Source organism: Ceratotherium simum, chromosome 12, assembly GCF_057802395.1.
Source record: "Ceratotherium simum simum isolate JZ-2026a chromosome 12, ASM5780239v1, whole genome shotgun sequence".
NCBI lineage: Eukaryota > Metazoa > Chordata > Mammalia > Perissodactyla > Rhinocerotidae > Ceratotherium > Ceratotherium simum.
The window spans coordinates 52,956,552-53,196,567 of NC_141911.1; the positions used below are offsets into that span (position 1 = coordinate 52,956,552).

At 35.4% G+C, this 240,016-nt stretch overlaps 2 protein-coding genes across 4 annotated transcripts; one reads left to right on the top strand and one right to left on the bottom strand.

Annotated features, from left to right (window-relative positions):
* Positions 1–31,567: 31,567 nt before the first annotated feature.
* On the bottom strand, positions 31,568–63,276 carry C12H4orf33 (chromosome 12 C4orf33 homolog). 2 transcript variants are annotated; one of them, XM_087437621.1, is made up of 9 exons: positions 62,989–63,276; positions 62,206–62,277; positions 59,306–59,514; positions 53,644–53,833; positions 49,705–49,765; positions 47,038–47,089; positions 46,718–46,917; positions 44,153–44,307; positions 31,568–31,833 (listed from the first exon to the last, which is right to left on the bottom strand). In XM_087437621.1, exons 4-8 carry the CDS (start codon positions 53,822–53,824, stop codon positions 44,202–44,204), a joined length of 600 nt encoding a protein of 199 aa, XP_087293747.1. In that variant the 5' UTR covers positions 53,825–53,833; positions 59,306–59,514; positions 62,206–62,277; positions 62,989–63,276; the 3' UTR covers positions 31,568–31,833; positions 44,153–44,201. The 2 variants fall into 2 exon arrangements, with proteins under 2 accessions (XP_087293747.1, XP_004426557.1); XM_004426500.3 differs by lacking the exon at positions 31,568–31,833 and having other exon boundaries at positions 41,025–44,307; positions 62,989–63,275.
* A 174-nt stretch (positions 63,277–63,450) lies between these two features.
* On the top strand, positions 63,451–235,006 carry SCLT1 (sodium channel and clathrin linker 1). 2 transcript variants are annotated; one of them, XR_015553827.1, is made up of 21 exons: positions 63,451–63,949; positions 73,449–73,516; positions 90,636–90,694; positions 91,239–91,311; positions 94,802–94,857; positions 105,990–106,125; positions 110,705–110,827; positions 111,867–111,932; positions 116,304–116,374; positions 137,070–137,160; positions 140,307–140,398; positions 144,765–144,942; positions 147,574–147,672; positions 153,556–153,627; positions 167,052–167,126; positions 169,169–169,314; positions 175,418–175,610; positions 182,036–182,232; positions 211,942–212,017; positions 227,911–227,989; positions 230,769–230,787. XR_015553827.1 is itself a non-coding variant. In XM_004426501.3 (21 exons), the coding sequence occupies exons 1-21, from the start codon at positions 63,916–63,918 to the stop codon at positions 234,542–234,544; spliced, it is 2,067 nt and encodes a 688-aa protein (XP_004426558.1). In that variant the 5' UTR covers positions 63,451–63,915; the 3' UTR covers positions 234,545–235,006. The 2 variants fall into 2 exon arrangements, 1 of the variants encoding a protein (XP_004426558.1); XM_004426501.3 differs by lacking the exon at positions 211,942–212,017 and adding an exon at positions 234,482–235,006 and having other exon boundaries at positions 230,769–230,864.
* Positions 235,007–240,016: the final 5,010 nt, after the last annotated feature.

The window sequence follows — 240,016 nt, forward strand, 5'->3', positions numbered from 1 at the left end:
CAGTTGCTCTGAAATATTTCACTTTTTTAAAAAATTTCTGCTTCTTCATTGTTGAAAGTGTCGTCAGTTTATATAAGATTTTCCTACTGAGTACACACTATTCTCTGGTGCTCCTATTAGAGAGCTGAGTAGAAACTCTATTCCCAGAAGTGAAGTCATCGTTATTAAATCCAATGTGCAGGAGCACATGTAAAACAACAGGCCTTAGTAATGACCCACCCATGAACCATCTAAAAAAAAAAATGTGATCCATCAAAAAAAAAAAAAAATAGCCTCATGCACATCAGCCCTACTCAAGTTCTTGAACTCTCTTATTTTCCTTCCTTTTCCCATAACTTTGGAGAAAAAAATGAAGGTTAAACATCAAGTATATAAATATTCAAATTTCTAAAAACATTTAAACCTGCATTTAAAAATACAGTCATTATAAAACAAAGGTCGATTTGATTGAGTAAAGATCTGTAGTACTCACTGCAAATGCATCACTGCTGGAGAGCAGTGGGACTAGGTGCCGTCCATGCCTAAGCTAACAAAAAGAATCATGATGATAGAGTTGAAATTAAGCCGATAGTTCAGGCATTTTCAATTAAAATGTCATCCAATGTTTAATTTTTATCTAATCTTATTCATGGTTTTCCAGTAGCTCATTCTCAGAAAACTGCAGGCTCCTTAACTGACGGAAGCTAAGAAAGAGTGATGGTGGGACACAGGATCCTTGCATTTACATAGTTAAAAGGAAGAGGATTGTCTTTTTCCATTTGTGTAGATTATATAAATTTCTTCAACTTTTAAAAAACCTACCATTAAAATATCTTTAATATTTACTGCCTTTCACACAAGAGATGTGTCCATTTTAACCAAAGTCTGCATTAAGTACATACTTGCCCAATGTCATATTTATAAGGTCAGAAACTAAACTGCCTCATCAAAAATCTTAAGGAATGAACATCTTAGATGTATCTCTTAAGAATTCGGATTCCTGATAATGATGTTACTAAAATTAAATTAGTGCTTTTCAAAGTTGGTAACATAAGCAAATTAAATTACAGAATTTTAATATTTTATTTCTTTAAATTTTATTACTTATCATGCTTAGCTCATTTGTAATAATGGACAAAAAATAAGGATGCTCAATTTAGCACTCTCTGATGTAAAATTTTAAATTTCTTACAGTGATGTCTATTATTTATGAAACCGGCAAACAGTTAGCCGTTGATGATTAAGCAGCTAGTAACTATGGGGGAATGGAATTGGCCACCTCAAAACATGTCTCTGCCTGAAAGACACTTTGGCCCCCACCCCCACTAACTAACCAAAGGAGTTTGGGATGGGAGGCCTGCCCTCAGAACAGGCTACCACCATAGACACCTCCAGGTATCTGGAGGGTCCTTGCTAAGCCCATTCTTAGTTCTGGTTATCCTTTATAAGAGACATTTACATTTGTAAAAGAAATCTCCATTTGTAAGGGTGTCTTCTTCCTTGTGCCATGAGGAAGGGGGGGGATGGCCTTACCTGGAAACTTATCAGAATGGAAGGCAAAAATCTGCACAATAAACTTGCCCATTGTTAACTGTGCTGTTTAGGCAATATGCTATCTGACTCCTTCTAGATTCCTATAGATGACATCTCCCTGGAGTCTGGGTCACCATGGTAATGGGTGTTTGAACTATTTTCTTCAGGAATTGAACCCCTTATCTACTTCAGGCCGGATGGAGACCACCAACCCATCAACTGGGCCCACACAGACATGTGTCCGATAAGCGACATTTTGACATCAAGAGGTTGGAACTCCACCCTCAGGACATGCTAATGCCGCTATTCTGTGAACATGCGTCCTACAAAGAGGCATGAAGCCTGACTACGCTTGCACAGATCATCATTCACCTCATCTCTCCTCACCTCCAATCATTTCAGACCACCTTGCCCCCTTCCTCACAAATATCCCTGAGTCCTGATTTTCAGGGAAGTGGATTTGAGATTCAACCTCCCGTTTCCACACTTGGCTGCCTTGTGATTAGTAAACCCTCTCTCTCTGCAATCTCATTGTCTCAGTAACTGGCTTTCCGGGCAGCAGGCAAAAACGGACCTGGTGTGGTAACATTTATACTTTTTATTTTCTGTATAGTACTATGCTTTGACGTCTTAAAAAACCTTTCTGGCTGGGGAGAGACTGCCCTCCCCTTGGGCTAGCCAATTCTTAGAGATAGCAAAGGACCCAGCTGGGAGCACACCCTTGATATGTAAACTAACCAATTCAGAGCCATTCCTCCTCTATCTGGCCATACACCCACACCAGGAGGCAATATTCTCTGCCTTAATCATCCCAGGGCCAGGAACCAGGCAACTAGGGACCACCCTTAGAGCTTAGAGCCTGCCAAAATTATTCAAACTAGCCAATCCTATACTGTTTACCCTTCCCTGACTTGCCTTTCTCTCAGAAACTCCAGTAAAGGTGGTGGCCTAGGCATTCCCCTCCTCCTGCTCCTTCAGCCTTCCTGACCCATGCTAGTGCTTTCCCATGTGGCTCTTCATGGCCTAGCATGCCTTCTGTTTCTAGAACCTACAAGTACAACAAGCTTTGTTTTCCTGAGCCTCTCCTGTGTCTCCTCTGTGGCTGCCGCTGACTGACCACCACATAAAAAAACACAAAAATGATGCTTATGTTCACTTGTTTTCCTGTTTTCTACGTGCAACGTTACTGCTGATTGTTCATTGGTATCTATTCTTCCCTACTACCTTTTAATAATAGATACCATTGGGCTTAGCTGGCCTGTGACTGCCTGGCTAGAGGTGACACTTCCCAGCCTCCCTTGCAGCTAGATGTGGCCCTGTGATTAGGTTTTGGCCAAACTTATCACATAGATGAGAAGTAAAACTTGTTTTTGTTAATTTAAAAGGCAAAACTAAAAACAACATCTAGCAAGTATATAGAAGTGAGTTTCAATTCAATAGAAGAAATTACTTTCTAACAATGGCATTCTTTAGAAGCTATTGCATTTCTAACACTAGATCTTCTTTTCAAACAATGGCTAGATAATGTGCTCCACCAACAAGATGGAAGGAGAAATATCTGAACTGAATAAAAGCCTGGGATAGATGGCCCTTAAAGTTTCTTCCAGCCCTAATATCTACAATTCTATGCCAGACAGGAAAAAGAAAGTGGGGAGGAGGGAGAAAGAGTGGGAGGTAGGACAAAAGGTCTGGAGACAATAAGGCAAAGAAGAGGAAAGAGTAAAGAAAAAGCAACATTTAGAACTAAGTAATTTATAACCAAGGAATAGATTACTGGGAAATACATCTAAGTAACTAGAAAAAATTTGCTTTAATTATCATCTTATACAGCACCAAGTTTCACATGTGCCTACCCTTTCTAAAAAATAAAAAATAACCAGAACATCTTTCAAACAAATATGTTTGAAAATCTAGAGGGCAAGGTCTAGATTCAGAGTATAAAAATAAAATTATGTCTCATGGTTTTGAGATTAATTTGATTGGAATTGAAAATTCCTTTCCATTCATCATTTATAGTAGCAGTTTTAGACTGCTTGATTGATTCATGCTACTATCATGGAGTAATTTACTATCCTAATTTATAACATGATGTCTGTTGACTTTTGCCATACTTATATTTATATCCTCCCTAGATTCTGTCACTTTACAAATATCTTAGTTAATGGCTCCCTCCAATTTATTAATAAGTTTAATTAAAGTAAATAAAGTAAAGGACTATGTCATACTCATCCTTGTACTATCTCTAGCGCCTAACACAAAGTCATTGTTATAAGTGGAGCTCAGAGATACATTTGTTCAATGATGATTTCTTGAGGCCTACTCTGTACCTGCCAATGCTCTGGGCACTGGAAGCAACACAGTGCTATTTAAGAGTATGGGTTCCAGGTCAGATGAATCTGTGTTTGAATCCCTGCTCTGCCAGGGATTAGTATACCTCGGTTTCTTATACCCCAGTTTTCTCACCTGTAAAATGGGCAAATAATAATACTTCCTTCCCAGGTAAAGACTGAAGAAGATAATATGTGCAATGTGCTTAGCATAGCCCGGAACATAGTATGTCCTCAATAAATTTTATTTATAAGTCAATCACATTTTTCCATCAGGAAAGAACTTTTTGCCTAATTTTTTTTCGTTACTGTATCTCCAGCCCCTAAAATAGTGCCTGGAGCCTAACAGGCACTCAAAAAAAAAAAAGCTGTTTTTAATAAATGAATCAACAATCAAGACATATTTTTACATAAAAATGATTTCATTTTCTTTAGTACAGACATTTATTTCAAGAATTAGAAACTACATGGAAGAATGCTCTATTAAGATTAAATGAAGCAGAACTTCTTCTAACATATCAAGATAATCTAGCTGCTTCCAGGATCCTGCCTTAGAAAGACAAACTAAGTTGTGTTATGTAGGCAATAACTACTTATAGTAAAATGCCTACCTTTATATATAATCTAAATAGTAAAATCTTCAAATTGGCAATAAATGTGAGAGTTAATTAAGCATACCTATTAGATACTCAGAGAAGTCTTAGCACATAAGTACTTGAAAAATTCAAAACAATAAACTCTTGATTTTCTTATTTATCTTGGGACTACACAAGACAAATGCTTCTAACAGAAGAAATTAAAATGCTAATAATTTCAATTTTATCTCCCAACAACATATTTTAGCAGTTCCTGGTATATGGCAAAATAGCTGATGCACATTTGTTTTCCATTCACTACTTCCAAAAGTTTGCCAAAAGGCAGGATTCCAGATGGAAAATGTTGAAAGAAAGAAAGAAAACATGAAGAACTTGAATAACCCACAAGGATTTATATTGAAGAATTATATAATGACTGTACCAGAGACGAGGAGGTATAATGGACACCAGTCACTTCTCTCTGCCAGATTTTCCCTCTCCCTTTTTCTTAGAACCCTCGCTCCCTTTGGAGAACTGCTCCTCACCCTTCCAACCATGTAATTCTGGCAAGGCTGCAAATTACAGTATCACAGCCTCCTTATATACTGTAGTAGGAAGAGGAAATCTGTTTCCTCTGAGGTGGCTAAGCTAGGATGGGTGTAAATTTTCAACTGCCTGAGTCATCTCTCACCACCAACACATAAAGAAAACCTCTCTCTGCGGGAGGAAAGAATAAATTAAGACAGACACACGGAGATGTGGAAGAGGTGTAGAGATGAATGGGCGGTAAGTCATGGGGGTGTGAGAAGATAAAAGAGCAAGAGAGAAATACCCACTGACATCATTCTAAATCTTTGATTGAAGCAAGCTCAAGGCAGGCCAGCCAGTCCACTTCTGATCTTCTTAAGGACCTGAGCCAACAATTCTGTTTTTGCTCAAATTTCCTTGAATTGTACTTCTTTCATTTATAATTTTAAAAATTCTGACAAATACAGGAGACGCTGGATTTTTCTTCATTGCAAAATATCTAGCGGTACAGTACAAGTTTATAAATCAAAATATTTCAAGTCTTATGAATATTCAAGATTTTCAACTCTGAGCACTATTTTTTGTTTTCTGTTTTTAATGTTTTATGCATTTATATGGTTAAAACTACAAAACATTTGGGTTTTACTCATTGAAACTATTCTCCTCTTTGAGATGTGAATTTCCACAATTAAAATAAGCGTGAAGAAAATAACTGATTCATTTTGAAGAAACTATCTTAGCAACTCAAGTTGATATAATGATTATTAAGTCATCAACAGAGGCAATATAGCATGGGGATTATAGAGCATAGACGCTGAGGCCAGACTGCCTAGAGTCCAGTTTAGCTCTGCCGCTTACTAGCTGTGAGATCTTGGTCAAGTTATTCAACAGAGATATGTTTCCTCACCTGTAAAATAGATTATGGTATGGCTAAAGGATTTGAAATGTGAAAAGTGTTTAGAATAGTATTTAATGCAATGTAAGCATTACATTAGTGTTAGTCTTTATTGTTACTATTGTTATTATCTAAAACAACTGATGTTCAATAAGCAGATCCCAAATTTCACCAGCATGACTTGGCAACAACAATGCAGTGCTTTGAAACGCCTCATTGGTTGGCTCATTTTATCATCTCACACTTTGCTTCAATGAAAGAAATGAGAATCAGAATGGCCTGATAGATGCACAAATGTTCAGGTGTACACATGCAAACTGATGAAGCATTTTAGCAACGTTAGTAGCGCCACAGCCAAGAATAGCATGGTGGTTCCCTCCGCCACTTACCCTTTTTCCTCTAAGGGAGAGGAATGCAATGGAAAGCAAATTATCTGACTGGGAACTTGAGACTTGAGACGGAAATAATCTAATGCTGATTGCTTCTACTTATTTTCTACAGCAATGTGATGACATACTCAATTGTATTTAACTATCCAAAATAACTATCTAAAAAATTCTTTCTGTCTTTAAAGCTATAGCCATGCAATGCATCTCAAAATGATAATCCTTGACTGAGCATCTCTACAGATACCAATATTGTTTGTCCAGTACAGTGAGGGTCAGAAGAGACTACACCCTTGTGCGGACTTTGTGTAGCAAGAGGGGATGCTCAGGACAGAGCTGAATAGATCGCTTTAAATTTTAAAGTTTAGAACGAAGGCTTTGGAACTCAGAACCCAGCTCACTAGGAAATTATCTTCTAAATTTTGCTTGTTAACTCAAAGACAAAGTCTAGACAGTATAACAAATGCATGTGTGTGCGTGTGTGTGTGAATGCCTGTATAGAACTTATTTAGTGGAGTTGAATTAGGGTCTTAAATATCCTAAAAATCATTGGGTATCATACCTACACTAGAAGTTCTCTATGATTTTGAGATTTATGAGACTAGTTTCATGAAAAGGTACCAGCCATGATGAATTTAAATAAGGAGTGGGTCAGCCTTCTAACTTTGTATGATGTCTACAATAATAAACATGGGTGGGACTCATGCATATTTTGCAAACCAAATAGAATGTTTGAGAGCTTAATGATTTTTAAAAACTATCTGGAAAGCTAGCCTAAAGCAGTGAGCAGCTTTACTATGCATTGAAAGATAACATAGGGGCAGAGTTCCACCTCGAAGTACTGTTTAGTCTTGCTGTTCAAAAAAAATAATTCAACAACTGCAAAGAAAAAACAATCATCATATTGAGAAATTTAATCCAGAAAGAGTCAAGAAAGTGAACATTTGTAAAGAGTCACATTCTAAAGAAGGGAAATATAGTACCTTATTTTTAAAATGAAAGTTTTATATTCAATATTACTGCAAATTACTTTAGAAAATTCAAAGTAACATTTTTGGGACCTTGTGAATATTAAAAGTTAAGGCAATTTATTTGTTGTCCATACAAAAATATTCCATTTCAGTTGTTTCCCAAAGTGATTTCCTTGAAACATTTATCCCACAGAATTTCTACAGATGGTAGGTATTCAATGTGGGAGGCAGTTTAGAATACAAATTGAGTTCTAATTGTGCTTACCCCACTTATGAGACCTTGGGCAAATTTCTTAACTGCGATATATCTCAGTTTCCTTATCTATGAAATAGAGATAAAAATGGTATCTACATCATAGGACTAATGTATGAAGTTTTTATAGTAGCGTCTGGCACATAATAAGAACTCAATAAATGGCCGTTGCCATTGTTGTTATTAGTATTACTATTACGTAAAAAAAGTACAGTGGACAAATATGTTTGTGATTTGTTGGGTTAATTATACGAAACAGATTTCTCTTTTGAAAGATTTGGGAGTTACTAATATGTTAATGTTTACAGTGACTCTGCAAGAACAAATAGAGTTTGCAGTTTTTACCAAATTTTTTCATTGGAAACTCTTTTTCCCCTTTACATATTTTTCAAAACTAATGTCAATGAACAGACTTGAGGGGTGTAAATAAATAAAAAGAATTTCAAAAGAATTTTTTTAAAAAGATGATACAAACTAATCTGTCTACTGTAATCACTCTAGCAAGGAATTTTTAAAATTCTAGTTCTAAAATCAGACCACCTGGCTTTGAGTTCCAGCTCTATTGCTTACACACTGTGTGATCTTAGGCAAGATAAGGAACTTCTCTGAGCCTTTGTTTTCTCATTTGTAAAATGGTAATAGTAACCACACCAATCTCACAGGATTGCTGTGACAATTAAATGGAACAATACTTGTAAAGCATTTGCCAGAATGCAGTCAAGCTGGGCACAGAGATTCTGCTTGGGGCATCCTGTGCACTGAGGTGTCTCCATTCCCTCACCCCCACCCCGATGAGGCTATGACCTTCTGATGCTGAGTATGACTTGAGAACGAGGAGAATTCAGATATCTCCAAATATTTCTGGTGAAGGCCACATTATTGCTAGTATAAGATTTTCTTGAATAACAACATAAATCCCAACCATAAAAGAGCTGTGGCATAACAAATCATTCAGCTTCTCAGAGCCTTTACGACTGAGCCCTGCTGAGACTGGGTCACTGCCAGGACTTTGGGGGCCAAAGGAGGCTGCTCAGAGGGACCCTGTATTTTCTCCTGCTTTGTGTGCACTTGCCTCTGCTAGATTTCTACATTCTTTCCTATTATAAATAAAGAAGTTAATATAATTAATTATATTGGGGCTTGGGTGGGACAGAGGAGGGGCGTTCTTTCTATCTGTAGCTAAACAGAAATACTATAGCAAAGCAATGCCTCAACATAAGCACACAATGAATGTTCACTGTTAGCTATCATTCCCATTCAGGGTTGGATCTGGGGTTTGTGGGCCCAGAAGCTTAGACAATTTGGGAGGACCCTGTCTGAAAAAAAAGAAATACAAAATTATGAAACCAAAATTAGACATAGGACCTTAGAGGGGACCCACTCAAGTAGGGGGCCCTGAAACATAAGCTTCACTAGCTTTACAGTAAATCCTCTCAGAGGACAGAAAATACTTGGTCCTGCCTTCAAGGAGTTTTAAATGTAATAAGGGAAACAAGACAGTACCTACAAGTTCAAACAGCAGTCTAAAATGTGAGAGAAAATTCAACATGGTGACACATAAATGTCATAAAGCAGTATATAACAAATTTCTAAGTAAATGACACAGCTAATATATATTACAGAAGTTCAAAAGATAGAGTAATCACTATGAACTGGATTATCTTAGAAGGCTTCACAGAGGAGGTGACATTTTAATCAGGTCAAAAAGGGAGGATTTGGGTAGGAAGAAAGAAAAGGAAATTCTATGTGTTCAAAGGTTCAAATCATTTAAGTTAAAATGAGCAGACCTGCTTGGTTGAGGTAGAAGTTTCCAGAAGGATAGTAATTGAACATGGTTTGGGGAGCAGCCAATCAAAGGCCTTGAATAGCAGTCTAATAATTTTGGGCTTAACCTTGCAAGCAAAATGGAGCTACCAATCTTCTTGGAAAGAACGGAGTGACATAATCGAAGTGGTGTTTTAGGACCACCAGCCAGGTCATTGTGCGTGAAATAAGCAGGATCAGGGAGACACTGGCAGCATGAACATGATCTGGAATCTTTTAATAGTGTAGACAGTCCTCAAGAAGTAGTCCTCAGAAGCTGAGGACAGAAATGAAGGGACATATTCAAGGGACATCCCCAAAGAAGAATCAACAGGATTTGAAAATGTTTGTAGGGGAAAAAAATGAAGAGATCAATGATGACACCAGGATTTCAAGACTGGTAACTTGAAGAATAACTTAGCAGAAACTGGAAAGTCAGAAATAAAAGTGATTTTGTAGAAGGACAAGTTCAGATTTAGGTGTGAAAAGTTTTGGATAAAGAAAGAATACATTTAGGTTTTCATGTCCACACAACAAAGTTGTAAATACGGTTTCAAGAGAGATTCTGGATAAAAAATTCTGCTCATTAAATTCTAGTAGCTTAAGAAATGAATTTTTTAAACAGGATAACAGCATACATTGGAAGTTTCTGGATTTGGAACCAAGAGGCCTCAGATGCAGACACAGGTACGTTTAAGGTAGCTAGACTACTGGATGCCTCACAGGCAGAGTTCCAAAATACAGTGATTCCATTAAGAGGTCACCTTATTTTCCCTAAATTATTCAATGAAATCTATAAATTACGAAAACATAAAATATCTAGATGAAAACTCGTTCTCAAAATATACAGCTAAGTTTTTTAGAAATAAGTATCACAGTACTACTGTAAAATAAAAAACTTTTAATTTGTAGTTCCTAGAACTTAGAGAACACTGTCAATGTAAATTCAATGATGCATGCTTTGCAAATACCGCTCAACACCTGAAATAAAACAACTATCTATATTTATTACTTGGACTAACATTTTCACATGAATTGCTAATTAATACTCAAGCGCCTAAACCTTAATCCCAGGTCACACAGCTTTTGACCCCAGATTTCTATGTCATTGAATTTTCAGATACTCAGGATGAGTAGCATGAGGTATTTGGAAACTCGGAGAAGATTCAAAGATATTGTAAGAAAGCATTGTCATGTATCGTAACACAGGCTCTTTATTTTTCTCAGCTTTGGCACTCAAAATAGAAAGTTTCTCACCTTCCTGCTCCGAGAGTCCAAAAGGCTATCCTCCTTCCCCTGGTGGTGCTGGGGGACCATCAGAGAAAGGAGCACCCACTTTCACCAGTAAGCCTTGAACCCCAGGTTTAAACTTGAGAGCCCCAGGCCTGTGCAGCATCGGAAAACTGTCCCATGTTGTGATAATTCTATATCCCAACTATCAAAATGAGACAGAAGAGCAAATACCATGATATAAGTAAAGCAACGTGTTTCATGCTCCCCTGGTCTTGATCAAATTAAACTGAAATAACATTTTTTACTAATATTCAAAAGGCAATCAACACCCCATTACATTTTAAGGAATTCTATTAATTACAGTAAATATTTTTGTGTGGTATTCAGCCACAGCAAAATACATAGAAAAAACATTTTAAGGAATTGCTTTTAGTGACTTAACACACAGGTATATTTATTTATGTAGCATTTACAATGTTTAATGATGTGAAATTTGCTTTTATTCATTCCGCAAATAATTTTTAAGGACATACTATGTGTGCAGCCTCTCACTAGGCCATGCAGAGAAAATTCAAAGAAGTAGAAGATGTAATCCCTGCCCTAAAAGGATATATAATATTTATAATGAGAAAGATAAAATGCACATCTACAAACCAACGCACAGTTCAGTGAAGCATAGACTTAGAACTTGATTGGATAACACAGAAAAGTAATAGAAACATGGAGATAATATAGGTTGTAGTAGTCAGAAAATACATCCTGGGATTTGATATGCACAAGAAAGGAAAATATGTATATTGAATGTAACTATCTTGGATAGTTTATTCTGGATGTTTGTCTACTTTAATTTCAAGCTTTTCGAGAACAGAACATAATGACTCAATTAGTCAGCATTTATTGTTCGAATTCCACGCTAGCTGCTGACTTCTAAGTATTTCCCCCAAGTGAATAGAATGCTGTTCTTACCTAGGTATATATTCAATGTTTATGTGTTAATTAATAAAACAAACATTTCTTGTGTAACCACCATCTGCCTTTTCTGTGCTAGATGTCACAACTACAAAAACAAGACATTTCCCTTCCCTCAGGTGACTCACAGTCTAGTGGAAAAGAGAACTGTGAACAACACGTGGGAAAACTCGAAAGAGCTCTAGTAGAAGTACGGGGGCACGGAGCAGACAGCCTCTAGTTCTGATGGTGGGAATCGGAAGAGTGGAGAGCGTCGGCAAAGACTTCACAGAAGCTACGATTGAAAGATGTGTAGGAACAGAACAGGAAAGGAAACAAGCATATTGTAAATAGAGGAAAGAGCACGTACAAAAAAGTACAGAACCATGTGAAAGCTGAAAGGAGGTGAAAGTCAGACATAATCGGAGCACAGGGTACACATTGGAAGGCGAGGGGGTACAGTGAGAGAAGTGATGCTGGAGGAAGAGGGTGCAGATCCTGGGGCCAACATTAGAGTTTACCCTGAAGCCATGTGGAACTACTGCAGGGTTGTAAGCAGAGAATTTACTGACAAGGTTCATGTTTCAGAAGAATCATTCTGGAAGGATGTACAGAAGAAGAAAAATACTCTAAGAAATTTGAAGTCTTATTCAAAATTTATTTTTCTATCCCAATTTCCCCTAAATACACTGGTAAACTTTTATTTTCAAAGTTATATTCTTTATTTCAAATGATTCTTGTGAAATGTCTGTAAGAGAAAAGGATCTTAAAGAATAGAATTGAACTCAATTCAGTAACAATAGAACTGTTGACTCCCTCTCTACAACATAATATTTCTTGAATCTCCCAGTGCTAGATACATTCATGCCTTCTCAATTATCCATTTCTCATTATGTAAAGAAAATTAACCAAAGTGATTCTGACTAAAGGAAAGAAAGCAAAATTTAGAGCCAAGAATAAATTACTGTAAGCATTGAATGCTATAGTTTTAAACAGCCATTTAGAAAATTATCCCATCATGAAAGAAAAAAAAATTTATCTGCACAAAAGTTTAAAACTTCATATATTCAGTGGTATGATTGTTCTTTTGCTTCTAAATATTCTCAAATTATGTCTAGCTCTTTTGCTTAGAAAAGAGCTACTTAGAGCTACTTTTGCTTAGAAAAAGAGTTGGAATCATTTTTTAAATGTATTATGTTGAGAGGTTTTTTTTCCTTTCTTTATAAATAAATTATGTTCTTTCTAATATCCCACAATGGTCAAAGGCATTCTTCTGGCAACTTGCAAATTCCAATAAAAATATCCCCACCTTTAGTAAAAATTCAAAATGTCAAAATAATCCTAATTTTGTAGGAAATTTTAGTTTTGTTATACAGTTTAGAAATATCAATACCAACAAGAAAATTTATGGAACAAAAAATTAATTCGTGTAAATAAGAAGCACGTAATTTTTATTCTAGTATTCAAACATTCTCTGGTATAAACTTCTTAAGTCAGATATCTATTTCATCAAACCCACTCTGTATATACAGAAAAGCTTAGGGGGCGGCCTGGTGGCTCAGCAGTTAAGCAGGCGCGAGCTGCTCTGGCAGCCCGGGTTCGCAGGTTCAGATCCCCGGCGCGCACCCACGCACCACTTGTCGAGCCATGCTGTGGCCGTGTCCCATATAAAGTAGAGGAAGATGGGCATAGATGTTAGCCCATGGCCAATCTTCCTAGGCAAAAAGAGGAGGATTGGCATCGGGTGTTAGCTCAGGGCTGATCTTCCTCACAGAAAAAAAGGAAAAGCTTAAATACAAAAACCTCACAACACCATACATAGTTTCAGGTTTCTTTATACTCAGCTGCAACGTAATTATGACGTCGAGCCCTCTCTAAAGCAGCCTGCTATTTACCGAACTCTCAACTGCTTGAAGACTGCTTTCTCTTAAATTTGTGAAATTCCCATTTGATGCCAGTACTACATAGAACAAAATTTGGCCTGATGAGTTTGCTTTGTTTTTTTCAATCAGGTTCCCACAAAAGAATATTATATCACTTACAGTAACAGAGAGATGTTATTTGACCAAAAATGCTATGACTCCTGAAAAGCAAAACTGAATTTTTCTAAACTGGAAGAAATAAACTTCTAAAAGTCAATAAAAGAGCAGATAACAATCTTGGACATGTTTTGTTTAACACCATAGACTTTTCTTGATAGATTTCTTTTTAAAAAGTCTCTACAGGAAACCCACCAATGATTTTCAAGTGATAATGATAGGAAACCAAGCTTCATTAAAGTTAGGACTAGGTCATATCAAATCATAGAATTTTATTTCTAGATTGCATCTATAAGGGCAAAGAGGTACAGAGAGTTATGTAATTATGTCAAGTCAATAGAATCAATGTGAATATACAGTCTGGGTAAAAACTCCTTGCTATATCATTTCTCCAATTACTGGGCTTAAAATTTTTGCCCAGCTTTTTTCAAATAAGTACCTCTATTCTCTACCTTGCCTATGTAGACACCACCCTAAAAGAAAGCCAATCATTTATGTAGGCTGCGATAGCCATTTTTTATCCTTCTGATAAATACCTTTAAAGTTACGTTTTTTCATATCTAATACTACTACTGAGTTACGATATTTTTTAAAGATTTTATTGTAGATGAGCAGAAAAGTTCTAAAATCAAATTGATGCCATTCTCCTTGTAGGGGGATCAGCTTAAGTTTTATGAAGTATATGAAAGGTCAGCAAAATAAATTAGCTTTACCTAATGAGATCTAAACATGGCTAATATTTTACATGTGTATTAAAATCACTGGGATTACTATTTTGAATTCAGGAAAATAGGCACATATGTAGCTATTGATACAAAGTTGTTTTGTAGAATAAAATGATGAGGCTGTTTATAACCTGAATTTATTCATTTGAAATTATAAATATATAAAGACTATATATAAACACATACTTATATTCTAGTAATCCAGTAATCCTATGTACTATCACACATATACCAAATTTAAATAGGATTTAATGCATAGCATTTTTACCCCCATTAAGACATAAAACAACATTTAATTTTAAGTTTTAATTACACCTTACTTATAAGCAAGGCATAAAAAAAATAGAAAATAAGGCTTAAAATTATATAAGGTCTCCTACATACATTTCTAGCAATTTAAATAGTGATGAACTAGGCACAAACAATATTATAGGAATAATATAGAATCTGAATTTGGAAAAGAAAAAGCTACAAGGTCCTCATTGAGCTATACAAAATTATAACACTATAAAGCTTGTCCTACAGTAGAACACAGTGATCTCTGAAATTACAAGGCAGTGAATTCAGAACCATAAAAAGGAAACATTACTTCACAACCTTTAGTTAACCTGTAGCTACAGTTCCATAGGAGGTCATAAAATCAAATTCTGTGGTTGGATTTAAAAGCTGGGTAATTTTATAGCCACTCATAATATCAGGGTTCAAGCTCATTGCCTTCAGCAGCTGGAATAGAATTCTTTGATCGTTCACATCAGAGACAACTAGGTATGAAGGGGGGTGGTACTATGTGTGGTCTTAAAGGTTAAATATTGGTTCTTTGGAGTCAAATGACACTGTTTACCAAGTGGGTCTCCTTTCTAACAGTGTAAGAGTGGTGAAGGGGAATAGAAGCTGCAGGAAGCTGCTTTCATAAGTCAGAATTTATCCTTCTCTGATGGAGCCTCCTCATCAATTTACAGACCCACATGCACAGTAAGCCTACATTGGATAAAACACTGGCATCAGATGGATGCTGGAATTCCCATTCCCAGGTTATTTCACTGGAGTGATCGTTCCAAGCTGACACTTCACTTTTCCAGAATGCCCACTCTTCTCTACATGGTGCTTTAGTTAGCTAGGATACTTCCTGTATCTATCAATTGCTTAAAAAATACAAATTACAACGTCCTCTCTATGCAAACTTTCAAATCATTTTTTAAAATACACTGTCCTTCCGTCTTTAAATATTTCTTTAAATTGCTATTTCCTGCCTCTGTGCCCTTACTCATTCTGCCTCTATCACTGGAATGTCAGTCTCTGCCCCTCCCACTTCAAAGCTCCATTTTAATTCCAGTTTCTTCTTGAAGTGAGCCCTGATCTCCTCAGACGAAAGTGATACTCCAAACGCCCCCTCCCCACCCACCCTGTATGTCCAAAATATTACATTTGTATTTCTGATCTTGATCCACTGCTACCTTATTCTAAATGTATGTATAAATGAATATGACTTACCTCTTGCTTAGCTCTCTTGTAGAATGCAAAAATCTTATAAACAATTGCTGTATCGAAGTTATCCCTTGTGTGTTTCTCAGCATCTAGTCTAGTGTCTTCAATGTGCCAGTAGCTCAGTAAGCATTTGTGGCACTAACGAATAACTGAATGAATGAAGTTTGATGCTTACATGGCTGTGTGCTTCCTTGGAAATAATGTATATGAAGAATTACTTTGTGCCATACCTGTTACCAATATTTTTATATAATTCTGAACTCTCCTATTCTGGCTGGCAATCGCTTTCTTTCTTGGTTACTTTTGAAAATTCCAGTACTTTAAAATAGTTTTTAAAAAATTAATCTCTACAAAAAATACCCAAAAAAATACAGTTCTCATATCCAGTATTCATATGAAAAGGAACACTGCAGTAAAAATACATAAGTAAAAGAATGCCGAGACTGTCATTATTTTAAACACAGTCTTATAGTTGTTTCTGGGTAGAGTTGAATGAAGCCCAAAAATATCATTTTGTTAACCTGCTTCTTCCATCTAGTGGCAAAAAGCAGTAAGAAACAACGTCCTAGAAAAACATCATGATCAAATGGTTCTAAACACCATTTCAGGAATTACTGATGGTGAGAATCCAACATCCAAGGTTTAAATTATAAGTATATAGCAATTATAAAAACAATAATTCTAGCAAATTGGTAATGTTCAGCTGAGGTAACTGTCAGAGCTACTTTAATTCATATGCATATTCGCACATTTTAACAAAGACTTCTGCTACATATGTAAAAGCATATATCACCCTGCATTAAATTGGGATGGATTTGTTTTGGTATACGTAATTATGTTTCTGGACCAAACTGTTGGATAACTATTTAGAATTCCATTATTTCCTCAGCTATAGGCACAGGGCTACTATGCTGTTATAAGTTTCAAGAAGTATAACTGAGAGTCACTAAAATTGACCTACCCCATTGGAATTACTAGTTAAAAACTTTTGCAATAATAGACAAATACTTTATGACCTGAGACAGGGGGTCAATTGGAGGGGGGAAAGAGGCAAAGTTTAAAAGAAGTACAAACAGCTGTTCTGCATTGTTAGAGCTGCTTCAAAGGCATTAATGAAAAATAACATGCAATGTACAGCATAATTGTGCGTTCTCTACACTCTCAAAGGCCATCAGCTTATCCCTAATACATGAGGCTTGACTGCCCTTCTAACACTTTCTGTTTGCCTCACTGCAAATGTAATTAATGTTTTAAAAGTTAAATGTGGGTTACGCAAAAATGAAAAACACATTCTCCAAGACAGCAAACTTTTCCCTTTCCCCTATTCAAGTGAGCCAGTTAACAATGTGTAATAGTAATATAAATCAGGAGTTGTTAAAGTTTGAAAATATATTAAGACTACCTAAGAGAAAATGTGAGCATTAGTGAATATCATAATTATTTCAAATTCAATATTCTTTATTAAAAGAAGACTAACTTTTTGTTTGTTTCCTAATTTTCAAGAACAGAAAAACCCTGACTTAATACCCTCAATCCCCAAAGTAAATTTGAGTACCGTAGGATTGGCTGTTCGTTTTTCTCCTCTCCATAGCCACCCTCCCGGTCAATGGAAGCAGGCTCAAGTTTTATGTTCTGCTACATATGAGAGAGAAGGAGGGGAAATGGGGCAATGACATAGAGGAGAGGGTGAAACAAAGAAGATGGGATCTTCCGGCAACTCCATCTGGGAAATCAGTGAGGCAGAAGGTGGTTCCCATTTCCCCAGTATTCTTGGCCAGTGTCTCTAGATCGGGCCAAGGAAAGGATGCCAATTAACTGGGAGATTGTTGGAGCCACTGTCACTGTTTAGATGTCCCAACAGCCACAAGACTCGAAGATTCAACCCCAATAATTAAATTGACCCAAACAATTGTTACCATAAGATGCTTGCAAGAGCCAGGATGGGGATGGAATCTGGTGGCCTGGCAGGACTGCTAGCACCTGTGGTGGAACCTAGCCGGGTACAGGTCATTTCATTTAGTTCACAGTCACGTGTCTCCACATTATACGCAACTGAAATGTGTGGGTCTCTCTTACAGTGTTATAATATGGTTTTACTAAAACTAGAAATGGGTATTTAAATTTTTCCTTCACAATGAACAAGTTCAGTTCCTCAGAAGCGAATTTTAGGCAAACTATATACATAGTCACTGGCCTTAATATTTTATTCATTATGTTTACCAGTTCTTTGACCTTGGGCAAATTATGTAACTTCTTTGTGCATCAGTTTCCTCATCCATAAAATAGGGATAATGATAATACCTATCTGATAAGGTTTTTATGAGGAACTAAATGAGAAAATGCACATAAGGTGCTTGGCAAATAGTAGGTGTTCAATAGACATGAATATTATTATTGACAGGGTACTGAATATATACCAAAAATGTTATAGTACCTTATCTTGCTTATAGTATAGTATCTAACACTTATTTATTTATGCTTGTAAAATAAATTTAAGAGTGCTCCCTTTGGTGCAAATATTTCCTTATCATAGCTTACTTTTGTAAATAGGCATGGTGATTTTTGTAAATAATTTTCAAGGCTGCCTCCAAGTCTTTGGTTAACCAATAAACAATTGCAATTAAAATTATGTCAATATTTGTGTCTTGCTTTTTGGAGTTTCTTAGAAAATCTTAGCTGAAAAGCTCAAGAGTAATGCAAGGGAACTTAAAAATATGTAATTTAAAACAAAAGAGGCAGATGAATGATAAAAAGAAAACATCTGCTAAAGAACGAAAAGTAGGAAGATAAATGACTTTAAACTTAACCTCTGAAGAACAGAAGCTATTGTGAATTTCTAGAAGTCTTTCAGCCTGTGTTTTTTATGCAGAGAATGAAAAAATGTCATTCTAAAGCACCCAAACAATTTTTCTATCCCATGTGACTCTGAGTTGGAGTGAGGCTATAATATGGTAAAAATTTTTTGTAAAAACGTATTTAGAGAACAAAGATATATTTTCACATTTGGATAGAATACGTTCAATACTAAAAGCCTATTCCAGATTTGAAACCTTATTCTTTGTAATTAAGGAAAAGGAAAGAAAGAAGGAACTGTTATAATTTGCACACAAATGCACCTGAGTTATGATGCCCACTCATCCTTGTTTACTCTTCTGAAGCCAATTTGTAATTATTAGTTGATCACCTATAACACGCAAAATACTTCTGAAGGATTCCCAAGATCACAAAAAATACAAGATAACTTTAAAATATTCTAGGCTCCTAGGTTCTTTGCATGTCACATACTTGCTTTTTCTTTCTGAGTCTATACGTGGTTTTAAATGAAATCAGGAGTAATAAATGTGCTCCAGTTTTGACTCAAACTACTGGACTTTAATGTAGAAATTTTTTACAAAACATCAAACCTCTCTGATCTACCCACACCACTCTAGATGTCCCATGAAACACAAGGTTTGATGCTGAACGTTCTTCAACAGTTCTAAATTGTTCTGCTAAGTATTCACTAGCAAAAGGGCTTCTGGGACCCAGCTTTCTTTCTCATCTTTTGAAATGAAATTCTTTTAGAAGTCTCTACAGGTGATTCTGAAAAAGTTTACCCCAACTCAACAACCATTGAAATGTAATCCTTTCACGATAAAACTTCATTTATCTGAAACTCTAATAATCAGAAATATTTACCAGTATAACTAATATATTCCATTCCTCTATACTATCTAATAGAAATTTTACTGTACCAATTTTATTACGAACATTTAGTGAAAAAGAAAAAAAAATACTCAAGCAAAATTTTCATAAGACAAGAAGAATTATGACCCTTCCTAACAAACAGTCGCTTCTCTGCAGGATTAAAAAATGATAAAAATGAGTCAAATATTTGTTGTAAAGAGCGGCACACAGGGCCTCCACAGCATGCCACAAGAAGACTTAGGATCAGGATCACCTTCATTTCTAAAAACTTAAAACAAAAATACATTTTGTACATTATTTATACCTTCACATATCTCATCAAGGCTAAAGCATTAAGTTTCATTATTTACTAGAAAGTTTATGACTAATAATATTTACTGTCCTTGGTTGCAAACGTTTATCGATAATGGTGACAGATCAGTGTGGTAATACATGGCCCGAACAAGGTGGCAAGACTGATATCACACAGCCTACCTCTGAGAAGGCCACTTATAGTCAATACAAGCAATGCTTACTTCTTTTAAGGTTGTTCTTAAAATATCATGAGAATGTTATTAATGGAGGGAAACTCTCTGTTTATCTTCTCATTATTTGCATAAGTCTAGAGAAGCATTTCAGCAACTCTTCACTTGCAATCAGCTGTTAGTTTTTAATATGACATTTGTTATATCCTGCACTAAAATTGGGAATAGATCTTCATTAGTTATTTTCATTTATTCAATATCATTTCTAGGGCTTACTAGATACAAAACATTCAGCTTATACAGTCGAGGGGAAAAGGCAAATTAGGAACAAATCACGTCCCCAAGAAGCTCACAATTTAGTTAGAGAGATAACTGAATAGATAAGACAAAATGCAGAAATGATAAAGTGCAATGAGAAAGACGTGCAGAGGGGAAGTTTTATGGAATTTTTGGAAAGAGATTTTACTGGCCACAGAACACTGAAGGTTGGATAGGATGTAGGCATGTTCTAAGGAAAAGGCTGTCATTCATTCATTCACTCATGTTTGGGCCAATTACTATAGTGGGACATTAATTTAAATTTGTTCACTCTGAGAGGAAACTGAAAAAAAAGGTATGGTAATGTCCTTCCCCACTAGCCAGAATTTGGCAGGTTATATGGTATCGGTCTGAACTTCCTCACTCCTGCATTGTAGGACCTAAAGCTGAAGTTCCCAGGAACCTAAAACTCAACCAACACCTCCAATGGTATTTGTGCATGTGTGTATGTGCGTGCCTGTGTATGGAAAGGAGATAAGACTAGGCTCAGAAGCATTTAAGTGGCCAACTTGTGGGAAGAGGGAGGGTTGGGAGAGTTTCTGAATGAAAACTACAGACAGAGATTTAGGGAAGTAGAGGATTATGTATGGAAGTGGAAACCCATGCTGCACTCCTATGCAGAGCCCTATGACAGAGCCTTTGAGTGGGTGAGATAGAAATTCGAGGAGGCTGACCACAAAGACAATAAAAGACTTTTGTGTCCAAGCTTAGATAGGAAGCAGTGGAGTCATGAGTTCAAGGGAACATCTTGGTTTGTACTATCAAAATATTATTGGTAATCCATGTTGCTGGAAGAATAGAGGACCCTTCCATAAATATTCTGCACTAAGCCAGACTCCTAGAACTCTTAAAACATCCTAGGAAGGGTGAAAAGACCCTTGAAACATGATTGATAGTGAGTTTCCTGCCAGGAATAGATTATCTGTTTTAATCTGTTTTAGATAATATTATATTATCTGTTTTAGATATTATCTGTTTTAGATAATAAAGAAATGTAATATTTTTTACCCAAGTTATAAAAGCAAAATTTATATCTGCTACATATTCAATTATTCAACAAATATGTGTCGGTTCCTACTGAGTGTCAGGCATGGTTCTGGGGAATATCTCACTTGGAGCTTATTTTATAACGAGGGAAATACATATAAAATAAACAAACAAATATTTAATATGTGAGGTGGTGATAAGTCCTATTAATAAAAATAAATCAGAGTAAGTAAAATAAAGAATGAACAAGAAAGAACTTGCTATTTTATACGACATAATCAGAGAAAGCCTATGTGATAAGCAACATTTAAGCAGAAATTTAAATTCAAATGAGGAAATTAGCCCCACAGATATCTGTGGAATGCGTGTTCTAGACAGAGTTAACAGCAAGCGCAAAGACCTTGCAGCAGGACTGTGCTAGGTATATTTAGGGAACAGCAGAGTTGATGAAGTTGGAACAGAAAATATGAGAGGAAGACTAGTTACATATGAAGTCTGAGAGATAAATGATTGTGGCCAATGGTTGAGATGGCAAGCCATTGGTATTGCCCAGCAGAGGTGTGGCATGATCTAACATTATAAAACATAGTCTCTGAACTTCTGCTTCTACCTAAGAAGGGGTAATTGCTATGGGACTTGCTATGGAACATGCCATAAATAACTAGAAAAATTGGATAAAATATGTGAAAGTCACTATTGTCAGATATTAAACAAGCAGTACAAGAAAATGGAAACAGAGTGAGCCCATAACTACCCTGGCTTTTGGTCTGGAAGCAATTTCTAGAACTCAGCACAGGGAGAGCTTTAAAAAGCCTCAAAGGGGGCCGGCCCCGTGGCTTAGTGGTTAAGTGCGTGTGCTCCGCTGCTGGCAGCCCAGGTTTGGATCCCAGGCGCGCACCGACGCACTGCTTCTCCGGCCATGCTGAGGCCGCATCCCACATACAGCAACTAGAAGGATGTGCAGCTATGACATACAACCATCTACTGGGGCTTTGGGGGAAAAAATAAATAAATAAAAATTATAAAAAAAAAATACAAAAAAAAAAAAAGCCTCAAAGGGATCAATCTGCAAGAGTAACAGGATGTCACTTCTGATGGTGGGTTATAAAAAGACTGCAGCTTCTGTCTTGGGTATGCACACTTCCTCTCTTACTCTCTTAGATTGCTTGCTCTGGGGGAAGCCAGTAGCCATGTCATGAGGCAGCCCTGTGGAGAGGCCCATGTGGTGTGGAACTGAGTGTCAACAGCCAGTTGAGTGAGCTTGGAAACAGATCCTCCTCCAGTCAAGCCTTCTGATGAGACTGCAGCCCCAGTCAACAGCTGGACTACAATCTCATGAGAGAACTTGAATGAGAACCACACAGTTAAGCCATTCCCAAATTCCTAACCCACAGGAATTGTGAGATAATAAATGTTTTAAGATGCTAATTTTGGGAGTAATTTTATGTGCCTCAATAGGTAACCATTACAATATCTAGGATAAAAATTTAACCTGAGGGGATTGACAGCAGATCAAACACTGCAAAGGAAAAGTTCAGTGAATGTGAAGACATAGCAACAGTAACTCTCCAAAACAAAGCACAGAGAGAAAAAGACTGAAAAAAAATAACAGAATCTCAATGACCCATGTGACTAAATCAAACAGTCTTGATTGAAGAGAGGAGGACATAGAAAAAGTATTTTAAAAATTAATGGCAAAAAGCTTTCCAAATGTTATTAAAACTATAAACTCAGAGATCCAAGCAGCTCAAAAAACACCAATTAAGATAAATACCAAGAAATCCATACCATGGCACATCATAAACATATTGCCAAAACCCAGTGATAAAAAAGAAAATCATGAAAGTGAGTGACCAAATAAAATAAGACACAGTACAAAGGAAAAATGATAAGAATATAGTGTATTTCATCAGAAACCATGCAAACAAAAAGGCAACAGAGTTACATCTTTATCATACTGAAAGAAAAAGTCAACCTAGAATCCCATGCCTAGTGAAATTTTCAAAAATTAATATAAAATAAAAACTTATGAGACAAAAAAATTCTGAGAGAAATTCTCCCAGAAGACCTATACTCTAGTAAATATTAATGGAAGTTCTTAAGGCAGAAGAAAATGATGCCAGATGAAAAAGAAATCTGAATTTCAAAGGAATGAAGAATGCTAAAAATGGTAAACATCTGTATGCTTTTCTCATTTTTAAATTTTTATAAAATATAATTGAATGATTCAAGCAAAAATAAAGATAATGTATTCTGGGTAGAAGAATAAAAGAATGTATTCTAGTTGTGGATTATATTGTGAATTCAAAGAGTAGAAGTTACAAAACATCTACTCTTTGAAAGACACATTTCAGAAAATGAAAAGGCAAGCCAAGCCACAGGCTGGGAAAAAATATTGGCAATACATATATTTGTTAAGAACTTGTATCCAGAATATACTTAACAAACAGCTCAATTATAAAAAGAAAAGCAAAAATGGAAAAATATTTGAACAGACACTTTACAAAAGAAAATGTATGAATGGCCAATAAGCACATAAAAAGATACTCAAAATCATTGGTCAGCCAAGAAATACAAATTAAAACCACACTGAGAAACCAGCACACCCATACTTGAAGGTCTAAAATTTAAAAGACTGACAATATCAACGTTGGTGAAAGTGTGGAACTAGAACTCTCACATTTTGTTGGTACTGTAAAATGGTGAAACCACTTTGCAAATAATTTATCATTTTCTTAGAAGCTAAACATACAGTTACCATATGATCCAATAATTTTGCTCTTAGATATTTACCAAAGAGAAATAAAAACTAATGTTTGCAAAAATACTTGTATACAAATATTCTTAGCAGCTTTATGCAAAATAGCCAGAAGTTGGATAACCCAAATGTCTATCAACAGAGGAATCAATAAATAAATTGTAGTAAATCCATATAATGGAATTCTACTGAGCAATAAAAAGGAATAAACTACTGATAGATGCAACAACATGGAAAAATTTCAAAAACATCATGCCAGTGACAGATTCCAGACACAAAAGACTGGAATCACAGGACATGATTATAATTATATAAAATTTCTAGAAAAGGCAAAACTATAGGGACAGAAAACAGATTCGTTATTGCTTGTTTTTAAGGGTGGAAGCAGAGATTGACTATGGACAGACACAGGAGACATTTTAGAGCCATCAAGTTGTACATTTAAAAGGAATACATTTTATTTTATGTAAATTTTACCTCAATAACGTTGCTTTTAAAAAGTAGATTCTGGCTTCTGTGTAGACAATGGACTGGGGGCCGGGGGGCAGGGCAAGAGGAGAAGCATGGAGACCAGTTCAAAGACTACTGCAATAATCCAGGGAAGATAATAGTGGTTTGGGGTAGAGTGGTAGCAATGAAGGTGTTATTCTGGATATATTTCAAGGGTGGAAATGATGGGATTTACCAATGGATTGGATTTGGGTCAAATGAGAAAGAAATTTTTGTCCTGAACTACAGGAAGACTTGCCATTTAAGACTTGGAGAATACCGGGCGTGGTGGCTGAAAGGAGTTCAGTTTTGGACAGGTAAATATGAGATGCTCATTAGACAACTTAGTAGCAGATATTAAGAGGTATATATGTTCAGGCACACATTAGGAGGATGAAGCTATACATTTGGGAATCATTTGCACATATATTGTATTTTAAATCACAATATTGACTGAGGTGACCAAAGGAGTGAATATATAGAAAGAAGTCTAAAGATTGAGCCTTGGCAAATCCCATTTTTAAAGCTTGAAAAGCGAAGGAACTAGCTAAGAAGAATCAGAAGGAGAACTGAGAAAGTGATATCCCTGAGACAAGTGAAGGATATCTAAGAGGAAATGACCAACATTGTCAAATTCTGATATATGAACAAGATGATGTCTAACAAGCTTATAATAAGGTAAAGGCAAATTATCTGAGATACCATTTCTCACCTATCACAATAGCAAAATCTTGAAAGTGTGATAACATATTCTGTTGGAGAAACTGTGGGATAACAGGAACTATCATACTTTGATGGTGGAAACGCAAATTTCCCTCTGGAGGGTAATTTTTTACTTTCTAGCAAAACTGTATATGCATTTGCTCTTTGACTCAGAAAACACCATTCCTAGGAATATATTCCAAAGATATATTGGCAAAAATACAAAAGTATTTGTGAAGTAAATAGTTAAACAGCAGAACAGCAATCTATCTTCTTTTTTTATATGGGGACATCCTGGGTAAAAAGAAAGTGACCCAGTCAAATCTCTTTGTAAACCCAATCATGACAAATTTGGCAAACTAATGATATTTCCTAGCAGGAGATTCCTTACCTATGGAATGCATTTAGCAGGATATATTTGGTTGGTTTAAGATTGCTTATGATAAAAACAAATAAACAAAACCTAGATTTGGATTTATGGGGTATGGGTCCTTAGAAAATGTCACTTAAGCAATGTAATAACCTGAATATGAAATGAAGATGTTTATTGACTAAAATATAGCCCCACTTTGGTGTTAAGTCCTGTAGTTGAAAACATGAGGCATATTGCCTTTGCTCTTTTTACAGGGGATATTTTCTAAGTCCACCCTTCACTCCATTTTAATTGGCTATGCTAAAATGAGAACCTTCAGAATTGCCTGAATCTTTCTCAATAGTAAACTTTAATCAATACAGAATTCCAGGAGGGTAACAATAGATCACTGTCCTAATTAAGAAAATGGTTGAGGTAGGAGTTTTGATTCCCACTAACTCCCTTTTTAACAGTCCTAGCTACTACATAAGGCAGAACATTCCTGAAGGTAAACAATAGACTGTCAAAGATCAAATGAGGTGGTTCCTCCGATTGCTTCAGCTACACCTAATACGGTGAAGACTATATAGGAAGTGCAACATGCCAAGGGAGCCTGGTATGCCATTATGCATCTAACTAATAATTCCTTCGTTTCAATCCCAAATTCAGAATCTCACCAGACACAGTTTGCATTTTCATGGAATGGAAATCAGAATAAATTTACTGTATTGCCACGGCAATAAATTTTCTTGCATATCACCATAATGGACTTGAACTTAATAACTATCAAGAGCAAGTCAGTGCGTTACATAGATGCTATCACGCTAATTGACTCAGAGGAAGATGGTCAAGAGGAGTTAAGGATCATAGTCGCCTTTATGACAAATAGAGGATGGCTGATAAATCCAGCTAAAATCCAAGTCCAGCCCAATCTGAGAAATTCCTGGAGCAACCAGAGACATTCTTCAAACTGTGACAAATAACATATTCTTTCTAACAGACCCTTGCAAAAAGCAAGAAACTCACAGCTAAGAGGGCTATTTGAGTTTTGGCAAAATCACATTGCTCCTATAAGAATATTGTTAGCCCATATCACAAAGTCATCAAAAATAAACCTTATTTTAAGGGGGGTCCTGAGGAGAAATAAGCATTAAAAGATTTACAGAGGATGGTGGCACAGGGAGCCCCAATAAAACCTCATGATCAGACTGCTCAGATTATGTAAGAATATTTGCCTCCTAGAAAATATACAGATATGAAGCCTTTGGGAGAAATCAAATAGGGCTACTCAGCAAAGACCTCTTGGATTTGGACTTGAAAACTAACTGAGGCAGCTGTTCATTAAAGCCTATTTGAAAGACAGTTGCTACCTTGTTACTGGGTATTGGTCAAAACTGCCCCCACGACAGAAGGGCATCAAATAATTGAGGCTAGATATGAATCATGCCTTGGATGACACTGGAGAGACACTGAATAGGGAAGGGGCAGCACAGCAAGGCTCACAGCAAAGCTGACCAAAAGGACAAGCTATACGGAAGAGTGCACTAAGATGGGAAGTTCAGGGGGAGTACACGAGCAGGTTGCTCACAGAGCCAATGAGAGAGCCCTCCAAGGATCTCCCTTCCCCACATTGCTCTGTGGTTCAAACCCTGTGATTCTTTTCCACCCAAGACAAAGCAGCTGCCTGGTTTACTGATGGGAGTTCCTGACTTGAGGGCCTTGTTACTGTTTGGAAATTGGCAGCTATGTGCCTTACTAATAGAAAAAACAATGAGAGGAGAAAGAACAGGCAAGTCTACAAATCTGGCAGAGTAGAGAGCTGCTAGTTTAGCAGTGGGAGAAGAATCAAGCTCTTGATCTCAGAGGAGTATTTGGATATTTATAGACTTTGGGCTATAGTCAATGGCAAATGGGTCCTAGATCACCAGACGATTGAGAATACCCTTATGTGACACCAATTAAGGAAATCTCTGTGGGAATTAAGAAGAATTAAAGAGGGTCATGTGGACGTTCACAAAAAAAAATCTAGTTCCAACTCAGAAAGGAGACTGGAATGCTAAGGCAGATGATTAACCAGATTCCTGAGCGAGCTGCCTGGCTTCTTGAAACCAGCACATATACAGGTTCAGATACAGCAGCAACCTGTGTCTTCCCTAGCAGGGGTAAATGTTACATAATGACACGTAAAAATGTGTGCTATAATATCTGGAACAAACCAAATGGGATCCAAAATTTATTGAACAATGGACTCTAGTCACCACTCCTATGATGAGGAATGTGATATATGAGAAGAAGTCATTTCTGTTGGGAAGGAATACAATGATCCTGAAATACTAACTGATATATAGGGTGTCAAACACTATTTTAATCTCTCTGCTACAGCTATATGGTATAACGAAGAATTTGTAAGTTTATTTATACAATCAAATAAAAAAGCAAGTTCTATGTAAACAATGATTCCCCAGGATGAGAAAATATTTTGGGAAGCTGAATTAAATCTCCCAATAGATGTAATACTTATGGAAGCTGACTGGCCAGAGAAGACAATAAATTTGGCCTTAGAAAAATTATATATTCAAGTAAAATGCTTTCATCAACACATTATAGAAAGGTTCAAAAAATGTGGGTAAAGGAGGAAAAAGAGTAAGTGAATTGATGGAAATTTAAAAGACCTGTGAAGTTTTGTTAAGCTATTGGTCACTGTTAAGCTATTTTGTAGAGGCAATTCTTACCTCTTACTAATTGCTGGCCTGTGATCTGTTTCTCTCAAATTACCAAGGGAACATTCTCTGGGAAAGAAAAAAAGACAGATGTCCCAGTCTAATCTTCGTGTAAACATGCTGATAAATGACTTCTTTAGGCTAAAGATTTTTGTTAGCAGGAGTGTCCCTATCTGTGGAATTCTCTTAGCAAGATTGTCCCTACAATCTATGGATTTATAAGGCATGGCTCCCGGGAAAATGTCACATAAGCCTTTCACCAGTCAAATATAAAATGGAGATGTTTTGTAACTTAAACAATCCCCCTTTGCTATGTGAGGTCACAACAAACCTCATTTAAAGACCTCATATATTACTGGCCAGAGAAGGTGTTCAAAGCAGAAAGGAAGGACCAAGGTAGCCGCTTAGAATGGACTAGATTTCTCTCTGATTCACCTGAGTATTCTGATTGTTTATATCCTTTAAATTATTAGTAAATCTGGGTAAGACCCCTTATTCATGTCTAATATGACAGTGCAATTCTTTCTGTTAGCTCCAGTATGCTAACATTTATATCTAAGAAGGAAGAAGAGGATATGACTATTTATATTTATTTGCTTATACTAAAAAATAGAAGCATGAATTAGAAGTTTTGTTAATGGTTATCTATAGGGGGAGGGATGTAATGGGTTAGAAGGAATTAGAATAGAGGCCAGACTTCTCTGAGTATGTCTTGATTTGTAGATTTCAATTTGGAACCTCATAAATATTTAAAATTTTTTTAAAAATTCCCAAAAAGTGAAAATGAAATGAAACCAATAAATCCGTGTATTGAGTTTGCTGGCATAATACATAGACAGAAACTACTTTCAAGTGACTTTAAATGCAAGAATTTGGCTGTATATCCTTGGTGGGATATATTCTAAAGTACAAAGAATAGCAAACACAAAAATTTTATACCCTTTAAATGCTTTTCAGTAATCTCATTGTTGTTGATAGAACTATTTTATTCATAGTCTGTTGTGTGTATTGTGGGAAAAAATGAAAAATTATGCTGAAATCATTGAAAACCAATTTGGGTCATGTTAGAAGGGAAACAGATGTAAGATGTATAACATTAACTAGGAAGTATCAATATGAAATCATGAAGTATTTTCTCTTTAAAAGGACTAGAAAAAAATGCCCAACGCATTAGAATGGGCTTTCCTAATGTCCAAACAGTGGTCTCTAAATTAATCATTTCCACCAAGAGAAACCAAGACTTACTAGAGAAATGGCAGCTCTTTGCCTATACCAGGCAAAGTCCAAGATGAGCCTGAAACATCTTATATCAGAGAGTAAATAAGTTATTAAAGACAACTAAGGTCATGTCAAAAGACTTAGAAACCAACATAAAGAGATTCCCACTGGCCAAAATGGAACACATAATCATCAATGAGAAAACTGCAATGGATTGATACACATAAAGTATTTTTAAATCCTTGAGTTCAAAACAATACTTTTAAAAATCTCATTGGTCATCTTTGGAGATTGCTAGAGAACCAATTTTTCAGAAAACTGCTAAATAAAAAAAAAGAACCAAGTATTTATCCTGCAAAAAAAGTGCTTCTTGGTATCCAAATAGTTGAATTGGGATAATATTTTTTATAGAAGTATTCCAGCCAAGAACTATGGAAGTAATGACAAAATTGGGTTATTGACATTTTACAAGCCCTAATGAATCCATGGATTTAGGCAATGCTCACCAATGGCTTCTAACATCACAAAATGGAGACAATCAGACATTATGATCTCCTGATAGAAGAATACAACACCATCTATGAAATATTCTTGCCAAAAATTCAACCTGAATGTTATCAAGCTTCTAGATGTAATTCACAGAAAATACAGGAGACAGATGAAAGAATGGGAATACAATTATCAAAATCCAGACTGCAGAAAACTCTGTAATTTTCTAAAATATGAGGAGATACCTAGAATAGTGTCATAAATCATTGAGCATTTTCTCTTGTGCCAGACTGTGTGGTTTGTCACTGTAAGACCCGTAGTGCCCACAGTCATTTTGTATACAGAAACAAAAGCTGTCTTTGGATGAAGACGACCTACAAGATGGCAGAGCAAGGAAACCACATATAAATGGAGTTGGAAAACGGATGCCACAGTGAGATTGTCAACCTCAACATCAAACTTCAAGAAGTCTGCCATACTTCCTTCTATTGTTTAAGCTGGTTTGAGTTGAGCTTACTATTACTTGTAACCCAAAGCATCCAAATACAGATTAGAAAAGGAGCTACATACTGTGAAAAGGGACCACTTTCAATGAATGTATTTAAAATTTGAGGCTATATCTATATATGCAAGTCCTATCTATCTATGTAACTCTCTAGCTAGCTATCATCTGGTGTGTTTTTTTCAATTTATAACAATTTGATTCAAAATCAAATTGAAGAGTAAATTAGATGGCTGGCTGTATTTCCTTCCTCAGTTTTTAAGCTGTGTAAGAGACATGTTTGAGTTGAGGTTCCCCTCAAAATCTCCTCCAGTCACTAATCATTGAGAATATTTGGATATTAGCTAGTTACCCAAAAGATATATTGTGAACAACTGAAGTGTTTAAAGTTTGTGTTCTGTAAACACTCTAAATTGATGGATTTTGAACTTTTGTGACTAGATCCAAAATAAGAACAAACTCTTGAAACAATAGACACATTTAATAAATGTGATGCACTCTGATGTTCTCAATTCTACTTAATTATTTGTGGGTTACAGCCCACTATTAGATTCAAGAAGATGGTCCTCTCAGAAAGGAAAAAAGATGCATTATCACTGTTGCAAACAGTAAAATATTAAGGACGGGAAAGCAGACATTCACAACCTTTAGCTTTTCTTCATGAGCAGACCATACGGTCACTGAGAATAAATTACTGCTAAATTACTTCAGTTTCTGATATTTGGAGATAAAAGGTTATTATAGTTATACATAACTATAACTATAATTGCAAGTTACTCGAGGGTATGAAGTTTGGTTGCCAAAGTTTTCATATCCTCTGAAGCTTGCCTTTTGATCTTTGACAAAAACCAAGTTAGTAAAAGCATTTATTACAGATGCAGCCTGGTGTTTCTTCCTCTCTGATATTCTACTACACTATGATTCATTCCCTAATCATGATAAATCCTAAGAGACTTGCATTAAGATTAGCCACCACTAAAGTACACCCGCTGCAATGACAATTTTCAGGTGTGACAGTGCTGCAATAAATGATACCCTAGAGGTGCCTGGAAAAAAAATGTGTTTCTCTCAGCAAGTGGCTTACTAATAAGAAGTGGCTTGAACACTCATCTTCTCTGTGAGTGTACCACATAAAAATGAAGGGCTTATGAATCTTTTTTTTTTCTTCCATGTTATTTTTATTTATAGAATCAATGAGGAAAAGATCTTGGTTCAATAGCTTTATTTTACAGATGAGTAATCTGTAAGAGAGGCAGACTCAGAGAGACAGGAGCATAGTTGACAAGTGTCCAGTCTCCAGAATCAAACTCCTTAGGTTCACACCCACTGCTCTTTAGCTGTATGGTCTTCGGCAAGACATTTAATCTCTGGAGGTCTCAGTTTCTTTTTTAAAAATAAGCATTCCAAGAATATATGACTCTCTTTGATGTTACTGTCAAAATTAAATGTTAAGTTCCTGAATGGTTCCTAAAAAATAATAAGTATTCAATAAGTATTAGATATTTTAATACTTTTATTAGTATTAGATATTTTTATTAGTATTAGATATTAGAATAAGTATTATATATTTTAATACTTTTACTGGTCAGGCAATTAGAAGAAAAGCCAGGATTATTGTAGGAATACAGGACACATGGTGTTTCTACAGTATATACCAAAGCTTACCACTTGTGGTATTAATTATGTTTTTTCTTCAGGATATTTTTTCAAAACTCATTCAAAAACATATCTTTGTATTTAGCACAATTGTTACTTCCTGGAATGCTTCCATTTATAGTTTGGTTTTCTACTTCAGCAAAGCTATCTCTTCAAAAGATGTACTCCAGGTACTGCAGTGCCTTAGGGCATTATTAGAAACACGGCTTTCAGTGTACTATTGAGTCAGAAATACCGCTTAACAGATATTTCAGGTGATAGGCTGCCATCAGAAAATTAGTTTTTACTAAACTCTACATTCTCTGTGAATTTTTTGAGTATAAAGTAAAAAATTAACATAAAAATACCACAGCTTTCTCAATAGCCAATAGTGTAATTATATATTATTATAATTCATACAAATAGTAAAGTGAAACATCATTTGACAATATTTTCTACTATTTCCTCTTTAAATTACACATTAGATTTATAAATATCAGCATAAAATTTACCCATGGATCCCATTATATGGAAAATAATATTTTAATTACTACCTATTTATCATGAAATCATAAGGTGAAATTTGTACAGACACCTCCCACTTTTCATAGATTAATAACTTCTGGTTTCTTATATTCCTAATACACGCGTCATCACCACTCTAGTGATGACTCTTTTTACTATTCCTTACATGAAAAATGATAGCTGGTGATAATAAATGGTCATAATCAATTGTATAAGTTCTGCTTTCATAGAACAAAATTAGGACAAGATATGATCAAAAAATGGATAGTGCCCAGGAACGATAATTTAACAAAAATATGCTCCCCATACATATATCTTCAATTAGAATATTTCTTATGTAGATGTACTCATTTAAAAATGCAAATGCTACCTCTTGGACTTGAAAAACCTTCAAAAATCCCTAGTGTAAATTACACTAATGAGGTAAATGAGTCAATACCTAGTAAAATCAGCACTCATGAAGTAAAATTTTTGACTGTGATGAGGACTAAAGGAAGAATTGGGGGTGGGTAGAGAGAACTGGAAAGAATGGAAACTTGGGACAGAAGGAAGTGGGAAGACACTCATGTTTAGGAGCCAGAAGCAGTAGCAGAAGTGGCCAGAGGAACTCTGAAAGAAATTCTATTTAAAAATCAATGCTTATTGACTGTGTACTATGTAAATAATATTTTGGTATAGGCACTGCTGGAACTAGAATAAATTAATAAGACATGGTTCCTTTCCCTTTCTGTCTACTATCTGTTTCATCTAGGACACTGAAAGTGGCTTGTGTGACAGGAAAAAAGTCTTTGTTGCAGGTTGCTGAAGTCTGAGTTATGATTTTGGGAAAAATGAGAACTCTTTAATTTCTTAAATATAGGCCCATTTTCCCAGTCAAAACTAAACAGTCTTGTCTCTCTATTCTATTTTCCAATAAGAATAAGAAGGTAAAAGACAAAGATGAAGAGATAGGAGGAGAGAAAGGTGATGTATAAATGTGTTTCCACCTCCTTACTTCCCCTAATTAAAACCAATATCATAAAGAAAAATATTTTAGGATTTTCCCTGCACACGAAATTTTTAAATATATTCTCTAAGGTTATTAAATCCAATAAACAATTAACACTGAATGCCTACTAGGTACTGAGCTCTGTGCTATTTTGCGTAGACATAGGCCCTTTAGAATTAACAAAGAGTCGTATAGATAAATAATTACAATATAATGTACTTTAGCTTGGGTTCCCCCAAAAAGCAGAGCCTGAGAAAAGGGCTGTGTGCCAGTCATTAATTTTGGAATGTGATCCTACAGAATGAGAATGGGGATCTTGGGAAAATTACATAGGATAAACAAATATAAGGTTGTGTTTTGAGCTGATCACTGCTGTAGGCAACCGAAGCTTAGTCCATTGGGGACCCTTGAGGAACTATATGGAATGCACCTCAGAATTGTCTGCCCAAAGGATAGAAGATAGAAGTATTTATCCACCAAATCCCGTCCCCATTTGGCCAAGGATGTTAATTTCCTCAAACTTGCAAGTTTGCACATATGTCAGAACAGCTGAGCAGATTTCCACAGGTGTTCCATGTAGCTGAGGTATCAGAAAAGTACCAAGGCAGAAAGCAAGAGATATGTGGTACAACTGAGGTTAGGTGCTATCAAAGAGTGAAATAGTTGGACTTAAAAGGTGGTCTGAGAAGACATGAGGTAGGACACAAGAGCTATCCAAAACAGTCTATTTCTTGTAGCATTCAGAGCCACACATATTCTATATCGAGTCCAATCTATCACATAGTCTTCAATGTAGTGGCTAGCCACCACATAAAGACTTAATGCAAATATTTAGTGGAACAAGCTACAGTCTCCACTGCTGCAAAATTTCATGTCTATAACCGACATTTATCTTCTCCCTCCTCCACCACAAATTCTTACTTCCTTCACATTTGGCCAAGCTATTCAGTGGGTCTGGGTTGTTTGAGAGATGAGGCAATCCAGACCTTCATCCTCAAAGGGTCAGTGTCCTTAGTTGCTTTTCTTTGTCAGGCTGTCATTACTACAGTTGCCATTTAAGGTTATCACTTGACATGGAAACACCAAGAGACATCCCAATGGATCCCCTAAGAAGGACATACTCTATCCTGCCTCCATTAAAGCTGTAACTCTAGCTCTTCATGGTAGCCAGGGTCAATAGCCCCTCCAATGTCATGATTTATTTGCCTGATGAATTGCTAGCACAAAGAGCCATTCTGACTAGTAGGTTTTCATAGCTTCAGGTTCAGTAGAACACTAACTGGGTCCCACTGTGGAAGGCTTCCAACTTTACCTCCAATCCAGAAGAGCCCATAGTCACATCCTTGTGAGTGATATAGAGGGTTGTCAATTTCTACCTTCAGGTTATTGGATCATAGGTTCAGTGCAAGTACTACATGCTGAAGAACAGCAGCCCAACCTTACAGGGAGCTGTCTCTGAACTTGTATTTAGTTAAGCCTTTATTAGGCCATTTCATCATTCTATTTGGCTGGCTGCTTCCATGTGATGCAGTATATGGTAGGATGATGCAGCAGATGTTAAGATTAGTTGATTCCATGGGAATGCACCTATTTTCATATCTCCTCTACCATAAAATGGGTCACTTGGTCTGAGGTGAGACTATATAGGATCCCATGTCAGGAAATCAGGCATCCTATCAGCTTTTTAGATGATGGTGCTGGCAGAGGCACAATAGGCGTGGAAAGCAAATCCAAGTCTGGAGTATATGCTGATCACAGCACAGATGAATTGTTGTCTTTCTCAAATAGGAGTCTGATATAATCAACTTGCAATCAAGTGACTGGCAAGTATCCTCAAGAAACGGTACCATAACAAGGTCTTGGCATTAGTCTAAGCTGCTGAGATTTTGAGCATTCAAGAGTAACAGTCACTAGTTGAAGCGCGGTGAGAAGGAATACATGCAATTGGGCCCGTGCATAGCCCCTATCCCAGTCAACATAGTTGATCTGTTCATGGATCCATTGTGCAAGCTCTAGAGTGGCTGAGGACAGACACTGGCTGACATTCACTGGGTAAGTCACTGTGTTCACCTGGTTGTTCAGGGTCTCCTCTACAGTGGATCTGCTCTGGCGGGAATTACTGTGAAATATAAAGATCCTCATGCCTTGTGCCCATTCCCTTAAGTCTACCCACATGCCTCTTTCCCAAACTTCTTTACCTCCAAACTTCAAATCTTGCCTCAACCAACTAGCCAAACCATTTGCCAGGGGTCTTTAAATATTTGTACCTAAGGATATTTCTCCACAACACAGTGAATGACAAAGTAGATTGTTCACATATCTGCCCACTGGAAGGCTTTCCCTTCACTACTGTTATTCAGGGCCTTTCCTGAGTGGGTCTGTAGTGTGGCAAGAGTTCACTTTCATCCAGTACCAACACATTAAGGTAACCCTTCAGGCTTGGCTCTTTTCCTCCTTTGTCATTTGGCTGTAGAGATCCTCCCCTGAAGCCATGGGTGTAAGTTGAGGGAAAGGCCTCAATGCCACAGAGGTAAGTGACGTGGGATTCTGGGACACCTATTCATACAACTTATTTGTGCCCTCTGGATCTGCTCAGACCTGATCCTGAAAGTAGTATTTCCATCATACGATGGATTGTTGCTATGTTCTCTTGATCGTATGACTTGGTAGATCTGATAATACCTATCTCATGATAGGTAGCTCTTGTCACACAGTCACTTGTATGCCCCATGGTCAGGTGCTCAGGCTTTACTAGAATGCAAGAGTATAGTAGGAACTTCTTTTCAAATAGTCTTAGCTACAGAAGGCATGCCCTTGTTCCAGAAACCTAAAGAGTCTGCACTATATCTCTCCTATTGGGGCTTTCCAGAGACTCTACCCCATATCCTTATTCACCACAGACACCTTTAGCATTATCAGATCTACTGGGTGACAGGGCCAATTTTACCATAGCCAAAACCACTGCAACAATCTCTCTTGCTCCTGGCAACGACCTTGGGGGGTAGGAGGATGGACCTACTGGACCTAATAGGAGATGTTCTTGGCCAGGACTCCTTTGATCACCTGGCTTCCATATGCCCCATTCTAACAGAAGGCCATAATGGCAATTCAGGTCCCTTACTATCAGTGTCAGCTCAATCACTGAATTCACTGAATTCAACAGTCCCCAAATGTCTTAGTAGTCACATTTCTTCAGACTAAAGTTATTCTGATTAAATGGCCACAGATCTGTCTAGGGAAGAATTAGGAGAATATTTATTGTATATTCTTGGGGTGACATTGCTGGTTATTTTATCAAGGGGATCCAGCTTCTCTTTCAATCAATTGGCTCTGGGTCTGAAAACTGGATTAGATCTACAAAAAGTGTGACAAATCAAAATGATCTATTCTAAGAGCTGAAAACAGCCTTCTGTTCACCAGCTCTCAATTTTTTTTCTGGTATACAAGTCAAGTTGGCTGGCTACCCATATCACCCTTAGTACACCTTGGACTATTAGCCATAGTCATGGATATTTGATGTTAATACACTCTGATTGCCACTCCAGCCTTGTTGTTCATTACAGTAATTACATTCACATGGCTTCTGTTAATTAGTGTCTCCATAGGAATCTGATATTCTGGAAACTTATCATATTCATCAACACTAGACATCCCAGTTCTATGGCAACATTGTCTACTCAGTCCCGGGCCACAGAGGCTATCTATAGTTACCTAGGTCATCACTGAGTTCCTCAAGAATAATGGTGCTCCCCTCTAAGTCTCTTCTCTTCTATTCCCCTCCTAGTGAACACAGTCAGATGCTGGGTTCTCTGGTCTCATATTACATTCTACATTTATATTCTAACATTATCATATCTCCAAGCTATTGACCTTTCCTCAATGCTCCACCAAGGCAATTTTAGTATTTCTGCCTCACATACTATAAGCCGCCATTATATCTAACTTCAAGAAGTCACCTCAGCAGCATATTAAGATAACTTTCAGGTGTCCTTGTCAAGATGTTGGGCCCCAAGTTTAATATCCCATGTCAATCAAATTTTTCCCTTTCCAGCCATATATACTGCCTTCTCTAGTAAAATAACTAGATCCACTCCAACATGTGCTCCCCTGGTTCCAGGTCCTGTACCCTTTCAGTGTGCACGATACTTCTTCCCACAGCATGTAGTTACTACTTCCACTGTCTCCTGAGCTGTGCTGCAATCCGACCCTCATTTTCAGTCTGATGAGATGGCATATTTTGAGAACAAGTATTATTTACAATGCACCTGTCTCAGGTGAAGTTTTTTTGGGGAGAGTGTCTAGGCAAGTTGAGGATGATTGCTTCTAACAAGGGTGAGGGATCTGCTTCTACCAGCCCAGAGGGTGAAGGGAAATCTGGGGTTGAAGATATGCCAGAACAGGCTCATCCACATAAATGTCCCCATCCTAGGTCTCAGGGGCCCACCTTTCCTTATGAGGCCCCTCATTTCAACATAGGAGACCTATCAAATCTGGGCATTCAGTCTCCTTTGTAGTGTAGCTACCCTTACCATTAGCTTCATTTTCCACACTGTCTGCCCTTCAGCTGCTGGAAATAGGGCTTATTCATATTGTTGCCGTGCATCTTTCTGATGCTCACATTGTGCCTTGAGTTTGTAGTTGGCAATTTTCCTTTTTCAAGGCTTCTAAAGCCTTTCTCAAAAAGCAGTCAACTCCACCTTCAAAAAACTCCAGTGTTCCACAATAGTTATATCAGACAGTCCAGTGCAATTGTTGTCTAGGTGGGGAGACAGAGTCCTGGTGCTTCCTACTCCACCATATTCCTAGAATCCTCTCCAAATTGTCATTTTTTATTAATGGAGAAATATCAAATCAAATTACTGCAATGTCAGAATTGTTAAAAAAAAAGCAGTCAACTCCACAGTCCTTATTATTACCAATGCCTCTATGTGAAGTGCTGTCACTTACACTGATGTTTGACCCTGACCAGCTCCTCAAGCCAGTCTACCACCAGCGAAAGTCTTAGTAACTGTGATGTTACAGCAGGGTCATCACCACCACCAGTGGGGTCCATATCACTGAATGCCCCATGAGTGATACAGTTCCTGATTCCCATCCTGATGGGCTACTTTCTAGGGCCACTTCAGATAACAATTGACTTAGCCTGGGTTCCCCATAAAGCAGACCTGGGACAAGGGCTTACATGTAGGTTGATTTTGGTAAAGTAATTCCAAACAGGAGTAAGGAACTAGGAAGAGCAAATCAGGAAATGAGGGAAAGGCAATATAAGGCGTGTTATTAGTTGGCCACTGCTGCGGGCAACTGGAGTTTGACCCCTGTAGGGACCCTCTGAGGAGCTGTGTGGAAGGGACCTCAGAACTGTAACCTGAAGGATGAAAGAGAGGAGTATTTACCCACTGACTCTCATCCTCCTTAGTCAAGAGCTGCCCCCTGGGGCGTTAGTTCCCTCACATATCCAGGGTAGTTTAAGTATGATGTTGACATAAATAATTCCTAATCAATCTATAAAGCAAAAGTGGGATGAGTTTATTATATGAGCTAGTTTTGAGGATGATAGCCCAGGAGAAAATGACCTTCACCAAGGAAGGAAGCACTCCGAAGAAGCGAGCTGTACAGAGTGCTTGTATAGCATCTTGGAACAAAGAACATACATCACATATGACAGGAATATCTCCTTCACTACTGTCATGAGATGCTTTGCTAGCACAGCAGGCCAGTGGTCACAAGATGAGCACAACACTCAGTAATTAATCTTTAGTTTCTGGGAAGAAATATTAACTAAAATGGAATGCTGATATGGGGGAGGCATACATCCCTATCTTTAAGAGCATCACTCTCAGCTTTGGGACATTGCAAATGTTTAAAGCAGATGTACAATGCATGCTCGACAGGCCACATCAGGCTTTTCTGGAAAAACAAGGTCAGGCCGAATTAGTTTTAAACCAAATGGCTTTCTCATATACCACAATATATATTAACTTTTCTTATTGCTTTTCATTTATTCATCAATGAGAATGGCTAAGTGGGTTCCTGCACATGTTCCACACAGCTAAGGCAGAAGCAAAGCCCTGGGGCAGGAAGCAACAGATAGCAGTGCAGCTGAGGCAAGGTGCTGTCAGCTTGCTAAGTGCAACCGGTTGCTGGAGTAAAATGTTAGGCTGAAAGGACGGGAGGTGGATCAGAAGAGCTTTCTAATATACAGTGGGATAAGTGCTCTGATAAAGGAATGTTAAAATACTATGGAAACAAATGGGAAAGAGGAGATGATCTTTGGACTTTGAGACATGAAGTGTTGAGGACTTATTGTAATTGCTTCACCACTTGTACCTTTTCTTTGTCTTTTTAAATATCAGATTAATTATATTCATTATCTTCTGCCCCAAAAGCCTAACATTTTAAAAAGGAGGAAAAAAACTTAAGTAATTTTTCTCTGGCAAAATTTTTTTTAACGTCAAAAAAAATATTTGGGGGCTAAAAATAAAACGTGTATTTCCCCCTGGACTGTGACTTATACTTTACTGGAGCTGGGAGAAAGCACCTGAATAAATATACAGACTGTGCAATCTATTCAGGTGGTGAGAAGAGAGAATCTGCATGACACTGTAGTGAACAATTCAAAACACAGCAAGGAAATGCATTCATGCATACATTAAACAAAGGAATGATTATTCTTTCATGGTCCTGAAGTTGAAAAACAAATTTGAAACAGCTATTACAAACACCCACTCTCAAATACTAAGTTTCTATAGGGTGCATCGTTTGTATCTTACTAATGGACAAATTTTCCAAAATTCTGTGGTTGAACTGCATGCTCCTTTCAAAAGAAAATGTTTATATAATGTGTTTTTGCTTGCTTGTTATTGGAAGAAGGAAAACATTTCTTATCTAGATAAAAGAAAGTTAAGAGATGTTTTAAAAACATCTAAATAGATAAAAAGAAGATACATATTAGGTTTTAGAAAGTTCACAAACCACAACATTCAAATTCAATATTTTATATGGTTGTGAACGTATCTAGAATATTTGTGCTTTACTCTTTCCTCATAAACAGCTATGATTTATATCTGAACCTATGATTCAGAATGATTGATTCACTTCTCAAATCAGGACACTCTAAATATATCTTTTTTTTTGGATAGTTTTATATACATTTATAAAATTATTTTAGGTAATTTATAAATAAATCATCCAAGATTATTTTAAATATGTCTTTCCTAACCAAAACTGGCATATCATTACCATAGCAAATTAGTTAGTTGCTATTGTCAATTTTTAAAATATTTTCTGAATTTATCTAAGATGCCTAACACTGCCACCATGATATGCAGTTAGAAAGATACTTATAGTGCCTTTTGTAAAAGCCAGCATTTATCTTACACTAGCTCTCTTTTCAGACAGAGAACACATTTAATAAATGAAAAGAGTTAGTTGATAAGCCGTATTTAACTGGCATTAGTGATAGTTCGAGGGAAAAATATAAACTTGAAGTTAACTCCATTTTATTTACAGCTTATTTTATAACAGTATTTTATTAAGGTATAATTTACACGTAGCAAAATCACAAATCTTAAATACACAGCTTGGGGAATGTTGACAAATGTATGCAGTTACATAGCCATCAGCCAGATCAAGACACAGAACACTTCAACCATCCCAGAAAATTCCCTCATGGCCTGTTTCCAGGCAATTTAAATCCCCTGCCCTCACCCAGAGAAATCATTGTTCTGATATTTACCACTATAGCCTAGTTTTGCCTATAATTGGCCTTCATATAAAAATAATTATACAGGATGTTGTATCTGGTTTATTTTGCTCAATACAATGCTTCTGAGATTCATCTGGGTTGCTGCATGTATCAGTAGTCCATTCTTTTTTATGAGTAGTATTCTATTGTCTGACTATATCTACAGTTTCTCTATCCAGTCCCCTGTGGATGGAAATTTGATTGTTTACAGTTCTTTGTTATGAATAAAGCTGCTATGAATATTCATTTCTCTTGAGTATATACCTAAGAAGGAAACTGCAGAATCATAGGGTAGGTGTGTATTTAACTTGATTAGAAATTTCCAAGCAGTTTTCCAAAGTGATGGTACCATTCTACATTCCTACTTATAGCGTATGAAAGTTCCAGCAACTCCACATTCTCATTAATGCTTGGTATTGCCGGTCTTTTTCAATTTTAGCCATTTAGCCATTATGTATATTTTTTAATTTTGGTCATTTAGTGGTATCTTGCTGTGGTTTTAATTTGCACTTTCTTGATGGTAAGTGAGGTTGGGAGCCTTTCTATATACTTATTGGCCTTTCATATATTTTCCTCCGTGAAGCATCTGTTCAAGTCTTTTGCTGCTTATTTGGCTTGTCCTTTTATTACTGATTTGTAGGAGTTCTTTATATATTCTGAGTAAGAGTCTTTTGTCAGATACATGTATTTTAAATGTTTTATTCCTATCTGTGGCTTGCCTCTTCACTTTTTTTTTTTTGTGAGGGAGATCAGCCCTGAGCTAACATCCGTGCTAATCCTCCTCTTTTTGCTGAGGAAGACCAGCTCTGAGCTAACATCTATTGCCAGTCCTCCCCCTTTGTTTTCTTCCCCAAAGCCCCAGTAGATAGTTGTATGTCATACTTGCACATCCTTCTAGTTGCTGTATGTGGGACGCGGCCTCAGCATGGCCGGAGAAGCGGTGCGTTGGTGCCCGCCCGGGATCCAAACCCGGGCCGCCAGTAGCAGAGCGTGCGCACTTAACCGCTAAGCCACTGGGCCGGCCCGCCTCTTCACTTTCTTAATGGAAACTTTTGATCAACAGAAATTTTCATTTTTGATGAAGTCCAATTTCTCATTTTTTTTCTTTTTAGTTAGTGCTTTTTATGTCCTATTTGAAAAAAATCTTTGTCTACCCCAGATTGTGAAGATTTTCTCCTAGAACTTTTTTCATTTCACCAGTCACACTTAGGTTAATTTTTCTGTAAGTTGTTAGGTAGAGGTCAATGTTCTGTTTTTTTCATGTTTTTTCAGTTATTCCAACACCATTTGTTGAAAAGACTATCCTTTCCCTTTTTAAATACATTGGCACCTTTGTCAAAAGTCAGTTGACTGTATACTGTCTTCTTTCTGGTTTCTCTATTCTGTTTTATTAATATATTTGTCTAAATCTATGCCAAGGTCACATTGTCTTCATTACTGAAGCTTAATATTAAGTCTTGAAGGGAGGTAGTGTAAGTCTTCCAATTTTGTTCTTTTTCAAAATTGTTTTGGCTATTCGAGATCCTTACATTTCCATATAAAATTTGAATTAATTTGTCAATTTCTTGTCAATTTCTACCCTAAAAAAGCCATCTGGGACTTTTAATTGGGATTGCATTGAATCTATAGATCAATTTGGGGAAGTAAATTGGCAGTTTATTTTCTCCTGTCTAAAGAAGTCTCTAGGCAGGCAGTCCAGACATGACATACTATTACTCTATTGCACTGTTTGGAACCCAGGGTCCTTTGTCTTGCTACTCAGCTATCCCTGGGTTGTCTCTTCATTGACACAAGGTAACTAGTGTTACCTCAGATATCAATTCTGCAACTCAGGAAAAAGGAAGATGGGAGGGCAAAGGAGCAAAGGTAAGGGAAAGATGAGTCTTTCATCTTTAAAGCCTCTTTTCTGGAAGCCCCACCTAACACTGTATACTTATATCTCATTGACTTAAACTGTTTTATAGTGTCATTTCTATCTGCAAAGGAATCTGGGAAAATGTAGTTTTTGAGCAGAGCCCCTAAAAACTCAAGTTCTGTTCATAAAGGAGAGGAGAAAGTATATTGTTGGGTAGACAACTAGGTATCTGTACAAGTAACAAAGGTTCTTCTGCAAGACTGCTAATCTCTGAGTTAAGAATGCTGGTGGAAGGATCAGGTTTGGTGGAGGAGTTCATAGATGATCTATCTACTAGATAACTTCAAGCTCTGAACTATATTATCACACAGAATTTGAAAATTCTAGATCAGGAGTATTTGATGTTTACAAAATAAAATGAAGACATTTTGATATCTTGTTTAACAGCATTAAGAAAATGTCATTTATTTGTAAATAAAAGCAGAATCTGTTGCTCGAATTCAAGACTATTTCATTCCATTTCCTTCTACAGAGTAAAAATAATCATAAGACTGAAAAAACTGTTGGTTAAATAACACATGTATCTTAATAATGCCTTAACAGATGTAGATGTCCTGTTCAACTGAAATAGGTCATTGTTTTCTACTCATTTCAAGAATGAACAGAAGATTCCAAGTAAGGAATTATTGTCTATTACACGGAGCTCAAAAATGTGCAAATAAGATGTTCCAGTCTCAGGCTGGCTGAGGTTTAGGGACGTGGGAAGAGAAATAATGATTTTGGTTGACAGAGTCAGGGATATTTGGGGTGACGGTGATGCAAGGCATACAGTAGAACTCATTGACATGATGGCTCCTAGATTAAGTGACTGAGAAAACAGTTTAACTTTGTAGATAAAATCATCTACAAACTTTATATTTTCTTGTTCATACACAATTTGCCACAGAGATACTATATTTTCACTGAGCTCTATGAAAATATTTGTTGTTGAAATGTGTTCATGGTATCTTGAAAGAGATTATACTTATTATTAGTTTACCTTAAAAGGTATAGAGAAGAAATGATTGATATGGTCATCTACTACACTCCTATATATCAGGTTTCTCTATCAGCCACAGGTCTGATTCTGGTTGTTTCCATTCTTCTCCAAGCAGTGAGTTAAAATCGAAAGGCTTGAAGTATTCCAGGCGATGGCTACACATAAAGAAAAAGAAGGTGGGAATTGAAATGAATTATGCATTTGTGAAATAGTTGTCCTGAAGGGCTATTTATTTTGGCACATCTGTGATATGACAACATTCTATTTTAAGAATACCTAAGGTAAGATGTAGTCTATGTGTAGAATTTTCTCACTCTAGCTATCAAACATTCAGCTCTGAAAACTTTCACTCACAACTCAAAGCACTCTCCTTTCAATTCTACAAATAGCTCCTTCACAGCTAGGGGGAGAAATAAAAATCAACCCTCAAAACCGGACTCATTCCTTCTAGCCTTAAACAAATCATATTACACTCTTATAGATGTTAAAGATCTTATAGATGTTTTTATATTCGAACTTTGATGCAATTTGTCAGTCATATAAAAATTGTTTTAAAAAGTTTCAGCTCCGTAAATTATAGACTCCTTCACCAAAGCAAGAGAGGTTAATGTAAGAGTGTTAATCCTAGTTCTTTTCTTTTTTTTTTAAGATTTCATTTAAATTTATTTCTGTTAACATGTTGTAAACAAAGGAAATCAAATACAGAAGTGACCCATAATAATATTAGTACTTATTTTGAATAAAATACATTTAAGCTTTCAAACATAAGTACATAGATTGCATTTCTTTCTTTTTTTTTTAAATTGAGGTAACATTGGTTTATAATATTATATAAATTTTAGGTGGACATCATTATATTTCGACTTCTGTATACACTACATCTTGTTCACCACTAACAGTCTAATTTCCATTTGTCACCATACAAATGGCCCACTTTACCCCTTTTGCCCTCCCCCCACTCCCTTCCCTTCTGGTAACCATTTATATGGAAGATAAAAAAGAAAAAAAAACAGAAACCTCACATAGGTACCTAGTTCGTTTCTTTCCAGGGAAACCATTTAACTATTATGAAGCTTTCTATTGTGGCTTAATAAGAAGAGAAAGGCTTAGCTAACATGCTGCAGTGGAACTCAGCTCTAGGAAATCTCTCTGCCCTGGATCCACCCTGGCCAATGGTATAATCATACGTTTACCTGGGGTAAGCCTCCAAGAATGTATGTATCCTCATTGAATACAGGAAAACATTAGCTGGTGAAGAGCCAGAGAAACAAGCCATCTTCAAATGAAAGCCCTGAGTGAGTTGCATCTAGATTCCTGTCCCACTCTGCCCACCTGGCCAAGCTGAACCAGTTTTAGAGTCACAACCATCAATCCCAGATGAAGAGGTTAAGGAAACAACAGTGAAGGAAAAGAGAAAGGAAGGCAGAAAGAGGCTATCAGAAAGGATCAGGACTGGGGAGAAAAGCACAGGGAAAAGTGTGTCAGGCAGAATAAAGGAACAGGCTACAAGAGAGGAAGGCAAAGCAGAATGAAGTAAGAGCATGACAGGAAGGGGAGGCTAGCAGGGAGAGAAAGGACAGTGTAGCACCGTCCAAGGCTAAAAAGGCAGGAAGTCAGTCTACCACTGTGCAAAGCCCACTAGGACATCTCTGTCGGCTCTTCTAATCATGCAGACTCACCAGACTGTCTTGGCAGCACCGAATACACTCGGAGAGATACAGAGCAGGAATGTCAGCTTGCCCCAGGACAGCACCTGGCTTTCCTCCCTAAAGGAGGAGCGTTTGCAGCAGTCCATGAAGTAGTCACAAGGCTGGGCAGGAGCTATATACTCCTTAAGTGGCAGCTTCAGGTGCAAAGAGATGAGACTCAAAATGGGAAATTGTGGGAGACCCCTTGGCTTAGATACCTGCTGCCCCACAGGAGCCAACATCTCCTGTAATAACTCCATAGGTATAGCTTCCAGGGTCCCCACAGGGAACATGACTGTCAAAGGGAAATCCCAAGGCTGTGCTGGCCCCACCAGGTATTTATAGTTTATTCATAATTCCTCTCAGTCCAGATGCAATTTACCAATTAGGGGTCATTTTTAGCATAAGCAATATTGCCTAGAAATATAGTTGACATTTTTATGTTCACGAAGTTACCAGTAGAAGAGAATTAGAGAGGTAACTGAAGGTCAGATTCTCAAGCAGCAGGAGGAAGGATTTATTAACCCTTCGCTCACACCAGGAAACATGGATGCCTCTGGCCATCTAGCTCGCAGAGGGCTCATAAAGAATTTGCAACCATACTTCTACACCAGCTGTCGCAATACTCACTAAGCAAGTCTTTTCTCATACTGCTATGGAAATAGAAGTGCTCTATTGGCAGCAGTGAGAGAGACCATGTCTGTCCAAAGTCAGTCTGTCAAGTATTTACAGAGGACCATCAGGGAACATAGGACTCTGCTAGGTGCTTGTACACATATGTCTTCTTTGACCAAAAAATGTTACTACTGCTCTATCAAGAATTAATTTCCAAAAAACTCTTACAGTTGGAACATATCTTCATTTATTCTCTACTTACAAATCAGGCTTTTGTCCTTGTTGCACTTCTTGCTGAGGTACAGGGTAAAGAGCTTCATAGCTTCTTTTATCTTTTGATCCATGAATTGCAAATGAATTGAATTTTGTCACATTTGGTGGAAAATAACTCCAAGGAAGGCAAGCTTTGCCTTCCCATTTGGTCTCTCCTCTGGACACTTTGAATGACAGAGCAAGTTCCTGCTACAGAAACAACACGTGAAACACAAGAGGTATATTCAGGTTTACACTTTTAACATTGTACACATATATATACATATCTTGTACACTTAAAGATTTTGTCTCATCTTTCCATTTACTTACTTTCCACACATTTCTTCTTCCAGAGAGTAAAAGCACCAAATGCTGTCCATGGCTGTCAAAATTAAAATTCCTCATGAGTGTTTGAAAGAAACAAACGTTATTTTCTTCACTATCTTTCATATCTGCAATGTGTGTGCTTGTAATTAAATTGCCAAATAATTAAAATATGTGATATTACTATTGGATAATTATAAGGAGAGCCAGTGTGTTCAGTTACTTAGAAAGGACGTCTTTGAGTTTACCATTTTCCAGACAACCGCAATCAAATGCATAAAGCTACACATGGTCAGATTGCTTTTTTTTTTTCTTTTTTTAGTGAAGAAGATTGGCCCTGAGCTAACATCCATTGCCAATCTTCCTCTTTTTGCTTGAGGAAGATTGTCCCTGAGCTAACATCTGAGCCAATCTTCCTCTATTTTGTATGTGGGTCGCTACCACAGAATGGCTTGATGAGCAGTGTGTAGGTCCTCACCCAGGATCTGAACCTGTGAACCCTGGGCTGCAGAAGCAGAGCATGTGAACTTAACCACTATGCCACTGGGCCAGCCCCTCAGATTGGTTTTTATATTCTTTAAATAAGAAATTATATAAAATACTTCAGTTGGTTAGATGACACAACGCATGAAAAAGGGGCAGGGGAGTATCATGGTATGTGCAGTTCATAATAAAACCAGTTTCAAAAACTAACGTACCCTAAGGGAAGCAGGCACCAATTACCGAGGCTGAATCCAACAACTTTTCTAAAGGTTATTTCTGTAAGAAGCTGTCTTGAAGCTCATCAGGAAGATGGAAAATAAAAATATAGATTGTCTAAAACTAGTCAACAGGCTGAAGACTGTCCTTGACTTGTCTGTCTCTTGTGTTTTCCTGCTTTCTACCATCAGCTCAGACACTAATGTCACATTTCCAAAGAGAAACACAATATATTCTCAAAAGGAAACTCTGATAAGAGAGTATAATTGGGATTTTCCAGGTCAGTAAGAATCAAAGGATTTCAAGCTGTTATATGAAGCAAATTTGTTGTCTCTGGAAAAGACTATATATAAACATTTCTACACAGATGATCTGTTGTGAGCTTTTCAGGGAGGATTTCCTTCAGTAACTATTCTAACAGAAGACAAGTATTCTTTTCCAGTTAAAAGTTCTCTGCTTATTTTTATTGTATGCAACTTTAAGAATATCCTAGGAGGAATAAAAGTTCTTGCAAATTAAAACAACAATATTCTTCATCTTGCTTTCCTAGAGGTTAATTAACTATTACAAGAGTTGACTGCCTGAAGCAAAACCATAATTCTTGATTATTAACTGTCCTTATATATATGAAACCAAACTACTCTGAGGATTTTTTTAACTTTTAGAATTTGTTAATTTTATACATATGGTAATTATATAATTTCTTAACAAAAGAGAATCTGATTATCCTATTCATCTAGTGCTAAGTCATCACTTTATGAAAATAAACTATCATCTAATAAAATTAAAACTAAGTATGAAACTTTAGAATTCTAGCAAATACAAGTTCTTCACTGTCTTCTAGACAAGTTATAAACCTATTTGCCTTAGCTTTCTCACCTGTGTGGTGAAAGTAATCACATAATAGTTGAACTTTTCTTACCTCACATGACAGTTTAAGAGAATTAATCATAGTTTTCAATAAAGTATTTTGGCATGTTAGTTGAAAGGTGACACACAAAGATATATGATTATTCTGAAAGACATAATTGCAAACAGCTACATTTTCCACTCCAGGGTTAGCAAGAAATCAAAATAAGGGGAAAGAAAATGATATGTAAAATCTCATTTAAATTTGTTGTTTGCGACTCTCTGCCCAGCCTACGAAAGGACAAAGGCTACAGGATATTAGATACTGAGAGGTATTTAAATGTCATTTAAAATGAATAATGGCATTATAAAGAAATATTTCATTATTAAATATTTTACTAATTTAGAATTTGTTATAATTTAAATTACAGGTGGGCATAAATTTACTTTTCCACATCTACAGGAACAAGTTGCCAACTAGGTAAAGAGGGTTCCCAAGGGACTGGTTAAATTTGAACAAAGAGAGTCCAAGGTTAATATTTTTAATGAGTCTAGGAAAAGCCACATGTGATTTAGTTTTTATCCCTGGCACTGAACACAAAGTGACACAGTATACACTCAATAAATGCATGACGAATAAAGGAAGGAACACATGAACACACAATTATGTAATACATAAAATTAAAGTTTAATCTAGTCATTAAAAAAATTCCCTAAAAAAAACATTTTCATAAACTAGTTCAATTCATTATATCTATATGTCTCCCTTTATTTCTGAATAGCTAATATATAATAATGCAAATTTATAGAGTAAATAATGAGAGTTTATATTTTATAATTATTTTTAATTTTGCAAAAAAAATTATCTTTAGACTTATTAGAAAACTGCTTACATTAGTGAATTGAAAATAATAACATAATATTTTCAAACATTTATAATATATTCTAAAAATTATACATTTACTTGAAAATAAGGAATTATATATAATTCAGATTAATTCAGATTAGCATTCCCCCTAGTTGGTTGGAATTAGTGAGCTTTTACTATGGTCATATGATTTCTAACTAGAAAATTATGTGTTCAAATTATGTAGTAACGAATTAGAAAAAATACTTTACACTTACGGACAAAGTTCAACTTCTAAATACTGTTCGGTTAGGTCATTCAAGAAAAATGCTTCCACAACTTTTGAAAACAGAGATATGACATATTAAGAAATTTAATTTTGCTTCAAACATAAATAATTTATTACTTTAGAATATAAAATGAATTAACTCATTATTTTTAATTATAACTCTATCACCAATATAAAAAGGGAAAAAGAAAATAAACATACATTGCCTGGAAGAAGAGAGACATAGGAAATATATCATCAACTTTTTCCCATATCAGATTGCCGTAAATTAAAAATATTAATAAAGTCTAGTGCTGGTGTGGTTGTAAAGAAATGAACATTATCACACAGACTTTGAGCCAGTCATCTTCTTCTAAGAATTTATCCTAAGGAAATAATCAAACTTGGAAAAGAAGTTAGTATAACGCTATTGATCAAAGTATTGCTCAAAAATTGGAAATAATCTAAATGGTTATCTCTAGGGCCGGCCCAGTGGCACAAGCAGTTAAGTGCCCGCACTCCGCTGCGGTGGCCCGGGGTTCACCGGTTCGGATCCCGAGCGAGCACCGACACAATGCTTGGCAAGCCATGCTGTGGTGGCGTCCCATACAAAGTGGAGGAAGATGGGCATGGATGTTAGCCCAGTGCCAGTCTTCCTCAGCAAAAAAGAGGAAGATTGGCAGATGTTAGCACAGGGCTGATCTCCACACACACACACACACACACACACACACACACACACACAATAAATAAATAAATAAATGGTTATCTCCTATTATATAAATAAACCTTCTATTATATAGGAGAGCTATTAAATAAATTATGGAATTGTGTATTCCATGCAACAGAATACAACACAATCATTAAAATCAAATATATAATTAAATATTTTTTGATATGGGAAGATATCCATGATATTTGATGAGTAGGCTACAGAGCAATAACCAAATACACAGGAAATAAAAATGCACATGTGTGCCTGTGCCTAGATGTCTGCAAGATGTGCACAAAAATGTTATGACTGGTTATCTCTGATAGATGGAACACAGGTGGATGATTTTTCTTCTCTTCATAATTTCCTGGAATTTTATGAGCATGTGTTATTTAAGAAAATGTTTAATTATGAAAGTAATACATGCTTCTTATAAATGATTAAAACAATACTAACACACATGAAGTAAAAAGTCAAAGTCCTTTTCTTCCCACTTTGCTCTAAAACCTGTTCTTTGCTCTACAACCTGTCCTTTTTATGTCCTTCTAAAATGTATTTTAACTGCATAGATTTTTAAAAAATAAATATGGATTCATACTTGCCTACAACTTGCTTTTTTCACAAAAAAAGTTTCCAGCACATAGATACCAAATTCTTTTTAATTACTGCATAGTATTCTTCTATAGAATATCATAATTTATTCATATAATCCTTTATTGATGGACATTTACGTTGTTTCCAGTTTTCCATGTGTGATTTTTATAATAATAAAATATCTAAGATATATACATAGCTCCATCAACAATTCAGAGAGTCTTATTGTCACTAAGTTTCTTACCTAAACAAATTAGAATGCCTTCTGCAATGGTCAATTTTGTGTGTCAGCTTGGCCATGGTACCCAGATATTTGGTCAAACATTATTCTAGATGTTTCTGTGAAGTTATTTTTAGATGAGATTAACATTTAAATCAGTAGACTTTTAGTAAAGCAGATTACCCTCCATAACGTGGTTTGGTCTTATCCAATCGGTTGAAGACCTTACGAGAAAAAAGACTGACCTCCACTGAGCATGAAGGAATTCTGCCAGCAGACCACCTTTCGACTCAAACTGTAGTATCAACTCTCCCCTAGGTCTCTAGCCTGCTGGTCTACCCTGCAGATTTTGGACTTGCCAGCCTCCACAATTGCATGAGCCAATTCCTTAAAATAAACCTCTCTCTCTTTCTCTACACACACACACACACACACACACACACACATTCTATTGGTCCTGTGTCTCTGGAGAACCCTAATACATCTTCTGATTACAATTTTCCATCATCACCTTACAATCATTTTTTCACCTTCTCTGTATTAAACACTGTATCATATTCTGGAAGTAACTTGATGAGCTCACAATCTAATCAGACACTAAAGTGGATAACTTTAATAAGAATATCCAAATGGAGAGATGTATGAGTTGCTACCATAGAAAAAAAGAAAACAGATGCTTAGCTCAAAAAAATAGTTTAGGGAAGGATTCCTGGAGAGGGTACTATCTAAGCTCCATCTTGAAAGACGAGTTGGAATTGGGTAAAGAAGAATGATGGAAAGGGTATTCTAGGGCAAGAGAGTAGTGTAACCAAAGACACATGATTAGGAAATATCGTGCTTTATTTAAACAAGCAGTTCAGTGTTACTAAGTAAAACTTTAACGCAGGAAGAAGTGATGCTGCAAAGAGAATAAGGGGCCAGGTCATGAAAAATCTTATATAGAGATCATATTAAGAAGGGTAAAACTTATCCTGAGAGGACAGGGAGTCTGAGAAGATTTTTCAGTAGCTGAATGATGAGTTTAAATTTTCATTTTAGATAGAGCACTCTGGCTTCCAAGCAAAGAACAGACTTAAGGGCAAAAAGACTATTTAGGAGGCTCTGACCTAGCCCAGGTAAAAGATGATGAAGGCCTAATCTATGCCAGGGATGGGGGATGAAGAGGAGGTATTGAATTAGAGAAACATTTAGGAGGTGAAGCTCGTAGGACTTAGTAAATAAATCCAGATATGAAGAGTGAGAAAGAAGGATACCTTGGAAAGATCTCACATTTCTATATTTGGTGATTGGATGTATTATAGGGCCATTGATTGAGATAGGGCAATTAGGAAAAGAAGCAGGCTTGTGAGAGTAGTGGATGAGTTGAGTTTAGGACTTGTTGAGTTTGGTGTCTGTAGTAACCCCGGTAGATAAGTCACGTTGGTGTGTACACCAGTAGAAAGCTGGTATACACAAATTCTGTATCAATAAAAGACAACATATGTTTAACATATGATAAATTAACACTGACAAAATGCACGCTATACAGATGGATTAGAGAAAGTAGATGTTAGTATGGACTAGAAGAGTCATCAAAGGTTTCTTTGAAGAAACGAAACCTGAATTATATCTTAACTATGTGCATTAGAGGCAAGAGGAATAGAATGAGAGCAAGTACATGGGTGAGAATATGCATGGACAGTAAGACCATTTGCCTTTCAAGAAGTCAAGTCAAGAGCTTTGGGCTGAAGAAAGAAAGAGTGCTCTATCTAAAATGAAAATGGGCTGAATATGATAGCCCAATTCATGAGCACCCTCAAAACTTATAGAAAGGGTTTGAACTTTATTTTAGGGATAATAATGGTTTGTGATCTGGGGAATGGCATCATAAGGAGTATTTCAGAAAGATACATTTGGTAGCTTAATTAGGATACAGTAGAAGGAGATCATATAGCAAACCTGAAACAGTGTAATTTCATGGCATGTCTTTCAGCCTTCCTTTGATATGTGAGATTACTTCCCAGTATAAAATAAAAACTACATTTCATGTTGAAGTTGATGGTGTTTCTATAATAAGTAAAATACCCCAAAACTTCCATAAAGTAGGTTTATAAGGTTAAAGTGGCAATTTTAAGATACTTAAAGACAAAGCAGGAATGCTGAACTCTTCTTAAAATAGGTAACAGAAGTAAAGGAAGGAAATATGGCAGTAATTTAGAAGTCTGGAATTGTAATTGCCATTTTTCACTGTTCTAGTTATATAGTTGAAGACACGTAGGTAATGGTGAAAAAGTCAGAATGAGAGATTCGTAGGAAATATCAGAAACTGCACATGTCAGTTGCTCAGAAGCACTCACTTCCTAAAGCAAGATAAAATAATAGTTCTATGAGAGGTTATTATAAAAAGATTTATGTTTGCAATAAAATACAGTCCTTCCACTTACCTTCATAATCCCACAGTTCATTGAAAGGCTTTCCTGGTTCTCCAAGTGGAGCTGGAGGGTCATTGAAAAATGGAGCACTAACTTCCATCATCACTCCTCTGTCACCTGGGTTCAGCCTGACAAACACTGGCTCATGCTTCACTGGAAAACCATCCCAAGTATGTTCAATTTTAAAATCCATCTGAAGACTCTAAAGGAAAAAGACATATTAAAACAAACTCTTTTAACAATACACAACTGTTTCCTGTAGTTAGAAATAAAATGAAAATTTCAATGCCACATAGGTAGGAAGGCAGCAGAGTGACAAGAACATGATCTGAGAGTCAAAAGGACATTTGCATTATGGCAAATCACAGACACTGAGTTCTATTGTAAAACAGGTAGTTGGATCCTAAAAGCTTTAAGACTTTAGGTCTAGATCCAGCTTGAGTTATCTTGTAAAGAGTGTATCAAAATCATTTTTAAAAACTGTAATTAAGTCCACTGCTGAAATTATCATGTCCTTAACAACTACGAGCACTATGAGTCTATATATGTCATCCTTTGTCTTTTATTGTAAAATGTGCTGGTGTCTGAATTACTGGATCCCCAGTGAATCAAGATCTTTATAATAAAATTCAATTTGATTTAAAAAAAAACCTCTATAAATCAGCAGAAGCATTGCTGTTAACACCTGTTCTTTTGGATAAAACTCTTTTCTCTTGGGGATGGGAGTAGGGGGGCCTCTAACCATTGAAGGTTAGTAGAGTTTAATAGTGTCTTCCTTGGTCTCAGAGCATAGATTTTCTTAGCCTTTTCAATTTTTGATATTTCAAGTGTTAAATGACCACTTGCTTGGTTAATCCCTTCTCTCCAGTTGAAAAATGGAAACAATCTGCTATCACTTAAACTTTAAGATAGACTATCTTTTTTTTTGTGAGGGAGATCAGCCCTGAGCTAACATCCGTGCTAATCCTCCTCTTTTTGCTGAGGAAGACCGGCTCTGAGCTAACATCTATTGCCAATCCTCCTCCTTTTTTTCTCCCCCAAAGCCCCAGTAGATAGTTGTATGTCATACTTGCACATCCTTCTAGTTGCTGTATGTGGGAGGCGGCCTCAGCACGGCTGGAGAAGCGGTGCGTCGGTGCGCGCCCAGGACCCGAACCCGGGCCGCCAGTAGCGGAGCGCACGCACTTAACAGCTAAGCCACCGGGCCGGCCCCAAAGATAGACTATCTTTGACATAAGCATTATTTGCATTTTAAATTGTATCCCTAAGGATTAAATGGAAGGACATAGTATTATATTAATAAAATTATATTTTGTTGAACACTATGGATCAGGCATTTTATAAACATTATTTCATTTAATTTCACAACAAACTTGCAGAGGAACTATTACTACTATCCTCATTACAAATGAAGAAACAGACTTGTCCAAGGTCACATGGCTGGCAAATCAAGAAATTGAACCAATGGCAGCCATGTTTTTCCAGATGAAGATATTTCAGGAAGCTGCAAGAAAATGAAAACTTTATTTTAGAAGCGGTGGAGTCCCCAAATTATATTAGATCCTTATGTCTTATCCAAAAGATAATTTTGATTAGTAAATGTTGATATTTCCAGACTGTAATTTCCCTTATCTGAAGTCTTTGAATGCATTTCCTTGCTTTGTATGTGATTTTTAACCGCAAGTAATAAAGTTATTAAATTTTGAATAAATCTACTTCAGTGAATATGTACTGAGTACCTACTATATGCCAAGCATTAGGAGATCCAAATATATGAGCTCTGTGTCACATAGGAATCCTAGATCTCTGAAAACCTTTTTCTAAAGTATGTAGTTTTTTCCTGATTTTCACTACATACTAACAAATTTTAATAGATAACCTCCAAAATTAAAAAAATAGTTCTGATATTGCAACCTATGTGCAAGTGATAGCATTTTAGAAGAGGATATGTTCAGCAATTTATATTCTTCATTATTGAAATAAGCTCAGTGAGTGATAACACTATATAAATTGATTCTGATTTATGTGAAATTTAGTCCTGATTTGCATGCAATAAAATACCTCAATAATAATTTTTTTTTTAGCTAAAATATCAAGACAGATTCTTCAAAAATAAATGTATAACCCTCTACCCCCAATTTTGGTACTAGTAAGTACCCTCTTGCAGCATATAGGAAGAAATAAGAATAAATCAAGATGTTAGAAATGCTGATTAAATCTGATTCTGACACCAATATGCTGAGAGAATATGCTATTCTCCTAACACGGAGCTTCAGAATTCTTGTTAATTCTGGCAAAATATAGCTCAGCAACTAGGAAGTTTTGGCAGATTCACTCATTCTCCACACAACCATCATATCTGCAAAAATGCTGCACACATTAAACGGGTCCCTATCCTAATCAATGGGTTTCCACTAGGGAATTTTCAACTTTCAGCTCTTTCAGGCAGTCATCTCTATGTCTAAATGGAATTAAACCATATCTAGTGATATGCTCCTAAAAGTGGCTTCTCACTTCCATGCACACATGGTGGGTCTCATAGTCAGAGTGATGTATACTTTTTGGTTTCAAATTACTTCAAAATGTAATCTTTTCTGGAAGATAAGAAGAAATAAAAGATAAAAGCAGAGCAACTCTTGTTGAGAGTATAAGGTAGCAGTACCCCAAGTGTTTCTACTGGTTCCTTCTGCCTTTTCCCCTGAGATTTCTTTGAGCATTGTTTGAAAATTACTTCAAGAAATATTGACCAGACTTCCACCAGCAGGGAGGACTGCCATGGCTGACATGTCCAAGGGCAGAATATAATTTTGGCTTTAATTGCATAAAATGACCTTAGCTTCTTATCAGAACGACAAATTTATCAATTTCCTTAAAGAACACTCATGTCAATCTAAGTGTGCATAATGTTTATAACAAAATTAACCTAAGAAGTATAGTCCTGCCCACTAGTTTACAATCTAATCTAAAGATAACATGGACCTAGACAGAGACAACAGATTCTCCTTTCAACTCCCTAGGGATACTTATCACTCTCTCCCGGGGCTTAACCCCCACTACCTTTCAATTTCTTTGTTTGGACATGTGCTCATATGAAGTAGAGACAATTCAATTGTCAATGTCCTTCACGACCTGGGCAGTGTGCATCCCTGAAGCTCTCCACTCCCTGTCATTCTCTATTGCAGGTACACTGCTCCATTTTGATTCACAGCACTTACACCGAGTGACATATTTGTTTATTGTCTCCCTGTCCCCAAGTAGAATGCCTGTAAGTGATAGGAACTCATTATTTATTTGTTGAGTGAATAATTGTTCTAGTCTCTGGATCTAAAATTTCATGATTCTAAGGTTTTGTGCAGGAGAAATCAACCGTGTTAATGGTATCATCATCTCTTTCAATACTACACACCAAAACAATGGCAAATAACAAAGATGACATATCCTAGCTAGAAATTTCCTTTCAATTTAGTTTATCAAAGGTTTATTAGCCACTCACTTTGTTTCACGCACCATAACATGCTCTGGGGAAATAAAATATAAGAAGTCTATGGGGAGTTGGGGATGATTCTCATGTAGCTCATCAGCCAGGGCTCATGTAGCTAACTAACCAGGTCCATTATCAACTGGTTCATTTTGATGTACAATATTAAAGTTGGATTCCTACACCAAACTAAGTTTTAAATGAATAGAAGATTTAAACATATAGGGGGCAGCCCAGTGGCGTAGTGGTTAAGTTCACGTACCCTGCTTTGAAGACCTAGGGTTTGCAGGTTCGGATCCCCGCACACCGCTTGTCAAGCCACGCTGTGGTGGCATCCCACATATAAAATAGAGGAAGATTGGTGCAGATGTTAGCTCAGGGCCAATCTTCCTCACCAAAAACAAACAAACAAATAAAAAGATTTAAACACATAAATCAAGAAAGAAAAAAAAAGGATTTTTAAAGATGATCTTATAGCAGAGTAGCCTTTTAAAATATAACCCCAAACCCAGAAGACATAAAAGATCGATACACTTGTCTACATAAAAATAACAAAATTAAAAGCAGAAGTCTGCCTACCCCCACCAAAAAAAGGCCACCACTACAAAATCAAACGATAGTGTGGGAAAAAATATCTGAAACTCATATTTAGACAAATAATTAATTCTTTAATGTTTAAAAGTCTCCTAGAAATCAATAAGGAAAAGACCAACATCCCAACAGAAGAATGGACAAAGATATGAACAGCCAGCTCACAGAAAGAAAATGCAAAATCTACAACCTCACTTATAATGATAGAAATGCAAACTAAAACAACAATAAACTACTATTTTTCACTTAGATTGTCAAGGATCAGAAAGTTTGATAACATGCTATGATAACGAGGACACTGAAAAACAATCACATTTTGCTGTTGGAGCATAACTGGCACAGCCTCTGTCAAGAGCAAACTCTCAATATTTATCAAAATAAAAAATGCAAATATCCTTTGACTCAACAATTCTAGTTCTAGGAGTTATTATACCTGCAAATGTTCAAAATGACATAAGCATAAAGATTTCACTGCAACATTGTTTAGAATAACAAAATATTGTAAGTAACTTACTCATCAGTAGAAGACTGGTAGAGAAATTATGCTATACTATACAATGAAATACTACATAGCTGTTAAAGAGTGAGGCAGCTCTATACATACTTCTAAAGTATATGAAGTGAAAAAAAGCAAGGTGGAAAACGTATGCATTTATTCAATAAAAAGGAAGACTATTTGCATATATGCTTGTGAATGCATACAGTATTTCAGGAAGCATATACAAGAAACCAGTGGTTGCCTCTCCAGAGGGAATTATCTGCCTGAAACAGGGTAAGAAGGGAGACTTACTTTTAACTGTATCTTTTTTTTTTTTTTTTTTTACCTATTTGAATTTTATGCTATGATAGACATGCACTACTATTCAAAAATAAATGAATAATTTAAAAATAGTTTTTAAAGTCCAATTTAAGGCTAGGTCTCAAAGAGTATGATGTCCACCTCTTCTCTCCTTTATATTATATATGGTGTGCTTCTAAAAAGTCAGAATGCATATCAGGAATATTGTTGAAGGAATATATTCATTCAAGGTGATCACTATTCCATCATCGAATTTTAATGTTGCCTCTTTATACTTTCTTAAAAAAATGTTTATTGTTCACCTGTATTTTTTCACATTTTAACCTCTATTCTTCAAATTACTCTTTCATCAAAAAAAGTCAAAAAATAATTTTTTTTTTACCTGCACAATGGAAAGACCTTTAAAAGGAAATGAAGGAAGAAAAAGGAGACAGAACCCGGGAGCATTAAGAGCCTCCCAAAGGAAAAAAATTGCACAAAGGTTAAAAGAAGTAAGTTACGGAAGAGGTGTTTTTTCAACAGAATGTTTTGCAATGAAAGCGTCCAAATTCCTGTATTCATGAAATTTTCTTTAGTTTCTCTACAAGACTTATTTCTTTTCAGTTTGCATCCTTTCCCCACCCCCACTTCCACCCATTTATAAGAGAAACGGAGAAATGAGGAACTCAGCCCGAAAGTGAGAATAGCCGTGCAGCAGCAGGAGGCAGCTGAAAAGTAAGTTACCAGAGAAAAACCGAACGACAAGCCTGGCCGAAGGTACAAGGAATGACAGAGCGGAGAAAGCGTAACAAGAAGAGAACACAGACCGGCAAGGTCTTCTCAGTACAGCAGTTGCTGGCTCCTTTCTGCCGAGGTCACTGCAGCGGGCTCAGCCTTAGGCTCCGCCCAGCTGCCCACAGGCTCTGGCGGAGGGATTTAGACTGCTGCAGAGACACCTGACTTTTCCTGGAAAGAAAAATGTTGAAGGACCACCGATGAACATCTGAAGACTTTTAATCACTCCACTGAAGTTTTTCTAGGAGGAGAATGAAGGGTAACTCAGCAATATAAATACTGTGCAACAATTTGAAAATTAACTGTAGATCCTTAAGACTACAATAGAACACGTACAGCAATAATTCACTTAATGCAACCAAAGGCTAACTGGCTATATAAGCAAAAAGTGTAAATTATACTATACTAGCTGTAAATTATATTACCCTAGCTGTAAATTATATTACACTACTGGGAGGCGGTTAACGACTGTGATGCTGGGACCAGAGTGCCTGGATTCAAATCCCAATTCAGGCACTTTCCAACTGTGATCATCAGCCAGTTACTGTAAAAAGGATTTTAAAATATCACCTACCTTAAAAGGTTTTCGTGAGGGTTAAATGAATATACATATATATATAGCATTTAGAACAGTGCCTGGCACATAGTAAGTACTCAAAAAAGATTAGCTCATTATTAAAGTATATAGGTTTGCCTAAAAAAAAAATTCTATTTAAATTGTTATAATTACATGTTTCCAAAGTGGTTTTCTTATACAAAACTGGACTATGAGACAGGATAGTCTAACTGACCCCTTGAGATCACAAAGTTTGGTTAAGTGTTCTCGAGATATACAACATGGTTCTGGTTGGTTCGGTCTTAACTAGCCTGGCAGTTCCAGCATTTATCAACCTATTTTCCTTCATTTAGTATCTCTTTCACCCAACAGTGTGGACTAATCATTTCTACATAAGATTAGATATAAATTCATAACATAATCATGTGTAAAGTTTTGAACTTCTCAAGAAAAGGTAATAATTTACAGAACTACAATATTTCCAAATAATAGAATCACCCTGTATTTTGGTTGCTGGGAGTTACCAAAACTTCTATAGGATCTGTGCATTTAATTCAGCAAGGAGTCATTGCACCTGAATTTCATAGCTACTTTGAGAATAGTGTGCACATTGTACATCTTTAAGTTACCATCATTTTCTTCCAATATGCAAGAGCAGATATTACATTGGTGTGTTGCCATTATTCAAATATTTTCAGGTAAAGTATTAAGCGAAACCACATTAAGTTGCAGAAAATTGGCAATTTCACATGGTTCAGCCTAAATATATTCTGCTTACAACTTACTTTTAGAAACTTCCTTGGGGGAAAAACAGCTTTTGTGTTTGTTTTACCAAAATGATTATTTTTGGTTTATAAAAATCACTTTTGGTGAGAGATGGAAATGGGGAGTTGTTGTTCAATAGGTATAGTTTCAGTCATGCAAGATGAAAGAGTTCTAGAGACCTGCTGTACACCAATGTGCATACAATTAACAATACTGTCTTGTACGCTTAAAAATTTAAGACAGTAGATTACATATGTGTTTTTTTGACTATAAAAATTATAACAGGGGGCCGGCCCCGTGTCGTAGCGGTTAAGAGCGCGTGAGCTCCGCTGCTGGCGGAGGGGGTTCGCATTCCGGGGACGCACCTACGCACTGCTTGTCAGGCCATGCCCTGGTGGCGTCCCACATAAAGTGGAGGAAGATGGGCACGGATGTTAGCTCACGGCCAGTCTTCCTCGGCAAAAAGAGAAGGATTGGCATGGATGTTATCGCAGGGCTGATCTTCCTCACACACAAAAAAACTATAATAATAATAAAAGACAAGCTTAAAAATAGAGCTCCAGTTTCTAGGCCATGCTTCTCTTGACTGGTAAAATAAACATAATTATTAAGAGTTTTTAAAAATCACTTTTTTATGGCATTTAATTATATCAGAAAATGTTAAGTACAGTTTTGACCCTAGCTTAAATTTCCAACTTTGTATTCTTCATGATCCTTTCCACATAGTACTGGGGGCTCAAGGTCAATTTATTGAAGAAATTCATTTTAGTGAAATCGATCAATTTTCAAGGGTTATCTTTACTGTAGAAATATATCTAATATAAAAATATGAAATAGTGGCTAGAAAACGGTTAAACACAGACTAAGACTTTTTTCTCTCACTTCTCATTCCTTATACTCAATTACACTAATAGATACCTTCCATGCACATTCACTGAATTCTTTAAATTCATTTAACTTAAATTAATTAAATTAATTTCTTCATCAGATATTTATTGAGTCCTTATTGGGTTTCAGGTACTACGATGGAGCCTGGAGACAAACTACAAAAACCACATGATAGAGACTGCAGGAAGAGGCATGAAGTTCTAAGGAAGTACCTACCTTGGGGGACTGGGTAGAGAATACAAGGGAAGCTTTAAAATCAAGAAACACTAGAGGGGATACTTTAAGTGGAATCATAAAAATTTTGTTTCTTAAAGATGAAAATTATTTTGAAAATACTCCATTGAAATTCAAAAATTCAACGAGTAAAATCTTGTAACCAAAAAAAAAAAAAAAACCCAATCCCCAAAACTATAGTTTATATTGAACTTGACCATATAAGCCAAATAATTCAAGTACAGAGATAAAAATTCCAATTTCAGATATTTAATTTGTACAATGCAAAGACCACTCATCATTTATACCCAGAAGGTAATTTTTGCTTTTGCCAACACCAATATATCTTATCAACTTTTAGTGTAAATGTAGAGTTACGTTTATAACTACTTGTTTGATGCCAAGTTAAATCACAATATGACAATATACAAGGTTCAAACATAGAAGAAGGTACCAGCAAGTCCCTGGGGAGTCAGTGAGAAGTTCTTGAAGAAAAAGTCATACACTGACCTTGTAAAAATAGTTGGAGCTTGCACATTCAATTTTTCCTTCCAACAAGTTTTTGTGTTAACTTTATGGTCACTAAAAACAAGATCAAGTTCAATCATCACTGACTCAAAGCTAAATTAAATTTTTTTATGGTTATTAGATATACCTCCATATTTAACAGCCAGTCTTTGGAGGAAGAGACCATCTCATTCTTAATAGTGAGTATGGAGAAAGCCCGTAACAGAACTTTAAATACCTAACTGGACAGAGTTGGACCCATTGCTAAAATTTCTTAATACATTCTGCTAACATTACTTCATTTATATAACATTATGAGTACAGGACAACAAAACTTAAACATAAAGAGAAAGCCAAATCAAGCTATATCTGTGACATGTCTGTTTAGTGAAACTACTTCAATCCATAAAAACATATAATCTATTTAAAAACACTAAAACTAGTGGCTAGCTTCAAGTTAACATTTTTATTGCTAGCACTGAAATTTCCTCCAATGTTAACTGTTTTTAAAAAAAGATAAGGTTTAAATCCAGACAAAATCAATTTTTTAAAATGGGAATTGTTATCCATCCATAAATGTAAAGTTTTGCCTAATTTTTTCTTGCAAAAAATATAGCTTTTGTTTTTCCTTCTTTTTGAGGAAGCAAAGTTATCTCTAAAGAAATATTTGCTGAATTTGCAGGATCTTTGGAGTGCTTCTACTCACATGACTTATTGCCACACAGTCAAATATTTAAACAACAACTGTCTCCCTTCCCGAAAGACCCATGAGGGGCAGGACCGTACTTAGCTTCTGGAGATTACCAAGTCCACACCCAGAAATCCTCCAGGACAGCCTTGGTGGTGGATTCTGAAGACGCCAGTCTGGGTTCTGCCCCTAGCCACACAAACCTTACATCCTTTTCACCTACCCTCTTTGGCCAGGGGCGGGTCTCTCAGTCCAGGAGTGCTAGGTATCAAAGATACTGGGGGCATTTAAAATATGTATTTAATCCCTACCTACGTTTAGATTTTTCGGGTTTGCTTTAAAAAAAAAAGGCGCAAGGCCGCCACCCTGCCCGCCGCCACTCTGGCGGCTCAGCCCGCTGTCATCCAGGCTCGCACAGCTCCGCCCATCGCTTGACAGATAGCCAATGGTGTGCGAGGACTCTAGGAAGCGCGATGACGTAAGCGCAGACGCCAGCGTGATGACGCAGGCGGCGTCATCGTCTCCAAGGAGCGGTCCAGGGCACCGGTTTCAAAGTCGCAGGGCGGGCCGAGTGGACTTCCGCTCTTGGCCCCGGGCTTCCCGGCTGTCGTGGAGTCGCCCCCAGCTCCGCGAAGGACGCCGCCACCAGGCTGCCTGCCGGCTTCCTCTGCGCTCTCCTAAGTGGCCCGACACGACCCCGAGTGACCCGCGGGACGCCTGTATCCACTCGCGTCCCCGTCCCACCCGACTGGGATTTGGGTGATCGTGGATCAGAATTCACTTGGCAGGTCCCCAGCAAAACTGAAATCTGAAGTCTCTTGCCTGAGCGAGGGACTCGGCTGGGACTCGGGAGAAGGAGGCGCGGCGGAGCTGTTGACGCGGCGTGAGTGGGATGCCGATTACACCGTTCGAGTGCTTGACAACCTCCGGAGCGTTGCCTTAGTTTTGTTTTCCCGCACAGCAAGCTCTGTGTCTTTTTGAAGAAAGTAAAGGTGGTGAAAGCTCCAAACTAAAATTGTATCGAAATGGCCACAGAAATCGACTTTCTGAGAGATCAAAGTAAGCTCCTTATTTCTTTATTGAGAATTTTTATATGTGATGTTTACTGTCGTCATCGTTGATCAACAAATATTTTTTGAATGCCTGTTGGTTGCATGGAAATTTGTAAAAACTTAAAGAAGTTAGCTGCAGAAAAAGCTTGGTGGCATATATGAGGATGTGTATATACTTTAACCAGAGCCGTTTGTAAATACTTGTAGGTTCCTTAAGCGTGTTACATGGGACTCTGCTAGACACTAAATATGTTTGTTATGCTCCTCGCGTGCTCTGGATAAATTAGAGGACTAATGGCAAGGAAGAGTTTCCAAGCCTGCAGTTAGAACACAGCTCTGGCCATTTGTTCAAAAGATGTTTATTGAGCGCCTCCTGTTTCTGTTATGTGCCAGGGGCTAAACAAACATAGCTGCTACAAGATGAAGAGGATGGTTCTACTCTCCAAGAATTTAATTTGAGGAGGGAAACATAAATTCCATAAATCACTGAAGTGGCAGCAACTGCTGACTCTTTTGCCTGGGTTTCCTCATAGGGTTGTCGGAATGATTAAATGAGTATTAAAATATGTAAAGGATTTAGAATAGTTTTGACGTATAGTGCTAAACAAGTATTACCTGTTACAAGATTATTATTAACTATGGTCAAGGAAGGTGCTGTTTGGGCTGAAACTTGAAGTACTAATATAAATTTACTAGATAAAGAACTGTGTAGGCATCCCAAATAGAATAGTATTTGTAGCACTGAGAGGATTAGGAATATGCTTTGTTCAAGACTTGCAGGAAGGTTGGCTTGAGTGGAATATGGTTTATTTGTATAGGCAAATGGCAGGTGTAGCTGAAAGGGAAGAACAGGACTAGATGATGAGGGGCCTTGTCTGCTATGTGGTTAAGGAGTTTGGACCATTGCACAGATTATAGGAACCACTGGAAGGAATTCAGTTGAGTGACATGATCAAATTGTGATTTGGAAAGTCCGGTATGGCTGTTAGGAGGAACGTGCATTATAGCAGAGTGCAGTTAGATGACTACTGTTATCATCCTGGTAAAAAGTGAACTAAGGTAGGTATAATGAGATTGGAGATTAGGGGATCTGAATGAAAGGTAGAGGGCAACTTCAGTTTTTGGCTTGAGCAACAGGAAAGTTAGGAAAAAAGTGGTAAGTTCCATTTTGGAAACATTATAGATCAGTGGTTAAGAAGTCAACCTCTGGATTCAGTCTGTCTGGGCTCATATCCTAGCCCTATCTCTTTCCCAGTGTTTGACCTTGGGCAAGTTACTTAGCTTCTCTGTGCCTCAGTTTTCTCCTTTGTAAAATGGGTAGAATAACACAATAACCCTCTTAGAGTTGTTGTGAGGATTAAATGAGATGATGCAAATAAAGCATTTAGCATGGTGTCTAGACCATATGAAGTGCACACTATATGTTATCCAAAATCGTTAATGATAGCATTAACGTTAGCATTATTTCTCAGGTTTGAAGTGGGAATATCCCCCACCCCATAAGGAGGATTAGCTGACCGCAGTCTGAGTGGTGTGGCTCAAGAGTTGGGTGATGAGGGGTATGGTTGGGGTGGGGAGAGTACCTGAGGCAGTCAGAAATGATGAGTTTTAGAGAGAAATAAGCCAGCCGGAATTCTTAGATAAAATTGAAGTCCAAATCAGAGTGTTGGAACAATAGAAACATAGTAAATTATTTCTTGAAAAATGAGTGGTAGTTAATCGGAAGACAAGTGGAGAGAGAGAAGGGAATCTCAGACAGAGGGAGCAGAAGAAGCGAAGGCTCAGAGGCTTGAAATAACAGTGCTTATTCAGGATATTGGAGCATGGAATGTAGGGTTTGCATGAAGAGATGAGAATGAGTGTTGGATGTCTGTGACCCTCCCCTTTTTTCCTTTAACTGGACCTAGCATGCCGGTAACAGCTGGTCGATTACCTCATTAGGTGAACCACCTAAACACCAGCTCAGGTAAATATAGATGGCTTGCCCTTCTCTCACCTACCTCTGACCTTCTCTACTTTGACTTCCGTTGATCTTGATTGCCTCTTTTCATTTGTTCCATTTGGATTTGGTAGCCTAGCTCCAGACAATTTGATTTGGTGCTTCTCAACTGGCAACCCCTCTGATAAAACATCAGCTTTACGCATCATAACCACAGGCAATTCCACACCCAACCAGACTTCTAGTAAACTTCTAGCATTTTTGCAGTACGCCATTCTTCCACCTCCATCTGAGAAGGGAAATCTGATAGTCCTTAGGGACCTGTTCAAAGAGGGACTCCTATAATTAAGCTAAGGAATGAAGAATTAATTCTTGTAGGGAGGGTAATGGGTGGTGCGGATAGACTCATTTTTTCTTTTCATTTTCTTGACAGTGTCTGTCACTGAGCAGGAGTTTTTAAATTTGATGAAGTTCAATTTATCAGTTTGTTCTTTTATGGATGTGTCATATCTAAGAAATCTTTGTCTAACCCAAGGCTGCAAAGATTTTATTCCAGAAGTTTTGTAGTTTTAGGTTTTACATTTAGATCTATGATCCATTTTGAGTTAAATTTTGTATAATGTGCAAGATAAGGGGCAAGGTTCGCTTTTTTGCATATGGATGCCCAATTAAAAAGACTGTCCTTTCTCCATTGAATTACCTATGCACCTTTATTAAAAATCAGTTGTCAGATTTGAATAGGTCCATTTCTGGACTCTATTCTGTTCCATTTATCTGTTTGTCTATCTGAACACCAATGTCCCAATGTCTTGATTATTGCAGCTTTATAATAAGTCTTAAAATCAGATAGTGTTAGCCCTTCAAATTTGTTCTTTTTCACAGTTGTTTTGGCTATCCTAGATCCTTTGCACTTCCATATGAATTTTTGAGTCAGCTTGTCAATTTCATCAAAAAAAGATGCTGAGATTTTGATTGGCATTGCATTGAATCTATTGATCAATTTGTGTAGAATTCATATCTTAATGATATTGAGTCCTCTGACCAATGAAATGGTATCTCTCTCAATTGATATATATCTTCTTTAATTTCTCTCAGCAATATTTTGTAGTTTTTAGTATATAGGTTTTACACTTCTTTTGTCAGATTTGTCCCTATGTATTGCAGTTTATAGTAAATGGTATTTTTCTTTTACTCTCAATTTCTGATTTATCATTGCTGGTATGTAGAAATACAATTTTTTTTTTTTTGCATATTGTACCCTGCAATCTTTCTAAACTCATTCTAGCAGGTTTTTTTGTGGAGTCCATTAGATTTTCTACATAGATGATTTTTTTCATCTGTAAATAAAGGCAGTTTTACTTCTTCCTTTCCAATTTGGATGCCTTTTATTTCATTTTCTTGCCTTGTTGCACTGGCTAGAACTTACAGTATAGAACTTCTTGAACAAAAGTGGTTAGAGTGGACGTCCTTGTCTTGTTCCTGATTTTAGGGAGAAAACATCTGTCTTTCAGAATTAAGTATGCTACTAGCTGTAGGTTTTTCATAGATGTTCTTAATAGGTTGAGAATGTTCCTTTCTATTCCTAGTTTCCTGCGTGTTTTTATTGCAATGGATATTGGATTTTTTTTTTCAAATGCTTTTTCTGAATTTATTGAAATGATCAGTTTTTTTTTTATTTTTAGTTTGTTAATAGGGTGATTTACCTTGATTAATTTTCAGATGTTAAACCTGCCTTACCTTTTTGGGATAAACTCCTCTTGGTCATGTATTATCCTTTTTATGTATTGTTAGATTTGATTTTCTAAATATTTGCTTAAAATTTTAACCTTGTATGTTCATAAAGCCTTTTTTTCCCCTTCTAGTGTCTTTGTCTGATTTTGGTATTAGGTGGTGCTGGCCTCATAGACCTACTTGGAAAATAATTTCTTCTCTTCAATTTTCTGAAAGAATTTGTGTAGAGTTGGTATTATTTCTTCCTTAAATGTTTGGTAGAATTTACCAGTAAAGCCAGTTAGACCTAGTGTTTTTTTTTTTTTTTTGTGGAAATATTTTAAACTACAAAATCAGTTTCTTTAATAGATAAAGAGCTATTCAGTACTCTGTTGTGTACTCATGAGAGACCCTCCACAGATCTCATATATCCAGAGTTCTCTCTCTGTGCAGTTTTCTCTCCCATACTTTGTCGTGCCAATTCTAGTTCGCTTGGTCTCCACTGACTCTCAGCTCCACCTCCTTAACTCAGAGAGTCTGCTAATCTCTACCTGCATTTTCCCTCCTTGTACCATGGCCTGGAAAGTCTCTCACGTCATTTAGCTGGGGCAATCATAGGGCTCACCTCATTTGTTTTGTCTCTCTCATCATCCTTGTCTGATGTCTGGTGTCTTGCAAATTATTATTTCATTTATTTATTTGTTTTTTGGTAGTGCCTGGCGGGAAGGTGGTCCTTGTTACTTCATCTTGGATGTAAGCAGAAGTCCTTTTCAAGTTGCCCTACTTTTGGAATCTTAAACACAAGTATCTTACTCCCACTATAACTCTTCTTTGACTTCATCAGGACCTCTATTCTTTGAACTCATTTTCTTCCATTTTGTAACTCCTTCCCAGCTTGTTTTTACTACTTACACAGGCTATACCCATTGCGCGTTAGTTCGAATGCCCACTTGTCAGTAATCTTAATATGATTATGCCCCTGCTTTTCTGTAGCACATGCCCAGTAATACCTCATCCCTAGATCAGTTGTTTAGTTTGCCTTTATAGTTCTCCTTCCCAACTGTTCAATAACCGTAGATAAAATCTCAACTCTCTGGATAAATGCCACCACAAATTCAAGGTTAACTCATAATAAGTGACTGAGCTGAGATTTGAACCCAGGCAGTCTAGTTTCAATGTCTGTATTCCTACCCAACAAAGACACTTGCAAGAAAAAAAAATTATAAGCCTGTTTCACTTATGCACATAGCAACTAAAATCCTAAGTAAAATATTAGTAAATCAAATCCAGCAATGAGTGTGTTTGTGTGGTGTGTAGATATATACATATACAGACAACCGTTTTCGTTTTGGGTTCATCCTGGCAATGGAAAGACAGTTAGCATTAGAAAATTTTTGAGTTTGTAAAAGAAGGCCTAGATTACTGCGGAATGTATCAAATTTATGGGCTAGAACACTCAATATAGTAAATATGTCAATTCTCCCACAAATTAATGGGTAGATTCAATGCAATCCAAACTTAGTTTTGACAACATGGTTCTAAGATCTATGTGGAAGAGCTAAGAAGAGCAAAGAGAGTTTTAAAGAACATCAAGGTGAGAAGTTGCATTTTAACGGCTTTTAAGTCTTATTATAAATATCCAATTATTAAGTCATTATTATATTGATTGATAAATACATAGATCAGTGGGATAAATGAGAAGAAAAAAGATACATATATACACAATCACTTGTTATCTGAAAGAACAGACAAATCAGTGGGAAAAGGATAGACTATCCGGCAAATGGTGCTGGGATAATTGGATATCAAAATAGGAAAGAAAAAATAATAAAGGTACCTTTTCCACACCACATAGAAAAATCATTTCCAGGTTGATTGAAGGAATAAATTCTCTTTAGACTTTCAGAAAAAAATTTAAGAAGGTGTCTTTATGATCTTAGGATAGGGGAAGGTTTCTTCAACAGACACAAACATTTTTGACTGGAAGAAAAGATATGTGAATAGACTACATTAGAAATAAAAACTTGGGTATCATGAAAGTCATCATCAATAAATGACTAGCCCCACTACAGAAGGGGAGTATATATAACCAAGAAATATAACCAAGAGTTTATTAGCATCCAGAATTTAGAAAGATCTTTTAAAAACAAAAATACATTCACACTAATAGAAAAATAGTTAAAGAATATGACCACGCCATTTACAAAAAATAAAACCTGAAGAACTACTAAAAATATGAAAAGATATCAATCTCATCAGTAATCCAGAAAATGCAAATTAAACAACAGTGAGATAAGTACTTGTTGAATGTATAAAGGAAATAGTAGATTTAAGTTATATTAAAATTTTCTCCAGGGGCTAGCCCCCTGGCTTAATGTTTAAGTTCAGCATGCTCCACGTCGGCAGCCTGAGTTCACGGGTTCAGATCCTGGACGCTGACCTACACCACTTGTCAGCCATGCTGTGATGGCAACCCACATATAAAATAGAGGAAGATTGGCACACATGTTAGTTCAGGACTAATCTTCCTCTAGCGAAAAAGGAGGAAGATTGGCGACAGATGTTAGCTCAGGGCGAATATTCCTCAGCAATTAAAAAAAAAATTATTTTTCTCCAGATTAAAGTCAATCTTGTGAAGAGTGAATGTGTTTCCCTCATTATTAATCCACAGTTGACTTCTAATCTATTTTAATCACTGAGAACTCAGATTTAGTGTTTTTTCTTATTTGAAAACCCTATCATGATAGTAGAAAAAAGCAGTAGTTTATATTGGAATTATTATACCCATGGCCATAACTCCAGCCTCCTTTTGAGACTGATAGGGAAGAAGTGTAATAGGCAGAAACCAGATCCCATAGTGGTGGTAAAATTTTGGTACTATGTGTCAAATAAGTGTCTTAAAATTTCTGAGGGTAACAATAAAAAATTGTGGATAATTCCTTTTAAACTCAACAAAGAGTTAAAAACCATTTACGTTATTACTATTCCATAATTTCTTGTTTCTTTATCAGAATCACATATGTCTGCCATATTTCTCCACTAAATTATGTGTACTTTCAAGGAAGAAACTATTATCTGAAGTTCCCAACATAGAATGTATACACTATATGTATGTACATTATATAGACTTTTAAAATTTATATGTATATGTAGTTAATATGTATTGCATATATATGTATATTTGCTTATGTATAATTCCTAGGAATTATGTGTATGTTTAATTTTAAAATTGCACTACTTTGCACTCCCACCAGCAGTGTATGGGAGTTTTCTTTATTCCACATTGTCACCATTTGTTTTTTAATTTTAGCTCGTTATTTTATTGTAATTTTAATTTGTATTTTCCTGATGCCTAATGAGGTGGAGCAGCTTTTCTATGTTTATTGGCCACCTGGGTAACCTTTTTGTGAAGTGCCCATTCAAGTTTTCATACCCCTTTGCTATAGGATTGTCACAATGCCTTTAATTCATATAAGTTTTTTGTATATTCTAGATACAAGCTGTTTGGCGGTTATATGTGTTAGAAATATCTTCTCCATGTTGTCGCTTGCATTTTTACTCTCTTAACATTTTTTTTTCTATGAACAGAAGTTCTTAATTTTAATGTGGTCAAGTTTATCCGTTTTTTTCTTTTATGGTTAGTGCTTTTTGTATTCTGATTAAAAAATCTTTCCCTACCCTAAGTTTGTAGAGATATTCTCTTTGTTCTTGTCTAGAATTTATTATTTTGGCATTCACAATTATATCTTCATTTCACATCAAATTAATTTTTATGGATGATGTTTTATTTGTTTCCATGAGGATATCCAGTTGACCCAGAACCACTTACAAAAAGATTATCCTTTCCCTCTCACTGCTCTGCCATGCCCCTTTGATCTTAATTCAAGTCCCCATGTACACATGAGTATATTCTCTTCTGTTGGTCAATTTTGTTTATTCTTATATGACTATCACACTCTCTAAATGACTGTAACTTTCTAATAAATCTTGATATTTGATAGAGCAAGTCCTTCCTTCTTTTCTTCTTTTGCAAAGATATCATAGCTATTCTTGTTGCATTTCCACCTATCTTTTAGAATCAACTTTTAAATTTCTGCAATATCTATCCTCTTTTGGAGTATTAATTGGGATTGCATTGAATCTATAGCTCAATTTGGGGAGAACTGATGTCTTCACAATACTGACTCCTGTAAACCATCAGTATCTCTCTCCACTTACTTAGGTCTTTAATTTCTCTCCTGACTGTTTCATAGTTTTCTGTGCAGTAATCTTATACATCTTTTGTTAGATTTATTCCTAGACATTGATATTTTTGATGGTATTGTAAATGACATCTTTTATTATTTTCTAACTTTGTGTTGCCTGTATATAGAAATATAATTAATTTTTGTATATTGACCTTATATCCAACAACCTTGCTAAAATTAATGATTGATTCTAAGAATTTATCTGTGTGTTCTTTTGGATTTCCCACATACTCATAACTACGGATAATGACAGTTTTTCTTCCTATTCAGTCTTTATACCTTTTATTTCTTTTACTTGCCTTATTGTGTTAACTTAGATCTCCAGTAGGGTCTGAATAAATGTCAAGACAATTTATCATTGTGTCATTCCCAATTTCCAAGGGAAAGTTTTCAACATTTTCCCCCTTAAGTGCATTTATGTAGGAATTTATTATCATATTAAGGAAATTCCTTTCTATTCCTGTATTCCTAAGGCTTTATCATGACTATATCGTGAATTGCATCAGATACTTTTTCTATAATTTTTGAGATAATTGTATTTGTTGATCCTCTTTTTCGTGTGTTTATTTTCTATTTCTTTGGGGGGATAAATTATCTTTATTATTTCCTTCACTTGACTCTCTTTGGGTTTAATTTGCTGTTCTTTTTCTGACTTTTTGGAATCGACTTGTTCCTTGACTCCGGCCTTTCTTTCTAGTGTATGCCATTAAAGCTGTACATTTCGCTTTAAGCAAGTTTCCAGGTATTACATTTTCACTATCATTCAGTTCAAAATACTTTCAAATTTGTTTTGTAATTCCTCCAGAGACTCATGGGTTATTGAAAAGTAATTTCTTAACTTCAAAATTTATGGAGATTTTCTCTTTACTTTTTGATTCTAGCTTAATTTAACTGTTGTCAGATAACATACTCTCTTTGGCTTCAGTAGTTTGAAACTTGTTGAAACTTGCTGTATTGCCAGCAAATTATCAGTTTTAAATATTCCATGTGATCTTGAAAGAATGAGTTTTGTACATTTGTTGAGTTCTGTGTTCTGTTGTATGTTTCTATTCTTGATGTGAATAAAAATATCACCTTGTACTTGCTGAGAGCTCTTGGCTTTATTCTGGACCTTTTTTCCATTGTCTCATGCCCACACCTGTTTAATTTGGATTCTTTGTCCTACAGCTTCTCCTCAATGTGGAGGTTTGTCCTGGAAGAGAACTGCAGAAGATTTTAACAATTCTAAGGAGTTTAGCTACAGCCTATCTTTCCAACTCTTTTCATGTCTAGTAGCAGGAACAAAAAAAAGAATGTGGAGAATATTTTTTGACTTTTGCTAACCTGCAGAGCAAGCCAGGAGAGACTGAGAATTAAAATTTATAAAATCAGAAAAATTAGTTCTTTGCAGCATTCTTTTTCCCATTGGCAATAGTTAGTTGGCTTACGTGTATGGAAGGGCCTGATCTTAAATTCCAAAATGGTGTATTGAAATTGATGATTCATTTTATTTTGAGAAGCAGTGGAGACTAGCAGTTTTGCATTGGATATATCAAATAACTACTTTATTTCTAGTTTTTAAATATTGAACATTACCCAATGAATGACAAATTGGTTTTTCTCTGTTTCAGATCAAAGACTAAATGAAGTTCTTAGGCGGTATCAAGTGGAAAATTTTTCCAAATATTCATCGATCCAGGTACATAAATTAATTAAAGTCTAACAAAGTAGGTTCAAATTTGGTTGTAAACATATCTACATAAATGTGAATGCAAAATAAATTCTATTTAGGATTATTCTCATGTGAAGTTGCCTATAGTGCTTTGAAATTTTGCTTACAGCTTTGATTCTTGTAAAGAGAAAAGCTTGTTTTTGCTTAACGAATGTAAATTCTTTGACCATAGAAATTGCCCTTTTTTTTCAGAGTTGGAGCTTACATATTATGTATAGTGTTAAAATGTCTGAGTTCTAAAAGGGTATTCACTGAAGTTTTGAAACATCCTAAAATTGTTTCTCAAGCTAGATTCAGCAGTAAGCGTAAACTCTGAATTCTCATGAATTATGACAGAGCATAAACTAACTCAAAACAGTAAATAATATATGGCATTATTTTTAATATTTCTTTCCTTGGGTGCATGTTTTTACTTAAATACTGTGTTTAAAAAAAATTTTGACCAGTAAGGTATACTTATTGATACACTCTGAGTTACAGAATATTAAAAGAAAAGTAGTAGCTCCTAGGTTAGTGATCAATAAGGAAGTGTTTTGCTTTTCACATAAATGAATCTTGTAATTAAAACTGAAATTGTTTTTAAGATATTAAAAAGGAGATTGTTTTTAAAGTACTAAAAAAGGAATAGTTTATTTGATTGACTTGAGCGTACTTATCTTTATAGATATTTCCCTTATGCTAATGTATACTCAACATTTAGCCTACTAGTCTGTGTTTTTATTTCCAAAGACCAGACTCAGAATCCAAAGGGTCTTGAAACTATCCATTCAGTATTCACTATATTAGTCGTGATGTTATTTTTCTTGTGTTACTTTGTTATTCATACTTAACTAAGAACTGTTATCATTTAGGTGATAGAGAATTTTTCATAATCCAGCAGCCTCTAAACTTTGCTCATACTCTTAGGTTCTTTTGCTTCTGCTCAATGTCTTATAGAATATGCTTGAAAAGAGGATTCAAAGAAAAGATTGATTTTAATGCCTGGGAAGACCTCTGGGTATGATATTGTATCATATCTAATGACACTATGGCTGACTTGATTATGAAAGATGGTTTTACCAAATCAGACAATGACTCTCGACAGCCCTTTAGATGCACCTGCCTTGTGCATTGTGATTATAATTAATTAAAGCCTGACGGTAACATACCAAGTAGGGACAAGTCTTCCCTTACTTAATAGTGTACTCTGGTCAAATTATAGCTCCTTTAATTCTCTGAAGGTTCATGATCTTCTCTTACATGTACTATTCTTGTAGTCATGCAATCAAATCTTGATTCTTATCTCTTATTTTTAGTGGTAGTGTATTCTTACTGCCTAAGATTCCTCTGCAGTCCACCGTCTCTCCAGAACATGTTGCTGTCTCTCAAGACTCCAATCCCCATGGGTCTTGCCTTTCATTGCATGGTTTGCAGTAGTGAGAGGGGAGGTGATATGGGAGCATGAGAAGGAGATCAATCTGCTTTCTAGCAATAAGGTCCATGTCCTTGGCTATATGTAGTACATCTTTTGTGGGTTCTACATTCCAGAAACATTATTCTGGTTTCTGAAAAAATGTTCAGGAGGATTTTTTTTTTCTGTTTGTTTGTGTTGTAGCAAAGGAAGACATAGAAGTAAAAGGAAACCATTATCAAAGGGTATGTGGGACCCAGGAGCACTGGCTCAGATCTCTTGTTACTGTAACTTTAGTCATTGCTGCTTAACAGTAGAAATTCTTTGTAAATTTGTTTGCCTTTTTTGTTCAGCTGTGTTTTCCAGATGCCTAGAACAATTCTTGTTAGTAGGTGCTCAATAAATATTTGTTGAATGAATAAAACAACTATATCCTTCCTCTCCTTCCCTCCTACCTACTTATCGTCCAATATCGTTGAGCTCTTTCTACCAAATACAGTGAAAGTGGAGATGTAAAAAGTCATGATAAGGGGCCGGCCTGGTGGTGTACTGGTTCAGTTCGTGCGTTCCATTTCGGCGGCCCAGGGTTCACAGGTTTGGATCCTGGGCGCAGACCTACTCACCACTCATCAAGCCGTGCTGAGGCAGTATCCCACATAGAAGAACTAGAAGGACCTACAACTAGGATATACAACTATGTACTGGGGCTTTGGGGAGAAAAAAGAAAAAGGGGCAGATTGGCGATAGATGTTAGCTCAGGGCCAATTTTTCTCAAAAAAAAAAGTTATGATAAGCTTGGGAAATACAGATAGTTCAAGCTTTTCAGTTCTGTTTTTCAAGATAAAATCCCAATGAAATGCCCTCCTCTTTCCTCACACTAGGTACCATAGAATCGCCAGGACTTGTGTTAAATGGACCTACTTTATGAAACGTTTTTCTAGTATTAGAAAAACAAAGCTGCAGGAGTTTGATATTTATTTCTTGTATTTTAAGTTGGAACTTCAAACATTATTTTCTATAGACACTGTGTTATAAGTGATAGTTAAAATTGTTTAGTGCTGTTACTACATAATGGTCATTTAGGTTTCTTTTGGAACAAAGTAAGTTTTGTGAATTGCCTTAAGATTTTTTGTGTAGTACTGTTTCTTAGGGAAATACACGATACCTGTACAATAACTAATGATACATAAATTCTGTGAATTTAAACTGAAAATTGGAGTCTTCCAATATGTTGAATAGCTTGTATATTTAATATATTTGGTTCATTATACTTTCATAATGCATTCATGTTTTAAAAAATATTTTCCCTTTATGATTGTATGTAACCTTCTAAAGATATTTTAAATAACAGCTAGTTTCTCGAATGATCCCTTCAGGGTTGTTGTGAACTTTAGTTGTCTTTCTTTGATTATTTTGTGTTTTCTTTCTTTCTTTTTTTTTTTCTGTGAGGAGATCAGCCCTGTGCTAACATCTGCCAATCCTCCTCTTTTTTTGCTGAGGAAGACTGGCCCTGGGCTAACATCCGTGGCCATCTTCCTCCACTTTATATGGGACGCCGCCACAGCATGGCTTGCCAAGCAGTGCCTCGGTGCATGCCCAGGATCCGAACCGGTGAACCCCGGGCGGCCGCAGCGGAGTGCACGCACTTAACCGCTTGGGCCACCAGGCTGGCCCATTTTGTGTTTTCTGTATAAATAAAAAGTATGTCAAGTGGCATTGCTCTCTGAGAGTATAGTAGTGGGCACTGGATGACAAATACTAAAAGATTTTATTCGAGAAGGTAAGTGGAAAATTTCCCTCTTTTCCCAATTCTTTCCTTCTACTTTTTTTTCCCCCAAATACCTGTCTTTTTTCACATGCAAACTAATTAAATCCTCTTTGTAATCTCTGCCACACTAGTACATGTGTGCCCTGAGCAGTGGAATTAGTGTTTTGATTCTCTTCGTGCTTGCTGGAGGGACAGGGTTAATATTAAAAATAAGTTTATTTTCCCTGAAAACTCTCCTAAAAATATCTTCTTCTAGCTTAGGACTTCTCTTTCTATTCATTACCTCTTGAACCCAAAATTAAAGTTAAAAAAAAATTGAGAGAGAGTCTGCTGAGAAAGAAAGGAAACACATAAACTGGAAAGAAAAAGGAAGGAATAACGTAAAAGCATAGTCCGAGGACGTCTGAGGTGGTTCTGGAGGGGAAAGACAGTCTTGCTGCAAATATATTCATTGATTCAACAAACATTAATTTATTAATTCAACAGATCTTTAGTGCGTGCCTGTGCTAAGTAAGCTCTGGTGACACAGACATGAACAAGATAGACAAAGGATCCTCCTTCAGTGGAACATATATGGATGAATTATGTAATTAAAATTGTGATATTCTATGAAAAAAATAGGGTGTTGAGATAGAGATTAATGTGTATATAGTGTGGTGGTGGTGAAGGGGTGGCTGAGACCTATTTTGGGTAGAAAGGTCAGAGAAGGCCTCTCTAAGCCAGTAACATTTAAACTGGCACTGAAAGTGAAGAATAAGCCAAAGAATGGACCAAAAAGAAGCCCTGAGGCAGGAAAGAATTTGGCATGTCTTGTACAATATATAGGAGCTGGTCCCAACTGTAATCAAACAATAGTTATTTGAAAATTACATTGAAAGGAAGAGTAGGGCTACTCTTGTTGCTCATGAGTTAAAAAATATAAGACTCAATAGATAAAATATAACAAACTACCTCTACTGTTCCAATTGAATCAAATTACTAACTTTCTAGACCAGCACTGTCCAGTACAACTTCCTATGATGATGGAAATGTTGTATAATTCTGTACTGTCCAATATGGTAGCCACTAGTAACATGGGACTTTTGAGCACTTGGAATTAGACTAGTAAAACTGACAGATCTTTTATTTAATTTCACTTTAAATAAATGAAATTTAAGTTTAAATAGACACATGTGGCTTATGGCTATTGCATTGGACAGTGCAGTTCTAGGCTCTCCATCTGATGAATTACTCCAGTGAAACCTTAGAGTTGATTTTGCATCATCCCATGATTATGTTAGAAAATCAATGATTCAGCACTTTAGAAAGAGTCTGACTCTAAGAGTTTAGCAATTTCTTATGCTATACATCAACCTTTATTGATAAATGATGAAAATCAATCTCCTCATGATATGAATGCAAATCTTAAGGGATTTGCTGCAACCCTCTAAAATATGTAAGAACACCTTTACAAAATGCTGGTCAGCGTATAGTTTATTTTCTTCCAAAGGATGGAGAAAGGATGCCGTTTACATATTTGATAGCCAGTGATACTGATTAAAGTCAGGGGCAAAAAATTAAACATTCAGGATTATGATTAGGATACTTAGAGAGTACGTAGTTTTGTTAGAGACAGAAAAGTGTCCAGAAAATTTGTTTACCCAACTACAGTCCAATGTTATTGACATTCTTTCTGTGATATACCATCACCATTATCTCAGGTGGGGTCAAAATAATTAGAAACTAATTGTATAGTATAAAATAAATAGAAACTAATTGTACAGTATCCATTATTCAAGATTCTGTAAATGTTTCTTTTGTTTAGTGTAGTTTGTTTAAATTTTGTTTTAGAGAATATAAAAAGGATATATATAAATGCTTTTGTAGTGAATTTCAATCTTATTCTCCCAACCTAATTTTTTCACCTAGGTCTTGAATTAAATAATGCAGTCTCTTATTCTAAAAGTTTTGCTAGCAAGCAGGAAGGGATTGCTGAATCTATATTTTTATTCTTTCAAATATTTTTCTTATATTTTGATTTATTATGTTTATTTTCAGAATCTTATAACTTTTATAAGTATTTTAGATTATTGGGTCATTTATTCTTACATTTGTATTTCCTTAGCAACTATCATTCGAAAATAGTTTCGGAATAGAGTCTTTACGGAACTCAGTTTAACCAATGTATATTGAGCACCACCTTTATGTAAGTCACTATGCCAGGGGCTTTAGTGATATGAAGATGTATAAAATAAAATTGACATTTCATAGGACCCTAAAGACTGCTAAAAATATGGGATGAGACAAATATTAAATAACCAGGGAAAAGACATATTATTTGTATCCTAAGAACCTTAAAACCAAATATGAGTATTAAGGGAAAAAGGAGCTCACATATAGTTGGAGAGATCAGGAAAGTTTCCTGAAAGATGTAGCATATCTGATGGGCATTGAAGAGTAGACACGATTTCAAAAGAACTTCAATGGGGGCTAAAAGAGGAGGTGGTGGAGAGCATTGCTGGTGGACCTTTTGGCATGATAAGAAGCCAAAGGAGATGTGAAAGTGAGAGTTGCATTTAGGGAATAAAACATGCTTCGGTTTTTATAACGTTTTTGGCATATATGAGAGAAGTAATGGAAATAACATTAGGAAGGGTAGGTTATATCCACATTAAAGAGGGCCTTGAATAGTTAAGTTGAGGAGTTTGGATTTAATTTAATAACCACTAGAAGATTACTAAATATTTTTTAGAAGAATGATTTTCTGAATAATCTAGAAGAAATCCATTTATTCATTCATTTATTTATCATTATTGTGCATCTACTGTAAGTAAGGCTTTGTGTTAGACTCTAGGAATATAATAGTACAGGCATGGTGCTATCTACACGGTAGGTTACAGTGGAGAGAAATAAGTGATAAGAGTGACAATTAGGAAACTTATAATTGATAGGTGGGAGGGAGGTTAATGAGGGCTTGAATTACTATTTTGCAAAATGTCATCCATCTCCAACTATCTGTCATAACATTGATAGTCGATTTTGATTGTATAAAACTTCCTAAGAAATTTGAGAAATAATGTTTTTAAAGTTTGAACTACTTAGTTATCCCAAGATATTTAACCAACTTTTGAACAATTCAAAGTTAAAATATCACTTGTCTCTTAATTAATTCTCAATTAATAAGTTCTTAATTACATAGACTGCTGGATGCATTTATTCTTTAACTCATCCGGGTTCTCTCTGTAAGGTTACCTTTTCAGTTTGTCTGATTCATCTTGCAGTTTTTCTGGATCCATGTGAACATGTCCATTGAGGTTTTGCATTTTGAGAGCTAATCCTTCCCTTGTTGGTTGAATGCTTATAATATACCTTGGTTAGCTAACAGATTTTCCTCCCGTATTCAGAAAAAAAGAAATTTAAAAAATAAAGAGCAGAGATTTATTAAGAGCTTTCTGTGTGTCAGGAATTATGCCAAATACTTTACATATATTATTATTCCTTATTTTTAAAAATTTATAGGGGGCCACCAGGTGGTGCAGCAGTTAAGAGCGCGTGCTCGGCGTCGGGGGCCCAGGGTTTGCAGGTTTGGATCCCTGGCGGGCACCGAGGCACTGCTTGTCAAGCCATGCCGTGGCGGCGTCCCATATAAAGTAGAGGAAGATGGGCATGGATGTTAGCCCAGGGCCAATCTTCCTCAGCAAAAAGAGGAGGATTGGTATCGGATGTTCACTCAGGGCTGATCTTCCTCACAAAAAAAAAAAAATTTATATATTTCAAACATACAGCAAAGTATAGAAGATAATAAAAACTAATATCTGTATAGCTATCACCCAGTTGTGTCCATTCTTAACTTTTTGCCATATTTGTTTCAAGTTTTTTTTTTTTAGGGAAATAAAATGTTACAGAAACAATTGAATCTCTCTGTGTATTTCTTTTCTTGCCCATTTCCTTCTGTCCTTTCCCGGTGGAAATCACTGTCCTGAATTTAGTGTTTTTCAATACTATACATACTCCTATATTTTTACTATATATGCTCATATCCGAAATCATTTTATTGTATCATTTGACAAATTTTAAAATTTTATATAAGTGATACCATATTGTATGTATTGTCTGCAAAACTTACTTTTTTTGATCAATTTTATTTTTAATATTTTGATACATATATCATCAGTTCATGCATTATAGCTGCTGTCTACTACATTCCATTATATTACTATACCACAATTTATCCATTATCCTGTTGAAAGATATTTAGATTTTGTCCAATTCTTTCATTTTGCTGTAATGCTTAAACACATTCTTGAACATGTCTCCATATATACCTCAAAGAGTTTTTTTAGAATGTATACCTAAAATTGAAGTTTTGTTATCTTTGGGTTTACTAGAAATTGCCAGGGGGCTCTCCAAGGTGGTTGTACTAGTTTTCATTCCCATTTATGTTGTATGAGAGTGCTCATTGTGAAACATCCTCTTGAGCAGTTGGTGGTATTGTCAGACATTTTGTTTTCGTCAGTGTGATTGGTATAAAATATCTCATTGTTTTTAATTTGTATTTCCATAATTATTAATGAGGTTATGCTTGCTTTTATTTGTTGTTGATCTCAGATTTCCTCTTCTGTATTTTGCCTGTTAATACTCTTTGTTCATTGACACATAGAAAATGCTCAGCTTGTGGGTTTTCATCTATGTTGTTGATAATCTATGTAATAGAGAGGTTTTAATATAGTTAAATGTATCAGTATTTTACTGTTGTGTCTTAAGAAGTCCTTCATTAGTATAAATGTCCTTTTCCTATTTAAGTCTTTAATCAATCTGGAATTTATTATTGTGTATTATGTAGGAAGGATGTCTGTTTTTTTCTTTACATGAATAACCAGTGGTTCCAGCATTTATTGGGTAGTCCACGCTTTTTCCACAGACTTATCATATATGGTTTCTACATATGCGTAGGTCTGTGTCTGGGTACTCCATTCTTGTCCATTGGTATTTTGTGTTTCTGCACCAACACCATACAGTCTTAGTCACTACAGTTGGAAAACAAATTGTCATAAAATTGTTAATTTTAAGGTTTGAATTCACACTTGAAATATTTGATATCCTGTGAGTCTAAACTCCATACTCTGCAAGACAGTGGTGCTTTGAGCCTTTTTTTTTTTTTCTAAGAGACACTCTCAAGCCATCTTCTATTTCAGGCCTTAGCCAACTATATCTCACTGACCAAATCTCACCCACCATCTGTTTTGATAAATAGAAATTTATCGGAACACAGCCACACTCATTTGTTTACATATTATCTATGGCTGCCTTTGTGCTACAAGGGTAGTGTTGAATAGCTGTGACAAAAACCATGTTATTCAGAAAGCCTAAAATATTTACTATCTGGCCCTGTACAGAAAACTTTGCTAACTCCTGTCCTAATTCAACTATATTGTGAACAATAATTACATTGAATGAGAATGGACTAAATACTCCAAGTATTCAAAACACACACACACACACACACACAAATCCAACTGTGTGAACAACAGAAAGATTAAAATGAAAAGGATAGAAAAGTAATATAATGAAAATATGAACTAAAAGAAAGCAGACATAGCCCTAGTAATATTAGACAAAGTAGACTTTAGGTAAGAAATATTGCTAGAGATAAAGAGGGACATCTTATAATGGTGCACTTATAACAATTCTAAATCCTTATACACCCGATTGCATAGCTTGAAAATATATAAAAGTAAAAATTGAAAAAACTAAAAGGAAAAAGAAGCAAATATAGAATTTCAAGGGAGAATTTAGCACATCTCTCTCAGTAGAGAGAGAGTGAGCAAGAAATAAGCAAACAAAAAATTAGTAACAATATAAAAGATATAAACAGCGCACTGACAAACTGAACCCAAATGACATATACAGAACACTGTACTCAACAAAAATAGAATACACATTCTTTTCCAGTGCACATGGAACAGTTACCAGAATTGACCATACGCTGGGTCATAAAGCAAGCCTCAACAAATTTCAGAGGATTCGTGTCATTCAAATTTTTTCTGACTGCAGTGGAATTAAGGTATAAATCAACAACAAAAAGATATCTAGAAAATCCTATTGCTTTGAAATTAAGCAATATACTTCTAATAGCTTATTGGTCAAAGAAAACATTATAAATGGAACTAGAAAATATTTTAAACTTAAGATAATCAAAATTTGACATATTATAACTTGTACAATGATCTTCCACTTCTGGGAAGATGGAGTAAATGTACCTTTCCCTATACCTTCCACTAAGTACAACTAAAAGCTCTGGACATTCTGTACGAAACAAAAGTAAGACTCTGAAAGGTAGAGAGAAGAAGGCAAGCAAGATAGAATCTAAATCAAAACTTTACACTTTGTAAAAGAATTAACTCAAAATGGCTCACAGACTTAAACATAAGATGTAAAACTATAAAATTTTTAGAAAGATAGTTGGAGGTATTCTTTAGAATCTAGGGCTAGGCAAATAGTTCTGCACACCACAAGCATGGTCCATAGAGGGAAAAATTGAACTTTATCAATATTAAGAACGTTTGCTCTGCCCAAGAAGATGAAAAGACTTACTACAAACTAGAAGAAAATATTTATAAACATATATCCGACAGATTACTAGTATGTCGAACTTACACAGAACTGTCAAAACTCAAAAGTAAAAAAACAAAATCTACTATCCAGTTAGAAAATGAGCAGAAGACATGAAGAGTCCTTTCACTGCAGAAACTATACAGATGTCACATAAACGTGTGAAAAGATGTTCGTCATCATTGAAGTTTGGTTTCCTATTGCTGCTATAACAAATTACCACAAACTTAGTGAGCGAAAACAACACAAATTATTATCTTATAGATCTGGACGTCAGAAGTTTGGAATGAGTCTCACTGGGCCCATCAGAGTGTCAGCACACTGCCCTCCTACAGGCTGTAGGGGAGAATCAGTCCTTTAGTCCTTTGCCCCCTTCTCCTCCCTATTCTAGAGTTGCATTTCTTGGCTTGTGGCCCCTTCTTCCATCTTCAAAGCCAGAAGCATAGCATCTTCAAATCTCTATTGGCTTCAGTTTTCGCATCACCTTTTCTCTGATTCTAACTGCCTCCTTGTTCATAAGGACCTTTGTAATTACATTGAGTCTACCTGCATAATCCAGGATTATCTCCTCATCTCAAGATTATTAATTTAATCACATCTGTAAAGTTCCTTTTGCCATATGTTGTAGCATATTTACAGGTTTAGAGATTAGGATGTAAACATCTTTAGGTGTCAATTATTCAGTCTATCACAATTACTAGGTTTAATTTAAAAAATCAAAACCATAATGAGATGTTACTATATACCTTCCAGAATGGTTAAAATAAAACATAGTGAAAACTCAAATACTGGCAAGTATGCAGAAAAACTGGATCACACATTGCTGGTGGAATGTAAAATGATACTCTGGGAAACCATTTGGCAGTTTCTTTAAAAAGTAAATATACAACCCAGCATTTGTACTCCTAGGTATTTATCATAGAGAAATAACAACTTAAATGGACTTATGTTCATTTAAGATATGACAACATAAATAAACTTATGTTCACACAGAAATCTGCACACAAGTATTTATAGCAGCTTTGTTCGTAACAGCCGCAAATTGGAAACAACCCAGATGTCTTTCAATGGGTGAACAGTTAAACTGTGGTATGTACTTACCATGTTACATAACTCAGCAATACAAAGAAATTAATTATTAATACATACAACAGATGTCCAGGAAATTGTGCTGAGTGGAAAAAAAGCCAATCACAGAAGGTTACATATTGTATTGATTCCGTTTATATAACATTCTTGAAATGACAAATTATATATATGGAGAACGGGTTAGTGGTTGTCAGGGTTCAGGGATGGGGAGGGGTGGGAGGTAGATGGGTGTGGCTATAAAAGGGCAACATGAGGAATCTTTGGGTTATGGAACTGTTTTGTATTTTAACTCAATATCAGTGTCATGGCTGTGATATCGTATTATACTGTACTGTAGTTTTGCAAGATGTTACCATTGGGGAAAATGGTATAGCATTTTCAATAGCAAAAGCTATATGACATCTCTCTATTATTTCTTATCATGGCATGTGAATCAACAATTCTTTCAATGTAAAAAATTTAATTGAAAAATTTTTAAAAACTTATAGGAAGTCAGTAAAGCAGTGTTTAAAGGGAAGTTTTTAGACTTAATTACATGTATTTGAAAAACAGAAAAGATGGAAAAAGCAGAGCAAAGTAAACCCAAAGAAAGAAAGACAAAAGAAAGGTGGTAGAAATCAATGAAATAAAAAATAAACATAATATTGGGAAAAACAACAAAGCTAAAAAATTAGTTGTTTTAAAAGATCAATAAAATTCATAAACCTCCACCAAGGTAGATCAAGCTAAAAAAAGAGAAAATGCAAGTTATGAGGATCAAGTGAAAAATCTGACATCACTGCAGATCCTACATACATTGTAAAATGATTATAAGAGGATATTATGGACAACTTTACACTAATTACTTTGGCAATTTAGATGAAATAGGCAAAATGCCTTGAAAAGCAAAACTTAATAAAACTGACACAAGAAGCAGTAGAAAATCTGAAGTTTTTCATTTATTAAAAAAATTGAATTCATGGGGCCGGCCCGGTGGCGCAAGCGGTTGGGTGCGCGCTCTGCTGCGGCGGCCCGGGGTTCGCTGGTTCGGATCCCGGGTGCGCACCGACGCACTGCTTTGGCAAGCCATGCTGTGGCGGCGTCCCATATAAAGTGGAGGAGGATGGGCACGGATGTTAGCCCAGGGCCGTCTTCCTCAGCAAAAAAAGAGGAGGATTGGCGGATGTTAGCACAGGGCTGATCTCCTCACCAAAAAAAAAAAAAAAATTGAATTCAATATTAAAAATCTTCCCACAAAGAAAACCTTATGTCCAGAGGACTTCATAGTGATGTTTACTAAACACATAAAGGAAGAAATAAAACTAATCTTACATCTCTCTTCCAGAGAGTAGAAAAAAGGGAATCCCGTCTCAACTGCTTTTATGAGACCAGCATAACCTTGATACTGAAACTTGCAACAGACTTCTGACAAAAGGATAATTATAGGCAATCTTATTCATGAACTTTACATTCAAAAAGCCTAAACTATTAATAGCAAATCAAATATGTTAAAAAGATAATGCCACACCACCAAGTGGGGATTTATTCCAGCAATACACAGATGGTTTAACATTTGAAAATAAATCAGTGTAAATCACCATAATGATAGGAATTAAAAAAAGAAGAAAATTTTATGATTATCTCAAGACATCTAGAAAATGATTGATAAAATTCAACTCCCTATTGTGATAAAAACTTTCAACAAGCTAGGAATAGAAAGAAGCATCTTCAATTTGATAGATTAGCTACAAGAAAACTACATATGCATTATACTTGATGGTGAAATGTTGAAAGTTTTCCCCCTGAGAATGGGAAGGGGGCATGGATGCCTGCCAGAATCATTCATATTTAGCATTATATTGAAGTCTGAGCAAGATGAATAAAGATATAAAAACTGGAAAGGAAGAAATAACACTTCCAAATAACCATTATTTGCAGAAAATAAGATTGTGTATATAGAACATCCAAAAAAACCCTTCAAACTGTTTGACATAATAAATGGATTTAGCATCTCTGTATACAAGGGAAAATTACAAATTTAATTTTATTTGTATAAATAGCAATAATTCAATTGACAATGAAATTTAAATAGTGATGCTATTTACAGCAGCATGAAAAACATTAAATATTTAAGAAGAATTTTCATGAAAAGTAAGACTTGAAAACTATAAAGTATTCATAAAAATAAGGAAGAGTAAAATAAATATAAGAATGTACTATGTTTATGGATTGCAAGGCTTAATTGGATTCAACAAAATCCCAATCAAAATGCCAGTGGGATTTTTTTACTTCAGACTTGACAAGCTGTTTCCAAAATTTGTTTTCAAAAAACCAAGAAGAGCCAAGACAATCTTAAAGAATAACAAAGCTGGAGAACAGATACTACCAGATGTCAAGATTTACTGTAAAGCTCTAATAAGACAGTGTGATACTGACTAAAGAGAGACAAGTAAACCAATTGAACAGAATAGAGTTCAGAAATAACTGTACACATGCGAGATTTCCACAGAGGAAAAAAAAGGAAACTTGATCCCTTCTGGATTGATTGTATATCTAAATGTGTATGGGTAAAATAATAAAGCTTTTAGAAGAAAACTTAGAGGGACAGGTCTATCAACTTGCAGTAGGCGTAATGTCTTCAATAGGACACAAAAAACAGTAATTATAAATTAAATGGCTGATAAACTGGACTGTATCAAGATGAACGAATTTATGTTTGTTAAAAGACACAGGAAAGTAAAAGGCAAGCTACTGCATGGGAGAATATGTTTGCAATCTGGCAAAAACTCATATTAAAATAGGTAAAGAATGTCTTCAAATCAATAACAAAAAAAGTACTCATTAGGAAACCAGGCAAAAAACTTGAACAGGCACTTCATAATGGTCAATAAACTTATGAAAAGGTGTTCAATTTAATGTTTATCAGATAAATGCAAATTAAAACCACAGTGAGATACTTCTACACACCCAGTGGCTAAAGTAAAAGACATAAATCCAAATGTTGCCAAGGATGTGGAACAAATCTCTTATACTGCCTGTGGGAGAGTAGATTAGTATAATCACTTTAGAAAATTGGTACAATCACTGTTAGAACTGGCTGATGCATACCCTATGAGTCATCAAGTCCACTCCTAGGTATACCCATCAGAAATGTGTATGCTGAAAGACCTTTGCAAGAATGTTCCTTTGACAGAAGACATACATATATTGTGGCATATTCATAGAATGAAATAGTATATGGCAATAAGAATGAATGAACCAAAACAAAACCACTTACAGCAACAAGAATGAATCTCATAAACCTGATTTGAGCAAAAGAAGCCAGACATAAAAAGAGAATATACTAAATTATTACATTTTTATAAGTTATAAAACAGGCAAAACTAATCTCTAGTGTTAGAAGTCTGGCTGTTAGTTACATTTGGAGGACTGGTACCGGTATGCACAAATTCTGTTAACATACTACCTACTGTGCAAAGGGAAGACTGCTTGTATTCTGGTTCTTGATCTGAGTTCTGGCTGCACTGGTATATTTACTTTGTGAAAATTTATTTAGTAGCATACTTATAATTTGTGTACTTTTTTGTGTATGTATGTAGTACCTGAATAAAAAAATATTGTCTTCCTTTCATCTATTCATTCTCACCATTCTGTGCCTCTTTCATAGGATGTCTTTATTCTTATTGTTATTTCTTATTTGCCTCTTTCTCCTACAACTCTGCAACCTATCTCATGGGTAAGGACCATGAATTGTTCATCTTTGTATTACCTGTGTCTAACATGGGCCCTTGCACATAGTAAGTAAAATAAGTGTTTACGGAGTTAAGATGTTGAAAATTTGTTAAGTGAAGCTTCAGAAATCAGAGACTTGTTTTAGTTATATTTTTTATTCATTTTAAATTATATGTGTGATCATGAACACCTTTTCCCTTCAAAAAACCGGAATATTACAAATGCACTTGAAAATTCCTTTGAACCCCTCACCCATCCCCTCTCTCCCATTCCTTTCCCTCTATCCTTAGAAGTAACCTGTTTGTTTTTGTGATGTGTCTATGTTGATGCTGTGGGAGATCAAGATTTGGCCACCCTGAAATATACCTCTTTACCTTGATTGTTTTCTCTGAGGGACATTTGACCTCCCCCACTAACTGCCTAAAGAATTTGACATGGTGGCTCCTTCCTGGAACAGATCTTCTATCATGATGGCTGTAAAGATAATGTAGGATAGAGGTTACAATAGGAAAGGCACCAAGCCTCTTTTATCAAAAACTCGGTCTCTCCCTGACCACATTATCTATAGATGACCCTGAAAAGAATTGTCTTCCTGCCCTCTGAAGTCCCAAGCCACTACCTGCCCCCAACACGCTCCTCACCTTTAGCTGCGATACTTAAGCAAGGAGCTTAGACAGAGGGACGAGTTGCTCATTTCTGAGTTTCTCCCATGAATACATGTTATTAAACTTGGTATTATTTTCTCCTGCTAACCTGTCTTGTTAATTATTTGGCCAGCCAGAAGAACCTTAAGGGAAAGGGCAGAGGGAGACTCTCCCTCGTCCCCCAACAATGCGTATAAATCGTGTTAATTCCTTGAACTACTTATGGGATCCTGTTGTATTATTTTTCATTTATCCTATTGATGGACTTTTTTCTTTTTTTTTTATTACAGTAAAAGCTGCACTGAACATCCTTGTACATTTCCTTGTGTTTGAATATTTCTCCTTACTTTATACTAGATACTAAATTTTTGGTCATGTTACAAATGTTGCTGGCCTTTTAACTTTGCTTATAGTACTTTTAGCTGTGTAGAACTTTTAAATTTGGATGTTGTAAGATGTCAGTCTTTCTATTTATAGATTTTACTCCTGGTGTCTTCAAGCTAGAAATGTATTTTGAGTGGGTATGCTAGGCACTGCTTGGGGCGTTGGTAAACAAAACAGGCAAAAGCCTCTTCATTTTTGGAGCTTAAGAAAACTTTGTGTATCCCAAAGTCAATAATACATTTTCTTTCAATAATTGTTAAATATTTTAAAACATTTGGATCTTTATCTGTAATTTACTTTCCATTTAGTACATGCTGGAATCTAATTTTATTTTTTTACCCAATACTATTAGTTGAAAAGCAGTATTTTGTCCATTCAATTATAATTCCACTTCTTTTATATACCACATATCCGTGAATGCTTGAATCTATTTCTGTATTTTCTGTACTGTTCTGTTTGTTACTGTGTCTATACCATATTTTTTAAATTACTCTAACATTACAGTGTTTTGATATGTAGTAGAGCAAGGCCTTCCTCTTTTTTTCTTTTCCTTTTTTTTTTCTTTTTTTGCCAGATTATCTTGGCTATTCTTTATATTTACTCATTCATAGGAACTTTAAGATCTGTTTAAGATCAAGTTTCATAATTTATTTTATTGGATTTTTTTTTTGAATTGCATTGCAGTTGCAGTGAACTTTAGAGACTTGAGACAGTTAAAGTATTGACTTTTTCACACATCCATGAATATGATATAGTACCCTGTTTATTTAGACCTTCTTTTTTGTCTTTCAGTAAAGTTAATTTTTCAATAAAGTTATTGCAACATTTTTGTTTTATTTGCAAGTACTACCTTTTGTTACAGAAGTTAATAGGGTATATTTTCTTATTATATTTTCTAATTATTGCCCGTATTTGGGAAAGCTGTTGTTTTTTTATATTGATCTTCTATCTGTGTATGCTCTTATTAGTATACACTAAAGATTATAGATTATAATAATCTTTATTGGTAGATTATATGTAGAGTTTTCTAGGTAAATGGTCAAATTGTCTGTAAATAATAAGTATTGTATCTTACTTCTCAACCTTTAAATCTCCGACTCCTTTCCCCCTCAACAGATTGCATTGATTAGAACCTCTAGTACAATACTGAATTTTAGCAGAGATACGGAGCAGCCTTGTATTATGAATTTAATGCAGTGCGTCTAATGTTTCACTATGGAAAATAGTAATTGATGTAGATTTCTAGTAGATATTCTTTATCAAATTGAGAAAGTTCTTCCTATTTCTAGTTTGCTGAGAGTTTTTATTATGCATGGGTCTTAAAATTTACCAAATACATTTTCAACATCAATTTAGATGATTACTTTTTTCTCTTTCTCTCTTTTTTAATTGCATTAATAGATTTTCTAAGATTATAAAAATTTTAGTTGTATTTAATTTTAAAATACTGTCAGTTTTGAGTAGGATAATATGAGAAGACATTTTAAGATGCAGTATTCTCTGTTATAGAAAGCTGTCTTCAAAGGAGATGGAGATGACACATTAGAAAACTCAGTAGTTGACCAAAGGTAAGATTGAGTTAACAGAAAAATATTATTTTCTTAATTATATTTAATTATTGTTAAAATAATTTCTTTAGTATTAGGAATGTTTATTTTATGGTCTGCTATAACTAGGTTTAAATGATATGTCATTGAATTGACAAGAAAAAAAAAAGCTAGTATTATAGTTTATAAGAGTGGTTCTCAACTGGGGTGATTTTGCCTCCCTCCCCTCCCCAGATATTTGACAATGTCTGGAAACATTTTTGCTTGTCACAGCTGTGGAGGGTGTGGGTGCTACTGTCATCTAATGGGTAGAGGCCAGGGATGCTGCTAAACATTCTATAGTGCACAGTGCACAGGTCAGTCCCTTACAACAAATAATTACTCAACTCAAAATATTAATTGAGCTAAGGTTGAGAACCCCTGGGTTAGGAAAAAGGCAAAGTATTGATTGCTATGGATAAATTTAACATAAAAATGTTCATGGGCAACTTATTTCATGTTACATATTTATTAAACTAGATTAAACAGAATATGCCATCTTTTTAATTTTGTATTTCTTCTTTAGCTTTATAGCTCCTCTTATTACTGAGTATGATAAGCATCTGAAAGAGCTAAATGGGCAGCTCAAATATTATCAGGTATGAAATCATAGTTATCAAGCTTGTTGTAATATTTTATTATAAAAAAAGAAAAAGTAAAATAGACTCCCTTTTTTTCAAAGACATTGATGAAGAAGAAAATATTTAGCTATAACTAATCAATTCTTGGCCCTCTGTAAGTGTGTGTGTGTTTAAAGATTATTTTCGGTTTTGTTTTTTAATCTAGTGTTTCCTTGCTCCTGCTGTCTCACGGGAGCAGCTCTTAGATGCTTAGAACTCTTAATCTCATTATTTTTGCTTACGTCTTTATTTTTCCTCCAGAAGGACCCAAAACCATCTCACATTCTTTTAGACCTATCTCTTTACTCTCATCCTATTTGTATTTCCTATTATTTGGAGAATGGATTTTTCCCCCAATTTCAAATATTATGTCTATCAGATTTTAGATGCTATTGATCCACTTCTTATGTAAGCTTTCTGTGGCAGCTCTGTCTGAAATAGTCTTAGTAATGAGGGTCTACTTTAGGAGTGAAGGGAGTGAAGAAACTGAGGAAGCTTCTGGGTCCCAGAATTTCTAACACTAGGATTATAGCAGGCTCGTGGAGAACTAGAATTATAGTACAGCATTGTTCAGGATACAATCTGAGTTTCAATGAGCTACATTTTTAGATATATGTATAATCTGTTTCTTTGATTTAATAATCTAATATTTATAATCTGTTTCTTTGATTTAATAATCTAATATTTATAATGTGTTTCTTTGATTTGAAGATTTTTTTACATTTCTCCCCCAAATTTTGACCTTTCTGACTGCTTTCATACAATGGAAGCATTTCTTAAATAAATGCTTTATGTCTCAAGCTAAGTCCACCGGGAGGTGATGACCTCTCTTTTTTAGAGTTTGAGTAGAGTTTGTGTTTGGCTTAGATACCAATCCCTGGATCAATTCAGTTGTGATAGGGTAGCAGAGTTGACCTAGTTTAATTCAAATGGAAGAAAGTATAACAAAACCTTGTATAAAAACAGCCCCTTGAGACTGATTTCCTCAGCATGGGGCTGTGGATGTGGCAGACACTAAGAACTTCATTTATCTCTCTCTTACTTTCTTTTCTCTTCGTGCATGGACAGCAAGAGATCCTACCATATGCTCTGAAGTCTAGTGCATAGTAAGCCTTCAATTTTTGGTGAATGAATAAATGCCAGGGCTTATTGGAACAAGATATTTAGATCTAGCTTAACAATTTCCCATTTATAAATTAATAGATTGATGTGTACCTTTACTAAAAGAACACATAATGCTTACATCTTCTAAAAATAAACTTAGATTCTTCCATTGCATTTGAAATTATTTGTACTTTCATTTCCAAGGTTAATTCTCTAATATGTAAAACTTATGAAGTGATCCTATAGACCCAGATTTCAAAAACAAGCATTTCTTTAAATTGCAGTTTCTGTTTTATCATAAGTTAACTGTTTTCCTAGTCTTTACTGTGTGCTTTTTAGCCTGTGGCCATTTAAGTTTGAACCAACCATAGTAATGTCTTTTAATCTTTCTAATTGACAAAGAGCAATATAAAGCTCTCTTCTGCACAAATGGCATTTTCCTTTTATTTTTAGGACTAGTGAGTCTAAAATTTCTACTGAATTCATGCTCTCAGAATTGCTATGACATATTATGTGGTTTGATTGGTATAAAATAGAATAACTAGTTATCTTGAATTAAACTGTTTTAAATTTTTAATTTTTTATAATCTATTTGATTCATATATCTCTTTAATCAGATAATTTACTAAGGTGTTTAACTTCATTTTCCCATTCGACATTCTCAGTCTGAGTGATTACTGAATTAATTACAAGAGAGAAGAGGCTGTAGCAGAAACCCCATAGTCCATAATAAGAATAGTTGCTGCTTTTAGAGAGAAAAAAGATATTGACAGCTACCTCTAAGAACAGTTGCTCACATAGATATTATTGATTAGAACTACTTCTGATGATTTATCTTAATGACCCAGTCCAAAAATAGTATATCTTGAAAGCAAGAAAAGTATCGCTATAATTCTCTATGTGAAAGATTTTCTTCCAGAAAATGTAAATAATAGGGGAAAATTTGATGACGTGAGAGGTACTGCTGAGATTTCATTTCCTTCCAACTATTAAATATTTTGAAATATTTTACAGTAAAGAATCTGTAGTGTGATTGTAGTGATCCACCTTTAATCCTAGCTAATGCACATATATCCTAATTATTTGAGTAATAAATATTTTTCAAGATACACTGACATTTTTGCAACTTTCAAAGATCAATTTTTTTAAATTATAAAATGGGGATAATTGCTACAATAAAATCCAAACCTCTTAGCATGGCATTCAAGACCCGCCTCCTGCCTTTCCAATTTTATCTCTCACTGCATCACTCCATGTATGGTCAGTTCTCAATTATCTGGTAGTGAATTCGTTCATTTTGATTTAATTGTGATTCAGGCACAGCAGGGACCTGGGAAAAGTTCACCTTTCAAGCCAGCTTTGTAGTTACAATTGGCTGTTGCCGATTGCCTAGACCAAGCTGCCTTGAGCTTTTCTGGTTGAAAGGGGGAGAAAAAGACTTGGAGCATTGCCTGTTCCATCCTTCCCTTGCCAGGTTCTTTGCAGGCTTGGCTCCTCTCCTTTAGCCTAGGGCACCCAATCAAGACTAATGGACTATCCTGAGTTGATTGCAGTTTGGTTTTAAGTGTGAAATTACATGGCCTCCCTGCTCTCCCCTTGCCCATTTACTCTTATTGAGAGCTGACTACTGTGCCTGTGTTATCGAATATTTTTGCCTCTTTGCTTTTACTTATATTTTTCCCTACTTGAAATGTCCTTCTTTTCCTGTTGAAATCCTACAATCCCTTTATCTCCTCAGAGAGAATTAATCATACCTTCATCTCATTCCCTTTAAAGTACTGATTTTTTTTATCATCTTTGCTGTTAAAGTATGTGTTAGTGACCATGTTGGTTTACCATAGCAGCCTTAATAGTGCAGAAAGTTTAAGCAATTAATAAAGGTGATGAATCAGAGACTGAATGAATTACTGCTAAAGAAGATCTCTTTTCTTTTTCACCATTAACATTTTACTTTTTGAAATATAAGCGCTTATATGGGTTTCACCTAAACTAAGGTGAATTAAGATATACATTCAAGGTATAGGGATCATCTAGTATTTGTTATAGTGACATACTGAGGAATATCTTTCATCTGTTTTTTTATAAACATCTATAAATCATAGGAATTACATTTATAAATATTTCTTAGTGTGTTTTATAAAATATTTTTGTTTATATTCTATTCAAAATGAATGTTTTATTATGCTTTGTGTATCACTAAAATATCCATATTTAATATTGCTTGTTAGAAGTAAAGAATAATTATAATTATTTCTTATCTGTAGACTAATGTCATGGACTCTGACTGCTTGCATATGAATGGACTGCTTAATAGAGATCTAATTGTCTGGAAAATATGTTGCTCAACCATATTTTATTCTTTCAGAAACAGATGGGTGAGATGAAATTACAACTTGAAAATGTCATCAAGGAAAATGAAAGGTAGATCAATTAACTGAATCATTTTATTGTTGTCTTAGGTAACTTTTATTGTTGTTATTTGATATTTTATTCCTGTAGTGTACTGGTTATGAGTATGGACTCTGGGGCCTGATTTCCTGTTTGACTCGTGGCTCCATTATTTACTAGCTATGTGACCTTGGACAAGTTACTTAATTTCTTTGTGCTTTAGTTTCCTCATCTAGAAATTGGAAAACATATTTCATAGGGCTGACTATAAGGGATAAAGTAAGTGCTTAAAATAGGGTACATAATAAGCACTTTATAAATATTAGGCATCAATAATAGTATAGTGTATAATATATTTGTATGTTATGAAACATACAGATAAAATGAAAACCTGTCAACCCACCATCCAGTTAAGAGCTAAAATGTTACCAACACTGGTGCATCTGTCCTTGTTTTCCTTCCCTATCCCATTCCTCTCCTTCCCTCTGCCAGTGGTTAACACTATCTTGAATTTTGTGTTTATCATTCCCTTGCTTTTTACATTTTTTTAATTGGTATGTGTATTCCTAACAACGTACTATTTAGTTTTGCATTTTTTAAAACTGTATAAAAATGGTATCAGTTAGTCTTTTGGGAGTTACTTTTATTTCACTCAGTATCATGCACAAATATAAAAGTTTCAAGGAATGAATTGTTGGATGATAGGTTATGTGAATATTCAATTTTGCGATGTAATGCCAACTTAATTTCCAAAGTGGCTGTGCCAATTTACATTCCCACCAGTGATATTTATGAGTTCTTATTGATCCATATCTTGTATCAGCACTTGCTCTTATCAGGTTTCTTAGTTTTTCTTGTTTTGAATCCTAAATGGTATTTCACTGTGGTTTTAATTTACTTTTTCCTGAATACTAATATGGTTAACTATTTTTCATATGTTTATCCACATGGTTTTCTTTTCTCATGAAATGCTTGGTCATTTATTTTTCCCATTTTCTATTTGTTTATCTTTTTGTTATTAAATTGTCAAAGTACTTTGTATAATTTGTATTCTGAATATTTGTTGGTGTGCCAATCCGTGTCAATGCCATAAACGGTAACCGTTGTAGAATTTCAAACAAGAAGTGATTTAGTCACTTAAATTTGAGTACTATGTGAGAACATGATTGGTTTTAGGGTAATACCTTAGAGGCTTCCATCCTGATTTCAGAAATTTGTGCTGCTGCCACCATCTCTGTTGCTACTACTACAGCAACATTTCTATGAAGCTGGAGACTTGACACTGGAAAGTGGGGCATGGAGTACTGACTATAAGAGACAGTCATGTCTATCCAGTTTTGCTTGCCATCTGTCATACCAAGAGAAAAATGTTCTCGCATCATTTCTGCCTTCCACATCCCCTCAAGTGCCTCTTATTGGTGAAACTTTAATCCCATCCACATCTCCAGCTTCAAGGACATCTGGGAAATGTAGTTTTAGACTTTCAGCCACTATGATAGAGGCTGGATATGGAAAGGCATGGGAATGAATTATCAGTGCCAATGGCCTATACAACATGCTATACAAGAGGTGTTTCAGGTATCTATTCCCAGATTGTGATATGTTTGATGAACAGAATATTATTATTTTTTTTTTTAATGTTAAGATAGTTGAAAATATCAGTCTTCTTTCCTAATTGTTGCTCTTTGTGTATCTAACAAATCCTCTCTCAGTGTATGGTCAGAAGGATCTTCTCTTATATTTTCTTCTAAAAATGTTTAAGGTTTTCTTCTGTCCCAAGTTTCTTTAACTTTTAGAGGTCATGCAACTAGACTGAGATCTGATATATGTTTCGTTGTTGTCTTGTATAACTGGACGAAAAAATGAAGAAATAAAATTTTTTTGGTTCTAAATTCATTTAAAGCATGGGCTCTTTTGAAGTTTGGCATTCTTTTGTTTGCATTCCTTTATGTAAATCTTTTAATTGGGTTTTCAGTTTTTCTCATTTATTTGTGTTTTTCCCCATGGGAAAGTTTTTCCAACTTTAACTTTTTAGGATTTACTGTTCTTTCTCAAAATAATTATTAAAAAGGCTATGCTCTTCCTAGTAAAGAATATTACTAAGATTTTTGAATCAGCGATGTATTTAGATTAAGCTTGTATTTTAATGTATTGGGGATAGCTAAGGTACTATATGGTTGAGCTAGTCATTTAGTTGTTTCCTAGATTTGATTCTACCCTCTTCCTTTCATGTCCAGGTCTTTTGAAGCCAGTCTTTTAAAAATCTGCCTAGTTGTTTAATAGTAATGTAGTCATGTCTCAAGAATGTATTTGTTCCTAGTACAATAGGAAAGTGGGGGAAAAAATAGATTTTGAGCTTACTGAAAGACACTCTTAGTAAACTCAAAAATGTTATCAGGTTTTAAAGTGAACTCTGTCTTTAGGGCAACATTCTACTTTTAATTATGTATTGCAGTTAAGGACTGCAAATCAAGAGTTTATCATTTTTAAGGAAAATATCTTAAATATGTATACAAGGTCAGATCTGAATAATGGAAGGTAGCAATGGCATGGATTATATAATAGTCTGCAGTTCCACGTTACTGGGTTTTGTGAACATTTTAATACTTACATTTGTATATGGGTGTATATTATCTGGGAATTGATTACAAATAGGAAATAATGAAGTCATTTTATAAAAATGAGACTAAGGAAGAGGTGAAAAAATACTTATTTTATCATCCTCCCATTTTTAAGTCTGTTCCTTGAAACTTAGCTCATGTTGAGAGTATAGTTTTTTTTATTTTTTTGTTGTTGTTTTATATTTTTCTTTAATATTATCTTTTCCTCCTTATAATTTGCCAGAGGAAGAAATTGGGTAAAATCATTAAATGAGTGAATGTAAGTACAGCACTTTCTGGCACTAAGTAACTGCTAATTGTATCTGTCAGGGAGTCACAAAATACAGCCTGGGGGCCAAATCTGGCCTGCCACCTCTTTTTGTAAATAAAATAAGTAAATAAAATAAATAAAAATCTATTGGATCACAGCCACACCCATTCATTTCTATATTGTCTGTGGCTGCTTTTGTTCCACAGTGGTGGAGTTGAATAGTTGCAACAGAGACTGAATAGCCCACAAAGCATAGAATATTTGCTATGTGGCCCTTTACAGAAAAAATGTACTATTCTCTGATACATGTAGTGATCTTTCACTGCAAAATCTATTAAGTAGTTTTTCATTCAGCAGTCACCAAAAACTTTTTTGAAATTTAAAACTGTCTTTACATTTTTATTTAGACATATATGTAGCTTTAGAGCACAGAAACAGAAAACTTCAACAGGAATATAAAGTTAGTATTTAATAAATTAAAACCAGTGATATTTAGCATATTATTAATTTTACTCTGTTTGTTAGTTTTTGTTTTCTGATAGTCTGATATTTATCTTTTTTAAGACTAAAACTAAATATGATGTAGAAGATTTCAATAGCATTATAAAATGGAATTGTTTTTTAGCACTATTTTCATTGATTTGTTCTCATAATTCGACTAATGATGATTTAATAATAATAATATACGTCAAAGGTATGATTTTAAATTTGATTTCACCTTCCCTAATTGTTATATCATTAGTGTATGTTTACAATATCCTATGAACACAACATAGTAGGTTACTATCTATTTGAAATTTGGGAAGGAGGAGTTTGTGTATGTATTTATAAAAACAATAAGAAAGCCATTATTTTTTAATACTTGTCCAAAAAGTGATATTCTCCTAAAACTTGATTTATTCTATAGTAGCAGAAAATGAATGTATTTGATCTATTTTCTAATGAGAGAGAGAAAAGAAATCTCTAGGATTACATGGTAAACACTGCTGTTCTGGTGCTAATTAGGGTCATTGTACTGTGAAGAAGAGCATCCCCCAAAGTCCACCAGAATCCTAAACTTTAGCTATAAAGTTTTAAATGTCTATTTTTAAGAATCTCATATAAAGCCAGAGCTACCTTGATTTCTTTGTATGTCTCTGTTTATAATTGAGTTTGTGTTTGTATATTTATGCATGTTATGTGTCTCTCATCACATTCCTCTTTGATACTAGTCTCCAGTCACACTGGCCTTCTTACTTTGGCTTCCTTAAACCTGGCAAACCAATTTCCACCTGAATACCTTTTACTTGTTTCTTCTGCCTGGAATGCTCTTCTCCAGACCTGCACGGGACTATGTCCTTCCCTTCATTCAGATCTCATATCAGGAAGGCATTCCCTGGCCACATAATCTAGCACTGCTGTTCCCACCCCACCTTTCTTTTTTCTGTTAGCCGATTTTATTTTATTCATGATACCTATTACCACCAAATTATTTTTGCTTACTTATTATTTGTCTTATCTACTTGAATATATCCCTCATGAGAACAGGGCCCTGTCTATTCTGTTTACCACTGTATACCCACCACCATTGACCAGTGCTTGATACATATTAAATGCTCAATTAATATTTGTTGAGTGGATGATCGCAAATATTAGGAACATCAACACATACATATATTCGTATTTCAAGAAATAGAGACTTAGGTCATTTTAAGTAAATGGGAGTATATGATAAGGAGATACATGGAATATAACTAGCACTGGGAAACAATCGGGACCATCTCTTAAGGGTATGCTCCTCTTACCAGTTCTCTCATAAAGCCTTCGTTGTCCCTTCTGTGATGACACCCCTGTTGTCCATGGATCCGCTGTTCTTACTCTTCCAACCCAAGTCTCCCTATTTTCTAGGCCAAATCCTGAAGGCACCCACTCTTGTTGGTTTAGCTAATGGCCAGCACTTCTGTTTGTCAGAGCCCTTCATGCCAGTCAGCTTACAATAGGGCTGCCCTGGAGAAATATGCAAAACTCTAGTCTAAGCATTGACTCCCCTGTGCACAGAGGAGCTTGTTCTGTTCTCCAGAGCATGGGCTACGGTCAAGGATTACTTAAGTCTGGGCATGGCGGCACCGTAACTATAACATGTCCGATATATACATTAGAGTATAATTATGGAATACATCACTCTGGCTGGAGACAGAGAAGGCTTAAATGAGAGGATGGAATTTGAGCAGAGTCTTTAAGAACGAGTAGGAGTTCATCAACTGGGAAAACGTATGTTTAATAATAAATACAGATCATTTAATATGGCTATATCTCAGCATATTTATATAGGGGAATTATGCATGATAAAACCGGGATGGTGGGCAGGACCAGATGATATAAGATCTTATATGCTCTGCTAAGGAATTTAAACTTGTCTTACAGATGGCATAGGAAGCTGTTCAAGGATTTTAAACAGAGAAGGAGGGTGCACTTTAGAAGGATTGTATCCAGTTGCACTTTAGAACTGGAAAATTCCAGATTGTTCTTGAAAGAATGTGTATAATTCATTGGAGGGGCATAAGAAGGGAAGCAGCAATTCTAGTTATTAGGCTGTTGGGTATTAATCCCCAAAAGCAGCACTACACCATGGCAAGGTGTGGACTCCTTCACCAGAGAAGCTTAGACTTAGAGGATGAATGAAGTCTGTCAGGTGAGGGAAGACATATGGAGAGGTTATACCAGGCAGTTGTCTAGAATGTTTTCTAATTATATGTGTTTGTCTTACTCTCTCTTCTCTCCTGTTTAGTTGATTCTAGATTCACTAATACTATCTCTAGTCCCCCATTTTAATACCTACAAAACTAAGATGTAGCCATAGTGACTGGGATATCAAAGATTAATAAGCAGCAATTTTTCTTTTTAATAATATGTAAAAGAATGGTGCATCTTCCTATCCATAACAAATTCAATTCAAAGAAATACTGGCTAGAATGGTGTTTGATTCGTCTTTGTCACCTCAAAGATCAAAATTTTTAGAAAGTCATCGTTGCCAAATTTCTATTGCCTATTTATTATAATTGGTTATAATTTCACTACTGCATTTACTGTCTGGGTGATTTTCCTTGTATCAGTATTGTAATCTATCTGGAACTCAGTGTCTTAGTCTGTAAAATGAGGGATTTGGACTGGATGATGTCAGTTTTATTGTTTCTATATTTTTATAATTATAGTAAGTGCTCTTTAAATATCTTTTGAAGTGATACTGCAAGTGATAAGATAGAAAAATAATAAAAACCATAAATAATAACTTAAAAAGTTATTATTACTATATATAGTAATTTAAGTAAAGGCACTATATTATATTATAGGATAATATTTATTTCCTTTAAAAAAGCTTTTATCCGAGATATCTTTTCTCCAATGAAATAGTCAACACGAGGTCAGAAACACTGTTACTCTTTTGAGTTAGTCACACTGTACCTAGCGTAATGCATAGTGGAAGCCCTCTTACCTTCTAGATTTGCAGATGGTCTGTAGATTGAGCGAGTCAGTAAAATAGAGAATCAAAAAAAAATGCATACTTTAAAAAAATTTTGACTTTAACTTAATGTAAATATGCATTTGTTTAATTTTTTGATATAATGCCAAGGTCTTTACTTTGAGTAAGGCAGCTAATTGTAGTTCTTTGTTGTCTCTTATACATAAACCATATAATTCGTTCTTTATAATTTCCAGTTTCGGTTTCTTTGAGGAAGAGTGAAAACTTAGACATCCTTTTGATCTCCTTTTGATCCTCTGTGATTTTATAATTTTTCTGACTTTTTATAATTATTTTACTTACCTATAATTCAACAGCAACTATTTAACAACTCATCTTTATTGAGTCTTTCATATTTGATTTAAGTTTCATAGAAAAAAACAACTCTTTTGTACTTTTATCACTTGGGTTATATTTAATTAAACTACAATTATAATAACAGGTTATGGCAGATAATTGGCTTAACATTTGTTCCAGCCTCCTTCTAGTATACCTTTCTGTACTGTAGAGGCTGTAAACCTAAAAACTAGTTCACGATGTGAATTAGGTTCTGCTAATGGTAAGCACTTGTAAAGACCTAAATTAGGAGAGAAGAAGGAGGAGAAGCAGTATCTGAGGATCTATTTTTGCGGATGAGAATCTAACAAATGTAATGTGGCTTTAGAGCCACTAATTCTGGCAGCTGCTTCTGTCAAAACTAAGGCAGGGTGTTCCTACAGGCAATGGCTGTGGCAGTAACTTCCTGATCCCAGGATCTCAGCTAAAGAGGCGTGATCCTGGAACCAGCAGTTGTATAGCTGCTTCCTGATTGTCTAGGTTCCTAATTGTGGCCTATGTGCCATTTCTCTCAGCAAACCGGTTCTGCAGTTAGCTAAACCAGTAAGATTGACTTTTTTTAGAATTTGCACTAGAAAATAGAGATCAGCTAGTCAATGGTGACTACAGAAAAAGCAGCTATGCAGAGAAGTGTGGTGCTACTAGTGTTATTAATAAATAAGGATAACACCATTTACCTCCACGAAGCTTTATATGATTTCTCCTCTTACTGCCAAGCCAACCAAATATGACGGAACTGCCTCCTTTCTTTTTCCTATGGCAGTTACATTTTGACTTGCTGATGTATTTGAATAGATACAACTAGAACCAGAATGATCTTACTATTTAGTATGTAATATCTCTTCAAATATTTGTTGAACTTAATGTCTGATTTTCAAGATTTGTTAACCCTACATAAAAAACATTTTGAAAAAGATCAATTTCTTAAACCTTTGTGGTATTTAAATGGTTTAATTTTCTTAATTATACTGCTAATATCTTTGGAGAATTAGATAAAATTCATTTAATGAGGGGCCGGCCCCGTGGCGTAGCGGTTAAGTGCGCGCGCTCCACTGCTGGCAGCCCAGGTTCGGATCCTGGGTGCACAGCAGCACACCACTTGTCAGGCCATGCTGTGGCGGTGTCCCACATAAAGTGGAGGAAGATAGGCACAGATGGTAGCTCAGGGCCAGTTTTCCTCAGCAAAAAAAGGGGGAGGATTGGCATGGATGTTAGCTCAGGGCTGATCTTCCTCACAAAAAAAAAAAAAATTTCATTTAATCAGTATTTACAAATATATTGCATTATTGCAACTATATTATATTTCAAAAGAAACAAGGGCAAAAATAAGCAGGGATATAGAGGATGTAAAGAGAAAATATCAAGTTTGAGTATATGGATATATATTTTTCTGTTTGTACTACTCATATATCAACCAACAGGAATATACTATTTATTAAAAGACCCATGAAACATTTACAAACATACACATGGACTGCAAAGCCTTTCACCGCGTACACACATACAAACAACTGTAAATCACACCTACAGTAAAATTAGAAATAGCAAAAGATAGGCACAAAATATTTCTTTTAATTATATTTTAGACTAACTCCTGAGATAAAGAGGAATTGAAAACTAAAATTAAAAATGACATAAAATGAACAGCACATCGAACTAGTGAGATGTAACCAAGCTAGTACTCAGAACATTTTTAATTAATTAAAAAATAAAACTAAAAATAAATGAACTAGAGATTCTGATTATAGTAACAGCAGACTAGGTAATCAGACTCCGAGAAAAACGAGAGAATCTGCACAAAAACTAAAAAATCTTGACAAAAATTTGACAAAAATCAAATCTGTTGAGGGCCCGGCCTAGTAGCATAGGGGTTAAGTTCGGCGCACCCCACTTCAGAGGCCCAGGTTTAAGGATTCAGATCCTGGGTGCAAACCTACACCACTTGTCAAGCCATGCTGTGGTGGCAATCCACATATAGAATAGAGGAAGCTGGGCACTAATGTTAGCTCAGGGCCACTCTTCCTTAAGCAAAAAGAAGATTGGCAACAGGTGTTAGCTCACAGCCAATCTTCCTCACACACACACAAAAAAAATCAAGTCTGTTGGGGTGAATTGAAGTCAGTAAAGAATTACAGGGCAAAAGATCAGGAAAAGTAAGAAATCCAGGGATATGAGCCTCCATTTGGGGCTACTTTCCTCTAGGTGTACCTCCCTCTCTCGGAAGAGGTGAAGAGAGGTTGAAAAACTGATCAGAGCTTGATTCATGTTCACAGGGCTAGAGAGATAAAAATTGAAATTCAAGGCCCGTCTCACTTGAGAGCAGGTGGCTCAGGAACTTCTAGGCATTGAGTTAGGATACCCTAGGAATAGGAGTGACCTCCAAAATAGAGTAGTCTTAAAAATATCTGAAATATAGCTCTGATTTTTCTGAGTCTTTGTTGTTGATAGAAGGTGATCAGGTATTGATAATGCCCTTAGCCCCCTGGAAAAAGAAAACAAAGACCGTTTTAGAGGAAGATTACATAATTTCTAGGCCTCAGAATAGCTCTGTACTTTTTTACATGTGATGGCTGGCTCATAGCTGGCATAAAAAGAACTAGTGACAAAAAGATTGAAGATAGCCTGGTTAAAAAAATCCTGAGAGATAATAGGCGATAGAAACAGATCCACAGGATTGGTCTTAAAATGACTATGCTTAATATGTTCAATGAAATAAGACACAATTTTGAGAATTTTGATAAGAGAACTAGAAACTTTAAAAAAAAGAAGAACCAAATAGAAAGTCTAGAACTGAAAAAATGCAGTAATGGAAATGAGATGTAACTGAAGAGAGAATTAGTGGAATGTAACCCAAGTCAATAGAAAATATTTGGAATGAAGATCAGAGACAAGGTGATTAAAAAGACAAAAAATAATGTAAGAGACATAGGGGAAATAGTGTAAAGGGCTAAAATTTATATAACTTGAGTCCCAGAAGAAGAGGACAGAGAGACATCAATCCATTCACGCATTGCAGGAATACCATGCATTGTAAGCAGGATAATACAAAAGTACAATATCTAGGTACATTATTATAAAATCAATACAAAATCAAAGAAAAAGAAAAAAGTGTTAAAGCAGAAAGATCATCTTTAAAGGAGCAGCAATAAGATATTAACTGACTTCTCAACAGAAATGATGGAAATCAGGAGACAATGGTATATCTTCAAAGTGCTGAAAGAAAAGCTGTTAACTTAGAATTCTGTACCCAGTGAAATATCCTTCCAGAAGAAAACTCAAATAAGTACAGTTTCAATTTTCAAGTGAAAATTGAAAAAATTATCATTAGCAAAATTAAAGAAAATCCTAAAAGGATAGTCTACAAGAACAGGGGAAAATAATCCCAGATGAAAGCTTGGGACTACAAGAAAGGGTAACTATGGGAGAAAGTCTAATGAACATCGACTATGCTAAAGCAATAATAATGTCTCTAAAATATCTACAGAGAATTAAAATACAGGACAGCAATATCATAAATTTGGGAAAAGAGTAAATGGAGTTAAAACATTCTCAGGTCCTCTCATTACCCATAAGAAATAGAATATTAATTTATTTTAGAGTTTGGTAATTCAGTGATGCATGTTATAATCTCTAAAAGTAGAGCAAAGGATCATATAACTGCAAAGATAATATGGAATAATAAAAAGTAACCCAAAAGAAAGTGTGAAAGGAGAGAAAAATCATAATAGGCAGGGCAAATAGAAAGCAAATACTAAGATAATAGATATAAACCCAAATACATTAGTAATTATATTAAATTTCAGTGTACTACATGCCACAATTAAGAGACAGTGATTTATCAGAGGAGATTAAAAAACAGAAACCGATTATAGTATATACTTCTTCTCAGAGAGATTCCTAAAATATAAGAATATAGAATGGTTGCAAATAAGAGGAAATAGATATGCCATGCAAGTGCTAACCCAAAGAAAATAGATTGTTAGAGACAAAAAGGGACATTTCTTAATGATAAATGATATGACAATTTTAAATTTGTGAGTACTCAATAACAAAGCCTCAGAATAGAAAATTTTCAAATTTTCTGTTTTTCCATTTGATTAACTAGATGGAACCAATATCATATTTAAAAATTTTTTGAGTGACTTATTTTATCAATTAATATGGTGTAATATCTGAATTTTACCTTTTTGAAAAATTGAAATCTCCCTAGGACAAGCTGAATTATGCTTGAATTATGACCGATTTAATGCATTTGAAATTGTGATATAATACTTTTTTGTTCTTATAGCACAGTGTTGAATGATAACTAAACACTTCTAAGTTTTGAGGTTGACTTAAAAATGATTTTTGTGTAAAGAGTGATTTTTGACCCACATGTTTATTTAGTTGACTCTGAGACAGTAATTACTGTTAATAAAATGAATTTAGATTATTATTGTGTTAACTGTTTGTTCCAAAGGTTGCACAGTGAATTAAAAAATGCTGTTGAAAAGCAATTGGAGGCCCTTCCCTTTGGCCCAGAGATGGGAAATGATGTATATACAGATGATGAAACAGTCAGGAATCTTCAAGAACAATTACAACTAGCCAATCAAGTGAGTGATATATATATATATATTTTTTTTTTAATTGTAGCCTGAAAAAACAGTTTTAAAAACATTTGTGCAGAATGACAAAAATGTTAACACTTAATGATTTTCTACAATTTGCAAAATAGTTAGGAGGTAACAAAATTTGTAATATATACCCTCACTGTTTGTTATAAATAATGTTGCCAAATATATATTTTAGTTGAATCATAAAGCTTTTGACATGATTTTTTATGCCTTATAAAAATATTTTAATGCCAAGGAAAATTTTTAAAGGAAAAAAATCATCAATTATCCACTTGCCTAAACACATTTTTCATTTTTCTGTGTTTTCTCCTAGTATTGTGTTTTCTTCAATTTTCAAAGATTGTAAAATTATATTTTTCTAGAGATATACTTCTTCTAGAATTACACTTTTTCTCCTTTTTTCCTCCCTCATAGTAATTGAAATATTTGGGAAGTGATATTATATATATATCCTGTCTTTAACACTGTAATGTTTTGTGATTATACGTGAGGGAATTTTATCTTAGTTAACAATTTTATATCCTAGATATCTCATATCTTGTATGGATTTGAATCCCATTCTTCTACTTTCTAGCTCTGTGCCTCAGTTTTCTCATTTATAAATGGGGATTAGAAATTCTTTATTACAATTTTGATTTTATTCTTATCTTTGAAAAGTCATAATTTTTTATTCCTTAGAAATTTGGTTTTGAAATTTTTTACTTATGAACATGATAGTTTAAGTTAATCAGATAAGCTATATTAACCTTGATAAGCAGCATTATGTAACACTGAATTTTTTTTAATGTGTAGAGGGAAGGAATTTGAAAATGTAATAGAGGAAAAAAATAATGAAGAAAGCATGTTTTTTACTCTGTTCTAGACTAGTGTTATCAGGAAGGATTTATAAATGTTTATGTAGAAATAAGTGGAAATTAATGTAGACTTATAAGTACTTTCTAACCAGATATTAAATATGTCTTTTAAAAGCTGTGGCACAATATGCATTTCTCATTACTCCTGAAAAAGATTTCAATAGACCGTGTGTGAAAGGACCCTCTCTTGTACGCCTTAAATGTATACAATGGTTGTCAATCATACTTCAATAAAACTGAAAAAAAATTTAATTTTATAAAAAGAAAGTGGAGTACAAAACTAGATAAGATTTGTAGTTTCAAAAAACAAAACAAAACAAAACAAGAACCCTATCTCTAAAGAACATCTCTCTGTAGTACTTTTTTTGCTATAATTTCCAATGCTAAATTTTATTAAAACTTCAAAATTACCTTATTCTTTTTTTTTTTAACCACACTTTTTCTCTCATTCTTCACTCCTTTCTCCTCCGGTCTTCCCCTCTCTTTACCTTTCTCCATTTGCAATTGCTTGGTCTCATATTATGTCTCTGAAGATGGTCCTACTTCTTTGCTATATTTTGGATCATCACTTCATAGAAGATTTGGTGAGGTCCAAGTCTGAGCAGTCAAAAAGAAAAAAGCAGATTGGTTATAAACAAATTTTCCCATAAAATCTATAAGGTACTTTGTATATAAATATAAAATTTTAACTGAATGAGAGTTTAGGCAATATAAAGTGTGAATAACGAAAATGTTAATAAATTTATGAAACAATAATGTCAAATGTTAATTCTGCTTATTACTTATACATAGATGTTTATGTATTTCATTTGTAAAGGTCTCATAAAACACATACTATTTTGGTATCTGTCACTCGACTGAAAGACGTTTGTGTATGCTTGAAGACTAGTTGAATCCAAACTGAACAGATAAAAACTAAATTAAATACAATTTATAGTAGAAAATTGAGAAAAAAAGAATTCTTTATTATTATGCCTCATTAAAGTTATAAGCATAGAGAATTTAACTGACTATTCAAATATCTTCATTCATTCCACAAATATTTCTTAGGTGTCTGTTACATATGAGGCACTGTGCTAAGTGTTGATGATATAGTGAAGAATGTTGCTTCCTGCTTTTGTGGAATACACAGGCGTTTGGAAGAAACTTCTAGTCAAACTTCTTGAATTTGGTCCCCATTCTACTTTCTAACTCTGTGACCTTGGGAAACTTCTTCATGCTTTACCTTCCTCATTTATATATAGAGATTATAATAATTCTTATCTTACAGAGTTCTTATGGTAATTAAAATTTTAAAATCCCCATAAAGCACTTAGTGTAATGCCTAGCACATATGTAAGTTAATAAATTTACCTATTATTTTTATCATCATCATTACTAAACAGCAAGATAAACAAGAATTAAAATTAGGTGCAAGAGGTGCTGTGTAGAGCAAATATAATTGCTTTGGGAGCTGATAGCACTACTACAATATTAAGTACCTAACTTAATATTTTTAATTTGGAGTATTTCATTCTGCTACAATAGTGTGATTTGTAACAATCTTTCTGGAAGGCAGTTTGGCAGTAAGAGCTCTAGAAATGTTCATGTTCTTTGACCAATTAATTAGATGATGACATCACATAGATTCTAGGAATCTGTCCTAAGAAGCTGTATGTAAAAATTTATGAATAAATATGTTCATCATAGTACTATTTATGATAATGAAAAATTGGAAGTAGCTTAAAAATCTAAAAATATGGAATCATTTAAATTGTCATTTTTCCAAATGATGCGTTATACCATTAAAAAAATTTCATATTAGTATGGTAGTTCTCAAATTTTAGTGTGCATCATAATCACCCAAGGGCTTGTTGAAATAAAGATTGTTGCCTCCCTCCCCCAAGTTTCTGACTTAATAAGTCTGAGATAGGACTCAATAATTTATGTTTCTAACAGGTTGTAAGGTAATGCTGATGCTGCTAGTCCTTTGAGAACCACTGCTCTAGGAGAGACCGGGTTTTCTAACTAGTAATCCAGATGATTCTTACCATCAGGCAGCTTTGGGAAACTACAGCCTTTTGAGATCTGAGACATTTTTATGATCATTCTACTGAAAAGAAAACAGTCTTAAGGAAATGAAATGAATTGTCCAGGATTAGTCAGCTGGGAATTAGGGATCCGACCCAAGTCTTCTGGCTCTAGATTCTGTATTTGTCTACAGATTTTACAACTATGTAAGTTTTAGGCAAAACTAATCAATGATGTTAGAAGTCAAGCTAACAGTTATTTTGGGGCGATGGTAGTTTCTGGGAGAGAGGAAAATCTGGCCTTAGGTGCTGCTGATGTTGTCTTTCTTGAACTGGGTGCTGGTTACATTGGTGCACTCACTTTGTAAAAAGTCATGATTTGTGTGTTTTCTGAATGCATGTTATGCCTCAGCAATAGTTTCCTTAAAACTTAAAAACCTGTATTTATCCTAAATGTATACTCATTATGTTCCAAAAACTGCCTCTCTTTTCACTACACCTTCTTACCTTCTTGCTAAAACTGAGATAGTGGATTAACTCTGGCCTGGGACTTAAACACTTGGATTTTAGAGAAAGAAATGAAAGTTTCTTCCAGACCCTGTCAACAACTTACTGAGGGACCCTAGGCAAATGGCCTGAACCTCAGTCTCCACTTCTCTAAGAAGAGAATAATACTCTCCTATACTAGAGTAGAGTTTCTCACCTTTTTGGTTTCAGGACCCCTCTTCAGGATGCTTAAAAATTATTGAGGCCCCCAAGGAGCTTTTTGTTTTTGTTGAGTTATGTATCTGTCAATATTTGTCATATTACAAATTAAAACTGAGACATTTTTAAAAACAAATGGGAGCAGAAGAATGCATTTCATTAACCATCCGAGTGATGACATCACACATCACATGATATAAACTTTCGAAAACTCCACTGTACACTTGTGAGAGGATGAGAGTGAAAAAGGCAAATAATGTCTTCATATTATTATAAACATAATTTTGACTTCAAGAATCCCTGTACTACACTTTGAGAATTGCTATATTGAAGGGATAGTTAATAACTTGAGAAAATTTGCATTATAAAATACCAAGTGAAAATAGTACAATACAAACAGCACCTTATATGATTCCCAATTTTGTTAAAAGAAAAAAATACAAAATTCTCCCTCAAAATCACATTTGTAAACATGAATACATCCAATATTTATAAATATGATTATATCCAGATGTTGGCAATATTTATTATCAGATGGCAAATTATAGGAAATTCTTATTTTCTTTTCCATTTTTCTGTGTTTTCCTAATTTTCTACAATAAATGTTTATTACTTTTACAATCTGAAAAACAGTCTCGTACTTTACCAGGGACAGTTTTCTTCTTCAGTAATTTCTAAGACTTACACTTTCTTGTGGAACAAGGAGAGTGGTTTAGATCCATATCTCTGATTTAAGGGTTTTAATTTTAGCTGTGAAATCTGAATAAAAAGAATATTTCAAAATAAGGAATTTTCATCTTTAGGTTTATTGTCTAAATTATAATTAATATAACTTTGTATCATCAAAAAGATTACAACTATGCCATCTTTACACAAATTCTATTTTTATTTTGTGACTTTATATACAAGAACTCATTGAATATGATTCATTTGTACTATGCAATAGCCTACTACTAATTTAATGAATTCTTAAATGTTTTTGTTTTATAGGAAAAAACTCAGGCTGTGGAACTCTGGCAGACTGTTTCTCAGGAGTTGGACAGACTGCAGAAACTTTACCAGGAACATATGACGGAGGCCCAGATTCATGTAGTTGAAAGTCAAAAACAAAAGGTAATCTTGGACTTCATGATTTTCTTGTATATCAATAAGAAATTGCATTCTGGAGAAACTCAGTTTTGGAGAGGAATGGCTAAGTGTCTGCTTTGTTATTTATGTTAACAATACATAGATCTTTGATGGTTAGAAATCTCTTGAACAGATAAGATAGTTACAGCAGTGCCTAGTGTACTCTGGGTTTTATAATGTGATTGGCGTGAAAGCTGTGTTTAGCGCTAACAAGCATCTATAAAATTATTATGTATAAATGGACTGCCAAAGCTTTTATATTCTTGCTTTCTTACCTGGCTTAAAAAAGACAAAAACTGTTCATTAGATCATGGCCAATGAAGAAACCTGCTCAAGTATAACTATGCTGTGTAAAATGAAGATGTTAACACCCTTAAATAAGCCATTAGGTATTTTTTTTCACCTGAATAAGATCATTCTTTTGCTGTAGCTTTGCAGTTAGTTTTTTTTGGTACAAGACTTTACAAATAATACCTTGTCCTTTATTTCCCCCGTTATCTGTCAATCTTAAATTCTGTCATCTGACATATTAAGGGCCCCTCCCAACTTTGTGTCACCTGCACATATAATGTTTAATAGGATCATAACAGATAATCAAACAATTTAAAACTTGTGGGGCATTTAAGCCATGAGAATTCTAAAAAGGGGGGAGAGGGACGATAACTCCTGTGCCATGGCTTGAATTATAGGTTTTGAATAGGTTTGAATGTGGTTTTCCAATATTGGACAAGGTATCTCTAGTGTGTCTGTTTTACTAATGGATTAATTTCTAGAAATAATAGTTTCACATAAAACATAAATGGTTACATTGGTTTCCACATTGCCACTGTATTTAATTTTGTAATCATTAAAAAAAATTTGTCTTATTTCTTCAACTATTAATTCACACAATAACAGTTAGAAGAAATACAGCTGATTTAATCTAGAGTTAGGCATAATGATTTTAGATTTCATTTTAATTTTATTTTATTTATGGGTTCCAAACAAAATGCTATTTATGTACCCCTCTACCTTCCTACTGTAGGATCAGCTGACCAGTTTTCAACAACTGACCAAGCAACTTCATGTTACTAATGAGAACATAGAAATGGTAAGCGAAAATATCCATTTGGTGTACTTGTTTGTATAAACTAGAAATTGTTACTATAAATAATGTTTGCTTATGCTAATGCAAATCAAGAACAACAAAGAAAAACATGTTGCATGACATTAAAATAGGTAGGCAGTACTCTTTCCTCTTTCTCTCTCTTTTTCTTTCACATTCAGTAGCACGACAGGGTTCACAGTACTTTCTGGAGATCTAAAGCTAACGTCTATCTGAAGTATATCCTAATCTGAAAATACTTGTGGGGTCCTTGGTAGGATCTCCTGAGAGTAATCTAGACTGTGAGCTCCTCAAGAGTAGGACGTATGCTTTATTCTTGGTATTTCATCTAGCACACTGCTAGGTATATGGTAAGAATAGTGGCACTGTTAAACAAATGAATAGCCCAGTTCCTTAAAAATAATAGGACACTAAAAACCGTTTTTCAGTTGATTGACCACCAGTACTAACTGGTACCCCTAAATTTCCCTTTAAGTTTTTCCTAAAAAGAAATACAATTAGCCTTCCCAATTCTGCTCTTTACCTTTTTTTCCCTCTTACTTTTCTTTCTCTCTTCTTTTCTCTCCTTTTCTTTTACTTCTTGGAACTTTATTTTACCTCATTGTTGAGTAATAGGATTATGACATCCCAGGTAATTCCTCTCCTTCCTTTCTTTATTTTACATAGTTATTCTTCTAATTCTTGTTAATCCCTAATGAAAATGTCTTTGTTTAAGAGTGGAATTGTGCCATCGAAAGTAAGTTATCCAATTTTATTCTACTTTTTAAAATTTTCTTCTTTAATCATGTAAAAAGTTATTAAAGAAATTTCTCCCTATTTTGCTTATGTTAACATCTGGAGTTTCTAATCACTTATAATTATTGATAATATACTTCTTAGAGCTTTAAAATATTATTAAAGTACTCCAGAACAAAATGATGACTGATGTCCATAATTAAGAAATCATATTTCTATGTGAAATTAATGGTTTAACCTAAAATCACAATTATGCATTCTTTCTTTTAGTATATCTCCTAGAATTATGGGGATTATATAATCCTTTGGTATCTTATACCACAGAGCCTCTATTTTATTATAAAAAACCCAAAATCATTCTGATGAAAGTCATGGGGCAAGAATATTTGAGTATTCACAGGAAATACATTAAAAATTTCAAAGGCACAAGAATTCATAGTTTCAGGCCAAAACTAAGAATAACAAGCTGTGGATACAATGAAAGTGATGAAGGAGTGACAAGATGGATAAAAGAAAGTTTGTTATAAAGAGCAAATAAAAGACTATCCTGGTGGTTAAAGTAAAGGAAAATGATTAAGAGAAATTTTAAAACTTGAATTTTTCTTAATGTACATATTGGGTATCAAACAAGACTGCTCAGTGTAAAGGGAGGTAGCTAAGTGATTGTAAAGATCTCGTATGTCTCAAAGAGCCTTCAGAGCATAGTCGCAGGAGCAATTTGAGTGAAAAATCAAACTTGAAGAAAAGTGCCCTTTAAAAATCAAGCAGTTTCCATTAAAAAGTTTTCTTATTATATGAATAAACTCATTAAATGAATAGGTTCTTATAGATGTACAATAAATTGCTTGTTATCCAAGAAGTAAATAAAATATCTGTCATTACCAATGCACATTAGAAATACGCAGAAGGTAAAATGCTCTGACCTGAATGCTACATAAAAGTACAAGTTTATATTTATTTATTAAGGCTATAGATACAATAAGAGTTCACATTTCCTAGAGATTCTCTTTATTAAAATAATATTCTTTTTTGAGATTTGCTCATCTCTATAAAATTACTCAAAAATATTTGTTAATTGCTTACTAAATTCTTTCCACTGTCATAGGTTCTCTAATTGCAAGAGAAACGTGTATCTATCCACAAAGCCCATGTCTCTTGGTGAAACAGGAATGGCATATGAAATAATCATATGAATCATATTCATATGAAATGAATAAGGTGATAAAATGGATGATGGTTGAAAGGGATGCTTCCCTAGACCTTTACGAATCTCCAAATTCTAGAATATTAAGATCGTATGTAATTTTCTTCATGATCACAAATACAGAACAACAGAGCCATGTTCAGATGCAGTTGTTGAGCTCCTACTAGGCTTGCTAGCAACTTAAGTGTGTTAGTTTCCAATAGTAGCTTCTTAAAATTCACAATTCCAGTTTACGCTTTTGCTAATTTCTCTACATCATTTATCTTTAAGGTGCTCCCAAATAGTGAAAAATGCAAGCATTAATTATGCTAGTGTTGAAACATACTATATATAATAAAACATTAATGGTGCATTATAGACATTATAGAGGAATTCAGAGACTTGAATTCCTTCAGTTGGGGCTGAAGTCATTGAGATAGCTTCACAGGAGAATTTGAAATGATATTAAAGGTCATCTGTTCCCCCAAATGATGTAGACATCCTTCTATTAAATGCTTTTCAGTTAGATGATCATCTAGGCTCTTTGATTATCCCCTGTAAGAGATAGTATCGCTTCCCCAAGGAGCCTGTTCCTTTGAACTCTGATTATTAGAAAGCGAAAATCTCTCATCAGATTTCCACCCACTGATATATAGTTTTATCTTTTGGAGTAAAGTAGAATAAGCTCACTTCTTCTTCAAGTCAGTTCTTCAATTATTTGTATATAACCATTATGCCTTTTCTGATTTCATGCCCAATGTTACACCCTGTTTGGTTTTTTTTTTTTTTTAACTTTTCTGGTATGGTATAATTTACCTACCTGTCATTATTCTGTCCTTCTTTCTCTGTGCGATAGTTGGTCTTTTAAATTGTGGTCTGTGAATTGAATGCTAAATTCTGGTCTACAGTAGCTTACTTCCCAAGATAAAGATAAAGATGCAGTCCTCAGGCTCTCTTTCATGTCTCAGTAAAGGCATTCATTCATTCATTCCTCAGAGCTATACATACTTAGAATGTACTAAATCATGTGCCAGACATTGGGAGTTCTGGGAGAAGCTGGTCTTCAATAAAAGATTCATATTGTAGCCAGGAATATGTAAACTTTAATATAGTATTTAAATATAATGCACTGTGCATTGTAAAAGTACATATAAAGTTTTATCAAAATGCAGAAAGGAAACAATTAATTTTGCCTTAGAGTGAGTGGACCACACAGGGTGTGAAGGGATGAATGCTGGCAGAATGAGGACATCCCAGGAAGAGGGAAATACAATAGTGTATTAAAAATATGAAGTCAATGAAATTGGGTAGAGTATGAGAGAAGTACAATGAAAACTGTCTCAGGGACTTTAGTTGGAGTGACGTATGTATGATCTGTTGGAATGGGAGAAGACTGAAATCAAGACTCTCAGTTAGGAGGTAACTGTAATCTATATGACTTTGCCTGTAAGGCATATAGATAAGCATAAGGATAAGAAATTTGTCCCATCATGGTAAAACCAGCAGTTATGGAAGAAAATCAGTTCCCTTAGAAAAATTTTTTCTAAACTTGGAAGAGTGCTTCATATCTTACTTTAGGTTCCTTCACAGACAGAGCCTGAGAAAAGGGTTCCAAAGCCTGTCATTTATTTAGGAGATAATACCTGGGAGCCCCAGTAGGGGAGTGGGGAAGTGAGACTGGGAAGGGAAGAGAAGGTAGCCAATAGAGGGTTTTTAGCAATCAAGCAAATTAACGCTGTGGATAACTGAAACTTAATCCCACTAATGAACTCTGGAAAGCGGTGCAGAGCACAGGGCTCAGAGTTATTCCACCATGGGGCATGGGAGTTTGGGATATTTACATACCAATTTCTTTCAGTCATTGTTATTGGGCTCTTCCAGAGCCGTCTAGGGACATGAGTTCTACAACACCTTTAGTCTTCTGCACAGTTAGGTGAGAAAAGGAGACTCATGTGGCCAGAGAAATCCGTAAGCTGTAAAATGCAGATGCAGCTAGCTCGAAGTGAAGCAGGTATCCACTGAAGCACTAAAGGCGGGGAAAGATGGCCAGGGTTATATTTTACCATGAAAAATCTAATCAAGAGCCGGCCTGGTGGCGTAGTGGTTAAGTTCATGCACTCTGCTTCAGTGCCCAGGGTTCGCAGATTGGGATCCCAGGCCCAGACCCATGCACCGCTTATCAAGCCATGCTGTGGCGGATGTCCCACATATAAAGTAGAGGAAGATGGGCACAGATTATAGCCCAGGGCCAATCTTCCTCAGCAAAAAGAGGAGGATTGGCAACAGATGTTAGCTCAGGGCTAATCTTCCTCAAAAAAAAAAAAAAATTTCTAATTGTTGTCATGACTTCATTTTATTTTTTTGTACTATAGTTAATCTTTAAAGATGTAGTTTTAAATGTTCTAATACTGAATGTTTCTATCTTTTTCTTGTGGCAGACTAACCAACACTTTCTGAAAACAGTCACTGAACAAAATGTGGAAATCGAGCAACTCCGAAAACAACTTAGGTATTTTCAAAAATGCATTTTGTAATTTTATTAATAATTATTTTTCTTCAGGAGAAGTGATGATGCCATAATTTTTCCCATGAGTATTTTTTCCCTCCCTTTTAAGCTCCTGTCAATAGCTTTTTGTATGTATGATCTGTTGGGACAGGAAGAGACTGAATTCAAGACTATTTGTCAGGAAGCAACAGTGATATATATGTGAAAGGATGTGCTGCGATGGTAAGACCAGTGCTTATGGAAGAAAATCAATTCTCTTAGAAAAAAATTTTCTAGACATATGTCTCTTTCTTTGGATTTCCCCAGAAGCAGACCCTAAGAAAAGGGTTCCAAAGCATGTAGTTTATTTAGAGGTAATACAGGGAACACCTGTAGGGGAGTGGGGAAGTGAGATGGAGAAAGGGATGAGAAGGCAGCTAATAAAGGGTTTTTACCAATCAGGCAACTTAACACTGTATGTATATATTGTGGTTCAGTGGCTTAATAATCGTTGCATTAATAGACTTCACAGGAAAAACTCCAAATGACCAAAAAATTTTTTTTCACTTTTTGTTCCCCTTAGTCATAATACTTAAAATTCAGAAGTGTAGTCATGTAAGGTTTTGTTCTATGATGCAGTCATTTAGAAATATCTTTAAATTGTAATGTAAATTTACATTTTATAAAAAATGTAAGTTATAATTTGTTAAATGAACCTTGATATTTATTTTATTTTTCACAGTATCATATATTTTACCCTGCAAAATAATATATTGTTTTTTTAAAAAAGAAGCATTTATTTTGCAAAATTGTGTGCACCACTTTTTGTATTTTTATTTTATTGCCTTCATCAACGTTTCAATTAATTTAATTTAAATAAATTTACTTTCTCTTCCCCTAGACATTTCTACTTATGGGCTTTTATTTGGTCCTCCTTATTTCTTTAGATGTTATTGATTTTACAATTTAAGATAGTAATGATTTATTTAATTGCAAGATCTTATTCCTCTTTTTTTCAAAATAGAAGTAGTTTGTTTAATTATAAAAGTAATGTAAGTCCATTATAAAAAACTTTAGATGGCATAAAAGTACATCAAGTTGCATTGCAATTTTGGCAATAGCTAACGAGAGTTAGTACAGACTCCACAAATTAAGGGCACCACCTCCAACAAGACTACCCTCACTCAAATACCAGCCCCAAGTTTGGGGTTCCCCAGGTCACCCACATTTTTGACCAACTGGCCACAAGTGTGGGTGTTCCTACTAATCTCCCAGGCTCAGTAATTCTCTAGAATGGCTCAGAGAACTCAGGAAAGCACTATTACTTATGATTAAAATTCCATTATAAAGGACATAGGGGCCAGCCCCGTGGCATAGCGGTTAAGCCCCGTGGCATAGCGGTTAAGTGCGCACGCTCCACTGCTGGCGGCCTTGGTTCAGATCCCGGGTGCGCACCGATGCACTGCTGGTCAGGCCATGCTGTGGCAGCGTCCTACATAAAAAGTGGAGGAAGATCGGCACGGATGTTGGCTCAGGGCCAGTCTTCCTCAGCAAAAAGAGGAGGATTGGCATGGATGTTAGCTCAGGGCTGATCTTCCTCACAAAAAATAAAAATAAAAGACATAAATTAGAACCAGCCAAAAAAGAAGAGACCTGTTGGGTAAGATCTAGGAAGGTCCTAAAAGTAGAGTTTCATGTCCTCTGCCTGTAGAATCAGAGTGCATCACCCTCCTGGCACATCAGTGTGTTCACCAACCAGGAAGCTCACCTAAGCCTCAGTTTCCAGAGTTTTTATTGCGGTTTCATTGTGTGTATATGATTAATATTAAATGTAAATAAATTTACATTATAATTTAATGATATTTCTAAATGACTGCATCATAGAACAAAACCTTATATGACTACATTTCTGAATTTTAAGTATTATGACTGATTGAATCATTGGCCACTTGGTTGAACTCAATCTCCAGTTCCCCTCTCCTCCCTAGAGGTCAGGGGGTTGGTTAGGCCTATATGACATGGCTCAAAGCCTCAACCCACTAATTGCATGGTTAGTCTTTCCAGCATGGCCCAGTTCCCATCCTGAAACTATCTAGGGGCCTACCTTGAGTCATTTTGTTGGCATAAACTCAAGTGTGGGCCCAACAATCTACCATGAATAACAAAGATAGTCCTGTTACTCAGGAATTTCCAAGGGTTTATATGCTCCATTCCAGGAACCTTAGACAAAGACCAGACAAATTCTTTATTCTATTTACATGGAAAATGAAAATCTCATAATTCCATTATTTAGAGATAATTATTGTTAACTTTTTAAATGTATAACTTTGGTTTATGTGTGTATTTAAGTATTTTAGTAAAAATGGGATGATATATATACTTTTTAATAACCTAATTTTTTTACTTATTGATATACGAACATCATATCAATATTGTCAACCTTAATATTATATTATATGGATGTGCTATATTTATTAGTTGAATTCTTATTCACTGTCCACTGTTATTCCTTTTTCATCTTTAGTAGAATAATTTTTGTAGGCTACCTATTCATTGAACATTAGAATTAGAATAGTATTAGAACAGTAAATACATAACAGCCTGAAGTTAGTCTTGGTTATTATTATTATTTATTGTTATTGTTAAATAAAATTATAATACTATTAACAAAATTAACGTGAAACTTATCTAATTTAGGACCTTTAAAAGAAAGGCCAGCTTGGTTGAATGTTTTGTTATACATTTTTTTAAACTTCCTTTTAAATTGTTTTATAATGAAAACGCTAGACACTAAAGCAAAAACTGACAGAAATACAAAGCATGGCAGAACAAGTCCATAATCATGGTAAAGATTTTAACTCTCTTAGTAACTGATGAATATAGAAGATGTTAATTATGTTATTAACAACTTGATCTAATAGAGAGCTCTAGAACATTGAACCATTCAATTAGTCAGTAAATATTTAGCAAGCATCTACTATGTGCCAGGCTCTGATTTTGACACATGGGTTACATCAATGTATAATACAATTGAAGACCTCTGTCCTTTTGCAAGTTACATTCTAGCAGGAGCAGGCAGACAATAAACAAATACAATATCTAAGTAAAATATATAGTATGTTAGGAGGCAGTAAGTGCTACAGAAAAACAAAACAAAACATGATCAGGATAAGAGGGATCCTGGTGTGCTAGGGGGCAGTGGTGGGGTTGCAATTTTATATAGAGTTTGCAGAGTAGGCCTAACGAAGAGGTTGAGATTTGAACAAAGGCTTGAAGGATGTGAACAAATTATCCATGCAATATAGGGAAAGAGTGTTCCAAGTAGAGAACTTGCTCTTGCAAAGGTGGAAATGTGCTTGAGGAACAGCAAGGAAGCTAGATGTCTCTGTTATCTATTGCTGAATAACAAACCCTTCCAAAACTTTATGACTCAAAGTTTTGTGACCCAAAACAGTAACTGACTTAGATTATTATTTGGGGGACAATAGAAGAGGTTTTCTAGTCTGGACCTGCTGGGGTGATATCTCCTGGACTTACGTGTGTGTCTCCAGCCAGCTGGTTGGTCTGCTACCAGGACGGTCTAGTAGTTGGCAGTAGGTAATAAACCTGTCTGGCACTTGGCAGTCTCTTCACCAGGCAAGTCTTACTTCTTCACTTGGCCATGGCATGGTTCCCAAGAATAGCAAGAGAGCAAATCCAGGTGTACGAATACTTTTCAAGCCTCTCTTGAATCATATTTGTTAATTATTCATGGCAAAACAAATCACATGGTCAACTCAAATTCAAAGGATAGGGAAATAGATACCCCCCCTTGATGGAAAGATTTTCAGCATTATGTTGCAAAGATGCGAATGCAGACAGGGAAGAATTTTTGGCCATTTTTACAGTCTCTCACACTAGTATACCTAGGACAGAGTAAGCAAGGAGGAGAGTAGTAGGAGATGAGGCCAGAAATGTTAGGGAGGGTGGGAGACAAGGTGATATGAGGCCTTGTAGGCCATTGTGAGGACTGGTTTTTCATTATGGATGAAATAGAAACGGTTTTTAATAGAAGATTGGCATGATCTGACTTATATTTTAATAGAATTGATCACTCTGATTGCCATATTGAAAAGACTGTAGAGAGGCAAAAATGGAAGCAAGGAGACCAATGAGGAAGCTGTTGCAGTAGCCCGGGCAAGAGATCATGTTGACTAGGACCATGGTGGTAGCAGTGGGAGATGGTAAGATGTGGTCAGATTCTGGATATGTTTTTTAATGTTTTGTATGGTAGATTCAAGATTTCCTGATAGATTGGATGGAGGCAACAGAGATATTGAGGCATCAGGGATGACTCTAAGTTTTTTTCCACAATCAGCTGGAAGAATGGTATTGCCATGGACTCAGAAGTCTATATGTAGGTGGCCAAATTTGGTGGGGTAAGGGGCAGTTTGGGCCATGCTGAGTTTCCAAAAACTACTGGAAATCCCTGTGGTGATAACCATGAGCAAGCAGTTCAGTTAAGAGATTTGGATTTAGAGATATAAATTTTTGATGATCAACATAAGAATAGTGTTTAGGGCCGGCCCCGTGGCTTAGCGGTTAAGTGCGTGCGCTCCGCTGCTGGTGGCCCGGGGTTCGGCTCCCCGGCGCACACCGACGCACCGCTTCTCTGGCCATGCTGAGGCCGCGTCCCGCATACGGCAACTAGAAGAATGTGCAACTATGACATACAACTATCTACTGGGGCTTTGGGGAAAAAAAGGAGGAGGATTGGCAGTGGATGTTAGCTCAGAGCCGGTCTTCCTGAGCAAAAAAAAACGAGGAGGATTAGCATGGATGTTAGCTCAGGGCTGATCTTCCTCAAAAAAAAAAAAAAAAAAAAAAGAATAGTGTTTAAAGCTATGAGACTGAAATAGCTAAGTATAGATAGAAAAGAGTTAAGAACTTATAACTGAGCTGTGGGACACTCAAATATTGAGATGTAAGGGAAAAGAGGAGTAATCAACAAAAGAGGCTGAGGAGAGACCAGTGAGATGGGAGAAATACCAAAAAGTGTCATGTACTGAAAGCCAAGTGAAGGAAGTATACCAAGAAGGAAGGAGTGATTGCTGAGTTAAGTGCTTATGATAGATAAAGCAGGATGAGTTCTGAGAATTGACCATTGAATTTAGCAACATGGAGCAACCATACTAATACTAGTTTTAGCCCTGGTATTACTTTCCTAGGGCTGCCATAACAAATTACCACAAACTTGGTGGCTTAAAACAGAAATTTATTCTCTCATAATTCTGGAGGCCAGAAGTTTGAAATCAAGGTGTTAGCAGGGCCATGCTCTCCCTGCAGGCTCTAGGGAAGAATCTTTCCTTGCTTCTACCAGCTGCCGTTGGCCTTAGGTATCCCTTACTTTGTGGCAGCATAACTCCAATCTCTGTCTACCTTCATTTTCGCATGGCCTTGTTCTCTGTGTCTCTGTGTGGCCTCTCTTCTTGTAAGCACAACAGTCATAGGATTTAGAGCACACCCTAATCCAGGATGATTTCTTCCTGAGATCCTTACCTTAATTACATCTGCAAAGATTCTATTTCCAAACAAGATTCCAAGTGGACTTAAATTCTGGGGGGACACTATTCAACCCGGTACAGAGGTCATTGTGATTTTAACAAGAGCACTGCAGGATCTACTTTCTTTTCATATCTATACAAAACATTAAAAAACATTGAACTGATTCTGGGTGGTAAAACATAATTCTTAACTATTTTCCAAGGATTGATTTAACATAGACAACGGTTTCTTATGACAATGCTATTAAGTTATAAATCAGTAACAAAAAGATACCTAGATAATTCCCATAACTTGAGAAATCAAGGAGCATATTTGTGCATAGCTTAAAATGATCACTACATTCAAAGCAATTCCAGTCAAAAACCCAGTAGGATTTTTGTAGAATTTGAAAAGCTTATTCTAAAATTTATATAGATATACATAGACAAAACATTTCTGAAGAGGAGAAACAAGCTGGGTGGACTTCCCATGCCAGGTTATCCTGACTTACTAAAAATCGAAAGTAAGATTGTGGTATTGGCATAAGGATAGATAAACTGAACAGATTAGAGCGGCCAGAAACAGATGCACACTTATATGAATTGACCATTGAATTTAGCAATGTTGTAGTTTTCAAAAATGGCCACAATCCTTTTTTTCTACCTGTATCCATGCCCTTTGCAAAATGACTTTTATGGCATCAAGAGGTGCCATATTTAGAAGTGCTTAACGTTCTAGCTGGATATATAGGCAGGATATCAGATAAATAACCAAAGTAGCATATGAGTATACATGTTCTGAGCAGTATTAGCAATAATACCTTATAATAATACCTAAAATAAGGTTTAACTAGCTTTTGAATTATAGCACACATTTTTTATTAAAAATCAATAGGCGGGAAGATGGAGCAGTTCTTTGGCCTATTCCTCCTGCTAAGTACAACTAAAACCCCAGGACACATATACAAAATGAACATAGGAAGACTGAAAGGTAGAGAGAAGAAAGCAGATTGACTAGGTGCCTCAGGATCCAAGGAATGACACCATGGTAAAGTCCCTGGGCTTTTTTGGTTTGAGTTTTGGTTTTGGTTTTTTGCCTCATATAACCCAGACTGGGAAGTGAAGAAGCTGGCAATCTGATAACACCAACAAGCATAGCCAACAAAAAAGAATCCTCAACAAAGACTGTCTCTCTCTAGCCAAAGGACCAGGAAAGGAGCAACCTAGCATGGCAAAAATATTTTAAACAATAACTTCTCTAATCCAGCCAAGTAGTAAGAAAAAACTGTGGAACCCCCTATACCAATGCCAGAAAAGGCCTAGTGGGGAACCTGGACTTTTGCCCCTACTTCATTCCCCCCAGGAAAGGTATCAGAGGACATAAGCTAGAGGGTTTAAAATAATATCCAGAGTCTCATAACATAATACCCAAAATGTCTATCTAGGTTTCTATCAAAAATCACTCATCATGCCAAGAATCAGGAAAATCTCAACTTGAGTGAGAAAGACAATCAGTAGAACCAACACTTAGATAACAGAGATGTTAAAATCATTTGAAAAAAATTTTAAACAGTCATCATCAAAACGCATCATTGAGCAATTATGAACAAGCTTGAAATAAATGAAAAAATAGACATTCCCAACAAAGAAATGGGAAAGTCTCGCAAAAAAATAGAAGATATAGTGGGGCTAGCCCCATGGCCTAGTGGTTAAGTTTGCTGCGCTCCACTTCAGCAGCCTGAGTTTGGTTCCCGGGCACAGACCTACACTACTCATTGGTGGCCAGGCTGTGGTGGCGACCCACATACAAAACAGAGGAAGACTGGCCCAGATGTTAACTGAGGGAAAATCTTCCTCAAGCAAAAGGAGGAAGATTGGCAACAGATGTTAGCTCAGGGCAAATCTTCCTCAGGAAGAAAAAAAATAGAAGGTATGTAGAAGAACTAAATGGGAAATTTAGAGCTACTATACTTGGATGGAAAGATTAAATTCTCTAATGAGAATAGAATAAGTGTTTCCAGATCTTTAAAATTAGTCTCAATATATTTTGTATCAAAACCCCTATAGTTTGTATGTGTGTGTATATGTGTGAGAGAGAGAGAAACTTGATGATCTAATCCTAACATCATGAAATAGTAAAGTGTCATTTACCAAGATTATTCCATAGAAAAATAAAATGCAGTGGTATTTACAAGAATGTGAGTTTGGCAGAATAAACAGAATAAAGAGTATACATAGAAGTTTAGTATATGACAGAGGTGGCATTATAAATCATTAGGGAAATAATCATGTTAGAACTAGTTGTTACCTATGAGAAAAGTCTAAAGTTTTGCTTTTCATATACGTAAATGTAAAAAGCAATACTTTAAGTATTTTATTTTAAAATATCAGAAAATCTCTCTTTAACATTTTGCTACAGAAGTATTTCTTAATCAAAATTTAAATGCAAGCCAAAAAGGAAAAGATTGATAGATTTGACTATGTTAAAATGTAAAACTTCTGTTACAAAAATCAATAGAAGTCAAATGAAAAGGCAACCCACAGTCTGTGAGAAGACATTTGCAATGTATATACTGACAATGCATTAGTGTTGAGGATACATTAACTAAGCGTCAATAATAATAAATAAAAATCCATAGAAAATTGGGCAAAGGATATGAACAAACATTTCAAAAGTCATAGGAATCAGGAAAATGCAAGTTAAAATAACGTGATACTACTTCACACCCAGTTATCAATGTCAAAAATATAGTCTAGAGTGTAATAAGGTACAAAAGGAGATTACAGTATGATATAATTTATATACATTTCAAATGTTTTAAACAATAGTATATATTGATTATGAATATCTATTTTTAGTTATATATATATATTTTATTATATGGATATATCTCCATATCAGCATATATAGTAAAATAATAAAATGTATATATATAGTATGTGTATATATTATGAAAGAATAAAATTAAAACGTTTCCAGGAATGGTATACCTTAACTCCAAGTTACTGATTGCCTGTGAGGAGTGAGACTATTTGTAGAAGTAGGGAGTTGGAGGCAGCCTAGGTGTCTGTCACTAAGGAAATGGATAGGTAAAATGTGGTAATTGCATCCTGTGAATACTGTGCATCATTTAGAAACATGCATTTACATGTAAAGCTATAGTTAGAACAACATAGATCTAAAACCACGTTTGTATTAAGAAAGTAAAAAGAGATATGGGTGTATAGCATAAAAACACATACGTGCAAATAACAATATATATTTTGCCAGTATATGTATCTATCCAAGGATATATGACATTTTAATGTGAACCTACAAAATGAAGGGGAATGGGAGAGGGATTGGGAATGAAAAGAACAAAAATAAACAAATGAGAACAGTCTTTCATAGCTGATAGTGATAGTGGGTCATGGAAACAGTAGTGTGATTAACTTAACTCTGTACTCAAGGTTCAGAAAAGCATAGAAGAAAAAAGAATATAAGATTTATAGTGTGTATAGGATAAATCAGGATGTGGAGATTCTGGAAGGAAGATGAGTAAGTAAATTGGTTCATAAAGACCTGTGATCATATGATGATAATGGAAATAGAAAATAAAAATACATATAAAAGGTTATAGGAAAAATGAGCAGAACTTGGTGATATTGGGCTGAAAGACAGGGAAAGAATCATGGAATTTTATTGCCAAAGATGTCTTAATGATCATCTTAGTTTAGCTTCCTAATTTTATAGAAGAAACCAAACTGAACCAAAGGCTGAGAGATTATCTTGTCCAGAGTTGCACAACAAATTCATGGAAGAACCAAATTAGAACTCACGTCTCGTAGTTGCTAGTCTAGTGAGTTCCCAAACCTGGCTCTCTGACAGTACGCACAGCAGTAAGGAAGTCAAGACTGAGAGTTGATTGTTCAAGAAAGGATGATGAGTGGATACATTGTTTTTTGACATCTGCGTGGAAGTTTCATTTGGCCTTTGGATATTGGAGCCTAAAGATTATAAATTGAGATTAGAGATGGATAAAGCTAGTTTTGGTTTCTAAAACCTAAAAGGTCTTAAGTGTTTAATCGTCCATGAGCAACTTTGCCATAATATTTACTGACAATATTCCATAGCTTAACTTTAAGCAGTTCATTCAGAGTTGTATACATAAAACTATGCTTGCTTTCCCTGCCACAGATTTGAAGGAACATAAGGATAAGCAGATGCTTCATTTAAGAAAGAGGGTGTTGCTTTCAGGTTTGACAGATTCTGAAGGATGGGCATATTGACATTACCAGAATTTAGATTTTGAGATGCCCTGTATAACTATGCCAAGAATAACTAAATTAGAAACTCTTTAAACCCTATATTTGTTTAAGTTTGTCCTGATACTGAAAACATATTAGTTCCATTCATTGTCTGATATTTTGGTGCAAAAAAAATTAGAATCATGTGAACTTTTAATTAAAGCTTCTATCATTTTTCTTTTTGAGAGTTTCTGGTGATGCTCAATCATAGCAGATAAAACTAGTTTTAAAGCCTAGTTCCTAAGAACCTTCATTCACCTGGTCTTCCCCAACCCTCCAGTTAGGTACAAACAGCTCAAAATAGTCGTTTTGCTGTTTCTCATGGAAGAACTTTTGGTTTCTTCCTTTTTGCCTTTGACTATTATTCTGTTTCTCAGAAAATTTATAACTTTCTAAATCTGGTTAAAACTTGCCTTCTCTAGGAAGACTTCTCTCATTCATTCCACCAGATTTTTACTCTTTTCTTTTGGATATACTCAGCATTTATTCGTTTTAACTGAGATTTTATGCTATTTTTCTTTAGGTGCTTTTTGGTCGTATGTATTTGTTTATAATGTATATCCAGCTGAGTTATGGAAATGATTATTTTTCAAGTCGTATATGCTCAGATTTTACATCTGCCTTGTAAAAACTTTGAAGGAAAAGATTGTCATTTGTGTTTATGTTTCAGGAATAATCAAAATTATGTTTGTAAAAGGATGTACTGTAAAGACTGACTAAAGTAGTTGCGTAGTGGTCCATATTATCCTCTCATCAGAGTGGCATCATCAGAATATTTATTAAAAAAATTTTTAGCCGGTAAGGACTGATCTCATTAGCAGACATAGATATTATCTTCATATAGAGAATCTGTAACTTGTCAATCAATTTACTTTATATCTATTGAGAACTTAAATATATGCGTGTGTGCTCTGAGTATAGAAATGGTCTTTAGTAAGTTTATGTATTTTATATGTAATTGATACATGTATAATAGTCTCAAAATTGTTGTAATTTGACCCATTTCATCTCATGCACATTTTTGTGGCTTCAACAATCTCTAAAGATGAGACACCATTAAATTTTTCTGGCTGAAGGTTCTCCTGGTCATCTCTACCCAGATAGGTGAGAGACACTAAACTGAGCTTATTATCATATCTCCTGAATCTTCTCTTTACATTTGTGAACGGCACCATCCAGTTCCTGCTTCAGAAAACGAGGAGGCTTCCTAAATTCTTTTCTGTCCCAACTCTACCTTCTAAATGTCTCTCAGATCCTTCACTTCTGCATCACTATATTGTTATTGCCTTTGCTCAGTCCATCATCTCATCTGAGCTTCTACAGTAACCTCCAAATTGGCTTACCCCCTCCCCATCTTCCTTTTTCATAGTCATCAAAATGATCTTTCTAAAATAAAATCTGATCATGTCACTCTCTTTCAATGGCTAATAAACGCCCTTAGGATATAATCCAAATTACTCAGCATGACATAAAGTCTTCTACTACCTGACCCCTGGCTGCTTAACTCCATATCTTGTCACTCCTCACCTGAATTTCCTGACCTATTTTTAGTTTCCCATACAAGCCATGCTATTTCATAACTCCTTACTTTTGCTCACATTGTTCAGGCTAAATGCCCCTCCCTGATAAATATCCTCTCAACTTTCAAGGTTCAGCTCAAGTGTCACATCTTCTAGAAACCGTCTGAACCTTTATGGTTCTTTCTTCTCCAGGTAGAACCAAACATGCTTTCCTTTATGCCTCAGCTGTAGACTGCACATACATTGGTGACAGCGTTGTTAATACTTTAGTGTACTTAATTCTGTACAAATTCTGTACAAATTGATCTCTCTTTGCTAGTTTTTAAGCTCCTTAAAAGTGTGGATCGGGGCCAGCCCGGTGGCACAGCGGTTAAGTGCGCGCGCTCTGCTTCGGCAGCCCGAGGTTCGCAGGTTCGGATCCTGGGCAGGCACCGACGCACCGCTTGTCCCATGTAAAGTAGAGGAAGATGGGCACAGATGTTAGCTCAGGGCCAATCTGCCTCAGCAAAAAGGAGGAAGATTGGCATTGGATGTTAGCTCAGGGCTGATCTTCCTCACAAAAAAAAAAAAAAGTGTGGATTGTTATTTAGTCATTTTTTATGTTGCCATCATCTAGTACTGTGCTAGACACATGGCAAGTGCTCAAAAAATCTTTTTTGAGTCATTAAGTCAGTTAATTAAATAATTAATTAAATTGCACTTCATTGGAGGGGCAAAGCTAAACTAATTTATGTGGGTTTTCTATTTCTGTATTTTGCCTTCAGTCTTTTTAGGGCAAGAACTGTTTTCTTGGACTGTCATTATTTAGAAAATTATATTTTATATTCAGCAGTAATGTGTGTCCACTTGGTAGTTTGATTTTCAAAACAACACGTCTGAAAAAAAAACATTGTTAATATAATTAATAGTAGCTTTGCAGAATGAATTAAAAGATTTTTCAGTGTTTCCCATTATGGATCCAGGCTTTAAGCTATATTGACTTTTAAATCCGTTTTTATTACCAGTCATCTCAAAGTCTGAATGCATGATATACACATTTAAGTATTTTTTTATGTTTAGTGCTCTCTCTATTTAAATGTGAAATAAAATCCAGGAAATCTTTAAATTGTGATGTGAAATAAATGGTTTTATTGAACAACATAAGAGCTGATGTGATAGGAATATAATTCTTTATATCATTCTATTATGTTTAATGCAAAGGTTAAATTGTATAAATCACTGTCTATGTATATTCATTGTGTGCATTTTTAATCACTTTTACAGATGCGTACTTTTTTCTTCAAAAATGTTGTATGTGCCAATAATTTTTATATATCTTTTTAACATGTATGTACCTTTGCCATATAATAGTTTTATTTTAACTGAGAAAACAGATTTTTCTCAGATGTTTCATGTTCCAATTTGACTAATATTGTGTCTTGTATTATAAAAATTCTATGGGAATCTGGAATTCGTGGATCACTAGTTTTGATTCATAGTGTCTCTTGGAAACTGTCCCATGTGAGAAATGGCCCTGAGCAGATGTGCTTAGTCATAAGAATTGCCAGACAGTTCCTTATGTGTTGGCAGCTGGTTTTCTGAGCATAGAAAACATGTTTTAAGATAAGAAATAGGGCTTTGCTGTCATTTTCCTATCTCTTCACACTGTTTTACTTTAATGTTATTTAAGGGGTTACTTACAATCACTCCTTGTTCAAAAATGTTTAAATCTTTCCCTCTTAATCTTTAAGGGGCATAAAGAAGAATATTAGACTTTGCTTCTGGAGCATATTGGTCAAGAGTAGAAACAAATTCATAACCTCATTGTTTGGAACTTTGTCTCTAATAGGTGATTACTGGTTTATTACAAAATATGTATTTTATTGATAATTGTAACTTTATTTTGCAAATACTCCACATTTGCATACTTAATCTAAAAAAATGTGCTTCTGTGTGGTGTGAAGTATGAAGACCATAGGCTTTGAAATCAGCTCCAGACTTGTGTTCTTATTTTTTATTTTCTATTGTCTTGGGCAGATTGCTTAACTGAATGAACTTCAGTTTCTGCGTGTCTATAATAGAAATAAAATGAGCTTCCTTGTAGTATTGCTATGTACTGTAACTCTTATTGTCTTTGCTCTCCTTCATTCTACTTTAGTATTCCAACCTATGTAGGTAGGCTTGTATAATATTTACAAGACAGATGCTATATTTGGGAGTTGGTATTAATGTAATAAATAGACAGTGGATATTTCCCTCCCTAGGTCTGGAAAATCAGCCTTATCTTTATTGCTGCTGCTTTTATTTCTGGAACCAGATGAAGCATTCCTTTCTTTTTCCCTTCTTTCTATTGTTATATCCCCATGTCTTGCCAACTGTACAACCCCAAATCTTTTCTGTTTCTTCTTATATTTTGTTCCATCAGTTATATTCATTCTTTTTTTAAACCTTAGTCTCTCTTTTGTGGGGTTCTTCCAAGACCTCAGGAATATAGACCTCCCCTGATGATTCCTCAGATTGCTATATTTTCTCCTTCCCATTCTTTGAAATTGCTTGGAAGAAGAGTCTGTATGTGCTGTAGTTACTCTTTGGCGTTTCTTTAAATTTGAATTTGGTCCCACCTCTCTATTCTTCTTCTCCTAAAGATTATTGGTATCTTTTTTGCCTTAAAACAAAACCCTCCATTCTCCTTGATTGTGAATTCTCCTTGATTGATTTTTCTACCCTTCTAGAACATTTCTCTACTAGGTCTTTTGCGTTTGTGCCTTGTTTTCTTCTCTGACCTTTGTGGCCATTTCTTTTCTTGCTTTGCTTTTCCCATTTCCTTATCTTACCTACTGAAAGTAGACATTTCTTAAATTGTTAGCCACATTACACACTTTTTCCTCCCTCTCCTTAGATGATCACATTTACCCTACCCAACTTAAACTTTCATCTCAATAATAATATTTCCTAAATACGTACCTTTGGCCTTGATCACTTTGTTGAGCTCTGTACTTGAATTTCTAGGGCAGTGGTTTTCAAACTTTTTTTTAGCAACAGAACCCTTAAAAAAAATCTTATACGTAAAACCCCAACATATAAAACTGATAAAAGTGGAACTGCTGTGATTAAAGTAAGGAGTGGAAATTTTCCCCATCTTAGTAACTAATACCATCATCAAACCTAGGAATCTTGCTTGATTTCTCTCTTTTGCTTTACCCCTACATCCAAGTCATGTTGGCTCTATATCCATATTGTCACAAGTCCACTCATCACCCCTGTCATCTCTACCCCAAGCCATCACTATCTCTTGCTTGCATTTGCCTTGTATCTGGTCTCCCTGCTCTCACTCTTATCCCACTATAATTCGTTCTCCACACACCAGCCCAAGTAGTCTTCTCAGAGAATAAAACAGTCACATCACTCACCTGCATAAAACACTCAGTGGATTTTCAGTGCAATTGGAACAAATTGCAAAATTCTTACTCTGCCCAAAGGCACTTATATGATCTGACCTCTCTGCCTTCCTGACTTCATCTTCCACTTTTCTCTCTGTGATACATCCCAGCTAATTGTCATTTCTTTAAGTACCGTTCTCATACTCTTTGCATATTATTAATTTTCTCTGCCTATAACTCTTTCACCCTAGATTTTCTTAAGTTGACCTCATCGACCTTTACACCTTAACTCAAATATCCCTTTCTTAGACAGGTTGTCTCAAGTCTCTCTCCCATTGTTTTGTATCATTTGCTTCATAGCATTAATACTTTCTGAAATTACCTCATTTATTTGTTTACGTATTTTTTGTCTGTCTCCTTCTATTGCAATGTAAACTTTATGGCGGAGGGGTGCTTTGTCTCCCTTGTTTACCACTGCATCACCAGTGCTACACCAATGCTTGGGATAGTTTACAGGTGCTCCATAAAATAAGTCTAGGGCTCACGAAATATAGTTAAAAAAAAACAACAAACTGAATGAGTCACCAATACTTGAAGCTCAACATGTCCAGACTGTATTCATAGTGCCTGGCATAATGTATGCATTCAGTGAATATTTGTTTAAAGAATGAATGGATGGAATCTCTTAAATTCTATCTTTGTAAAATCTATGCCATCTCTCCCAGTGGAACTGCTTACTTATTGTTGCCATCACTCTGGTTTAGACCTTTTCTGCCTCTTGCTCATTTATTGTGATATATTGGTTAAAGAGAAAGACAGAACCATCATTCTAGCCCATTCTTTTTCACAAATGCCGGGTTTAAATTCCTAAAGTGCAGCTCTGATCCCATTATTTGAGAAGCTCCCCATTGCCTTTAAATTAATACAGATCATTTAACTTGTCAGTTAAGGCCATTGGCATTGTAGCCCCCATCGCCTTTTCAGTCTTATTTCCCAATTTCCCTAAATAAGCCCTACCCTTTCCTACCTTTATGCTTGTACTTATTTTGTTTCTTCCTGAAGCTTTCTCTTTATCTCCACTTGTGAGATTTACCATTCGTCTGCCAACTCTTGTTTTAAATACCTCCCGCTTCAATATTCTCTTACCTAAATACAAGTGTACTACCTACTCTGAATCATAATACTTTATTTTAATTTTTTGTGATGCTTAAAGTGTGCTTTGTGACCTTGCTAAAGATTAGTGTATCTCATCTATCTTTGTGTGTTTTGTACCTCCTTAGAAAACACCTTGCATGTCTCAAACATCACAGGCACGTGGTAAACATTTTTGAGCATGTCCATTGCATAAGCCTATTTAATAAAAATAAATTAATGTATTCTTCAGTTTGTCAGTAGTACCCCTGACTCTAAAACTATATTTGTAATCATTGTTTACAATCTTTTTATAAAGATAAACATGTTGATTGTGTAGCTATTCTGTAAAATTGAAGACAGTGGCTGTATATCAGAATCACCAATAGAGAGTCTAAAAAACAGAGATGACCAGGTAACACCCCAGACATTCTGAATGAATAAGACTCAGATAGAGACTATGCAAATATAGTTACAAAAAACTCACTTTCTTATAAAGAAAGTATAGAAAACTACTATTAGTATGATAGAAGATTATATTCTAACATCGAAATTAGGATTTTGAACTACTTTAAATTGTGTGTAATTTTGAATTAAAGTGTGTGAAAATTATGTTCACAAATGAACATAGTTCACAAAAATTAGTTCACAAATGAACTATTTTAAGACTGAAGAGCCTCTGTTTTAAAGTTTTGATAGCTTAGTACATGGATTATTAATAGCCATTGCTTTCAGAGTTTCTTTGTAGGCCTCTGTCTTTTGAATAGGTTTAATCATTAGACTGCCACTGAAGATTGAAAACAGAAAAAATAAAGCTTTTCCCAGTTTTACTACTTACTATCAGTTTCCTAAGTGCTGAGGGGATCTTAAAAATTCAGAACTTTATCTAAAATATGTTTGGAGATTTTCTAAAGTTTTTAAGAATAAATGGTTGTTTTTATGTACTGGATAATTACAGAAGTACTTATTAACTTACCTAATGTATGCATTTTTAAAATTTTAAATGAAAAAATTTAGAATATGTAACAAATCAGTAAAAACTGGGTTTTATTTCTCTCAAAATCTTACCATTTTCTATTGTATGAAAGAAATATTGTCAACATTTCTAGGGTTCTCTTGATAGGAGACGGCAAAAGAACTGATAAAAATTTTTCTTAAAATAGACTGGTATTTGGGCCGGCCCCGTGGCTTGGTGGTTAAGTGAGCGCGCTCCACTGCTGGCGACCCGAGTTCGGATCCCGGGCTCCCACCGGCGCGCTGCTTCTCCGGCCATGCTGAGGCTGCGTCCCACATACAGCAACTAGAAGGATGTGCAGCTATGACACACAACTATCTACTGGGGCTTTGGGGGGAAAAAATAAATAAATAAAATCTTAAAAAAAAAAAAAAAAAAAAAAAAATAGACTGGTATTTGATGTTAAATCTCAAAAAAAGTATTGATAATTAAAGCACTTTAATTTCTGTCCAAGTTAATGCTATAATTTAAGTATAGTACTATATCCTATCTTTTATGTTATACTTGGTTATACTTTGCTTAACAGAGCAAAGCTTTGTGTTTTAAAAGATTTAGTTCAAGTCTCTTTAATATTAAAAGTAATGAAAAATTACATTAAAAAAAAATTCCAGAAATTTTAAATTGTCTCACAAGGAAACATACCTGAAAAATAGTTCTTTGGAGCAAAAATAAAATATATGAGTAGTTATGACATTAAGATTGTTAATATTTAATTAGTTATTTTTGTGTATTTTTTATCAAATTATTTTTCTAAAATGAAAACTATTTTTGACCTTTATAAAATTACATACACAGGCAGGCGTATATCTAAAAAATTTGCATTATAAGCATGTAGTTATTAAAGTTCCTTCATAAAATAAAATTAGGATTATTTTTATTGGTTCCTTTAAAGATTTCACAAGTTTGAATATTTGAAAGGACTCACAAGACTCCACAGAGCATACTCACATAAGACTTTTATTTACAGGCAAAGGATATTGTGCAGTAAGAAAAAAAGCATAGGCAAGCATAGGGGCCCAAGTGACATCCAGGGTCTTTATTCATACAAAGACATGCTTTGTCTCCAGACTGAACTACCATGGGGTGTGCAATGAATCTTGGCTTCAGGAAAGCTCAAGGCAGAAGTTCCCACTGGGATCTTTTTTTTGCCCCTCTGGTCACATAGTCTAGCCCAGCTGTCTAACCAGTTATACCAGGTGAAAACCATCAGTAAACAAATCCTGTTTGGGGGTTACCAGGGGAGATTCAGACTTTAAGCAGCACATCGTAAATCCCACTTTTCATTTTTTGGCCAAGAGTCAAGACGAGACATTCCAACATCCCCCAAGCTTTCTTGACCCAGCTGTAAATTAATGCTATACCACACGGTTCCTGACAACTTAAAATCTAAAAAAGGGCAAGATTATGATGATAGCTTACATTTGTATAAACTACAGTAAAGTTTATAAAGTGCTTTAATATGCATTAACTTATTTAGACTTTATGATAATTCTGTGAGCTATATGGGAAAATTGTTTTTGTCTCTATTTTACAGCTGCAGTTTTTAGCCTCAGAGAGGTTAAGTGATTGGCCCAGTTCACATGGCTTTTGTGGTGGTAGAGCCAGGTCTAGAAGACAGACCTTACAACTTTTATTCTAAAATATTTTTTAGTATTTTATGCCAGAAGTAGATATGAAGAACTATTTACTTCTTTTCTAACTATCTTAAAGAACAATGTAGGAATGAATAAATATGAAACTACTACTTGCTTTTCCCCAAAACATAGTTTTTTGTATGTTTTAGGGAATATAATATAATAATTTAAATGCTTTCATAATATTTTTCCTTTTAATGACTTACAAAAATAAATCTTAAGACCAGCACCTGAATTTTTTTCTTTTACTTATGTAAGAGAGAGATTCTGTTTCAAATGAGAGATTCTGTTTCAGATGAGATAATATATATTTGGAAGAATTGTGCACAGAGTTATTATTCTAAGATTTCCACACTTGAATATCAAATTCAATATGCAAGATCTAAGTAAAATATCAAGATATAGTTGTACCTATGACTCTCTTTCTCTCTCCTTTCCTTTTGCACTCTCTTTCATTCATTCATGATATATTTACTTGTCTACTGTGTGCCAGGTATTATGCTATCTCCTGAGGATTTAAAAATTAATAAACTGTGATCTTTGCCTTTAATGATGTTACATTCCATATTTTTTGATAAACTCACAATTCCATGAAGGAGTATCTGTTAATGTACAAAGTATTATGTATTATGAGGACGGGGATTATAGGGTCTTTTGCATAAGAGAAGATAGAGAAGAATTGAGATGAAGAGACTTTTGAGCTAAGTCTTGAAGATTTTTGAGGAATTTATCAGAAAAAAAGAGGAAGAAGCCTAGTCCAGTTGAACATGTGAAAAAATAGACAAGAGTGTGTTTAGGAAACAGTATTAGTAGTCTCTTATACCTACCAGATAAATTACATGAAGGGAATTGGCAAGAGATGAGACTCTTTGAGGCCAGACGATGACTAGTCTTATATGCCATGCAGAGGAGTGTTGATTGTGTGCCCAAAGAAGTGGGGAATCCAGAAATTGTTATTAAACAAGGATTTTTATTATTAGATAACTTTTTTTGCAGATAGGATGCATTGTAGAGGATGAATTAAAGAGGAGACCAGCAGTGAAAAGATCTGTTTGGAATCTATTGGAATATCCTGGGAAGTAATGATGGGATGTAAAATATTATGAAAACATTATCCTTGTTGGAAAGTTGGAAAACCACTGTCAACCTTACTCTCTTGACTTCAGTTTGATATAACAGTAGTACTTAATTCACAGAGTTATTGTGTTAAGTGAGATGATGTCTGCAAAACATTTACAACAGCTCCTGGCACCTAATAACTACTTGATACATTTTAGCTATTGTTAGATTTTATTTCCTATTGTTTTATGCTAATCAGTAATGTAGTTATAAATACTGTTAAACAGTCAAAAGTAAATGAATTAACATTTACTGTGAATTCTGCATCAAAGAATTTCTGTAAGTTCAACAACACTAATGTATTTATAATACATACATAAAATATAAGTAAGAAATAAATATAGACAGTTCCTACACTAAAGGAGCTTCCTTCCTAAAAATGTTTGTTTTTTATATAATCCGAGTGTTCTGTATTCACACTTAGTGCTTAATTGCTATGACATTAAAAATCTTTTTTTCTGTTTCTGAAAGTGTTATTTCATTTTTCTAAGATCTTTTTCTATGAGGAGTCAAGAAGATATTGAAACTTATTTGATACTGTTAGAACATTCAAAAAAACTTGGTCTTTTTTGTCCTTTGCAACTACGATCTCTGATGACAATAAACATTATACTATCTTGAGACAAATGTTTCAGTTCATTATGTTAAGTAGTTACATAATACATACTTCTGGTGTTCAAGGAATGATCAAGATATTGAAGCTTAGGTTCATTTTCATAGAAAGGCCAAACAGCGATACTTCTCTAACTCTATAAATTCGGGAAATTAAAGACATAACTATATTCTACTTAATGCACTGGCATCTTGTTGGATATTTATCAAGATGATAAAATTCTTTTTCATGAAATATTGAATTGAATATAAAATATAATTTATCCAAATAAAGTATTAATGACTTCCACTTTGCACTATCCCGCCCCCGCCCCCCACCATTCAGCTGTATTTTTTCCTCTTCACTCTATTCCGCATGCATTTTATTAGTGATGAAAGAATCTTTCAGTATTTACCTCTTAGATCCATTTTTAGGTGCAGAGGAGTTAGTACTGATTTTACCAAATTTAGATTTCTTTCTAATTTTTTTAATTCTTAATGGTCTATGAAAACAGTACTTTTAACTTACTTTCTATTTTAGGCAAGCCAAATTAGATCTGAGAGTTGCAGCCGCAAAAGTGGAAGAGTTAGCTAAAGTAACTGAAGATCTTCAAGGACAGGTGCAAAAGAAGGTACTTTCCTATTTCCATGACAACTGGATGTCGGTAGCTTAGTTTTCAATGTATTTTATTGTTGATCTGTTTTGGATTAGGTGTTAAAGAGGATTGCTAGAAAATAAATTAATCATTTTATGGCCCTCTAAATATAAAATATATGAAATTGGGAGGCTAAATTATAATATTAGAACTAACTTTTTATTTCCATTCACTTTACCCTAAGTCAATAAAACATCATAATCATCCCTAAACACATCATTACTGAAATGCATATTAATACAAGATCAAGTTTTGGTTAATTGATCATATGTAAGTGGAAGAGACGCATTTAGTACTACATTTTGTTTACTACTACAGTTGTGTTATTTATGAAAATATTTGTTGGCCTAAGAGACAGTGGTTCTTTTTATGTGTAATAGGGAAATTTCAGGGAAGTATCAAGGAAAAGTCAGGTTTTAGATGTAGATGGATCTAATTATTTAAAATTCTAGCTCTGGCACTTAACTAGCTATGTAACTTCTAAACCTTATTTCCTAATCTGTAAAATTTGATTATAGATTTCCAATAGTATGAAAGGCTTATGCAAACCTTCCTATAGATAGCGGTTATAAAAATTTGATAAATTTTTTAAAACACTGGAAAGCAACCAAAAACAGAAAGACACTGAAAGATGTAAGAATTGTGAGTTTTTGGCTTTCTGACCTAAGAGTTCTCCCCACCCACAGCTATGGCTTCAGAAAACAACAACTTTTTGCGGACTTAAGGTGCCCAGGATCAAAGTTTAGAGCTAGAAAAGCAGTTGAAAATTTAAAGAAATATTGGCAGCAAGAGAACCACAGGAAAAAAAAAAAATGAGACCCAAATTTTGAGTATAAACTCTGAACAAATCCATGGCTGACAGCGAAACTATGCATATAGGGGTAGGAGAGGGACCCCAGGGAGCCAGTGAAAAAGTAGGCAGAGACCTGAAAGAAATCTGCTCTTGAAAGATAGAGCTATACGGAACTAGATATTTGAATTTGCTGCTTTTTATAATTGCGTGCATTCCCCAAATGTGTGTAACTCGAGCAGCAGAAAACTGGAGCCTTAATGTTCAAAGTATCAGAGGACAGAGCCCAAAGCTGACAGAGCAGCTGGAAATTACAGGGGAATCTGTAAGAGCAACAAAGCCACAGAGGATGAGCACTACCTCTGCACAAACCTTGACTGATCTTCAACTTATGCAGGCACAGGCAGTTTCCCTGGGAGCCTAGCTAAAAAAGCAACAGTGGAAAGAAATAAGAACTGGTCACAGATGGCAGCTGCTGCATTCTGTAGGGGAAACATTTCAGAGCTTGAGTCTAGGCAAGATAATTGCCTACTTGAGCAAAAAGGCCAATGATCTTCAAAAGAACAAAACAGAATCCAAAGTAACTGCAATGCATTACCTATATTATCCAGTTTTCAACCAAAACTTACTAGACAGGAAAGCGTGACTGGTCGGTGGAGTGAGGGTGGGGGAAAGCAGTTGATAGAAACTCACTCTCGGTGAACTCCACTGTTGGATTTAGCAGACAAAATCTTCAAATAAACTATTATAAATATATTCAAGGAATGAAGGAAAATCTATTTTTAAATTAGAATAAAGTGTTTTTAAAGAAGAAACAGAATTTTAATTGAGAACCAGAAAACAATTTTAAAAATAGAAATTCTAGAGTTTAAAAGTACAGCAACTGAAATAAAAATGTCATTAGATGGACTCAAAAATGGATTGGAAAAAGCAGAAAAAAAAATCAATGAACTTGAAGACAGATCAATAGAAATTTTCCTATCCAAAGAACAGAGTTTAAAAGATGGCAGAAAAATAAACAGGATCTCAGAGATCTGAGGAGGCAGAAAAGACGTTTAAAGAAATAATGGTTGAAAACTTACAAAATTTGGTGTTTCGAAAACATTAACAGATTCAAGAATCTCAGTGAACTCCAAGTAGGATGAATGCAAAGAAAATCAATTCTAGATACATCATGACAACTCTGAAAGCAGCAACAGAAAAACGACACAAGCAGGGGAACAATGATAAAAGTAATAGCTGATTTCTCATCAAGAAACTGTGGAAGCAAAAAACATTGGAATAATATATCTGAAGGGCTGAAAGAAAAAACCGTTCACTAAGAATTCTATGTCTGGTGAAACTGTACTTCAAAAATGAAGGCGAAATAAAGGCATTTTTAGATAAACACAGTCTGAGAGAATCTATCACTAACAGACCTGTCCTTCAAAAAATGCTGAAGGAAATTCTTTAGGTTGAAAGGAAATGACACCACATGGGAACTCAGATATAGGAAGAAATTAAGATCATCAGGAATTGTAAATATGAAATAATATATGTACATATTTTTCTTTTCTCTTGTTAATACCTTAAAAGACTTGACTGCTTTAAAGCAGAACATTTAATGGATTTTAAAGTATGCAGATGTAATATATGACAACAATGGTACTAAAGACTAGGATGGTACATGAAATAAATACTGTTGCAAAGTTCCAGTGTTTTCTCTGAATGAATTAAATATTAACTCTAAATAAATTGGGATAAGTTAAAGATACATATTATAATCTCTAGAGCAACCACTAAAAAATAATTCAAAGAGGTATAGCTAAAAGCCAATAGAAGAATTAAAATGGTATTGTAAAAAGTATTTGTTTAACACAACAGAAAGCAGGAAAGGATGAACAGGAAATTTTTTTAAAGATGGTACAAATAAAACCTGTTAATTTATTTCAAAGCATGGCTACATCAAAGAAGAAATATCCTATGATTGTAATGGGATGCATTGTAACTTAGTTAAGAGAACATATTCTAAACGCAGACTGTCTGCATACAGATCCCTGCCTTGTTTTGTCAGACTTGCACTAAAGAAATAGTTTGAAATATTGGTAGAAATCTATATACAATGGCTGTTTTGATTATTGTTTTTCTAATACAGGAATGATAGTGAGGTTCTCTTCCTCCTTTTTTAGTATATGCATGATTTGTTCCCAAAGTGGTATTGCTTCTTTAAACTTACATATTAAATTCTAGCAATATAAAAACTTTATAGAGTGAACTATTTTCTTTATGCTGTATAATGATGTATTGAATTTTCAGATACTCAAAATAAGCTTCCAGTTTCTTTATTTTCTAGGAGGAAGATATGGTGTCTGCCCAAGGAAGAGAGGAAGCATCAGATAGGCGTTTACAACAGTTACAATCCAGTATAAAGCAATTGGAAACAAGGTAAATTGTTAAATACATCTAGCTTTGTCTAAATGCTTCAAAAGATATTCCACATTAGAGTTACAGTTTATGATATTTTCTAGAATATGTGTTTCGTAAGTTCTAAACAAACTATAATCGTAAGTTTAAAATCAGATTTACTGGACATTGTTTATTTAAAAAAATCTTATTCAAAATATTGGTATATTTTGAACACATATTCAAAGATCATTTCTGTCTTTACTTTTTCCCCGAAGCAGTCATAGTCAAGTTTAATCTATCCCTAAATCAAAAATGTTCTTTCATTCTTAAACAATAATAAAAATACTGAAGTTGGGTAAAAGTTATATAGAAAAACCATTTCTTATTAAGTAGATAGACAAGAGAAAAAATACTTGAGAAGTCATTAGAAATGTTTTCCCTGGAGTCTTCTGGAGCAATAATTTTCAGTTATCTTTCAAGGTCTGGACTACCTTTTAACTATATTCTGTAGTTTTGTCTTTAATTGCTATCTTAATGCAAATGTTCACTCTAGAATTTTTTGGTGTTTCCTAGTCCTTGTTGGAAGTTCCCTTAAGAAACTTGAAAATTGTCATTTGTAATCTATTGCAGTGACCACAGCCCATAAATTCACATTATAGCTGAAAAATCTACTCTGTATAATTGGAATCTGTTACAGTCAGAAATAGTCTACTGATCTGAGCACATCAAAAATTGAGATCTCAGTTCTAGTCACAGATCCATGGCTAATTTATTGTTTGTTCAGAAAAAAATTAGTATCTTTGACCTTTTGTTCTCCAAAATGTTAATAAAAGTAATTTCTTCGCTCACAGCAGGTTGAAAACCCAATTGATTTTAACTGCTAACTTGAGATTCTGATAAAAGGAGTTGTAATTTGTAAGTGCTAGGGGTTTTTGGGTTTTGTTTTTCATTTTTCTGAACTTTTCAGAGGTTGATTGATTGTTTTACTGCTTTCCTAAGCTTCTTTGTGTTGACCTTAGAGAAAAAGTCTGTGGTTGTAGATTTTCGTTTCTGTTATTTTAGTACCTTTCTGTGCTATGAAAATAAATGCTAGTGACCTGAAACAATGAAATCTGAATGAGTGAGTTTCACTTCCTAGTAAACACTGAATCTGGACCCAGACTGACGGAGTTAAAACTCTGTCTTTACCAACAACTAGATGAATAACCTTGGGCATGTTCCTTACCCTCTCTGTACTTCAATTTCCCCATCTGTAAAATACATATAATGATATAACCTACCTCATAGGCTATATGATATAACCTTATATCCTACCTTATAGGTTAATGATACAACCTATCTTATACCATTGTTGAAGATATTGAGGATTATGTTTTCTTTAACATATTTAAAGTACCTAGCACAAAGAATGTTCTTACAAGTGCTGTTATCACTGTTGTTACTAGAAGGAACTTGGCCCAATTTTAGTAAGTTGACAGAAAGGATTCTTATAAGATTTGGCTGTAGAGTGTATAGAAGTGCCTTTATGAGAATAAGAATGGTAGTAATATATCTTTTATGTTATAAAATATGGAAACCTGTGAACTACGAAGCTGATGATCTGAATCTGCTTCACTATAATTCCATTCCTGACACCAATGTGACTTTTCAGAGCCTAATGGTTGCTGGGGCTGCTAGACTGTTGAATGCATGTGACACCTTTAGTTACAAGGCTTTTTCTGACGTGGGTGGGTGTGAAGCCTGGAGGTGAATGTCAGAGAGCCTTGACTGAGAACTGGAACTCACAGAGTCCTAAACAAATCTTGCCCTGTTGAGACCCATGGACTCTTGACAGATGAAGTTGGCATAAGCCCTTCATGAGGCCATCTGCTTTGCCTGGCCTCCCAAAAGGCATGGTGAAGTGAAAGGATGAACTGATGCTAGAAAAGAGCTGAGTGTCCTGTGCCTCTGTGGGAGAGGTAGAGACTGCTTCATCTTCTACCACAAATGTATTAGCTGAAGTAAGATGGAAGGAATAATGTCATGTATATAAATCATTACATTAAACTATGAGAGAACTGAATTCCATTAAAGGGCAGAGACTTGCAGATTTTGATTAAAAAGCAAGGCTCAGTAATATGTTATTTTAGAAAACATCTAAAACTAAGGTGAACTAAATGAACTAGAACAAAGATCTCAAGAAAGGAAAGATGAAGAGGATTTGTTTTAAATTTAAAATAAAAGTTTTAGTGGAGAATATTAGCAACTGTGAACGAAAAGAAAGCAGGAGTGACTATCACACAAGTTAGAGTTTAATGGTAAAAGCAGTGAACAGAATAAAGAGGGACCTTATGTCATGAAAAATGGCACCATTTTGAAAAAGATGCAACATTAATAAACCTAAATGCAGCAAATAATAGGACAGCTAAATATGTGATGCGAAAGCTAGGAAATGCAAGGGTGATTTGATGAAGGTCATTATTTTTGGACATCAGCATCTCATCTCCCTTCCATGTTTGGGGAATTCCCCAGGTTATAGTTCTTCATAGGAGACCAATTCTGTGGTGACTTTTTGGGCATGTTCCTTGCTACAAAGCTTCAAACTTCATTTTCTCGCTCTCCCAGTGAGTCTGTGAACTTACCAATATCCTTTTTAATAAACCGTTTTTCTGCTTAAATTAGGGTTGGCTTCTGCTGCTGGCAACTAAGAACCCTGACTAAAATGGTGGTAGACCTTAACTTACTTCATTCAGAATTAAGATCTGTCAAATAACAACAACAAAAATGTTTAAAGAATAGAGGAATTAAAATGTAAGCTGAGTTCTTTCAATCCCCAAAGCTGAGAGAGTGTGACATGTGCTGGAGCAGGGAAGCTTCCTCCTGGTACTTCCGTGTTTGGGGGTGGGTAGCAGGAGTGGGGAGAGATAGAGAAGGCTTCTCCTGCCACCACTTAGAACAAAGAAATTCCTGAAAATAACAAAGAAAAGTATGAAATGTAAGGGAAAAGTTGTCTTACCAGACCATATCAGAACATGTTATAAAGCCACTATTATCAAATTAAAAGACTTGGGCATAGAATAGACAAATAGATCAATGAAACGTGATAATCTGTAAGTAAACTATGATATTTGCATATTTTAGGTATGATAAAGGAATTATTTCAATTCATCAGTTACTGATGGTACTCATACAACTGGCCGTCAATTTGGAGGAAAGTTAAATTGGACTCCTCTTTTATAGCACATTCAGAAGTAAATTCCAGATGGATTAAAGATTTACGGTAAAAATATTAAAGGCATAGCAATCTTTTGAGGAAATCTAGGAGATTACATTAACAATTTATGGATGAGGGAGATCATCTTTATAAAAACTGAAATCCCAGAAGTTGAAAAAATATAGTCAAATTTAGCTGTATTAAAATGAAAAGTTTTAGAGTGGTAAAGATTCCCTAAATAGAGTCAATAGGCAACAACAACAAAAAAGTAGATTTGGGGAAAATATTTGCAGCATACAGGACAGACCAAGGGTTAATATCTTAATATTCAAAGAGTTCTTATAAAAGAACAAGCAAAGTGAATAACCCATCAGAAAAAATGGGCAGAGGATATGAAGAGGAAATTCAAAGAGGACAATTCACATGGCTAACAAACTTTAAAAATATGCTTAAACTCTCCAGTAATCAGGGAACTAAAAATTAATGGTGAAATGAAGTAATATCTATGGGACTAGGAAAAGAAAGAGCTTTTGAATGTGTTGCTTGAAGGAATTTCTACAATAAATTATTGAATGAGAAATGCAAGTGCAGAAAAGGGTGTATACTATGATCTTCATTTTTATAACACAAAAAATTACGTTTAAAACCTATGGATAGCTGTGTATATATTTTGCATGTGTATTTATGTACATACGTGTGTATATTTATATGTATATGATTTTGTGAACATGGAGAAAAATATTCAAAGATATACATTAGTAAGTTAACATGGATTACCTGGGTAGAGAGTAGGAAAGTGGAACTAAGCAAAAAAGGAAAAGAAAAAAAAAAAGACCATATAGTAAACAGAAAGAACAACTCATTTTTTAAGAATTTGCTGTATAACATTGTCATATAACTATATAATACGCTGTGATACTGTAGAAAGTGTAACATCATTAGAGTCAGAATATCTAGGCTCAGTCTCAGCCCCACTGCTCGTTAGCCATATGGCCTTAATCAAATGTTTAACCTTTCTGGGTCTGTTTGTTGTTCTTTAAAATGAAAATAATGAAACCTAGTTTACAGAACTTTTGTGTGGATCAAATGAGAAAACACGTGTGAAAGTAACTGGAATAATGCTTGTCTTGTAATAGATGCTCAGTAAATCTCCTGTCTCCCTCCTTCCCTTTGAAAATATTTAACTTTCACAATGTGATGATTAATTTTTAGATTATGTGTGGCAATCCAAGAAGCCACCCAATTAAGAGCAGAAAAAACACATTTGGAAAAACATACCAGAGATTTACAAGCAAAGTGCAATGAATTAGAAAATGAGAAATATGAAGCTATTGTAAGAGCCAGAAATAGCATGCAACTCTTAGAAGAAGCTAACCTTCAAAAAAATCAGGTAAGAAAACTATTGAAAAAGTTTATAAATGATAAAATAACCAAACGTTCCCCCTCATGACATAATAGTATAACTACAGAGTAAACACTTGAAAATATTGCTATGCTCTCCATTAATAGACATACTACTTTCTTAATGGTAAGACTTAATATCATAAAATATGATAAAATGTCAACCTCTCCCAAGACTTTCATATCAGACTTTTCTTGTGTCTCCAATTCTCATGTAACTAATCTTCATCCCCTTTAGTCTCACACTTTTAAAAAATCTGTTATAGCACTTTGCTGCCGTACACCCTATAGTTTCTCCGGTTGAATCAGATGAATCTTATTAATCTTTATTTCCCTTTCATCACCTACACAATTACTCTAATAGAGCAGAAGCTTAATTGACAGGAATTAAATTTAGCTGTAAAGATTTATTAGCTGGAGCCTTCATGTCACTGTTTTTTTTTTTTTTTTTATTTTAGCCCTATAACAATTGTGATTCCTATGCTATCAAATATCATAGTTTTTGTGTTTTGCCACTTCCATATGAATGGTATATAATTTATAGAAGTCACAAAGTAGACTTGTTTTTAATGTTACTGCCTCCCTTATGTAGAGATCATTAAATCATTACTTCATTTAGCCAACATTTATTGAATACCTAGTATATGCATAATACTCTGCTGGGAAATATGGGGAGTACAAAGGAAATACGTTTATTTATCTTTCCTTTTTTACATGGTAGAGAATTTTCCAAGAGAGCTATTAAAAACAAAACAAGCAATAAGTTGCATATTAAGAAGCTAATAAGAAATAAAAAAGAAATAATTATCCATATCTAAACTGTGGGAATGCTAAGGTGCTTATCATGCCTTTTGGCTAATATTCCCATCTGTGATCTGAATACTGTCTCTTAGCATGGTTGATAAAAGTAGACATAAAATGCTTGGGAATTGCTCTAAACGCCTAAGTTAGCCTGAAAAATTAAGAGCAGGGCAAAATTATTTTTCTCTCCCCTCTGAAGCCTAGTCGTATGAGCATTTTTAACATCGGGTCACTAAAGATGAACATTTCGTTTAGAGCACAATGGACAGAGAAGGGAGCAGTGACACTCATTACCTAGCCCTCAAATCTTCTTACCCAAGTCCTAAGTCAACAGACCCTTACAGAGGCTGTTTATGGCTCCAGTATTAAGTTCCCTTTTGACTCTGCTTAATGGCTAGAGGGTTCCCACCTTTAGTTGCTTGTTCCAAGAAGTCAAGCATTCTCTCAACTGATGATGCAAACAGGCAAGAAGCACAGCCTAGCATAGTTCTCTTATGATGCTTCCCTCTTTCCTCATTGTCCCATTCTCCTCCACAAGGTTGTTACATCAAAACGGCTGTTACTTCTCACTAGCTTACCTGTTTAAGCAGGAAGAAATTTATTAAACAGTTTAAAAAAAATAGAGATGGGAATGTGTATGATATCTTTGGAAGATAGTGGGATCAGAGCACAGGGCCACTTATTATGTGATGACAAAAAAAAGATTCAATCAGGCCTAAAATCGGAGGAGTTCCAGGCTCAGAAAGATATTTGAACTAGAGATGTAAATTTGGAAATTGTCAGCATATAAATGATTTTTAAAACCATGAGATTGGATTAGACCATCAAGGGATGGGTGTAGATAGACAAAAAGACTGAGGACTAAGTCTTGTGTAGTCTGGTATTAAAGAGGTTCAGGAGAAGAGGAAGAAACAGCAATGCATACTGAAAAGGAATGATCAGTGAGTTAGAAAAACCAATTCAGTGGTGTGCTAAAAGCCAAATAAAGAAAGTAAAACAAGGAAAAGAAAGCAATCAATTATCTCAAGTGCTGCTGACAGATCAAATAAAATAATTACTCAAAATTGACTCCTGGGTTATCAATATGGAGACCATGGATGGTGAAAGCCTGATTGGAGTGAGTGTAAGAGAGAGAAAGTATTGGAGACGAGCGAGTGCAGACTTTAGAGGAGTTTTGCTCCATGGGGAAGCAAAGAAATGGGGTGTGGCTGACAACAGAACTAGGATTACAAGAATAATTTTTAGGTGGGAGATGAAAGTGATTGGATGGATGGAAACATCAAGGAGATGAAGTAGGTGGTCTACAGTGATCAAGGTGTGAGATGACAAGGGACATAATTTGAATAATTTTTTTTAATATTTGAATAATGTAATTGCCAAATAATGGAAAGAAGGGGAAATCCAAGGAATTTTTCCAAGAATATAGTAGCTAGACTTGATGAGTTATTTTGTATAGGGACTAAAGGAGAAGGAAAATTCAAAAATGATTCTAAGATTTCCAGCTATAGAGATTAGAAGAGTGATGACACTGGCTGAAATAAATACTAAAGAAAAAGAATTAATTTTTAGTTAGGACAAGGTCAGATGAGGAGGTTAGGGAAAATAAATATCATTTATAACTTAGGCAAGATCTCCAAGTGGAGATGTCCAGAAGTTTAGAATAAGATGTTTGCTTTCAAGAAAGTGATTAGTTTTTTACCCATATATTATGGGCAGGATAGGTTTTTACCCATTTATTATGTTATCTAACCCATTTATTATGTTATCTTTATTAATAATGATATGATCTATAATAACATCAAGTGATTATTTTCTGAAGGCTCTGCTTGAGGAGAAGCAAAAAGAAGAAGATATAGAGAAAATGAAAGAAACCATTTCTCGGCTTGTGCAAGATGCCACCATAAGAACCAGGAAGGAGGTAAAGAGTTTTTAATTTAAAATTCAAAATTTTACAAAATTTCACAGCTTAAGACTAAATACTACTTAAGTTTTTGCCTGGTGGACCTAGCTAATTAACTATCAGCTAACTGCATCAATTATGTTAAATTTCAAATAAAAATCATCTCAGGAAAATAGTTCCTACTATTTGAGCTAGAGTGGGATAGAAGTGGAGGGTAGGGGAAGTGGAGACGAGAGGGATTTAGGCTAGGAATATAGTGAAGATTAACACACCTGAAGTATAAAGTTAAAAAGAAGGGTCAAAAAGGAACTTAGAATGCATAACAAGCAGGAGAAGAAAACCTACTGTTGTTTGCAGTATCTTAGAGCATCTTGGGACTGGAGGACTGGAGAAATCTGGTTTAACCTCCTGGTTTATTGGTAAAGAAACTGAAACCCGTGAGAGGTATTGACTTGCTCAAAGTTATGTACTAATTAAAGCCAAGACTTAGACCCATGCCTTCTTGCTGTACTGAGCCCAGCATTGTTTCAGTCGCATCATGCTGAGACATACACAATTTGTGAATTGTGTTATTTGCAATTCTATTATCAAAACTAAATCTAATATTTTTGTATTCAAGTAATGAGTTGTTCCTTGGTTTGAATTGTGAGGCTTGAAAGTTAAAACTATCTTGGAAATGTAAGTTTGCTTTCATATAAAGAGACAGGGAAGACATACATATATTTACCTTTTCCTCTGATGTGGATATGGATCAATTCATGTGTGTGTGGTAAAGTTTGCAAGTGTAGAGTTTAGGAAGAAGAAACCACAAAAGCCCATTTTAAAGATGAAGAAACTGAAATACGGTGTAGTTAAGAAATTTGCTTAGGGTTCTACCTCTAGGAAGTAGCAGAACTGGGATACAAATGCAAGTCTGTTGATTCTTGAGCTCTACTCTTAATCACTATGAGAAATTGTTTCCCATTAATTGTATTTTTTTTTATTTTTAGAAATTTTCAAACCCATAAAAAGGTTGAAAGAGCTGTACAGTGAACACTTATTTACCCCTCACCCAGATAACTCTTAATGTCTTGCCACACCCATTCCATCTCTCTCTATATATGTACACACTCTTCCCCTTGGCAAACATTTCATTTGGACATAGACTGGCAGCATCATGACACGTCACTCCTAAATGTCTGAGCATCTGTTTCCCCAGAAAAAGGGGAACTTTTTTACAAAAGCACTTTGCTTACTACACAAGCACACCATTATTACCATACCTTAAAAAAAAAATCAACATTACTTCAATCCACACTCAGCTTTCCCTAAAATGTCCTATATAGCTCTTTGATTTTTTAAATCCAAGATCCAATCCACATTTATGCATCATTGCATTTAACTGCTATGTCTGTAGTCTCCTTCAATTTAACCCAGTCCCTTGTCTTCCTTTGTATACGACAAAGAATCCTTTGTAGAACCCAGGCCAATTGCCCTTGAGAATATTCCATATCTGGATTCATGTGACTGTTTCTTTGATTAGATTCAGGTCATTTCTGGCACTGATACGTATATGTATCTCCTATTTCATCATATGAAGAATCTATAATGTCGGATTGTGCACTGGCGATGCTAAGCCTTACCACATGGTTAAGGTGGTAAGACCAGATCTCTCCATTGGATACTGTATAAGTAATTGTGAGAGATACTTGAAGACCATGCATGTATCCTTTTCCACCAAAATCTTTTGTCCAGTGGTTTTAGCATCCATTGATTATCCTTGCCTGAAATAAATATTATATAGAGTGATTAAAAATGATTATATCCTAATTCTATCGTTCTTTCTATACATTTATTAGCTGTCATTTCTTAGTAAAGAAGAGTTCTCTTCCTTTTTTTAATATCACTATGGATTTGTGGATATTTTTTATTTTTTTATGTTATGATCCATTATCATCAGTCTTCTTTTTTATTCTCAAATTGTCTCTCTAGCTTTCTTGCATAAATGATGTTCCTCTCTCATCTTGTACTTTCCCTACCTCAGACCTTGTAATTTTTTAATTTGGTATTTTTGTTAGAGATATGAATTAGCAAAAGCAGAAATTCCTGTTTTCATTTTTACTGTAGTGTTTACATTAAAATGCTTTCCTAGATATTCATAAAGACTACCTATGAACTGATTAACATAAATGATTGGAAACTAATACTCCTTTCCTTTCAAATGAGCTCCTATAGGATAGTTGGATACACTGTATATTCCTCCACTGGATGAAATACAGGTGTTAACAGGTGTTAACTTTTTTCTTACCTATATTTTTCTGTGGGCAGTATTATTTCTCTTCTAGGTAGACTAAAGTAAACTGGTTTTAAAAAGCTCGTCAGTTAAAAAAAATAAAGCTAACATGCTTGGTTTTCTCCCAAGCAAGTAAGTGGTAGAGTTTTCCTTCCTACACAGTCACATATAATGTTTCTTGCTGCAAAAGTATTTCTTAGAAATCTATTGCTTTGTCACTGTCTGGCTGAAATTAGGTGATTTCCCAAGATAAAATTTCTAGTTTGAGGCAGAATCCTAACCAAAACCTGGGTTATAATCTTGTATATCCTTTCTGTAGGAACCCCTGTCCTATTCTTGGGGTTGAGAATACTAGAACTTTTGCCGTAGTTTAAAATATTCTTGATGACATATCTTTAAAATAGATATTAATAAGTTTTGTGGCTTTTAATGATAAAAATGTTTTGTCCAAGTACTCATGGTATGAGAACTCCTCTAATTGATTTTCTAATCCTGAAATAAATTCACATTGATTTTAAAGTGGTAGAGGGTTGTCTTTTATATGAATCCTTAAGTAGTCTCAGTGTAATTTTTCAGAAGTGTTGTGATCACTATATTCAGTCCAAACCTTTCTACGAACATAAATATTCAACTGCCTCCTAAAATCTAGTTATCTCCCTGTCTTAATAGTCCTACAGACATCTGAAGCTCGACATGTCTGAAACTGAACTCCTTCTCTTACTCCCAGATCTTGCCTTTCTCATGGATTCCCTTGGATTTCCTTGTATCCAGCCTTTCCCTACTATTCCGACACTTTACTCAAGAAGTATCTATTGAGTACTTCCTATGTACTAAGCATTTTGCTGGGTCCCTGCCCTCTCTGAGTTACACAGTATTGCCAAATTGATTTTTTTAAGTAAATCTTTTTATTATTATTATTAAAAAATAATACATGTTCATTATAAAAAGAAATGGAAAATATGTAAAAGAAAATTAAAATCATTTACAATTCCACAACCCAGAGATAAACACTATTTTTAGTGTTATCCTCTGAATTTTCATTTAACCCCAAATTATCAATGATGTGGTGTAGTTATCTGTGAAACAAAACATTCTGGAGATATATACACCAACCTGTGAATAGTGCTAAGCCTAGAAGTTAGAATAATGAGGAACTTTTCACTTTCTATGTAATATAATTCTACAGTGTTTGGAATTTCAAAGACTAGAATTATTTTTGTAAACAAACCATATATATATATATGTATCTGATAGAATGTGTAATATATATTTCCTTATATCCATTTATATTTTTAAAATAGATTTTAAATGTTTTAATTTGAAAATTTTCAGCTCTATTGGTGATAGCTGCCCCATTTATTACAATTTGACATGTCCTCCAAATATGTAGAATTTACCTGTTAAATTGGGGATAACTTATGTCTAATGACTTTACAAGTATCAATTTTTATTATCTGAAATAAATATAATGAACAAATTGTCACATGTTCTGGCTGTAAAATTGAATTAAATATGACAATAGCTTATTTCTTTAAAATATAGAAATAGCTATTTCTCAGATATCTCTCAAACAAGTAAAATTTAATTAGTGAAAAAAACATTGTTTTCTTAACTTTTGATTTTCAATCATGGCTTAAAGTTGGTGATCAAAATTATATTCATCCGGTTAATCTATATTAGCATCATCATTGGCCTTTTCTATTCCTATTTGTTGTTAATTTACCTTACTATTTGGTTTATAAATATCCTTACTATCCATAAAATTATAGAAGAAAATGTTTACATAAAGAAAGTGAGGTTAGAGTGAGAGAGGATTTTAGTCCCTTATGGACTTCTGAACCCCAACCACATTAAACCACCTCCCAGATATGTATATTTGCTCACATAACAAGGTTTACATTGTGCTTTATCAGATACCAACCCCATAAAATTCCCTATGACCTTTGGAGCATAGAAATTTACTAATGATATACCATCAGTGTCAATAGTCCTACACAATCTTTTAAAAAAGTATGAATAGATTAATTCACTGAATTTGTCATTACTGTAAAAATATTTCAAAATATACGTACTACTATCGTCATAAACCCTCATGTTAGCTGCATCATTTCTAAGATACTAAAAAAAAAAACACTTTTTAAAAAAATAATGTGAAAGACAGACAGATATGAGTGGGCTGATAAGAACCAAAAGTTTTATGTTCTAGGAACCCTCGTGACTTAATTTCTCTGTGCCTTTATCTTCCTCATCTGTAGTCGGGATAATAACTACTTCATCAGATTATTGTGAGAATTAATGAGATATTAACCCATAAAGCACTCTGAGCAATTCCTAACACATTAAACCTCAATAAATGCAAACTGTGATTGTCACTGAACCAAAATAGGATAGATTGATCCTTAATATATTTATTCACGGCAAAAGTCTACCCAAATTATAATCTAAAATAGAGCTAAAATAGACCCACATAAAATATGTTTGGCAAGACTTCAAAAATATAACTTGTATTAATTAACCAAATAAAGTTTGTGACAGTGTTGTAAATGTTCTAAAGAAGGTTTACATCATGTTTTAGAAATAATCCATTTTATAAGAGCCTAGAAAATATCCAAAAACCTTTGGATCATAAATGTTTACTGATGATATGTCATTGGTATCAGTATTCCTCGTGGTCTTTTTAAAAGGCATGAGTAGATATTAGGAAAAAATATTGTCATAGGAACCATCCTGATGAGATGTGACTAATTCTTCAAAATACTCTGTGCACATAAATTGTACTATTTCTGAATGTATTTAAATGTTAATTCAAATAAATGTTTTCCCTACAAAGTACTTTACTTAGCACTGAAATATGATGTGCAATATAAAAATATTCTATTTATAAAACAAAAGTGCCTTAAAAGTTATTAATTATATTTTTAGTGTGTAATTCAGTTTTTCTCTTGGTTTGCTCTATGGCATCAGTTCTCAAAGTGTACAGGGAGTGCAAGATTACACCTACTTTTGTAATTATAATAAAACACTGTTTGCTTTTTTCACACTCATTCTCTCATGAGTGTACACTATTGTTTTCCAGAGGCTGATGATATACAAAACACAACAGATTGAACACAGAAGTAGATATGAGAATCTAGCTGTCTTCTATTGAACCAGACATTAAGGAAATTTGCAAAAATGTAAAATAATACTATTCTTTTAAAAAAAATTTAATTTTGGAAAATATACTTATTTTTCATAAAAATATATTATTTATGTTAACCGTAATGACTTTAGTTATTGTTATTTATAAAGGGATTAATAAGTAAATATTTTGAAATTTTCATTTCTAATATGGTAAATTTTAGTAGAAAAACCCATTATAAACAAAGATCTTTGTTTTTATAGTGTAAAAGGATCCTGAGACCAAAAAGTTTGACAACCACTGTTCTTTAGGATATATCATCCTATTTACTCTCCTTCCACTGTCATGATAAATTCTTGATTCGTTAATACATTGTGTGTGTATTTATCTGTTATGCCCTAAAAGTTACGATTTTATTTTTTATCAAATTATTATCCTAAACGTTTTTATTGGATATTAATCATTTTTATTGTAGACCTAGATAATTCATAAATATCTTAATTTACAGGTTACAAACACAAGAAAACAATATAATGTACAGATTTCTCGACTAACAGAAGAACTTTCAGCCCTTCAAATGGTATGTTGGAAGACTATATTGATATTTTCTTCTGAATATTGCTTATTTTGAAGGCCAAGATACATATTATGGGGCATTCATTCATTCGAAAGATACTTATTAAGCCAGGAACTATGCTGGATGCTAGGAAAAGAGTAAAAATTAAGATAAACATTTTATCTGCACTCTTGGAACTTATGATCTAGCAGGAAAGATGGATGGCATTTATCACATTTTACTCTGATTGCCTTTTTTTGACAAAGAACACACAGGGTGTTATTGAAGCACCCAGCTGCAGCTGCTGCAATATGCTGGGTTCATCTGGGAGACCAGGGTAAAAGAAAAAGTACAGAAAGAAAAAGGAAGAAAGACAAGCTTCCCCAAAACAATGAGTACTGAAGGATGAGTAGGCAAAGAGAGGAGAGGAAAAGAGTACTGCATAACTAGAAGTGGGATTAAATATATGAATTTAACTTGAAGATTTGATGAAATGGAATTTAATAACCTTGCTTACAGGGGCATAAAATTACAAGAATTTCCAGAGGTTGGTAAGATATTTTCAGCTTCACAAACTCTTATCTTTTCTTGAATCCACATCACTTTTAATTCTTATTACAAAATTTGGCATGAATTCTGTCTCTCTCTCTCTCTCTCTTTCTCTCCTCTCCCACCCTCCGTCTTTCACCTCATGAAAATCTTGTCCTTTCCAATTAGATTCTAAGTACCTCAAAATAGCAGAGTCTTATGCCTTCTTTTATTTTCCCCATTGCCTAGTACAGCGTTTTACACAGTATGTTTTTTAATAAATGTTTATTGACTGATGTTTAGACACCTCTGAAAGAAAGATCACATCTTATCCACATTCTACAAAGTCTGTATTGTATATAATGGGACCTTAGTCATTGTATATAAGTCCTGAGAGTAATAGAACAAGAAACAGTGTTACTTTTTGTTTGTTTAATGTCTTTTGTTTTAACATTGTAGGAACATTAGGTAAAATTAATGGGATGCACTGTGGCCAATTAGTCATGTCTAATTCTTTGTTTTTTTTCAGTTTTACTTCCTCTTCTATCACCTTGCTATTTGGCTTGTTCTCTTACATGGACTGATTTAGCTATCAAAAGATTCACAGCTTTGAAGAAGGGTCCTACCCCAGTCCAGGATCATTTAATGGATTATAAATCTAGAAGGACAAGAATGTTATTTCTGTCTTGTTTTCTCAAAGGACTGTGTACTGTATAAGACCTGCAGGGACTTTAAAAATAACTCTCAGCCATGTAACAACCAGAGCTATATAAACTCACTTTATAGTAAAAAATTATCATTTCAAATTACTACAAAAGCTATTTCTTAGGATTTATAGTAAAATGATGATAATTCATAGCTAAGTGAATTTTTCTAAAGATATTAAATATTATCTGATGTCATGTTGATTCCAGGGGGAAAACCATACTGACTAATTGAAAAGTGTTTGAAATATTAAGCATTTAGAAATTTGTTTGAAGGAAGACATGGTTCAACTACTTTATTTTTTTTTTTTTTAAAGATTTTATTTATTCAGTTTTTTCCCCCCAAAGCCCCAGTAGATAGTTGTATGTCATAGGTTCACATCCTTCTAGTTGCTGTACGTGGGACTCGGCCTCGCATTGGACGGAGAAGTGGTGCCTCGGGGCGCTCCCGGGATCCGAACCCGGGCCGCCAGCATCAGAGCGCGCGCACTTAACCGCTAAGCCACGGAGCCGGCCCTCAACTACTTTAAAAAGCAGATTTTCTCAGGAAACTCAAGCTACAGTTTGAGGCATAATAACCTGATGTTGGCTATTGATTTCTTTTCTTAAGTACCAATTTTATCACCTATGCTATAAAAATGAAGTCGAGGAGGGAAGTTAAGCATGCTTCACCTAACCTAAAACTAAAGTTATGCTTGCAAGAAGGAGAAAAACTTTTATTTTAGGTTAGTGTGCAGATTTTTTCAGTAGGTTTAAGAAAAGGCCAGAGCCAGTCTATCTCAAGCCACGTAACTCCCTTTGGAGAGCAACACACACAGCCTTTATTTTCCTCCTACAAGTTATGGTTTCTTTTAAAAATATTGAAGGTTTTCATTCTGCCAAGAAGCAGAGATTGCTGTTAATCTATAGCAAATGAGGAAGAAGAGTGGTTATAAATGCCCAAATTTATACAAGGAAAATGAAACATTCATTATGATTGTTTTTTGATTCATGAACTTTTTAGAAGTCTAATTTTGAATTTCCAAATACATGGGTATTTAGACATATTTTTATTATTGATTTCTAACCTGGTTGAATAGGGGCCACAGATATAGTCTACATGATATTGATTCTTAATATTTATTGAGACTTCTTTTATGGTACATTATTGGGTTTGATTTTAGAAATACTCCATGAGTACTTGAAAAAATATCTAATATCATTTGATCATATCTTGCCCAAAAGGGCAAGGAATATTGGTGGTAATTAATAGCAAATATCCATGAAAGCCTTTTAATAGTAATTTTAAATCTTTGCTTTAGTATTATAGTGCTTTCTAATAGAATTAGTATATTTATCTATAAGAGTTTCAACTTTTCTCATTTTAACTTTATCTCAGGTTAACCAAATATTCTTTCAGCCATCATCATTTGGCACTGAAATGGTGGATTGGGTGGAGACAGATGTATAGCATATTTATAACATACCTTTCTTTATGTGCCACTTGCCAGACCCAGAAGTGTGATCCAACCTTGTTATTAATGTCTACATTAAAAATCATATAGGAATCATATCAATAAATGCAGAAAAAGCATTTGACAAAATCCAACACCTATTCATGATAAAAACTCTCAGTAAACTAGGAACAGAGGAGAACTTCCTCAACTTGAAAAGAATATGTACAAAAACCCTACAGCTGTGAAGGGCCAGCCTGGTGGCGTAGTGATTAAGTTCACACGCTCTACTTTGGCGGCCTGGGGTTTGCGGGTTCGGATACCAGGCGCAGACCTACATACCACTCATCAAGCCATGCTGTGGCAGCATCCCATGTACAAAATAGAGGAAGATGGGCACAGATGTTAGTTCAGGGCTGATCTTCCTGAGCAAAAAGAAGAAGATTGGCAATGGACATTAGCATAGGGCCAGTCTTCATCACCAAAAAGAAGAAACTTACAGCTATGAAACGGAAAGCTTTCCCACTAAAATTAGGAACAAGGCAAGGACGTCCCCTCTCACCACTGCTTTTCAGCATGATACTGGAAGTACTAGCTAATGCAATTTGATAGGAAGAAAAAGGAAATAAAGTTATACAGATTAGGAAGGAAGAAATTTGTTTGCAGATGACATAACTGTCTATGTAGAAAACCAAAAGAATCAACAAAAAAACCCTGGAACAAAAGAGTGGTTATAGGGCCTGGCCTAGTAGCATAGTGGTCAAGTTCGTACGCTCCGCTTCGGTGGCCCAGGGTTCGCAGGTTCGGATCCTGGGCACAGACCTACACACTGCTTATCAAACCATGCTGTGGCAGTGTCCCACATACAAAATAGAGGAAGATGGTGACAGATGTTAGCCCAGGGCCAGTCTTTCTCTGCAAAAAGAGGAGGATTGGCATCAGATGTTAACTCAGGGCAAATCTTCCTCACACATGTGCACATACACACGCACAAAGAATGATTATAGCAAGGTTGCGGGATACAAAGGTAATATACAAAAGTCAGTTGTTTTCCTATATACCAGCAATGAACAAGTGGAATTTTTTTTTTTTGGTGAGGAAGATTAGCCCTGAGCTAACATCTGACGCCTGACCTCCTCTTTTTGTGCTGAGGAAGATTGGCCCTGGGCTAACATCCATGCCCATCTTCTTCTACTTTATATGTGGCACCGCCGTGGCATGGCTTGACAAGTGGTGCATCGGTCTGCACCCAGGATCCGAACCTGCGAACCCCAGGCCACCGAAGCGGAGCGCGCAAGCTTAACTGCTACACCACCAGGCCAGGCCAACAAGTGGAATTTGAAATTAAAAATACAATGCCATTTACACTAGCACCCCAAAAAATTAAATACTTAGGAATGAGTCTAACAAAATATACAAGATCTGTATGAAGAAAACTCCAAAACTGATGAAAAATATCAAAGAACTAAATAAGAGAGTCCATGTTTATGGTTAGGAAGACTCAATATAGTCAAGATGTCAGATCTTCCCAACTTGATCTATAGATTCAGTGCAATCCAAATCAAAATCCCAGCAAGTTATTGTGTTGATGTTGACAAACTGATTCTAAAGTTTATATGGAGAGACAAAAGATCCAGGATAGCCAACAAAATATTGAAGGAGAAGGACAAAGTCAGAAGACTGACAATACCAGACCTCAAGTCTTACTATAAAGCTGTAGTAATCAAGACAGTGTGGTACTGGTGAAAGAACAGACAAATAGATCAATGGAACAGAATATAGAACCCAGAAATAGACCCACATAAATATAGTCAACTGATCTTTGACAAAGGAGCAAAGGCAATACAATGGAAGAAAGACAGTCTTTTTGACAATTGGTGCTAGAATAATTAGACATCTACATAAAAAAAAAATGAAGCTAGACACAGACCTTACACCCTTCACAAAAAATTAACTCAAAATGAGTCACAGACCTAAATACAAAGCACAAGGCTATAAAACTTCTAGAAGATAATATAGGAGAAAATCTAGATGATCTTGGCTTGGCACTGACCTTTCAGATACAAAACCAAACACATGATCCCTGAAAGAAAAAATTGATAAGTTGGACTTCATTAAAATTAAAATTTTCTGCTCTGCAAAAGACACTCTCAAGAGAATGAAAATTCAAACCATAGATTGGGAGAAAATATTTTCAAAAGTCATATCTGATAAAGGACTGCTATCCAAAATATACTAAGAACTCTTAAAACTCAACAGTAAGAAAACAAACAACTTGATTAAAAAATGGACCAAATTCCTTAATAGACACCTCCCCAAAGAAGTTATACAGATGGCAAATAAGCATATGAAAAGATACTCCACATCATATGTCACCAGGGAAATGAAATTAAAACAATAATGAGATACCACTCATTACACCAAATATGTGGCAGATACACCTATTACAGTGGCCAAAATCCAGAACGCTGACACCACCAAATACTGGCAAAGATGTAGAGCAACAGGAACTCTTATTCATTGCTGGTGGGAATGCAAAAATGGTATAGCCACTTTTTTTGAAGGTAGTTTGGTGGTTTCTTACAAAACTAAATATACTCTTACCATACGACCCAACAATTGCATTCCTCTGTATTTACCTGAAGAAGTTGGAAACTTATGTCCACACGAAACCTTTGCATGAATGTTTATAGCAAGTTTTTTTCATAATTGCCAAAACTTGGAAGCAACCAAGATGTCCTTTAATAGGTGAATGGGTAAATAAACTGTAGTATGTCCTGAAAGTGGAATATTATTCAGCACTAAAAAGAAATGAGCCATCAAGCCATGAAAAGACATGAAGGAAACCAAAATGCCTATTACTAAGTGAAAGAAGCTAGTCTGAATAGGCTACATACTGTATGATTCCACCTGTGTGACATTCTAGAAAAGACAAAACTGTGGAGACAGTAAAAAGATCAATGGTTACCAGAAGTTTAGGAGGAGAGAGTGATTAATAGGCATAGGTGAAGCACAGAGGATTTTTAGGACAATGAAACTACTCTGTATACTTCTGTAATGGTGGATACATGTCATTATAAATTTGTCCAAACCCATAGAGTGTACAACACCAAGAGTGAACTCTAATGTAAACTATGGACTTTCAGTGACACTACTGTGTCGATATAGGTTCATCAGTTGCAACAAATATACCACTACAGTGGGGGGTGTTGATAATAGGGAGGCTATGCATGTATGGGGGTGAGAAGTATAGGGGAAATCTGTAGTTTCAACTCAATTTTTCTGTGAACCTAAAACGGCTCTAAAAAATAGTCTATTAAAAAAATCACATGGGATTTAGGGGTGACATCAGCATCATGGCAGAGTGAGCTCTTCCCTTAGACTCTTCCACCAAGATACAATGAAAAGGACCAATAAAGGACATTCATACAACACAAAAGACATCTGAGAGACCCATGCACCCCATATGTCTGAAGGTGGAGGTGCTGGACCCCCAGGAGGAAGTGGAAAGAAGTAAGGGGATCTCCTCTCCCTCCCCCATCTCCTCTCCCTCCCCCACAGTGGCCCAGGGCACAGGACTGCATCTGTCTCTGAGAAAAGAAGGGGGAGGGGCGGCTCTCTACAAGAATGCCTTCGGTCTCCAGGTTCCCTCACAGCCCATGGGAAACCTACACACAGAGGAGGCTAAGCTATTGTGGGGGTGTCTTCATCAAGCCAGCACCCCAGGAGAGCAAATAGCAAGGGAAGCACGAGAACACCCTGGGGATCGCACATGTGAAGACAGCACCCTTCCCCCTGCCAGCCGCTCCAGCTCAGCCAGTCAGCCAGAGAGCCCATGCATACATTAGAAAAGCAGCAGCTGCAACCAAGCAAGCGAACAGGCAATCGCAGATGGGCTCTATCAGCATAGATTCCAAAGGACAGCCACAGATGCCATGGATCGCAGTGGGCTCAGAATACACAGCTCCTGACTTCCCCCGAGTGGCATCAGGCAGAATCTGCAACCAAATACTATCCTTTGGGAAGGCACAAATCCATGCCATCTAATAGTATGAAGAAATATATTAATACTTCAGTCCAGTATGAAAATGACAAGCACCCAGATATCAATCCTGAAGGCACAGAAATTTACAATCTAATTCACAGAGAATTCAAAATAACTATCATAAAAAAACTCAATGTGTTACAAGAAATTACAGATAGACAGTTCAATGAAATCAGGAACAAAATTAATGAACAGAGGGAATTCTTCATGAAAGAGAATGAAATTATAAAGAAAAACCAATCAGAAACATTGGAGATGAAAAACACAACAGATGAGATAAAGAAAAATCTGGACTCCCTGAATAACAGAGCAGATTTTATAGAGGACAGAATTAGCAGTCTGTAGTACAGAAATATAGAAATGCTTCAGATGGAGGAGGAGAGAGACCTAAGACTGAAAAGAAATCAAGAAATTCTCTGAGAAATATCCAACTCAATTAGGAAATGCAACATAAGGATTATAGGTATTCCAGAGGGAGAAGGGATGGAGAATGGAGCAGAAAGCTAGTTCAAAGAAATAATAGCTAAGAACTTCCTAAACCTGGGGAAGGAGCTGGAAATACAAGTAAATGAAGCCAATAGAACTCCTAATTATATCAATGTAAAAAGGCCTTCTCCAAGGCATATATATGGTAGTAAAACTGACAAAAGTCAATGACAAAGAAAAAACATTAAGGGCAGCAAGGCAGAAGAAAATAACTTACAAAGGAGCCCCATCAGGCTTTCAGCAGATTTCTCAGCAGATATCTTACAGGCTAGGAGAGAGTGGAATGATACACTCAAAATGCTGAAAGACAAAAACTTTCAGCCAAGAATACTCTGTCCAACGAAAATGTCTTTCAGATGTGATGGAGAAATAAAAACTTTCTGAGATAAACAAATGCTAAGGGAGTTCATTGCCATGAGACACATCCTACAAGAAGGCCGTCATACCTGAAAAAAAAAAAAAAGAAAGGGTTTACAAAGTCTTGAGCAAGGAAATCAATAGGCAAACAAAATCAGAAAATTGCAGCTCTTTATCAGAACAAGTTAGCAAACACTTAATTATAACATTAAAGATAAAGGGAAGGAAAACATCAAAAATAAATATAATCTCGTCATTTTAACCACAAACTCACAACACAAGATGGAATAAGTGGTGACAATAACTTAGAAGGGGACGAGGAAATGGATGGAATTGGCTTAGACTAAGGAAATAAGAGGCTATCAGAAAATGGACTATCTCATCTATAAGATTATTTATACAAACCTCATGGTAACCACTAAACAGATAACCAGAACAGAGACACAAATGGTAAATAAAGAGAAAACCTTCATAGAGAACTACCAAACTGAATTGGTAGTTTTGAATACATGGGACAAGAAACAAGTGAAATACAGAACAACTGGAAAATGAGTGATAAAATGGCAGCATTAAGCCCTCATATATCAATAATCACTCTAAATGTAAATGGATTAAACTCCCCAATCAGAAGACACAGAGTGGCTGGATAGATTAAAAAACAAGACCCAACAATATGTTGCCTCCAGGAAACACATCTTAGCTCTAAAGACAAACACAGGCTCAGAGTGAAGGGATGGAAGACGATACTCCAAGCTAATGGCAAACAAAGAAAGCAGGTGTTGCCAGACTTATATCAGACAAAGTAGACTTCAAGATAAAACAGGCAATGAAAGACAAAGAGGGGCAGTATATAATGATAAAAGGCACACTGCACCAAGAAGACATAACACTTATAAGTATATATGCACCGAACACAGGAGCACCAAAGTACATAAAGCAACTATTAACAAACCTAAAAGAAGATATTAACAACAACAGAATAATAGTAGGTGACCTTAAGATCCCACTTGCATCAATGGATTGATCATCCAGACAGAAAGTCAACAAGGAAATAATGGAATTAAATGAAAAACTAGACCAGACAGACTTAATAGATATATATAGAACACTCTATCCAAAAACAGCAGAATACACATTCTTCTTAAGTGCACATGGAACATTCAAGGATAGACCATATGTTGCGAAACAAGGCAAGCCTCAAAGAATTTGAGAAGATTGAAGTCATATCAAGCATCTTTTCTGACCATAATACTATGAAGCTAGAAATCAACTACAAGAAAAAAAGCTGGGAAAGTGACAAATATGTGGAGACTAAACAACGTGCTACTGAACAGCCAATGGATCATTGAAGAAATTAAAGGAAAAATCAGAAAATATCTGGAGACAAATGAAAATACACCATACCAACTCATATGGGATGCAGCGAAAGCGATCCTAAGAGGGAAATTCATAGCAATACAGGCCCACCTTAACAAACAAGAAAAACCTCAAATAAGCAATCTTAAACTACACCTAACAGAATTAGAAAAAGAAGAACAAACAAAGCCCAAAGTCAGCAGAAAGAGAGATATCATAAAAATTAGAGCAGAAATATATGAAATTCAAACCAAAAAAACAGTAAAAGGATCAATGAAACTAAGAGCTGGTTCTTTAAGAAGATAAACAAAATTGACAATCCCTTAGCCAGACTCACTAAGAAAAAAAGAGAGAAGGCTCAAATAAAATTAGAAATGAAAGAGCAGAAATCACAATAGAAACCACAGAAATACAAAGGATTATAAGAGAATACTATGAAAAACTATATGCCAACAAATTGGGCAATCTAGAAGAAATGGATAAATTCTTAGACTCATACAACCTCCCAAATCTGAATCAAGAAGAAATAGAGAATCTGAATAGACCAATCACAAGTAAAGAGATTGAAACAGTAATCAAAAACCTCCCAAAAAGCAAGTGTCTAGGACAAGATGGCTTCTCTGGAGAATTTTACCAAACATTTAAAGAAGATTTAATACCTATCCTTCTCAAACTATTACAAAAAATCGAAAAAGACAGAATGCTTCCTAACTCGTTCTATGAGGTCAACGTTACCCTGATACTAATACCAGACGAGGACAACACAAAGAAGGAAAATTATAGGCCAATATCGCTAATGAACATAGATGCAAAAATCCTCAACAAAATATTGGCACACCAAATACAGCAATTCATTAAAAGGATCATACACCATGATCAAGTGGGATTTATTCCAGGGGTGCAGGGATGGTTCAACATCCACAAATCAATCAGTGTGATACACTACATTAAAAAAATGAAGAATAAGAACCACATGATCATCTCAATAGACGCAGAGAAAGCATCTGACAAGATCCAACATCCATTTGTGATAAAAACTCTCCACAAAATGGGTATAGAAGGAAAGTATCTCAACATAATAAAAGCCACATATAAAAACCCACAACCAACATCATACTCAATGGGGAAAAACTGAAAGCCATCCTTCTGAGAACAGGAACAAGACAAGGGTGCCCACTCTCACCACTCTTACTCAACATAGTACTGGTGGTTTTGGCCAGAGCAATTAAGCAAGAAAAAGGAATAAAAGAAATCCAAGTAGGCAGTGAAGAAGTGAAACTCTCACTGTTTGCAGACAACATGATTTTATATATAGAAAACCCTAAAGAATCCATCGGAAAACTATTAGAAATAATCAACAACTACAGCAAATTTGCAGGGTATGAAATTAACTTAGAAAAATCAATTGCATTTCTATACTAAAGTAACAAACTAATAGAGAACTCAAGAATATAATCCCATTTACAACCGCAACAAAAAGAATAAAATATGTAGGAATAAATTTAACCAAGGAGGTGAAAGACCTGTACAATGAAAACTATAAGACATTATTGAAAGAAATCGATGATGACATAAAGAAATGGAAAGATATTCCATGCACATGGATTAAAAGAGTGAATATGACTAAAATGTCCATGCTACCTAAAGCAATCTACAGATTCAATGCAATCCCAATCAGAATCCCAATTACATTCTTCATGGAAATAGAACAAAGAATCCTAAAACTCATAGGGGCAACAAAAGATCCCAAATAGCTAAAGAAATGCTGAGAAAAAAGAACAAAGCTGGAGGCATCACAATACCTGACTTCAAAATATGCTACAAAGCTTTAGTAATCAAAACAGCATGGTACTGCTATAAAAACAGACACACAGATCAATAGAACAGAATTTAAACCCAGAAATAAAACCACACATCTGGGGCCAGCCCCATGGCTTAGCTGTTAAGTGCGCACGCTCCACTACTGGCGGCCTGGGTTCGGATCCCGGGCGTGCACCGATGCACCGCTCGTCTGGCCATGCTGAGGCGGCATCCCATATATAGCAACTAGAAGGTTGTGCAACTGTGACATACACCTATCTACTGGGGCTTTGGGGAGAAAAAGGAAGAGGACTGGCAATAGATGTTAGCTCAGGGCCAGTCTTCCTCAGCAAAAAGAGGAGGATTGGCATGGATATTAGCTCAGGGCTGATCTTCCTCACAAAAAAAACAACCCACACATCTACAGAAAGCTAATCTTCAGCAAAGGAGCTAAGAACATACAATGGAGAAAGGAAAGTCTCTTCAATAAATGGTTTTCAGAAAACTGGACAGCCACATGCAAAAAATGAAAGTAGACCATTATCTTTTGCCATACACAAAAATTAACTCAAAATAGATCAAAGACTTGAAAGTAAGACCTGAAACCACAAAACTCCTAGAAGAAAATACAGGCAGTATACTCTTTAACCTCAGTCTTAGAAGGATCTTTTCAAATACCCTGTCTACTTGGGCATGGGAAACAAAAGAAAAAATAAGCAAGTGAGACTTCATCAGACTAAAGAGCTTCTGCAACGCAAAGGAAACCAGGAACAAAACAAGAAGACAGCCCACCAACTGGGAGAAAATATTTGCAAATCATATATCTGGCAATGCGTTAATCTCCAAAATATATAAAGAACTCATACAACTCAACAACAAAAAAATCAAACAACCCGATCAAAAAATGGGCAGAGGATATGAATAGACATTTTTCCAAAGAAGACATACAGATGGCCAATAGGCCCATGAAAAGATGTTCAGCATCACTAATCATCAGAGAAATACAAATCAAAACTACAGTAAGCTATCACCTTACACCTGTTAGAATGACTATAATTACCAAGACAAAAAATAACAAATGTTGGAGAAGATGTGGAGAAAAGGGAACCCTCATACACTGCTGGTGAGAATGCAAACTGGTGCAGCCACTATGGAAATTTCTCAGTGTGAAGATTTCTCAAAAAATTAAAAATAGAAGTACCATACTACCCAGTTATCCCACTACTGGGTATTTATCCAAAGAACTTGAAATCAACAATTCAAAGAGACCTATGCACCCCTATTTTCATTGCAGCATTGTTCACAATAGCCAAGACGTGGAAGCAACCCAAGTGCCCATCGACTGATGATTGGATAGAGAAGATGTGGTATATGTATACAATGGAATATTACTCAGCCATAAAAAAAGACAAAATCGTCCTGTTCACAACAACGTGGATGGGCCTTGAGGGTATTATGTTAAGTGAAATAAGCCAGACAGAAAGACAAACACCATGTGTTTTCACTCATGTGTGGAAGATAATCTAACACATGGACAAAGAGAACAAATTGGTGGTTACCAGAGGGAAAGGGGGTTGGGGGGTGGGCATAAGGGTTAAAGTGGCACATTTGTATGGTGACTGACAAATAATAATGTACAACTGAAATTTCACAATGTTATAAACTATTATGACCTCAATAAAATGAAAACAACAAAAAAAATCACACAAATGAGTTATGAACATAGGAGAAATCTCAAATTTCACACCACGAAACTGCTTTTTCATAGATTAACAACTTGCTATATGAACATGTATGGAACATTAAAGTTGCGTTTCTTATACATTAACAGTTCTATCTTAATAAAAGATAATAAATTTAGATTAATCATCTGATTTGTAACATAGGGTTAAAGATCTTCATTATAATCAGAGTTAATGAATTTTGAGTCACAATTTAGAAGCTTATTTTAAAATTTAAAAACACTGATATACAGTACTTCTATAAAATAATGTTAAAGATAATTGAATATTAGTATACTGTCAGCAAAGCAGGTTCATCCAAAGCATAATTTACAATTAGTAGAAAATAACCACATCCATTCTCAAAAATGAATAGATAGATAAAAACAAATAACTGTGAAAAACCAGTCATTATAATGATTGTTTTTAGTTTTAGTCTCATTTGCAAAATATTAAATTTTATTGGTTAATTGATATGCTTGCTCAGTTTTACTGGTTAAAATTTTTTGAGTAGAAATGTTTTATGTTTATGCTAATAAAACATTTTTTACTATGTCCGTTGGCTGTTTATAAGTTATGCAAAAAAAAAATTATCTATTTTAGAATTTATATACCCATGTGCCTTTTTATGCCCCAGGTTATCCTCATGGTGTTGTGCCACTGTCCATTTCTATGTTCCCTTTTAAATATGTGATCAAAGTACATGCAATGAAAGACTGTAATATGAGAAAGGTGTCTCAGTTATTTTTTTCTCGCTGGAATCCCTCAGCCTCTGTCACCCACCTAGTGTGTTTACTTAGAACTCCGTGGCACTCTGCACTGGAGGCAATTTCTGAAATCCTGGGATAGGTAGCTCTTTGAAGATTGAGCTTTTTTTGTTTATAATCAATATGGTCTTGCTGTATTGATAAAGTGTGGTATTCCTGCTATGAACAAATCATTTTACTTCTCCATTTTTTTCCCATTTTTCCTAAGGTTTTACAAATATATTTATTTACAATATGACTTGAATTTATAGGAGTGTGCCGAAAAACAAGGCCAAATTGAACGAGCCATTAGGGAGAAAAAAGCAGTGGAAGAAGAACTAGACAAGGTAAAAAGAAAAAGGAAAAAATAACTACCTAAAACCCAACTGCAAATATTCAACATTACTGTCTGCTTTCATCACACTATCTACTAGCAACCCCTATATTATAAGTATTCTCCTGGTGAGTGTTGTTATTTCGTTGGCATATGTTCAGAATCTGCATTTAAATACTGGTATTGCCTGCATACATTTCTTTATGAGAGTGACCACATTATTTGGACTTTTTACTTAAAGGTATAAATTTTATGAAGTAGCTATATTCCTGCTTAAACTTCATCCCAATAGTCAATTTTATTTTGTCTTTCTTCTCTTTTTAAATTTTGATGCCAAGTCTTACTGGATTTAGGCCATCTATAAATATAAGAAGTATATATAACCAGAAAATTAAAACATTGCTGCGATTTTTACCTTTTAAAAGTATAGATTTGTATTTCATAGTTAGGAAAAATATTTAGCTCAATAATATTTGAGAAAAAATATTATGTGAAGTCTATAGTTTAAAATTTATTTCTTACTTAGATAACTTTTTTATTAGCAGTAAATATCCCACTCTTTTAAAATGCCTTGGGGAAAAAGGGGAGACTACATTTGATCCAGCATGTACTGTGTCTTAGGTACTGCATTAGGAACTTTCATAGAAAGGTTGAGTAACTTGCCCAATGTTAAAAAACATTAAAAAACGGTAAATGGTGGAGTCAGAGTTTGATTTTCAAAGAAGAGCCATGTAGCATAAAAAGCATGTGATATATCTATATTATTGATATTAAAAGGATCATGACAGCATCGGATGGTAAAGGAGTAATTTACAAAGCAGAACATAGGATGTAATCCCATTTGTGGGGGGGAAAAGTATACATGTCATGTTCACGGTGGGACTTTTCATGGTAACCACTCTCCTGCAAAGTTCATCCCTTCTGAGTTTCTATCTGTTATGGAATAGGAATAGATCCTATTTTATTTATTTATTGATTGATTGATTGATTGATTGATTGATTGTGTGTGTGTGTGTGTGTGAGGAAGATCAGCCCTGAGCTAACATCCATGCTAATCCTCTTTTTGCTGAGGAAGACCGGGAATAGATCCCATTTAGATTGCGGCCTGCTCTACATTGGAGTTCGGGATGAAGTTTTTAATATCACATGGCAAAGGTTAAGGAAAAGGCTTTATTGGGGAAATGTAAAACTTACAAAGCTAATGGCAACGAGTAAAGAGAAGGCAGGGCTCCCTGTTCTCCCACTGTCCCGCAGACAAGCATGCTAACGTTGAAGTACTGCTGGAACTGCGGTATAGGTCTGTATTTAGTATTTTAGTATTGATGGGCTGAAACTATCTTTTTATAGAGCAGGAGTGATAAAGCAGTCTTGTCAGTGGGAGAAGACACAGGACACTTGGACAGGCAGTCTGGATATGGGGGGTAGGTGTGTGTAGGATTTGTCTGAAAATGTGAGCTACCTAGCGTCTGGAGACCTTGCAGTTCTTGGGATGTTAGAGCCTGTGTGTCGAGGGAAGAAGCTGAGTCTCATGGGAAGCTGAGCTTGGGTACAACCACTCCTGCTGGGGAGGGAAAATCCCCATTCCAGCTGGATCATTGTCGAGTTAACCCAGAGTGAGAGTCTAGAGTCGCTTTCAGACAGTTCTGCTCCTCGTACCACAGCATGTATCTGTATTTTTGAATATTGGAATATAGAATTGTTTGAAAGTTGTTCATCAAAGAATCAAAGCAGTTATCTCTAAGTGGTGACATTTAGATTTTTTTTTATTTCAGCTATTTTCCATTTCCTCTTAAAATATTAAAACTATTTTAATAGTTTACAGTGAGCATGAATAACTTCAAGAAAAGCAATTATTATTTTATGTCAGTTTTCAGACTTTTATTTTGTAAGTGTGAAACAACCAAAATTAATTTTTGATATGTCTTAATATGTTACAATGGGAACAGATGAGCACGTGATCATGGGTTTTTATTTCTCATCATTGATTTCAGTTTCTAAACTGCATTAAAGCAATTTTCTTCTGTAAGGTAATATACATATAAGCCTCTTCTGCAGATTTACCGTGAAGGCAGAGTAAATGAAAGTGATTACAGAAAACTGGAAGAAATGCACCAAAGATGCCTCGTTGCTGAGCGTTCAAAAGATGATCTTCAGCTAAGACTTAAGACAGCAGAAAATAAAATAAAACAACTTGAAATAAAGTAAGTAATTCTTTTGGATTTTCTATAACATTTTCAGAATTCATACCATTTTTGATAGATTCTTTCCTTTTTTTTGTTAGGGCTCTTATGTTGAAAAAAATTTTTAGCACCAAATAGAATTTTTTTTCAAGATTATTTTTGAAAACTGATTTCTTCAGGAAGAAAAGATTTAACAGTACTACACTGTTTTATTTTAAATTTCTCCTTTCTGGCAGTTAAATAGGATGTTCATAAGATTGGTTTTTTCATACTAATTATGCAGCTGTTATAGTAGCTTGCTTATAATGATTGCTTTTATACTCAGTTTATACTTATATTTCCTGTGGTATTGAATATTCTAGAATAATCAATTATGTTTATTTATTACGTTATCTATTAAAATGATAAACTTATAGTCTGGCATATCTGTTCTTCATATTTTTCTACCTTATCCCCCCAGAGTATTATTTAATATAGTAAAACTTACTTATTTGAATTGCATGAAATCTCAATCTCTGTTATAAAATATGTTTAATAGATATTTTAAAAATAAAATAGGAGGAGTGATGTCAGCAATATGGCAGAATAGGAGGTCCCCAGCCTGTGTGCCTCCACAGAACCAAATACTTGACAGGCATCTATGGGCAAAAGTGCCTTTGTGGGAGCTTTGGGATCCAGGTAGGAGATTGCAACACTCTGGGGGAGCCCAAAACTAAGGAAGCAAACCTGTGCATCAGTGGCAGCCTTGCCAACTATGGTTTCATCTGTGGACCCAAAGCATGCCTGTCTGCCTGTGGACCTGGCTATAGCCCTGCTTGTCCACAGTCCTGCACCTAGCCCCTTCCACCAAGGAGCCTGGCAAAAGCCACACCTGTAGAGGCTCCCAGGGGCAAACCTGCCAACTTCAGACCTGACTGTGGTCCCTGAAGCAGTCCTGTGACCCAGCTCCAGTTCCACTCTACTGTGGTCTGGAGGCAATCCTGCCCACCCAGGAACCAGCCTGGCAACCTGACAGGAGCACTAACAAGGACCCAGTGGAAACCACACCAGACTGTACCCTGGTAGCAGGCCTGCCAACCGTGGATCTGACTGCAGACCCAGCAAAAGCCACAAGACATGGATCAAGTCCTGCTCTACACAGTTTGAAGCCATTATGCATGGCCAGGGGTCTACCCAAGGAACCCAGTGGAAGCCACACCTGTAGATGCCCCCAATTATAGGCCCACTGGCCCCAGACCTGACTATGATCCCTGAAGCAGTCTTGTGATCCAGATCTAGTCTCACTCTACCACAGTCTGGAAGCAGTCCTGCCTGCCCATGGACCAGCTGAGTGGTGCAACAGGATCACCATTAGGAACCCACTGGACACAACATTTGACTGCACCACTGGCTACAAGCCTGCCAACAATAGGCCCAACAACAGCTACATGATATGGTTTTAGCCCCACTCAACCATGATCCCAGAGGCAGGAGAAGATCTTTACCTGCCAAAACCAGTCTGTAAAGACTGGAAGAGGAGTGTCTTCTTCAAATGCAGATACCCACAAAAAATCAGGCAAACATGACACCACCAAAGGAAATAAAGCTCTAGTAACCGACCCAGAAGAAATGGAAATCCATGAACTGCTTGACAAAAAATTAAAAATAATTGTCTTAATGAAGCTCAGTGAGCTGTAAGAGAACCAGATAGTCAGCTAAACAAAATCAGGAAATAATACATGAACAAAATGAGAAGTTTAACAAAGAAATAGAAACCCCCTTCAAAAAAAGAACCAAATAGAAATCCTGGAGCTGAAGAATATAGTGACTGAACTGAAAAATTCAGTGGAGAGCTTCAACAACAGAATTGATCAAGCAAAAGAAAAAGTCAGCAAACTTGAAGATAGGTCATTTGAAATTGTCCAGTCAGAGGAACAAAAAGAAAAAAGAATGAAAAAGAGTGAAGAAAACCAACATTACTCATGGGACATCTTAATCAATATATGCATTATGAAGATCCCAGAAGGAGCAGAAAATGAGAAAAGGATAGAAAGTTTTTTAAAATAAATAACAGAAAACTTCCCAAATCTGAGGAGGGAAGTGAACATCCAGATCCATGATGCCCAAAGAACTATAAATAGGCTGAACACCAAGAGGTCTTCACCTAGACACATTATAATCAAATTGCCAAAAGTCAAAGAAAAAATAGAATCTGAAAACAGAAAGAGAAAAGCAGCTCATCACATACAAGGGACTCCTTCCACCCCCATAAAACTACGATAGATGTCTCAGAGGAAACCTTGCAGACTAAGAGAGAGTGGCATGATATATTCAAAGTGCTGAAAGAAAAAAACTGCAAACCAAGAAGACTATACCCAGCAATGAAGGAGAGAGAAAAACTTTCTCAGACAAACAAAGCTGAAAAGGGAGTTCATTACCACCAGAATATGAATAAGCATAGGTGAAACATAGAGCATTTTTAGTAATCAGACACTTCCCAACGAAGAAAAGCGCAGAGAACCGGCCCGGTGGCATAGTGGTTAAGTTCGTGTGCTCCGCTTCTGGCAGCCTGGGGTTCACAGGTTTGGATCCCAGGTGCAGGCCTACATGCCGCTCATCAAGCCACGCTGTGGCAGGCATCCCACATAAAGTAGAGGAAGATGGGCACGAATGTTAGCCCAGCAAAAAAGAGGAGGATTGGCAACAGGTGTTAGCTCAGGGCTAATCTTCCTCACAAGAAAAAAAAAAAGAAAGAAAAGCTCAGGACCAGATGGTTTTACTGGTGAATTCTACCAAACATTTAAAGAAGACTTAATGCCAGTCCTTCTCAAACTCTTCCAAAGAATTGAAGAGGAGGGAATCTTTCCAAACTCATTTTACAAACCCAACATTACTCTGATACCAAAGCAAGACAAAGACACTATAAGAAAATAAAATTACAGGCTAATATCCTTGATGAACATAGATGCAAAAGTCCTCAAAAAATACTAGCAAACCAAATTCAAGAGCACATTAGAAGGATCATACACCATGATCAAGTGAGATTAATGCTTGAGATGCAAGGATGGTTTGACATATGCAGACCAATAAATATGATATACCACATTAAATAATGGAAGGTAAAACTCATATGATCATCTTAATAGATACAGGGAAAGCATTTCACAAAATAACGACATCCATTCATAATAAAAACTCAACAAATTGGATATAGAAGAAATGTACTTCAACATAGTAAAGGCTATATATGACAAGCCCACAACTAACATCATTCTCAATTGTGAAAAGCTAAAAGCTTTTCCTCCAGGATCAGGAACAAGACAAGGGTGCCCACTCTTGCCACTTCTATTCAGCATAGTACTGAAAGTGCTAATCGGAGCAGTTAGATGAGAAAAAGAAATAAAATGCATTGAAATTGGAAGGGAAGAAGTAAAATTGTCTCTGTTTGCAGATGATATGATCCTATATATTGAAAACCCTAAAGACTCCACCAAAAAGCAATTAGAACTAATATATAAATTCAGTAAAACTGCAGGATACAAAATCAACATACTAAAATCAGTTGCATTTCTATACACTAACAACAAATTATCTGAAAAAGAAATTAACAATCCCATTTACAGTAGCATCAAAAAGAATAAAATACTTAAAATAAATTTAAGCAAGGAAGTGAAAAAATCTGTACACTGAAAACTAAAAAACTTTGATCAAAGAAATTGAAAAAGTCACAAATAAATGTAAAGATATCATGTTCATGAATTGGATGAAATAATATTGTTAAAATGTCCATACTACCCAAAATGATCTTCAGATTCAATAAAATCTCTATCAAATTTCAAATGGCATTTTTCACAGAAATAGAAAAAACAATCCTAAAATTCATGATGAATCTTAAAAGATTCCCAGATAGGCAAAGCAGTCTTGAGCAAGAAGAACAAAACTGGATACATCACACTTCTCATTTCAAAATATATTACAAAGCTTCGGTAATCAACAGTATGGTACTGGCATAAAAACAGACATATAGATCAATGGAACAGAGTAGAAAGCCCAGAAATAAATGCACACATTTATGGTCAACTGATCTTTTACAAGGGTGCCAAGAACACACAATGGGGAAAGGATAGTCTATTCAATAAATGATGTTGGGAAAACTGGATATCCACATGCATAAGCATGAAATTGGACCCTTATCTCATACCATATACAAAAATCAACTCAAAATGGATTAAGGACTTAGTTGTAAGTTCTGAAACTGTGAAACTATTAGAAGAAAATATAGGAAAAAAGTTTGTTGATATTGGTCTTGGCAATGAGTTTTTTGGGTATGACCCCACAAGTATAGGCAACAAAAACAAAAATAGGCACGTGGGATTACATCATGCTAAGAAGCTTCTGCACAGCAAAGAAAACAATCAACAGAGTGAAGAGACAACCTATGGCATAGGAGAAAATATTTGCAAACAATACATCTGATAAGGAGTTAATATCCAAAATATATAAGGAACTTGAACAACTCAATAACAAAAAAAAAGATAAACTGCTTAAAAAATGGGCAAAGGACCTGAATAGACTTTTCTCAGAAGGAGACATACAAGTGGCCAACAGGTATATCAAAAGGTGCTCATCATCGCTAATCATTAGGGAAATGCAAATCAAAACCACAGTGAGCTATCACCTCATATCTGTTAGGATGGCTGTATCAAAAGGACAAGAGATAACAAGTGGTGGCAAGAATGTGGAGAAAAGGGAACCCTTGTACATTGTTAGTGGGAATATAAATTGGTGCAGCCACTATGGAAAACAGTATGGAGGTCCTCAAAAAATTAAAAAGAGACCTACCATATGATCCAGCAATGCCATTTCTGGGTATATCTCCAAAGGAAACAACATCGCTGTTTCATAGAGCTATCTTTACTCCCATGTTCATTGAAGTATTATTCACAATAGCCAAGATATGGAAACAATCTAAGTGTCCGTCGACAGATGAATGGATAAAGAAAAGGTGGTGTGTCTGTGTGTGTGTGTGTGTGTGTGTGTGTGTTTGTGTGTATGGGGATATATATACACACACTGTAGGTATCCACCATTTCTCTATTTTTTTCTTACAGTTTGTTGAAAAACTGGGTTGTTTGTATGGTAGAGTTTCCTCTACCTACATACACATATGTGGTATCATTTACCTTGTTTCTCTGTCCTACATAGTTCCTAAAAACTAGTAATTAAATCAAGAGGCTTGATCGGATCCAGCTTTCATTTTTTTGTAAGAATTTTTTATAGATGGTGATATTTTGGACTTCTCTTTGGAGGCACATAACGTGTGGTTGTTTTTGATCTTAGCATCTTTCTAATTTTGGCATCCTTTGATGATCATGGCCTAGATCCATCATTTCATTAGTGACTTTATATGCCAAGATCGAGATAAGAAAAAAGAGCTGCAAGTGTTATGGGAATAAAGGACCTTATATATTCCCTGTGACACCTATTGACCAGGGAATGTTCACAATGTTTGATTATGTGGGATTGAAAAGATGTAAATTTTAAAAGATAGGATTAAATATTAGCAGTATTATGAAGCAATATACATGTTTAGAGGTTATATCACCCAATAATCCATAGCTGAGAAAGTTCAAGAAATGTAACCTATTTAAACTGTGATAAAACAAGAAGTTTATAGAACTAAGAATTTATAAAAAGCATTTCTAAGACATATAACAGGAAAATATGAATTAGATCTTATTATAATTTAATAATATAGTCAGCTAATGTGTCTTCCTATGGAGTTGATTGATGAAGTAAAGGAGTTTTGATTATTACCTATTTCACCTTCCTTACCATTAGCTTCAGTTTATCCCCTTCCAGTTTCTTTACACAGTGTCCTCAATGTTAGTAAAAATTTGAGAGAAATTTCCCATAGATTTTCTAGGTGAGTGATAACAGTTCAGTTTATCTATTCTTAGTTAAGATTGCTAAGTTGAATGTATTTGCCTGGTATAACATTGTAAAACCATGTAGTTTAAGTCTACAGTGAAGAGAAACGGCTCAGAACAAAGAGAACAAAAGTCTGTACTATAAAATATAGACAGACTTCTTGACTTCTATTACAGATCATTAAGTTTAAAAACTCTTTTGTTTTTTTAATCAGTTCCTCAGAAGAGATATCACGTTGCCAAGAAATGATTCAGAAACTTCAAAATATATTGGAGTCTGAGAGAGAGAACTGTGGATTTGTCAGTGAACACAGGCTGAAACTTCAGCAAGAAAATGAACAATTACAGAAAGAGATTGAAGATTTAAGGAAGATTGCTCTTGAGGCTCAAAAAAAAGCCAAATTAAAGGTATTTTCAAGAGTAGGTAGAGTTAAATGTGTACTTGTGAAAACCAAAATGTAGAGAATATTTGGGGAGACCTAGTAAAACATTTTTAAGTCTTTTTTGTTTTTTGCCTTATCAGATAGCACTAAATCGTAATGCAGAGCGTTAACCAGTCTTTTCTGTATTGTAGAACTTGGCAAGCATACTTGAAAATGATTGCTTTCACTATCCACACACACAAAAAATTCTTTTCCAACCATGAAATACACGGATATTCCTGCCAAAGCAATTTAAGCAGTGCTAGCAAAACTATAGATTCGATAACTTTACAGACTGCCATCCTCTCTTCTTCCTCTATAAAGCCTCTCGAAAATTGAACTCTAAAACTAGCTGTATAGAGGATGCTATATCAGTATGCTCTGAGAACCTCTCATAGGTAGTCTAAAAATTCCATGATAGGAAGAAAAGGGACAAAAGTCTCCTCTAGAAAAAAATTCCCCTTTATTTTCCCTCTCCTTTTCCTCTTTTTAACTTTAATGCTTACGTGCTTTGGCAATAGGGACATGATAACCTGTTTAAGGGAGTTTCAAGAAGCACAGGTATCCCCATCAACATGTTGCTTGCCTTTCCGCATTTCATGCGACTTTTGTGAAAAGTATTGTTAACTCTCTGTGATAAAGATCTATAACTTGCAGTTGCATAGTAAGGATGTGGGGTGGTAGTGTTAGTGTTTCACTTGGTTTTTTGTTACCATGAGGACTCATAAGAGGTCACATTCCAACCTAATTCATATCAACATATATTTATTGAATGTCTTCTATTGCAAGTATCAAGCACTGTAGTTGTTTATAAAAGCTTGAACTCTGAAAAAGAGAACCTTATATATTGTACAAAGTAGTTTGTACTTTGTGCCTTAGTCTATAGGAAATCTTTGAAGAACAAAGGGGAAGAATCACACTGCCAAATATCAAGACTTGCTATAAAGCTACAGTAATTCAGACAATATGTTATTGACATAAGAATAGTCAACTTGATCAATGGAACAAAATAGAGTCCATGAACAAACTCATTTTTCATAATCACCTCATTTACACCAAAGGCACCACTGCAGTTCAATAGGGAAAGAATTACCTTTACAATAAATGATATTAGATCAATTGGGTCCATATTTTAAAAATAAACTTTGAGGGGCCGGCCCATCACCGAGTGGTGAAAGTTCCATGCTTTCCACTTCAGCTACCTGGGTTCGCTGGTTCGGATCCTGGATGCTGACCTACTCTAATCATTAGCCATGCTGTGGTGGCTATCCACAAACAAAATAAAGGGAGACTGGCACAGATGTTAGCTCAGGGCTAATCTTCCTCACCAAAAAAAATAAAAATATAAATAAACCTTGACTCCTATATCACACCATACATTTAAATTAATTTGACCTACCTTGTAGACCTAAATGCAAAATATAAAACAATGGAGCTTCAAGGAGAAAATCTTCATGACCTTAGATGAGAAAGAATTTCTTAAACAGAACACAAAAAACACTAATTATAATGAAAAGATAAATGAATTGGATTTCATTAAAATTAAGATTTTTCAGTCATCAAAAGACACCATTAAGCGAGTGAAAAGTGGAAGAACATATTTATAATACATACAACCAAAAAAAGGACTCATATCCAGACTGTAAAAACTGTTAACCAATTAATAAAGAAATCATTAATAAAGAAAAAACAGTTAACAGTTAATAAGGAAAAAACAAATACCCCCATTTCCAAAAATTTGCAAAAGACTTAAATAGGCACTTCATAAAAGAGAATATATGAAATAATGTTCAACTTCATTATATACCAGAGAAATGTAATTAAAACTATAGTGCGGTATCACTGCACACCTACCGGAATGGCTAAAATTTTAATAAACTAACAATATCAAGTGTTGATAAAGATGTAAAGCAACTAAAACTTTCATACAATACTTTTGGAACTGTAAATTGGTACAACCACTGTTTGGCAGTATCTTTTCAAGTTGAACATACACACATACCATACCAAATAATCCTGGCTACATACCCGACAGATATGAGTGCTTATGTTCATCAAAACATGTGTACAAGAATATTCATAGAAGTTTTAATCATATGAAAACAACTCAAAGGTCCATCAACATGAGATTATATAAATAAATTGTAGTATATTCATATAAGGGAATAGATACAGCAATGAAAAAGAATGAACTATGTCTATAAGCAACAGTGAATGAGTCTCATAGAAATAATGTCGAAGAAGCCAGACATAAAAAAGCTTATAGTCTATTAATTTCATTATATGAAAGTGATGAATAGACATAAATCTTGGCAGAGGAAAATGGGTAGGGGTATCGATAAAACTAGAGCAGCTGTGAGTTTGGTGATTATGGAAGCTGGGTGGTGGTTATATAGGGATTTGTTGTAATCTTCTTTCTATTTTGTGTATGCTTGAAAGTTCCCATACTAAAACATTTGCGTAATAAAAAAGTCAGTCTACTTTGGTGAAAAAATATTAAATCTGTATCTTATATTTTAAATTTTATATTATGTTTCATATGGATTAATAACTAAAAACTCTTAATGATACTATAAAACATTAGTAGGAAATGTAGGTGAATATTTAACTGATAGACGGGCAAGAACTTTCTCAGCAAAACAAAAAAAGCGAAAAATTGCAAATGAATATATTGATAGATTTAAATATATAAAGTTTTTAAACATTTAAAACTATTTTTAAATGTTTAAAAAAGAAATAACTGGGGGAAATAGTTTTAATAAATATGACAAAAGACAAAGGCCGAATATTCATTTATAAGGAGCTCTTAAAACTATAAAAGAAAAATATTTGTAACCCAATAGAAAAATATGTATGAGACATGAACAGAATTCACAACCTAAGAAAAAAAATTGCTAATAAATAACTTTTTAAAAGTTTAAACTTATTATTAATTAACTGCAGAATTAGTGTGAGTCAGTGTGCAGCTGAAAGTGTAAAATGGTACACATTTAGCATCTAAAATTTAGTCATGAGAAAAAATTAAAATATTTTATAATTAAATAAGTTCATTACAGCATTATTTATAATAATAAATTAGAATAAACCTATCTAGAAATAAGAGAACAATTAAATTATGGTACATCTATAAAATACTGTATTATGTCATCATTAAAAATCATGTTTCCAAATAATTTATAATGTATTTATATTGCTATATCCTGTTTTTAAAAAATAAGAAAAAAATATATGCATATAATTTATATGTGTTGTAGTCCTATATACACTAATCTCAATTTAAAAATTCAAAAATAAAAACAATTATGTGGAAGTTAGAGGTGGTTATCTCTGAGTTATAGATTGCAGAAATCTTATATTTATCTTTTTAATTTTTTATATTTTCCATTATTTTACAATATACGTATGTTTTTGATTTTTATAATGAGGGAGATGGGAATCAATGAATTTCCCCTATCAGGTACTGCATTTGATCTATCTTTAATAGTTCAGGATAATAACTGATGTTTTGGAGAACAAAAAGATGACAGAAAGCTCATCTACCCCATGTATCCCACCAAAAATTCTCCCTTTTTGCCAAATCGGCATCTAGCTTAAGAGAAGAATCATTGGTAAATAAGGGACAGAACCTCTTAACTAACTAGATAGCTGTAATTCTATTTTATGGAGGAGGAGGGCTGTCAGATAAACTGCTGCTTTGTAGCTGATTCCTTCTTTGACAACATAGGAACCTACTGCTACACTTTTCTCCCCCTTGAAAAAGAGTGTGATCTTCCGTAAATAAACTGAAAGGAGCCAGAAAGATCAAGACAGTTGGATATTAAGAGGTCACTTGGCTAAGAACCTTACCAACTATTGTGTGAAGTTTTCATTTGATCTTAAAGCCACTGCATTCCTTTCAGCCCTAGCTTTCTCCTTTCCTAACTCCTCCTTTCTTTCTACCAAAGCTCTCCATTTCTTTGTGATCTAAATACCCCTCATAAGTATATAAAATTAGGAAATAGGTAGTTTTTAGCAATCCTATCTACTCATGAAAGTAGTTCTCTGCAGAGGAAAGGCACAAAGGAAGAAGGGAGGAAGACCACACATTTTTTTTTTACTACCCACATTCTGAATGTAATCATCAGTGGGATTTTTGTTATAGGAGACCCAGTTGTTGTGGCCCTTAGCCTTCCAACATCACTGCAGACCTGTCCAACTTAATGGTTGGAATTGCATCAGCTAAAGGATCTGGGGTTTGTTTAAAGACTGAATTTTGACGCCAAAGGCAGTCATTTATTCAGTCTACAGATGTGTTTTGACAACCTTACTATGTTTCAGCTGCTGGAGATGTAATAATAAACAAAAAAGACATGGTCCCCACCCTTAAAAACTTATTATTTGCAAACTTTAACTAAACTTTAAAGATGGGCAAACTTTAAACATACATTTACAAACTAATAAATGCTCTTTAGGAAAAGTATAGGGCATTGTAGAGTTTGTAACAGAGGGACTTGACTTTGTCTAGATAGACAGTAAGAGAATTTCCCTATAGAAGCAATAATTAAGCTGAGTTCTAAAAGTTGAATACAAATAACTAAGATAAGCAGGAGGGGAAAGATCATTCCAGGCAAAGAGAACAACATGTGACAATGACCCAAGAATGAGAAGACATTGTGGCAGAAAGAAAGAGAAGGGAATAGTGGCATAACACAAGCTTGTAGAAGTAGACAGAGACCAAGTTATCATGAAGTACCTTAGAGCAAGACTGGTCCAGTTACAAATAGATTTTCCACGTGGAAATTAGGAGTTAACTAGGCAGGCAGAGTTCTAAAACTATATAGATGCACAGATCCATTTTTAATGTATGTGTGAGAGAGAGAGAGACAGAGACGGAAATAGTCTCTTCCACCTAAGATACCAGAACGATGGTTTCTCTAGAGAAAGTGGAGACCAAAGCAGGGAAGGAGGAGGAGCGTATTCAAATCCAAACTTGCTGAATCCAATAATTCAAAAATTATAAAAATAGAAGCAGGAGTCAAGGAGCCTCAGGAAGCTTGCACAGCAGTAATACAAAATTAATAAATCTAAGGTTGTTTTTCCAGTGCCAGTATTTATGAAGTCTTAAATTTCTACTCATGTACTATTTGAGAAAGCAGAGTTGAGAGTCTTAGGAAGCATGGTGCATTTAGCAGAGATAGTGGAGGCAAGGTATTTGCAGTTTTCCTCCATGAGCTATGGATTTTGCTCTTGTTGGATTTTCTGTGTTTTTTGAATTGGTAAAGTTGAGTCCCTTATTAATTCTTTTTTGAGTTTGAAAGTAGCCATATTTAGTGAATTACTAGAAGCCATGTTAGCTGTGACCATTTTTAAAGCACATTACTTTAAAATATCACAAGATAAGTATTCTTTATAATATTTCTTTAGTGTAGCAAGATAAAGATGGCCTGAGAGTACACCAAAGAAATTGTTCTAGTAACTGTTTTCTCAGTTGCCTCAAGGATGGTAATAGATAGTTTCATTCTAAATGCATACAAGAGAAGGCAATTTATTACATACATTGGATGCCTTAGGGCTTAATTCTCTCCATGAACGCCCAATTGAGAAAGCTTCTAGGGTATTCAAAGAGTGTTTACTTGTATGTTCATTCTGCAGTAAGGTATTTTTACTATAATGACATAAATTACCTAGAAATAAATGAAGACATTTCCATATGAGGTTCTGAAAATCATTATTTATAGTCTTTTTTTCCTAAAAAAAAATACATCATTCACTTATACTGTAATTGAAGTGGTAAAGGAATTCCTGTATATGATTTTCGTTGACTTTACAAAGCCCTTTGAGAGACAGTCTGAAATTTGGTATGTAAATCAAAAGTGACTTGAAGAGCTTTGAGTTGGTGAACACATCAAGATGCTGGGAGGGTGGCGCTTTTGGAGAGGGCATGGAAGCTCTACACAGCCCCTACATCCTATACCTTGCCCTATATATCTCTTCCATTTGGCTGTTCCTGAGTTATATCCTTTATAACAAGCCAGAAAACATTAAAAAAAATGGCTTGAGTAAAAACCTAACTCTTTGTTACGGAGAGCATGAACATTTTCCATGGATTCTGGCAAGAAAAGTAAAAGTAGATAATGAGAGCAGTTTTATATTACATGGTATACTTTTTTGCTGCTGGCATTTTAAGGTGTTGGGGAAAGTGTTGCAAAAAATTATAGTCTCTCATAATTCTGGTTTCACTAAATTTATATTATAATAAAGGATGTCTTCATTTGTGAAGACAAATTATAAACTTAATTTTATATATATTTCTCATCCAAACATTTCTATGCCACAAACATAATGAATAATTCCTTTAGTATATGTCATTCATCAGTATATCTCCTAGAATAACAGAAAAGAAAAAGATACTATGTTCATTTTATTCCTTAGATCAGTACAATGGAACATGAATTTTCAGTAAAGGAACATGGATTTGAAGTTCAATTGAGAGAGATGGAAGACAGTAATCGAAATTCCACTGTTGAACTGAGGCATCTCTTAATGACTCAACAGAAGGCGGCCAATAGGTGGAAAGAAGAAGCAAAGAAACTTACTGAAAGTGCAGAAATTAGAATCAGTAATCTAAAGTAAGTCCACTATTAAATGATACATTTTACAGAAGAAATAATGTCCTTGCCATAGTCTTTTTGTAAAAATGTGTAATTCTTGGCCTTGTACTTATATTTTTATTCAGCAAATATTTATTGAACTACTATGAAAAATATTAAGCATTATAAACCAAAACTAATATTGTATATTTTTGTAAATTTTAGGCATATTCCACAAAATACAATGATTTTTGCTGGACATGACAATTTAGAATCTTAATACTGTTTGCATATAGGTGTAGCATAATAATGTCCTATGGTTGCAGCAGAATCTGTTTGACCTGCAAAGCCTAAAATATTTGCCCTCTGGCCCTTTAAGAAAATGTTTGCTCCCCGCTGCCCAGAAAGAACTTGAGCTTTTATGCTGAATGAGGTGGGAAGCTATGGAGGGCTTAGGGCTTTGAGCAAGGTGATATGATGAAGTTTAAATGTTCAGCAGATCAGTTGACTGCTGTATGAAGAATAGACTGTAGGGGCAAGGGCAGAAGAAGGAAGAAGGTAGCCCAGTGCTCTAATAACCCAAGTATAAGATGATGGTAACTTAGAATAGGTTTTCAAGGGTAGGAGATCATCAAAAAAAGTTTGCTTTGGGCCATGTTAAGTATGAGCTGCCTAAAAGACATTAAAGTCAGGATATCAGCTAGTCAGTGGGGTGCATAAGTTTGGAGTTCAGGGAAGAGGTTGTAACAGGAGCTATAAATTTGGGAGTCATTAACATACACGTGATTTCTAAAGTCGTGGGATGAGAATGTGTAGAAAGGAAGTCTAGATAGAGAAATTAAGCTGTTTGAGGACCGAGTTCCAAAAGTTAAAGTTTGAAGAGATGAAGATTCCACTGAAAGAGACTGAGAAAGAACATCCAGAGAAATAAACATCTAGACAGGATGGTTAAAAAAAAAAATTCGGAAAGAGAATAAGCAATAAATATAGGTGATATTTATAGAGTGCATAACATGTTTGTTCTAAACAACTTACATGTACTTAATTAGTTTTTACAACAACCCTACAAAGTGGATAATATTATCATTTACATTTTACAGATAGAAAAGCTGAGGGAGATAGAGCTGAAGGAGGTTAAGGAACTTGTTCAGGGTCACATAGCTAACCAAGTGACAGATCCTGGTTTCAAATTCAGACAGTTTGGGTAAAGACAATATACTCTTAACCATTATGTTTTATAAAAATGCTTCTGATTGGTTGAGTAAGGTGAGGACTGAGAATGGACCTTTCAGTTTGGCACCCTGTGGTGGTCTTTCTTCACCATGATAAGAGCAGTTTTGGTGGAATGCTGGAAAGAAAAAGTATTTAGAATGAATTTAAGAGAAAAAGATAATTTCTGCTTCCAGTTAATGGTGAGCTAGGCCATTTGGACCAGCCCTTTACAACAACTAAAAAAGTTAGATGAATTATAATAAGCATCTATTAACAGCATTAAAGAACTAACAAAAAAAATTGTTACCACTTTGATTTTATTCTAGGAATGCAAAATTATTAAAACATTAGAAAATAAATTCCTGTAATTTACCACATTAACTTATTAAAAGAGAAAAATCATAAGGTCTTCTCAATAGATACAGAAAAAGCATTTGATAAAATTTAATTCCATTCATGATTTTTCAGAATATCTCTTAGCAAACTAGAAATAGAATTCCTTAATTTTATAAAGGTATCAATTCTAAAGCAAACATGATTCTTAATGGCAACAAAATGTTAATAACTTTCCTTTGAAAATTGAGACGATGACAAAAAAGTCCACTATTGCCACTTCTATTAATATTTGTACCAGAAGTTCTAATCAGTGCACTACGGCGAGAAAAGGAAATAAAAGGTATGCAACTGGAAAGGAAGGAGAAAAACAGTCATTCTTCATAGACATCATAATTGTATATGTAGAAAGTCCAAAATAATTGATAGATTATTAGGTGAATATACAAAAATCAATTGCATTTCTACATGCCAACAGCAAACATTTCAAAATAAAAATTTAAATGTAGTAAAATTTACACTGCATTAAAAAACATCAAATACCCAGGAATAAATCTAACAAATGATGTGTAAGACTTCTACGTGAAAACTATGATATTAAGAGTAATTAAACAAGGCCTACGTAAATAGAGATCATATTAATTGATTAGAATATTATAAATTTGTTAACACTCCCCCAACCATCTATAGATTCAGTGTAATCCCAGTCAAAATCCTAGCACGTGGAACAGTATCCAAAATATATTAAGTGAAAAAAACACAAGTAATATAGAGTGTGTATAGTATTCTACCCTGTAAGGGGTGTGTGTGTGTGTGTGTGTGTGTGTGTGTAGACATATATATACAAACATGCTATGTATACACTACATTCATACACACACACACACATCCTTTTTATAAAAAATAGAAAAGTAGCCAAAAAATAATTAAAATGGTTATCTGTGAGTGGAGAGAAGGAGATAAGGATGAAGGCTAGACTTCTTTGAATGAACCTTGTTTTGTAAATTTTTAGGCTTGACTTTGAAACTATATAAATGTTTGTATAATTGTTTTTTAAGTTTTAATTAAATTTTAATTTAAAAAGCAATACCTAAAAGTTGAAAGTAAAATTAAACAGGTGAACTTAATTGTGTAGGAAGTTGATGGCTTAACTACACAGGTGAATTATTTCAAGTGACATTACACACAGTAATTAGACTATATATCCCTAGTGAGATAAAGCCTAAGGATAAAAGGAAATGCAAAAAATCGTAAACTGTTTTTAGTAGTCATATTGTTAGAAATAATATTGGTATTTTTACTCTGAAACTTATAATTATAGGATAAAGTAACTGAGTAATTATATAAGTGTCTTTAAGAACCAAAATTTTCATCATAAGAGAGAAGAAACTCAAATTAAATAAAACTTGTAATTCTAAATTGGAATTGGAAATATTAGTACATGAATTCATGATGTGTTTTACTCTTAAAAATGTGTATTTCCTAGCTCTCTCCACTACAAGAACCTAGAAACAGTGACCAGAATTCAGTTGCAATGAGGTATCCTAAAAGAAACCAGGACTCCTTAGAGAAATGATTGCTTACAGATCTGGGATAGCACAAGAGATAGCTTACAGATCTGGGATAGTACAAGATGAGACTAGAACACACTTTGTTGTAGCAAAAGGCAAAGAAGGTATCAAGATTACTGGGGTCATGTCAAAAGGACCCAGGAGCCAACTTGAGGAGGCAATCTGAACATCAAAAAGAATGTCTACAGTAAATTGAAACATATCAAATGTGTTAAAAATTCATGACCAGAATGATATTAAATGAAGAAAAAAAGTCTTTGGTCACCTTTGGTGATGCTATGGAACTACCTCTTTTTGAAAAACAGATAAATAAAGGGAAAAATCAAACATTTATTCTACCCTTCCTGTACTCACTGTCCAGTCATGCATCGCTTTACAGCCGGGGTGCAGTCTGAGAAATGTGTTGTTAGGTGATTTCGTCATTGTGTGAATGTCATAGAGTATACTGAAGGGGAAAATTTACCACCCCGAAATGTGTCTTTTTAATGTAAGGATTATTTTAGGCTGATTATTTTTAAGAAACAAAAGACTCAGAAAGTTTTTCTTGTTACCTCCCCCTTAACTGCCTAAAAGAATTCATACAGAAAAACCTGTCTCAGGAAGTGAGCTGTCACCTTAGCATCACATGAACTAGGTAGTAGACAGGGAGGAACCTAGAAGAGCCTGTTTGTTGGGCTCCCCTCTGTGTTCTTCTGTTTCTGTGTGGCCAAACAAACAGTTGTTTTCCAAATGTTTGCTCCTTTTCACCTACCTGAGAATTGCCTTCCTTTCCTGTGGAAGTCCCTGACACTCTTCCCACCCTCAACATCTTCTTTCGTCTTTAGCTGAGGATGATGTTTAAGCTGAGGGCTTTGACCATTTTGGCAAGTTACTTGGTTTTCCTGGGTTTCTCTCATGTATACATGTTATTAATCCTCCCCTGCAGTGCTTACACAAACCCAGATGGTATAGTCTACTACACACCTAGGCTGTGTGGTACTAATGTTGTGGGACCATCGTTGTATATGTGGTCCATTATTGACTAAAACATCATTATGCAGTGCATGACTGTACTTCGTCAAGTGCTACTTGGCCTTCCCTACCATAGTACTCCCACTTCTTTGGTTAGGGAACCAATGTAGGGATTTTGCCAGTTAGTTGCTCAATATGTCTATTCCAATTATGTATCCCAGAACCAGGGAAATAACCACAGGATAGGATTATGGACACACTGGCCCCACTGTGAGATAACTGAAGACAAAACTCCATTGATGACCTGACTGACATAGACCTCTCCTCTGGTTGGTGGACCACAACGGTATTTGGAGTCTCCAGGAATTTGTCACTTTGGCAACAGTGTCCAGTAATCCTGAAAATGTCTGGATTTCCCCTTCCTCATTGCATGGTCACTCCGCTAACTCTTCACAGGTCCCTTAGAGGAAGGCCAGGAGGAAGTATATGTGGCTGTGTATCAGGGCCCTTCTTCAAAGGAACCTGCAAGCCCTTCCTTCACCCAAAGGGCTCTGAGTCTGTGAACTGACTCAAGTTTCAGAATTGGTTAAATGGCTGTGTGTGACACACTCTTGTAGTGATTCAAGTCAGACTGCTAGTCACAAGACCTAGAGTTTTCTATTGCTGCTAGAGCTTTTCTACTTCTCCAAATCAAATAAGACTTTCGTAGGCTGCCCATCTACTTCAGTTCTATGGTCACAGTGATCAAACTAGCAAACCCCAAAGATCTCTGCAGATCAGACTCTTCTGATTACTACTTCAGCTCTGCTGCCCATTCCAGTAATGGCATTTAATGCCACTACCATTGGCATCTTTCTTGCCATTGAGAATCCTATCATTTCCATTGAATTCAGGAAGCCTAGTTCCATGGTTCCATGGTAGCTGTTCCCACTGTCATTTCTGTACCACAGAGAATAACCACTACAGAGCTCTTAAGGGATACTGGGGCAACCCTTGTAGCTGCATTTCTCATAGTCTTGGTGAAGGGAATGTCCACTGGACCCTCCTGAGGGACAGAGTTGAACAATGCGTGAGCTGGTTTTACATTAAAAAACCCACTCTAGCCTTCCAATCTTCCTAGCCTTTGATAACTTCATCTACACTAGTGATTCTCAAATGGGGACGATTTTGTCCTCTTCCCCTCCCTGGAACATTTGTCTTAAAAATATCCAGTGACATTCGGAGAAACTACTGGCATCTAGTGTATAGAGGCCAGGGATGCTGCTAAACATTCTACAATGCACAGAAGAGCCCCCTGCAACAAAAAAATTTCCAACCAAATGGGGCCGGCCTAGTGGCATAGTGGTTAAGTTCGCGTACTCCACTTTGGTGGCCCAGGGTTCGTGGGTTCAAATCCCAGGCGCAGACCAACACACTGCTCATCAAGCCATGCTGTGGCAGCACCCCACATACAAAATAGAGGAAGATGGGCACAGATGTTAGCTCAGAGCAGATCTTCCTCAGCAAAAAAAAAAAAAAAAATTTCCAGCCAAAGTGCCAAGGTTGAGAAACCCTGCTCTACATTGTAACAGGGAGCTTTGTACCCTTCAGTATCATAGGTCATCTTTGAATCCAGATGTTCAACCTACCAAGCAAACCGAGATACTCAAGCTAACACATTGAATCCAGAATATCTGCTTTGTGAACTCGTATCACTGGCCTAAGCCAATGTTTTATTCCTGCTACTGTAATCAAGCACCCATAGGTTCTGTTCTCACATGTACTCTCCAGATTCTGTCTATATAAAATTTGCAAAATCACGTAATTGTTTTGGCATATTCTGCCTCCTCACAGGTCTTGTTTTGTACCTCATTCGCTACAGCCTATTAGACTTGAATCTGGATATAGATGTAGAAGCAGTGAATGCTGGTGAGGTTAATCCTGAAGGGAGTCACCTATTCTTTGCAAGGCAACTCCCTCAGCTGAAGCCATTACAAATTCTTCAGGCAAAAGAGACTTACCTATCCAAACAAGGGGGCGGGACTGCTTCTACTGGCAAAGGAGGCATGGGAGAATTTAGAGGTTTGAGGCCCCAGCTTCACTGGAGTCTGTCTGTTCACATGTCTCCATCCCAATTTTCAGGAAAGAAGAGACCTTGCAAGGTTGGGAATTCAGTTTGTGGTGTAATTCAGCCACCCACAGGATTAGACTTTGGATTTGATTATCAGAAATCTCAGCTTTGCAGCCAGAGGAGATAAGGGTTTCTTTTAGGGTACTCATAGTAGCTTTCAGCTCCCTAACCTGGACTTTGAGCTCATAATTTAAAACTCTGACCTCTTTATTTTCATTCTCAAATTTCTCCTACCTAGGAGGTAGGAGAAGCCCCAATATACTCTCTATTCACTACAGTATTCTATGTCATTGACTACTTGTTCACTCAAAACCTTATCCTCTATAGGTACTTGATTATATAGGTGACAATTTAAGTAACTGTTTTGCGATTGCATACCATGGATTACCAGTGTCCCCAAGGAAAGCGGAGAACCAATTCCAGATAGTCCATAACCAGCTAGAGGACCCATTCATAAGGTTATATCCCTCTGGAACTACTTCTGGCACCAATTCCTGTATGTATCAGGGTTTATTCAGGAAAACAGAGCTACTCTGAGTGATACAGAATATGGGATTTATTTTGAGAATTAGGCCTTACACAATTGTGGGAGCTGGTAGGGAAGTCAATGCAATGCAGTTGTCTCTGCATCTGGTGTTAACCCTGAAGTCACCACTGGTCAGCTAAACCAGCAGTCATGAAGGAAAGCTGGGTGTAGATGAGAGCAACTCATAAGGACGAACTGGAGCCCTGTTTTCATCTGTCTCTCACCACCTCCAACCATTGCCGTGGCTGACGTGCAGGAGAAGCTGGTGCTCTTCTCCATGATCTCCACAAGACCCAAGACACTGAAAGAGGACATCTGGCAAGAGGCAGAAAATGGAGTTGCTGTGGGTCCAAGTGGTGCCCCACACCAGCATAGTGACCTAACATATCAGCAACAACGTGCGTGAGTTGCCAGAGTGCCCGGGGCCCCACCAGTCTTCAGAGCCTACTGTACAAGTTTCTTTTATGGTCAGTACCAGCCCAGTACCAGGCAGGGAAGGGAATGCTGGGAAACGTAGTTCTAGCTTAGCTAAGTTGATGCAGTCCAAAGCCACCACCATATGTTTGTCATAATTTAATTTGTGATGTTGGGCAGTTCCCAATGTTTACATAAGGAAGTATGAAACCGTGTAAGACAAAGTAAATTTAACTGAACATCAGTCTAAAGATTCTATTCATGATAGCTATAATTAAATTATATACTATTTGCCAAACAATTTACATACTCATTTAATCATCCCAAAAGCTTCATGAAGTAAATGCTATTATACTCCCTGTATTAGTCAAGGTTTTCCAGAGAAACAACCAATAGGATGTGTGTATGTTTGTGTGTATAAAAAGGTTTACTTTAAGGAATTGGCTCACACAATTGTGGGGGCTTGGCAAGTCCAAAGTCTGATGGAAGAGCCTGGCAGGCTAGAGACTCAGGAGGGAGTTGCAGTTTGAGTCCAAAGCCATTCAAGCTGGAGATCTGAAGAGCCAAAGTTGCTGTTCAAGTCCAAAGGCCATCTGCTACAGAATTACCTCTTCTTTGAGGATGTCAGCTTTTTGTTCTACTCAGGCTATCAACTGAGTATCTGAGGCCCACCCACATTATGGAGGGCTTTCTGCTTTACTCAAAGTCCAGTGATTTAAATGTAAATCTCATTCAAAAACACTCTCATGGAAACATCCAGAATAATGTTTGACCAAAATCTAGGCACCATGGCCAAGACAAATTGACATAAAATTAACCATCACACTCCCCATTTCACACATGAGGAAACTCTGAACGTTAAAAAATTTATACAGGTCCACAATTCATCATATGCAATTCCAAATTCTAAAAGATTGAAAACAGTCTTTTCCTAAGTTGGCTGCCTACACTTTGGTGGCAAAACCTGACTTAACTGGTAGGAGGCTATTTGTGGTATAGGTATATCTATGTGTGCACACACATACAAACACAGATATACAGTGTTTGTGAACATATAGTTCATTTATTGTGCCTATTCATATGTTTTACTGAGAAAATTTATGACTATTGTAGTCTCTATCCTATGCTAAACTCCTAAAATATTTTTCTTGGATGTCCTAGGTTTTGCTATATTGTGTATGTAACTTGTGCACACCAGCTAATCACTCCCAGTAGATTATTGATAGTGAATGTGTTTTGTTTTAGTTTGTATTCACTGGAAGTATGAAGCAAAGTGCTTTGCCAAAAGGAAGCACATAGAATGTTGAATTTAATTGCCTTGAGTCTGTCAAAATAGTTTTAATACAACCATGTCCATTGCTTGTAGTCTGGGCTAGAAAGGTTAAGGCCCTTTACAGCTTGTCACTTCAGGAATACTACTTGATTTTTTGAAAAGTAGTTTAAGTCAGTTATACACGTGTTTTATTATCAAGGAATTTTTACATGATTCCCTTGAGTTGTCCCATTATTTTGTAGGAGTCTGTGAGTTGTGAGATTATCCTTTATTTCGGTAGGATATTATTTTCTTAGTTCAGAGAAATCAAAGTGTGTCTTCAAAAATTACAGATATCTTAGATTTTTTTATATAGATCTTATATTTTGTACATGTATATTTTAATATGTAGGATTAAATATATTTGACCAATAATCACCTTAACTTATGCAACAAATGCCTTATAAATTGATTTGTTATAACTAAAATAGTTTTAAATGCTTTAAAATGATTCATACTTTTAAAATAACCCCTAAAGTAAGTCTCTAGGAGGGAAAATTTGTGTGGTTCTGTTTTCAATTATAGACAAATCAATGATTCTCATGAATTATTTCTCTTCCAAAACATAAACAGAGGCAGAGATCTGGCATGGGCAAAAAATATAGGTGTTGCCACATGTGGCACAAAAGATCAAAACAGAGAGTAAGATGAGAAAGAGAGTAGACTTGAATCAACTTAGAGGAAGATAGAGAACACATGGGCGACAAACCAGATGGACTATAATTATAAAAAAAAGTTGGATAAAATACTTAGTGAAAATATGCAGAGTAAATCTCAAAACATGAAACCCTGGTAGCTGTGGTTGTTTGATATAATCACTCAATGCTTTTAGTACCTACTGATGATATTAACAAGGTGATACTAGATTGGAAAGTCATCCACCTTTTAGTAAAAGTCCTCCTAATGAGCTAAATCAAGGTAACAAAAGGCTTCTCTGATTACTCAAATCCAGTTTTCAAATGCTGAGAAATATAATAGATTTTAGGAATAAACATTGATCTGGCTTGAGAGTTGAAAGTGGGAAATACACTACAGAAGTAAAGATCCAAAGCTCAGCAGTGAATAACAGTTTGGAGGAACATATTTATTGGAACAGAAAGATACTGATAACCAAAAATTAATAGTATATGACATCTTTAATGATTCCTGGTTTATAAATTCTGTAATAGCAAATGTTTATGTAATGAAATATGTCTACATTTGTTGTTTTTTAAAATGCAAACAAATCTTGGCACTAAAAGATAATTGAATGCTGAAATCTAAGAAAGAACTATCACAAAAGGGAGTTCTTGTTTAATCGTATTATGGAATGACTATTCCCACAGAGATTATTTTGATTTGATCTTCTCTGTTCAGGACTTTCACTCTCAGCTTCATTGCTGAATTATTAACCTCTTTCTCCTGAACATTCAATGTGGCCCATTAGGAAAAAAAAGAAATTTATGATTTCCACCCCCCCCAAAAAAAAAAACTAATTAGCTCCCTCCCTCTCTTTTACTCTCTCTTCTCTCTCTCATTTGTAGAGTTTAAGGTCCCTATGCCAGTTTTTGAAGTGAAAATAGTTTTTCTTTCTAAAAACTTTTCTTCCTTATGTTTTATTATCAACCTTATTTTGTCCAGCTGCTTCAATAATTTTCCTTTTACTTTTTTCTCTAAGTACTCAGACATAAGCTTCAAATAACCTAGACATTCTGATCCTCTCAAATTCTTTTCTTTAAAAAAGATAACTATTCTTATACTGTTAATATCACCTCTTTGTTGAATTCTCCACTGCACTCATTCCAGCTCTACATCTTACCTAGTGTTTGTCCCAATTTTGTAACTATCTATAGGATATTTACTATATTCTTGTTATTATTTTAATTTCTACATTCCAAAACCTAATTTACAATATTACATCTTCAAAAAAGATTTCTACTTCTAACAATATTTTCTTTGTTATTGGTACCACTATTTCCCTAATTGCCTGGGCATAAAACCTTGTAGCCGTATTTGACTCATTCTTTGTCTTCATCTTTTTTCAGTGTCCAAGTCCTATTGATTGTTCTTGAAATGCCTCCTATCTTTCTATTCCCACTGCCGTGACTCTAGAACTGCATTAGTTATCTAGTGCTATATAACAAATAACCCTAAAATTTAGTGGCTTAGAAACAACATTCATTATTTCATAATTTCATGAGTCAGGAAATTTGGGAGTAGCTCATTTGGGTGATTCTGGCTCAAGGTCTCTCATGAGGTAGCAATCGAGACGTCAACTGACGATTTGATGGGAGCTGGAGTATGCACTTCCAAGCTCACTCACATGGCTTTTGGTAGAAAATCTGAGTTCCTAACTGTCTGTGGCCACAGGCTGGCCTCAGTTTCTCGCCACATAGGCCTCTCCACAGAGAAGCTTAAGTATCCTCATAATGTGGAAGCTGTCTTCTCCCAGAGCAGACAATCCAAGAGAAGGCAAAGAAGAAATCACAGTCCCTTATATGATCTATTCTCTGAAGTCACATGTCACTTCCACTTTATTCTCTTCATTAGAAGGAAGTCACTACATTAAGCCCATATTCAAGGTGAGAGGAATTAGGCTCCACTTTTTAAAAAGAATAGTCTCAAAGAATTTGTGGACATATTTTATAACCACCACAAGAGCAAATGTGCAAGTTTTTGATCACGTGTAAATATTTCCTCACATTGCCCTTTGAACTCATCTTTGAAAGTTAACTTCCACCTCAAGCACCACCTTTTTCCTCAAGTTGCCTGTGTTTCTCCAGTCTGCAATGATATTTTCCTATTCTGAATTGCTGAAGTACTTAGTGTCTGAAACCATTTTTTATTCACTATCTTTTTTAAAAAAATATTTCTTATGTTACCTCTTTTACATTAGAGTCCACTGGCATTACCCTTTTTATTCTTTTACATTTTTATAATATAGCATAAATGCATAAAAAATGTACATTTAACAAAAGGTATATTGCAAACACCAGTGTAACCACCTTCCAAGTCAAGAAATGCACATAGTGTTTCCCAATTAGAATCCTCTTAGAGGAGTGACATTAGCATCATGGCCACATAAGACATCTTTTTTTTGTCCCCACCTTCAGCTACAAAACTAAGTCATCCATCCACAAGTACCTCTGTGGGAGTTGTGGAATCCAGCACCATACACTAAGGGACCCAGGAGGAGTCTTGCCCACATTTGCATCAGGTAATAGGCACACAGACCTCAGTATGGGCTGTGGAACTGACAGGAGCCTGTAAACTGGCTTCAGCCCCTCTCAGCTGCAGTCTGGGAGCACCTGGGAATCACTGACTTGGGCAGACACCAACAGATGAGAGAGACTTTGTGGAAGTCTAGGTTTTCAGAAGAGAAGTTATAGCCCTCTGTTGGAGAAAAAAAAAATACAAATTTGGACACATTGGAGTGGGATCGAGAGGAGATGTACAAGCTTAATAATTCTGCCACAAGAAGGAGCAAGAAGCATGGAGTAGGTGTATCCATGTAAGGTCAGAGAAAGCTCCAGAATTTATAGGAGCAACAAAAGGTATCAGTGAATGAAATGTAAAATTCAATAGAGAGCATCAACAGCAGAATAGATCAAGTAGAAGAATCAGTGAGTTAGAGAATAGGAGCTTTGAGGAGACACAAACATAAGACAGATAACCCACTTACAGGAGAATAATGAAAAAGAGTGAAGAAAGCCTACATGATCTATGGGATACCACCAAAAGAAACAATATTCAGATCATTGGAGTTGCAGAAGGAAAAGAGGGCAGAAAGCTTATTTAAAGAAATAATGTCTGAGGACTTCCCAAACCTGGGAAGAGATTTGGATGTTCAAGGTCATGAAGCTAATGGATCACCCCATTATTACAATCCAAATCAATCTTCTCTAAGACACATTATAATGAAACTGTCAAAAATCAAAGACAAAGAGAATCCTAAAAGCAGCAAGGGAAAAAAGGATTGTAACCTACACAGGAACCCACGTTAGGCTATCAGCAGGAACTTAATAGGCCAGAAGAGAATAGGATGATATACAAAGTGCTAAAAGAAAAAAATTGGCAGCCAAGAATACTCTATCCAGCAAAGTTGTCCTTCAGAAATGAAGGAGAAATAAATATTTTCCCAGACAAACAAAAGCTGAGGGAATTCATGACCATGAGACCTGCCTTACAAGAAATGCTGAAAGGAGTTCTTCAAGCTGAAATAAAAAGACATTACTTAGTAATATGGAAATATACAACACACTGGTATAGGTATAAAATCAAATTCAAAAAACTCTAATACTGAAACGTGATGTTTGTTAACCACTTAACTATAGTATAAAGGTTAAAGGACAAGAATATTAAAAATAGCTATAGCTACTATAACTTGTTAATGAATACACAATATAAAAAGAGGTAAGTTGCGACATTAAAAACATAAAAGGGGGGATTAAATGGGTAGAGTTTTTGTATGCAAGTGAAGTTGCTGTAAGTATAAAATAGACTGTTCTATCTATAAGATGTTTTATGTAGGCCTCATGGTAACCATGAAGCAGAAACCTATAGTAGATTCACAAAAGATAGAGAGAAGGGAATCAGAGCGCATCACCATGGAAAATCACCAATTCACAAAGGAAGGCAGCAAGAGAGGAAAAAAGGAGGAAAGGAACTACAAAACAGCCAGAAAACAGTTAATAAGATGGCATTAGTAAGTCCTTACATATTGTAATTACTCTAAATGTAAATGGATTGAATTCTCTGTTAAGAAGTACATAGTGGCTGGATGGATAAAAACAAGATCCATCTATATGCTGCCTTCAAGAGACTCACTTCAGCTTTAAGGATGCATAGGCTCAAAGTGGAAACCAAAAGAGAGTGAGAGTAGCTATACTTATATCAGGAAAAACAGACTTTAAGCCAAAAATGGTAACAAGAGACAAGGTCGTTATAAAATGATAAAGGAGTCAACTCATCAAGAGGATATAACAATTGCAAATATATATGTACCCAACATGGTAGCACCTAAATATATTAGCAAATACTAAGATCTGAAGAGAGAAATAGACAACGATACAACAATAGTAGGGTACTTCAGTACCCCACTTTCAGCAATGGATAGATCAGCCAGACAGAAAATCAACATTGAAACCTTGGACTTTAACCATACTTTACACCAAATAGACCTAACAGACATATATAGAACAGCAGCAAAATACATGGTCTTCTCAAGTGCCCAAAGAATGTTCTTCAGGATAGATCATTTAGTAGGCTACAAAACAAGTCTTAGCAAATTTAAGAAGATTGAAATCATACCAAGTATCTTTTCTGACCACAATGGTATGAAAGTAGAAAGTAATAAGAGGAAAGCTAGAAAATTTACAAATATAGGGAAACTAAATAACCAGTGGGTCAAGGAAGAAATCAAAAGGGAAATAAAAAAATATCTCAAAACAAACAGAAATGGAAACACAGCATACCAAAACTTCTCAGATGCTGCAAAAGCAGTTCTAAGAGGGAAGTTTATAATGATAAATATGTATATTAATAACAGAGAAAGATCTCAAATAACCTAACTTTACACCTCAGGGAACTACAAAAAGAAGAACCAACTAAGCCCAAAGTTAGCAGAAGGAAGGAAATAACAAATGAAATAGAAACCAGAAAAACAGTAGAACATATCAGTGAAACTAAGAGCTGTTTTTTTGAAAAGATAAACAAAATTGACAGACTTTAGCTAGACTACTTAAAAAAGAGAGAGAGAGAGAAGACTATTAAATAAAATCAGAAATGAAAGAGAAGACATAACAAATGATACCACAGAAATACATAAGATCATAAGAGACTACTATGAACAACTATATGCCAGTAAATCAGATAACCTAGAAGAAATGGATAAATTCCTAGAACATACAACTTACAAAGACTGAACCATGAAGAAATAGAAAAAGTGAACAGACTAATAACAAGTAAAGAGATTGAATCAGTAATCAAAAACTTTCCAACAGAGAAAAGCCCATGACCAGATGGTTTTGCTTTTTAATTCTACAAACATTTAAAGAAGAATTAGTGCCAATCCAAACTCTTCCAAACTCAAACTTGTCCAAAAAATTGAAGAGGAGAAAACACTCCTAAACTCATTCTGTGAGACCAGCATTACCCTAATACCAAAGCCAGGTAAGGACACTCCAAGAAAACTACAGACCAATATCCCTGATGAATATAAATGTAAAAATTCTCAACAAAATATTAGCAAACTGAATTCAACAGCACATTAAAAAGATTATACACCATGATCAAGTGGGATATTTGCAAACCATACATCTGATAAGGGCTTAATCTCCAAAATATATAAAGAACTCATGCATCTCAACAACAAAAAAACTACCAACCCAATTAAAAAATGGGCAAAAGACCTGAACAGACATTTCTCCAAAGAAGATATACAGATGGCCAACAGACACATGAAAAGATGTTCAAAATCACTAACTATCAGGGAAATGCAAATCAAAACTACAATGAGATATCACCTCACGCCTGTCAGAATGGCTATAATTAACAAGACAGGAAACAACATGTGTTGGAGAGGATGTGGAGAGAAGGGAACTCTCATACACTGCTGGTGGGAGTGCAAACTGGTGCAGCCACTATGGAAAACAGTATGGAGATTCCTCAAAAAATCAAGGATAGAACTACCATATGATCCAGCTATTCCACTGTTGGGTATTTATCCAAAGAACTTGAAAACACCAATTTGCAAAGGTACATGCACCCCTGTGTTCATTGCAGCCTTATTCACAATAGCCAAGACTTGGAAGCAACCTAAGTGCCCATCAAGGGACGAATGGATAAAGAAGCTGTGGTATATATACACAATGGAATACTACTCAGCCATAAGAAACGACGAAATCCAGCCATTTGTGACAACATGGATGGACATTGAGGGTATAATGCAAAGTGAAATAAGTCAGAGGGAGAAGGCCAAATACCGTATGATTTCCTTCATTAAGTAGTAGATAATAACAACAATAAACAAACACATAGGGACAGAGATTGGATTGGTGGTTACCAGAGGGGAAGGGGAGGGTGGAGGGTGAAAGGGATAATTCGGTACATGTGTGTGGTGATGGGTTGTAATTAGTATTTTGGTGGTGAACATGATGTAGTCCATGCAGAAATAGAAGTACAATGATGTACACCTGAAATTTTTGCAATGTTATAAACCAATGTTACTGCAATAAAAAAAAAAAAAAAACAAAAAAAAAAAAAAAGAAAACTACAGACCAATATCCCTGATGAATATAAATGTAAAAATTCTCAACAAAATATTAGCAAACTGAATTCAACAGCACATTAAAAAGATTATACACCATGATCAAGTGGGATTTCTCCCTGGGATGCAAAGATGGTTTAACATATGCAAATCAATAAATATTATATACCACATTGCTAGAATGAAAAGTAAAAATCTTGTGATCATCTTAATCAAATGCAGAAATGCAGGAAAAGCATTTGACACAATACAGCATCTTTTTATAATGAAAACCCTCAAGAAATTGGGTATAGAAGAAACATATCTCAACATGATAAAGGCCATGTATGACAAGCCTACAGCTAACATCATACTCAACAGTGAAAAGTTGAAAACTTTTCCTCTAAGATCAGGAATAAGACAAGGGTGCCTACTCTCACTACTCTTATTCAACATAGTACTAGAAGTCCATACTAGAGCAATCAGGCAAGATAAAGCAAGAAAAGACATCCAAATCAGAAAGGAAGAAGTAAAATTGTCTTTATTTGCAGATGATATAATTTTGTATAGAGAAAATCGTAAAGACCCCATCAAAAACCTGTTAGAACTAATCAATGAATCTGGTAAAGTTGCAGGATATACAATCAACATTCAGAAATCAGTAGCATTTTTATATACCAATAATGAAATATCTGAAAAAGAAATAAAGAAAATAATCCCATTCACAATAGCATCAGAATTATTGTTTTTGATGCTATTGTGAGTGGGAATACTTAGGAACAAATTTAACCAAGGAGGTGAAAGCACTGTACACTAAAGACTACAAGACTTTGATGGAAGAAATTGAAAAAGACACAAACAAATGCAAAGATGTCCCATGTTCATGGATTGGAGAAATTAATATTGTTAACATGTCCAGTCTACCCAAAGCCATCTGTAGATTCAATGCAATCCTTATCAATGGCATTTTTTAAAAAAACAATCCGAAAATTTGTATGGAACCACAAAAGACCCTAAATAACCAAAGCAATCTTGAGGACGGAGAACAAAGCTGGTGACATCACATTTCCTGATTTCAAATTATAATACAAAGCTTTAGTAATCAAAACATTATGGTTCTGACATAAAAATAGACTCATGGACCAACGGAACAGAAGAGAGAGCCCAGAAATAAACCCCTGCATATACTGTTGACTAATGTTTGACAAGGGAGCCAAATATACTCAATGAAGAAAGGATAGTCTCCTCAATAAATGGTGTTTGAAAACTGGATAACCATATGCATAAAAATGAAATTGGACCCCCTCTAACACCACTCACAAACATTAAACATAAGGGGGCTGGCCCAGTGGCATAGTGGTTAAGTTCCCATACTCCGCTTTGGCGGCCCAGGTTTCACAGGTTCGGATCCCGGGCGCAGACCTACGCACTGCTCATCAAGTCATGCTGTGGTGGCATCCCACATACAAAATAGAGGAAAATTGGCACAGATGTTAGCTCAGGGCCAATCTTCCTCACCAAACAAAAAAAATTGAACATAAGACCAAAAACCGTAAGACTCTTAGAAGAAAACGTAGGGCAACAGCTGCTTGACATTGATCTTGGCAACAACTTTTTGGAAGTGACACCAAAAGCACAAGCAACAAAGGCAAAAATCAGTAGGTGGGACTACATCCAACTAAAAAGCTTTTGTACAGCAAAAGAAAAAAATCACCAAAATGAAAAGGCAACCTGTGGAATAGGAGAAAATATTTGCAAATCATATATCTGATGAGAGGTTAATATCCAAAACATACAAAGAACTCATACAACTCAATAGCAAAAAACAATTCAGTTAAAATTGGGAGGAACTGAATAGACATTTTTCCAAAGAAGACATACAAATGGCCAATAGATAGATGAAAATGTGCTCACTGCAACCTTTAATGATAAAATTGTCATTTCCTCACTACTTTGCAGTGCCACCTTTGTCATAATTTGTGTCCATATGTGGATGAGTCTGTTCCTGAGCTTTATGTTTCGCTCGTTTGTCTGCCTATCCTGTGTCAATACCGCTCTACTGTGTTTATTATAGCTTTATAAGACACTTTTGAAAACAAATACAAGGTTAGAAAAGTGACTTGATATCTGATACAACCACCCCTCTTACTTGTTCTTTTTCTCAAAAATGTCTTATCTATTTTTGGCCCTGGGCATTTCTGTGTTCATATTAAAATTGTCTTCTCAAGTTCCATAAAGAAATATGGTGGGATTTTGATTGGGGTTGCATTGACTTTATAAATAAATTTGGAGCAAGTAACATAATTAAAATTTTTCTAATATTAAAGCTTCTAATCTGTGGATATGAAATCTCTCTCCATTTCTTTACATATTTTTAATACCTCTCAATAAGGTTTATTAATTTCCTTGTAGAAGTCTTAAACATCTTTGTTAGATTTATTTGATATGTTTTAGTAATTGATATTTTTATGGTATTATAAATGGTATCTCTTTGATTTTACTGTCTGATTGTTGCTTGTATACAGAAATACAAATGCTTTTTGATATTGATTTTTTTTAACCAATGACCTTGCTCGGTACAAAAAGTTGGAGATTCTTTTGGATTTTATTTTCCAAAAATTTGTTATTGTGGTATAATTTGCATAGTATATAACTCACTCCGTTAAGTGTACAATTTCTGTGATTTATAGTAATTTTAGAGAATTGTGCAAGCATCACGTCAATCTAGTTTTAGCACATTTCCATCAACCTACAAATCCCTCATGCCCACTGCTAGCAATACACACTTCCTACCACTGGCAATCAATAATCTTCTTGCTATCTCTATAGATTTGCCTTTTCTGGACATTTCCTACACATGCAAGCACACACTATGTGTTTCTTTTGCATCTGGCTTTTCCCTTAGAGTGTTTTTGAGATTCATCCATATTGTATCATGGGTCAGTATTGAGTTTATCTTTATTGATGAGTCAATAGTATGGATATACCACATTTTGCTCATCCAATCACCAGTTGATGGATTGATTCCACCTTTTTTTTTTTCCATTTTTTTATTGTGACAAAATACACATACAACATTTACCATCTTAACCATTTTTAAGTGTACGGTTCAGTAGTATTAAGTACATTCACATTATTGTGCAACCATCACCAACCATCCATCTCCAGAACTCTTTTCATCTTGAAAAACTGAAACTCCATATCCATTAAACACTACTCCCAATGCCCTCTCCCCACAGCCGCTGACAACTCCTACTCCAGCTTCTGTCTACATGACCTTGACTACTCTAAGTACCTTATATGAGTGGAATCACTTAGCATCTGTCACCCTGTGACTGGCTTATGTCAGCCAGCACCGTGTCCCCAAGGCTCATCCATGTTGTAGCATGCATATGCCAGAATCTCCTTCTCTTTCAAGGATAACTGATAAGGAGGGACTTCTGTCATTTTACTATTTGTTTTCTATATACCTTATAGCTTTTTTGTCCCTCATTTTCTGTGTTTCTGTCTTTTATGTTTAGTTGATTTTTTGTAGGGAAACATGTAAGTTCCTTTCTCATTCCTTTTTGTGTATATTCTAGAGCTGTTTTCTTTGAGGTTACTATGGGATTATATGTAACATCCTAAAGTTATAACATTCTAATTTGGGTTTATACCAGTTTAATCTCAATAACATACAAAAACTTTGATCCTTTATAGCCCCATCCCCACTCTTTTCAGGTGTTGGTGTCACAAAATTATATTTTTATACATTGTGTCCAAAAATATAAACAAATAATGTTTTTAAATATATTAGTCTCTTACATCATGTAGAAAACAAAATATAATTCCACTTTTTGTTTTCTACATGATTTAAGAGACATACATTTTTTCAAAAGCAATTATTAGTCTAAAAGCTAGTGTTATTGCAACTTTGGTTTGTAACTTCACATTTTGTTTTCTACATAATTTAAAAGATTAATGCATGTTTTGGATTTTGTTTATATATAATTATATCATCTATGAATATAACAGTTTTATTTCTGTCCAATCATCATATATTTTATTTCTCTTTCTTGCCTGTTGCACCGACTAGACCTCCAGTACAGTGCAGAATCAGAGTTTTCTGTATTTGGAGTTAACTTTCATCAGAGTCAGGAAGTTTCCTTCTTATTTTACTTAGAGTTTTTATCACAAATACTGAATTTTATAAAAGCTTTTTCTATATTGTTTGAGGTAATCATTTTATTTTTTTCTCTTTACTCTGTTAATGGGATAAATTTTATGGATATATTTTGCTAGTGTACAAAATTTGCATTCATATAATAAAACCAGCACGATTGTAATGCATTCTCCTTATGTATTGCTGGGTTTGGTTTGCTAGTATTTTGTTTAGTATGTTTTCATCTATGTTCATTAGAGAGATTGACCTGAAATACTGTATTGGTGCACTCTTGTTATTAAGTTGTAGTATCAAAGTTATGCTAACCTCAAAAACAAATTGGGGACTGGCCCTTCTTCTATTTTCTCGTAAATTTTGTATATTAGAAATGTTTATTCTTTGGACATTTGATAGATCTCTCCAGTGAAACTCTCTTGGCCTGGAGTTTTGTTGTTGTTGTTTTGGGATTTCTGTGGGAATATTTTTGATCGTTGATTCAATTTAACAATTATAGAACTCTTCCGATTTTCTATTTCTTCTCTGAAATAGTTTTGGTAAATTATATTTTTCTAGAAATATATCCATGTCTTCTAAATTTTCAAAATTTTTGGATATATGTTCATAATATCTTCTTATTTGTTTGATGTCTGAAGCATCTGTAGTGATAACCCCTTCTGCATTACTGATATTGGTGATCGTTTGCACCACCAGAGGTTTGTCAATTTCATTCCGCTTTATAAATAACTAACCTTTGATTTTTTAATCTTTTCTGTTTTGTTTATTTTATTACTTTTTGCTCTTTATTACTTCTCTCTTTCTGCTTACGTTATTTTCATGTTGCTATTCCTTTTATAACTTCTTGAAATAGAAGCATATCTCACAAATTTTCACCTTTTCTTTTTTCCTAATGCATGCATTCTTAAATGTTATAAATTTTTCCCCAGATACTGACATAGCTTTACCATACAAGTTTTGATATATGTAGTATATTCACTATTATTTAGTTCAAAATATTCTCTAATTTTCATTATCATTTTTTTCTTTCAATCCATGTGTTATTTATATGTGCGTTTTTAAATTTCTAAACGTGTGGGGACATTTTAGTTATCTTTTTAATTACTTCTCTTTTCCATAGATGTGTCTCTTAGAAACAGTTTATGGTTCTGTTTTAGACCATTTAGTGCATATATGTTCAGTGTAATCCAAAGTATACTGAGATTTGTTGTCATGGTTTTGTTTTAGTACTTTCTGTTTCTGTCATCTTTGCTTTCTTTTTCTTTCCTTTCTCATCTTTTTTATTGACTTAATATTTTTTGAATCATTCCACTTCTCCCCCTAAGTTTTGGAAATTAAAAACTTTGTATTCTTACCCTAGAAATTATACCATATATATTTACCATAGAAAAGTCCAAAGTTAATCAAAGCCTTTATCCTCCTTACAGATAATGTGAGAACTTTGTAACATATTAACACCATTTATTGCCCAATTTGTATGTTATCATTGCCAGATTCTAAAGTCTGCTTCATAATGTTTTGTTTCACCCTATTAATTGTTTTATATAATTATTGTTCATTTATATTAGCCCATATCTTTACCTCCCTCTTTGTTCTGCATTTCTTCTTATATCACAAACATTCCAGCTGGGACTATCTTATTTGTGTCTAAATTATATTTTTCAGAAGTTCCTTTAGTGAGGATATGCTGGCGATGAGTTCTCAACTTCTGTTTGTCTGTAATATTTATTTATTTTATGTTCATATTTGAACAATTTTTGGGGGGGGTGGTGAGGAAGATTGTCCCTGAGCTAACATCTATGCCAATCTTCTTCCATATTGTATATGAGTCACTGCCACAGCCTGGCTTAATGAGCGGCGTGTAGGTCTGCACCCAGGATCCAAACCCACAAACCCTGGGCCACCGAAGTGGAGTATGCAAACTCAACCACTATGCCACCGGGCCAGCCCCTTGAATTATATTTTTGCTGGGTGTAGAATTCTAAGTTGACAGCTATTTTCTTCCAGAAAATTAAAAACAACAATCTGCTAACCTCTGACTTCAATTGTTTCTGTTGAGAAGTCATCTGTCCATCTATTTGTCACCTCTTTGAAAGTAATCTCTTTTCCTGTGGCTGCTATTAAAATGTTCCTTTTATTTTTCTGTAATTTCACTGTGATGTATCTAGATATGAATTTGATTTCATTTGTTGTATTTTGGCCTTTTGAAAGTGTGGATTGGTATTGGTTCCAGAAAATTGCCAGATATCAATTCTTCAAATATGGTCTACTTCCTGCCATGATGGAGTAACTGGTGCCAGACTTAACTTCCCACTAGAGAACTGGACAGAATATTTGAAACAATTGTTTTTCTGATCCATGAGAGAGACAGGAAACAAACAAGATAAAATCTAGAATCATCTTGGATTCCTGTCTAAAGGCACTTGAGGACCATGGTCCAGGGAAGGGAGATCCCAGCCACTGCCCAGTAATTTCTCTCAGTTGAGGAGACAGCGATCAGAAGTTGATGCCTGAGGTGACTGAAATTTGCAGGGCAGAGAACCAGAGAAGATGGAGCTACACAGAGAAACAGCTCCAGAAATCCTCATAGTGGTCCCCTGGATTGTGTTTCTAAAATCCAAGTCATAACGCTTAGAGTGAAATTCTAAGAGGCCAGGCAAACAATCACTAAGGAGCTGTAAGCTGAGAAACATCAAGAGCTCACACAGGGCTGGGAGATGTTCAAGTTCTGCCCAGCCAGGGTGGAGAATCCTTGCTGAAAACACAGGGCATGCGGTAAAGATCCCAGAATCACTTTACCTTATTAATAGAACTAAACCAGCCCAGAATAAAAGGTAGTCTAAATTCACCTTGACAAGACTTGAAACCAAGCTTCAAAATAATCAAGCTTGTCCTCGAGAAGTAATTTAACTGCCTGCCAGAGCAAATCCAACACTTTTATTACTATGTAAGAAACATGGTACCAGAGAAAAAAATCAGTTCATAGAAACACACCCAGAAATGACAGAGGTGGTGCAATTAATAGACCAGAACTTTAAACCAGCGATTATAAATATGCTCAGTAATTTAAAGGAACACGTGAAGATGATGAGGAGAGAAATGGAATATACAAGAAGGAAACAAAAGGAAATTTGGGGATGAAAATTATAATATTGGAAATTTAAAAACTTACTGGATGGGACTAACAGCAAACTATACACTGCAGAAGAAATGATCAGAGAACTTGAAGACAGCAAAAAAAGAAAAAAGAAAACTATCCAAAAATGAAGTATGATGAGTAAAAAAGAAAAAAGTGAGCAGAGAGCCTCAGTGACCTGAGGGACAATACCAAGCAGTATAAAGAAAGGTAGGATTGGGAGTAGAGGTATTTTAAGAAATAATGGCCAAACTTTTTCCAAATTTAATGAAAAGCCCTTATATTAGTTATCTACTGCTACATAACGAATTACTCCAAAACTTAGTGGCTTAGAACAACAAACATTTATTATCTCACAGTTTCTATGGATCAGGAATCCAGGAACATCTGAATCGGACTGCCACTGATGCAGGATCTCCATGAAGCTGCAATCAGGTATTGGCTGAAGCTGCAGTCATCTCAAGGCTCCACCAGGGGAGGATTCATTCCCAAGCTCACTCTATAGCTGTGGCAAGCCTCAGGTCTTCACTGCTGTTGGCAGGAGCCATCGTTTCCTTGCCTTGTGGGCCTCTTCATAGGTCTACCAAAACGTGGCAGCTTGCTTCCCTCAGAGTGAGTGCTGAGAGAGAGACAGGCAGATAAAGAGAGGGTTGGAGGGAGGGGAAAACCAAAACAAAAGTCATGGTGTTTTTTAACCTAATCTTAAAAGTGACTTTCCATCACTTGAACCTTTTTCCATTAATTAGAAGTGAGTCATTGGGTACAGCCCCCTTTGAGTGTGGGGTCTGAATACCAGGAGGTAGGGAAGTTGGGGACCATTTTAGAGGCTACCTACCACACCATTACATCACATCATACACAAAAATGACTTGCAATGAATCATAGTCCTAAACATAAACAGAAAACAATAAAACTTCTAGAAGAAACCTGAAGAAAATCTGTGGTAAGCAAAAATTTCTTACACAGGACACATGAAGAACAAATCGTAAAAGAAAAAAATTGATAAATTAGACTACATTAAATTAAAAACTTCTACTCTTGAAAAGCCACCATCAAGAAAATGAAAACAAGTCTCTGAGAAAAGATTTGCAATTAGTTTATCTGACAAAGGACTTGTATTCAGATTATTAAAAAAAAAATCTTACAACTCATTAATAAAGTTTGTCAGTTTACTACAAAGTTAAATGTGTACTTACTGTGTGACCATGCCGTTTTGCTCATAGGTATTTAACCAAGAGAAATGAAAACACATATTCACACAAAAAACTTGTGCACAAATGTTTATAGGTGCTTCATTTATCATAGCCCAAAATGGGAAACAAGCCAAATGTCCATCAACAGGCACGTGGGTAAACACCCAGCAATGAAAAGGAACAAACTACTGACACAGGCAACAACATGGATGAATCTCAAAAATGAGATGAAACAAAAGCCAGACAAAGAAGAGTGCATACTGTATGATCCTATTTATATGAAATTCTAGAAAAGACAATTCTAATCTATAACGAAATAGTTTGGTGGATGCCTAGGGCTGGGGTGGGGGTGGGGCAATGACCGCAGAGGGTCCTGAGGGAACATTTTGGAGTGAGGGACGTGTTCTATATCTTAACTGTGGTTGTAGTTATGTGGGTGTACACATTTGTCAAACCTCACCAAACTCTGCATTCAAAGTGGCTACATTTTGTTTTCTGTAATTATACTTCAATAAGGTTGATTTACAAAACAAAGCAAATATTACCTTTGGTCGGTTCTCCTCTCCCATCTTCCTGGGACCCTGGTCAAAGGTATATTAGACTTTTATATTCCATTCCTGTGTCTCTTACCTTCTTTATTTCCATCTTTTTCTTTCGCTGTGCTGTATTCAGACAGTTTCTTCAAATCCATCTTATATTTCATAAATTCTCTTTATTATGTTCAATCTGCTGCTATATATGCCCATTGAGTTTTTATTTTAAGGTATTTTTTTATGTCTAGAAGTTCTATTTAGCTCTTTTTCAAGTCTGCTATTTTATGTGCTCATAGCCTCCTGTACCTTGCTGATATTTTCCAGTTTGTGATGCTTTTCTTTTTAAATGGTAAGCATTATTTGAAAGTCTGCATCTGATAATTCCATTTGCCATCATTAGACAGGTCTGTTTCTGCTGGTTTCTATGCATGTTGTCTGGTTTCTCTATCTGCTTGTTAGTAATTGTCCTGGAAAATTGCTATTCTGGGGCTTTCATAGAGAGGCTTGCCTTAGCTGCTTCTGAGTGCCTGAGAGTACTCCTGGTAGTCTGGCCTACCGCAGGTATTTGGTTTTTGAGGTCAATCTGTAAGATGGCTGGTCTGTGGCCACAACTTCTCAGGAGTGTTCCTTTTTTATTTTCTTCTGCTTTGTTCATGACCAAAGTAGCTTCTCTGTAGTCCTGTGACTTTGAGGGAAGAGGCATGGATTCAGACATGGTTTGCCTTTACTCTGAAGGGTACACCTTTTCAGATCAACGTTGGAGAGGGTTCCTCTACCACACCCCTTCCTCTGAGTGGTAACAGAACCAGATCCTAAATGTGGGGTATGATAAACGCCTTCCAGGGCATAGGAAGCGTTGGTGCCCCAATACTCTGCTTATTTTTCTTATTACAAGCTTTTATTCAAAAATTGTCTTGGGACTTCTTGCTATATTTTCATCTCGTCAATGCTTTTAAATTGTTGTAGCATTTTTAATGGATCAATTAATCTGAATAATCTAGTGTGTCTTTACTGGATCCAAACATGTACTCTTTAAAAATATCCTACCTCATTTAGTACAGTAATTTATATAACATATCTTGTTGAAAACTAGGCTTTAGATAATTTTTGTCTTATAACAGAGTTTACTTGTGTCTGTGGTCAATTACAGCATCCTAGAAGTTGAAATGGACTGTAGCTACAAAATAAATCAATTAGAACTGTTACAGGGAATTAGCCTCAGGGTCATTAGAACAAATGTTGTGCTTATACAACATATTACTTCTAATTAGTAAACATTAGCAGTTGATCTTAGTATTGTTTCTTAACTAAAAGAAATATGTTGTGTACCTTTGTGTTTAACCATATTACCTTGAGTGAGATATAGTGAGGCCAGACGCAGATGGAGAGAGAGAGACCAGAAAAAGTTTTACAATTTCCTATATTCACAGTTCCCCGGGGTGAACACAGCACACCACACAGCACTGCTCAGGGTTGGTTGCAAGGCAAAAGGAGTTGGGGAGACCTGTGGGCAAGTGCCTTTGTTATGGTTTCTGCTGGAAGGAATGAGGCAGGGTAAGTAGGCTTAGGATTGGCTAATTTGAATGATTTCCGCAGGCTCTGAGGCATAGGGACTGTCCCTGCTTGTCTGCTATCGGGCCCTGGGCAGTTAAGGCAAGTGTACAGTGGCCCAGAGTGTGAGAGCCCAATAAGAGAAGTGATTGGGAGTGTGAATTTAATCAGCTGCTCAAGAAGGGAAATCCCTGGGCCTCTAGCCAGGGCCTCAAAGCTAAGTCAAGACAGCATTTAAAAACAACTATATTGTACCTTGAAGCAACTAATAGTGTAGAGTCCTAAGCCTAGGACAAAAGAACACGATATTCTAATGAACCAGAAGTGCCTAACTTCAGTTTATTTGTATCACAGTGTTGAAATAGGAGATGAAAAAGTGACTGTCATATTGGCTGAGATCTTAAATATGTCTTGGAAAATGTAGCATAATTTGTAACTGCACTTCTTGCTTAGTGAGAGACTGCCCATGCTGAGGATGTCCTGTAAAGATTTAACATCCCATTTCATCAGTCAGTATGCTTTGATGATTAGAAACCATAAGTGTATTCAGAGAAAGCTTTTGTCACTTGGCAAATATTTTGCATCAAGTTTAAGAGAAAAGCAGTGCCACCCCTTTGTGGGTCCCATTACATTTCCATGGTTCTCATAAAAAAAAGTAATGAATAAATCAGTTTGGTTTAATATTCTCTTTGTATTAAAATTACATGTAGATTATTAAAATGATATATATTTACTCTGCAAGAATAGAAGCATATTAATATTTTATATACCTGCTTTATTGTACTAGTATACTTACCTGAAAATATCCAAATTTATTCTGATTTAGGGTGTTGGTACACCTTTGAAAGTGTTCAGCAAGACTGTTAGCGTCTTGACTCTCTATCTCTTCACTCTATTAACTGCAGAATTACACCTTGCAGACCTCTGTGAACTGGGCTTTTGTGTCCACAGACACCAGTCTGCCAGCGATTTCTGGCACATAGTATTTGAATGCATATGTATATATGTTGAATGCATATGTATATATGAGCATAAATATTTACATAAACATAAAGTTCATAGCATAGTGTTGGGCACTTGATAAGTATTCTGTAAATGTTTATAGGTGATTTATTTGAGAATTATTGAAATGTGATTTTTTGAAGGAGTTTTTGCTAGCTGGCAGTACAAGACCAAAGAAGAATCCCTTCAGCCTGAGTTCTGGGGTGTAATGCCAGCTTTATGAGCAAGCAGAGTAGGTCACCTTGTTTATGACTGATGTAAAGGAGTTTACTGAAATGAGTCCTGTGTCAAAAAAATCTCATCAAGCCTGCTGCCTGTCATCATACCGTCATACCTTAATTCTTTTGAACACTGGAAATTCTTTGTTTTTCATGAGTTTTTTGATGGTGTTTTTAGCTAAAATTCAAATACTGTGGAAGTAGCCATGTAGTTTCCAATAGTCGGGATTGAAAACAACCTGGATGTGGTCCATAGATTGACTAGAAGAGCAGACTGTCCTGGCTCCTCTCTCTACCTCCTTTCCTATACCTCCACAGTCAGTCATCGAGTCTGGCTGATTCTGTTTCCTTAATGTTTTTCAAATCCATTTGCCTTTATCCTCACTACACCTACCTTAGTTCAGGCCACCCTCATCTCTCACCTGGGTTACTGCAACAACGTTCTGATTGGTTTCTGGAGCCCCAAGCTTATCTTCCCTCTAATCCATTTTCTACACTATGCCAGAGATACCTTTTATAATATAAACCTTGTTAATTCATTCCACTCTCCCATCACTTCCCACCCCCAATTAGGAAGAAGTTGGCCACAGGGATATTCTGATCTGGCCCTCATATGTTCCAATCTCATTTTTCATCACTTTCCACTTTTTATTACTCGCTTCTACTTAAGAAAATTTTAGAGAAACCTTCATCACCTTAAGGTCCCCGTGATATAATAAGAATAAGAAATTAATGTTAGCTGTTTTAAAGATCACAATTATATCCAAAGCACCCAGTCCTTTAAAAATAGCTGCCGTGTAGTAGACCAGCCAGTCATGTCTTTGTTGAACCACAGGGCGGTGGTGGGGAGTGGGGGAGGGCAGATACTCTGATAACTGCTTTGCCGTTATCCAGCAAGGAATCATACCTTTGAAAAGACAATAGCAGTGAGCAAAACAGGCAAAAATTCCTGCCCTCGTGGAGCTTTCATTCTAGTAGGAGAGACAGACAGTAAACAAAAGAAAATAAATATCTAATGTGATAGATAATGATAAGTGCTAAAGAGGAAAATAAAGCAGAAAAAGGGAATAGGCAGTGTGTATATTTTTAGAGGGAGTGCAGTTTTAGGTAGGGTCAGCAGGGATAATCATCCTCAACTCTCCTCAACCTCTTTCTCTTCTTTTTGCCAAACAAGCCCTGGTTAAATCCAGCTCGTTTTCCTCTCTGTACCTTCACCCAGTCAGCTCCAGGTGGCTGCAGATAAACACACAGCCACGCTGGTGTCTCACTTTAAATTCATGATCACAGAAGCAGTCCTTATGCTGCCACGCAATCAATCTGTATGTTCTCTCCTCCTTGGTAACTCATACCCTCTCGTTTTCCCTCAAACCTTTTACATCCCTTCCCTCATCATCACCTTCATTTGGTAACCTCAATTCCTATTTCACTGAGAAAAGAGAAGCAATCAGAAGAGAACTTTCACAATTTCCATGACTGCATTTATATTCCTGTAATGCATCTCTTCCCATATACCCTGCTATAACAGGAGATAAACTGTCCCTGCTCTAGTATAAGGCCAAGCTCTTCATTTGCCCCATAGATTTCATCTTTGCTTTGCTCTGCTGCCTCCTTGTTGGATTCTCAATTAAAAACAAAGAATCTTGAGCCAGCCCTGATGGCCTAGTGGTTAAAGTTCGACACTCTCACCACTTCAGAGACCTAGGTTCGGTTCCCGGTCAGGGAACCACACCACTCGTCTGTCAGTAGCCGTGAAGTGGTGGTGGCTCACGTAGAAGAACTAGAGGACCTACAGCTAGAATACACAACTATGTACTGGGGTTGTGGGGAGGAAAAAAAATAAGAGAATCTTTTTTGAGAACAATTTCCCATAAATATAAAATGCCTAACGTAGCAACATGAAGCTGTTAACTGCCCTAAGAGAGAAATACGTAGAAATAATTCATAGAATAAGCAATTTAAAACAAACCAGCCAACCTTCTAAGGAACGTTCCTACTTAAATGGGATCTTGGTTTGTGAATTTATTTGGACTTTCCACCAGTGCTGGTGCACCCTGGTCAGATGTGCTCAGCAGATCACGTTAGCTAACAAAGTCCTGCCAGCCTAAATAGGCAAGAAACAGTTTGTCTCGTGACTCCAGTTGTACACTGAATCCACTAAATATAATGAGGATTTTTTTCAGATTCAAAGCTTACCTCCTTTTCTGTCCAGCCTTAAAAACCAGGTTTTGGTAAACAACCTTCCAAACCCTAAATAAATTAAAACTACCAAATTTCCAGTAATATAGTGATTTTTTTTACCTCTTAGATAAAAGGAAAAAAAGGAAATAGAATATTTCCTTCAAAATCAAGAGGATAATACCATCACTTGACATCGAACATGGGTAAGATTATTGTTTTTCTTGTATTATACAATATTTTAAAAAATAGCTTTTAACATCAATACAAAAGTGAGCAGACATCACCCTGCCGTCAGACACTACATTCTAGTTGGAGAGTCAGACTATGAAGATCTATACTAATGGAGGCTCACTCTGCTACCAGATTTTTAGCAATTTGATCTCTACTTTTAGTGAATTAATTCTTTATTTCTTTCACCATTTCTATGAATTTGAACTTATATCAAACTCAATGTGTATGTCATTGCTAAGAACTTACATTGCTCTCAAAGCTTATTAAGTAATGTTTCAGAATTAATATGAACTTTTCATATCATCCACTTGGTGCATAACTAAAGGCATTATGTTCATTTTATTTCCAGTTTACATAACATCTTAGAGGACTGTGTATGTCTTCCCAAAATAGTCTCCATCTTTTATGCATAACTCTTAATTTAATAGCCTTTTAGATGTTGAAAAACATAGGCTTAGAATAATACATTTATCAGTGGCCTTAAACAATGAACTATCAGTATTAAAGACCTAAAAATTTTCTCCTAAACATGAGTGACTGTCTTAAAATCTTCGTGTAGGAGTCCAGTTGTGGTATATAAAAAGCTAAAACGCTAGATTCAAATCCAAAGTCTGCCCCAGAAATGTGTAATTATGTATAAATCAATTTTATCATCTATAAGAATAAAACCTGCATTAGGTTGCTAGGATTATTTACGTAATAGTGTAAATATCAAAGCATCTTATAAACTGTACAGCGTCATGCAAATATTACATATTCTTATTTAGAATTAGAAATATTCTATACTCAGATTTTTTGGGGGGTGGATTTTAGTTGCCACACTGTTCTGAATTGCTGGTCCTTGACTGTCCTTGAGATATTTTCAATGTCTTTTTCAATTCTTACCCTGGTCCTATCCTTTCAGGTTCAAATGGATCTTAATTATTGTCACTGCTTTTTCTTCTGCCATTCTAGTTCAGTGTAACACAGTTTTTAATAAATCCACAATAACTAACTAGAGAAAGAATCCTACTTTGAATGCTGTTATTAAAGACAGGAGAAAAGGAACCAGATTTTTCCAGCCATCACCTCTCCTGCTTTTGTGACAACTGGTCTTTGTTCCATGGGTTAGAGCACTGTTTTTATTAAATTTAAAAAGCTCCATGTTCGGTAGCATTTTTGGTAGGTTGAGTAGGTTGAGGAAGATTACTTAAGAATAAACTGGTTATCAAAAATAAATAAGTTACAAAAAATAATAATAAAAATAAATAGGTTACATTTTTTACATGCTTTGAATTTTTAGATTTAGTCATATTTTTAGACATCTTTTTAAAAAGGAATAATTATGCAAAAGGTAAATATTTCTTGGTTATATAATTTTTATAAAATTATAAAAATGCGAGAAAGCATTATATTCTAACAAGGTTTCATTGTATATGTTCAGGATTTTACATAGGAAAATCTGGTTTTCATGGGATACAGTTAACCTTTGCTTGATATGCCTATGTTGATTGTTTAAATCACAGGGTTGGAAATGGAAATACATTCCAATATACTAAGAAAGACCTTCTGCTTGTCTCTACCATGTCATTAAGACTGTGTTAGTATGCTCTGACTTGTCAAAACTAAAATGTTTACTTTCAAAATAGAAACTATTTTACAAGATTTTGCATTAAGATTACTTTCATAAAAGGATTATATATTTAATAATGTTGAGAAACAGTATAATATTTTTAGCACATAAGAAGGCAGCGCAGCATTATAGATAAGAGCACTAAGTCAGGAGTCATTCTGACTTATCTATATAACTCCGTGTGTTATTGTGGGGCTTTATTTATATGATAACAAATATAGGGTAACTCCATGCCTGGCATGTAAAGTATTTAGGAAGCAAACACTAGGCTTAGGGAACAGCCTTTATAAATGCTAAAAGATTGTTGTGTTCGGAGTAAACGATGCCATAATGCACAAGACATGTATGAGAAGCTTACATGCTTATTTCATTTTTAATTGTACAAAAACATTACTAGCTCTAGAAAGCACTAGATTTCAGGCAAGATATATGAGTTGTATCCCTCCTCTTTGGAGACATAAATAACATTGAGGAATATATATGAAATCAAGTCAAATATCTTTCTGCAATAAAAAAGTATAGCTACTAAAGTATTTTCACTGACATATTTCACCTATTAGTCATAATACAGAATTACATGGCAACCATAATAAATTTCTAATTTTTGAGGTAGAAAGTTAAAATTTATGCTTAATTCCAATGGAAAAATGTTACAAATGTGATGATCTATTCTGGACATATTTACAATAGCGTCCATATTGGGCATTAGCTAGTTGATGTTTGTTATGTTGTACCACTAGTATACCAGGCTAACTGCTAGATGGTACTTCTTTGTCTTTGGGGAAGGATTCATTTGCTCTCCCTAGAAATGGTTTTGTTTTTAGAATGATTCAATTATCCAATCCAAGTCTTCAACCAATCAGGTCTTTTATTAATAATAAATTACAAAATAAACTACAGAGCAATACATTACAAAAGCAAATGGCTCATTTGATGTATTTGACTCTCCCCATAAGGGTTTCTCTGTATATACCATGAATTTATGCATTCTACCATTCATATAAAAAATGTTGATTAATAGCTATCAAAAATGAGCTTTTTCAGGTTAGGTCCCAGCATCCTGCTTGCCAGTGTGCCATTATTGTACCATGTTAAGCATCAAAGCTTTCCTCCTGAAAATACGCCCTTTAAAAACTTAGTACTAGTCTATACTCACCAAATCTTGAAAATTCTTGGCTGTTTGCCTCTGGCCTCTCTACTTCATAATAATTAAATTCTTATAAATTGTCTATTTTCTTCCTTACTATATGTGCACCTATTTACTGCAGTTAGGAGAATACTGGAGACAAAACCAAATACCAATATAGCCACAAAACACTTAGGATACTAGAGTCCTCTCTGAACTAGTTTTGTTGCCTTTGGAAACCTCTGTTCCTTCTGACAGGTGACAATTAGATATGATTACCAGGTACTGTGATTTGTTAAGATCTATCCATGAGTTAGTATAGCCATAATTAAATGTAACACAAAATAATTAAATAAAATACTTTCCCCGTAGAAGGAAGTTTTTCATGTTAGTATCAAAAAGCTTAGTATCAAAAGCTTTTCAAAAATTTGAGCTCCTCTGTGGTATCTTCTTTTAGTTTGAAGTTTGCTTTAATTTGCAAAATTTTATTCATTCATCTATAATTATTCTCGTTAGTTACTGTTTTATCTTGAAATGTATGTAACACAGAGAATTTTGAGCTTCCAAGAGGAAACAATTTTAAGTTACTTATTAATGTATAACATCTGTAACTGTAGTATATCTGTAATAATCTTACTTCAATGAGAGATTGTTGTTATTTTTATAGATTAAATCAAAAGACCTCTGTGGGGGATAAAATGAAACAAGATTTTCCCTACCAGGTATCAAAAATATATAAAACTGTATGGTGGTACTGTCACAGGGATAGATAATTTGAACAGAATACAGAAAAACAGAAACCATGTAAAATTAGAAATTTTATTCATGATAATATGACGTTTCAAATCAATAGTGAGATGATGTTGGAAAAATTTTAAATCATTTAGAATATTCCTTATTTCATATATAAAGTAAATTCCAGATGGATTAAAATGCTAAATAAAAAAAGAAAGTATTAGAAGAAATAAGATTATTTTTATTATCTTGGAATGGAAAAGTCTTGCTAATCAAAACACCAAACCCAGAATGCAAAAAAGGAAAATATTGATTAATTTAACCATAAAAATTAAAATTCTATATAAAGAAAGATATACAACAGATAAAAGATAAATGACAAAAAAAAAAGGATTAATATGCGGAATCCAACAATAGTTCCATAATTAAGAAAAAGATTAACAACCTAATAGAAAGATGGGCAAAGTATGTGAACTAGCAGCTCCCAAAGCAGAAACACACTGCTGCTTTAAACACATCAAACCAGGGTCAGCCACACTATTCACTGAAGAAATGCAAATTTAAACAATAATTTTACCCAGCAAGTTGGCAAACGTGTAAAAGATGGTTAACATGCAATGTCTGCAAATATATGAGGAAACAGGAATAGATATACAGCATTGGTGGGGATGTGAACTGGCAAATCCTTTTTCTAAGGTCATGGGGCAGTGTCGAACAAAATTGAAACTCTGCATCCTCTTGCAATGCCAGGTAGAGGAATCTGTCTTACAGAAATACTTATGTGTGTGCAAACGTGCAGTAACGTGTTTGTCCGTGCTGTCTGTCAGGCCCTTCACATCTTTAACCATGACTGTTAAAGTGGCCTCCTTCACTCTAGTTTCTCTGCCATCAGAGAAACTTTTCTTTTTTCACTCTATGCCAGCTCTCATATTGCTGTCAGAATTATTTTCCTAAAGAGCAGATACAATGCTGGCCCTGACTACTTAAAGACTTCTGTTTTATTGTTGCCTGTAGGTTTCTTACAATCTTTCCTCCACCTTATTTATTATCAGCAATCTGTCTCTCTACCTCTGTCCTCATGTTCCTTGTGTTCCAACCACGCTAAAAAACCACCAGACGTGCTCGGCCGGCCCTTGTACAACTCCTAGTCTGCATTCCATTCACTCATCACGTATTCAACGAGTAGGCACTGTTCTTTAAGTACGTACTGAGGATATAGCAAAGCCCAACGTCCCCTTTTTTAGGGGGGGAGATACTATATTATTGATGCAGAAGTGGCAATTCTCAAATAAATAAATATGTACATGTTTAAAATCAATAATAAGTACTATGCAGAAAATTAAACCAATGTGATAATGAATGGGTGAATATCTGAGACTGGTAAACAAGGAAGATCCTGTGAGGAAATGAATCTTAAGATGAAATCTAATGACAAAAAGGATCCTGTCATTTAAACATCAGGAGAAAGAGCCTTCCAAGCAGAGAACAGCTGGTGCAACGATCCCAAGGCAGGAATACCCTTGGTATGTTTGAAGTAAAAGAAATAGTAAAGGCAATAGTGGCAGATTTAGGCAATGTATTGTATTAAATAATGCCAGCCACCACAGCAAACTGAAATCTCAGAGGCTTAACACAATGAAGGTTTTTTTCTTGCTCGTATTACATGTCTAAGGTGGTTTGGCAGGAAGGCTCTGCTGGTAGAGGTTCCTCCATCTTGAACACCTGGTTTTCCGAGATCCCTGGAACAGGGAAAGAGAGGGATGGAGGAAGAACACTGGCTCCTAACTAAATCAGCTCTGCAGTAATACACATCACTTCCCTTTACCTTCATTGACCAAACTACTCATATGGACCCAATCTAACTGCATAGGAGTCTGGGAAATGTATATGGAACATGTGGAATGTTTGGTGAACACTGTCCCTGCTACAGACAGAGACCTGATCTTGTCGGGTTTTATTAGCCGGGTTGAAGAGTTTTAAGTGTGAGTGAAGACCAGTGGACGGTTTTGGACAGTCACCTGATCTGATTTTTTTTTTTTAAAGATCACTCTGGCTAATGGGTAGAAAATGGAAGTGAGTAAAAAGCTGGAGAAGGACTTAGAAGGCTGTTGTAAGTGTCTTGTTAAAAGATGCTGATGGCTTAGACTAAGAAGAAAGTGAAAGGTGGGTTCGTTGGGAGTCCTTTTTTGGAGGTAATAGCAGGTGCTGATGGATCGGATATGGAGTATAGAGGAAAAGATAGGAATCAGGGAGGATCCTAGGGGTAGTTTATACATGCTTTTTCTTTCTAGAGATGTCCTTTCCCAACTCCCCACCAGAAAAAATTTTCTTCCTTTGAGACCCGACACAAATATCTTTTCTGTAAGGCATTCTTCATTCCCCTGACAGATTGAGTCTTTCCTTTTCCTACATTCCCATACCATTCTGCTCATTCTTCTTTATGGCACTTACTGAACTGTAGTATAACTGACATTTACATCCATCTCTTCTAGAAGACCATGAGCTAACATCTTGCCTGACATAGAGATATTCAATAAAATTGTATTGGATAAGTGAGTGAATGAATATACAATATGTAGTATTTTCTTCTCTTGTCTGAAACTATATATACATATATAAAATTACACAGCATTTGAGCCTGAGGAATTCTCTCCAATCTCTAAAACATTATTCTTGGCTATATGTCTGTAATGTTTGGCTTCCATAACTGCTTTTATTTAAGTTTTTTTTTTTTTTTGTAAATTAACAGGATGAGAGGCAGCTGCAGGTACTGGCAGATTACAAAATGTGTAATTACTAAAAGTAACTGAAGCATATTATAGTATAATTCAAGAGAAAAAAAAACATCTGGCACATGCTATGTTAATTTGTCATAAGAGAGTTTCAAAGAAAGCACGTGCTGCAGCTGGCAGATCCATCATTCCCTGAAACGAATAGTACACCTTTTGTTTTTAATTCTCTTGTATAATATAGAATAGAGCCTTATGTGATTTAATCTTTAGTCATCGCTAAAGGATTTCATGCATTGAGGAAATTTTCCCTTATGCTGTATCAACCAAAATATACATGGCTCATCTTTATCTTAAACTGTGCCTCAATAACAACAGAATGATTTGAGCAATTATAGTAATTAATTATAATGCCTGGGATATTGGCCCAAATTTCAAACTCTTATCCCATGCCTTAAGGAATCATAACTTCTCTTATTTAACGTACTTATGGTGTTTTCAAAGAGAGTAATGCATTGTAGGGAAAACTTTGCTCTTAACCTCATAACCACACCTTCTCATTTACTATACATGCCAGTGATACTGAGGATTGAAGTATATTTAGAGTGGAAATTCTTTCAGCATGGGCTAGGATATCCATTTTTATGACAGAGACAAACAGAAAAGGAGTAATTATTATTACAAAACAGCTTCTAATGCTGACCTTTTTGAAATAATCTATATTTCCAACTCTGTACTGAACATTTCCTTAGGTATCTCACAATCAATCTAGTCAAAATTGAACCCATTATTTCACGCCTATCCAAAGTTTTTATTTCATACTCTATTTCCCATTTCCATGAATGCTAATATCTACCTAGTTGCTGAAGCAAAATTCCAGATGTCATCCTGAACTTCTTCTCCTCACACCCCTAAATCAAGTACTACTAATTCTACCTCCTAAATATCTCTTGAATCTGTCCATCTCCCTCCAGTAGTTCAGGCTATCAACATTGCTTACCTGAATTCCTGCTATAACCCCCTAATTTACTACAGTCATATTTCCTCAGTATTTTTTCTGCTGGAATCAGCAAGATTTTCTGATATTCAACTCTAATCATGGCACTTCTCTTCTTAAAATACTTCAGCGCCTCCCCAGTGTATTGATGATAAAGTCTCAATTTCTGATCAAGACATATCCTTCGCGATCTGTATTTCCTTGTTTCCACCTTCTTCCCCTCTCACCCCCACTCCCACCTCCTAGTCACACTCTATGTCCCATTCGTACTGAACTTCTTTCAGTTGCCTAAATTTATTATCCTTTCTTATTTCCTGGCCTTCACACATGGATTTGATTGTAACACTCTTCTTTTTCTTACCCTGCTTTTGTCCATCTAACTTCTATTTACCTTTCATATATCATCGTAAAAGCCTACTTCCTCTGGAGAGACAGCTCTAATCCCTTAATCCTCCATATGTGTTCCCATAGCACTGAGAGTTTTTTATAGCCTTTACTACCAATATTATAAAGCTGGTAGCTTTTTATTATTTCTAGTATTTATAAGTTTCACTCTGGCAGTGACTGGATCTTGTCCCCCATTGTCTCCCTAGCACCTAACATAGTATGTGGCCTGTAACAGGCACTCATTTCAGTATTTATTGAATGAATTAACTTTCTAATTCCCCCAATCTTATCCTAAGATCAGCACTTAAAATTAGATGTTGTGAGGAAAATTCACCCATTACTTTGTAACTTTGAGTTCGTTCTTCAAATTACTTCTTAAAATCAGCTTCCTATGAGTGATTTTTATGAATAAGGCTCTATATCACATTGGTTTTACTAGCAGCAGTCTCCCAAATTTATTACACCACTTGATGGCTACTCTGAAAATGTAATCACTCAGTTATCTATAGTTCTGATATGAGAGCAAGTAGGTGGTGAAAACTTTGAAAAAGGAAGATATAGGATTTTAGAAATGTTATTATTGAATGGACTAGTTAACTGATTCTGTGGAATTAACTAAAATTTTCCTAGGCTAAAAACCACCTGTGTGCGCCAGGACCAGTTCTAAGCCTTATGAGTATAGCTTCTCTTTTGGAGCTTTCATTCTAGGGGGCAGAAACAAATAAGAAGAAGGTAAACCAATAAATAAAGAAGATAATTCTAGGGGCCGGCCCCGTGGCTTAGTGGTTGAGTGCATGCGCTCCGCTACTGGTGGCCCGGGTTCTGATCCCGGGCGCGCACCGATGCACCGCTTCTCCGGCCGTGCTGAGTCCGAGTCCCACATACAGCAACTAGAAGGATGTGCAGCTATGACACACAACTATCTACTGGGGCTTTGGGAAAGAAAAATAATAATAAAAAATTTTAAAAAATAAACCTTTAAAAAAAAAAGAAGATAATTCTAGATGGTTAAGTGTTATGAAGTAAACAAATGAGGTGATGTGATAGACAGTAACTGGGACAGGGGTGGAGCCAAAAGAGCTGGACTGTTTTTTTAAAAAGTAGTCAGAAACTGAAGCGTGAATGATAAGAAGAAATCAACTGTACAACAAAGTCAGGAAAATATTCCAGGCAGATGGAAGAATAGCAAGTACAAAGGCCCAGTGTTAAGAAGGAGGACACCCATGTAATTAAAGTACAGTGAGTGAGGAGAGAGAGTGCTATAAGATGGAGGAACGAGGCAGGGATCAGATCGTGAGAATTTTGTAGGCTATTTTAAGTAAGGTATTTAAGTAACACTATTTTAAGTTAAAATGAAGTCCAAAGTACAGCAATGAGAAATCATTGGAGATTAAACATCCTTGGATCTTTAAAAGACCACTTTAGTTATTGTGTGGAAAATAGACTAGAAAAGAGGCAAAAACAGAGTCATGGAGACCAGATATTAGATTATTACAGTATTCCAAGCAATAGATGTGAGCAGCTTAGAACAGAGTGTTGTTGGTGGAGATGGAGAGAAGTGGGCAGTTACAAAATATATTAGAGAGATAGGACAGAACTTACTGATAAATCAAATATAGGGGATGAGGAGAAGAGAGGAATAAAAAATGATGTCTAAGCTTTGCATTGAGCATGTGGGAGATGGCAATGCCATTACTGGGAAGAAGGGAACTTGGGAGGGAATAGATATGAAGTAGTCTCCATTTGGGACAGCTACATTTGAGGTGCTCATCAGTGTTCCTTTACAGTCATGGACTAGATGAGGTCACTTAGGGGGACTGTGCAGATACGCAAAGAAGGAACCTGAGACCATGACCGAGGGTGCTCCAATATATTTAAACTGGCCTGTCTGCTTTAACCTGTGATGTTTATAGTAAACTGAATGAGATTTTAAACCTTAGGATGAATTTCCTTTTTTAGTAATAGGTCTCTTGAAGCCCTACAAAAAGTTGAGATCACAGTCTTTGCAATTACTAACCATTTTGCCACATACTTAGGATTAAATTATTTTTCCAGAGAATCTTCATTTTGCCTTTTAGATCTTGATATTATATGATGCCACAGATATGCTTTACTAACAACTCTTGTAATTGGGCTTAAGATGAGAAGCAATGTGATTTAGTTGGGAAAAGATTTTGATTAAAAGACTGGGTATGAACCCTGTTTTTTCATTCAATCACTGCATTACCTTAGGAACATTAAATAACTTATAAGATGAGAATAGTAACTACTTTGCAACCTTGAAGTAATAATAAGATACAGTAATAAAGGCACCCTAGAAAACCCTCTTGGCTGATGTCCGCTTAATCGTCTGACAGCATTAACCAGTGAGCTAATGTCTGGGCAAAGCGTGCTGACCCATGCCCAAGGCATTCTGTAGGCCCTACCTAGTTGACCACTCCAGTGTCGTTGTCTGTCACTTGCTTTACAAGTGTCAGCGTGTTTGTTCCCAAACTAGGTTATGCCAGTTGTATTTGTTTTGGAAATACATAATTCAGTTAAATACCAGTGATATATGAGTACAAAAAGAGAAAGTTATTGTTCTTTTAAAACTGAGTTATGAGCTGGCCCCGTGGCTTAGCGTTTAAGTGCGCGCGCTCCACTACTGGCGACCCGGGTTCAGAACCCCGGGCGCGCACTGACACACCGCTTCTCTGGCCATGCTGAGGCGGCGTCCCACATACAGCAACTAGAAGGATGTGCAACTATGACATACAACTATCTGCTGGGGCTTTGGGGAAAAAAAAGGAGGAGGATTGGCAATAGATGTTAGCTCAGAGCCGGTCTTCCTCGCAAAAAGAGGAGGATTGGCACGGATGTTAGCTCAGGGCTGATCTTCCTCACAAAAAAAAAAAAAAAACTGAGTTGTATACTTAGGAGAATTCGCTATTACATTAGGTTTGGACAAGCAACTCTGAAAGCATAAAGGGAATACTGTGAAAATCCAGAATAATTCTGTATTTGCATTGCTTGCCAAGTATCTTTAAATTCTTGTACCTCTTTGGATCGGCCTGTAATTTTCTTTTTTTGTGTTGTCCTTGTCTGGTTTTGGTGTCAGGGTAATGTCGGCTTCGTAGAATGAGTTAGGGAGCTTCCCCGCCTCCTCAATTTTTTGGAAGAGTTTAAGAAGGATGGGTATTAAGTCTTCTTTGAATGTTTGGTAGAATTCACCAGGGAAGCTGTCTGGTCCTGGACTTTTTATTTTTGGGGAGGTTTGTGATTACTGTTTCGATCTCCTTACTGGTGATTGGTCTATTCAAATTCTCTACTTCTTCTTGATCCAGTTTTGGAAGGTTGTATGATTCTAAGAATTTATCCATTTCTTCCAGATTGTCAGAAGGGAGAAGGTCAAATACCGTATGATTCCCTTCATTAAGTAGTAGATAATAACAACAATAAACAAACACATAGAGACAGAGATTGGATTGGTGGTTACCAGAGGGGAAGGGGGGAGGGAGGAGGGTGAAAGGGATAATTCGGCACGTGTGTGTGGTGATGGGTTGTAATTAGTATTTGGGTGGTGAACATGATGTAATCTGTGCAGAAATAGAAGTATAATGATGTACACCTGAAATTTATACAATGTTATAAACCAATGTTACTGCAATAAACAAAAAATTAAAAAAAAATCCCTCAAAAACAAAAAAATTCTTGTACCTCATTAACAGAGCCAAAAGTGGAAATAATTATAGATGATACCTTATGGATGTGGTTTGTGTGAGAAAGACATTCAATGTTGAAACACTCCAATCAGGGTGCTCATACTTTAAAAAAAAATTCTAAGAAAACTTTGCATATTCTAGGTGAAAAGCCCAGACAAAACCCTTATCCTTCCTTATGCCTCAGACCTCTTAAAAATCTGAGGAAATCTGTGGACCCTCTTCCCAGAAAAGGTGAACACAGAAGGTCTTGCGTATAGTTTCAGGGTGTTTGTGAACATGCCTGAGCCTTCCGTGGAGCACAGATTCTCTGCCTTAGGTTCTCACCCTTCACCTACTTCCATCTCGAACTGAAGAAGTTGATGACTTCTCAATGTTGATTATTATATTTTGTTTACTAAGGCATTTAATGTTTTCTCAATAGATACAGCATAAATTAGTTTTTTTTATAAATTATTTTATAAAATTTTACTTACACAGAAGTTAGATCAGTTATATTTTGCAACTGTATTTCTAAATTATATTTTGTAGGCATGACTAGGATTTTCTGTTACATACACATGAGTTATATAAGTAAACTAAAAATATTTAGGACACTGATGGGCTAAGCAATCCCCAGTGATATTATGAGGAATTCCTCATTCTTCTCTATGTACATTAAAATTGGTGGAAGATAATAATTTTACCTTGTCTTGTAACATATTATATAATATGCCAGAAATTATAGTGAAATTTGATAGTTTCATTTAAATTCTTCAATTAGTATAAAGTACTCTTTAAGTGCCATAATGTCATGCAGAAACTGGAAATGTCATCTCTCTATATACCTTCTGGCAGGCTATGCTTAAATCATCCCTGATAGGTAAGAATGTTTCTGTTTTTAAAGATCTCCAGTGAAGAGATTATATAGCTTTAGTTGGCAAGTGTTTCCAGTGTAATACCACTGTGAAACTTTCTGGAAAGTCTTATTTAATGTTTATCCTAAATCACTAATGACATAGAGAACTCTCAATTATGTTCTCTAATGAAGAGAAAATTTCTCATAGATAATACAGAGTCAGATCATCCTCCTGGGTGTTTCCTTTATCCCTGCAATGAAATATCCTGACAGAGAAATAAGGAGTTGCAAAGTACTGACAGGCAGGCTCTAGGAGAGTCTCGGGGGATAGGGTTGGCGAAATCTCTTTTCTCTCCACCCTTTAATACCTTGTAAATTTCATTTAGAAGTGAGATTGAAGGAAATGCTTAACTGAAAAATAACCTTTTCTTAACCACTTCAAATCTTTTGTAAAAAGAAGTACAATATAAATAAATCTAAGTAAATAAAAATAATCTTTATCTACTATATGTTTTGTGGTAGATTCCTCAGTAAATGTTTGTTGAGCAAACGGAATAAAATTTTCTTACTGCTAGGTTTTCTATAAAAACTTAGCCATAAATCAGCAAATATTTATTGAATCCCTATGTGTAAAGCACTGTGATAGATACTGTGGAAACTAGAAACAGTCCCCTTTTTAAAAATTTCTGTTATAATTGGGGGAGTGTGTGTGCATGTGCGTGTATGTACATACACATATATATGCATACACACACACACATATATAAACCGCTAATGAGCATTATAATGCAGAATTGCTAAATGTACGTAAAATGAGTATCATAAAGCTTTGATGTGAGAAGAGAACCATCTGGATTAAAATGAACTGGGAAGGAAGCATGGAAAGAAGTGGGCAAGGGTGGAATCTTAAAGAATGGCCAGGCTATTAATGGGAAGTCTAAAAAAGAGGGTACAGAAAATGACATAACGCATGAGCCTAAAGGTGATATGTATATGGTTTGTTCGCAAGGTAGCAAGAGCCTAGCTGAAGTGGAAGGCTACTAGTGGAGATAAGGTTGAAAGATAAATTACACAAAATTTTGGAGGATTTTGAATGCCAGTCTCAGGAATTTGGACCATTTTGTCCAATAGCAGAGAGCCACTGGAAATTATTGCTCAAGGAAGCAAATTATTACAGTGGTGTTTTAGAAAGAGAAATATGCTAGTGATGTGTGGGTTGGAGAGGGAAAACAACTATATTAATTGAGCACTTCTATGTGCACTGCGATGAGTGCTTTACATTTATTCTTTCACTTGATGTTGAGAAGCCTGAACAGTTGGCTATTGCAATAAATCTAGAAGTTAAGTTATAAGAATTTGAGTTCTGATGGTAACGCTGAGTAGAAATGAAGAACAGATGCAAGAGACATTGCAAAGGAAGAATCTGTTTAGGGGCAAACTAGGTGTTGCACTTATGAGAAAGTGAGAAACAGAGTTGACTTTAAGGTTTTTAATCTAGGCAACAAGGGCAGAGATGTTGTCAGCATAAACATTGAGTGGCAGGATTAGAAGTAGGTTTGCAAGGCAATGCAAAAAGTTTGATTTTAGGCATGTTAAATTTGAATATAGGACTGAACCTTTAGGGAAGAAGTCAGAAATAAAGATATAACTTATTAGGTTTCCAAGTAAATGTGTAAATATTTATATCCCTACAATGCCTAATACACACACTCACATATACATACTCTTTGACTTATTCATTTAGTAGTTGCCTGCCAGGCTGCAGTACAGGAGAGTGGTTAAGAGCACACACAGACTTTGGAACCGAAGGGCCCTGTTTTTGAATCCTGACTCTACAACCAAGTAGCTGTGTGACTCTAGGCAAGATACTTAAGTTTATTTTTAAGTTTCTCTGTCTTTTAATTTTCCTGTGTGTAAAAATGAGTATCTCGTAGGGCTATCATGAAAACTAAATAAGTTAATTTAAATAAAGCACCTACAATAGTGCCTGGCACATAATGAGCACTATGAAAGTGTTTGCTGTTATCATCACCACCATCATCATCATCTTCACTACTGCTTGCCAGGCTCTATTAAATACCAGATTAAAAGGATACAAAGATGAATAACAAAGTTGCTCACCGTCCAATAGGGGTGACAGAGCTTGATACACAACAGAATAAATAGTTACACAGATAAAAAGTGACTTAGGGGCCGGCTTACACAGATAAAAAGTAACTTAGGGGCTGACCCGGTGGTGTAGTGGTTAAGTTCACTCTGCTTCAGCGGGGTTTGCAGGTTTGGATTCTGGGCACAAACCTACATACTGTGCATCAAGCCATGCAGTGGTGGCATCCCATATACAAAATAAAGGAAGATTGGCGCAGATGTTGGCTCAGGGCCAATTTTCCTCAAGCAGAAAGAGGATGATTGGCAAGAGATTTCAGCTCGGGGCCAGTTTTCCTCACAAAAATAATAATAATCATAAAATGAAAAGCTATTAAAAAAAGTAACTTAAAGGTAGTAATTTGTATCTTTACGATCTTGAATTTTGTGGAAAATTATTACTACCTATTAGTATTTATTAGAAATTATTACTGTCATTCAGATAAATTGTCATGGGTAAGTAAGTGAATAGTTCAGGCATCAAATTACGCAGTAGGTATTTTCTGACGAGTTTTATATAAACTGTATGTTGGCTAACTTTATAAATATGATCATTGTTTCATCTTAATCTCAGTAGTACTCAAAGGGTATTTCTCATCAGCACTCATGTGCATAACTTTTACCTTTAATTACATTTGGGCTAGAAGACTGACCACTTTATAGTCATTTTTATTTTCTTTGTTTTGTTTTGTTTTGTTGGGGAGCAGCAGTAATTTTAAGCTACACAACATACTTGAAAGTAAGCACAGTAATTTATTCTACATTATTATTACCACCAAAATAAAGCTGAGATGCAAGTTTTGGGCTTGTCTGTCACGGAATCAATGAAGCCATCTCCTTCTTAGTCTGTAAGTTCTTTTATGGGAAAGCTCAGTAAATATTTGTGGAATTAATTCGTGGACATTATTTTCTGTTCTCTCATATATTTATAACATTGCTTGCTGATTTTAAGAACTGTTCACTCAAATATAGGACACTTGAGGGACTTACCGTGTTTTTAGGCTGTGTAGCTCATTTGAAAAAAATCAGAGCTGAAGTTATTTTGGAAGTGTTAATCTGTTGATTTATTTATGAAGCAGAAGTAAGGTCAAAAGGTAAAAACCAATCCTGAATTAACTATTTCAATACTCAGAAATTGATTTGATTTTTTTAAGTTATTTTTAAGACTACATTGTATCCACTTCTAACCTGAGACTCTTGAAATTTTCTTTGGCCAAAAGCAATATAATGCTTATATGTTGAACCAAAAAAAAAAAAAGAAGACAGTTTTTTGCATAAGATAATTCCAGCTAATAAAACATAAAGGATATGAATGCATAAAATATAGCACATATACAACCAAAACATAAATAACAATCCTGGATATACTACACTGAGATGATGCTAGAGTGTTTAACATTACCTTAAATTTCCAAGAGTTGAGCTCCTCTGAGAAGCACTGTCTGAGTCTTAGACATGCAAGCTATAGCTAAGAATCACAGTAACTTATGAGATTTTATAGTTTATATATACAAACTGTATCTGTTTAGTATGAATATATATTCATTTTAGTACCAAATAATGTTTTTTTTCTTTTCTTGCTCTCTCTTGATTAATAGGAGTGAGCTGAGTCGACAGAAACTTCATACCCAAGAGCTGCTTTCTCAGCTGGAAATGGCAAATGAAAAGGTAGCTGAGGTAAGATAATGCCTCTCCTGGGAAGTACTTTCTGCTGCAGCTTGATACACGTTATGGAATTTTACCTGAGCCAAGTCCAAATTAATTCTCCGCATGGAAATGACCATACAGATGTGAGCATTTCTTGTAGAAATCATCCATAACCCTGAAAGTCCACACATAATATAATGTGAATAAAAGCTTTGAAAGTCAGTGATTCATCTTCTGTGAGTGACTAAATGTAGAGCTCTTAGTTCACTTTTACCAGGATGAATCATTTCAGTGTTTCAGAGAATATGTTGGGATCCTCTTCATTTCTATGCATGTCTAAGATTATTTTTTTTAACCCATTTCTCTTATTTTGTTTTAATTCATCACAAAAGACAAATAGAAAATACTTTTGCCTACTGGAATATATTAAAATACTCTTTTAGATTAATGCTTTAGAACTAAATGTAGCAAGAATTCATCATTATTTTTCTTTGAAGATATAAAAAAGTCAACAATTTTGAGGTTATGATTAGAGCTTTCTGGAACTCTACTTCTTTGTTTGATGTTCTAACTTCAAATGTACGTGTTGGAATTGCATTAATAGGCCATTTGGCCCACTATCTCTTTGTGGCCTTCTGTAGGAGCCACAGTGAAATCATCACTCTTAAGTTTCATGGCATTATAAATTGATATGAGCCATCTAGAAAACTATTAAACAATAGCGATTAAAATACTCTCTGATGTAGCTCCCATTTCCAGGAATCTGTTCTAAGGAAATAATTTAAAATATAAAAAAATTGAAAGGAAGATAGATATTCAACACAGTAATGTTAATAATATTGGAAGATCAAAAATAACTAAATGATTAAATGAAAAGGAACAGTTGCATATATTATGATTTACCTAAACTGGACTGTGCCTTAACCATTATGGTAGCAGCATAGAAAAATGTACATTATATGTAGTCTGATTGTAACTATGAAAATGATTGTTATATATGATGGGGTTTTTTTCCCCAAGTTTTCTCTAGTGTTAATGATGTGCCTTTTAAATTTAAGACTACATATTTAAACATCTTAATAAATTGGAACAGCCAATATAGTTCTCTTCATAAAATATAACTTTGTTTTTGGGCACAATAAGAGATATAATAAGCTCATTTTAACAGAATACTGCTATTTCAATATTTCATATTATTAGGTATGATATTCGCTGTTATCACTTATATGTTAGGACGTGGGAACGACCTAGTTCTTCATAGAAAGTGTGTTTTTCTTGCTGTTCCAATTAGTCTGGCATTATTCTCTCAATTCAGACAAGTGCCAGAAAAACTATAACAATTCTAGTTGTACAAAAATTTTTTTTTCAGGCTAGTAAGTTTGGGGAGGGCAAATACATTTTTTTTTTTAAAGATTTTATTTATTTATTTTTTTCTCCCCAAAGCCCCAGTAGATAGTTGTATGTCATAGCTGCACATCCTTCTAGTTGCTGTATGTGGGACTCGGCCTCAGCATGGCCGGAGAAGTGGTGCGTCTGTGCGCGCCCGGGATCCAAACCTGGGCCGCCAGCAGCGGAGTGCGCGCACTTAACCGCTAAGCTACGGGGCTGGCCCGCAAATACATTTTTTAATTGATAGGTTCTTTGAACTTGTTTGCATGACAGCATGTCGTGACAGATTTATATTCATGACACCTGTATAATTTCCTGAGGCTGCTATAACAGAGTACTACAAACTGGGTGGCTTAAACAACAGAAATTTGTTGTCTCACAGCTCTGGAGGCCAGAAGTCTGAAATCCAAAAGTTGGCAGGGTCGGTTCCTTCTGAGGGCTCTGAGACCAAATCTGTTCCATGCCTCCCTTCTAGCTTCTGGTAGCCTCAGGCTTTCTTGGCTCGTAGATGGTATTCTCCCTGTGTCTTCCTGTGGTCCTCCCTTTGTACACGTCTGTCTATGTCCAAATTTCCCCTTTTTATGAAGATACCAGTTATATTGGATCAGGGCCCTCCCTAATGACCTCATCTTAACTTAGTCATCAGCAAAGACCCTATTTCCAAATAAGGTCACATTCATATGTACTCAGGGTTAAGACTTCACCATCTTTCTTTTGGGACATAATTCAACCCATAACAATGCCCTAGTAACTCTATTGACCCTGATATCCTCCGGATTCTACTAATGTATTGGGGGAACAGGTAGAAACAGAGTTCTTCCCCTTTTAAATAATCCCTTTGGCATATAAATCGTTTAAGACAAGCCTAACTCTTTAAAAATCAGGATTTCTAGAAAGAATATTTTCTGTTCCTTGAATTTTAATACTGACGATGCCACGACTTCCCTGGAAGCTTGCTCTAGCACGGTGGTTCTACATGCGCTGGCAAACAACATCAGCACCACCTAGAACTTGACGGCAGTACAGGTTCTCGGGATCCTCCCACCCCTGCTGCAGCTCTGCTGTGAGGCCTGCAGTCTGTTTTCACTCTCCAGGTGATTCCAAAGCAGTGAGCTAGCATCTCAAGGTTAACAGATCAAAAACTGGAAGTCTTATTCTTAACTTCTAATTCACTTTGCTTTTGGATGTAAATCACTTTCTTTGGTGGAATGTGGAGGGAAAAAAAAACAATTTAGTCAGAATGTAAAACCAACTTTGAACTTTGAAGTTCATAACTTGAAAAATGTAAATTTGGAGATGTGTTATCTTTGCATTTTGCAAATGGTAAAATGATGCCCAGCTTTTTCATTGATTATTCCACAAAACATCTCGGTGTCACCTATGGATTTCTAACTTGTTTGTTTATATTTCCCCTTAATAGAATGAAAAGTTGATTCTAGAGCATCAAGAAAAAGCCAACAGGCTTCAAAGGCGTCTAAATCAGGCGGAACAGAGAGCTGCTTCAGCATCCCAGCAGGTAGGGAGCTTCCTCATTACCGCTGGAGAGTAAGTAGTCTGGGTAGGTCAAAGATAAGTTCCCAGAGAACTAGTAGTTTTATTTTTACTTGATTAAACCATTTAAAATTAGTCTCTTTAATATTTGAGGTTGAAAAAGTAAACTTTAGAAACTAAAATAAACATCAGTCTCCTCCGATTGACACCTAAATCTAGAACTGCACTGTCCAATATGAAAGCCACTAGCCACAAGTAGCTATTTAAATTAAAATTAAAAATTGAAATCCTGGGTCATACTAGTCAGATTTCAAGTGTTCAATAGCCATATATAGCTGTGGCTATCATATTGGACAGCATAAATACAGAACAACTCTGTCACCACAAAAAGTTCTCATGGAGAGTACTGCTCTGGAATTACATTCTGTCTAAAACTAGGCAGTTATTCACTGACAGAGTTGGAAATAGATCACATCGCTTTGACTGTAATATTTCAAATTGTACTAACTTTGTTTTTCTTGTAGTTTTTAAGAGGAAAAGAATTACTTGGCTTATAGGTTAACTTCATTTAACGCACATTTGTATATGACCCTATGAGTGTAAAATACAATATAAAAGTTGTCCAGTGGGAAATAGAGTAGAAAATGTAGACCATCAATGAAATACTAAGGGGTAATTACTCAGAATACACACACATCACATAAATGAAATGGGCCATTTGTTCTAAAGTGGGAGCAACAGGCCTCTTATTAGGAACAAAATGAGACCAGTTTAGTAACTATAAAGATAAGCTGCAAACAGAAGTTTAGATAGATAGGTAGATACATAGGCCGGCAGGCAGACAAAAACAAACCAAGTTACTGCATTATTAATTATATTTGGTTATAAATGTACTGTTTCAATCAAAATTAATATTACTCTTAGATATTACAGCATTTCACACGTAGTAAAGCAACTCTAAATACTCAATTCAGTTCGTGTTCATGACATTCATAGATTTTTTTTTTGAAATCTACTTCTGGTATGAGCATGGCATGGCACTTAAAGAAAATCCAGTAATTTCCCTTCTTCTTTTCCCCTCCCTCTTGAAAGTAATTATAGCTTTATCAAATAAGTTTAATTTTGTATGAAATTATGAATTAGTGGGGTAATTAATTAATCATTCAAGAATTCATTCATTCATTTAGATTACAAGGTAACAGGAGCCAAGGTGTACTGGGCAGTATCTTGAGAGTACGTGTTGTGGTGTCAGGCAAGTAGCCTAAGAGCCATTAAGTAGCCATGTGATTTGGGGCAATTTCAACTTCTCTAAGCCTCAGTTTCTTCATGTTTAGTATAGAATAACGATACTTCCTTTATAGAATTATTGAAAGATCAAAGGAATTAACACATATAAAGCACATAGCATAGTCATTAAGTGGTAAGGAGATACTTAGATATATAAGAAATTAAATTTCTATATCACAATTCTTAAAGTTTCAAGTTTACCTTTTTTAAGGAATATGTTAAAGAAAATGCCTACCTAAAATCAACTACTTTGATTTCTGTAATAAAAAGGGTACAGTTACAGAACCTTAATTGTATAATCCACTTGGCATCTAGTTTAGTCTCCATCCTGACAGAACAAAACCTAAACAGTCCACCACTGATGTTTCTACTGTTATTTAAACTCTCTACTGGCAAAGATTCTACCATTCTCTCTGTGAGCTTTTTTTTTTTAATGTTTTGTCAATAACTACTTCACAGATTTTCTTTATGCTTTTCCCCTTCCATTCTGTTCTTATTTGAGGATGGAAAGTCATCACTCAGCATTCTCGCCATGCACAAAAGGGAATTTATTCGCTGGAGTTAATATTTTTTTCTATTTTAAATGAGTCCAAGTCATAAACTTTCTTTATAAAACATATATTCAACTTTTTAAAATCTTTATCTTTGGCTTCTCCTAATTCTTTCTAATTTTCCCATTTTCTTCTAAAAACTGGAAACTGCTGTTAGAAATAATACCCTGCTAAGTGCATGATATTTAATGAAATAAAAGTTAAAAGATTATTATTGTCTCTAAGATGTCATACTTACCACTGCAGCCCAGCATCCTGTCACTGGTTTAGCACAAGCCCTGCATTGTACTGATTCAGTCATGCTCTAAATGTGCTGCTCTGATTAACTTTTCCTATACATTCTTCCTCTTTGGACTATGGTTGTATGTTCTACGTATATCACTCTAAACTATTAAATGTCGTACTGTGTTCTTTTGACAGTATGGCATTTAAAAAAATCAATGTGGTGAAGCCTTTCTATGCAGGAACACAAAACCTAGAAACTATGAAAAGAAATTAATAAATGTGGCTATGTAAAATTTCAAATTTCTGCATTTAAAATTCATAACGTCAATGACAAACTGAGAAAAATAATTGCAACACATATGACAAAAGGCTAATATCCTAAACACTTATAAAAATGGCTGTCACCAAAAAAAAAATGCTACAGTACAGTAGACAAATGGATAAAGGATATTTACAGAAAAGGGAAAACAGATGGCTTTTAAACATTTAAAAAGATGCTCATCCTCACCCATAAGATTACACTGTAATCACATATCATTTTTCACCTGTCAGATCATGAAGTTTGATAATACATTGCGCTGGCACTTTCACACTCATTGATGGGAATGTGTATTGTTACCACCTTTCTGGAGCCCAATTTGGCTAACTCTCAAAAATTGTAAATGTACATAACCTTTGACCCAGCAGTTCTAAGAATTTATTCTGGAGGTGATGTACTTGGACCTGGGCAAGTTTGTGCAAGGAGGCATGTAAAAATACTAATTGCAGTGTTGCCTATAATTTTAGAAGATTAAAAACCATCTAAATGCCTGTCAACAGGAAACCAGTTAAATTATGGAATATCCATCCAGGGGAAAGTTTGCAGCTGTTAAGAGGAATAAAGTAGATTCATATGGAACGATTTCTAAGGTAGATCATTTAGCAGGAAAAAACCAAGATGAAAAGCGTGTACAGTACTTTATCATTTTTTAGATAAAAAGGGGTGAGGAAATATATGCATATGTTATTATTTAGAATATTTCAAGAAATATTCTTAAAAACTGGAAATAGTGGTTGTATCTGGAAAGAGGGCTATGGAATGAAGGAGAGAAATGGGAAGACTTCCTTTATGCTGTATATACTGTTAGATATTTTTTTACTGTGTGTCTATATTATCAATTCCAATTAATATTTAAATATTATTTTCCTATTAGACTTTTCTTACTATGATTTGTCATCATCTTTTTATTACCAGCCCTGCATTGTGCTGGCTCATACTTAGTTTGTGTTTTGGCCACTTTTCTGATTAACTTTTATCTAGATGTTTTTCATCCATCTGTGAAATGTGTTTTGGAATTCTAAGTTTATCACTCTGAGTTATGGAATGTCCTATTTGACATGCATATCTCTGGTGTAATACAGACATTTTAAAGTCTCAAGAGTAAAATAGAAATGAACACAAAAAGTGACTTCTTCCAAGACCCCTTCCAATGAGATTATTTCTAATAATTGTAAGTTGTGATGCATTATACTTTTTGTATTAGTCTAAGATTTTCCATAGAAAAAGTAACTGCTTACTGATTGTTTATTTTAATTGCAGCTCAGTGTGATTACAGTGCAGAGAAGAAAAGCAGCCTCCATGATGAATCTGGAAAATATTTAAAAATATTCATAGTTCCTCACAGAACTTTTAGACTGTTCTGTTGGACTAGAGGTGTATTGAAATGGTAAAACCTGCAGAGAATGGTTAAGGCTTGTGTCATTTACATAGGCATTTTCCATTCTGTTTTGAGGGTTATTGGAAAACAGAACATGACAGCTTCCCGTAAGTAAAGAAAATATAATCCCATATTGAGCTTCAGTGGAGAATAAAGCCAGCTGAGAAGAACACATTGCCTTCATCAACGTGTCTATTTTTTAATTCCCCCCTTTTCCCTTGGAAGAGCATATTAATTTTCAAACTATGCTAATCATGCGAAAGATATTTTATGAAAAATTTTAATTTTAATATTTCAGGTTCCAAGATTTGAGAATTTTACATCTAATTGTTACTCCTAACTCATTTTTAAAGTTCCCAAGTATCCGTTTTATTATGAACTCATAAATGTAATAAATTATGCACTTTCTAAAATGTTGCTGTCATGTATTTTAATGTATAATTGTAGTGATTCATTTTTAACTTACACAATTTCCCGTATTTATCAAATATTGATATTTAACAATTTGGGAGTTTTTTTTTTTTACTGTTACTCAAAGCAGTACTATCAAATGGAATCTTAAGTTCTGAGACTGCGTGGACATTGAACTATTGCAGTAGTATTGATTTTCATAGATCCGCATAGTTAGTTATTCTCTGCTCCTAGTTTGAACTTGGTGCATGCTGCTTTCTGGTGATTAGAGCAGATAAGTCTGCATCTGGATAAGAAGTTAGGAGACTGTTGCAGTAGTCCAGATAACAGATAATGAATTGAGTTTGAGGTGACATGAAAAGATTGGTGTATAAATATTCAGCCAGCATACCAAAGTTTAGGACTGGTGCTAACAAACTGGGATAGTGGTGAGGTCTTTGGCGTGGAGCTGAGAATGGAAACCATGGAGTGTAGGAGCTTGCCTTGGGGCCTTACATGATGTAGCTAACTACCTCTCCCCCTCTGTTTCTTTTGCTCCGGCCCTGATGATGGCTTTCTTTTACTTTCATCAGTGTGTCATCCTCCCTCCCCACACAGCGTCTCTGCACACAATTGCCATTTGCACATTCTTCAGATCACTACTCAAACATCACTGCCTCAGAGAGCCTTCCCTAGCCTCCAGACTAGCTTAGGTCCCTTATTGTATTTCTCTTAATAGTATGCTATATTTTTCCTTCATAGCGCTTATCAAAATCTGTAATTAACTCTTTTGGAAATTTTTCTTTAATGTCTTGTCCTTCCCAACAGACTGCAAGCTCCTTGAGAGCAGGACTCATGTCTATGCTCATTCATCGTTGTATTCTTAGCACTCAACATAGTTCCTGGCACGTGGAGGGTATTCAATAACTGTGTGTTCAAAAATGGAAAAAGAGTTTTTAAGGACAGGACCGTAGAAAATGTCTTCATTTGTTGAATGAGCTCAGGAAGAGGAGTCATTAAAGGAGACTGAATAGGGGCAATGAGAGGGCTGTAACCGAGGGAATCCAATATGATAAAAATGAAAGGAGGGAAGAAATCTAATCTTCTAGGTAAGAGGGAGCAAATAGTTGCTAGAGTCAAATGCAGTGATGAGACCAAATAATACAAATATGACAGTTAAATGGTAATTAGATAGAAGGCACTCAGCTTATTTCCATTTCTTAAAGAATTTTTCATTTGATTCTCTAAAGTAAATTTCTTCCCATGTCATTCAAAGACTAATTTCCATGAAATAAGAGTTATGCTCATATTCATGTTTATAGAATTATTTTCAAAACTTTTAATTAGAGAAGATATTGAAATTATATCTGACAACAAAAAGGAGATTGTAGGAGAAAGCACTTCAGAAACTAACATTCTAGACAAATGGAATATCAGTATTATTGTTAACCTTCTTCAAAAAGAAAATCTATCTTCCCGGACTCATTTTTTCAAGGTAAATCTTTCAATATAAGCACTTTCTCCAAACTTTGGCCATAGGCACCTACTCTTTACATTTTAATATTAATAACCCCTCTCCAGTTGGAACTCCTTTTTGAATACTTATTCTCCAAGAAATGGATAGGCTACTAAGATGCAGGTAGTAGGCTTTTCTGACCCCTGTTGAATTTGAACAGACTTAAGCTATGTTTAGCAACAGAACTGAACATATCTGTTTATTTTTCTTTCAGAAAAGTTAGGTAATGATTTCTAATGTAGAAACGTAGTCGAGTTTTTGATGTTTCTCATATTGGTCAGTCTTGACTTCATTTACATGGACAGTAAGTATTATTTATTCTGTGAACTATATTTTAGGAGACAGGGTACATAAATAGGAGAGAGAGAAAAGAAATGATATAAATCTGAAATTGGAGACAACACAGCTAGTTCATTTTATTTATTCATGTTTCTTTATTGTGTCTCTCTGAGGAAGAAAAGAGATATGATTACCTCTTCTTCCCTTTGTATACAAATATGCAAATTGGGGCAGCTAACAATCTTCTGATTTCTCCTCTGATGTGAGAAAGAACTGTAACTACCCCAAATATGGGAGAATGTTAGCAACAATTCAGTCATTCGTTTATTCAGCAAATATGAATATTTCATAGCTGCATAGGCTGCCAAGCCAACTCTCAGACAAATCAAGGAAGAGTGAAAAAACACTTTAAACATTTTACTATAAATTCTGTTCTTTAACCACAATGTGTTTTATCAATTTTTCCAAAATAAAAAATCTGTAATGAGCTTCTTTACAAACATTTTTATCAAAAATAATGATTAATTTTTTTAGCTTACATAAAAATGCATATATATACATATAGATATGTATACAGAGAGGAGACAGACACTGCAGTACCCCAATATTAGGTATGTAATCTGTCCCTTACCAGCCCTTAAATCTTATAAAAATATGTGGCTTTTGTGACAATATTAATGTTTTTAGTATTTATATAAGGGGTAACTAAATAAATATGTATATACTTAGATAACAAAAATCATAGGATGGAAAGCCATCTTTCAAGTAAATTTTTACAACACTGGCACCTGTCCCCTCACCTTCCAAGAAAAACATCTACATTAAGTAAGTAGTCCTCTAGCCCAAGGATTCACCACAGAACATTCGCATGTGCCCCACATTCCCGTAGACACTCCCAGTGTGCTAGCTCTAACCCTACTCTTGTTTCTTCTACTCAAAAAGTATACTGGAATGTAAACAAATGAGAATAACATTACAGAGAGAACTTTGAATCTTCTCTAGTTTCTTTCTTTTTAAATACACATTCTTCACTACGTTATTTTTAGTAATAAATTACTCCTGTTATTGGGCACAGCTGTTGAAATTCACTGCAGGGGGTGGGGCAGCTTACTCTCCCTTGAGATAGCCCAATCCACTTTCCAACAGCTTTGACCACTAGAAAGTTCTTCCTTACACTGAACTGAAATGTGTCCCCCTGCCTTAGTTCTACCTTATGCAACCGAGTAAGTCTAAACCATCTTCCACATGGCAGGTCTTCAGCCTTTTGAGAATGAAAATAATTATCATGTTCTCCCTGCACTTAGTAAACATCTCCATTTCCTCAGACGACTTGGTTTTGAGTCCTTGCGCCAACCAATTACTGGTCTCTGAAAGCACTCCAATTTGCATATATCCTTTTTCACTCATTCAATAAATATTTATTGAGCACCTACTTTACACTAGGTGTGCTTGGGATGCTTCAGTCTTGTGCCCAGAACCAAACATACATTCAAGGTAAAGTGGTACCTCCCTAAGTGTAGGGGGACAACATAGAATCTCCAGGAGATGGCTATGGCTTCAAACTACATACCCTTCCCCTTCCTTCCACCCCAAGAAGACTCTGACATATTCTCTTAGGGAAGTGTGTTTTGAGAATCATTGTATTTAGTGATTCATGAAAATGTACATATAATTTCTCATTAGTATTTAGGATGAGAAAAAAAAAGAATTACTGTTCTAAGTCTACACTTCCATTAATGCAGCTTAAAATCATGTTAGCTTTTTTGGAAGTTGAATCACACTGTTGGACAGATATTGAGCATATTATTGACTAAAATCATAAGTCTTTTCCAAAGGTTTTGTTGCTTAGCCAAATCTTTGCCCCAGAAGCCAGACTGACTGGTCATTTATGCCTTTTAAATTTCGTTATGTTATTACAGCATGCTGAGGTCATTGTAGCTCCTAATTCTGTCATCCAATTTGTTACCTTTAAGCATGGGGATCGTGTCTGTTTTATTTTGATTTACTGCTATATTTCTTGCAGCAATGACAATTTTTTCTTTACAGTGAATGCCATCTACGGATTTTATAAACATGCCACCCATATTTTCATGAAAATCATTGAAAAAGCGAGAACTAGACAGATCTGAGTGCAATCAGTCTCTTAGAGCATACCAACCACCAGCTCCGTAATGGGTAACTAATTGGGACCCAGGAGGCGTGGTCATTCAGCCCATTTTTTAATCTGGCCCGTATTGTTGCTTCTAGACTATCATAGAAACATCAAAAAAGACCCAGCCTTCTGCCTAGCAAAAGTTCACTTGTGGGGCCACCCGGTGGCATAGTGGTTAAGTTCACAGGCTCCACTTCGGCGGTCCAGGGTTCGCAGCTTCAGATCCCGGGCGTGGACCTACACACCGCTTATTCAGCCATGCTGCAGCAGGTGTCCCACATATAAAGTAGAGGAAGGTGGGCACGGATGTTAGCCCAGGGCCAATCTTCCTCAGCAAAAATAGGAGGATTGGCAACAGATGTTAGCTCAGTGCTAATCTTCCTCACCAAAAAAAAAAAAAAAAAAAAGTTCACTTATGCCAGCCACAAACGTCATACTTCCCAGACCTGTAGTGTAGTAATCCTGTCCAAGAAGAAAATTGTTAGTCAGATGGATTTCTTCTTAGTAAATCCATGTAGCATCCTAGTAATCACTGCTTATTTCTTTTATGTTTATTTAAAACCCTTTAAGTCCTTTAATATGGCATCATGAAATTCTCGTTCAGTATTTTCATCTTTTTTTCGAAGAATAAAAAAGGCATCAGAGCATATGATGTATAAGGAAATCTGGTAGCACTTAGATCTGTGAAGGTTAAAAACGTGAGACTAGCATTTCCTTTTGTATAAACTATACTCTAGGGGATAAAAGAGAATGAGAGAAATTATAATCACATTTCTACAAATGACCAAAAGAATCCGTTGGAGAATCTTTCCCTGGATCTACAATAAAAGTGCTGATCTGTATTGATAATGTCTATTTATTGAGCACCTATTATATGCAAGGCATTGTACTAGTTTTCACATTTATTATCTCATATAATCCAACAACCCTGCTAGGTAGGTATTATCATCCCCTTTTCAAAGATATAAGGTATTATAAAAGTTAAACGACTTGCCCAGGGTCGCATAGGTGGCAAGTGGCACTGCAGGCTTTCAAACCAGGTCTGTCCAACACCAGATTCCTTCTACTGTGCAACACTGC

What these genes read in the sequence shown, in the direction of transcription:
- C12H4orf33 (XM_087437621.1), bottom strand. Translation starts at nt 53,824, where the DNA reads ATGGATTTTAAAATTGAACATACTTGGGATGGTTTTCCAGTGAAGCAT. An exon ending in TTAGAAGTTGAACTTTGTCC is followed by an intron (nt 47,090 to 49,704) that starts GTAAGTGTAAAG and finishes TAATTTTGACAG; the next exon opens with CCATGGACAGCATTTGGTGC. An exon ending in GAAGAAGAAATGTGTGGAAA is followed by an intron (nt 46,918 to 47,037) that starts GTAAGTAAATGG and finishes TTGTTTCTGTAG; the next exon opens with CAGGAACTTGCTCTGTCATT.
- SCLT1 (XM_004426501.3), top strand. Translation starts at nt 63,916, where the DNA reads ATGGCCACAGAAATCGACTTTCTGAGAGATCAAA. An exon ending in GTCATCAAGGAAAATGAAAG is followed by an intron (nt 94,858 to 105,989) that starts GTAGATCAATTA and finishes TTTGTTCCAAAG; the next exon opens with GTTGCACAGTGAATTAAAAA. An exon ending in CAACTCCGAAAACAACTTAG is followed by an intron (nt 116,375 to 137,069) that starts GTATTTTCAAAA and finishes TTTCTATTTTAG; the next exon opens with GCAAGCCAAATTAGATCTGA.